This window comes from Sturnira hondurensis, unplaced genomic scaffold (assembly GCF_014824575.4).
Source record: "Sturnira hondurensis isolate 20B ecotype Veracruz unplaced genomic scaffold, ASM1482457v3 Scaffold0008196, whole genome shotgun sequence".
Lineage (NCBI taxonomy): Eukaryota > Metazoa > Chordata > Mammalia > Chiroptera > Phyllostomidae > Sturnira > Sturnira hondurensis.
Window position 1 is genome coordinate 8,251,810 of NW_028080827.1, and position 288,358 is coordinate 8,540,167.

The 288,358-nt window shown below is 37.7% G+C and overlaps 1 protein-coding gene and 1 pseudogene across 2 annotated transcripts; both read right to left on the reverse strand.

The window, feature by feature from the left end:
* Window positions 1-27,978: 27,978 nt before the first annotated feature.
* Window positions 27,979-231,837, reverse strand: WDR72 (WD repeat domain 72). 2 transcript variants are annotated; one of them, XM_037054671.1, is made up of 20 exons: window positions 231,669-231,837; window positions 212,409-212,573; window positions 206,384-206,490; window positions 199,846-199,924; window positions 198,619-198,793; window positions 197,875-197,951; window positions 196,732-196,851; window positions 195,719-195,864; window positions 195,245-195,341; window positions 190,514-190,655; window positions 188,367-188,612; window positions 186,295-186,515; window positions 183,481-183,676; window positions 158,827-159,029; window positions 119,836-120,467; window positions 116,023-116,114; window positions 112,988-113,067; window positions 106,997-107,192; window positions 35,009-35,113; window positions 27,979-29,574 (listed from the first exon to the last, which is right to left on the reverse strand). In XM_037054671.1, the coding sequence occupies exons 2-20, from the start codon at window positions 212,559-212,561 to the stop codon at window positions 29,519-29,521; spliced, it is 3,123 nt and encodes a 1,040-aa protein (XP_036910566.1). In that variant the 5' UTR covers window positions 212,562-212,573; window positions 231,669-231,837; the 3' UTR covers window positions 27,979-29,518. The 2 variants fall into 2 exon arrangements, with proteins under 2 accessions (XP_036910566.1, XP_036910565.1); XM_037054670.1 differs by having other exon boundaries at window positions 119,650-120,467.
* On the reverse strand, window positions 69,160-69,279 carry LOC118992677 (uncharacterized; annotated as a pseudogene).
* Window positions 231,838-288,358: the final 56,521 nt, after the last annotated feature.

The window sequence follows — 288,358 nt, forward strand, 5'->3', positions numbered from 1 at the left end:
TTGGAGTTCTTTGGTCTTCAGAGCCCTAGAAACCTTCTCTTACTTACATGTCCAATTTTTTTGTTGTTGTTTGTTTGTTTCTAAGGTTGGCGGCAAAAGATATTCTGAATCATTTGTTCAGACAACATAGAAACTCTTCGGTCTTACTAGTTTAGAATCCTGTTCTTTTCTGACATGTCCTTGACCCCAGATGAAGCACAGCTGAGCACCTACCCAATTAGGCTCATTCTTATTATGCTAAGAGGTAGACCCCTTCTCAGGAGCACGCAGCTCATGTGTCACAGCAGGCAACCTGGCTGACAACAGCGAACCTTGAGTGCCATCAATCTGCTCTCAGAACCATCTACCCAACCATCACAAGATATCACTTTGGGGCTGACATCGTTGGGGCCCAGTCCCAGCCAGGAGATGTGAGTCACACAGGGATGACAGTCTGATCAAAATGCATGATGGATAGGGCCTAACCACCATCCCATCACTCATGAGCAAGGAGGCAAAAATTGTCAAGGTAGGAGTGTCAGGTGCGGGGAAGGTAATTTCTGACATGTGATTAATGCCAAGGAGCCAGCAATCATCCTGGTACTGCCAAGAGAAATGGGCAGTTATATGTATTTTTTTCCATGACAGTGCCTCCCTTCCCCCACTCTTAACCTCTGGTCTTACAGCGCTGCAGAAAAGCCTCACAGATGAATTTTTCCCCAAGATATCATATATTTATGCTTCTCAAAATCTAGAGCTTATAGGCATGCCACATATACATGTACACTAAGTAGAATTCTAGTTGAAACCTCACAGCCTCATCATCTTTGAAAGACAACTGAGTGTCCCCCAGTCAATATTACTCTGATGGTCATTGAGAAAGAAATAGCTCAGTCTGCCTGGGTCGAGTCTTAGTTTATTCCATGGCCTTGAGCAAATTATTATAACTTTCTGCATCTCAGCTTCCTCATCTATAAAATAAGATTGTTCTGAGGATTAAATGAGGATTTCTCACCTTTGTGGTTATGGTAAATGCTTAATAAAACTAGGTAATATTATTATTGTCCCTTTGCCATGCTTCTTACATATGAGAGAAAATTTCAAAAACTGTAAAGATTTTGTGGAACATAGTGCGCCTGTAGATAGCAGATAAAATGAAGGAGGGCAGAGGGTACTTTGAACACTTGAATAAAAACAAAATGGGTATAGGTCCTTTGAGGTGGGAAATGGAATAAAATAGCAGAAGACAGGAACAAAAGCCACAGTTAGGGTGAGGGGGTCAAATACATGGTGATGGAAGACTAGACTTTGGATGGTGAGCGCACAAAGCAATATGCAGATGATATGTTATAGAATTTTACACCTGAAACTATATAATGTTATTAACTACTATTTCTCCAGTGAACCTAATTTTTAACACCTGCTGAATTCTGATCCTCCTTTCCACTAAGGTCCATGTGGAGACACCACCAGCTTACTCAATACACAGAGGGGTTAGTGGAGGTGGTGTGTAACTGTGGGATCAGCCCAGGTCTCATTTGGGCAGCCAACAGTGAAGAGAAAGCCGTTCAACATCACACCTGGATACACTGAGGGTGGGCACTGTAGCTTCACTCAGGCTCCAGGCAGGAGACAAAAGCCACACTGGGTTTTTTAACAAAGATGATTTGATATAAAGACTTGTCAATTACATCTTGAAGAACCAAAAAAAAACCAAAAGGAAACTCTCAGCTATTTTGGAGGTATAATGGCAGGTGTCCGTCACTATAGTATCACACAGAGTAGTTTCACTGCCCTAAAAATCTGTTCCTCCCCGACCCCTGCAACCACTGATCTCTTTATTATCTCCATATTTTTGCCTTTTCAAGAATGCCATATGATTGAAAACATACAGTATGTAGCCTTTTCTGATTGGCCCTTTTCACTTAGTTATTTGCATATGAGATTCTGCCATGCCTTTTTATGGCTTTGTATCTCATTTTTAGTGCTAAATAACATTTCATTGTCTTGACGCTCCACAGTTTATTTATCTATTCACCCACTGAAGGGCTTCTTGATTACTTCCATGTCTTGGCAATTATGAGTAAAACTTCCATAAATGTTTATTTAAGGGTACTTTTTTGGACATAACTTTCAACAACTTTTGATAACTACCAAGGCATGTGATGCTGGATAGTGTGGTAAGAATATGTTTAATTTTGTAATTAGCCACCAAACTGTCTTCCAAAGTGGCTGTACCATTTTGCATTTTCACCCACAATAAATGAGAGTTACTGCTGCTCTATATCCTTACATATTTTGTGTTGTGGTATTCAGGTTTGGGGCCATTTAAATAGGTATTAAACTCAGTAGTAAACTCATCATTGTTTTAATTTGTATTTCCCTGATGACATATAATGCAGAGCATCTTTTTGTATGTTTTTGGTCATATGTATATCTTCTTTGGTGTTAAAATCTTTGGCTCATTTTTTAATCAGGTTGTTTGTCTTCTTAGTGTTGAGTTTTAAGAGTTTTTTTGTATGTTATGGATAATTGTCTTTTATCAAAATGTCCTTTGCAAATATTTTCTCCCAGTCTATGGCTTGACTTCTCCTTTTTCTGATACTGTCTTTCACAGAACAGAAGTTTTTAATTTTAATGAAGTCCAACTTTTCAGTTATTTCTTTCATGGATCATGTCTTTGGTGTTGTAACTAAAAAGTCATCACCATACCCAAGGTTATCTATGTTGTCTTATAGAGGTTTCATAAGTTTGCGTTTTACATTTAGGTCTGTGATCCATTTTGAGTTAATTTTCGTGAAGGATACAAGGTCTGTGCCAATTTTTGCATGTGGATGTCCAGTTGTTCCAGCTTCATTTGTTCAGGAAACTATCAGCTCCATTGTATTGGCTTTGCTCCTTTGCAAAGATCAGTTGACTACATTTATAAGGGTATATTTCTGGACTATTCTGTTCCATTGATACGTTTGTTCATTCTTTCACCAATACCACATTGTCTTGATTATTGTAGCTTTATAGTAAGTCAAAGTTTTGTAGTGTCAATCCTCCAGTTTTGTTCTTTTCGATATTGTGCTGGCTATTTTGAATATTTTCCCTTTCTGTACACATTTAGAATCTGTTTGTCAATATCCATAAAATAACTTGCTGGGGTTTGGATTAGGATTGCGTTGAATCTATTGACCAAGTTGGGAATAACTGGCATCTTGGCAAATTGACTCTCCTGTCCATGAACATAAAATGCTTTTTCCATTGGGTTTCTTGGATATTGTTCATTGAAGTTTCGTAGTTTTTCTCATATAGATTTTGTACATGTTTAGTTGGATTTACCTAACTAAAGTTACCTAAATATTATCTTTACATAAGTTATCTTTAACTTAGGTTATCTTTACCTAAAGATACCTAAGTATTTCTTATTTGGGAGTGCTCATGAAAATGGTCTTGAGTTTTTAGTTTTAAATTCCATTTGTTCTTTGCCGGAAAGTGAGTGACTTTTCTGCATCAGCCTTGTATCCTGCAACCTTGCTGAAGTCGCTTATTAGTTCAGGAGGTTTTTTTTTTATTCTTCAGATTTTCTACATAGATGATCATGTCATCTGCAAACAAAGACAGTTTTGCGTTTTCCTTTTCAATCTGTACCCCTTTTATTTCCTTTTATTGCCTTGGTAAGGATTTCCAGCTCATTGTTGAAAAGGAGTGATGAGAAGGGACATTCTTGCCTTGTACATGACATTAGTAGGAAATCTTCATTTTTACACCATTAAGTATAATATTAACTGTAGGTTTTTTATAGATATTGTTTATCAAGTTGACAAAGTTTCTTTCTATTTCCAGTTCACAGAGGGTTTTTAAAAATAAATGACTGTTTTTCTGCATTTATTCATATGATCTTGTGATTTTTCTATTTTAGTCTATTGCTGTGATGGATTGCATTAGTTGATCTTCAAATGTGGAACCAGTCTTGAGTAGCTGGGATAAATCCCATTTGGTTGTGGTGATCTTTTTGTACTTTCTTTGATTTGATTTGCTGTTATTTTGTCGAGGATTTTGGCATCTTTCTTACCTTTGTTCTTCTATCAGTAAGGAGTTTTTTTCCCTCTGGCTTCTGTCAGGATTTTCCTTTATCTTTGTTCTCCTGTAATTTGAAAGCCATATGCCTAGGTGTAGCTTTTATTTTTCTTATGAGCTTCTTGAATATATTGTTTGTTATTTGACATTAATTTGGGAATATTCTCAGTCATTATTGTTTCAGGTATTTCTTCTATACTTTTCACTCTTTCTTCTCCTTCTGGTATTCCCATTATGCACAATATATTTTTTGTAGTTTTCCCACAGTCCTTGGGAATTGTTTGTTTTCAGTATTTGTTCTCTCTGCTTTTTAATTTTCAAGGATTCTATTGACATATCCTACGGCTCTGAGATTCTTTCCTCAATTTGGTATACTAATAAATTCATTAAAGGTATTCTATTTCTTTCATAGTTTTTTTATTGTTCTTTCTTAGGATTTGCATCACTCTGCTTACATTTCCCATATGTTCATGCATGCTGTCTACTTTATCCATTAAAGCCCCTAGCATGTTAACATGGTTGTTTTAAATTCCAGTCTGATGACTCTAACATCCTTGCCATGTCTGATGATGATGTTACTCTGTCTCTTGAAATTGTATTTTTTGCCTTTTTGTGCTTTGTGATTTTCTGATAGTTGGACATGATGTACTGGGTAAAAGGAACACGTATCAATAGGTCTTTAGTAATGAGGTAGTAAGGTGTGTATGTGGGGATGGGAAGTATTCTATAGTCCCATGATTTCAGGTCTCAGTCTTTTAGTGAGCCTGTGCCCTCCACTATGAACTTCCTAAGTGTTTCTCAGTCCCTTCCCCCTGCCCTTAGGTGGGACAGGATGGCTAGGAGGGTCTGGTGTTTGGTATTTTTCTTTCCCAGGTCAGTTAGGCACTTATAACACCACAGCAGGCGATGCTCTGGCGACCTTCATTCTCCTGGGGGCCGGCTTATTAAAGAGAACAGAACAGTCGGGTATATTTGAAATTGGTTTCTTCCCCCTCTACCTGCTGGAAATATGAAGGGATTCTGTTGAGTCTCACAATATTGTGCCCCCTCCCATAACTAAGTTCCCCTGGAGTTTTTAACTTTCCAACTTGTCCACAGAGAGCCTCCAGCACTGTGTCAATTACAGTTCCGGTTTTCTTACCCCAGCCCGGGGTCCCCAGGCAGTTTCCACCTCTGCTTCCCTCAACTGTGATCGTACCTGCTGCCTCTCCAATCTCAGGGGCAGAGATTTGCCCTGTTTTTTCCCCTCTTACAGACCCAAGAAGAGTTGTTAATTTTTTAGTCTGTTCAGCGTTTGGCTTGTTAGAACAAAATGGTGCATTCCAAGCTTCTTACTTGCAGAACTAGAAACCCAGTGCCTTTTTTTACCTATATTTCTAAAATTTATTACACGTTACCCTAGCTGTTAAATGGAAATTACTGCCTAATATTTAAGCCTTTCTCGATGACTCAGAGTCTTTACTATAAGCATTAACTGGCAATTTATGAAATAAAATAAGGCCTTTAGGCACAGAGGGCTTATTTGCCTCTACATTAAGCGGCCCCAGATTGCGAGTATTGCAGATGCTTTTCTGTCTTGCTGACGGGAGGCCTGCCGTGGCCTCTCTGACCTCTCCCTACCAGAAGCTAAGTGGCCAGCAAAGGGGTTCTCTGGTGCAGAAAGTTCATGAGGGCCCGCTCATACTCCTGTCTATTGTAGCATTCTGCTCTGGCTTTTTTTTTCTCTCGAGGTACACTCCGTCAGGGTACTGGCTGGATTTGTTTAATCTGAGTACTTTGATGCTTTACCGGTGGTGGTTCTCTTTTTTGAATTCTCTCCTCTCCAGGTTCCAGATTATGAATCAGGCTCCATTCATGTCATCCATACTAACTTGTGAAAGGACTTAGACTAAGCTGTAATCAAGAATTGATTTGCATGTGAATAGCTTCATCGTGTAGGAGGATATAGTCTTAGTTAAAATATCTCTTTTGTCATACTTCCCACAAGTCCTTTGGTCATATTTAGTATTTCTTCTCTAGATTCAGAGCCTGTTACTTATCATTGAAATATTTATTTTATTGTACTTTACAGTTTCATAGGTTATTTATGCTTGTCTCATTGTGCTCTACCTGATGCCACAGCCAACACTGTACCCCATGTTACTCTGCCCCTGACTTGAATTTTAACTGCAATCTGTTTAAGCTCATAGCAGAGGTTCCATATTTGCTGCATTTGAATAATCTTATGAAATGTGCTCAAACCTGCTAAGCCTGACTACTGAATCTTTCAAAAGCACAGGGACTGGATTAGAAGTCTCTGGGCAGGAATATTTGGAGGAGTGCCTCGGTCCTGCCTCTCAGGTAGCTGAAACGACCCTTCCTCTTCAGTGCGTATTGTCAATGCACTTCAGAATTTTCTCTACATTTCTGTACTTAATGCCAGTGTATCATATGACTAGGGTATTTGGCCCTCGGTACAAAGCCTTCTCATATAGCTCACTGCCCCTTTGTGCAGCCCTCCTCGCCCTAGTTAGATTCCCTTTCTCTTCTGCTACTTTCTTCACTGTAGTTACATAAAACACAACTCACTGGAACTGTCTTGTCTCTGTGCATTCATTCTTTCCAGTTTAGACTCCACTGGACTCCCTTTGGCTCCTGGCTGCTTCCCTGGGGTTTCTTGCCCTCCTAAGGCCAGATGTTTGGCTACCAGTTGTCTCACAGTCTCTCTACCTACCATGTGCCCCATGGGAGACCGATTGTATTGTTATATCTTTCTCTTTCTCACCCTCTATATCACAAAAGAGTTATTTACTTGAACAGAAGGCTCATTCTCCCAGGAGGCAGACCAGAAATTCTTTCAGTGGTACTCCAGCTTTTCTCATTTTCCCTTTAGTAAAGCAAAGAATCCTGAGGCTGGTTTTAAAGACGTCACCCTCCGTAGGAGTTTCACTGGCCCCAGTGGTCTCTGTTTTGATTGATTGCTTTTTTTCCCTTCTGTTATTCCTTCATTGACAGAGTAGCAAGTAATGCTAATATTGTTATACTTTCCAATAGCAGCAGCCTGGTTTTTATGTTTAATGACTTAATAATGGACTTCAATTTTTGATCACTAGCAGTACTTTTTTTCTGAATTCTATGTTCTGTTTCCATCCTTTAGGATTTATATTTGTTCTGAACTTCAGTTTAGAGATGTTGTTTGTTTTTATTATCAACCAACATGACAGCAATTCAATTAGTTTAGCTGATTCAAAACCAATTTTTATTGAGAGATAGATGGATGAAAGGATAGCTAGCTAGCTAGCTACTTTTCCTTAAATCAGGGTTTCTTAGCCTTGGGACTATTGATATTCTGCGCTAGATAATTCTTTGTTGTGGAGGCTTCTCTGTTTATTGCTGGGTATTTATTAGCACCCCTGGCCCCTCTTTCATCCCACACCCCCCCAAGTTTTATAATGAAAAATATCTTCAGATATCACCAAATGTTCCTGGGAAGAAAAATCACCCCCAGTTAAGAATCAGTGGTCTAATCAATTTTACTAAATAATAATGATAAAAAAATTTTAGGTTAATATTTATTGAGTGAACACTGTATGTAGGTCAGGCCCATAGGAAAGCAGTTTCACATATGAACATATTCTGTACTTAAAAGACCTATGGATTAAGTTTGAGAAAAATAGGGTTTAGATAAAGTCAAATAGCTAGTAAATGATAAAGCTATTTTTCTTAATAATTAGCCAATTCCAAAGCTCATGGGTTTTACAACTTCGTCATATATTTTGTACCTTGTCTTCTATGACATAGCTGTATCTTCCTATGTGCACTGTTTTTTTTAAATAATAGAATTAAAAAAAAAATCTTTCTAGCTCATTAGTACTAAGACTAAGCATGGTGCTTAGCCCATAGTAGTTATCAAGGAATACTAGCTGAATGGAATGTCTTTAAGTTTCATCTGAGAGTAAAATATTGTCATACTTTGCACATAGTATGTTCTTAGTAAATATTTGCTAAAATAATATATTACATAGTCTAGAAAAACTAGGTGGCTTATCTTCTATTGGTTTTCTACATTACTCTGAGCTTTTACAATAAGGAGTAGGGATATAAAGAAGGGTCAGTTTAAGATCGCATCTGTATACCTTTTCATTAGTTGATTTTAATACAACCTTTTTAAACCTTTTCCTTCCATTCATTTTTTTTCTTTCAAATCTGGCCTTGGCCAACAATCATGACTAGGGTAATGTTGCATTATCTTTACATGGCACCGTTTTCAGAGGAAGTAGAGCTTTATTACAAACACTATTCAATTTATCCTGAGTCTTTAGTGAGGAGAGTAGGGGATATTATTTTTTTCCTTTTAGTAGACAGGGTTAATTGGGGGAATCAAATAACTGACACACCCAAATATTATTTAATAAAATTCCTGACTCCTAATTCATAGGAGTATTTAGTAATTCATTACTAAAGTTAACTTCTCTATTAAGAAATAATAGAACCCTTACTGTCTAATCCTCCACCTTGATTTAATCAAAGAACATGGGCTGTTTTCTATAGACCATACATGATGGAAATGAAGAAAAATACATTCATTTTGTGCCAACATTATCCTGACTGCTCCGATAGTCACTTTACCTTTGTAAACTCATTTTGGAATGGGCATTAACTTCGTTGTTCTTAAAAATAAGGCTGAGAGATGCTAAGAAACCTGTTTCAAATCTACAGCTAGAAAGCAGAACCAGGCATTAAAAAGGGTTTTTGATTGTTGTATTTTAATTAATTTAAAAAAAACTCTGCTGTAAATAGGGAGCAGTCAGGACAAATCAGCACTTATCTAAGGTTTCTTCAAGTCGCCACAGTTGCCCAAGAATCAGCCTTTCCACTTGAGCAGAAAACCTAAAAATGGTTGTACATGTGAGAGGAGAGCGTAAGTCACATAGGTTCTGGGTGAGTCTAGAAAAGCGAAACTCTTACCTTCTCCCCAAGAACACCAAGACTGGAATTTTGCAGGTATGGAGCGTTGCCTCTATGCTCTGTGGAGACCCCTCTATTTCTGTGTCAGATGAAGTGATCCCAGGATACTCCGTGTGGCACTTTGGCATTCTTGCCAAAGAATGAAAGGTGCTGTATACATGTCAGGTATTACTATACAGCACTTATAAAAAATGTTCCCACTTACTGTTGGAAACTCACTGCTGAACAGCTTAGCGATGGTAGTTATTACTGGTAATAGCAGTCAGAATAGCAGTGTAAGTGGCCCTTTTTACTATACTTTGCTCCATATTTTATTGTTTTTCACTCTATACTCCAGAGTGGCCTAAAACAAGAGAGGAAGATACTTGCTGTCAAGGCCTAAAAATAGACAGATAACTTTTTTTATTGTGGCCAAAGTCAGCAGCAAGGTTGAGGAATTTTCATGAGTGCATCATAAACAATGACCACAAGACATTTTTCAAAAAATGCTAAAATGTATCATTTTTGCTTTTAAAACATACTATTATTATAATTGGAAATGTGCACATTTTATTGGTAGAAAATTAGACATAACATACTATCTTTATGATTCCATCTAATTTTGAAATCTTTTAGGACAATCACCAGGCCCTGGGTTATTTGGCTTGGCTAATTTTGCTACCCACCTGTGTTCACTGGCTTCTCTCTATTTGTCAAGCCTCTGTAAGAAGCCACTAGAGATATGCCCATCACCTTACACTTGTGTCATTGAACTCTTCACAATCAGCTATTGTTCAGCTGAGCAAATAGTGCTACCTTGGGAAGCAAAACATCCCTGTTCTTTTTATTCCAGTTTGCAATCATCTAGATTTCCACTCTAGTGTTAGGAATGCCTCAGTGTGATACAGCAATCAGAATTTCCTCTTTTTCTCTCTCTGAGATTTGACAATACTACTCTTCATATTCATATACACTGACTATAGCTTTTCAACTACAAATCATTGTCAGGTATGATTAGCACATCTAATTCTCAAAATTTCTTGAATTAGACGTGATTGGACTTTTCAGAGAAGGAAACTGAATTCAGGGAAGTTAAATGAAATACCTAAAAGTATACCACTATTAAATCTAGTCAGAACAAGATTTCAAATTCAGGTCTCTTAATTTCAAATTCTAAGAGCTTTTTTTTTTATATGAAAGGCTGGGACACTTTCTATAAAGGGCTGGACAGAAATATTTTCAGCTTTGTAGGCCATCGTGTTTCTACTGCAACTACTCAACACTGCTCTTGGTGAGAGAAAGCAGACATAGACATTGTAATAATGTAAATAAAAGGCTGTGTTCTGATAAAACTTTATTTATAAGCCAGGCAGCCTCTGGGATGTAGTTTGCCAACTTTTGCTTTATACTATGTGTCCCCTGTAATTCTACTGTATTCGAGATTTATTCATGGACTTTTTCAGGTAAATTTTTTACAAAGCTTATTTAGAAAGATTAGAAAAGAACATGTTTCCAAATCTAGGCTACCAGGCTGACAAAATTTACTAGCATGCTAGTCAATTAACAGAGTAGAAATAGCATTGGATTTAACTGTCAGAAAGTCAAATTTGAAATTGTCCTGTATACAACCTCAGAGATACGTGGCCTTGAGCAAATTATTAACTTCTCTGAAACTTGGGCTGATATGACATGGTTTTCACTAGTCATTTTACAAGGTGTTTGTAAGGATCAAGTGTGGTGTAGGCGGCAGTGACTACATCAGGGCCCACTATAGAGTAAGCCCTTAATAAAGGCTTGTCAAATTTCTGTTTTAATTCCTAAGTTTTGGCCAAGAAATATGAGCATGATACCAGTCAGATAATTGCACGCATATTTGTTGGGCTTTTAGTTTGTTAAACCGAAAAAGAGTTTGGGGCTAACAGAAGACAGCTTTTTCTAGAATCCTGGGGTTATGGATATTACTATATTTCTACTACAATTAGTTTTTAGTTATTGATTTTAATCAGAGGTGTGCTGACCTTGGTGGTCAGTTTCTTCAACATCACTTCTACTCTCAGATGATTGATTTTGGAGAAACCTGGTACCTTATTCATTTCATTGGTGATTGCTTTAGGAACACTCATGTTGTCCAGTCCTAGACATTGAGATAAGAGAGGAATAAGGCTGTTTGGGGGCTTCTGCAGAAGGTTTTCTCCCTCCTTGGAAGGAGACATAAGAAGAGATTGTTCCTTTCCGTCCCGTCCGCTGCACACCCTTCTTGCTAGACGTTTTGTCTGGGGTTGACAGAGTCAGCTTGTATCCCTGAGGGGGTCTCGTGAGGCAAAGTTGACAGGGGGTGACAGAGCCAGAGGATGGAGAGAACTGGGACTTCGGATGACCCTGCTGAGGCTCTGACACGGCCAACCTGGAGTTCTGTGTTGGATGACAAGATTACTATGGCCTTGTTCAAGTCCATTGGATTGGAATGTTTGCTTTTATTTGAAGTCCTGATACTATAGCTTGGCTGATACACTGTTTTTTATCATTTTATGTGACTTCATTTAAAGCCTAAGGATGAAAATGAGAAATGTTACATTGCTATCTTAATTCTGCCACTCTGATCAACTGAATGATTGCCCAAGAATCATTTTATTGTTCTGAGTTTTGGTTTTTCTACTTACATAATGAGGGTGTGAGATAAAATGCTTAAATTTTAAATATATTTCCTCACTCTAATAATCTATAAACCCACGTAACGCACAGAATGCTTCCTCTCCGGCAATGCATTTTAGCCTAGACCTGTACTGTGCAATATGTTAGCCATTAGCCCCATGTAGCTAGTCCATATTGAGATGTGCTATAAATATATAGTAGGTATAGAGTTTTGAAGACTTGGTATAAAAAAGGAATATAAAATAGGTTATTAATGATTTAATATTGCTTACATGTTGAAATATTTTGAATATGTAGGTTTAAATAAAACACACTATTAAAATTAATTTCACTCATTTCTTTTTATTCTTTTAGTACTGAAATCTGTGGGAAAGGACAACAGGCTGGTATCTAAGTCTTGAGGAGAATTCATCTCACTTTGGGAAATCTTAGTCATTTCGCTTAAGGCCTTCACCTGCTGAGGCGGCACTCATCCACACTGTGTAAGGTAATTAGTTTTAGTAAACGTCTCCTAATTTAAATGTTAAGTATATCTAAAGATACCTTTTATTAGATATATTTAGCAACATTTAGACTGGTGTTTTGCCAAATAACTGTATCACCATCTCCTAGCCATGTTGACTTACAAAATTAGCCATCACAATGTCCACAGTCTTTTTCTTCTACTTTAGAGTTCATGTGCCTTCAGTATATAAAAAATCTTAATATGATGCTCTGCTTATCAAGGATTTGGCTTGTGTTATGCTCTGAAGTTTCTTAAACCCCACCCCCTTTATTTTCAGCAGTATTCATAGTCTTAGGGGAAAGATGGTAAGATACGTGAGAAGAAACAACTTTGAGTTTCAAAGAGGGTTTTACATTTGAAAATTCTTAGCTCAGGGTATAATGTTTATGTCATACATAATAAGCCCAAGCAAATAAACAAGTCAGGTCGCCTCACGGCAGAAGAGGTAAAGGTTACATGGGGAGGGCAAAGAGAAGAAGACAAATAACTTAGATGTAGGTGTATTTCTAAAAGGCAATCCTATGTCTCATCCAGCATTTGTTTCCCAGTTAGGGGTGAGGTGCAGAATAGAAACCTAAGATAGAATTTAAAGTTCAAGAAGAGTGGAGAGCTCTATCTGGATTTTTGGATAGAGCTCAGGAGGACTGCAGACCCCAGAGAATGTTCCAGCATGCAGCATGATACAGACATGGTGGAGATAGTTAAAATATTTTTGTTCACCTCAGAAGGGCTTGGAAGGACCTGAAAATGGGTCAGACCAGAAATGCTTACTGTTAGAAAAGGGAATGGAAATTTCTGAGATATGTATGGACAGATGACCAAAGGAAAGGAATGAGGTAAAAAACATTGTTTTTACCTCTGGGCACTGTAAATCTGGACATATTCACATATATGTGTGAATATGTGTCTATCCAGTATGCACACATGATGACTGAATATTCCCCACACATTCACATCCCTTTACTACTAGGCTGATTTTACTGAAGTTAAAGGTGACATTTCACTTCCATTTGCCCAGGATATTCTTACTTAGACTGGTTGCTTCTTGCATAATTGTTAAACAACAGTCCTCCTTACTCTGCACCAAAAACTATGTGGTCACCTACCTACGCCTTTTAAACTTAGATGCAACATAGGAAAAGAAGTGGGGATCCTAAACTAGTGGAATTAAGTGTATGTTACCTGGAAAAAATAAGGAGGAAAATCTAACATAGATTAAATTGATTTACCAAGAAAATAAGATTGAGTTTTTGGCATACATGAGACTGTATACTGAAATTCACCTTTCACAATTTCAAAGGCATCTAGACATCAGGAGTTGACATCTTGAAATCCATTACACTACGCACCTCCCATGACCTGAATACACATAAAATTTCAATACTTTATATATCTAATTTCAGGGTCAAGTTCGTATAGTGCCTGTCTTCTAAAAGCAAGTGTAATCTGCTCCAATTTATTATAATAAGATGGTAGAAAGCAAGGGATCATTTATGAGGGGCTTCACAAACCCAGCTAAGGGAGTTTGGACTGTATTCAAGGGAGTTGAAGGACTAATTTGTGTCTTAGAGAACTGACTGGGCAACAGTGTGGACAATGAGCTGGAGGCTGAAGGACTAGTCAGGAGACTCCTGTGGCGATATGGAGGGACATGAGTCTGAACTGAGGAAGTAACAGAGGGGATGCCAAAAAGGCAGATTTCACAGCCATTTAGGAAATCAGTGGAATATATTTGGAGACCAACTCTAAACTTGGAGTAAGGAGAGAAGAATATGTGTGGAGGAGGCGGGAAACAAGTTCAGCGTGGGACACATTGGCTTCAGTATCCTGAGGGATGTCCAGAGGGAGACGGTGGCTTTACAGGTGAATTTTGGTGTGTAGAGTTTGACATGAGGATGTGCCTAAGAGATGTGTGATTTGGAGGCACCAGCTTGTACGACTTAGGGAAAGTAGTAAGCATTTTAAAAAAGGGAAAAAATAGTGATTACTTTCTTCTAGTCTCTCAGTAGATGTAAATGTAAGTAAGCTTCATGTAAAAGTCAGACTAGAAGGTATTATTCTAAAATAAGTAAAACAATATAATCATTTATAAACTTTTGCTTACAAATTTATGGAGAAAGAATTTTGCCTTAGACTAGTGTGTCTTCACTGGGGTCAATTTTGTTCTCCACCCCCCATTCCTGGGGACTTTTGGCAATGTCTGGAGAATTTTTAGTTGTCATATTTGGAAGGGAGTATGGAGAAATCTTACTGGCATCTACCTAGTTGTAGAGGCCAGGAATTCTGCTAAATCTCCTACATCTCACAGTTCAGCACCCTCCCCCAACCAAAGAGATACCTGTCCCAAATGTCAATAGTGCCAACATCGAGAAACCTCTGCCTTAGGCAGCTGAGCTAACAATTTTGTTGAAAGAGCTGAAATCATCCTTAAATTGTTGTCCTGATCAAGAAACACCACAGAAAGACTCTGATGTAATGTATGAAAGAACCTTGATATTCTGGCTGGGAAGTCCATTTCAGTTAGCTTTTCTGTCTCAAAAGGCCACTTTTCTGGTCAAAAGCCCATGTGTGCCCAGAAGTTCTCTGGGCACACAGCCCATCAAGGGTTAGAGAAAGTATAGCACCTTCACCGGCTGAACCCCACAATGCAGGCTAGCAGTTGATGCAAAGATAAGTTCTGTAGCATGGGAATAGACGGAAAAAGCATCTAAAGACACATACAAATTGGAGGGTTGAAAATGACCATTAAATTTTGCTACTGCACAGTCAGATACAAGGACAGAAGGTGGGGCGGCGAAGGTAGTCAGCAGCATAAAAAGATAGTGATTAAAAGAACAAGTTGCTGAGTCCAGCTGTCAGGGCTCGCAAGAATCCTAGTCCTATAATTCATTAGTTGGGTGATCTTAAGCAAATTATCTTTCCATGTGTAAAATGGGGATAAAAATAACACCTTTTTCAAAGAGTCATGTTAGGGAATATATCAAATATCACATACAGAGCTAGTGAAGTGGTGGGCACATGGTAATAAAAGTGCTTTGGGAGCTAAGACACAGAGTGCGCTATCAATGGAGCAGAAGAAGACCGAGACCCAATCAATGCACTGCTTCCAAAGTGACCCTCCATCTAGGGGCTTCCAGGTCATTGACACAAAGGTACTTATAGCATTAATGCTGGGATTATGATGATACCTGCTTTTTCTTTTTTAATGAAATCAGTAATTTGCTGGTCAATATTTGCTAAAAGTCGTGACATTCTTGCTGCTGATTCTACTGTTTCTACCATAATGAATGAGAGTAAATAAAGTAGATTTATGCTTTTCTAATTGTAGTTCTCATACTCCTAATGAAAAAGTGGGAACCACAGATAAGATGGGCAGTTATAAAAGATTTAATGGTTCCAAAGAGTCTTAGTGCAGATATGCATGCACACAAAATACACTGTTATATTTAAATTCTTTTTTACTGCTCATCAGCTGCATGGTCATTGGTAAATTATTTAGCCTTTCTGTATTTCTATGTCTTTTGTCTATAAAATATGGATAGAAACTATCTCATAAAATGGCTATGAAGATTAAATAATAAACTCTGTGTAAAGTATTAGGCACAGCAAAACCAGAAAATATTTAGTAAATGCTAGCTATTTGATTTCAAATATTTAACAACCATAAATGTAGATGCATGCAAAATCTAAGTGACTTTTTAAAGATCAACTATAAGATGCCAGGGAAATCTCACATTTACAGAGTGCTATTTTAAGGCCACTTTGTATGCTATTTTGCTTTTCTTCTATGAACACATTGGTAAATTTTTGAGACGCATAAACAAAGTGGTATCCAAGGCTAGTGATTCTTACTGGACAGCTACTCAGGCCCAGACTTTTAAAATTGTTGTTCTTTTGCAGTTGTCCCAGTTTTTCTCCCTTTGCCCTCCTCTGCCAGCCCACCCCCTACTCCCACACCGTTGTCCATTTCCATGCGTCATTCATGCATGTTCTTTGCTCCCTTCACCTTCGTACAATATTTTTGACCAATACTCTTAGATGCTATCCGAAAAAAAGCCTTATGGATAGCCACATACTTGATATCATTTTCAGCTGGTCGGTGTCACTATCTCACCCTCATTAAGCACACATTACACTCATTAATCACATTGCAAAGAGGGACCATTAACAACTGAGGCCACATGTGCAGATGAGGCAAATGCCTAGCCTGGAAGCCACACCTGCTGGGTTGCTGTGCTTCCTGGGTTATACCATCCGTGGTAGGACAGAATCAAATGGGCGACATTGCTGTGGAGTTCAGTGAAACTGTATGACCCAGGTAATTTCTTGAGAGAAATCAGAGAGATGCAAAGACAGGACTGCAAACAAGACAAACAGAGGCAGGACACTCAAAGATTCCATAACTCTTTTTGTAAATAAATTTAATATACCAACACTTGCTCTAACAAAATATGTAAAGTTGGAATTTACTATTTCAGGTTAATTGAAGTTCTCAGTTTCAGTGATTCTTCGGCTTTTTCTTCTCTCTCTCTGTCTCTCCATTCTCTGTATATTACATGCACATTTTCTCTATATATTTATTCTATTGACATAGGAGATTAGGATTTAGCTTTCCTTTTTCCCATTTCCCACCCCCTTCACAATTCTCTCATTGTCCTGTCACTTATCTTTTTTTTGTTAGAGTAATAATTACTTTGCAATAATTTTTATTGTATTACTCACAGTTGAACCATATAATACATTGTGATTATATTTCTTCTTTCTTTTCATTTGTTTAGTTTTCTGTCATACACAAACACCCATCACTCTCTAATTACCAAGCCCAGCAACAGCGGTCTGAAATCACTCTCGGTGCAGTCAGACTTCCAAGGTAATCTGCCAATTTCATTGTTATCCTGGAGACCTCCCTCCTGCAATTCTCTACTTTTTGCTACAACTGGCTCAGTTACTCTCGAGGGCTGTATACAGCAGTAGACATGCAATCTATCTTCACCATCCTCTGGGGAATTTTTCTACTTTCCTATGTTGTATGTGCTGCTCTTCCTTGTTTTACTCCATCTTAAAATTGGATCATACCCTCCAGTAGTTTTATGTGAAAGAGGAAAAAAAATACAGATTGGCTAAGTATAGAATTACAGAGTGGAAGTGGATTTCATTAGGATATTTAAGGAATTGCTCAATTTTCTTCTATCATCTTTGATTGCAATTGAGAAGTCAAATGCCATTCTAATTCGCTATTATTTACACTGGGAAAAAGATCACTTCCCCTTTCTAAAGTTTTTAAGATCATTTCTTTGTCTCTAGTGTTCTGAACTTTCACTAGAATGCTCTTTGATGTAGGTCTTTTTCATAAATTTTGTTGAGCACACCGTGAGTTCTTGGAATTTGTTTTCATCACTTCTAGAAGGTTTGCTTGATTTTTTTACATGATACATTCTCTCTGTTTTCTCTTCCTGGAACTCTCATTATTATTGTTATTAATCCTCAAACAAGGGCATTTTTTCATTAGTGAGAGAGAGAGAGAGAATGGAAATTGAACCCAATACCCAGGCATGTGCCCTAACCAGGAATTGAACCCACAAACTTTCGGTTTGTGGGATGATACTCCAACCAACTGAGCCACACTGGTCAGGGCTCATAATATTATTTTTAGTATTGAATTTTCTCTAATTAAAATTTTTTAAATTTCTTATTGTTTCTCCTATTTTCTACTTTCTGGGAGATACTCTTAATTATATCTTCCAAAATTTATTTATTACTAAATTCTTAATAAGGAATTTATTATTTATTCTTAATAAAGAAATTGCTAGCCTTTGAGTGTGTGTATATGTTTAGTTTACTGCTGTATTCTCAATGGCTAGAACAGTGCCTGCTATGCACTAAAAACTGAAAAAAAAATTTAATAGATTGAGTAGTTGAATGCTACCACATATTTTTAACTTTGTTAATGTTCTTCTTTATAGCTTCCTATTTTTGTTTCCTGAATGTAATTTCTGCTCTTGTCTTTATGATCATATTAATTAGAGATGATTTGGAATTTTCTCATAAGGCCCTCTATTGTCTTTTTTTTCTGTGTCCTACTTGTTTATTTTGGTCTCTTTTTTCCATACTAAAAGCCCTCTTCATATACCTGGTGATCTTTAGCTTTCCGACCAGCAAGGGTCTGGGGCAGGCTCCAGTGCCGGGCTGCTCCGAGGGCTGTGTGACTGTGACCTTCACCGGAGAAGCTTGATTGATCAGCATCTGTAGATCACTTTTTCTGAGGGCGATTTTTTAATTTTAATTGTGGTACAATATAAATAATGGAAAAGTCATTATGTGAACAATTTTTCAGTGTAGAGCTCACTAGTGTTAAGTGCATTCTCAGTGCTGTGCAGTAGATCTCCAGAAACCTTTCCTCCTGCAAAACTGAAACTGTACCCACTGATGACACCTCCTCATTCCTCCTTTCCCTTCCCCCACCAACTGTCTGGTAAGCACTGTTCTACTTTTTGTCTCTGTGAATTTGAGGACCCTAGGTCCTCATGTAGGTGGAGTGATGCAGCGTTTGTCACTCTGTGAGTGGCTTATTTTATTTAGCATACTGTCTTCTAGGTTCATCCATGTTGTAGCATGTGTCAGAATATTCTTTCTTTTTAAGGCTAAATAATATTTCACTGTATGGCTATACCACATTTTGTTTACCCATTCATCTGTTGATGGGCACTTGGGTTCCTCCCACCTTTTGGTTATTTGAATAATGCTGTAATGAACATGAATGTACAAATAGCTTTTTACATTTAAATATTTTTTTGGAAAGGTACCCAGAAGTAGGATTGATGAATTATAATTCTATTTTGCATTTTGAGGCATCACCATACTATTTTTCATAGCACCTGCATCATTTTATATCTCCAGCAGTGCACTATATCCCAGTTTCTTTTTTTTAAACTTTTAAAAATTGTTGTTCAAGTACAGTTGTCTTCATTTCCCTCCCCCATCACTCTCCCCACCACAGCCATCTCCACTTCCCACCCTCGATTCTACCCTTTTTGGTTTTATCCGTGTGTTGTTTATAGATGTTCCTAAAAATCCTTGACATCCTCACTAACACTTGTGATATTCTATTTTTTTAATAGTAGCCATCCTAATGAGTAGGAGCTGATATCTCATTATGGTTTTCTTTTGTATTTCCCTAATGATTACTGATGCTAAGCAGCTTTTCATGAGCTTGCTGGCTTCAAGCTGGTTAGTTTATGGGAAAAGAACACTATCTCTTGTCCAGGGTTAACCAGAGCGTTTATCAACATTCTGGAAGCAAAGCAGAGGGAGCTGGGGTGTGTGGCCATCAATGTGCAGATTTTTATTCATCTTTTGTTTTCAGGACGATGCTTTCCCTCACCCCTTACCTGGCCCTGGCCCTCAGTTCAGAATCTCTCCTATTTAACCTGTCCAGGGAAGGCAACTCCAGACATCAATTGAGTATGGAAATGGGGGTGGGCATCAAAAACATTAACTCTTTCTTTTAAACTGTTTTCCTATTTCAGTAACACTCATACCCCCACTTTCAGAGGTCGCAATCAACTCAGATTTCCTTGAGGCTGAAGGAGCTCTGTACCACCAATCGCTTCACTGTTTGACATTATTCCCTATGGCATTTATTTGCTTTCAACTTCTTTAAATTTTGCTGTTTTTATTCCTGTTCACATTCTTTTTTTAGAGATTTCATTTTTTAGAGAGAGGGTGAGGGAGGGAGAAAGAAAGGGAAACATCAATGTGTGGTTGCCTCTTGCATGTCCCCTACTGGGGACCTGGCCCACAATCTAGGCATGTGCCCTGACTGGGAATCGAACCAGGGACCCTTTGGTTCCCAGACCTGTGCTCAGTCCACTGAGCCACACCAGCCAAGGCTCTCTTCACATTCTTTACTTCTTCTGGTTCATGTCTTTTATCCCATTGTTTCAATGGGACTTCAGGAGAGAGTGGAGTCTTTCATTTGCTCCTTCAGTGGAAAAGCCCCATAGTCATTGTCATTGTCCCTTTCTCTTTTCTTCTCCTCCTCTTTCTTCATCTTTCTAACCAATATTTTTTTTTCTTCACACTTAAAGAGAGGGGGAAAAAAGGAGACAGAAGCAGTGGCAGAGTTCTCATGAGACATTTTACCAGGATTTATTAAAGTAAAAAAAGAAAGATGACCATCCCTCTCCAAGTGTTTGATGGCCCTGAGGCCACAGTCATCTTCCACTTTAATCCTTCCTTGACTCAGATTTTCTACTCAGTGCATTCATTTTTTAGGTTTTTGCCTAACAGGAAAACATTTATTTACTTTTGTTCATGATGTTAAGACTTTAATGAGTGTTACCAGATTGCCCTTTAGAGTGGTGAGAGTAGATTTCTACTATTAGCGTGTGAGAGTGTCTGCTCCCCAATATCTTCTACATCACTGCCTGTTACAGTTTTCTTTTTTAACAATTTATTTGTTATTACTTAAAATGTTTCGTAATAACAATGTGATGATTACAGGGGGGAGGGAGGTATAAGGGGGTTACCTGGTAAAGGAAAACATTTCTAATGCATACCCTCTTCAGTGGGGAGGCAGAATGTGATACACACTGCTTTACACACAGTCTTTCAGGAACCCATTGACTCTAAGTTTTGGGATACCTGCTTGGAAGAGCTTAATGTGGTTTGGTTTGGTCTCTTTTTATCATACTTAAATACAGCTATAAAACATGTTTTTTAGTATCATCAGTAACATGAAGACTGACAGAAATCAAGAGGGAAGCTACTTGTCATTTTGTACAAACTCAGATGAACCTGTCCCAATCTGACATGAAACATTCCCAGAGGATTATCCTTTCTGACCTAGAATTAAAACCATTTACTATTTATTATCACCCGCTGAGCTGGGGAAAGCCTTTCCCTTTAAATAAACTGTTGAAAAATTTGAAACTAGCCCTAGATCTGGGCAGTACTCAGTTGACATGAAACATTTTTAAAAGAAGAAGCTTGTCAAAACAACCTATTTAGCTTGTTTATGTCAATGCTCTTTCCAATCTGAGAAAAGCTTGCTCAAGCACTGGAGTGCCATTATGGTTATCTATAATTAAGACTGCAATCAGGCATTTCTGGTATGTGTAGCAATTTCAATGATTTGTAATACTATAATCAATAATAACAATAATAATATACATATATGGTACTTGAGAAAGAAATTGGAATTATTAGTCCCAATGTATAGATGAGAAAAGTGAGGTTCAGGGTATTATGTGAAATGACTTTTCTTTTTAATACTTTTTTTATTTTTCAATTACCATTGATCTACAATATTACATTAGTTTTAGGTGTACAGCCCAATGATTAGGCATTCATATAACTTATGAGGTGACCACCCCAATAAATTTAATACCCATCTGACACCAACCATAACTAATAAATACAGTATTATTAGTTATGCTATACTTTACACCCCCATGACTAATGTGTAACTACCAATTTGTACTTCTTAATTTCTTTGCCTTTTTCACCCATCTCTCCAGTCCCCCTCCCATCTGGCAATGACCAAAATGTTCTTTGTGTCTATTAATCTGTTTCTGTTCTACTTGTTCATTTATCTTGTTTTTACTCAGCACAAATCCCTTTAGGTCCATCCATGTTGTTGCAGATGCATGAGGTCATTCTTTTATATGGCTGAGTCATATTCCATCGCCTGTATGTACTACCTGTTTATCTTTTACTCTACTGATGAACACTTAGACTATTTCTATCTTGGATATTGTAAATAATGCTGCAGTGAACATATGGATGATAGATATGCATTTATTGCCATTTTATTGTTCATCTTTTTAACTTTTTTCTTCTTCTTGAAGAATACCATTTACCATTTCTTGTAATACTGGTTTTGTGCTGATGAACTCCTTAATTTTTTCTTGACTGGGAAGCTAACTGTCCTTCAATCCTAAATAATAGTTTTGTTGGGTGTACTTGGTTGTAGATCCTTGTTGTTCATCACTTTGGATATTTCATGTCAATTGCTTCAGACCTGCAAAATTTCTGTTGAGAAACTTTACGATTCTCTCTTTGTCTTTAACCACTGTCATTTTAATTATGATGTGTCTTGGTGTGGGCCTCTTCAGGTTTATCTTGTTTGGACTCTCTGTGCTTCCTGGACTTGTATGTCTATTTTTCACCAGATTAGGGACTTTTCAGTTATTATTTTTTAATTTCTTTTTTTCTCTCTTCTATTTCTGGCAGCCCCATTATGTGAATGTTTGTACACTTGAAGTTGTCCCAGAGGCTCCTTAAACAATCCTCATTTTTTAAATTTTACTTTACTTATTTATTTATTTTTGCTGTTCTGATTGGGTGTTTTCTTCTTCCTTATCTTCCAAATTGCTAGCTTGATCCTCTGCCTCATCCACTCTACTGTTGATTCCTGGTAATGTGTTCTTCATTTTAGTTAGTGTATTTTTCATTTATGACTGGTTCTTTTTTGTTTTCTATCTCCATTTCTCCATTTCTATCTCTTTATTTAAATTCTCACTGAGGTAATGGGTCATCCTTACAACCCATGTTTTGAACTCTGCACCTAGTAGATTGCTTGTCTCCATTTCATTTCATTATTCTTATGGAATTTTGTTCTGTTCTTTCATTTGGGCCATGTTTCTGTGTGGCCTCACTTTGGCTGCCTCTGTGTTTGTTCCCTTAATGGTAGAGCTGCTGTGTCTCCCAATCTTGGTCTTGATAAAATGGTCCTATATACTAAGTGTCCTATAGGACCCAGTGGAAGAACCTCCCTGGTCACCCAAGCTGAGTGCTCCAGGTGTGTCCCACCCTCCACCCGATGGACTAAATGCATCCTCTTATTGGGGTGGAGCCTTGATTGCTGTCAATGAGAGGGATTTACCCACAGGCTGATCAGCTACAGGGACTGGCAATGACCACTGCAGAGGATCTCCTATGCAGGGACCAACCCCAGGGAGCAAGATTCATTTCAGTGGGGTCTGGTGTCTGCTGATCTGCCCCTTGAGTTTGTCAATTGTGGAGGTGGTTGGGTGATGTATCAGCACAGTGTGAATCTGTCCATTAGGTGCACTGGCTCTGAGGCCTCCTAGGAAGTGCAGGCTAAGGTCAGCTGCTACATGTGCTCTGCCCAGAGCCATCCTGAATAAACTACAGAGTGATTTGCAGATGGCTGCTACTTGTGCTGGGCTTGGAGGTACCCTGGAGAAGACAAGCTGTAAAATAAGTCTGGCTGCAGCTAGTGCTGGGCCTCAGGATACTCAGAAAGAGGTATAGTTTGTGGTTTTTGAACCTTCGAGAGATTTTATGAAAGTCTGCAGCATGAGCCAAGACAGGTCACTTGTATAGAAAAGCCATATGGAAACAGGTTGGAGGGGAATGAAAGTTGGGTTGGGTGGGGTCTCAGGGAAACCAGGGCAGAATGAACAGCATGAGCCAGGTTGATAGAAAATCAGATGTGGCTCCTGCCCACTGGCTCTATGGTGGATGGCTCAGAAAATGAACAGTGGCCTCTGCCAGTGTACCTGTTTGGGAGAAAACTGCCCCTCCAACTTTCATCCTGAAGCCAGAATATTCAGTTCCTTTCTATATATCCCTGGAACATTTTGAACTGCTGCCCCAGCTCTGGAGCTCAGAGCAAGTAAGTCCATGTAAGTTCATGCACAGGCCCTTTAAGAAGAATGCCTGGACTCCAGAGGCCATTGGTCTCACTCAGACACAATCCCTGCTGGTTTTCTCAGTCAGAAGTCTTGGGAACGTCTCTTCCTGGTAATGGCACCCTGGGTTGGGGGGCCTGGTATGGGTCTGGGACCTCTCACTCCTCAGGGAGGACCTCCGTCACTGAGACATCCCCTCAGGTGGTTATCTGCCCCAAGTAGGTATAGGACCAGCTCATTGTGCATCTCAGCCCTCCTACCGGTCTCCATGTGGCTTCTTCTTTATATCCTTAGTTATAGGACTTAAATTCTGAGTGATTGTTGTTCTGTGGTTCAGCTGCCATTTTGATGTGGTTGTGGGAGGATGTGAGACTGCATTTATCCATGCTGCCATCTTAACTGGAAGCTTGAAACTACTTTTTTTAATGCCAAAACAGCTAGTAAGGAAGTGAAGGAGCTAAGACACAATGACCATACTTTAGACTCCATCTTCAATGCCTCCTACAGTGCAAACACTTGCATTAAACTATTTTGATATTAGAGGGAAGTGATCAAGGACATGAAGGACAAAAGAAGTAAGGAGCAGTAAAGACTGGATTAAAAGATATTAGATATAGAACCCTCTCACCATCCCCAAACCATCTGATGACCTTCTTATAGCCTGGGAATTTAGATGTTATCTTTTTCACTTGTGCCCAAAATTGTGCGTTATTCTCTTGGTATTTTGCACATAGTGACCAAACCTATATAAAAAGGACATGCTGAAGACTCCTTCACAAAAGCTACCTGTTTTCTATATATATATGTCTGAGTCCTAGCAAAATGCCAGAAATTGAAGAAAAGCTAACTGCTTATCAGTTGCCATAACTAAGAAATGAAAAAGTTGTTTACATAAAAGTGGGCCTCCAGGTTTCATTTCTGCCTGGGTTCAGGAGTTGCCTTAGCTTTCTAAGGCAAGGACCCACATCCACCAAAATAGTTCAACAGTCTCAGTGTTAGAGTTCTTGCCTATTTGTCTTGTGGATTCACCATCAGGGTCCAGGACTCTGCTTGGGCTTCATTTGATTTGCACACAGAACTAACTTGAACACAGTCATATCTACTTAGGACAACCAGGGAAAATGGCTTCATTTGGAAGACTAAGGGAAAACCTGTGCATGTTTACTAAGTAACCTGGCTTCTTAGAGGTTTACAAAGAATAACGGGACAGACCTCTATTATTTCCCAGGTGGCAGTGGTTTGAAGCAGAGTTTTCTCCCTTTTTCATCAGAAAAAGGCTTCAGCCTGAGAAACAGTAAAGAAGTAAAATCCTAGTAAAGAAAGAAACTGAAACCCACAACTACCACCATGTATGAGAGCAGAATATGACTTCTGTATTAAGGGACATGATGAATGTTTCCACATTATGGGAGCCGCTTTAAAATAGTGCTTTAGAGATATGTGAGGACATAGAGAAATTTGTCTCTATACTTTCCACCTTTTCTCTTCTACAAAGACTTTTTGTGAGAATACGCTTTGGGCTAGAGCTAAGAGAATGTGGCAGAAAATTTCTAGACTTGAGTGTTGCTGCCACCTACATGGCAGGAAGACTGCACACAAAGCCTAGCACCTTTCAGGACAGTATATGATCTATGAAAACATACTTGAGAAATCCCCACATTTGTTTCTTTAGTTTGGCTCTCCCAGTGACAATCGAAATGATAGTAGTTTTTATTTTCGCCTCATTTCCTGGCTCACATTCTTGCAGAAATTAGACCGACTGGTTTTCCTTAGATTGGTGGGAATACAGTTATTATTTGACAGAGAGTCTGGTCCAAGAAAATCTTCCTTATCTTAAAAACATTCTTGAGTGTAACTTGATCCCTGTGGCTGTGACCATCTCAGGGAGAGAAGGAAAGCACTTAATGCCACTGCGCTGCAGGTATTTTGGTTGTTTGTCTTCCCGGAAGGCTCTAAAGTACAGAGCAAAAAATTAAATTAAAGAATGTTTTCTCAGTTGATTATAAGTATAAATTGATGTGAATGGAGATAATATAAATGTTAGAATTCTTTTGATAGAGACAGGAGAGGTTACATCTGATAGGAACTGTAGTTGCCACTGCAGAATTAACAGGACATCTCTCTAAGAATCTAAAGGAAACTTGTGATACGTCAAGAACACGTCATAGACCATCCTTTTATTTGAGAGGGCAGCATCTGAGGCCACAGTGCTGTTACTGAGGCTGTGCAAAAACATCTTCTACCTAGAAAACTGCAGGATTGAAAAGCCAATTGATGAGTTTACAGATAATAACAATGAAAATAATTGTTAAGTGAATAAATGATAGGGTTTGTAAGCATGTGCCACCCAGTTATTGCTATTGCATATGCTATGAAAATTGGCATTTTGCATATGCATGGCACTTTGCAGATTTAAGCACAGCATTGTACTGAATCTATACTAATTATTAAAAAGCTTGTATCTTTCAGTAAAAGAAACAAAAATTGCTGCTACCTTTCTGAATCAGTAGTTTGTTGAAGATTGAAACAATCCCTAAAATTGGCAATAGGAAAACATGTTCTGTGCAATGAGAAAAAGGCATTTCGAGAAACAAAGACCATACATCGCCCCCCTCCGTGTGCCAAGAGGAGCCATTTCAAACGTTTTCAATGGTCTGTGACTCTAGTTTTCACAGGTATTAAAAAGTATTTCTTACCATTTGTATCATTATAATCATGCTCATAATAATGCAATGGTCAGCCTATTTACCTACAATATGCTTTCTGAGATAAAGGTGAGGTTTTACCAGAATTAATAAGTAGGACCTAAGACTAGGGGAGAAATTGGAAAAGACTTGGTAATCAAGTTACATACATTTGAAGACAATATTATTGAAAATCAAATTCATGTAAAAAAAAAACCCATGATGTCAAAAATTTAAATAAAGATGGGCTCTGAGAAGTTTGGGATGAGGGTGTGAGGAGTGAGGAGCTATCCCAGGACAAGCGTCCCCATGCCCCTGCCCAGCCAATGACATGAAATGACCCCTGCCGCCTCATTCAGGCCCAAAGGCCTGGGAGCGTCCAGTGGCAGGCTCTTACTGGGAAACTTCGTTTTTCCCCAGTGTATGTATTTTCCTTCACAGCACCTGCAGTGTCCTTGCTGACCATATCATAGCCCAGTGATCTGGCAACCACTCACTGCCCGTGAAGCCTTGTACCTTCATCAGAAAGACATCTGCTCAAGAAAGTTTGAACTTTGCAACTTTGGTTACAGCTAATTTTGAAAGTATTTTACAATCCTAACCATGTACACATGTATAAAGTGATGACTTTCTTATGTGATTAGACACAACTCTGGGCACTTAACACATAAAACAACATTTTTGTGGAGAACCAAATGGTAAATAGCACTGCTTTTAAATAACTGCATAATCAAAATGTATGCAATATAAAAATTTTTAAATTATATGAATGGTCCATTTTGCGAAAATAAGATGTTAAAACCAACTAGATTAATATATTCTGAGCCTTCACTTAAAACACATGGCATAAAACTTAGTTTTTAAAAATTTGATTATTATAATGTGCCCTCTAAAGACTAAAGAGAAACAATATTTTTGGAGTAACTGCTCAATTGATTATAAAAGGTTTTTTTTAAAAACAGAATATCGGAGATAAATGGACAAGGAAGGAAATAAAAATTACCCTCCAATACTATCATCTCAATAGAATGTTAACATTTATCCAAGTGTTTTCTTATCAATATTCTAATGTGACATGTTCAAAGTAGCCTTATTTACTTTCTAAAATAGCAACAGAACGTTTCAGGCCTAAGGCCATCATCTCCAGTTGTGTGTTTATAATACCATACATCTTACCTTATATTTGAAGTGCCCGTGGGGTTCAGATTGTTTTTCCTACACTGTGTTGTAGAGGGCCTTTACACAAGCCCTGTGATGGAGCCCTCTACACAGATTGGGGGATGAGGCCCTGGAAGGCACAGTGAAGACCTGCTGCCTGGACACCTGGCAGTGAACCTCGCCCTTAAACCTACCTCCTCCATTCAGCCTCTTACCTTGCAATATAGCCATTATGTAACTCCATGAATAGAACAGAATTCCCACTTGCAAATTTGAAAATACAATATTCCTTGGAGGAAAATATGTAATCACAAATATCACCAAGATTATTGTCAAAAGAGAAACACACGACTATTTTTAACGAATCATTTATTGCAATGACAAGGAAGACTCTGGAGACAAACATGCTTGCTCACTACCACAGTTCCTCACGTGTTACTGAAGGCCAGGCGTCCCAGAAGGACAGAGATGCCATCAAGTTATAAGTTTCTAGTTGTGGTTAGGGTCACCATGTGGTTGATCCAATTAATTGTCTGACAACTTGTGATTTCCGGTTCTTTTTACAACAGAAATTACTGAAGTGCTGAACATAAGTCACCACAAGAAAATCATTTTAAAGACACTAGATTTGTTTAAAAAACAAATTGCACGAGGATATTAGGGAATATTACCTTAAATGTGAGTCTCTAAAATTCTCAGTATTAGAAATTAAAATTGTTTATTATTAATAGTGTTGGCTTCCAAACTTCCTATTGATAAAATATTTTAATTAGCCATGTAATATTAATTATTAATATTAGCAACTGTGAAATGATGCCAAAAATCTTTAAAATCTCAGTTGATAATGTCAGGATTATGTCAGTTATTATTTCCTTTCACTAGTGATGTCATAAAACATTTATCAAGTTTTTAGTATTGGTTTCCTTAGACCTTAGTGTTAAATTTGGCAATGGTTTAAACTTATTTTTATTTTTCTTTGAAAGGGGAATAATACACAATATAAATCACAGCAAATACATCAGATCACTAAGGGCTGTAATAGATGAGCATTTTATATCTGTTCCTATTTACATTGCTTTGCATATTTTAGTTTGAGAATTTCTGCTAGTCAAGCTTCTCTCTGAGGAAAGAACTAGGAGAGTGTATACTTCATAAGGATCAATGATGATATGCTGTAAGTAGGGTCTGCTTACAGAGGGTCCCTAATTCACCTCTATATGGCCAAGGAGATCAACCTTTAGCTAAAGATGTAAGCTTCTGTGTTGTTAGAAATCTGAAACTCAACTGCCCAAGATCAGTCCCTATTTTACTATGTATGACTTATTTGGGCTAATTGTTGACTAAATAGAACTGGCTATTTGTTGACAACATTTCACCCTTAGGGATTAGATTTACTGCAGGGTGATTGATCTGAATTAAAGCATTTACTAAAACGAATGTTGTAACCTAACAAATCAAACAAATTTGGTAAAGTTTTAGATTAAATACACTGAAGCAACATTAAATTTAAAAGCATTGTGTGTTACACTGTTTAAAAGCAACATGGTTTTAACGTTGCTTATTATATAATTCAGGAACTGAAAAGATGGAAGAAAACCTAAATGGTATTAAATTTATGTCTGTGGGCTAGGATTCCTTGTTGAAAAGATTAAAATAAAAGTAAGAAACCGGAGTATATGATGATTTACACAATGATTTTCTAAAATTAGATAAATTTGGATAATTTCTATCAGTCATTACACTTTCAATATACTCTGGTTAAAGTATTAGCAAATCTACTATGACCTAATATCTTGATCAATACCCACACAACATACACACGACAATAAACAAATGATGTGTTTTAGGTTTCTTAATTCACCCAAATCTAATTCCTATAGATGAGATTTCCTTTAGCACAGCTTGCAGAAGCACATCTTTGCTGTCCATGAATGATGCCTTGGATCACCTAGGAAGAAAACAGATTACCTTGCATCACATGATGAAATAAAGAAAAAAGAAAGAAGGGGAAGAGGAAGAAGGGTATAGAAGAAGGGAGGAAGGGAGAGGGACGTATGAAGGGAAAGAAAGAATTAGAAAGGAAATAAAGGAAGAAAGAGCCTATATAATGTCTGCATTTCTTTTCTATCCTAAAATAAAATATATTAATGTAATAAAATATTATTCTCTTATAAACCAGGTCCCAGGTAAATATATTTTAATTGCATACATTATTAATATAGTCTGTTTTATATTATTGCCAAGAAAGCTGAAAGTTTTCAACAAGATGAATTAGGTTTGAAATCACTCTATTTTCACAAATTTGCAGGAGCTGAATTACTTTTAGAGAAGCTCACAACTTAGGGTTGGTTTTAGGGTCAAATGTTTAATTGTTAGTTGAAATATGATTTCAATTATAGAATAAAAAATTTGTTTCTCTGACAACTTGGGGGATTGTTATTGCAGTCTAAAAACTATCACTTGCATTAAATTAATTTGATTTTCAAACTAACTGGAGCATTGTGCCTTAGTTAACAACATGTAAACACACATACGCTGGTGATGTGACCATGCATAGTAACTCCCACTCCTGCTGGCCAAACCTCAAAAGCCTGATTCAGTTTAGTTACACCAATAGTCGATATTGTATTATATGTACTCTATATAATAACACATTAGCCTAGAACGTTCCATAATTGAAAAGTTATTAGGTTCAAGCTGAAATATTTCCCTTTGGGTAACTTTTTTTAAAAGACTGATGTTGTTAAACACAAGTAGAAAGAGCTTAAAATATTTTTACTACTCAAATTGTCCTTCCTCCTTCTAGAACATTTTTTTAGCAGTAACCACAAGAAGTCTGTTCTCGATGGCTATGATTGATGGGCTGCTCACGCATTCCACATTTTTTCTGCTTCATGCATCATCATCAGCCATCTCCAACACTCCAGTCCTGAATCTGTCCTACTTTCTCTTACCTGATTTTTGCTGGTGATTCATGAGCCAGAATAGTAAAAGAAAAAAATTCCACCTTAGCTTTCACAATGTGGTATCCCCTGGAAACTGAGAAATCTGGTTTTGTTCATCAGATTCATGCAAATGCAATATTGATTGACAATGATGTATATAGATCTACACACATAATGTGCTATATAAAAACCACTAAAATGTTCTATTAACAGCAGAATGCATACTGATTATAAATTACTTCAGAATGACGTGGAAATGCTTATCTGAATGCTTTTTTTTTGTACCTTCAAGCTCTTTCTTGTCACTACTATTTTCGGCTGAAGCTATATTTATGCGTACTGTCCCTAGTGCACTGAGAAGTAAAATTCTTAATTTTCCAAGCCAATAAGGTGATAAAAGCTCAAGGTCCCTCATTAACACTTGGATAAAAATTGTGCATGTCACATAAATTTTTTATCACCATGAGTGCAAAAATGAGGGGCCAGAAACACTTTTTGTTATATCATAGAGAACGGGAATTGAGTTTAATTACTGCACGAAACAGTTAACAGGAAGTTAAGCAGCAAATGACTAAACTGAACTATTTTTGTGATAGCATCTTTCGGAGTCAGAAGCAACGAAGCCTTAAAGAGACAAAGAAAGTCTAATGGCCCTAAAATCTCAAAAAAAGGAGCCTCAAGTTCACGATGTTGTCTCAGTGCTTCTATTACTAGACATCAAAGTTATTCCCACCGGTTTTAGGAATGTATAAACGCCAGTGAAGAAGAAAGTCAACCACAGAGTCTAAGCCAGAAACTTCAATCTGGGATTCACCTGTGAGGCAAAACTCTTTGCTAATGAATTATTCCAAAGAAAAGACATAGCTGAGGGAGACCTTAACCTATCAGCCAAGACCTCCAGGTTCACTAGCAAGGTCAGAGTAACAAGATCACTCAGGTCTAACGTTGCTTTGCCAACCTTAATGGACTGCAGGCACTCACCTGGGTATACAGCTTGAACCAATAAAGAGATCACAAAGGCATGATGAATAAGGTAGAGCGCTCTGGAGACCAGGGAACATCCACTGCACCAGGCCTCTAAATTGTGACCTATATGCACACTCCAGCCCATTTACAAACGGGTCATCCCGTTCTGTTCAGTGCAGGGAGCAGTGACGTCAATGGAAAAATACCACTCTACAGATGAAGTTCAAAACCCACTGTATTCAAATATAATCAATTCACCAAGTCAACCTACTGTTTTATATAAATTCTAAAAATTTGATTTGAATAATGACATTTTAAAAATGTTCTATCAATTGAAGTTTGAAAAACTTCAACTTCACCTTTTGAAAAAGCTGTTTTAGTTTTTCTGGCTTTGGTACCCCTTTGCACTCTGCATATGCAAATGATTTGGTATCATCAATGTGAAGTTAGAACTAAAGTAAAATGATGTTTACAGGATTTACAAAGAAGATACTTTATTTGAAAAGAATAATATATGAGATGATATTGTTGACCTGTGCTTGAATGGGAAAATAAATTTTTTGTCTTTATTTTCTATATGCTATTCAAGCAACTGGTCTATTCATTAAAAATGATGTAATTAATATATACTAGTTATTTAGAATTGCGGAGATAAAACTATGTAAGGTCAATATCCATTAAAGTAGAAGGCTGACCACATTTAACTTTGTAACTTGGGTTTTGCACAACGTGAAAATGTTAACAGGAATTTTAAATGAGTAATAATATTCTAGGTAAAGATGGTAAGAATGATGTATTTGTGATTTAAATTCCTTTTTTACAAGGAATAACAAATATATTAATGCAATTATAAGCTTAGCTGTGGAAGTACTTGTATTGGTTGGAAGACATCTTTCCAAAGCTTGTCCCTTAAAAACCTTAATGTTTGTTTTTTCTTCTAACAAAAGTGGTTACCAGAGAAATGCCCCTCTTGAGTGGTAAAGAGAGGTAACTGTACCACCAAGTAGCATTTCTTGTTTTGGAGCCCTTTCACTTGAATGACTCAATATTTGGAAATTAACTTTTAGACACGGAGGAGTAGATAGTCGTATTTTCACAGTTCAAGAAAGTCCCTCTGTGCCGCTCCCTTCAGGTATCTCCTTCCGTCATGTTCAGTTTTAAGAATTTTCCTTCTTAAATTCTCATTCTTCAAAAAAATGCACTCTTATCAAAATCTTTCTTACTAAACAAGCACCTCTGTCAGAAGTGTCTTAATTTCTTATCACAGAATTTTATCCACACGAGGAGCAATAAATAATTCATGGCATCGCCTCTTTGTTGTGTGTCCCTGGGCTGTGCAGCGCTGGAAGGCTGACAGCTGTGTCAGGACAGGCACCAAAGATCCGACATGACAAGTGACTAACAAGTTTCTTTCAGTTCATAGTGAAAGAAGACAATGGCCCAAAGTGCAGAAAGAAATCCCGCAACAAAATCAAACTGCTTCTTTCTTTTTACCTAAGTGTTTGCAATGAGCTTATTTCCAACCCACAAGCCCTGGTCATTTTATAGGACTGCCCAGCCCCCTTTACTCCTCACACTCGCTTGGCCATTTACGCCTGGCCACGGATCAATATGAGAAATTCTTGGAGAAATACGATGTCTCCATGACAACCAAGCCACAAATTCTCAGTGGAAGGCAGTGAGACCAGTAGTGAACTCTCCAGAGGTTTCTAGGCCTATAAGGCAAGATGTCTTAAAATGCAGAAATGGGCAGAGGAAAAAGCCAGAGTAATTCATTCTTTATTACCAGTTTAATGATGTCCGATGTATAGAACAGTACTCACTTTTTAAGTTAAGATTCTCTATCAGTGCCTATATTTTCTAAGTAATCTTTCTGTTCTGATCCATCCTTTTGTTTATATCAATCAGATAGATTGTGTTATGGTAGAACTGCACTACAATTCCACTCATATTGAGGGATGATAAACATTTATTCGACTTTTGAAATGATATAAAGCGGATCTCTTCTCGCCAAAACAGTGAATGCTTAGGTAAAAAGATGATTCGTGGATTTAAGTGCCTGGCAAAATGGTTGATAGAAAACTGGTTATTGAGACAGTTTAAGGACCTAGTCAAAATTAGGCAATTTAAGTCAAAACAAAAAGTAATTTTAAACTAATTTTATTTTAGAAATTTGATGCTATCACTATCCTTTCCCTGTCAGAGTGGAACCGATCTACATTTGTCTTTTAGCTATTATGGCAGGGGATGGGTTTAATGTGCTGATTAAAAATTTCTGCCACTGCTAAAGATGCCATCCCCAGGTCGGTGCGAGAGCAGAAGCATGGCTGAGAGCAGACACAGGGCAGCGGTCCATCTTTTGAGGAATCTTCGTGTAGTGGAGGGACTGAAATACAATGCCATCGCCACTGGGCCTACTGGGGTTCCGAGATGACTTAGGGGACCTGACATAGATTGCAGGCTGCACCTTTCACTGAAAATTAAATCTCAGTAGCTCTCCTCGGGGAAGGATCAGGGGACTGTTTGCAGCTGCCCCCTGTCAGCAAAGGCTACAAGATTTGGAAATCTCTTAACTAAGCTGACAGGCCACAGAGAGGATGAATCAAAAATCTGATACATGGATGCAAGAGAGTAGAGGGTACACAGCAGCCAGGGAAGACAGGAAAGAAAAATGTTAACTCTTTCATTCGTGATAATAAGGTACCTTTTAGTACCTCGTGGCTTTGCAGATCCAGGAATGTGCCATTTGACTTTCACAAGATTTCTTCTTTTAACTAATTAGTTGTTAAGACTAGGCATGATTCAAAACACAACAAAAACAGAAACAAAAATCCATGCTTGAGTATTCCTGATTATATTTTTCCAGTACAATTCTGTCTACTCTCTCTATGAAGAAAATACAAGCATAGTTAACTCGGACCTTGGGTAAATTTCATTGCACGAGGAAGGTTATTATTTTCTTTCTTTTTTGTGTTTTTTTTTGAAACAGTTGACAACATCCATTAGTCCATTACCGTTTTGCTAAAATCCCCTCGTGCCAGTTTGGTTCTGTTTGTATTCAGAAAGGTAAATAGATTGTAATGATGACAATTTGTGTCTCTTTTCTCTCTAACTCTCCATTTCCACTTGATCCCATTATTTGAACTATTTAAAACATTGTCAGTTCTTCAGTTTCTAATCTCTACCTCTATTAACCAGGTTAGTCTAAAATTGATGATAATGAACTAATAGTGTCAGCTTCCCTTTTCAGTCATAGAGCCTTTGTACTTCCTCCAACTGAATTCTTGATGAAAGAGGAAAAGATAACAGCTCCACACGGTGACCCCTGGAGGTGACCATTAATTTGACAGTGCAGCTGGTAAGAGAAAACAGCATTACAATGTCTGTCCTCTCTCCCCACCCCCTTCCACGGACCCCAAAGCTGTGTCAAATTTATCATTTTATACTTGACTATGTTTCAATGGCTTTCACCTGGACTCTCCGACTCTTTCAGGACACATCTGTCAGGCATGTCCTCAGTGTCTTGGAAGTTTGCCGAGTTTGAGCTGCTGCCATGCTTGACCAGACTGGCTGAAGCTATTAAAGAGAGGGGGAGAGAGGCAGGGAGAGAAAAGAGTGAGTGATGAAAGGGTAGCAATAAGCACCATGAAACATTTCCTTTCAGTTCCACAGCTATTTCCAGGGACACACGATGTAAACACAAACAATAAATTGAAATAAAATGTATCCTCTAAGTATGTATTGGCAGACATGTAATTAGTTGAAAAATCTATAGATGAGACTTTATCTTAGAAGAAAAATAAGTTCATGGCATCGGCTTAAAAGCTACAGAGTAACCAAGCTATCCCCTTGAAATGGAAACTGTATTTTTAATGCATACGGCTAAAACAGTATAGTCAATTAACGCAGCAGGACCCAGAGGAGAACCTCAGGCTAGTCCGTCAGAAAGCCACGCCACACTGGGGCAGCGGGCCATTTTGTCACACGGATCACAGCTGATGAACGCTCGTCACGCATCTTGGTTCTCCTCCAGCGAATGAAAAACTATGGTACCAACTACCTTTTAAAAAGCCCAATAAAAATGAGTTTTAAAATATAGAATGAACACACTACAAATGATACTAAAGGAGGCTGGTTTTCAATGGTAGGTCTCCAGAACCCTTGTTATGAGATGCTATTTTCTGAGTAGGAATTATGAACAGAAGCTATCACAGGAATCTAAAATTTCCTTTAAGCCCATTACAACCATTAGCTGTTAGAGAAAACACAGACTCAAGTTTCTACAAGTTGTAATACTTGGTTTAAATTATCTCCATATATAACATATTTCCATATTACATTTGTTCAAGGAATCATTTCACAGGAAAAGTAGATACTATCTTCATAAAAAAACATAATAACGTGTATAATAAAACAAAGCAAGTCTGCAATAATATAAATTATGTTATGCTTATTTGTCTGAAGCCAAACAATATAAATATGTATGTTATTGACTGCATTGAAATTTTATCTTTCACAAATTGCTGAGGTTAACACTACCATTGACTCCTCAGGTCTTGATAATACATGCTCCGTATTATTCATAAGTCTTGAATGCAAAAATAGAGAATATGTTTAGAAGTCATACATGAAATAGTGTGTTTGCTGGCACAGAGGCATGGCCTGTGACGCTGTTCCTAAACCTCCGTCAGGAGACGAGAGAGCAATGGAGAGGCGGAAGCCCGTGTCACTTAACACGCTCCTTAAGTGACACGGAAGCTNGTTAACACTACCATTGACTCCTCAGGTCTTGATAATACATGCTCCGTATTATTCATAAGTCTTGAATGCAAAAATAGAGAATATGTTTAGAAGTCATACATGAAATAGTGTGTTTGCTGGCACAGAGGCATGGCCTGTGACGCTGTTCCTAAACCTCCGTCAGGAGACGAGAGAGCAAATGCAGAGGCGGAAGCCCATGTCACTTAACACGCTCCTTAAGTGACACGGAAGCTGCCCAGGTCCAGAGCGACTTTAGCAAGGCTCACCCCTCCCACACTCGCATCTTGTTTTAGTGGGGTGTGCAGAGCATTGGTGACCATAACCTGAGGCACACATGTGCATACTTTCACGGAGACCAGTAACATACTCCTGGCCCGAATATTCTCTTCCAATGGTTTCGCCAACCTCAGGACAGGTAGCACTCTGTCTGTTCTGGGGAAGGGTGAGCGTAGAGTTTGGATTCACTGTGTCGCTAAAACCTTTTGTTTGGGAAAAAATGAGACAAAAATATATGAAAATCTGATTTTAAATAAATAAACACAACTTTTCATGTTGTACATTGGAATTTTCTGAAAAAAAAAAGAAAGTAGGTACCATGTCTATTTTATTCACCTCTGTATGCCCCGAGCCATAGAAGCCACAGTATTCTTGAAGGATTGGTGGAATGAATGAGTGAAGAACTGAGCAAAGCAGAGGTACCATGCTAGAAGTCCTCCTGATCTGAGATGATATGTGCTTTAAACTATCATCAATTGATATGTTCAGTTTCTTGCTTAGGACCACTTGAGATGAAGGATGCTGATTTGAAAAATGGTGGTATGGATTGGTCAGTGACTTTATAGGAGAAACAAGAGCCATATGGCATAAGTAGTTATTGGTGGAGTAAATTAACAACAATTTTATTCATTTTAGAGCATACTTAGAGATTATTTTTTAATCCAAAAATTTGTGTAAAATGTTTCAGTGGGATAATTAAATGTGCCAAAATCACAGAATGCTGTAGTATTTGTTAGGATTTCTTGGCCTGTTTTAATAATTTTTATCTCTATATACTTGTTCATTTCCTGACATATTTATATTGGTATTTATAATAGGGAATTAATCATATAGTGAAATCTATTTCTAATAACCAATAAGGTAAAACCTGTGTTTATTTGGGCAAATATATTGCACTTATCATCTCATAGCTTGTTCTTTCATAATTTAAAATGTCCACCCATTCATTTATTCAGTCCTCCAACAAGACTCTATTCTGGACAGAGGGGCCTCAAAGAGGAGGAAGACAGCATGCTATTAGAACAAGAAGGAAGTAAGTACCTGTGACCACTTGTAGTGGCAGTGGAGTGGCCCAGGACAAATTGACATCCCAACCCACTCCCCAAAGCCAGAAAGTTAGCTGTAGTTTTTAGCCGCCCGATCTCGACTAAGCTCCCAGGAGCCAGAGCTATGCAGCCATTCATGTCTTCTCACCGATGGGCAAGGCTGTGGTTTGTGGACGCAGGAGAGTGCAGAGGGCTGATCTTCGGATATTTTGCTTAATTACATTTTAGCTTTCAAATTTGGTATGGTACAAGAGTTGCCATTTTTACTGAGGAGTCTATAGAGTATCCAGTAAAATGTATTGCAAAGGAAATGCCTATGTTCTGCATTCTGCCAATTGGGACCAGGCTAATGATTGCCATTTACGATTTTTTTTTGATAGGCAAATCTTTGCAATTGTTCTTTTGGGTGTTCCCTATGATGTTTTGTCATTAATCTCTGCCATGATGTGTGACCAAGTCTTCTCTAATGAATCATTTCAAAAACAATGAAATCAACAATATTGATTTAGTGCTTATTGTGGGTAGAGCTCGTGGTAGGGCCATGTGAGTGGTAAAAATGGGAAGGCACTTTTAATGTGCCTTCATACAACTTGTGATGCAGTTGGGGTACAACCAAAAGTAACTAGTAGGAGCATTAGAGAGAATCTATCAAGAGTAACATGGTTTTTAGGAACGAACAGGTAATTCCCCTGCAAGGGGGTAGTCCAAAAGTAAAATTTGAATTAAATCTTGAGAGGAAAAACAGCTAGCTCAAAGGGAGCTCATTCAGGCAAAAAAAGAAGTTGTGAACCTCGCCAGAGATGACCAAAGATATACATTGGCCTAGTTCCACAAATGTATTTATTAACAGAATGTTGCTGCCTATTTTTTGTATGTATTTTTAATGAATTTTCCTTACTTGTCTCTTTGAGCTTTTTCTGAAATTGCTGTTGTGGCTAATTCTTCTCACCTGTAGAAGTTAGTTATAGACAGGTTTTTCCTCGCCCTGGATAGTCAATAATTTGATCTTTACTGGTGGTGGGCCCATTTATCACAGTAAGTTGTCCTTTCACTATACATATCGACTTTTATTTATCAATACCGAAGTCCATTTGTAGCTCATCACTAAAGTTCTTGGATATTTTCAGTAGTTTTTGAAGATGCGTTTTAGAGCTTGGCCGAGAGATACTTTTGATGTCAATATAGTGCAAGCGGTTGCTGGGTTCGTCCTTAACTCAAAATCAAGTGTTCATTTCCTCTGCAATGGATTCTGAAATAGTCTGCATTTGGGGGGCGAGGGACCAAAAAGACAAACTTCTCTTGACAGTTCTACCACTGAGAGATGTAGGGCTCTTCCATGTACTCATCACACACCTCCAAATATTGACAACTGGAAGGCCAGTGTTCTGAATATCTGTAATATCTGTGGTAGCTAGATAGAGGGAGGAGTCCATTCACTTTGGATGCGTGTGTCTGACTGTGGTGTGTGTTTCATGAGTGTGATTCTTCTAGATCCTAAACAAATGAATGGTTCAGTTGTAGACAATATGGAATTGGTAATTTTTAAACCACATTTAAGAATATGTAATGAGGAAACCCAGAAGATTGCATGATAGTTTCAATAGAAGAATTTACTATTAATGTGATGATGGGGTCATCACTGGTTATACCCCTTCACCTCTCTCTGTTCTCTATTTTGGTTTTGGTTAACCTCTAAAAATTTTCCCTGTCCTTTTCAAATCAATTACAAATAGCTGGTGTTAACTCTTAAATGTGGCTAGGCCTAGGCAGCAAACATCCCCAAAGAGGGTGACTGCTGACAAAAGTATCTGTCTCTTTCCACAAATAGCAACTTGGACTTTCAACTCAGGCCAACATGTAGTTTGTAGAGAGCCCTTGTTAAAAATCCTATCATTTGCAGTGTGAACCCAATCTGCAGTCCAAATGACGTTTTCAATATGGTGACATATATGATTTAAAATTAGGTTCCATCTATCACATGAGAGGATCTTTTGGAAGTATTGTAGATATTGATAAGAAAATCATTAATAAAAACACGTAATAGTTTGAAATATTGGTCAGGTGAACAGAATAAATCATTGTAGTAGCAGATAAAACTCAGACAGAAGTCCAGATCACATCTTAAAAATAATGTAGAGTTTACAGAGGTCAGGAAAGACTAAAAGACTGCTCAGATTTGTGAAATGAGCAGTGAAAAAGAAGTCAAAGTCCCGAGTTCAAGTCTACTAGCTCAGTGCAGTGGCCATATTGGGTGATAATTCAGATCTTTTCCCAAACTTAGAGAGTTAGTATGAAGTCAGGTAAAAAAATCTTTCCAGAGGAGGGAATTTCAGGGGAAAAGGAGAAGGATTCACAGGAACAAATATAAAGAACACATGGACAAAAACTAACAAGGGTGGAAATGGGAGGGAAGTGGAGAGCACTGGGGGTGGGGGCTGGGATGGGAGTAAAAGACAGAAAACTGTACTTGAACAATAATTCAATTTAAAAAAAAGAAAATTAAAAAAAAAACCAGTTCTCTCTGGACTGATGTCTTATCAGGAAAACTTATTTACCTAAGGAACTACTATGTACATACTACCCCTGCTTTAAAAATATCTATACTGAGATAAGCAATAGGACCTCCTGATTTTATTTGAATAGCATGAGCCACATCCTGCATCAGATTTCAGGCTTATTTTGCCTTCAGCATAGATTGGAAACTGGAAAAAATATCATATAGACATGCCCAAAATTAAATAAAATATTTAAGATTTCTTTATAATTAAGAATTATTCTAGGAACAAGTTCATCATGATCGGTTAACATTCGACTTTTATATTTTTGCAATCTTTCTGCAGCTGTAATCTGATATGGAATATTTTTTCTGGATGACATTTTCTAACATATACTGCTTTAAGGATGATGTATTTTTTAATTGATAAAGAAATAAACTTTCCAAAATGCTGTGAAGAGTAACTATTATTTTGGTATCCATCTGAGATATATAGAATTGAAGTTACTATATTTAAATATTTTGGAATATATATATGTGTATGTATGTGTGTGTGTGTGTGTGTGTATATATATATATATATATATATATATATATATATATCACAGGATCAAATCATTGACTATCTAAGGAAAAAATATGTTTATGGCTAACTTCTACAGGTGAGATGAATGGCTAGATCACTCAACTGTTTTAGCAGAAGATAAATGTGAATGAGAAAGAGGTATTAATTGTTTACCAAATCTTTTAAAACACTGTTCCACTTCTCTGAGATACAGGAATTCCTCTCCTATCCAGGATGTTTGAGCAATGGCCTGCTTTGGTAAAGCCAATAAACAAGCAAACATAATACATCACTTGCTTTATGTGAGTCACACGGCAGGTACTCAGAGTACTTATGAGATGACTGAGTGAAACAGCAAACAAGGATTTCTAAGAATTTAATGCAGTTTAAGGGGGAAATCTAAAAGGTCAGGCCTAGCATATATAACTCAAACATACCCCCAAACCCCAAAATCTACTATTAATGCCAACAGTCTACATAATGAGAGAGATTCTACGTGTCTTATTTCTGAATGAAAAATAAAATTCCTCATTGTGAAGCATTCAAATATATGTATTAATTTAAACAAAAATGAGTATCAGTAATTTCATTATAGAGATAAATTTCTGAGTTCCCAGGGGAGGGTGGATGGTTGTAGTGTGAGAGAGGTCAATAGGACCTAGAAGAGTGTTTTTTAGTTCCACCTCTACTCCTAAGAGTGTGACCTTGATCATGTCATTTCACTTGCTTGGAATTTTATTAGTAAAATGAGATAGTTGGACCACACAACCTCCTTGACATCTTCTGGCTCTGAGACTCAGATATTCTGCCAGGTCAGAATCCAACATCAATTAACCACTCCATGTATCACTAAACAGGATAACAAGACCATAGGTGGCTCCTACACTAGCCTTGTAATAATGAAGACTCCTGAGAGTCTTCATTTCTTCAATGAGACTCCTTTCTGAATGAAGTACAATTGTTATTTTCCTACAAGTGGCGATGGCCAATCTCACTGAGGAACAGAGGAACAGCTTCAAAGCCATACATCGGTAGCTGCAATGCCAGGGTGAGGCAGCCCTATGGATAGATGACCAAGTAAGGACTGAGGCTACAGTGTGGCTACTCCTGAGAACAAACAAGGTGAATCTTGGGCATGGAAAAGCATCCATTACATGTTTACCAATGGTGCAAAACAAAAACAAATCTTTAATACCAAACCTTACCTTTTTTAGAATCATATTTATGCTGTTAATTCCTTTAAACAACCCCTCTCTTCAAAATCAACTTGGCAACTCCAAACTTCAGTATAAGAGAAATCATACTAAACTAAATTAATTTGGTCTGTGGAATAATTGTAAGAAACACAATTGCAGTGAAAAGGCGCAGGCCTGGATGTTGGATGGTCTAATGCAGGGGTGCCTAACCCATGGCCTGCAGGCCATATGTGGCCCAGGATGGGTACAAATGTGGCCCAATACAAAATCATAAATTTACTTGAAACCTTTTTTTTTTTTTTTGCTCATCAGTTTCATTAGTGTTTCTGTATTTAATGTGTGGCCCAAGACAACACTTCTTCCAGTGTGGCCCATACATGACTGACTCCATCTTGGCTTTAGGGCTCCAGGCTTCAGAAATTCTCAATTATTGTTTGTCAAATGAATGGACAGGTTTATGGACAGGTGTGGTGTTCTTGTGGAATTGTATTTTCCTCAAGTCAAATCTTTTTACAAAAGAATCAGTGGAGTCCCAACTCTTTCTATTCCTTTTATATGTACGGATGGGGCCCATGAGGTCATTTGTCTTAGTCAAGCCTGGCATGACAACTAACAGTAATCAAATTATTTAAATCCTCAGACTGAAACAGATTGTTGAGACATATAGATGAAGGACAGAGAGAGTATAACAAAGGAAATGTGTAAGTTGAGAAGTAGAAAGGGAGAATAACAAGGAATGATGCAACTCTTTCTCCTTTTTTCTGCTGTATTTCCTCACTCGCCCTCCTGCCCCCCACCAAAAGGGTAATTGTCAGAGTCATCAATGAGAGGTTTGCTTGAATTTCTACATTTACTTTTTTAGGGTACCATTTTTTTTGTAAGGACTGGTCTAAGGAGAGGTGATGAATAGATGAGAAATTCCCCCTTTTTTTAAATGTCAAATCAAAATAATTTCTATGACTTTAGTCCCTGAGCATTTTCTGCATTAGTCCTTGAACTTATTCTGAGTCAACTTATAGTGGAAAAACATCTCAGGAAAGCATTACTTATGTCATTTTTATACTTATCTATAATTTAGTAGAGAATTTCTAGATGCAAGAAATAAACTGGTCAGATCAGCAGGCTCAATCCCTGCTTTCTATTTTAAGCCATAGAGATAATTATCAAGACACAGGGACTCAGGAACATCTTATCTGAAAAGACCCCTTCATCACTAAAAGGAAATATTGGTGATGAATGACTTCTCACAATGTACAGAAATGAACTCCCACACCCTTCATATAGTTTAGGTTTTCTGCAAAAGCATTTGACATTTTTCATAAGGGCCAAATCTTATGGTAATACATAAATGCATTAATTTTACTGTTCAAGAAGTTATATGCAGAAACAGCTTCCAAAGAAGAAAACAAATAGATCCTCATGTATCCATAAATTGAAGAACAGTCAGTAAACAGAGAATCCTAAGAAGAATTTACAGAAAACTCCCCAGCTTGTATTTGAAAAGTTAGAAGTCAGGAAAACAAGAGATCCTTCAATCAAAAGAGCATCAAGCCAGCATTTAAGATTAGAGATAAAGATGATTTATACATGAACTTAAGATAAGGATTCACTGCAAAGGAAATTTAAACCACAGAAAAGTCTACAGTTACTCATAAAAAGAGAAAAAAAACAAAAAACATTTCCTTCTTGAATCAGCATGAGAAGAAACTGTCATATGGGAATACCACTGGAATTCGTAAGGGCAGCGACTTTTCCATCGGCCAAACCTAAGATGACACCATCAGAGAATGGTTGGCAGGCAGTCTCAAAATCCCAGCTGATAGCTGTCTCTATCTCAGGGGAAGAAAACCTTTGTCTCAGATGGTTAGTCAAGTGTCAGAGCTCTTTTATCTCCTAGATAGGAAATAGGGAATAAGAAAATCAAATTATCTAGACTGTGCCTTTGTTTTCTAGTTCTTTGTCACATTATATTAAGAAGTAGGCAAGGAAGAAAAAGTGTAAGTTACCATAATTTGTATCCTTAGGCTTGGTTATTCTGAATGTGGTTTATTTTTATTTACATAACATCAAAGTGGTACGCTAGTGTACTTGCTGAAATTGAATGGAAGACATGCTTGGATGCTAATAATGTGTTTTACCGTTGTATTATAATGTAATTAGCAGCAAGCATCACTCTCTTGTACTGGACACCCAACACATGCACCTGCACTGAACACAGAAAGCATAGGTGGTCTGTTAGAATTGTGCTTCTGATGGTCAGTCATGTAAAATGCAGTGACTCATTTTAAAATACTAATTTTTGCTGGGGGAACAATCAAAAGATGCCTTCTCAAATCCCTAGGCTGTGTCACTGTGTAAGAGTCACTATTTGTACTAATACATTAAGATATGGTTGCAGAAAATATAGAAATGACTGTGATAAGTAGTAGAGTCTCATCTGGATACCAGACAAGCCAGTAGCAGCTATAAGTAAAGAATAACAAAAACACACAAAAAGAAAGCAAAGTTTTAGACTTCCTGCTAAGATGAAGGTATAGGTAGATATACTTTGCTTCCTTGCACAACCAAAAGAAGGACAACAACAAATTTAAAGACAAAAAATAACCAGAACTACCAAAAAACTGAACTGTATGGAAGTCTGCCAAACAAGGAGTTAAACAAGAAACTTTCATCCAGACTGGTAGGAGGGGAGAAAATGGGCAGCCAGGGCAGAGAGGAGTTGCGGCAAGGTGGTGGTTGGAAGAATGGGTTGTCCCACATTTGCATGCAGATGGAACAATTGGGGAGTGAGACAGACTGTGCAACCCTGGGTTCCAGCGTGGGGAAATAAAGCCTCAAAACCTCTGACTGTAAAGACCTGTAGGGGTTAAGGTGTTGGGAGAAACTCCCAGCTTCACAGGAGAGTTTGTGGGAGAGATCCACAGGGTCCTAGAAAGTATACAATCTGTCCATCTGGGAATCAGCACCAGAAGGGTCCAATTTGCTTGTGGGTAGTAGGGGGAGTGACTGAAAGCCAGCCAAGAGCTAAGCAAGCAGCATTGTTCCCTCTTGGACCCCTCCCCCACATACAATGCTACGAAGCAGCTATGTGGGTTGCCCTGCCTTGGCAAAAATAGAACTAAGTGATGAAGAGATAGCCAACTCATCAGATGCTCAGTTCAAAACACTGGTAATCAGGGTGCTCACAGAAACGGTTGAGTATGGTCACAAAGTAGAGAAAGAACTAAAGGCTATGCAAAGTGAAATAAAGAAAAATCTATAGGGAACAAATTATGATGGGAAGGAAACAAGGATTCAAATCAACAATTTAAAGCAGAAGGAAGAAATAAACATTCAACCAGAACAGAATGAAGAAACAAGAATTCAAAAACATGAGGAGAAGCTAGGAAACTCTGGGACAAGTTTAAACATTCCAACATCTGAATCATAGGGGTACCAGAAGGAGAAGAGAAAGAGCAAGAAATTGAAAACTTATTTGAAAACACAATGAAGGAGAACTTCCCCAATCTGGCAAAGGAAATAGACTTCCAGGAAGTCTAGGAAGCTCAGAAAGTCCCAAAGAAGTTGTGACCCAAGGAAGCACACACCAAGGCACATCATAATTACATTACCCAAGACTAAAGATAAGGAGAGAATCTTAAAAGCATCAAAACAAAAGGAGACAATTACCTATTAAAGGAGTTTCTATGAGACTAACAGCTGATTTCTCAAAAAAAACCCTTGCAGGCAAGAAAGGAGTATTCGAAGTCATGAAAGGCAAGGACATACATCCAATATTACTCTATCCAGCAAAGCTTTCATTTAGAATGGTAGGGCAGATAAAGTACCACCCAGATAAGGTAAAGTTAAAGGATTTCATCATCACCAAGCCCTATTATATGAAATATTAAGAAACTTATCCAAGAAAATGAAGATAAAAATACGAGCAGTAAAATGACAACAAACTCACAACTATCAACAACTGAACCTAAAACAAAAAACTAAAGCAAACAAGCAGAACAGAAACAGAACCACAGAAATGGAGATCACATGGAGGGTTATCAGAGGGGAGAGGGTGGGAAGAGCATGGGGAAAACATACCCCCAAATAAGAAGCATATATAGTAGGTAGAAAATACACGGGGGGAGATTAAAAATAGTATGGAAAATGGAGAAGCCAAAGAACTTATATGTATGACCTATGGACATGAACTAAGGTGGGAAAATGCTGGTATGAGGGGGTGCAGGATGGAGGGGAACAAAGGGGAGAAAAAAATGGGGCAGCTGTAATACCATAATCAATAAAATATATTTTAAAAAGAAAACAAAGTTTTAAAGAGTAAATATGTGGATAAAGGGAAACAAGCAACTATAATCTAATGCGACTTTCAGAAAACTAGGTTTAGTACAAGAAAGATATCATAATCAGGGAACTAAGAAATAGAAAACAAAGGGCAGGAGACAAAAAGATATTTTTAGATATGACAGTATAAAATAGTGTCCTAAATTAGTGTAAAATACTCCTCTTAAAAAATTTTTACAAATCTTCCCAAAGAATACATGGTAAAATCTGTAGGATTTGAGAGGACACTAAGGTATGTGAAATGTTAGAACCTGATTAGATTAACTACAGAAACAAATCGGAGTCTGAATCAGTGGGTATACAGGCTGTATACACATTCTAGTATAGCAAATCCTGGGAAACACTAAAAAAAAAACATGACTCACAATATATGTAAGAAGAACATGGCCCTTAACTACCATTTGCTATGACTCAGTGACATGAGCCGATGTAAAAATGTAGGCAAATGGTTAACAAAAGGCTGGCACTTTAGTGAGGGGAGGTCTGTCCAGAAAAGTCCAGCCATTGTTAATGTAACAAGAATGGTTTGCACAGCATCAGTGTAAGCTGGCAGCCAAGGAGAGAGGACTGGAATGCTTGTGAGTGAAAAATGACGATTTCACTGTACTAGTCAGTGGGGTGGTAGATGCTGTTGAGTGAGCATGTGCACTGTGTAACCACTACATTCAAAACGACTGAACAAGTAGAGCAACAAACAATCTGCATCAAATTTTGTGTTAAGCTTGAACATTCTGCCATGGAAACTACTCAGATGATTCAGAAGGTTGCAGGTACGGGTGACCGGTGATTGGCAGCCTCACCACAACAACGCACCCACTTATGCATCACATCTCATGCAGTTTCTTGGCAAACCAAATGACCCAAGTGACTCAGCCCTCCTTTAGCCCAGATTTGGCACCCTGCAAATTCTGGCTTTTCCCAAAACTAAAATCACCTTGGAAAGGAAAGAGATTTCAGACTCTTGATGAGATTCAGGAAAATATGATGGGGCAGTTGATGGCAATTGGGAGAGCTGTGGAAGGTCCCTAGATATTTACTTTGAAGGGGACTGAGGCATCATTGTCCTGTGTACAATGTTGCTTGTATCTTCTTCAGTAAATGCCTCTATTTTTCATAGTACATGACTGGATACACTCTGGGAAGGCCTTGTATAGTGTCAGAACATACCAAGAAGAAATGAGGAAGACCAAGACTCCAGTATGGAAATAAATTTAAAGAAGAATGTGACTGATATTTGTAAAGTTGCCCAGAAGTTACATATACCTATGACTGCCATTTTCTAACCTTTACTTCCTCCAACCCCTTCACTCCTCTATTTCAATAGCCTGATAAGATATGTTTTTCTCTCCAGTGATTCTTTACACTGAGACAAATCATATCTCTAAAACCAAGGTTTAAACATATAGCTTCTATTTAGAAAAACCTACAATTACTCCTATCTTCAGCAATGAGGGGCTCTGGTGCCCTGGAACGGGGGGACATTGGGGATATAGTGTCAACTTATATCTAGAGGTTTCTCATTGGATGCTGCCCCTGGCCTATTCCTCCCCATCTTAGTCTCTGATATCATAAACTGTGGTTGGATGAGATTGCCGGTTGTCCCCTAGGATGCTATTTATTTTCCACATCAGTGTTTTGGTGAAAATTCCCCAGCTTGATATATCCTCTTATCCCAGTCTCCAAGTCTCTGCTTGCCAAAATGCTCCTCCATATTTAAGACCCAGCTCGAATGCCACCTTTCCCTGAAGTCTTCATTAGTCTACTAGTTAACATTAATTGTTCCCTCTCTTTCTGTGTTTCTTAGCACTTTATTTGACCTGTGTTATTCTCCTTATCCCATTCTTTGGTGGTTGTGTCTATTTCACTGGGCCACATTAATAAGAAAGAAAGATATTTTAGGTTGATGTCATGAGCACAATTTTACTTCTCTACACGGAACCTCTGGTACTACAATCAGAAGACTGAGCTGGAAGAATCATAGGCCTGATGGAATGTGTCAATTTCTGTTATCCTCAGCTTGTCTTAGAGAGCTGGAAATTCATAGACAGTATATTTGTTCCATAAACACGATGGGTCTCATGCTCATGGGACAGCTTCCTTATGGACAGGATAGTGATGGCTAGGGAAGTCCACTTTCTCTGTACTGGATGAGATTATGTAGAGATTGGGTGAACCAAGTTGAGCAAAACTGCTAGCCAGTGAGGTCAAATCATCATTTATACAACACCCACTTTTCCTTCCTTCAAAGAATTTTTTAAAATAAGAAATACACTGTAAAATATTATAGCTATGCCCTACAATAGAAGGGAAAATTCACTGATTTTCACTTTCTTTTCCTTCCCCTCATAAATCATAAAGTTAAATTTGCCCTAGGGATTTTATTTCCCTGACTCAATGTACAGGCATAAAACAAATTTTGTTCTCATAGGACATCCCATTTTTGTTTCATTAGTTCAAGGAAAGGGTCACTCAATTTTTAAAGCATTTGGTTTGATCTTTGCTATGATTCATGCCATCTAACATCCATAGACATACTATACACTGAAATGTATCTTGTATATAAAATGTGTCTCCACGGACCCTGTAATGGTTGTACCCTCACATAAAGTACGCAAAACCTACCTCACTGACGCATGAGCCTTGGAAAGCAGACAAGAAAAAGAAAACACGCCTATTTGTTGCATAAACAATTTTTGTTTCACCCAAGTTCTTATTCCAAGATAGATTTTTTCTTTTTATGAAAGGCAAAATGTCTTTGTGGAGATGGGGGTGAAATGCTCTTATAAATTACCCCCAAATAGAAGGTCTACATTTATCCTCATTCTATTTTATATATTTCTATTCTGTGTTTAACCATCTCATTGATATTTCATTCTACAGAAAGGTGATAAAATTTTTTTTACTGATGTAATAAAGGAAAAAAGAAATAAAGATGATTTGTCATAATTTAACTAGATAGAGAAATTCTTGTGATCTTAATGTAAGAATAGACTATGTCCGCCAAGGGAATACTGAATTATGGAAACAAGATTTTTACATAATAGAACCATTTACACTTACCATTTAATCATTAAATAACCCTTTTTACACATATTCTGGTTCATATGCTTTTTTTGTCTCTAAGTCCTCTCCATGAATCAGTTAAGTGATTTTAAAACATTTTCTTACTCTAATGCTGTTGAGGGGCTTCCCCCTCTCCCGCCCCATCCTCTAATAGCCAAAATTTATTTTCCATGCTGGATATCTACATGTAACCATGATCATCAGGCTTTGCTTAGAATCTCCATCCCATCATGAATTAAAAATCACACAGATTTATTCCTCAAAAGTACAAATAGAGATATTTGGTTGAACTTGTTTTGCCAAATGATGGTAATTATTTTGTTTTAAAACCCTAAAGATCTTAGGAGGCTCAGACCAAGCACAGAGCACCTGGCATATTAAAAATGGCAGCTTATACAAGAGGAAGCAGTTCTTTCCAGGGCATTTCTCTCATATTTTTCCCCAGGAAAGAAGTTGTCCAACTTAGAGCCACTCAGTACACCCAGAGTGAGGAGGTAATAAACAACAATGCTTTCCATTTCATTGACAAATCTGAAACACAGATCAGATTGGCACTCTTCCTAGAATAAACAGCCCCCACATTCCCCCTGTTCTGTAGGATAGAATCTCAGAGATTCCAGTCCACATATGGCATAAGACCCTGGCCTCCAGTCAGCCAGCTAGTTATCCATGGAAGTGGCTCAAGGCTGACACTCAGATTAACTGGTTCACACTAATTTACTTCACACAGATTCCATTTATCTCCTAGAAGATCCCCTGGCAGCAGTTTATAATGGCATATCCTAGGATGCCTGTCTGCATGCGTTTTTGAAGCAGCAGTGCTTGATGAATCTAAGTCCAGAAAACAGTTCACAGATTGAGGAGTAGGTGCAATCAGAAAACATCAAGAGGCACAGCTGGGACTTGGTAACTTGCTTGACTGGTCAGAGCAGCTGAGCATTCACCGTGTCTGCTTTTCTGCAGACTGCTCACTGCCATTGGGACGAGTCAGGGAGCCACTCCCCCTTTCCTCTACTACCAACCCTCCAAAGGACGAGAGAAAAGAAAGCACATCACCATCCCAGGAGCATGTGCAGCTGCAGGGAAAGCTAATTTGACCATTTAACCTTGACTTTCTAAATGCAATGATATTGCTGATCTAGGTAAAACTGCAACGGATAGTTCTAAGGTTAAGATGCTGGGTATTTTGACGAGGCAAATGTAGTTAGAAAGCGTACGTGAAAGTGAACTCCCAAGTATTTTATTTACTTTCATCAACAAAGTCCAAAAAGCCGGCTAAGACGACGTGCTTGTGGGGCTAGTTGGTTACGTTCCTGATGCTCGGTCTCCTGTCTCTCTCATAGAGCTTGGGAAACACGCAATATTGCTCAGAATTTGGGTCGGATGCATAAATGGGTGGACGAGTGCACAAACAACCAAGTCGCTCTCCTCTATTTGGCATTTTAGAAGTGTGGCAAACCACTCACTATTTTAAAATTAGGGCATAAAACACTGAGAATTCTAATGATAATATGGTCAGTATCCAAAGGCAGGAGGAATTGAGACAATCTTTTAATGACAGTGAAACTAGCAGACTTACACAATAACAATTCAGTGGCAAATCTACCAAAGCAGTGACAGAGCACATTTAGTACTTAGAAGGTTAAACGTTGGGCTGCAGTAGCTGGTTGATGGGGGAAAAGCAGGATTAAGGCTTTTGCATGAGCCTTGACAAGATCGTGTTGTCTGCCTGCTGCCTTACGCTTTGAAAAACAGCTGGGATCATCTTCTTATAAGCTCCAACTCAAAGACGGTTAAGCAGCCCCCAATCCAATTAAACAGGGGTAAGTAGGAGGACGAGTTTTGCTGAACTCCACCATCACATTTTTTCTTAATGAAAAACAGTATAATTGCAGGTTACACAGCACCTTAATCTCACATTAAATCTAATAGATCACTGATTTATACAGAGCATGGCAGTCCCAGCTTTTCGTATTGGTGCTTAATTTTAGGTCATTATCCTGTATTATGTGACTTGTAATCCTTAAAGCCCATGATTGTGTCTGGATATTTGGCAAGGACTGCACTTGGCAATACACAGATTCTACTTCTAAAGGTGATGATTTAATTGAAAGATACAGTATGATTAGATGTTGAAAGAATTACATACATCGCCTTTCTTTTGTAATTGGCTAGTTTCTTATAAGTGTTTCCTTTAACAAACTGTTTAAAATCACTCTTCACTCTTTCACGGAGACTGAAAAAAAGAGCTTTCACAACGACTGAGAGACAAGTAGCTTATTGTTATGGAAATCTACCCCCACTGAATAGCCAATTCAGACAAAACTCTGGCTCACCCACAAACCCAGTAGTTCTCAGATTACTTATTATTTTTGTGTCCCAGTTTCTGCATCTATAAAATAATAATGATTAATAGAAATCATTTTACCAGATGCATAGGATTGTGTGTACAATTAAATGAGTTAAAACATAATAGTACTTAGACTTGTGGCTAGACAGCAGAAAGCCTAAATAAAGTCAATATTATTATTTTTGTGGATATGTCTTTGCTTAGAAATGTATGTAAATGGCAGGATGTCCAGCCTTCAGATCAAGGCTCTTTTTACTAGCCACATAGTAATATTGAAAATTTCTCTGACCTCAGAATTAAATGCCTATCTCAGATAGTTATATAATATTAAATTTCACTTAAAATGATAGAAATTTAGAAGATAAAGGTAGTGCCCATTCAAAAACAGTTTAAGGAGGCATGTGGGTTTGTATTCATTTGATAATCTCTATAACCAAAGAAAATCCTGCACAAAGTCATCTGTATTTCTCCCTTTTCCTGTCAAGCACACAGAATATAGAAAGAAATAATGTTTACTGGTTTTTGATAATGCAAGAAAACCGAGCACCATCATTTGTGCGTGATTCTTGATTGCCAATCTTACTGGTTTCCATGCACGTATAATGTGCCAGTGTTGAAATCAAAAGTCTAGATCCAGCTCAGCCCCATCAAAGGCCAAAACATTTATGAGGGTCGTCATTGGATGGAGTCCAAAACTAGACACAGAAATAGCGGCTTACTTGTCACTGACATTCCCCTTCTCTCTCATTTCTAGGATAGATAGCACCATGTCAAAGAATAACAATACAACCTTTCCCCTAAACATCAAGTTAAACCATGAATAAAGCATGCTTACATCCATCTTAATTAAGCACAAAGTTGAAAATCCTCTTTATTTACTTCAGTTCAATATTATGTTTCCTAAACATAAATCATAAGTGAAGATTGTTGTGTATCCAACTCTGGCAGTAACTAAAAACAAATCTAGTCTGATCCGGATAGTTTTTACTGCTGTTTCCCCTGCCCCTATATATGTACAATAGATCAAGAAATTGATCAGATCACTACATGGTTGATGCCTTTGTAACAGCAGCTGAACTGGATCAGAGACTTGGTGATTGGCAAGATCTCAACAAGTACCTTAGGTATTAAGTGGTGCCTTGCTTTTGGTCGTTTACAACACACACTTCAGGAAATCTCATTAAGGTGAACTACCGATGATCACAGTGTTATGAATTTGAACAAAGTTTCAAAATAGAAATAGTAAGTGAGTCAAGTTACTCACAAAGGAAAGAAAATCAAATTACCGTAAGTTTCTTTTAAGACTTTATTTTTATTTTTGTAGAGAGAGGGAAAGGGAGGGAGAAAGAGAGGAAGGAAAATATCGACGCGAGAGGAGTTCCCTCTCGTACACACGAGGAACGGAACTGGCAACCCAGGCTTGTGCCCTGACCGGGAATGCAACCTGCGCCCTGTCATTCTGCAGGAGGATGCCCAGCCAGTGGAGCCACACCGGTCAGGGCAGAGTGTCGTGAAATTGTGATGACAACAGCTCACGCCAGAAAATGAAAGAGGAACATATTTTAGAAATATACAAAAAAAATTGAGCTAAGGTTTTTTATTCGGTAAAATTGACCTTTAATTATAAAGGCTTCAAGCTGATATGAGCATGCAATAACTTTAATGTTTCCAATGAACCTTTCCTAAGAGTTTACTAGAGAATGAACTTTTGACATCCAGCATAATTAGAGAAACATCTGCATAAGGACAAAAGGTAAGCATTAAATGCAGGGGTGGGCAAAAGTAGGTTTATATCATATAAATAAATAATATGATAATAAATAATAATACAAGAATAAATTCGGTGTTTCACAAATGCACAACCATAAACCTACTTTGCCAATCTCTGCATACGTTTATTTGTAGGACTAAGACTGTGTGTGTCTGTAGAGACATGACTCTGTGCTCTGACAATGCAGGGATAGAACGTGAAAAACCTGGAAGGGATTGGAAGGATGTGAAGAGCATGTAGGAAGCCAGTTAATCTCACTGATTATGTTACAACTGTTACCTGGGATTAAATAATATTTCACAGTAGACGCTGGGAGAGAGGGAGCCAAAGTGGTACTAGCAAAGTTATTTCAATATTGCTCATAATTGAGAATAAATCAGCAATGGCATAAAAAAAAGGTGTTACATAAAGACATTAGCATAAAAGTGAGCATTGTAGCAAAAAAATAACCTTTTCCAAACAGTCTCCTGTTTTCCCCACAAAGACAGAGAAAAGGACAGAGGTTTTGAGAAAAATCAAATAAAACAGACCATAAGGTGAAAGAAGACATACATTTTTCATGTATTTGTGCATTTGCAACATTATCAATAAATGTCAGTAGACTTTATTAACATATTCAAAGAAAAATATCAGATTGCTCAAAAAGGTAGAATAAAAACAAAGTAAACCAAAAAAACAAGAGAAAAAGTTAATATGCATAAGTTAATAGAAAATAGTGAGAAAAGAACAAAGACAACACCAAAAGCTGTTTTTTAAAAAAATAATCAATAAAACCAACAAGCCCCCTAGCAACTCTACTCAAGAAGTAAGGAAAATTCACAAATATACAAAAATTTTTTAAAAGGGGAAAATAGCTATCAATAGGGGGAAAGTTTTAAAAAGTCATGAGAGGACAGTGTTCAAATCTATACAATTTATCTGAAAATCTAGTCTGAATGTAATTTTATGGAAAAACCAGTAGAGCTCAAAAGGGCAAACGAAAAATTACTATAGCAAAATCGGGGAAACTCATTTGACAAAATTTAATGCCCATTTATGTAAAAACACAGTACAACAGGGTTGTTGGACATTTTTTCACATGATGAGATATACATACCGACTCAGCCCAAGTCAACATCCTACTTAGCAGCAACACCAATGCCTTTCCCATCAAAGTAAGAGAAACAACAGCATGCCTACTATTCCCAACTATAATTGGAGACATGGTAATGAAAATGAAAGTATAAGGCATTTTTATCATGAGGCACAATTATGTATCTTGAAAGTCCAAAGAATTTATGCAAAGAAATAGAGCAAAAAGAGAACTTTGTAACATAGTATGGAATATTTAAATCAGTAGTCTTCATAAAGCAAAACCCATTAGAACATATGAAACATAAGGCTGTATTTATGGAAATTTTAAAAATAATAAGAAATGGATGAGACTTATATGAGGAAAATTCTAAAGTACTCCTAAAAGAAACAAAAGTGGGTTTGAACAACTGGCAAGATACACCTTACCCTTGTAAGAAAAAACTTGGAGCAGCTAACTGAATTATTTAGCTCTCTGAATCTAGACCTATGGCCTAATATTATTAGAAAACAAAGTAAAACAATGTAAACAAAACCAAAAACAGGTTCCCAGGTGTCAAATAAAAGAGTTACCTAGACAGGACGAGCATGGCTGTAGAGCTGAATTCATGATCTGGATTTCAATAAAGTACACTCAGTCTCCTAAGAATTGTCATTATCACATGAGAAAACAGAAATGTTTTTATTATAAAGTTTTTAAACAAAAATTAAACAGAGTGGGAAGTTTCATCAAAACACCTAGAAAATATTTGTTAGAAGTGAGTTGCGTGGATATCTCACACTCTGACTTTGCAGAGTGACTAGGGCAACACTATTGTATCATGAATCCCATAAACAATGAGTGCTGGCTGGGTGCCAGGTTCTGCTCAAGGTGTCAGGGACAGGATGCAGTGGTCACCAATCTCTGCATTTCACTGAAAATCTTTGTATTTCAGTGGTAATATCTGTACTTCAGGTTTTGGTGGTTCTAGGCACTAAAAATTGACCCCTTTCAAGATGACTGCTCACCAAGGGGTAAACAGGCAGGCTGAAAAACCAGGCCTTTCAGAGCAGACTGGAACCAGGAGCATCCAAAATCTCGTTGTAGAAAGTACTGTCTTAGTTCCTATTCAACGCCACGCCTGGAATGAATGCATGTCATCTACTTGTTCTTCCCTTGCCTTACTCAGTATACAGTTGTGAGCCTCAGAAAATTAATTGATTGATTGAGCTACAGGCACCTGCCACCCCTTAGCCATACTGTGGTAATGAGGGAGGAATTAATCTGGTGGTAGGTGCTTCAGGCATGCCTATGGCATCTGAAGTGGAAGGACAAATGAATTTATTCTCCCTGCAGAAATGCACAAAAGAAAATGAAGTGCTTTCTTGGCAACAATGAATGTTGGGCAGCAAAAATGGACAGAAGCCACTGAGGTCCCACGGTTGATATGATAAGCTGCACGACTCCTTTGTAATTGACCACTTGGATTTGTTTGCTGTGTAAGTCTGTTCTGAACGTGAAGCAATCTTATCCAATCAAAAATCAGAAGCATAAAATTGGTCCTGGGGCACTCATCAACTCTGTGCAAGTCCCTGTAGTAGTTTAGAACTATATGCTGATCACCTCCTCCCTAAATCTTCCTTTCCTTAAATAAAATAGTGTATGTTGGCATTGTTCCATATTTCTGAACTCCTTCTAAATGTACCTATGGTATAGTGTCTATCATAGGTAAGACTTCCCAAAAAAGAAGAGATATGGCCAGGGCCACCACATGCTTGTAAAGCAGGCCTGGTAGGAGAAATTGAACTCTAAGATGCAACGTGGTTAGTTTTCATCTCACACTGGGCTTGAGATTCCTGTTGTGCCCCCAGACCATGTGCAGAATTTTGACTGACTTCAAAGAAAGCAATTTTGAGAAGAGAGAGTTAGTCACCAAAAAAAGAAAGCAAGATATTAATCTTTGATAAATACCATTTACTAATTTATAAAGGCAATGGGAATTGGGATGAGGTGAAAAAGTAAGCTCTGAGGGAAGTATTAGTAGTGAATGCTACTGGTTTTCTGACCCTGTCACAAACGTGCTTTGGGGGAAAACAATGCCTAGATTGATTGTAAAAACATTTCACATTATTTGCGAATTTATAAGTGAATATCAGGTTAAAAAAAGTTCTGGCCACTGAAAAATGGAAGAGCCATTTGCTGGAAGTGACTTGGTCATAAGTGGTTACGGAAGACATTTTTAGAATTCAAAGTCAACAGAGAGAGATTAACATAGTCAGCAATGCAAATAGTGATTACATTTTTGCGAGTATCTCCTTCACTCACACAGAGCAGGGACTGAGAGGCAAGAAACCCTTGAAAGAAGCTGGAGTAACTTAGAGAAGAAAGAGAACCCACAGCTGTGCCCTGAGCATAAAGAAAAGTCTGTGGCAATGAAGTATGAGCAACAGTGCGTTATTTATTCTTAGGGATTTCTATTTCAATCAGCATTTAGGCAGGCATGGTTGATGCCTTGATGGATCTTATAGTTTAACAGGGAGGAGGCATTGAACAGGAATTGCATTCATGCACATGTGATGAAGGTCGTCCTGGGGGCTGTAGAGTGCTTTCGGGGGCCGCGGCCAGGGGGTGTTAGGTCATCTCGTTTCTCGACAGAACTAGGATGTAGCAGATAGACTCTGTTTAAAAATTATTCAGTCAATTTTTAGATAGTTTGGTTGTTGACCCATGAACAGACACTTTCTTTATATGCATTATGTCCTTTAATCCTTAAAACAACCCTGCCAGGTAGGTCCACACATTTCCATTTATCAAGGAGGAAATGAAAACTTACGGTAGTTAAAGTAACATATCCTCACACATAATCAACACTAGTGTGGTCAAAAGGGCACTGGTTTCAAAAACAAGCTCATTTGAAAAGTTTATTATTATTATTGTTTTTGTTGTTGTTGTTATTATTATTAGTTTATTAAGATACAGGGGCCATAGACTGACTAAGAATGGAGAAGCCTGTCTTAACCAAAGGAATGAACTTTCAGTAATTAACATGTTAGACTTGTCCTCCTAGTGATGTAAACTACAAAGGTGGGGAATGTCATAGCCCACCTGTCTTACAGGGTGGGAAGTGTCTGCTCCTGTTCCGTGGCCCAGTTGGAAATCAGGAGACCTCAGGACAAGCAGGTGTTCCAGGTGGTCAGTGGGAAAAGATGAGATGAGGAAGCAAATCCACTCAAATCTTCACTGTTCCCAAGGACTTCTTAGGCACCACATCACTGGTCCTCAAAGTGTGGTCTCTGGACCAGCAGCATTAGCATCACCTAGGAACTCGCTAGGCATGCCAACCTCAGGCCTGACCCCAGACTTACTGAATCAACAGCTCTGGGTGTGGGCCCAGAAATGTATTTTAACAAGCCTACTTGAATATGGCAACCACAGACTAATTCTCCACTCTAGCTTTGAGATATTTTTAAGTGCTTGTGTAGCTTTGTATATATGTGTGAAGAGATATGAAGGCAGAGACCACTTAAAAGACTGGTTTGCAATTTGTTTTTTTCACCTAGAAATATTTAAAGGATCGCGTTATCTGCATTTCTATTTTACCATAAATGACACTGAGTTAGGAGCAGTTAGTGACTGAAGTTAAGAGAGCTCATGGGAAGATCTTTTTCTGTAATCTAATACCTGAATGACAGAGTTCTAACCACCCTATCAAGGCTACTTGAACTCTGATTTGGGGTCTAGACATACTCTTCTTCTCCCAACTTCTCCCTCTCCTCAATGGCAAATATTGGTATTTCCACAGAAGCAATGGTGAGAAAATCACCATAAACACAGGCTGCAAACCTACTGTACGCTGGAATCACCTGGAACAGTTTATGGACATACCTATGATTGGCCCAACTCACAGCAAGTTGAATCAGATGGAGGGAGTAGGGTGTAAAGCTCAGGAGATTCCAAATAGTGGCCGGCACTGGGAACTATTGACCTTAGCAATTCCACGGTGATTAAATTAGGTAGGCTGTTTACAGCACCTATCGTAGTACCAGGCATATATAGCAAGAGTGTAATTAATGTTCCTTCTTCAATCTTTTCCCTGCTCCACAAAAACATTGAGAAAAGGAAAGGTACCAATTAACACCTTTTTCTAAGCAGCTGGAGTCCATGTACCTCTCCACTTCCTGACCTTACATAATACTTATACTTAGCCTTTGCCAAAGTTTCCACAGCTCATTATAGTTCATATTTTATTGCCAAAATGTCTCCTACTTGTATATTGTTTTTCTTGATCTAGATATAAATTCCTTGAAAGTGAAGAGTCAGTTGTTACGATAGATTTCAAAATCCCCTCCTTTCAGGATCTGATGTTCTTGACCATTGGGCAGTGTCCCCCCTTTTCAATGCCTACAACATGTAGCCACAGAGCTCCTGATCCTGGAATGAGCTTGTTTCTACTGAACACACTCAAGCCTGAATCATGATCTATAAACCAGATTCTGTGCCCAACTCCTTAATATATTGCCAAATCCCTAGGTCCCAGATTCAGGCCCTAGGATTTCCTGGCGTTAACTGTCCCGTTTGCCATAATTTGCTTTCCTTTTCATTCATGCAAGTAATTTTCATTCATGAAGATACATAGTTACCTTCCTGGGAGAATTGCTGGTGTCCTCCTTAGTTAGTAATAGAAGCTCTATAAATCAGAATTGCAATTAAACCAGAAAAACCTAAATTTAATTAAATGCAATCGTTCATCAAACACTGTTTAGTGGCAAGTACTGCGGTAAGTGTTGAGGAAGTAGGCATGTAAGAGATGTAATCTATGTTTTACAGTTGCTTCCCCCTCGTAAGGGTCTTGACCAGGATCAGCAAACTTTTTCTGAGAAAGCCAGAGAGTAAATATTTTAGACTTGTAGGCCATATAGTTCCTATTGTGTAACTATACAACTCTGCAGTTGTAATATGAAAGCAGCAACAAAAAAATACAAAAACTAATCAGGGATGGTTGTGTTCCAATTAACTTTGTTTTCAAAAACAAATAGCAGGTTGGGTTTGGCCCACAGACTGAAGTTTGCAAACTCCTGGTCTTGACCATTTCTGGTTGACTCCTCAGCCGCTGAGCCAAGCTTCCATAGCACAGTGATGGTGGTGATACTAACTGAGAGCTCACCAGAGCCTCCGAACCTAGGATTATAACATAACAGTCTCCTCCTATCTGTATTTATTAAGCATTAAATCAAACATACAACTTACTTTCTTCTTCAAAGCCCCTCTAACCACCACCCTGGTACTGTAGAGAAAAGAACGTGCTTTGACTTCCTCCATACGAATGTGGAGGAAAATGGATAGAGATTCTATACACACACCATCTTATCAGAAACCAAGACTCCATTCTAGAAGTGCGATAAATCAAGAAGAAGGAAAAGAAAGCATTAAAGGACCATTAACTTAAGGAACATTTGTTGAGCATCTACTATAAGTTCTGGAATTCAGTTCTTGGTGATGGAATGGCAAATGAAACATACATAATCTCTATTACCTATAAAGACTATATCTTAGTAGGAGACATACGATAAGTACATATACATTTAAAAAGTATAAATAATGACTAATCACACATGAAAATCAATGATCTGAAAGAAAATCGCGGGGTGCTATGAGAATGAATAGTGAGTGAACATAACAAAGCTCGGAGGTCAGGCCTCTCTAAGGAAGCAAACTTTAAAGTGAGGCCTGATAATGGGTAGATCAGGTGAAGATTATGTGATGGGAAAATCACAGGATGAATGGGTGCCTTGCAAACATCTGAGAAAGTCCTGAGCTCAGTCCACTCTGGGGGCTGCTGTGAGGCCAGTGTGAATGGAGCGCAGACAGAGGGTAAGAGCTGGCAAGGCACTGAAGCTGGGGAGGTAGAGGGACCAAAGTGCAAGCCTAATCGAACTCATTAAGGGTTTGTATTATATCCTAATTGCAATGAGAAGGCATTGAAATAATTTATGCAGGGAATGGCATGATTAGACTTACATTAAAAAAAAACATTTTTACTGTTGTGTAAAAACTGGCTTAAAAGGAAAAATTAATCAAGCCTACTCTCCACCTTCCTCCTTCTAGTACCTTCTCTGGAGAAAGTGCCTTGAAGCAACTGTGTACACAATAAGGAGATGAGTAAATGGAAAAGTCTTATCACCTCTCCCCAGGGTATAACTGGACACATTTATTAACTTAAATTTGCTTCCCTGTGCAAACACATAGTGTTAATTCTATATACAAACCCATCTATGAATCATAGAGTCACCATATAAAACAATTAAGATTCAACCATTAAATAGTCTGGGCAAGGAAAGCAGAGAACTAGAGGTAGAAACTTTCTTGACAAGGATTCTGCTAAAAAAAGCTATTAATGAGGGGTGGTAAAATAGATGTAGGGTGAGAATTCTGATGCAGAAGAAGACAGAATAGATAGACTCACTTTTTCTCCCTCTCTCTTTCTCTCTCTCTCTCTCTCTCTCTCTCTCTCACACACACACACACACACACACACACACACACATATGCTCTCATTCACTCACTCACCCACATTCAAACGCTGTTTCCTGGTCAGGAAGCTTCTGATCCTCTCTGATAGTTGGTCTCCATTTAGTGTCATGGTCCTGTGAGATGAAGGTGAGGAAGGCAGTGAAGTGGCCATTCGGCCATCTGCTGCTGAGCAAATTCACAGAAAGGACACAGTGTGGTTGTTTGGAATGCCCTGTAAGTATCACCTGATATTTTCAGGCTATCCCCAAGTAAATTTTTCTACATCTCTCTTTGCCTTTGTGTGTTTTTGTGTGTGTGCCTGTGTGTATAAATACACAAAGACACAGAGTCAGTATTAGTTAATTTTATATTGGTGACAAAGCTGTACATTTAGGATTAGCATTGTAACTTCAATTGTATAGTATATTAATGCCTCACTGGGATCATGAATGCTAAATATTCTCCACTATTTGTTTACTAGCTTGTCAGAGTTATTCATCATACACAGTGTCACAAAGCACATGGTCGTATCTCAGATGTCTGCTTCAAGGGCAGGGCCAATGTGACCTTTGACTTTTATGTTCACAAAAGATAAAATTATTCTTTTGGAACATTGCCTATTTGCACAGCTACCGAATCTACTATTGAAAAAGTCTGTTTTCTGCACATTGCTTGTTAAATGTTTATAGCTAATTTTTGGATGGACAAGATGTCAAAATATTTTCAAATCTCTACTGGAGTGGGTTTTAACTGCTTCCCTTTCCTTAAGTTTTATGAAATGAGACACTGAAAATAACAAAGTGGTTTAGAAAACCCTTTCCTAGATGAAAAACCTGTATAGAAAAACGCTCCCAGATATATTGTATTGGGTGATACATTAAGGCATTTATCTCTCACTTATTTCTCTTCCCAAAGCAAATATGAACTAGTACATATCTGATGGCGTTTGGCTGTACCCTGCTTTGCTTTGGAAATCTATGACCACCACGTTCAGGGAGAGTCCGCACGGGCAGCCCTAGTTCCTGCCAAGCGCAGAAGCCCTCCAGGAAGCAGTCGGATGCCTAATGTGTGCTGGAAGGTTCAGATCACAACCCCCCAAAATAGTCAAGAGTCGATATCATGTAAATCTCTAGAAATCTTATTTTAAAAAAAGAAAAATTAAAATTAAGGACATTCTTTTGAAGACCTTCCTGCAGCAGATGATTCAGAATAGTAAATGGTTAGGTAGGGAAGGAGAAAATCATGTTGCCCAGGAGAAGGGAGAAGTAATTTTATTATCTGGCAAGATAGTTGCTTCATCATTAAAAAATTCAACCAACTAGAATACAACGTCCTTTGACCTAGCAGATAAAAGGTCAGAAAGCAATTTTGAATAATAAATGAGACCTGTTGACCTCGTGACCCAAATCTGGCAGGGTCAGTGTTTCCCCTTTCACCAGATGCTGATGGCAGACACACTCATGGACAGCTCAGCTAATGAGCTGTCTCAGCCCAGGTTGGAGGTGCTGCAGTATTTTAGTGTTATGTAGCACGAGAGAGGACAGCTTTTTAAAGCTGTTGTGTCGTGTAAAAAGATACTGTAGGGATATTTCTATTGTTCTTTAAAGGAGGATCCTTCCCTGCTTCCTAATACTTCCACTTGGCTGTAAAATTTAGTGCGAACCTCAGCATTGGCCAAGGTTTATCTTCTAATTCTAATTCGTTTTATTATTTTAGCTACGGCAAAAAAATAAGAGCTCCTTTCACTATGGTTATTTCATTTATGTTATCAGCAAGGCGATTTTATGAGAATTTTCTGGTTGTAGGAATGAGCCTACTTATCTTTAAAGATGTGACGCTTGCCCTTTGTTTTACAGCATATAGTCCTTATATGCAGATGTTTAGATGTACAGTGTTAAGCTATATAATCATTTCTGATGCAGTAATTAGCTAAAGTTTTTAAGTTTATTTGTATGACGCAGTGATCTAATATAGATCTTTTAACTTTTTCAACAAAACCCCCCAGAAATACGGCTTCAAAGAACTCTCCATTCTTATAATTTTAATCATTTAAAATTTCATTATTGCTTTTGGGGAAAAACAGCTATTACAAAGTCAACTTAGTAAATGTTTATAACATTTTAATGAATATACTTTAATATATCTCATTTGACATCTTTTATTAAGAACATGCACAGTATATTTAATTTGTGTTTACTTGGTATTCTATTAAATTTAAAAAAATGTCAGGACTCAGGCCAAATTCTAGTTCAACTAATTACATTTATCTTGCTATATCTCCTTTCAGCTTTCAACTGAAAACGATATTCTTTTCCACTCTTTATATTAAACTCTTGCCAATGTGTGAATTGCAAGAGTCACTTAGTAAAATAACATTATCTCTCCCTGCAATAGTATAAGGAGAGTAGGGAGTTTTTTGAACCAATAGTTTGTAGTTTATTGTAAATTGAAGAAAAAATGAACAGTGGTGGATTTGGAGAAAAACCTCATCACACATTCATCACAGTTCCTCATATCTGTGAAAAATAAAAAGGCAAAATGGCAGCCAAAGCTAGTAGTTGTTCAATTTGTTTCAAGTTTACTTAACCTGACTCAACTGAATGAATACATATTGAACATTTTTGGTGTGCAGGGTATTAATAAGCATCCTTGCCTTATGTGAAAGCATTTTATCTTATACATATAGAACTTTTCTATAAAGTAACCAATTTTCCAAATAAAAGGTTGACCTAGATTTATGGTGAGATTATATTCTAATGAATAATATGGAATATTACTGCTACATAGACATGCACCAGCTAAACTGTGATACAGGAAAAGAAAGGAAGTGAATTTACAGATTTGAGGAGAATAAAATGACACCTGATGGGTATTGTGGAGCATTTCATTGACCCATTAGAGCATTTTACATTTCTTTTAATTTCAGCCTCATGTGGAACATATGCAGTTGTGTACTCATAAATTTTTAACAATCTGCTCTAAAAAATTAAAGAAACCTTAAGTTGTACCATTTACTGATATGTGTGGTACAGATACTCCCACCTTAAACCAACTTCAAGCTGCCAATGATGTTGGGAAGATATGTGACGATTGGCCTGATGCTAGCTGACTCCACCACACCACTGAATATGGGGCAGATAGGAGTATCCTCATTTTGGAGTAGAGAAAATGGATGCGGAGCTACTAAAGGACTGATCTGAGATGAAGAGGTGAAGAATAATAGGGTTAACCTAGATACCTTCTGCTACCAGTTTCTGAACTTTTCTTCCCTTAGAAGAAACCATTTAGGGTAAAAGAAATGAAGACACACTCAGAGGAGAGAACAGTAGAGAGAGTTGGGCAGAGATTGGAAGGTAGGGGAGAGAAACAGAAATAGTTATTATATACATATATACACTTGTATAATATATCTATTATCTATAGCTATAGGTAGATATATTGACTATTATATATAGACATAGACATATATCTATATGTATATAGATATCTCTATCCATATCTATTTTCTATCTATCTATCTATCTATCTATCTATCTATCTATCTATCTAAAGAGAGAGAGAGAGAGAACAAGATGGAAAGAGCACCATAGAGACCAGCAAGTCTCTTACAAACAAAGCCTGCTGCCTCAGAACCTCTGGTTCTAAACCCCTTTGACTAGATTTGCCTTCTTTCCTTATTTAAGCAGGTACTCATAGGAAGACATACACTGAAGATGCATCAGTCTCTCTGCATTTATGACGTATTTTTACACCCTGGGCCACCCAGTAGTAGATGACAGGGTATGTCCTTGGATAGAGTCTATTCTTTTCTGGAGTTCCTTCTTTCTCCCATAAAGCTCATCTGAGGTTGTACATCAAACCATTTTGAGTGGGGATGTTAGGGAGGGGAGGTGAATGGTCCAATCCATTTACTGGAAAACAAACCAAAATGAAACCAGTTTAACATGACAATATTGTTTGTTTTCATCTGGCAGAACTGCAAGACAAATCTGTTCCAAATGGCTTTGTTTATACGTTTTGAACTACTAAATAGAGCTTCATTTACTAGATTTTGAAAACCAGTGAAAGTAATTTCACATTAAAAGTCTAGACCAGGGGTGAGGCACCCCTGGCCTTTGACTTAATTTCATGAAGGCAATCAGGAGCTTAAAGGTAATATCCTGATTTATTTCTATAATTAGTAAAAGGTAAAGTATAGTTAAAGGTCTTCAGCTATAATATATTAAAATGTCACAAGTTTAGGCTATCATTCATAACATTTTCCTCTCTCTTTTTGGATGTATATTAATTGTTCTCTTTTGGTTTATTTCCCTCTCCCGTTTTTATTCCTCCTCTCCTTCATGTTCTAATAAATATATTTCTTATTTGTGGTATTCTCTGCAGTTGTGGAATCCCTGTTAGTATAACAATAAGCCACCTAATATTTCATTTCCTCACTCTTCTACCCTATCACCCATATTGTAAGTAAATTAAGATGAGGTTTGGTTTATTTGTTTTATAACCAGACCACTTATTTAATTATTTGTTGGATCCTTGTTTTACAATTAACAACAAAAACAATAAAATGTTTTCCATCCCTCCATGATCAGCATTACTTTGCAAAGAAGACAGGGGGTTTATATCCATTACCTAAAAAGTCTTATAGCACCCCTTCAGAAGAAAGGCTTATTACATATTTTAATTTTGTAAAATTCAGAAAAACAGAGGAAATAAGGTGATTTTCTTTAAAAAATAGCAAAATGAACTCAGGCTTGAACTCGTATTTCTGAATTATTATTCTATTATTCTTTCTACTATGGTACACTATTTTAAAATCAAAACACACCAAATTTTTAAATACCTTTTCATTAAAGATAAATATTTGGGTGGGAATGTATTGCATCATTTCTCTATGGAAGAAACAAATAATAATACTTTACTTTCCACAATAAATGTTTAATAGAGATATAATAAGGAGGCAAATATATAAACGGGGCCAATATAATACCCATCTTCTTGGAGAAAACATTTAAAAGCAGTTGAATAATGAGATTGAATAAATTAACATTAATGTGAGGATATGGGTTATGATGATAAAACCACTTAAACTTTTCAGCATTAAAAAATCTGTAGAGTATTATTTTTAGAACTAAGGATTCATCTTCCCTCCTTCATTTTAGTTTTCATTGTGTTGCAAAGAAGTCACTTTTTTCTCTAATCTATGAGTTCACAGAATTCACTTAAGTGTTTCAAGAAGCACTGCTTCTCGTAGGGTCTGGAAATCAGCAGGGTGACATTCGACAGTGTGCCTGTACATGGATGGATGGAACTGACTTATCACCTGTCACCTATATCACCCAAATCACCCGTGTGAAGCAAGCTGACTTGGCACCAAGCTGGCAATTATCTGGTGAACCCAGCCTAGTAAACTGCCTGGACTGATAAAAGTTCAAAGAATAAATATAATTGCATTGGGAAATCATGGAGAATCCTTTCCGATGATTTAAAATGCAATATCTTGACTGGATTCAATTCACCACAGCAGGCCAATCAAGCCATCTAAAATCAGACAAAAAATATAGAATGCTTTTAGAAGCATTCTATAATACCTGGTTCAAAACATATCATAAATCTCATCTTTATAAAAATGTAAATAATTGGTATAAATCATGCTGAGTCCATGTAAAAAAGTTACTCACCCATGCCATACTACACACACACACACACATTGCACACACACCTGCAATAACCTGAGTGAAGAATTCAGGTTAATAGGGCAAGCATGAAAGAGCTTCACTCAGAATAGGTGAAAAAGAAAAGAGGAAGTAAAGGTTATTGACAGTAGAAATCTGACTTCAACAATTAAACAATGGATATTGTCAAGGTTATCTCAGTCACAATAAGAAACTGCACTTTTAAAAGTAATTTGCTTTATTAGTTCTTAAAATATTAGGCCACCCAGAGAACTTAGATGCCGAGAATCAGGGCCACAGCAATCAGAACAAAACGAACAATTATAATGTCATTACACTTAATTTTCTAAGGTTGGGAACTTCTTTCTCTTTTCTAAGTGGAAAGAGCCGTGTTGTGCCCAGCATTTATTAAATTGTCCTGAAATGGCAGACAATCTTGGAGAAACGAGTTCCCTCTGCCTTTAATATGATAAAAAGGGCACTGGAAGTAAGAAGCACTATATGTAAACTTATTTTGGGTGAGCTTCTGGGTTGCTTAGACATTAAGATGGCTAAAAATTTCATCTCACATGTCACAGTCAAAAACAGAATAGCAACAGCTTAAAAGGATATGTCTGGAAGATTTCTAATGCTGTATCTGGACCTAGCAAGAAACAGCACCTTGATCAACCAGCAATGTATGCTGCAAGCTAGGAATGAAGAAGTGGAACCTCATATGGCACCTTTGTGATCCCGAATAATGGGATTGGAGCTGAGGTCAAGAGATATCCAGCCCCATGAACTTGAGAAAGTGGCCATTGACTATCATGAAATTAGTTTCTTTACCTTTTAATAAAGAGGATGCTACTAGATAATTTTCAAGCTTCTTATTAGCCCTGAGATAAATTATTAGTATCTAATATTTATACAATATTACAATTCAAAACCCTTTATATATATTATTTTTTGTGTTATCATTATAAATGTATAGATAAAGAAACTAAAGCTCGAGGACACTAACCAAGGCGAGACACATAGAAGTGGTTTTGAGATTCAAACTTAGTTTTCATCCAACTACCGCACTGTCTCACACATATACAAAGGTATATTTCTTCAGGCACACCAGCTCTATCTCCTATTTTAGCACCCACCAATTTTTCAAGTGTATTCCCCAAGTCTTCCCTTCTGAGGCTCCCATCTTTGGCCTTTGCTAAAGAACACTAATCTGTCATGGCAACCGTTCCAGCTTAGCCCAGACCCAGAGTGAGACTCCTCAGTATATTAGCACTGGAGCCACCACTCACTGATGGGCCTCCTACTCAGTAGGGCCCAGTCCCATGGACTTCCTCTATAATGACAAAGGCCTCCGGGCAGACCGGGGCCAGAGGAGAGTGAGGCAGCAGATGATTTCTTCCTTGAGATCCTGCTGTTTTCTCTGTGGGTCATAAAAACAAATGAGCTGAGCCATAATGGTGTCACTAGAAAGCATTAGAGGGAGCAGTTTATTATGTTTGCTGAGAAGAGTTTGAACAAAACAGACAATCCTGGTATCTGAACCTGAAGGAAGCAAGTGCTTCCAGTGCCTTCCTACTATATTTAGGTTATGTGGAAGAGTGGGTAGGAATGACTTGCCTGTTGTAATGAAATAGTGGTGATGGTAGAACTATGGCATAGTGGGGAGAGCTCGGGGCAAAAGCCCAGCCTGTTGTCTTCCCATAGACACTGATTGACAAAGCTCTACTTGTATCATAAACGTAACCTGGAATCTATTGCTCCTTTCATAATAGGAATTTATAAACTGTAAATGTTTTATTGAATCTTGATTACAAAAAATTATAACAGTATATCCTTAATTATCCTCATTTTAAACATTATCCACGGCGTATTAGTTCCAGATTACTGCTTCCTATCTATCACCCAGCAGTTTTTTGGAACTGTTCCAGCAGACACTAACTGCTTGAGCCAAACCAGACTAGAAATGTAACACAAGGTAGCCCTCCTACTAGAAAGAAAGGAAAAAAAGAAAGAGAGAGAGAGATAAACCAAAAACAAATTCTGAAAATTATAAAGTAGATTCTACATATCAAATTTCATTAGACAACTGAATATTATTCCATACATGCTACCCTCTGTCATTGATTTTAGAGAAATAGCTTAGGGATGGAGAGAAGGAGGAACAAGGATTATTTGATTACCCCTCAAAATGATGATTTAGCAATTCAACATTCCATTAAAGTTTGTTTAATGCAATGTTGAATTGATTTCCTAATTTATAAATTCAAGAAAGTTAAAGTCCACAAACTAGGTTGCCGAGTAAGAGAGGACTGTGTAATGCATTCCAAAACCTCATGTAGATGACTTTTTGATTATATGTGCAACTTCTTTCTTCCAGTCAAACCAATGAGGGAGGCTGGCTTATTCTGATTTACAGCAGTAAATGGCACTTGCCTTTTGATTTCATTTGTGTGATAGGGTTATTTTTAATATTAAAGCAAGAAACCAGTTTCAGTATTAAAGTTTCTTAATAAAACAGTTTTGGCCTTCCAAATAAAATGGGACATTCTACTATTTAAGTTACTCCATTTGCATACTGAAAATGTGTACAATTTTTTAAACTGATAAGAACAGATACTACACTTGATCTTAGCCAAAAGGTCGAGAAGCGATAAATGTGTACAATTTTTTAATTAAATTCAGTTTCTTGGTGAGTTAGAATCTCAGGCAGGCAGACAAGCAGTTACCTGTTTGGTTTACCAATCTATGAACCAAACGAAGCATTTAATCAAAAGAAATACAATTAAAAAACAATAGCAACCTAAAATGAGTATTTATTTATAACTTGCTAGTATATTCTTCTCTTTGATTATTAGCACTATTTTTTTAGGATTAAAAGACATGGACTCTGCTACTGTCATAGTATTTCCTTTTTAACTATGGGCTACAAAGCAGAAATATTGTACTTTTCATCCCCAATATGAACAATATTTAGTGAAGGTAATCGTATAGATTTTTTCAAAAATACAAAGAAAGCCTTTTAAAAAGCATTCATATTCCCCTTTCTTTTTAAAATACATTTTTAAAAGATTAGGTGAGGATCAGTCTCCCCAATAGACTCTTATTTTTCCTTACAGTATCTGTACGAAAAGCTCATTTGCAGACAGCTGCAATATGAGCTTCCTTTCCTTGCCCTGTCATTGACCTCCAACCTCATCTAAAGGAACCACCTTCTTTCAAAGTGAGAAGTTATTCATTTACCATAATAGCTCTATTCTGAGCCTCTTTAGCAGAAACTGGCAGTTGTGCCCAAATAAGAAGGTTTTGTGATCCTGGCTACTGTCCTTACATAAGAGAACAAAACACTAGGAAATTTCCGTTGCAATAGCCACAGCAGGTGGCCACGAAGTTGGTGTTTAAAACTATGGCTGATGTGCAGGGATCACAAAAAGAGAAAGAAAAATCATTAGGAGTGTGCACTTGCTCTGGTTATATACTTGGGTTTGCCAATTATGTTCTCTTAACTTGACAGCTTATTCATTGAGCAAGAGCTGCTACATTAATAGTGCCTTGACAGTCTGCTGTGTGCAACTTTAAAATAAAACCACTTCATGAAGAGAAGTGAGAAACATAAATGATAAGCCTATTGGATAATCATTACAAATAAATAAAAAGCCTTTGATACAAGCAATTAGTCACAAGCATTACAAGTGGAAATGCAGTCCAGTGTTAAAGAGACAGTTTAGAAGCACATGGCACATTTATCACAGCTCCACAGACAAGTTATTGAGCTGTCTGTGAAAAAACAGAGCCAAACAGGAAAGCTTTCAGCAGCGAACAGTGGTTGAGGTCCTTGATTGATAGGGCTAGATGATGCAAAGCTGTCCGATGGCTTTCTGCAAAATAAAATGAAAGAACTCAAGGTCTTTCATGGTGCTCTCTGACCACAGATGAACAGCTACTTTATTATGGCCCAGACTGAGGTTGCACCTTGCTCTGTATTCTGCCACTTGCTGATGCACACCACTGACTTGACCAACCAGCCATTGTGTTTAACATAGGGGAGTCTCCCATCCTCACAATTTTTTTTAAAAAGGTTTATCATAAAGTACAGAAGTCTACGCTGGTTAGAAGCTGTTATTGTTGTCCTTACCAACAGTTCTTGTGATGACAGTGGTACAAAGATTGTTACAGTGTGCTTTCCTGAGCAGACTCACGTTTTCCTTCAGTACCATGGCCCCAATGTGCAAGGTGACTTTTTCCCTCAAGAATCAAGATGCCCCTGGCTGGTGTAGCTCAGTGGATTGAGCACAGGCCTGTGAACCAGAGGATCGTGGTTTGATTCCAAGTCAGGGCACATGCCTGGGTTGCAGGCTAGTTCGCTGCAGGCCAACTCCCAGCAGAGGACACACAAAAGGCAACCATACATTGATGTTTCTCTCCCTCTCCCCTTCTCCTCTAAAGGTAAATAAATAAAATTTAAAAAAAAAGAATCAAGATGCTACATTTATCTGTCTATCTATCTATCTGTCTGTCTATCTATTATCTACCAGGTTGACCAAAAATTCTGTTCAGTTTTTTTTCATATAATAAAAGGCACATTTTTCATTTTCACCAATAACTTCATTGAATTGTATATTTTGAGTATGTTGGCTGTCTTGCAAGTGGTTTAATGTTGATTGTTTTCAATTAATGTGTCCATTTAATCCCTACCAACTTCGACTGCTCTACCCGATGCTGGAATATCATCAAGCAAGACATCTCTAGCAGGGACCTCTGAAGACCACTTCTGACACGTCTGATCAGTCACAGCACTTTCTCCATACACTGCACAAATCTTTGTTTGTGTTTCAGTTGCATTTTTACCTTTCTTGAAATAATAAAGCATAATATGCTAACAGTGCTGTGTATTTTCTTCCATCTTGAATATTAAAATGGCTATATAAAAATTCACTATATTTTGATAAGTTCTTTTCAAATGCACACTGATATGACAGCTGTCATGATCCAATCTAACAAATTTGTTTTGAATAAAGTTAAAGACAACTAAGTGCTACTAGAGCCATCTTATGAAAAAAAAACCAAACAAACTTTTTGGTCAACCCAATATCTATCTATCTATCTATCTATCTATCTATCTATCTATCTATCGTCTATCTTGAGGATGCTGTATTTATTCTTATTTTCATTTTATGCTTTAAAATAGGGAATGAGTTTTAAATAGGTCAAGGACAGTGTTGGGAGGATTGTTTAAGAGAGGCCATCAACTGAAAAGTTGCTTTTAGTAGGTTTCAGTGACTGAAATTTGTTTTGTTAAGGAGTTTAACAGGAAATATTAAAATGCTATGATCTTTATTTCTAGCTGGATTTTGCCAACAATGCTTATTAATCTCAAGATAACCACTTTGTATTCTCCTAGAGAGAGTCTTATTTATGTGTCTGAGAGAGTGAGAGGGAAAGAGAGGGAAAGAGAGAAAAAATTAGGAGACTTGGTCTAAAGTTACTTAAATAGATGATATTCTTCCACACTATCTCTTTATACATCATGGTATAAAACAGATTCACTCCCTAAAGATATGGTTACCATAGTCCTTTGTTTAACATTAGAACATCATAAATTTTCACCTTCTATTCTTTAGCCACATTATAGAGTTGTATTGTTTGACTTTGAACATCATAAACTGTGTTCTTCAGAACACTTGAAATTCTATCTGTAATAAATGAGCGAACTGGTACAGCACATTCATTCAACAAAAGGACTTCATCTGAAATTCATTCTGACAAGGATGTATTTCTACAATGGAAGTGTATGACCAAAACCTAGTATTGTAACTCCTCTCCCTAAAGAAAATTAGGAATTGTACTATATTATAAAATTTCCTTAGGAAAAAAACAATGATAGTGGAAGCTATTCATATGTTCCGAGCTGAAATTTTTACCCCAAATATAAAAATATAAATATAAAGCAGAGTAATTATTAAAATATAATCAAAGTAAAACACTACTTTACTTTGTTTAAAGCTATCAGCAGAGTATTCCTCTACAGAAAACAAGCGTGTATTTTAGTATATCTGGCTCTATTTTCTTGCACAGCCAAAAAGAAAAAAATTGTTTCTCTCTAGGAACTCACATATTTCCCAATACCTGAATTCCTTATTATTCAAAGTACCTGTCCCCTGGGGAATCCAGACTATCCGAAGACTTCACCCCACAAAAGTAAGAACTATGCATTTTAACAAGTTCCCTAGGTGATTTGTATGCACTTCAAGTTTGAAAAGCCCTGCCTTAATGCAGTAGTTTTCATCCCTGCCTGCATTTTAGGTTAACCTGAGGACCTCTTAAAAAACAGATATGCCACCACCCCACTACAGACCAATTATATCAGAATGTCTGACAGCAGGGCTCACGCACTGGCATTTTTTAAAAGCTCCCCAGGTGATTCGAACATGCATTTAGAGATAGGGACCACCACTCCAATCAAAGCTACGTGCAAAGCTAGGTAATCTGTTGTGTTTACCTTCATGGAGCAGCTGCTAGGAAGCTCAAGTAGCTAACTTGAATTTTTTTACGTCAACTATAATATATTGTCAAGTTTCAGCTTTATTGCAATATAATTAATTAACATGAAATTGTAAGATATTTAAAGTATTTAAAGATATTTAAAGCATCCTGGTGATTTGATATATGTGCAAATTGTGAAAGGATTTCCCCCATCCAGTTAATTATCCACCAGCTCGTATTTACTTTGTGTTTTGTGAGAATATTTAGGTTCTACTCTCTTAGAAAATTTCTATTATACAATACAGCATTATCAACTATAGTCACTATGTTTTGTTGTTTTTTTTTTTAATTTTTTTCTCCTGCTTTGGCCCCCATAGTCACCATGTTTTACATTAGATCCTCAAACCTTATTTATTTACAGCTGAAAGTTTGTACCCTTTTACCAACCTCTCCCTATTTCCTCCCACCCCCAACCAATCACTTTTCTACTTTGTTTATATAAGTTTAACCTTTGGGCTTTTTTTAAAGATTCCACATATGTGATACTGGGTAGTATTTATCTTTCTCTGTGTCTGTCTTTCTCTGACTTATTTCATTTAGCATAATGCCCTCAAGGTCCATCCATATTGTCCTAAATGGGATAAATTAAAATAGAATTATTTTATATTAGGAGCAACAAAGAATAAGTTAAAAAGCAATATGCATCTATATCATGCTAATCACTCCAGTGAGCTTCCATACACTTTTTTCCCATTTAATTCTCAAAGCAATGTTATTTTCCCCATTTTATATATAATCAAATTGAAACTAGGTGGAGTTGAATAATCAAGGTCAGATAGCTCCTCAGTAGCAGAATATCCAGGAATCTAAACCCCCTGTTTCTAACTACAGAGCTTACACTCTAAAATCTTTGAGTATTCAATTCTTGCAGCTTTTCTGAATCCGTAAAATGGTTTTCTCTTAATTGCCACCTCACTTCTCAACACACACACACACACACACACACACACACACCCCTGTGTGTGTGTGTCCTCCTTAGTTCCTAGCTTTGGTTTAGACCCTAGAATGAAAGTGAATTTGCTCACACTATATTATGTATTAAACTACAGTGTTTGTTAAACCACAGATTGCTGATTCAGGTCTCGGGTGGGGCACCAAGAATGTATATTTCTAAGGAGATCCAGGGGATCCTGATACTGCTGGTCTGTGCTTTAAGAATCCCTGGGCCAATTTAATTGTAATGAATCTTACTGTGTTACCTGTCTTCATTATGAGCATCCTCAAATCATTTGTGTAAATAGAAAAGCTTCATATAAATGAAAATAGAAAAAGAGACAGAGAGCTGGTGATATATAAACTATGTTAATTAGAATTGATAATAAGATAAAACTTTAATAAGTGATTTTCTATCTCCTGCTGCCAAACCCTTCCCGAGAGATAAATGGAGTTCGACATTCTTTTCTCTACAATGCTGAAATTAGACCTGGTGTGGGATGGCAGGCAATGCAAGTATTCTAGAAGTCAAAGAAATTTACATTATGACATTGTTTAGAAAATAAATGAGCAATATGAACAATTTTAAGGTCTTCTCTGCTTTGTGTTCCCTAAGTTACTCAAATCATATCAAGATACATTTAATTATTCCATGAAATGTTTTGCTTCAAGTTATAAATTATAATGTCTGAAACAATAAAAGCAAGGGAATTTTGTTGAGTATATCTCCGTGATTTATGCTCTTAGTGCAAAATTGACAATTTAAGATATACACTTGGTTTTTCTTCATGACTTTGGAAAGAAATCTCCCATACAATAGAATAGTAGCTAGGAAGATGCCCTTAATTATTATGTTGAATATTGGTCAAAGGAGATTCAGAAAATGGCATATTTATATAAATCCATTTTAGCAAAGACAAATCTTCGCAACTCTATGACTTAAAGTTAACAAGCAGACTAATTTATTAGGTGGGAAATTAGGCATAGAAAATATGACATTTTAAGAGCATCTTTCTCTTCCTGGCCTGAGTAAAGTTTAAAGGAAACAAAACTACATCTTTCACTCACAACTTCAATGACATGTACTTTTCTTGAGCTGTTATAATAATAAAAAAAAAGCAAGACCCGCTGGCTATAACAAAGGTGTTTTAAAATGTCCATTAACACCCAGGTTTGAGGTGAAGCTGCTTGATCTGGTAATAGGAATGTCAGCTAGAACACAATTCTTAAGACTTTTTTTAAATGTGAAATACTGTTCCAGCAGAGAGTTGGTCGGATGACATAAAAAGCACAGGCTTGCCTATCACACTGATTACTTGATGTAATAGTAAGCAAGCTTAAGTGAACTGTGTGTCTTCAATCTTTCCAATCACTTAGGGATGGGCATCGGAGCCCGCCATCCATCATCCCTGGCCTGAAACATACGGTGCATCAGCAATCTTGGGCTGACCTAAATGATAGTAAAAGCCACTGTGCTGTTCACAATAAGAAATTGTTGTCCACTGAATTACAGGTTTGTGATTAGATTGCTAACATGGCCAACTTGATGTATAAGTGAAGTGTCTAGGGAAGATATTCTTCAGGATCTTCTGAAGATTAATTTAAGCCCTTGAAATGTAGACCAATCACAGAGTCAAAAAATATGTCAAGGTATTTTTCTTGTAACCCAGAAAGACCAGCTGTTACAACAGTCATTAATTTATTGCTGGCACCTTTATCTGCAATGGAATTTAATAAACAAGGTATATAATGGTTATCATCTCAGCATGGCTAGAATTGCCCAATACTATAATTAATATTTTTGTGTCAAATTCACATGGGAATAGTTATATCGTATTACAAGACAGGAATATAAACTAAAAATATCAGCTGTTCCTCATAATTTAAATTTTTACTTTTAAAATGTTTTACATTTTTCCAAATGTCTATCTAAAATTTCTAGTTGTGTGCTGTGCTATGATCTCATATCTCAGAACTATTTAAAGATATGTAAATCACCAGTAGACATGCTATGTATTACTTGTTTGCTTCCTTTCTCAAAATCAAAGAAGGTAGAATTTGAAATTCAACTTTACAGAAATTATCTCCAGGTCAATCAAACAGCCTTAAGAGGAGACTGGCACAGAAAACAGTAGGCCTGGCTTTCATCCAGTGCCTGCGTCTGAATCTACCATGTGGCTGCTCTTATCACTAGTATCCACATTTGGTAACACAGAAATAATATTTGCTGGTTTAGCCAAAGTCTTATTCAGGAGCATAATAAATTATTTCACCCTATTATTCACTCCTATTTTCAGCCACACTGCTAAGTGATTAAAATGATGAAGATACAGCAATGCCCACAGCCTAGTGGGAAGAGACGGACAAGAGAACAGGAAAGTACCATACAGAGCTTAATGCACAGAGAAACCACCCAGGTGCTTATAAAAAGTGTAAATTCAAGGGGTTCAAAAGCCCAGATTCTGAGTCAGTGGGTCCAGTGCTGGGCTCAGACACCTTCCTTTTTACCATGCACTCCAGATAATTCTAATGCAGATGGTCAATGGCTCTGCAAAAGAGTTTCCTAAGTGCAAGGAGTAAATACTGGGTGCTGTGGGATATAGGAAAAACATTTTACTAGATCTTAAAAGCAAAAAAAAGTTTGAGGGAAAAGGTGGTAGAAAAATAGACACTTCACAGGCATAATCTGGGGAGAGAGCGGAAAGCGTTTCCAGCAAGGGGCCTGTGTGGGAGAGAGTTTGGGGGCCTAGGGCAGCTTAAGTGGCATAGACAGGGTATGCATTTGAAGGACTTGGAAGGAACCTGTCATGAAAGATGTCTGCTTCTCTTCTTTAATAATTTATTTTTGAACATGCGTGGATGCAAAAAAATGTGTAAAAACTAGGCAATAAAGTTTTCCTTCCATCCTCTCCCCAGCTATATATTTCTCTTTCTGGAGAGAAGATGCCATTAACAGTTTCTTGTGTGTCTTTCCATAAATGCTAAGTGTATATATAAGAATTACAAGTATATATTCCTAGTGCCCTATCCTAACATATTAAAGAGCAAGGCACACTTGAACAGTTCTTCACCTTGGTTTTTTGACAAAATATGTGCATATTTTAGCGACTGAGCCATATCTCATTTTTTGTAAATACCCTCATAGTATCCATTATATACACACGCCATGGTTTATTTTACCATTCCCTTCCTGAAGGACAATTAGTTTATTTTCAAGCTTTTGCTCTTATAAGCAGTACTGTAAAGAATGAACTTATACCTAGGCCATTTCAAACATATGCACATATGTTAAATTCCAAAAAGTAGAATTTTGGAGTCAAGAGGCATTAGCATTTAACATGTTGGTAGATTTTGCCAAATTGTTCCCCATGAGGCTGTATTAATTTGCAAGGTATGAAAAAACTCTTTCCTTACTCTGCAAAAAAAGGAGTTAGACTTTCACCTTGAGAACACTGGGGAGTAAATCAAGGGTCTCTAGAGGAGGAAAGACCTTATTAGGCTTATGTTTTAGAAAGGTGTGCTCTCATTGCAATGTGAAGAATGGATGGATCGGAGTAGATAAGACAGGAAGCAGGATGGTCAGTTAGAAAGCTATGCAGCAGCTAGCTGAAAAGAAATAGCCCAGTATGGATGATGTGGAAGGGCAAGGATATTTATTAAGCATATATTATATACCAGAATCTGTGCTGAGCATGTACACTCATTATCTCATTTATTACCTACAACAGCATTGATGCATAGTGATTGTTATGTCTGATTTCAAACCAAGTAAATAAACAGATATATACATAAATAAAACAAAGCTGAGACTCATATGTTAATTAGTTGTGCATTTTATGTAGGTTGTTCATGGAAAACGTGGGATTCAAATCCAGGAGAGTATTAGTTCAGAGCAAGTGCTTTTAACCACTGCAATATCCTATCTCAGATGGAGAAAAGCTGATGCAATTGAGGTTTATCAAAGAGGTAGAATGGGCAGAATTTGGCAACTGACTGGACTCATGGTGTAAAGAAAAAGGGACATGTCATTGCTGTCTGTGAGAATGGGAAATCATGAAGACTTAAAATCTGAAAGCAAGAAATGGGAAGGGGAAATGAATTGATTTTTGGTCTGAGGTGCCAGTGGGAGGTAAAGCAGAAGATGTTTCTACTGAGAATCAGGAGGGCAGTCTGGTCTAGAGATGTCAATGGGGCATCGTCAGTGTGTAGCTGGGAAGTCAGCAGAATGGATGAGCTCACCCAGGGAGCAATGTTTCAGGAACAGGCCAAAGATGAGAAGAACATGAGTGAGACTAAGACTACTCCAAGAGATAAGAAAGGAAGCCAGAAGAAAATGGTATTGAAGAAAATGTTATCTCCAAAACCAAATAAAACCAACTAAAGCAAAAACATTTTTAATTACTTTTCAAATGAATTATTAATTCTTTTCCTTATTTCTAAGACTTCTCATATATTATGAAAAAAATATTCACGAACTATTCCCAAATGCAAGAAAAAAGAAGGTTATTAACACCCCCTCACCAGAACTATCTCATAGAGGTGATAGTCTAGGGGAAAATCACTTTCCCTAAGCTGGGCTAGAGTCCCGATACATTTCTTTAAGGCTCTAATAACCATGCAGAAAAGTGTCAAACTGAGGATTTAAAGGCAATGGCTATAGTCTCGGGAGAGTGTCTGGGAGTGATTCCTATGTACATGACATAACTCAGAAGCAGGAGAGTTGAACTCAATGGCTAGAATTCTCCTACATCACCTCGTATAAATCTGTGAGGGCTACCTGAAGGTTTATGTGAGCTGTGTGTCTAACACGTGTTAGAAAATCAGTCTCGTTATATTTTCCCTGTAAATCCTTCCAGGAGTTTTCTAGGTTTAAGGGCGACCTTCACATTTGGAATCAAGAAATGAGTATAGATTTTCTGAGGCTGCCTAGACTGTATAATATGCAGTTCATACGGTATATTTGGGGGAAAGAATATGTAGGCATTGTCAGTCAATTGATGGATTCAGTCTCCAGAATTTCCAACCTGCCCACTCTCTGAAACTCCCTCCTCAGGGAGAGGAAGGCCTCTTTTTAAAGGGAGGTTCATTCTCTGAAAGTGGAGGCACAGTCTCTGCCGTATCTAGTGCATGGTACAACCTGAAGAGATGGTCATGAGATTTTCTTGTTTAACATATAGAATCCATCTTGTAAGCTACAAATAATATCTCCTAAGTTAGCAAATCACATTCCACTTCTGAATATACCTATACTAAAAATGTATGATTGGACTAAAATGTATGATTGGACTAAACACATTTTTATGTGTTTAAACTGCTCTTTACAGGAACAGAAGCCTTGACAATTGTATAAATAAAATTATAATGTTATTAAAATATTCTGAAAAAAATTAGATGCCTAATACATACCATTAACATTGAAGTTAAATTAATATCTAAAGTTTTAATAAATAATTTTAAATCACTAGGCAAGATTTTATATTTTATAGATAAAAGCACTGAAATAATTATTTCTAAGTTCTATTAGAAATATCTAAATATCAATATTCCTTCATTCTGTCAAGTTTTATCTTCAACATCAATTGCTCGCTAACCTGAATACAGCAAACACAGTCGTCTTAAACAAAAAAAAAAAAAAGAAAAGAAAAACTATTGATTATTTAGGATGCATCCAATGAAGTCTTGATTTTAGGCACTTTTTCTGGAGTTTATTTTCTTGGAGTAATAAAGTCTACCTAATTTATAAATATTTGTCAATAAATATATAATTTTTAAGTAGGTGGGCTCATTTATATCAAATGCAAAAGAATTCTTCACCATTTAATATGTGAGTCACTTATGTGTGGACTACACATATGTCTGTGCATGTGGAAGTAGCAGCTTTATTTATTATTATTATTATTTTTACTTTGATGCTGAATCCTGGAACCAACAGCAGCAGCTTTAAAGAGCAGTTCCTGTTAAGGATGTTAAGTATTTGATCTTGCAGATCCTTAAGATATTCAGAATAGTGAAATCAATTTCTATGGAGTGGAAACAGGGATTTTCCAGCCCATGTCAGACCCAAAACAGTGCCTCTGACTTCTTGATCACCACTGTTAGAACAGTTAACAGGGAATTCACTGCCTAACGAGGTGGCCTGTTTGTCCCATCGTTCCATAGATCTAAGTGTTTGAATATTTTTGCTTAAATACTGCACACAAATCTTCCTATATATCTAGCAAAGGTCCTCATTCTGGCTTCGGGAACAACAGTAACAATTTTCCCCTTTTTCACTAGGATGGTCACTAACCATGTTTCTCATGCTAAAGTTTTATTTTTTGAGGCAAAACATTTCTATTTTCTTTAGTCATTCTTCCGCCTTATGGCTGTGAAAGCTCCTCATCAATTCCTGCTCTAAAAGCCCTTCTGGTCATGTCTAGTAGGGCTATAGAGCATCTCACTCACGTAGGGCAACTCCACACGTAGGGCATCTCTGGAGTTGGGTATTTAGCTTCTATCAATGCAACATAGAATATAAGCATGTATAACTCAAACATACTATTGGCACAGACAAACTTCCATTGCTTTTTGGAGTTAAGCATTAAAAATAGGGGTAATTTTAAATTATGATATATTTAAATTGTAAAATAATATTTAACTTAAGACAAATATTTAATGATTTGTCTTAAGGGTAATTAGGAGAATTTGAAGAATTCAGAGTATTTAAGCATAATGGGGAGTTTATTGAAAGATACACGAGAGTCCAAGCTTTCCTTTCTTCTTTCTAGAACTTACAGTCTATTCTTTTCTGCACATGTACTCATTCTTACTCTTTCTCTCCAGATGGGCCTTCAATGCTTTGAATTACTATAGCCAACCCCTGTCTTTATGTGGTCATTCTGATCTACATCAAATAGAAACTGCATTCTCTCTACATTCTCACCTCCCAATTTCTGGGACAGAAAATCTCATCTGTCCCAGATCTTTGCCCGTTCTCAGTTCAATCAGAGATGACTAGGGCTGTGAGGTTACATGGCTGTAGGTCATGTATCTACATTACAGGTTCCAGTTCTCTGAAAGGTCCTAGACAAAGCTGTGGGGAAAGAAAGCATCAACCAGACAGGCATGCTGAGAGCTGTCTACTCTAATACTATCAAAGCATGTGTCTATTTGGCTAAAACACAGTATTAAATAGAGATGCAAGACTGATAGCATCATACAATAGATACACTCTGAATCACCCATTCGGGTCATGAGAATCCCATGTACCAATAATCCCATCTAATATCTTGGCATAGGTTTATGAGCCATTTATTTGCATGCACAAGACCAAATGGAGAATGTGGATACCACAAGATATGAGCCACCTGGACATCTTTAAAGAGATGTTTACATTTTTAAAGTGGCTATAGCTTTAATTAAGCCCCTCCTCTCAGAGTACTCAGGTTTGCTCTCATAAGAGTAAAGATCTCATTCATCATGCCCCTCTAGGATGCCATTATATGAGTGAGTAAATATAGTTTGTATTGTTTTATATTTTTTATTTTGGTTTATTTATTTATCTCTGTAATAATAATGAATTAGGAAAAATAAACTATGAAAACGATGAACATTTAAAGTAAATGGTCTTTGTGGTCTTTAAAGAAAGGTGTATAAAGATAATTCCCACTCAACAACTCAGTAGAATTGAGCTGGTCTTTCACACAGGACAATATGCTTTTGTAGATACATGTTCTCCCTTTCACACTGAAAGCTTAACTTTTTAAAACACTTATTAATATAAAAGATTGGAGAAAAATTTTTAGGGTCTAGAGCTAGGCAAAGAGTTGCTGGTTATACTTGACTCCAAAAGCACAACCCATAAAAGTAAAAAATTGATAAACTGGACCTCAGCAAAATTATGACTGCTTTTCCCCATGGGAGAGAGTAGGGGCACTGCTGCAGGAAACTCTGTCCTTTCTCTGACAATTGACCTTAGCAGGTGACTTGACTCGAGATGCCCGGGAAGCTGCAAACCCTACTGGGGTGGCCTGCCTCAGGGACGAACTGACACTGGGGGGGGGCCGGTGAAGCTCAGGGCTTTGGTCTCCTGTACTTCTGGTCTGGAAACACTTCTCACCTCTCCAGCATCCAGCCATAATTAGGGATCTCTTTTTCAGGGAACCACATTTTCTATTATTTCACCACAAATACGAATTTTTCACAGTCACTGGATTTTTACTAATTGGAAATCCAGCTAAAGAAAACCACCATTATGCTCCTATATCCAAAACGAGTGACCTTAGAGTTGGAGTTGGGACAAGGGAGAGGGGGCAGGTTTTCAATCAGGAGCGTTTTTTCCATGGTCATGGATTCCAACTAGGGACTGCAACCAACTCCGATAGCAAATGTTCTACATATCTTTTTGGGGGTAACATTCAAATATCAACCAAGTTAACTTTATTTCTTTTTCCTAAGTACTTCATTTCATCCAAATTACAACCCCCCAAAATGTGTATGTGAGTGTGCATGTCTCTTCATTCCAAATTAACATCTATTTTAAATGTGTGGTGAGGCTCAAGGAGATTCCACCTGAATTGTTCATATTTTGTATCAATTCAAAATACATTTATTTATGCAACACATGCTTCTCTCTTTTCCAATATCCTAATAATGTTGAAGTATAACCCTGTGTGTGTTCGGTGGCTAGAATTTTTTTTATTCATTTTGGCTGTAGTCTTTTTGTACAATATCATCCAATTAGCTGCTTTTCCTAACTTTTGCTCATAATTTTAACTCCTTTATCAACTTTTTAAAAAATATTTTATTTATCTATCTTTAGAGGGGAAGGAGAGAGGAAGAGAAACATCAATGTATGGTTGCTTCTAGTGCATCCCCTGCTGGGAACTGGCCCCTGCTGGGAACAGGCCTGCAACCCAGGTATGTGCCCTGACTGAGAATTGAACTGTGATTGTCTGGTTTGCAGGCCCACACTCAGTCCACTGAGCTACACCAGCCAGGGCTCCTTTATCAACTTTTAAAAGCACGATTTGATTTTCACTTCTATTTGTTCATGTCATAGCTTTGTATTTGCTTTTATTTCTTTTCTGGAAGGATATGTCCCAGAATGTTAAACAGATCCTTGTACAAGGGTGGAAGTGAGAGAAAACATGACACATTTGAGGAAGTGTTAAAGAGCTCAATGTGGTTAGGACATAGAATGTGAGCCACAGAATGATGAGAGATGGCAGACAATGAAATAGTTGCCAGCTATGAGGAGATTATTGTCATGAAAGGCATATAACTGGCAGAAGGCAGGATCAGACTTTCTTACTTAGAAAGAATGTTCTGGCTTCTTTGTGCAACATAATTGAAGGGGTAAAGGATATCATTTGGAAAATAATTACTGAATTTTAGGTGAAAGATGACTGCAGCCTAAGCAACAGGATTGGGGAAAATGTGTAGATTTGAAAGATAAATTTAATAGAAAAAAAAGTCAGCTGGAAACTTGTCAATCCTTTATGATGCATGAGTAGGTTACAAGGATATGTTCAGATTGAAAATCCGATGGTCTCTTATGAAAGACTGACTCATTTCTACTGTCTTTAATCATATTTCACCATGTGCGTGCGACAGGTAGTCTTCTATATACAAGGCACTATTCATTTCAGTTCTATATCTCAGTGTAATTTTTCTGAAGATGTTAGGTAATGATTAAAATACAAACAATTTATAGGTTAGCGATATGGAACACTACAAGTGCAAATACTTCAAACAAGGTAAAATGGAGTGATGAGGTGCCCTCTGCCCTTGCTAAGTTCGTGTGTAGGCAATGGCACTCACTCTTTGGGCGACTGGCAACTGTCTTTAACTGAGATTCATATCACAAATATTTTCACACAGCCTAATATTAACAAGCATTGACCTAGGTACTAGGAAAAGAGGATGAATAAGATAGCTAAAATCTGTATGCTCATTAAGCTCATGTTCTTCATCTTTAAGAGGCATCTAGATTTCAGAAATATATAAATCATGCATCTCAGAATAAAGGAAAAAAAGATGTAGCTATAGAGTCTTACAGACATTCTAAGTCAACTGTTTCTAATGCATTTAATTTTATTTTAAAATTTTCCTAAAGAGACTGCCTTAGTATTCAAATATTTTCCTTGAGAAGACATTTCTTTCATTTTAGAGTTTCTAATGCAAAATGCTGCAGTTTTATATAACAAATGACATAAAATCTAGACCTTCTCCTCCTCCTCCTTTTGTACTTTTATGAAACAAGTTAACAGATATAGTTGTTGAATATAATCCATATATTTTCTCTGCACTCAGATGTGAACAAGTGCGTGCGAGGAGGGGAGAAGGAGCACATACGTGTTCATGGTGGTGGTGTTAGGTAAAGTTGAAACAATCCCACATCAACCTGTACTTCAAAGCATGGAAAAGTTCCAACAGACACTGTCTTAGAATGCATTTAAATAGGTAGCTAAAAATTAGAAGTAATATATATATTTAAATGTATATATGGTTGTATGTTTAGATTTCACAAAGGCAATATAGGAAAATGAATAGATTTCTTTTCATGTGAGTACTGACATATCTATCGTATGTTCCAAATGCAACAGGAGAATCATTACTAATTGTATTTGAAAACTGCCAAGTGAGCATGCACTTTCATGTGTAAATGTGGGTTTAATCTTTGATGTTCAAGGGAAGTGATTCATGGCCAGTTTTCACAGTATGTGAGGAGATGCTTTTTATCTGAGGGCTGACACTTTATGTATTCGGCTATAATCAATACTATTGGCTACGTGCTCTGTCGCTGAAGTAAAACTGTGATTGCTCTGCAAGTAAACTTTAATTACTAGCACGAACATCTCTGTTTTGAAATGTGGTAACCCGGTGTATCCTCTAACACAACTTTATTACCAGGCTTAACAATTAACCTAGGGTTTAAAAGTCTTAAAATGTTGATACTTGAAAGGTACAACCTGCATATTTTTTAAAAATACAAATTTCAATGCATAAATGTTTTTATGCAAAAGGCCACACATCTTAGAAGGGAGACTGAACTCAGTTTCCTCATCAGTAAAATGGAGATAATAGTTGTCAGCTCACAAAGTCGTCACTGAAATTAAATAAGGTATGTGCAAAGCACACATAACTTTGGAGCTGCTACTAAAATTGGGGAATGATAAACACTGAATTAGAGTGCTGATGTCTATGTCTGCATAGTGTTAATTTGTGCATTTCAGTAGCTGCTGTGGAAGCCCATGCTACACAGATACTTAACAACTGGTCTCCCTGCTTTAGTTCCTTTGATCCATCTACCGTACTGAGAAGTCTCTAAATTATAAATCTGAAGTCTTCCCGGTACCTACAGCACAGCATACAAAACCTTTCATAAATAGCCCCATCCCACTCCAAGCCTGTGCTATGCACCTGTGAAACTTATTCCAATTACACTTCTAAAATAGCCCATATGACATTGTGTTATTGTTAGTTCATCAGATACCTAACCTTCTCCAGATTGTGAACCGGGGGCTATGCCTCAAAGTACAAGACTATGGCTGGGGACAAGCCAACCAGGGTATGCTCTGCACACCTCACAAGATAATCACACTTGAAAGGATCCCCTGTGGTTAACACCTTTCCCAGGCCCTTTGAGGTACCAGCAGGTGAACATTTTGAAATTAAATTTTAAGGATATTCAGAAAAAAGAAATGAGCAAGAGTGCCTCCCACCCCCCTGAGGCTCTCCAGAAGCAGGTGGGTTCAGGGCAGCGGCTCCCTCTGTCCTCAGCAAAGGATACACCTTAAAGTAGTCCTGTATCTTATTCCTTTTAGTACACATGGAAACCCGCACAGTGCCTATGACATATTAGGTAAAATTTAGATACTCATTAAATATTAATTCCCTTCCTCTCCCAACCCTACAAATAGATACACATAGAATTATTCAAGCTACAGCCTTATGATGATGAGCAAGTCAAAAACTCAGATTCCTGTAGGAACCTAGTGAACACGGAGTAAAGCCAGTTTAGTTGATGTGAAGGAGGCCTGGAGAGCACACACTCGTTCCGAAAAGGGTGCCTCTCATAGCCATCTGCTACCCAGCTCCAGCCGAATGTTATTGCATCAAGTGGCAATTGTGTCCTCTCTTGCTATAGTTTATGAGAAGCCAGACATCCAGAACATCCTGTGAAGTCTCTTGGTTTTTAAATAGTAATAAATTCTTTTTTCCATGAAGTACTGTTGAATAAATCAAGTAGAATCCATATACGGAGGACCAGGTTGAACCTGTGCTATAGAGCTCTAAAACTTGGCAGTGTAGAAATTACTTCTACACATCAGAGCATGAAGAGATCTATTGCTCCTTCCAAAAGGCTGGGATGCTACTTGTAAGCCACCAGGCTGTTCATGGCTGGGTTCCAACATGCTGTCTTTCCTCATGTAAGAAATTTGGTCAGTACCTGACTCATAAAATTATAGTTCTCCTTTTAATCAGCAAGGAAGAATTTCTGCACTGTAAAATCTTATTAAGGGAGTTTGATTGAGAATTGAATGTGGTCCAGGACCTCTCCAAAGCTCATTTAAGATATTTGATATTTGAGAGAAAAGGCCTAAATGGGCATGTTAACTATCCATTTACCTACACAATTCCAAATTCCGTCCCTACACTCTCAGACCATCAGAAAATAATGTCTTGGACCACATTATCTAGTCAATTGAAGATATGGCTTCTGAGCTATGGCTCAATATCATGTTCTTTGATTTTATAGATGGTTGATATAAAAAGTATCATATTTAAGTGTACTTTTTGTACCTTTAAGAAAGCTGGTCAGAGGTATATTTTACTGTGTGTCTTGTTACCACATTATGTTGGAACTCATGTGATAAAGTCCAGGAAAAGTAGTTCCAGGAAAGGGTGATTATCCTCGCAGATGCATCTGTATATGATACCTTAATGGAAAACATTTCTTTTCTTTAGTTTCCAGGCCAAACTTCAGAAACTACATTAAGGGTGAATAAGAATCCTGGGTTTGGGTCTGAGTTTTCCATCCCCTTAGTGAGGGTATGTACATCAGAAGTATGTTTACTTTCCAACAATGGAGCCCACGACTTTTCAGCAGATGGGGCAATGCTGCAACAAACTGCATGATTCAGGGCTCATTTTAAAAATAAATAAATGAGAGATGGATCAGTATATACAAAGGTGGGAAGCCAAGTGGGATAAGTCCTTTGGGGGAACTGAAAGGGTTTGGTTGGGCTGGACTGTGGAATTCAAGGTGGATACAAGGGGGCAAGATGGGACTAGAGAGGCATCCAGCAGCCAGTTGATAATGATTCTTGTGATTTATTTAAATGATGCATACTTTATTATGAGAAAAAGGAAGCCACATGTGCTTAAGTAAATAAAAACAACAGCAATCTTTTTTTTTCCCTTTAGGCATAGGAACTGGACCTTTGGTTAACTCTAGATGGGTTTTTTTGTAACTTGACAAGGTACAATGTCAACTACATCTCAAGGTGACACTGCTAATAGTAAAAATAATCCCTCATTGGTAAACTGCATCTGCATTAGGATAAACTATAAATGAACCATTAACATTGGATATCGTGGCTTTGGTCTTCCCTCTGAGTAGACCCAGTAAGCCATGCCTATGAATTGTTGCAAAAGATACAAGACAGCGAAGGAGGGTGACTTCCACAGAAGATGACTTTGGGCTGCTGCAAGGGCCCTCAATGAGGAAGGCCTGCTGCTGCCCTGCAGGCAAGCTGTGGTTCTTAATTTCTGTCCTTCCAAGTAGACAGGTGACAGGTGTGGTGCAGCATCACCTTGGGAGTCTGGATGTTTAGATGGACGTAAAGAAGAACCCTTGGTGGGCATTGCACCACTCCAGAGTTAATATAAACCCTTGGTAGGGAAGTTAATATAAACAGATTTGTTTTTATAGGGTCACTTCAGCTATTAAAGACAACTGCCTCTAGGGCCAGTTACTCTAATAATACATTAACCAGAATTAGTTAATGACCTTGTTGAAACAAGATAGAAGCCTATAAGAAGGGGGAAAACAGAAAAAAGCCCTCTAAGTTCCATCTAGATCTGTGTGCACTAATACCAACAAGTGCGACTTACACGGAGGCAACCCAGCTTCCGTATACTTTTGTGTGTGGTTCATTGACCACTTGCTGGGGAAAACAATAAGCTTGACTGGCAAATAAGAACAACTTGAGGAAAAGAAGGAAATATTAAATGGGGACCACCAAGCACTTTTAAAAATCAAAAATATTAGAAAGGGTTGGGTTTGTCTACCATCTCCTTCTTTGCATAGCTGTATGACCTTAATTAAGTCCCTACTGAGCCTCTGAGCTTCACGTCCCTAGCCAGAAAAACAAAACGTTTAGACTCAGTGACTTCTAAATGATCTCAACTCAAAGGTCATATAAGTCTTCATCTGAGTGCCACTCATTTAATAAGTACTATACTAATCTTAACATCCCTTGGTCTCACCATAAAGACATTAAAAATCAAGTAAACACCAAATGCCTACAACAGAAAGATCGAGGAATAGAGTCCAATATATAGAGTCAATCCTTAGTCTGAGGTGGAACTGAGGACTCCATTATGTCTCTACACTCAAATTCCACCCTAGCTAACATGGTGGTTGGATCAATTCCCCAGGACCTTTGTGTGCTTCAGATTCCCCCAGGGGCAGGGGCAGAGGCAGGTGCTGCTTGGCGGGTCTAAGGCGAGCACACCCTACACAGGCTCCCGAGGGTCCAGAGTACTTACTGCGACATTTGCCCACTGTAAACTCTCAGTGACTGCTGATGACTGACAGGATTAATAGCAATAATTAATAATTTAGTACTCATGTTCTCCAAGCATCTTAAAGTAAGATATAAAAATCCAGTGTAATTTAAGCCTAACACATAAAACACAATGATATGAAGTAAAAATAATAATCATCATCATTAATTTTTAAAAAACGTGTCTCTAAGAGATCTAAGTACTTTTGCACCTTAAGAGGGCACTAAAATGTACTGACAAATGGTTATGTGACATTGAGAATGCAGGGAGAAACCTCCGTTTTTTTACAAAAAGTTTCGAATTAAAAATTTAGTGAAAAGCATTGTGGGTACTTCTAGGAAATCTCATCATGATCTCAGTGTAATAGCCATTTGTAAAAAAGCCCCGGACTGAGTCCACGCCAGGGAGCGTTATTGGAAAATGGCCCACTCGGACGACTTCCTGGAATTCCTTTCTGTGAAAGTCAACAGCTTGCCTGGCACCATCTGGGCACTAAACCGAGAGGAGCTGAGAAACAGAAGGCCACATTCTGAGCTGATAGAGTATGTGATTTATAACGTAAGTCTTAAAACATGGCAGCCAGACAACAGCTTACGCTATTCATATCATGAGATCGGCCTCCTCCTTCTTCTTCTTCATCCTCCTCCTCTTCTTCTTTTTAAAAATAAAACAGACAACTATTAGTGGTCATTAAAAATGGGGTAATTAGGCAAGTATTTGTTGCACTGCCACAGTTTTGTACTAGGTGAAGGGGTGTACAGAGGAGATGATGCAGAATGTCTCCTCGTGAACCTGCCCGGCGGTTTACAAATTGCATTCCATGGACTCTCAGCATGTCTCAGAGGGAATTACACAATCACATGATTCAAATTTTCTTTTAGAAATATATGTAATGTTGCTATTGTTAAAGAACTGTGGTCATAAAAGGCAAACTTTTATACTAATATTTAATAAACTTGGAAATGATAAATACATTGATTTATGCTGGCATATAAAACTCTTTCTGTGCAGATCCAAGATAAATATCTGTACCTATATTTAAATTTATAAATATATCATTGATTAAGAGGTTGTGTCTGTCTGTTTTAATGTTTGCAGTAGATATTCCACTCATGTAAAATTATACAAACAAATGCTACTGAAGTGCCATTGTGCTTATCAGGATGACTCGTTTTTTCATGACAACTTATCCAAAACAATCTACCAAAATGAATTGGACATTGAGACCAAAAGTTTCTATGACTGTCACTGATCTGCCTAATCTCAAAGCCCATAATTCATTGAAATATTCTTGATCTCAGTGTTTTAACTTTGTAATATGTAAATGTTATCAGTTAAACTAATAAGGTAGTTTTATTTGATTGATTACTTCATTTTTACTAAAGATTTAGATGCCTGCAAACTTTTAACACACCAATTTATATCATTTCTCAAATAACAAAAGGAAGCTAGTTATTGGTAAAGATCTTTAGAAATGTTTATGCTTTACCTATGAGATAGAAGTAATTGGTGAAACTTGGCTTTATTTTTCTAGTATTTTGTACATTCTATGTTTTGGCTGCATAGAAGATCCCATACACAGAGGAAAACAACCTAATTCACTTCATAGTGTAGGAACTATTTTATAGGAACTTTCAGATATTTAAGCAACTGTGTATTTGAGGAGCACACAGCTCTTTCCTCTAGGATCAAAAATGGAAAATTTTATAACTTATTCTGAAACAGTACTTTATCCTGGACAAAACCTGTGAAGGACACTTGACATTTTCACATCTGATTTGGTAAAAGAGTAATTTTGGATTACTGCTACACATTAAAAGAATAGATTAAAAATATTAAAATGTATAATTATGCCTTGTGAATTTGGACAAGTAAGGATTGGGCAAGAAAAGAATAGGGAAAGTAAGACTATATTTGATACAACTAGGAAGGGAAATCTGCCAATTGCCATAAATAAAATGACTTATGATGCCTTCACCCTCTTCATACAGTTGTTACCACTGGAGCGTCTAAGTGCTTTCCACCATTAGTCACTACTATATCGCAGTTCCATTCTTACATTTTTCAGTACCTTTTATACTTATGATTTATGCCTACAGAATGACTATGAAAAAAACATATATGTCTTACATACAGATTCCAGAAGCAGACAGAATGCAGATAAGTAAACTTATTTTTTTTAATCCAGTTCTGTAATTATAAAACACATGGTTTTCCAGTAAAACACATTCCTATAGCTTCGCTTTCCACGCATGGACTTCCTCCAGGGCTGCGCTGTTTTCTTAAGCTATACCATGGTGGAATCTTATCCTTTATAGTGTTTTGGAGAAAGCTGAGGGTGGCGCCTGCACAATTTGATTTGGTGTAAAAATACACACCAAATCCGATTTCTGTTACATTAAGGCGTTCTCTGACAAAATATACAGAACAAGAAATGAAGTGAATTGCGTTTTAGAAATATCTTGCAAGCTTGTTTCCCCGAATACCTGACCACTAATTTTTAAAAATGGATCAAAATCCACTTTAATTGAATATTTAATAGATGATTTAATGGTCAAGTTAAGATACATTTTAAATGCTAAATATAAAAGTGATTTGTGTTTGCTTACTGGAAATACTTGTAATATAAGCAAACATATATAATAAACTAATATTTAAAGCAAATTAACTGTGGAAGAAATGAAATGACTATCTTCAATTTATAAACATAGGACATTCATCAAACTATATTTTTGACTAATAGTTGGCTTTTATAATATGAATATCATAAGAGTGGATTGCCATTAACAGTAGACATAGTTTAACTCATTTTTAAATGTGTAATATATTTTCTTTAAAATGAACCATTGAAAATAAAAAAAATGGCAATATCTTCCTAGGGAAAGGCTTGCATTTAGCTAGAAGGAAATGCATCAATTTTCATAAATAAATACATTTATTCTTTTGTAAATTCTATCCTCCACATAATGCCCCATGAAATAGTGTGATTTACATAAAAGAATCTGAGATTAGCAAATAGGAGCATGCAATCTAGTCTAAGGCCATTTTGCAACAAGTCATATCAACGTGGTAAAGGCACTTAAGTGTACCGTGCCCTACTTTTTCTCTCAATGACACTGGCGAGGACCTACTTCATTTAATATTTGCAAAGAGAAATAAAGAGACAAGCCCAAACCTTTTGAACAAAGAAATGCATTATGTAGCTACCAGAAAAAGATCGTTGAATTTAGTCCACCTAATTCTTTTTAATTTCTGAGAGTAGTGTTCAAGCAGACGTTTTCAGGGTCCCCAAATGGCTGTTCCCTCCCAGTCCATTTTCGATGGTCTTTAGCCATGTTAGAGAGCCCGGAATAGGATATCCCTAAGAAAACTCTAAAAACTCCTGTGCATCTCTCCACTTTAAACACAGACACACTGTAGGAACCAAGTGAGGTTTCCCTGATGTCTTTATTACCGAAAAGGAGACTGATCAAAGTCTCTCATTCCTTTTCAGTACAATGAGAACCCCAGACTCATGTTAATGGGTAGGTGGCCGGTTCACACAGGGGAGCAGGCAATTCTACACTGTGTGATAAGTATTTCACCATTACCTTCCAAAATACTGTTTCAAAGTGTAGGGCATGTTATGTTAAAAAATAAATGATACTGCCCAAACTCAGCAATTTGAAGGAAACATAAATCAATGGCCTAAGGAAAGCAGGTGATGTAAGGACTTGAGACTGAACTAGATGGCTGAAGAGATGGATCATAAAGTTTAACCTTTGAAATTATTCATTGATATTAATATAAACACATGTAAAAGCACATTTCAAAGTTACCATACTTTGCTGAAATACAGTTTTATTAAATTGAGATTTTTCTTAAGCGGTAAAGAGATAATATATTCTATGTGTGGAAAATATCTCTTATTAAATGCTGAATAAGTCTGGTCTTACTTAATGTTTCAGTTAAGATTGTTTGTGAAAAGGGAGGTCATTGTCTTCATAAATACACACACATGAAAGACATAAAAGACAAAAGTGGATGGTAACACCCAAACTTGTTAAGAAATGGTAATTGTTAGAAATGTGTCCAAAGAAGATAAGAAATCAGACCAAATATTAATGCATACAAATTGAGAAAAAATATTGTAACTGATTCAAGAGACTGAAATAATGGCCAAATACACTTCAGATTTGTGCCAAGAACCATAGCAACTCTGATGACTGTAAAGAACACTCAGTGTTGTTTGGCCTGAAAGCAAAGAGGCAACTTTCTCTCCTCTACGTAACATGAAGGTACTTTCTCCATGAAAGTACTAATGAAGCACTAATATGAAGCACTAATAATCCATCTGAATAACCTAGCAATAAAAAATTAAGAAAGACCCAAGCTGGTGTAGCTCAATGGATTGAGCACAGGCCTGAGAACCAAAGGGTCGCTGGTTTGATTCCAGTTGGGGCACATGCCTGGGTTGCAGGCCAGGTCCCCAGTTGGGGGCACATGAGAAGCAACCACACACTAATGTTTTTCTCCTCTTTCTCCTTCCCTTCACCACTGTCTAAAAAATAAATAAACAAAATCTTTATTAAAAAAAGCCTTTCCACCTGCACTAATAATTGTGTAAAAAATTAAGAAAAAAAGTACTGCTTTACAAGTCAAATACTAAACAGAGAAATACTTTGAAAAGATTTAGACACGAGTGTTTCTTTGTGTCTCTTGCTTTACTCATTCCCTACTTTGCACTAGGAATGTCTCATTTTTCCTCTTAAAAGAATTTATAATGACTCCCAGTATTTTTCAGGAAAATCCCCCCACCAGAATCTTTGCTTTCTAGGCATCTCACCTTTTGGATCCAGACTGGAGCATGCTCACTTCCTATAACCTGCCCATACCAAATTTAGCCCCATCTTCTGACCAGAACACCTGCCTGTCCTGTGTCTGTCCTCCTTTATTCCTTTTGCCTGAAATATGCTTCTCACACCAAGCTCTTTCCCATTGGTCAGCTGGGTGCTCCCAGATGAAGAGATAAGATGGAGTTAGAAATGTAAAAAGTATATTGGGAATAACACCTGAGAAAGGAAAAGGGCAAAAGCAGAATCAGGGAAGGAGCTCTCTATTCACTGTGCACATCTGATAGTCTCTATCAGCCCAGTGAAAACTCCAGGCCAAAATTGGCTGTAAAGAGGTTTGTATACACCAGCAATACAATACCATCTTGATCAGTCATTGTCCCAAGAAAAGTCTGACCTCTGCTCCAATGCAGGGATTGATCCTGGAGGTGCCAACAGCTGGAAGCTGTCAGTCACACTCCTCACGGCTGGGCAAGCAGTCCTTTCTCATAGAGTGAACTCAGCAGTGCATCACTCCATGTCTGCCACAGCGCTATTCTCCAAGTACGTGTGAATGTCTGCTCCTGTCTGAAGCCTCTAAAAATCATCCCCTGGCAACTAGTGGCTCTCCATGCTTCGCCAGCAATGTGAACTTCAGTATCTCGTACTGCATTGTGGCCTCATTATGTTTCCAGGACTCAGCCTTTTAGAGAGTAGGAACTGGACCATACCCTTCTCAGATTTGTAGCGGATAGCTTGGGAAAAGAACACCTAACACGTAACATCTTCAAAGAAGATGGTTGGGTGGCCCTACCGGCTGGGTGATCCGTCAGGTTGGTTCTTCCCGACTCTGGTGCAGAGACACTACAGGGTATACCTTGTATATAACGAAGGGTATTAGGAACTTCTCAAAAATAATGTTAATATATGTACTTTAAGTGCTAAGAGGACTTTAAGGATAAAATGTAGCAAAAATTAGTATGTGCTAAGCCAAAGTTTTGATTCTGTTCCCCAATCATTTAATGAACCTACCTGTGTAACATTTTCCACCCATTTTTCTCATTTCCAGTTTCTTCAGTCCACAAATTGGGAAATAGCTGATCATCTAATTTTTAAATTGTAAGATGTGTACTGTGTTTATTCTGTATTATAAAATAATTTAATTTTGCTTGTAAGTTTTGGAGTTTTCTTTGATGACTTCCTTGGAGGAGGCTTAGCAGTTTAGTAACATGCACTGTTTATTTAATCAGCCAACAATATTGACTCTACGTTAGGCTGAGAGCCAAAGATAAAAGTGAGAGAACAGGAAAAGATGCTCTTTTCTAACGGAGGCAGAACCGCAATACATTATTTACTACACAGTCTGAGAAATACTGTGGCCAAAGCATCAACAACGCAGGTGGAGCAAACACAGGGAGCTAAGGAAAGACCTTCATGAATTAGTTGGGGGTTACTAATTTGTTTCATCTTCCTGTGCACTTTAAAAAGTGAGAAGTGGAAACAAAGGCCTCAGAACATACAGAATCCCTTTTCTGAAAGAAGTGTTTTTCAGCAGGGTTGGTACTGCCCCCTAGGGGAAGGCTTTGGAAACTGCCGAGGTGAGAGACAGGTTTCCCCAGATTTGGAGACACTTACTGGCATTCAGAACAGAATTGCCAGATATCCCGCAATGCTCAGCACAGTCCTTGGCAATGAATAGCTGTCTGATATTCCACCTGGTTTCCAAATAGTCACTGGCCATCCGTGGAAGTGAAAGCTCTGTTTGCAATTTCCTGAGCCCAGAATCTAACTTGGTTTTACACATAAGAATATTTCAAGGTGTTTAACACACCCTGAATTTCCAAGGAGGGCCACCACCCTGTATATCGAAGAACGGCCATATTTTGCCGCTGTTGTTATCCAGAATTTTATCAAGAACATCCGTGTGGACACCCATGTCACTGACAGCAGCATGGTACAAGGGCAGGGCCTGCGTTAGTAACTGCTGTCTTCTCAGCAGTGGGACACGTCCTTTAGTCCTTCAGCCCAGTCATGCCCAAGCCTTTCCCTACTGAGACCCACACTCCTACAAATTAGTCACTCTTTGTTTTTTCCCTTTACATTTTATATGCAGTATATAGGTTATATTACTTAGGAACTTTATTTTAGGGTTATGAAAGTGAATTACTAAATATTAACTATAAAGGTGCTAGCATTGAGACAAGTTGGGAACCAGTACACTTAACATTTTCTAAGAATTACTAAAATTTTCTAAAAGGCTGACCTCATTTTCATGAGAAGAAACCTAAGAGGGTGGTAGAGTGTTCACAATTACTATTGTTGTGTCAGCTACTAAGGTACGCTTTCACCCTGGTGAGCAGGCTGCCTGGCTGGAGGACAGGTGTTCCTGCACAGATAGAAAGGGCGTATGTTCATCTAACAGGTAAAAGGAAACAGAAAGTAACTTTTCTTTGAATGGTCTTCAGTTCTTGTAGTTGATTCTCATGGGTTGAAAATGAAGTACGTTGCCTTAAAACATCCGCATTATTTTTTCCGGTTGGCTCTCTAAGACTGAGAAATTGCTCCTGAACAGAACAGATACATGCTAAGTACTGTCTCTGTATTAACATGTTTAGAAAGAAAACCAACACCCCTACAAAGATCTTTTCCCATTCTCCTCCTACCTGCGGCCCATTAACGTATGATTCAGCCTTTCCTGCATTCTGCCCGAGATCAGAGTGCTTTGATAGTTGTCTGTCACTGTCATTTATCATTCATCTGCTGACTCAGGCAGCAAACATTTAATGAGCACCCACCGTGAGCCACGTGGTTCATTAGCTGCTGGGAGCTCAAGATTAATAAGTTCCAACTTCTGCCCTGAAGGAGTACAGAGAGGTGGTGAAAAAAAGGCAAAGAAACAAACAATGAGTGTGTCAAGTTGATAAACACTATTTTAGGAGGATATATATGAAGTGTGGGAAGGAATGTAATAAAAAATTTAAGCATCTTGCATTGATCCTTAGACATAGTAAGCACTTAATAACAGCCATTCTGAGGTTATTCAAATTGTTCCAGGGCTACAAATTGGGTGGCTATTTTGATGAGTTAAAATGGAAAATAAGGCTCCTGACAACACGGCGAATGCCATTTTGATGGGAGGGAACACGGCCAGCCCATGGTGGCAAATGGATCACCTTTCCGTTAGACGCCATTTCTCTGGGAATCACCTTGCCGTGTGGCAGACACTGTAATATGCACTAAGAACACAGAGCTAAGTCCCTGCTTTTCTCTCAAGGAATTCAATCATACCAAAATTGTTTGCAGAATGAGGAATTCATGCCCATATTGGCTAATGGAATTGCATCTGATGAAGGAACTAATACCACACAAAGTCCCAGGCTCGGAAGTGGAAAAGGAGTCAATAGGGAGGAGGCTGATGCAGGCGAGCCAGGTTGTGAAGAGGGCTCCAGGTTTGCAGCCAAGGAGCTCTTGGCTATGATATACCAGGAATGAGCCAGAAATCCAGAGAGAGGCAGATGAGTCAGAACCCAGGATGTGAATCCAAATGCTGAGGAAATAGTGTTTGACATACCATCGCCCTCAATACTTGCGTAGAAAAACTGGAGCTAAGGGAAGAACACAAAAACAAGTTCAAGGCAAGGCTTTGGGCTCCCTAAAAATATCAGACTGAAGTCAGATCATGACAAAAGGAGTAGGGAAGAGCCAAATAATCACCCATCAGGGAAGAGAAGTGTTCTCGATGATTACAAACTTGATTCATTTGTGTGTCTATTTTTAATTTTGTTGTGAGCCTGCTGTGTGTTTACCACATGATCCTGGGCTGATGATGCTTAGAAAGCAGAATTTTACTTTATATTCCGCACTATATCTGGCTGCTGAAGAAAAGCAATCCGCTGATTTTCCTTGTCTCCTCTTTCTCTTACTAATTAGGAGTTAACTGAATCTTTAGTACAAGCCATCCCCCAGTCCATCCATTCATCCGTCCACTCAATAAACACTTATTACCAGCTACTAGGTAAAGGACCATCCTAGGTGATGGAAGGAAAAAAGATAAATAGACCCGACCCTTGTCCTTGAGGGGTCAGTATTGGGAGGCCGGTCTCAGTGCGGGAAAACAATAGCACAAAGCACATCGATTTCAGCGACAGAGTCTAGATCACTTTTTCTTTGTCAATACATTTAAATGGGTATGCAGACAATAATCAATAAGTGGTGCCTGCACAACTGTTACCAAGGAAATATTTAACTCAATTCCTGATGCTGCAGTCTCTGTGCAATCAGGCCAGGTTGGCATTCTGATTGCTCGTGAGGAAAAAAGACGATGAAATACTCTAGTTCTTCATATGCCAAGATGAAAATCATCAATCTCAATCTCTGTGAAAGATGAAACTACTTTTGGAAAAAGAGCGGTGAACTCTATCAGTCTTTCTAAGGCAATGTAATCTTTAAGATGATACAGAGAGGGCAGAGGCAGTGGAGAAGTTCAGAAGAATTTATATGAGGAAAAAGAGAAATGATGAAATTTCTCCATCAATTTCAAAAGGAGCTAAAAATAAGATAGGACATATGTTAAACCCAAATGACAAAAGTGTTTTTTTGAAAGGTGTGCAATATATTCTAGGTGCTAAATAATTTATTTGATTACATATAAATTTGTCTTCATCTAACATAGGAACATCTTACTACTTAAGATTGTCTAGCACATGATCCAAATAATAAAAATTTAAATTTACTCTTCTCTTTCTCACCTACTGCTAACCCTTAGCCCCTTCACTTAGTATGTATGCCAAATCTTTTTCATTTCTACCACCTACCAGTAGAAATTTCCCGTTCCCAGTTGTAAAACATTTTATCTTTTAACCACTAAAACTTGTAATTATCTAAATGTATATTTCAAATAAAAAATCTTTAGTATTAAGTACATCATTGGTGGAATAGCTTATAGTGCCATCCCAAAGGTCAGTAGAAATTAGGTATTCCATATTTTCTGACCAACTTCTTCAAGATAATTTTTGTTCTGTTGTTATGCCAAATATCTGTTTTTGCTGCCTTATAATTCTCAGCTTAGGTAATACCTGTCTCTGTAACTGTCATTTAGGGGACACTGGTGAATATCTGCTGAATTAATTAAGAAGTACTTAAGGAGAGTCATGGTTCATTGGGGCACAATGCTGGCTACAGACAAAGAATCCATATACTGAAACCAGACTTCCTGGGTTTGATTCCTGGCTTTGATTCCTGGCTACCTTCGTAATAAGACCCTGTGAAAGTTACCTAACTTCTTTTACCTATTTTCTCATAGTAAAATGGGTATAACAATATTTGCTATCTCCACAGAATCATTGCTTGGAACAAATTATTTAAGTTATGTGAAGCTAAGTTATATTAAGCCATATCATTGTAAGCTGCTATTATTGTCGTTGCCATTAGCATTATCATTATTCTGGAAGGAAGAAGGTTGGGGAATAAAGTGTGTTGGCACAATAAGATTCAAAGAGGGCACAGATGTGTTCCAGAGAGAAATTCAAGACATGGGTTTCTCTCTAATAGCCAAATTCCTCACTCATGTGCATGTTAATCAGATGATTCTTGGGAGGAAGAAACAAGCATAGGTAGCTTTTCTGGTAAGCAAATAGCTACCTTCTCCCGCTTCGACTTTTTGCTTCATTAAATCATATTCATGTTTCCGGACTTCAATTAGACATCTTTGTTTTTTCCTAAGAATACTTCTTGATCCCAAAGACTGAGTTGGGTGCCTATTTGAGGTGCTCCTGCAGCCTCCTCTGCACTGTCTGACACACTTTTATGGTTGTTACCTTGATGCTAGTTTCTGTTTCCACTGAAGATCTCCAACTCTCAGATCAGTGCACAGCAACAGAGAGGAGTGATACAGAGGAGTGATGCATGAAGACTTTTTCAAAGTTTTAGAGCTAGCACAGTATGCAGTATAGAATATTAAGTGACCAACACCCTGTCACCAAAAGCTGCCTGCTTACCTCAATCCACCCAAAGGCTGTGGTTGGAATACTTTCTTGCAAAAAGAAACTAAAACAAAAAGGAGGTCTGAAGCATGCACCACCAATAAGTACATTTGTTTGCAAACAACACACACATTATTAGTATATCAACAGTATGTCCATTATAAAATATACGCAAAAGTAGGACTTTCAAAAGAATATTACACACACATCTGATGTAGCTAAAGCTAAGTTTGGCAATTTCATTTGCATCTTGTTTCATTTACATTATTAGTATTATCTTCAAACCATAGTTTCTTGGCCAGAAAGTCTTGTCCATTTTCTGAGGGTTAGTTGAGTTGACACTAGAAGTCATCTAAGCAGGGACACTTGAAACCGAACACAGCAGGGACGGGTGGGCGTGTGGAGTGGGTTTTCCACCCTTCCTTCAGCATACGTGAAACACCATATGCAGCACCACGCTGCCCAACATAGAAATCAGCCAGAATACCGAGGCCAGCCTTGCATCAAATATTTTTTGTTTGAAGTTATGTAAGTATTGATTTTCATCTCACTCCTCCATACTCAATCCATCAGCAAATACTAGCAGCTATGCCTTTAAAATACATTTGGAATCTGACCACTTTTCACTTCTTCATCCAGACCACCATATTTGATGCAAGCTGTCATCATCAAGATTAGCATAATGGGCTCCCAGCCAGTCTCCCTGCTTCTGTCCTTGGCTCCTGAACCTCAATGTGATTCCATCAAAACATGTGCCATTTGTCTGCTCAAATGGTTTGCCGTTCCATCTCCGAGAGAGAACCTAAGGTCTCACTATCACAACTAAGGCCTTCTAGTAAACGCTCCTCCTCCCATTATGTCCCTGCTCCTTGCTCACTCACATCACATAGGCCTTTCCTAAATGACTTCCGTGGCCACAAAGAAGAACATATCGGCCTTCTCACTTAGCCTGAAGACCTCACAGAGGGTGGTGGCAAATGCATTTGCAATAAATACAGTCAAGAAAGCATTTTCCTGTAAAGTAGTCAACTATGTTTCAAAGCCTTTCAACCACTAGACAGATTTCCTCCTGAGAAACTCAGGAGGAAGCGGACGCCTGTCCCAAGGCAGTCCTTCTGCTGTTGGCCACCAGGGCCACAAAACTCTTCTGTTGAATCAATGTTTATTTCCTTGATTTACTACTTGTGCCTGGTTTTATTTAAACAAAGCACATTTTCATTATTTAATTTTGCAGATAAGTCTTTGAAAAAGATGCATCTAATACAGATTATTTGTAATACCTATGTGTGATGCATAATCTTCACAACCACACTTTAATGGGAATTTAAATTCAGCCTATAATTCCAGGTGACAGCTTTATCTACGAAGCCTCCATCTCTATTTAAACCAATTTATTTAATGGAACAATTTAGAACACTTGTATAAACTGATCCAAATCCCATTCAAAAAATAAAGGAAAATAACTTTCAAATTTATTTTAATAATAGAAAATACTGTCATTTCAGCTACAAATGTGAGTGTTAACTATACAATTTCTTATTAAAAAGATTTAAGGAAGATAGCAATGTAGTCATTATAAAAATGTAAACCCAGATAAAATCTACCACTCCCCCATAAAATATCAATATGCAAATATTAAAACCACAAGTAAAATGCATGTTGGGAAATGCAAGAAATGAAAACTATGAAAATAAGATGCAAAAGTATAAATTTCAAACACATTAGCTTCAACTTTCATTTCAGTTCATTTCCACTGCTTTCTAAATTCATCTCATGCACCAATAATCAAGAAATCTGGTGATTTTCTTTAAATATATTTTATTGATTATGTCATTACAGTTTTTCTATTCCCCCCCTTCATTCCCCTCCACCCTGCACACCCCCTTCCCCACCATTCCCCCCCTTTAGTTTATGACCACCTGTCTCAAGTTCTTTAGATTCTATATTTCCCCTACTATTCTTGCCCTCCCCCCTATCTATTTTCTACCTACTGTCTATGCTATTTTCTGTACCTTCTCCCCCCTTCTCCTCCTCCCACTCCCCTGTTGCTAACCCTCCATGTGATCTTCATTTCTGTTTCCGCTCCTGATCTAGCTGTCCTCTTAGTTTGCTTTTCTTTTAGGTGTGGTTGTTAATAACTGTGAGTTTGCTGTCCTTTCACTGTTCATATTTTTTATCTTCTTTTTCTTGGATAAGTTCTTTTAACATTTCATATAATAAGGGCTTGGTGATGATGAACTCCTTGAATTTGATCTTATCTGAGAAGCACTTTATCTGTCCTTCCATTCTAAATGAAAGCTTTGCTGGATAGAGCAATCTAGGATGTAGGTCTTTGGATTTCATGACTTGGAATAGTTCTTTCCAGGCCCTCTTGCCTGTAAGGACTCTTTTGAGAAATCAGCTGACAGTCTGATAGGAACTCCTTTGTAGATGACTATCCCCATATCTCTTGCTGCTTCTAGGATTCTCTCCTTCATTTTAATCTTGGCTAATGTAATTAAGATGTGCCTTGGTGTGTTTCTTCTTGGATCCAACTTCTTTGGGAGTCTGTGCTTTCTGGATTTCCTTGAATTCTATTTCCTTTGCCAGACTAGGGAAGTTCTCCTTTATTATTTGTTCAAATATGTTTTCCACTCATGGCTGTTCCTCTTCCCCTTCTGGTACCCTTATAATTTGGATGTTGGAATGTTTAAAGATGTCCTGGAGTTTCCTAAGCCTTTCCTCATTTTTTGAATTCTTGTTTCTTCATATTTTTCTGTTTGGTCATTTTTTTCTTTATTCTGGTCCACTCCCTTGATTTGAGTCCCAGTTTCTCCACTCCTCATACATAACAGGCATGAACAGACCAAAACATAGCTCAAGAACTCAAAGCCCCAGAGCCAATAACTCTAAGCGATCAAGAAATAGCCAACCTCTCAGATGCACGGTTCAAAACACTGGTGATCAGGATGCTCACAGAATTGATTGATTTTAGTCACAAATTAGAGGAACAAATGAAGGCTAAACTAATTGAAATGAAGGGAAATGCACAGGAAAACAATAGTGGTGATTTTCTTTATTATAAGGGCTAATATGGCAACGATTGAACACTTTTTGGTAATAGAAAGTATGATTTATGAGCAGGAATACAAATCTAAGAAAACCACTCAATAAATTATTCACTTTTCAGACCAAGCTGATTGAGAGCAAATCTCCTTCAAGCTGCCAGTATGGGAAATGCAGTTTACTGGACAAGAACATGGTGCTTAAGAGAATATCTGAAGTTGCTCCTCTGTTTTTAGTAATTTTTTGACTATAGACAAGGCACATACTTTCTTTTAAATCCCAGTTTATTTACGGAAAAAATGGAATAACAATAGAAAGTGTGTCTCAAGGTGCAAAATACATACAACTGATGGCATTCAATATAGCTGTGTATGGTGATGGACTTTTTTCAAATATTATTTATTTAATGTATATGAAGGAGACATATAATTATGTCAAATGAAAAATTGAAGAGGCAATTTCTCAGGAATTTCTTTTTCTCAGAGAGAGTGTTTTTTAGTTGTCCTTTGTAATTTTATTTCCATGAACATGGACATTTAGAAAGACAATAACATTGTCTACAAAAGTGACTCAAATGTTGAAAACAGAGACTTTGTTCATGTGAGTTATGTAAGAATTAAAGGAAAAAATGAGATAACATTCATAAAGTACTTAGCATCATGTTAGAGTGTACTAAGGGCATGATACTTGTTGTTATTATTATATTTCCTGATCTATTATTGTTAGTAAACCAAATATTTGTATACATTATTCTGGCATTAAAGAAATTTTTGAATATTCTTGCATAGTAAAACCATCATCTGTTACTTTCAGAATGATTTGCAAAAAGGATACCTCAAGTAAGCAAGAAAAAATAAAGAAATTAAATTAAGAATAAAAAGAATTAAAAAAATATATAGTGGAAGGGAGCTAACAGAGTGCAAAAGAGCAAGGACCTGATAAAATTAAGTGACATAAACCATTTATCATAAGAATATTTGGTAAAATAATATATGTTGAGATGTCATTCTGCCTAAGTAAATCTGCCTACAAAAATTGAGGAATTATCACATTACTGAATAGCACATACAGCATCTCTTTAACCTTTGAATCAAGACATGTAAAATAAATAAAAGATTGCCTCCACTTCAATTTTTTGGAAGAGTTTGAGAAGAGTAGGTATCAAATCTTCTTTGAATGTTTGGTACATCCACTATGGAAAACAGTACAGCAGTTCCTCAAGAAAAGAAGATTAGACTTACCATATGTCTAATGGTAGACTAATGGTAAGATTAGACTTACCATTAGTCTTACCATATTAGACTTACCTTACTCACCCAGCGATCCCTCTTCTGGGTGGCTACCTGGAAAACTTGAAAACATTTACTTGAGCTCTGACTGGTGTGGCTCAGTAGGTTGGGCGTCAGCCCACAAACTGAAAGGTTTCTTGTTTCATTCCCAGTGAGGGCACATGCCTGTGTTGTGGGCCAGGTCTTCAACTGGGCGCATGCAAGAGGCAACTCATTAATGTTTCTCTCACACAACAATGTTTCTCTCCCTCTCTGTCTCCCTTTCCCTCTCTCTAAAAATAAATAAATGAAAATTTTAAGAAAGAAAACATTTGTTTACAAAAATATATGCATCCTTATGTTAATTGCAGCATTATTTACAGTGACCAAGACAACCAAAGTATTCTTCAATGGAGGATTGGATGAAATGTGGTACATATATACTATGGAATACTACTTAGCCATAAGAAAGGATGAAATACTGCTGTTTGCAATGACAGGAATGAATCTTGAGAATATTATGCAAAGTGAAATAAGTCAGTCAGAAAAAACCAAGGAACATATTTCACTCATATCTTGGATATAAAGCTGAAACTCATCAATACACACAGACAGTAGCATGGTGGTTACCAGACGGAAGGGGGTGGAGGTTAGTAAAGGGCGAAGAAGGCCAAATGGTGATGGAAAATGATTTGACTTTGGGTGGTGGGCACACAATGCAATATACAGATCATGTATCGCAGAAATGCATGCCTAAAAGCTATATGACCCCATGAATCAATGTTAACCCAACAATTTTTTAAAAGTAACAAATAAGTAGCTTTTTGTAGTGATTGAATTTTTTACTTCCATCAAGTGTATAGTACATACTATTATAATAAGTGTATAAAGGTTCCTATAGTTTTTCTAAGTTTCTCTGACTAGTTTTTTTAATAAACCTTTTCCAAAAGGAGAAAAAAAGTAATGTTAATATCCAATATAATATTGCTTGAAAAATTTCCTCTTTATTATAGGCTATGTGTTTCTGATTTACTTGGAATTGCAGTTAATATTTTCTTGCAGGCAGCATTTCTCCAAAATAGATTTGCTCAGTCTTTTGTGAGCATATATTGTTAATGATTTTATTTATGTATCTTAGAGGGGAAGGGAAGGAGAGAGAGAGAGAGAGAGAGAGAGAGAGAGAGAGAAATATCAATGTATGGTTGCCTCTCGTGCATCCCCTGCTGGGAACTGGGAACTGGCCTGCAACCCAGGCATGTGCCCTGACTGGGAATCAAACCACAATCGTGTGGTTCGCAGGCCCACGCTCAATCCACTGAGCTACACCAGCCAGGGCATGAGCATATTTCTTTTAAATAAAATATTTTAAATTTTATACACAAACATATTAAGTAGCTATAGTATTTTTGTGTTCCATTTCTTATCACAAACTAATCCTAAATTTTCCTTTAACGTGGGTAAAGAATCATTCAGTAATAATCAAAAGATAGTTGAAGGATAACATCGAATTTGGATGTCTTTAGTCATAGTAAACTTCATAGTACTAATAGTTTTTATACCCAATAATTAACTGGGGATAGAGCAGGGCCTCAGTGAAACTTCGAATAATGGATATGCCATATGATAGCAAAGCATCGAAAGTTTCATCTTGATAGCCTGCCATGAATTTCCTATCCAGAAAATAGGGCTTTGGGACAATGGATAATTTAGTCAATCAAGATTAGGAATAAGGCCCAGATATACCACCTAATGAGAATGAACAAATGATGAACAACACTAGCAGTCTTTGGAGAGTTGGGAGAAACCTACTAATGATGCTACAGGTGCCTCTCCCAAAGAATCAAGAACTCAAATAAAGTCATTGAAAATTAATTTGAAAAGGGATATTTATGCTTCTTGCTTGAAATATGTCCTACAACTATAATTACATGATATGATCAAAAAGGAGCTCCTTCAAGTGGGTGAATTTATCAGATAATTAAAGCTAATTTCTGGACAACAAACAAATAAATGACCTGAAATCACCTTTGAGCTTTATCAGATTACTTATTGAATTTTCTATCCTCAGTAGCTGTCTTGGTATCGGGAAATATTGTATTTTGATTTTTGGCCTTCACTGAAGATTTTCTTTCTGCTACATATTGTCTGTCATTACATAGTGCTTTCCAATCAGTAATCTTATACAAATAGTAAGGAGAAATAAGTATAATGCATTTTTAAGAATAACATCTAAGATTTAAACATTTTAACTGCAGCAACATTTCTCTGAGTTCCAAGTAGAAAAAACAAAATTCTTTTTGTGTACCTAACAATTCTTAACAACCCCGAACATGAAAATTGGTAGCATGTTTCCCTGACAAAAATATACATTTAATCATATTATAAATAAATTTGTTCATCAAAAGCTTACTATTTGAAAATCGAATTTATACTTAATTTTTTAGTGTTTTTATTTTTTTAAGTCACAGTAATGGCTGAAAATTAGTTAATATTTTATAACAAAAATTTAGATTCACTAGCTAGCCAAAAACCATAAGCATCATCATTATAAAATTATGAAGATAAAATGTATCATAAAATAATGTGGTCCAACTATAAGCCAGTTTAATATTAGTTCATGTTGCATCTCTTATTCCCCCAAAATAAAAAAAATCTGGCATATGGCTGTTATCAAGTTATCAGATGAAAATAAACCTAACACCTATTATTATCAGGGTATCCTTAGAATGAATTAAGCTATAACTGTTAATCTTATTTTCAATTTTAATCTCTAACTTCAAAACATTTTTATAAATGATATAAATTTTTGTTTTGGAAACTATTTACTGGTTAATAGAATTTAGAAGTTCTTTAAAAACCTGACACTTGTAAGAGGAAATTGATAGCAGAACAGGTCAAAAACAGGGCACTTGGCTGGGTTTTTGCAGAAATGATATATTGTGAACTCATATTCTCAGCAAGTACTAAGTAGTAGAAAATTCTGATGAAAGAGCATGCCAATAAATTTTGCACTTACTTTGCAGAGGCAAATTGTCTGTAATGCACTGTAACTCCAGCTCCTCGGCCCATTCCATCTTTGGCCCCATCTGTGTCACCTGATAGTTACCCGTCTCAGTCACGGACCCTGGTTGACTGTTGATGGGTGTCTTTCTCAAGGTCTTCATGTGTTGTTGAACTTCCGCCAAAAGAACAGCTTGTATTGCTTCAGTTACCTGTTAAGTTTGTATATCCATAAAGATTATATTTAGTATTATTACAAATTGGGGTCTTATACAAAACCCAAAGCCTAGAATTTTGATGAGGAGGTTTCACATAAATTGCAATGCTCCATTCCACATGGATTAGTATCTGAAATAATTGGTAGATACTGAGAATTGGCTCCCAAACCACACATTGTTCTTTTGTAAATGCAAGAGATTATAGAGGAAAACAAAGAAGTTCTGAATTCTTTCTTCTAAGACATTTTCATTTCTACCAGAAAATACATAAAATTAATTTGAGTATATCATAATGCTCTTACAGACAAGTTTAGCTCCTCAAACAATGTCTAGCTCTAAAACACTATTTGCCTAAAAACATTTGATTTAAACTAGGCTTAATACAGAAGGTTAAAGATAAAACTTTAATACAAATCTCACTAAACTCAGTGTATGTGTCTGTGGCTTTATATAGCTCAAAATACTGCAAAATGCAACTTCTGGTTATTGTACATGCCCAGTCAAGGATCTGTGGTTGAGTGGGGCGGGGGGGGGAATGCTTGTCTGAGGGTATCTATCCACTCTCTTCATTTTTAAAATGAAGAATCTGAGACATGACATCCCAAGTTCCACACAGACTTCATGAACGGGCCTTTGTGCATGAGCCCTCTGAGCCTTGCTTCTATGTCCTTTTGTATATCTCATTCCAAGGTTCTACACCATTATCCCTGAGTAAAAAGCCAGCCTACCTTAGCCTCTTTCTGGAGAGAAATAAGACAAGGTCCAGGAGTTAAGTCAAGTTCAAGGAAAATCATGTGCTTAATCAGTGAGAAAAAAGGAGGGTCACCACTGATTTAGACGAACTTGGGACACCTTCCCCTTATCCTTTTCCGGCCGACGGTTAGACCTTTCGTATGGCCACAACCCCATGGCTACTCCTTTCCCCCTCCAAGGCCTGCTTTCCAATGACTCATGTCCTACCACCTCCTCTGCATTGTCTCCATCTACTCAGACAATCTCTAGGGCTTGGGCTTTAGGACAATACTAACTGAGACTGGTATGGAGAGAGGCCGATGCCCAAAACAGAATATGTATTCATCTAAATATTTACTTGGTCTTTTTTATGAGGAATAGCAGCACAGGGGACTTTTAGGCTGTAGGGGCGCTCAAAGAGCTGTTGCTGCTGGCAGATACTTGCTGAACTAGTGGGGCAGAAGGAGCCAGGCCTCTGACCTTCAATATGGGAAGCTTCCCAAATGTAACAGAGTGGCTTCTTGATCACTGATCATCCCTCTGCTCTTGTCCACTCCAATGCTGGGTTAGGCAGAATGAAGTGATTTTACCATTGCATACCATGTCTACTAACATCGTGGCACTGCCTGTCACAGTACAGGCACACGATGCTTCCTCATGCACATCACGTGATGGGATTCTCAACACCGTGTCAGCTGTTGCATGCCATGAATCTAACTATATATCATGCTCTACATATCATGATACTGGTGAACATGCCTATCAATATCTACCACATTATAATATATGATACTATATTAACTATTAAAATAATGCTTACTAACATATACTCCCTTACAATCTGGTGACCCATGCTCATTTCTGTATATCATATGATGGAATAAACTATATTAATTATTCATAAATAATAATTTACATCGCTGAATTTCATTTTGATTTTGTCACACATTTTATTTGACAGCACTGATTATAAGATGTAGATGATGTTGTAGATGATATTGATTAAAGAGCTCTGAATCAGAAATGAGAAAGCCCAAGTTTCTGATCCATCTAGGCTGGTAACCACGAATGCTGCCTTGGGCAAGTTCAGCTACTTCCTTCTCTGGGACTTCACGTTCTCACTTACAAAACAAAGTCTGTGATACTGGGAGACACTGGAATGAGAGCTTCCAGTCATAGAACCTTGTGTGGAACATTCTTCTGTCTATACCTCTAATTCAGAAGGCTAGTAGTGGAGGATGTCTCAGGCCCACGGTACATCTAATTTATGGTCTAGCCTTCAAAAAGAGAAGTTTGGCCCGATTCCTTCCTGGAATCCTGGCTGCCCTCTCCCTGGGGTCGTATCATCTCTGAGGAGCACCCATAACTGTGATTTAGAGTATTTTCTATCCCACTGAGTAGAACGGTCTATAACAACTTGGATCAATATTCTTCCTCAAAAATCTATGGGAATTTGTGTAATTTCATGTAACATTTCTAATTATTGGATTTATATATTATGAACACATTTTTAACTATCGAATTTTGTTTTCGACATATTTGTCACTACAAGTACATATTATAAGAATTAATAATAATATTAAAAACAAGGGGAAGTAAAAATAACAGGATAAAACATATTAAAAAGAATGAGTAGGATACTCAGAACCACAAAACCTGAAAGTGAATACTGAATGGCACACCCCCAGCTGGAAACAAACAAAATACTCACTTTATGCTCAGTGTGAAATCAACAAAGCATGGTTCCAACTCAGAGAAGTGACAGAGCTAATAAGCAGGTGATAACATTATCACAGTATCTGGTATACAGTGGGCACTAAGTAAGTACTAATGGAATTGAAATAGATTCTCTACGCTTTAAAAATATAAACTGTGGAAAGTAGAATTTGTTGATAATGTCTAACTATCAATACTTGAGTTTCTATAGTATATATAGTAGAAAAAATTATAGGTGGTAGGAATAAAATTTACCCCAACAAAATATAAAATGTATACAGTGGTTTACAAACTTTGTGATTTCAATAATAGCTAGAATTGAAAGAAAGCACTATGTCTGAAAGCTGTCTTTCGAATGCAAGTTACTTGAAAATAGATCGTATGCAAAGTATTATACACTTGTGAGGGAATGTGCAGGGATTTAAAATAAGGTTTACCAATTCATCAGCTGGAAAGAGTCAGCCACAGATCTGGGACATATACTTATTACTGGAAGTACTACAGTGCTATAGGCAAGCTAAACATTTTAATGGTTTTCTGCTAACACCGTGAAACAGCAAAGTGAAAGAGCACAAAATGTTATGAAGACTCCTAAGAGACCCCGAGGTCTGTGCGTAGTTCAATGTCCGATTTTCTGGTATAAAAGCTTTTCCCCAACACGGCTCACACTGGCCTTTCATGCCTTTTCAGCATCTCCTGAAAGGGAGCACTTCTGCCTTAGAGGCTTGGATCTCATGTTTCACCCACTGGAGTGGGGTTATAAAATCCCAAGAATTCCAATGAACCTTCAGAAACATGCAAAATAGCAAATCCAAAACCTTGCTGTTGCTTTTCCAGCATTTATTTCTATGTTGGGTATGTTTCTTAGGTGAGAAACAGAAGAGAATCTACAGATGAACTCATTCATCTGAAAAATATACACCTCACTCCTCTCTTAAAGGCATCCCCCCATTCGATTTCTGAAGTAGGATTTTGCTCTATTTTATACAAGCATTCCATTCTCACCTCATGCTCTTAAAATACATTGAAAAGTAGATTCAAATTTAAATGATACAACTAACTTCTTAAACGAACAGCTTTATTAGTAATTTGAGGACTGGTTAATGAAGCATTTAAAGGAATATTTGCAAAAGTCTGTTTTTCCTGAAGGACCCAGGAATTCTCATTCCCACTTCACACAAGAGGAAAACAAATAGTCAAGTTGAACCTATCTTCCAGGGTCATTCATCAGGGTAGTGGCCAAGATGGGAGAAAAACTGTAAAGCTTGGACTTCCTATAGTATGAGTCATAAACGCTCCGGTAATATTTTTCCTGCTCCCAGCATTTTGCACAAGGTCATAGAATCATACAACCTAAAAGATCCATTAGTCTAAACATGTCCAAATCACATTAAAACTTAGCTGAAGGTCAAATGAACAACTACGAAAGATCTTTAGTTGGAGCAGTTCAGGATAAATGTTCTGTTGAATTCTTTTCCTTAAGGACTTTTCCCCATTGTGGAATTCTTTGGCTACTAAAGAAAAAGAAATCTCACCTTTAGGAGACAGACTCTTTTAGGGTGATTGCTAATATGCTCATTAAGACAACATATACTAATGTTCACTTGATTATCACAGGGTCTTTTTGCATAGCTCTACATTTGTTCATTCATTCGTTAAATATTTATTGACTGACTACTGTCACTACTGGTTTTCTGGCCACTGCTCAAAGAGGGGTGAGTGAGACCAAGTCCCTGCTCTCAGCAAATTGCTGTAACAGTGAGGGATAGAAGATAAACAAGCAGAAAACAAAACAACAATAAAACCCACATGGTATAATTTCCATTAAAAACAAGCACAACAAAGAAAATGGTAACATGATGGGACTGGAGGCATAGGCGAGGGTGGGGAAGAGGACACTATTAGGTGGAGTGATCAGAGAAGACTGTTGGCTTTGAGCAATTGATGAATGGAAAAATGAGAATCCCAGCTTAAGAAAACTATAAGTCCTGAGGAGGACATGGAGATCAATGTGGTTAGTAAGAATAGAAGAGAGAATGATGAGCAAAGAGGTTAAGCCAGGACAAACCATATAAAAACTTGTAGGCCATGGTAATAAGATTCAATAGCCATTCTGATTGTGTTTGTCTGGCCTCAGAGTGTCAACCCCTCAACTTGTTCTGAGTTCATTTTCTGTTTTCCTGTCACCAAAAAAGTAACCATTTTTAATTGGAGTTATTGCTATTCTTGTTGTGCAAATTTGATAGTAAGCTCATAAAGTTTTAATAATTATTTATCTAATCAATGCACAGATATTTTTTGTACAATGCACAAAGCTATCCACTTAGCTTTTAGCAACTAAAAAAAGCTTGGGAAGAGAAAAATACTTAAATTGGGCATTGAAACTAACTCTCTAAGTCAGCTTACAGATGATGTACTCTCAACATAGAAAAACGATTTCTAATTACACTTACCAAATTCCTAAACCTAGGGACTTTTACATCATGGCACTTTTGAAATAAAGTAATAGACAATTCTGCCACAAACAGAAACCTCAAAGAGCAGTAAGTTGCTAATGACATGAACATCTCTTCCTTAGCTCTGTCCATTCTTTCCCCTCATTTGGTGCATCCTTGCATAATTATCTTTCACTTTCCCCCTTCCCTCATTATTAGTCTCTACATTAGCTCTGTTAAATGAAATGCCCTGGGAGAAAATTTTGCGAAAACAAGAGTAACTACTGACTTGTGCTTTCGAGTAAAGGAGGGTATGAATGAAACACAGCAGCAAGAAACTCCCATAATTTCAAGAACATGAGCTGTGTCATGTAGGAGACCATTCTGCATGGCGTGGGCCCAGCTCCCACTCAGAGATGCACAGGACCCACGCCCACGGATAGGTTCTCCCGTGGGGAATCAGGCCTGCAATGTGCCTAGGCCACTTTGAGTCTTGCTTTTTGCTAAAAACTCCCTCAGCTGGATTTGTGGCAAACATTTACTGCAAAATAACTTCCTAAAATCCTTGCTAAACCTTCCAAGGACGGGTGTAACCAGTTCAACCACTTTTCCCTTTTCATTTGCAAATATCCCTCTTCTGTGATGTGACTAGCGGGCTTGGCTCCTTTGTCTTCTGTAAAAGGTAACCACCTAAAGCAACCTGTGCATAGTAAATGAGGACCATCATGTAAAGTGCAGAGAAACCCAATGAAGGCTGGTCATGGCAAGGGCCAAGGCTATTGCTTCCCTTGAGAGAAAAGCCATGCTGTCCCTTTTCCTCCACCGGACTCAGGAGTCTGTGTGAATGTCTCATTTCATCCACAGTGATGCGGACACTGTGAGCTGGTGTCTGCATCAGTATCATACCTGCACAGACTGGTCTCTCCAACAGGAAATTAGTTTCAAAAGTGAACCGTCAGCTTCAGGTATATGGGATTCATTCTTACCTGGAAATATAAAGAGGACATTTATAACTCGAAAGTATTAAAAATGGATACACCCCAATGGTCCTTAACTCCAGCTGCACACTGGAATCACCTGGGCAGATTTGTTTTCCCAAACACCAATGCCCAGGGTCAGTTGCTCCGGGGTTCTGATTTAATAGATCTCAGGCTGAGGGTGGGGTAGGCATTAATACTTTGTAAAAGTACCTCTGAAGATTTTCAGGTATAGCCACAGTTGAGAACCATTAATTAATTTATATGTATTTTAATAATTATACTAATACATATTCACAGTAAATCAAATTCGTCTTTACAAGTACACCTGAAACCCATCATTGTACATTTTTGCCAACAAAAAGCAATGCTTTTTCCACCCAAATAGATCACCAAATTTTATAATTTCTTCTTCATACAAATAGTTTCTAAAATTATACATTGCACCTCACCCAGAAATCATATAAAAGACTTCCTTTGATTTGTCCTTAACCAGCCACACTACTCTGATTAATAGGTAAGGCACTTGGGCTTCAATTTGCCTCATTTTGTTATGTATTGTTTCTTTCAAGTTTGCCCTCTTGAATCTTCTTTCTATCCATTTGCCTTAATGTTCAGTGTGAAATTTTAAGAGTGAGCTAAGGTTTGGTTTATTTAAGTTGATCTATAGAGTGCCCAGCAGTTTCCTACATAAAAATGCACTTTATAAGTGCCTTTTCATTCATTGAAAATGTACATATTATCATCCAAGTGAGAAATCGATGCATTAAGTTAGCATTTTGATAGGTGAAATGCATTATCCAGGTGTCAGATCCTGGGAATGAGACAAAAACAATGAGGGCTTGTGCTGGGGGGAAAAATGATGATAACTGTCTATTTAAATTAATGTATTAATATATATTTGAAATCCTGCTATCAACTTTTAAGTATTAGTTCAATATGTATTTCATTAAATCATCATTTTAAATATTAAATATTAAATAGATAAGGGTATGTGTGTATTACATTAGTGGTCAAGGAAAATGTGTTAGAAGGTATTAGATATAATGTAAATTGAGAACATGAGAGAAATAAATAAATAAATATATATATATATATATATATAAGAAACTTATAACTCATTAATATCATTATTTCTTCCTGATGAAACATATAATACAAATTTGAAATGACCAAGATCAGTGCATAAAACATGCAAGCATGCACTATAATTCTGAAATCATATTTTCCATGAGCACAGCAGGTAAGAGAAATTTTTTTGATCTCTCTCCTTTCTTCCTCTCTCTTTTGGTTGACCTTGTGATTTTACCATCAAAGCAAAGTGTTGGTCTCAACTGTAACTACTTACTGGCATCATGGGGTACTTCACAACACACTTTAATGTGATGTTAAAATTTTAATATGAGGTAGAAATGGGAGCCAACTTTTCTTGGCAATGTCAGTGAGTTAAAAGAATTCATTGCAACATCAGAGGGGAAAGAGAAAAAGAAAGCATCCTAGTTTCCCAATATTACCTAGTCACCATTCCTGCTGACAGCAGTGGCCACTGGGTCCTGTCAACCCTTTAGAATAAGCACCACAGTGTCATTTTATTCTTCAGGCTTTGATTATAGAATTAATAACATGAAATAAATCCTCTCTCCCCTTTACATCTCATGTTCCAATTATTAAACACAAAACTTACTTTTTATTAGCAGGAAGAAGGTGGAAAATTTAAAAAATAAATATAATACATCAGATAGTAGAAAGGATTGTGGAAAACAGTAAAATAGGGAAAGAGGTAGGTTGTGCTGGGAGAAGGAAGGGCATCTTCATTGATGAAATGGCATTTGAGCAAGAACCGAAGGGTGGTGGGTGGAGGTGAGGGGCAACAGGCCAACCTTTGTGGAATCTGGGGAAAGACAATTCCAGGCAGAGGAAACAGCCAGTGCAACAGCCCTGAGACCTGCCTGTCACGTTTAGGTAACAGAGTAAAGGGGTCAGTATAGCTGGACCATTGGAAGAGAGAAGGGAGTACAAAGAGATGAGGTTAGATAGGGGTGTGCATGCATTGATGTAGGTAGAAAAGCCAGCTTATATAGGGCCTTGTGAGCTACCTATGCACTGTGGCTTTTCTTTGGAGTGACACAGAAGCCACTGAAAGGTTTATAAGCAGAAACATGAGGTTCTGACTTAGTTTCAAATAGATCACTCTGGTTGCTTGGTTGAAAACAGAGTGCAGGAACCAACCATAGGAGCAGAGGGGTTCTTAGGAAGTCTCTGTAGTCATCAAGGCAAGAGATGATTAAGAGTCAAGAAGGGGGGTTCTGTAGTAGAGAGAAGCAGTCAAAATCTGGGGTATATTCTGAAGGTAGAATCAACATGATCACTAATAGACTGGCTCTGGGATATGAGAGAAAGGGAAAAGTCGAAATGACACCAAAGTTTTTGGCCTGAACAAGCAGAAGGATAGAATTGTCGTTTATTGAGATGTCAAAGTTTTGGAGAAGCACTTTTGGGAATGAATTAGCCATTTGGCATGGAAAGAAAATATAAACACCAAAGTTGTCATTCAGAAGATTCCAAGGATCTTTATATGACTTCTGAAATAACTCTAAAATTCTCTAATATAGTAATCACTTATTTGGTAATAAAGATACTGATGCAATAAGCTTCCCCATAAGACCTTTAATACACAAATATTTCAGAATTTCAGCAAGTTTCAAAGCTTGCTACCAGGCATTTCAAAGCTCATTTGATGAAATCATAACATTACATGTCTTATGTTATTTATTTTAATGAAAATGTTTATATGTGTTTCAATATTGGCAGAATACAATAACATAACCATGATAAATGCAGAATAAGTCAAACAATGGACACATTGCTCATTCTAAACTGTAGAGTGCTATCCAGTTATTGAAATATAGTCATTTTATATTGTAGAAGTAAAAAAAATACAGGCTATATCTGTGACTTTTTTACCATTCCGTAAGTAACTGTAGAAGCTTGAAATATGCAAAATATCATTCCCAGGACTTTTCACTTTGTTGTGCATGGATTCCATTTTGAAAGAGCTGTTGAAAGAAAGATTTACAGGATATTATTAAAAATGTATAAATAATATTTTGAAAAATACATTGGAGACATGAGCACATGATGAATTTAACAAATTTGGGAAGTGAACACAGATTATTTTTAGCAATGTCTTCCACATTAATATCTCTGATGAATCTTATTTCCCCACTTTGCTCCTATCTAAAACCTTAATCCCAAATGAATTGTGGATCAGTTTGCCAGAATTATCTTGTGACCCACTTCTACAGAAGGAGTCCTGCATTAGGCCATGCAATTAATCTGTGGCTCTTGCAATACATTTTAGAATCCTAATATTCTTATTTCTGCCAAAGAATTCTCCCCAGGTACTGGCAGGAGAAGGCAGGTACTGGTGAAGGCAGCCTTTACCCTTATCCAATGACTCAGCAGCAACTTTCAGATACTGTCCAAAGATATTCTCAGAGGCAGATAGCTCTTTCCTGGGAATTCAGTTCTGCCATGCACCGATTGTGAAGCAAAGATTTCTCAACCTTCACAGTTGCAGTGAAAGGCCAGTGAGATGGTCAAATTTGTTGGAAGGATTTGGTGTGACAAATCTGATACATATTATTTTGATTTCCTGCAAGAGAATGTGAAGTCTCTTACAGCATATCAAATCTGAAGTGACTGATTTAGGCAACCAATCTCTAATCCTGACACCTCTATTCAATAACTTGTTTTAATGGAGAATTCTGCAAAGAATTAACCAAAGTACAGTAATGATTTTAAGGTCACTTCAGGGAAGGTGTGGTGAAAGCCCATCATCTCCCCCAGAGGGTTCTGGACACACCCCGTACTTTGGAACTCTGTAATCCGGAGCAAACTCAGAATGACCCACCACCACCCCCCCACCGGCAAACAATAACAAAGTTCCTCACCTGCTCTGTAGGATCACAATTAGGCAAATAAATGTATTTTGTTAGGAGCCGGTTTGTAAGAATTTGAAGAAACCTTGCCCTCCCCCCTGTCTATTTTCTACCTACTGTCTATGCTATTTTCTGTACCTTCTCCCCACTTCTCCTCCTCCCACTCCCCTCTTGCTAACCCTCCATGTGATCTTCATTTCTATGGTTCCACTCCTGATATAGCTGTCCTCTTGGTTTGCTTTTGTTTTAGGTGTGGTTGTTAATAACTGTGAGTTTGCTGTCCTTTCACTGTTCATATTTTTCATCTTCTGTTTCTTATATAAGTTCCTTTAGCACTTCATATAATAAGGGCTTGGTGATGATGAACTCCTTGAACTTGACCTTATCTGAGAAGCACTTTATCTGTCCTTCCATTCTAAATGAAAGCTTTGCTGGATAAATCAATCTCGGATGTAGGTCTTTGGATTTCATGACTTGGTAGGGAAATATAGAATCTAAAGAACCTGAGACACGTGGTCATAAACAAAAGGGGGGGAATAGTGGGGGAAGGGTGTACCGGGTGGAGGGGAATGAAGGAGGGGAATAGAACAACTGTAATGGTATAATCAATAAAATATATATTTAAAAAAGACCATTCAAAAAAAAAAAAAGAAAGAAAGAAAGCTTGTCCTACCAGGAATCTCAAGTTAGAATTTTCTCCAGAGTGGAAATTAGAGAGCAAAGTGCCATTTCAGAAAGGCTATTCAGCTCTCACCCCAACATGCACAAGTGCTTATCCTAACAGCTAAAACAGGTAAAAATAGTCCAAGGGAATTAGGCTTCAATATATGAGGCCATTATGTTCTTCTAAGATATTAATAAACCAAAATGTGAAATATTGAAATCAAAATGAAAGATATTAGTACTGGAAGCTAATTATCATACAGATTGTTAGTTCCTTAAATGTACCCCTCCTTCTGTAATGTTAATAAAGGGAATATTTTTACAGCAAAAATATTTTTAAAAAAGAATTTGAAGAAATCTTAATGATCACCTATCCCACCCACCTCATTTTATGAAAGGGGAAAGCTAAGCCCACAGGGCTGAGTGACTTGTCCAAAGCCACATGGCTAGTTAAACAAAACAAAAAGAATCAGGATTCATTCCTAGGTTTTCAGGCTCCAGGCTGACTGCAGTTTTTTGAAACCATACTTTAGGTGCTATGTAATTTTCTGTGTAATAGAAAGAAAAGTAAAAGAAGCCTATCTGAAATTAAAAAGAAATTAAAATAAATAGAATAAAATAGAGGATGATAAAGTACTAAAATTTACCACTCTGCTTTCTCATTATTAGGCCCACAAACAGAAAGTGGACACTCCAGTGGCACAAAACATTGTAACGGAAGGAAGCGTGATACTGAACCTTACTTAATCCATATGGACTGGCTTTGCTGCCAGGCCGTGGGTACACCTAGGGCAGAAACTCTCTTTTAGATAGTGCCTGGCACACATATTTGTTGAATTGAGCTCTTATCAAAGAACAGAAATGTCAAGGACCATTGACCACCATGTGTTGGGGAGTTCAAACAGTGTCTCTTCTGTGGAGGCTTTCTAGATGTTTCACCTCATACTAACTATTCTCTTTACACTGACCACTTATAATAACCTGTACAACAAATGTTTTTCCTAGTTTTCTTACCTTACTTTAATGTTTTCTACCTATTTCATGTGCATTGTCTATATCATTTACATGCACTTATATTCCAATGAGAAATTTATTTGCATTTCCCGTGTAAGCTAGTGCTAGGGACACCTTCACTTGGTGAACTGAATTAAATATTCTAATATCAGACTATGAAAAATTACACTGAATTTTAGCAGTGAAAGAGGGTTCATACTCAGAATCAAAGTTAGTAATTAATCAGGCTCTAGAATTAGACTGGTGGTCAGCCTTGAGTCAGACTCTAAGAAGCTGAATTAATCTTGAGTTTGGTATCTTCTCTCCATAAGCCTCAATATCCTCACCTCTACAATGAGCAAAATAATAGTACCTATAACTCAATTTTGCTGTGCATATTAAATAAAATCATGTATTTAAAGGGCTTACATGGTGACCAGTAGATATTAAACACTCAAAAATGATAGTTATTATTACTAAACTGTACTTTTCTATAAATTAGTTACTGATGGCCTCTTTTATTTTAATATGCCAAAGTATAAATTAAATGGTGAGATTTGAGGTATGAAATTTTTAAACTTTTCCTTTCCTTATGATATATAAAATATGTCATCATAGGCATTTACTGAAGTGTTCTTTGTTCATACTAATTCACAGCAATTACAATGGATTTCAAGGTTGTATTTATTTATGTATCTATTGAATCATTCAGCATCCACCACTCTGATTTTCTTGGAACATATTTTGAGAGCTATGGATATTTGTTGCATTAATAAATTTTAAACATGGACCTATTGCTGAAATCATCCTCAAAACCCAAAATTGAAAAAAATATTTTCTAAAATTTGTTTGGAGGTAAAGGAATTGTTACATATTTATTCTTCATGTGAAGGAAGAGAGGAGAGGAGAGAAGCTGGAGAGTTGAATATCGCCAATAATGATACTTTTTTAATGCCACAACTAAGAATAGTCAAAATCTCTGGGCATGCCTTACCTATCAATTCCACACTCCAATTCTACAGGCATGTTAACTAATTTGTTAACTAAAAATAGTCTTCTCAATAAATAAACTATAGTGTTTGACTCATGCAAAGAATCACAGTTATTTTCCAGTTCTCTTGGCATCTGGGCCTGACTTGAAAGAGTGGATGTATACTTATTTGACAAGTCCAAAACTTTCCTGGAAAACAAATTTCCTTTTGAACAGTCTTTTTTCATTTCCGCATTGCATACATCCCAGCCTGGCAGCATCAGTGAGAAGTGATCTTCATTTGAAGCAAGTCCTAAAGAAACTGGACTCTGGAGCTTCAAAATATTGAGATGCTTAATGCAGAGATTGTCTAATTCTTTATCCACTCCCCATGGCAAGAGGCAAGAGAGGAGCAATTTGGCTGCATCGATGATGAGGTTGGCATCAACTTTTCTTGATGATGTAGAGTGTGTCTTTTTGGAGCTCTTCATTTTCTTCTGCCTTTTAATGCCATCATTTTCTTCTGAAACGATGATGGAATTATCTCCTTGGGCTGGGGTTTCACTAACAGGCTTGGCTTGTGCCTCTGCTGAGGGGGGACCACAGGCAGTTTTATTTCTTTTCAGCGTCAGTGTTTTCTTCTCTACTGTACTTTTGGCCCTTCTCAGCATCTCACTACCATAGAATGAATTTGAAGGGTCCCTATCACAGATTGGAGTTGACAGCAGAAGTTCCACAAGATTTTCCAAGTCAAATAGAAGGATATGAAAGCCAATGTTACTCCATCTTGTCTTCACAGATAAGACATTAAATGGACCTGAGAAAGACTTGGCATCAGCGACCTAACAAAGAAAAAAAAAACTTTATTTGTCAAAGTTCTTATTTTTAAATGATTTTATTAAAGATCCCATAATATCAAAATGACATGAACAGAAAGTATTAAGTAGTAGTACAAAGTAAAAGCAAGTCATTTCCATTTCTTTGTCTTAACTACAATAATTTCCCTCTAAATTACATTTATATTTTAATATATTGAAACCCTTTTTCACTTGTAAAACTTATGTTCTTCCTCTAAAAATACAAATTAGAATGTTTGGAGTAAGGTGGTATCAGATTGACATCATTTCATATACATTTTCATATCTTCCTAACAATATAGCCATGAAGACATACAACACGGGAAAACCAAATATAAAAATTAAGCAGAACACTTAGAACACTTGCAAGAATTTAGAAAAGCTTTAACAAAAATGGTCTCTTCAAATTTGTTTAAAATTTTGTTTAAAATTACAAACAACAAGTGCTGGAGAGGTTGTGGGGAAAAGGGGACCCTAGTTCACTGTTGGTGGGATTGCAGACTGGTATAACCACTATGGAAAACAATATGGAATTTTCTAAGAAAACTAAAAATGGACGTGCCTTTTGACCAAGCAATTCCACTGTTAGGAGGAAGCACTGAAGCACCAATCCAAAAGAACCTATGCACCCCAATGTTCATAGCAGCACGATTTACGATAGCCAAGAGTTGGAAGCAACCTAGATGCCCACCGGTAAATGACTGGATCAAAAAGCTATGGTACATTTACACAATGGAATTCTATGCAGCAGAAGAAAGAAGGAGCTCCTACCCTTTACAACAGCATGGATGGAACTGGAGAGCATTATGCTGAGCAAAATAAGCCAGGTGGTGAAAGACAAATACCATATGATCTCACCTTTAACAGGAATCTAAACAACAAAACAAATAAGCAAGCAAAATATGACCAATGAAACTCAAATATGACCAATGACACGGAACAGGCTGACAGGGTCCAGAGGGGAGAGGGGAGAGAATCACAGGGGAAAAGGGGATGGACTCACATGAACAAGTATAAAGGACACATGGACAATAACTAAGGTGGGGGGGCAGAAATGGGAGGGAGGTGGGGAGCACTGAGGGGGGCAGGGCTGGGAATATAAGACAGAAAACTGTACTTGAACAAGAATTAAATAAAAAAAATAAAATAAAATAATGCTAAGTAGGAACTTGAGTGAATTTAAATGTGAACAGATAAGAATGATAAAAAAAATTTTGTTTAAAATTGGAAGTAATCTAAATGTTAACCAATATCAAATTGCCAGAATGGCAAGAATGGTCTCTTCAAATTTGTTTAAAACTTTAAGTAATTGAAAGTAACCTAAATGTTAACTAATATCAAATTGCTTTTATTAAAGGCTCACCTTGTGAACTTGCATTTGTACTTTCTCTGCCTAAAATGAGTTTGTCCTAAAGACTGGCATGGTGGACTCTCATGTTTCAGTTTAGTCCCTGCTCATTTATAAGGCCTTCCTAAAACAGCATATCCCCTTATGTCAACCTGTTACTCTCTAGCTTCTTCCTTGATTTTTTTCTTCTTGGTATTTATATTATATAAAATATTTATTTGTTTACTGTGTATCTTCCCCAATAGCATTCACACTCAGCCTTTGCAGGAGTTTTGTATATTTCCTCATTCCCAGTGACTATAAAATAATGCTGCTATACAGCACTGTTAAGGGGCCAATAAATTTTTGTTCAATGAATGATTAGCATATGTATATAATAGACTACCATTTAAATATTTTGAAAAAATAGTAACTATACTTATTGGAAAAATGTATTCTATAAGGCAGAAAAATAAATCCCTTTTAATAAAAGTATGTGTGTATGAATGTATTGATATTTTTACATATTGGCATATATAAATATATATAGAATATACACATATATTAATGAAAGATATGCACTAAAATGTCTAACTATTAAGTATAATAACTATAAATGTCTAATTAACTATTAATTAGAAAGAAAAGGTTAAAATAATCTCTATACTTTAGAGTTTTCTTGTTTTTTATTTAGTTATTGGATTTTTTGCAGTGATGACATATTTTATAATCATAAAAAAGAAAATTTAAAAATATTAAAAATTTTACAATACAAGACCAAAATGGGATACACTTAAAAAATACATTTTTCTGGTATATAATTTTTTAAGATTTCATTGATTTATTTATTTTTAGAAAAGGGAAGGGAGGGAGAAAGGGAAGGGAGGGAGAAAGGGAGGGAGAGAGACATCTATCAATTGGTTGCCCCTACACACTACCAACCAGAGCCATGGTCCGCAAACCATGCATGTGCCCTGACTGGACTCAAACTGGTGACTTCTTGGTTTGCAGGGCAATGCCCAACCCACTGAGCCACACCAGTTGGGGCAGTATAATTATTAATAAATAATTTCTTCACATCAGAAATAAAAAGAAAACTGCATAGATTGAAAATGAGCAAATAGCAACAATAGCAAGATACAAAGAATAACATTCAAATTAAAATATGAAAAAATGTTTACAACCAGATGTAATCAAGAAGTGAAACTAAGGTAGTAATATCGTTAACACCATTCATTACCTATTAGTTTACTAAAAAAATTACTTATTTTATTATGTAATGTTTAATACATACAAAATAATAAGTAAACCATTCATTAAGCTCTCCTATACACTGATACTTCTCCAAAGCTATAATCTTCTCTGGCCATTGTGTCTAGACTTCTTCAATTACTGGGGCAGTGAAAATCATAACAATGATTCTAGAAATATGACACATTGCCTGGTCAAGCTTCATCTTTCTATTGTGTGATCTCCGTAGCCACAATAGGCCCATTGCACCACTGCGAATTAACATGTCCTGAAACATGGTCACATAAGCCTCAGGGGAAACTGGACATTGTAGATCCTTTTTAAATCATCATTGCTATTTAAAATTTATTTAACATAATGCAAATTTGTTTCCCATGTGGAAAAAATTCTTTTAGATTATAAGTATAAACTATTATTATATTTTAATATACTAAACTGATTACATGTTGTAATTATAGCCAGTCATCATTGAATATTTTTCCTTTAAAAACAGTGAATACATTGTTAAAGTCATGTCATCAAGGACTTTAAAAAGAGTTTTACCATTATTTTGACATAAGTAACAAAGAATGAAAATAAAAGCCTATAATATTTTTGAGTTTTTATATGTAATAGATTGGGTATATACAATATGTACTGATGTTTACAAAGAGTATAGTAAATCTTATGTTTATTTTCATTTATGTTACCTATATACAATATATTCCTTGGACAAGAATTCTATTGAAAATATCCTGGTAAATAATGACTGAATTATGTTCTGCAAAAATATAAATATAATTATATTACTTTTAGAATGATAAACTATTATAACAGAAATATTTCATAAACATTTCTCAATCTTGTTATAATAAAAAGCCTAAGACAAACTATTAAATACAAAAGTATTTCATCTAATATACATTACTGCAAATACTTGAGACGTATAATTATTAACCAATACCACCCCAATAAATTTAATTTAGATTTTTCTTTTTTTAACATCATTTTATTTTACTTTATTTTTATTTTTATTTAACTCTTGTTCAAGTACAGTTTTCTGTCTTATATTCCCAGCCCTGCCCCCCGCCCCCATGTAAAGGTTAAGTATAAATTTCATTAGTTCACATGTTATTTGTAGAATGCTCTATGATTGCCTGACAGATAATTACCCAAAATTGTTCCATCCAGGCTTTGTATTCCTAGAGGAGGTGCTGGGTTTTTCCCTGGAATCACACCCCTTGTACTCCCACTCTCTGACGTTCTAGGCTGTGGTGAGAGAGGAGGTGTTGCTTACAGCGGGGACAGCTGGAGAGCAGCAGGAAAGGACAGCCTTCCATCCCAGCCTCTAGACTCTGGTGAGGCTGGGAAGTGAGATGGCACTGACGCATCTGCATGTGAATGCTACAAACAGCAGGTGGACAGCAGGGAGAGGCCCCCAGAGCTGAGCTCTTTGTCTGGAGCAGGCAGACTTTAGGGAAAGCTACTGAGTCAGAAAGCAGGCAAGCGGAATTCCAGATGGCCAGCGGGCAATTACTCCTCTACTCTCCATAAGAGTCAAGGAGAAACGAGTAAAACTAAAGTTAGCAACACAAAATTCAAACTCTCAACAAGTCGGTGTACATATAACAAGACAAAACAAAATGACCTGAAAGTTTGAAGGAAAAAAACACAATAAGTCTGAAGGTATAAGTCTAACACCATTATTATTTTTAAATCTATTCGTTTTTTTCCTTTCATCCTGTGTTCAACTTGTGCTTCTTCCTTTTCTATCTGACTCAGAAAGACAAAATGGTTAAATAAGGCTGGTTTTACCTTGTGCTTTTGAAGGTAGAAATGCACTAACAACTTGTTCTGATAAAACTTCTCTCTGAAAACATAGTGGATCCCTCACTGAGTTTATTGTAAAGGATTTGACCTGCCCACCCTACCACAACCACGAAATGCACATGGGGAAACTGTTGCTGAAAACTACCTTCATCTTCTCGCTTTTGTGACTTTGTGCAAATAATATCTGGTACAAATACTTAAATACTAAGTGAGAAAATATATAGATAATAGATAACATTTTATTTAGTTACGTTAGAGCAAGACGAGTTTAGCAGTTATCTAATCTGACCCCTTCTCCTTTAATGAATAGAAAATGAAGAACAGAGAAGAAACTTGTTCAAAATTATTTTACAAATAGCCAAGTAAGGATTCCAAGTATATTTTTTTCTGACATTTCTTCAGATGATATTATCCACTCAGATTTTTTAAAATGAATTTATTTATTTCTTTTTAGAGGGGAAGGGAAGGAGAGAGGTAGAGAAATATCAATGTGTGGTTGCCTCTCATGCATCCCCTGCTGGGAACTGGCCTGCAACCCAGGCATGTGCCCTGACTGGGAATCAAACCACAATCCTTTGGTTCTCAGGCTTCTGCTGAATCCACTGAGCTACACCAGCCAAGGCCCACTCAGATTTCTTAAAGACTGGAATAATATTTCTTATTTCTCATTTTAACATATCCAAAAGGTCCTCAGTAGCTAAGCATTTATTTTATGAAATATCATAATTACTGAGATATATAAAGAAGAAAAAGTCATGAGAATATTCACTAATGAACTGATTACATATAAAATTATTACCAAACCCTCCTCCTTTCTGTCTATATGAATTACCCTATTCTAGACACTTTATAGAAATGAAATCATTTGATATAAACTTTCGCATCTAGCTTCTTTTACTTAGGCATTGTTTTTGAGACTCATGCTGTAGTATGTATCAATATTATATTCTTCTTATTGCTGCACCCCTGTTAGCTTTATACTGGACAAAATGATCACATAATTGAAAAGAAATAAAAACTTCTACATCCATTTGAGTGAGATCTTCTTTATATTAGGGAAAACACTTCCTTTGCACATTTCTTTCCTTCCCCATTTTCACCGTTTGATTCTAGGGTCCTGGATCATTTCAGTGTGGCCTTAAACAGAACATCTTTACTTGTCAGCTACAAACCCAACTGGCACAGCACTGCTAGAGTAATGTAGGTTTAGACAAGTATTTTGAGTGTATTGCTTTTAGATTCTCTAAAGTCCCTAAATGCCTGTAGAATGAAGTCCAGTTTCAGTAAGTTGCCACACCCAAATGTCCAGTCATCTTTTTTTCCCTTTCTTGTATAAGTTTCCTATCCCTCCTCCTTCATTTGGTCAGATTTCTCTTACTGACCCTCCTGCATGTTTGACTTACTCCCACATGTGAGCCTTTGCCTCTAACTTATTACCTTAACAGTCACCCTCCTCAGGCTCCAGCCCAAATCCAACCTCCTGTTGTTTGCATCCTTACCCACTCTAGTCCCATAGTCTCTCTCCTCTCTCAACTCTTCAGCAATTTACCTGTAGCCTGGTGAATCTTTAACCTTCTCCAGAGGGTGAAGCGAGTTAAATCCAGGAACTGTATCTTCCATCTTCTGGTATGAGTTATTTTGAGAGCGGGATTCATGCCTGATTCCTTTGGCTACTTCTCAAATCAGTTATTTTACAAATAATAGTATTTATGAAAATTCATGAAAGCTTTTTATGGCTCCTACACACCCAGAAAAACAAATGCATAAACTAGTACTGGCAAACTAATGAAAGCAGTTTCCCTCTAAGACAAAAAGCGGATAAAAGTAAACTTCAGCTTTACTCTCACCACTTCACCAAGAAAAAGCTAGGAATAATTCTTAAGATATGTGCATCCAAATCTCTTACTGTAACATTAGAAAGAGTTTTTTTTTAGAGGTAAGATGAAAAAAGTTCAGCACCACAAGGTGGGCTATCGAAAGGCAAATCCATCACTGCTTAATATTCTCGGTGCCTTAGCAAAGGAAGAGGTGCTCAGGTCTAATTTTCAGTCTAGCAGGGCTTTCATTTCCTTCCATTTAGACAAAACAGCATTACCCTGAAAACAGAGAAGTGGTACAAGGCACCGTGACATTTCTACTCCACTGCAACACGGGAGAGGCTTATTTTAAACGTGGCCCTGGAGGTCAGAAAAAGTGACATTTAGTCACAGGTACCGCAAATATCCTTCTAGATTTGTGATCAGAATTTTATATTGTCTTATCGTCACATTCTTTGTTAGCTGATGCTTTTCACCAAAATTACAGGAAAACATACTGAAAAGTCAGAAAAAAAATTTAACTTTAATATATCTGAAACGTGCCTATAAACCACAGTTATTGCAATCCCAGCCTCCTCTCTAAGAAAGTTTACTTCATCTCCTGACTTTCCCGGTAGTATTTTCCCAGTGAACCTGGCTTAACTCTGGATATTATTTTCTGCTTCCTTTTCTTCAATGCCTCTCACACCAAGTCCTCACCTTCACATTTTATTAATATTCATTCATCCATCTATCTATCAAATGTTTACTTAGCATGTACTATGTGCACCTGCTGTGCTGTTTGTGAAAAACTCAATGGTGAGCAAGACAGAGTCCCGGAAGCATGCAGTTCACAGGCTAGTTCTTCTCACTGGAATTCTTCCCCACCCTCCTCTCCTAATTGCAGTCTGTGCTTGGCATGGCTGCCTGATTACTCCACTGTTAATAGTGTATTTGGCCTTTCAACCTTTCTCGATTTCTTTGGCTCTTTGTTTCTTCTGAGACTGAGAATGCCCTGACACCCATCAACAGAAATTTCACCCCTGAAGAGAGCTCATTTCCAAGAGACTTAACCTCACAAACCTTTCTGAATTTCCCCTTCCAGTTGTAATCTTGCTTTCCTTGGATGTTTCATGACATCTTAATTTTTTCCCAACATTTACTTTTTGTCATCATCATATGTACTGGCATCCTTAGTTTCTTCGACTCCAGTCTCCAAAAGCTGAGCTTGTCTCAATCTCTGTGCTTTACACCAGCAAGAATTTGTTCTGTTAAAATTTCATAAAGTATGAAGATTTTTGTGCAAGACTTCATTGAGCTTAAAGTGCTGGATAAGCTGAGTTACATAAACATTGAAGACAAATGTACTGATTTCAATGCTTTCTCTAGTACCTATTCAGTTGAATGATCGAAGATGTTATTCCAGGTCTTTTTGAAAAATAACAAATAAAAGTCAGCACATTTTGAAAAATCATTATTAAGTAAACTTTTGTTTAGGGTAACTTGGGATTCAGCCCTTGGTTGTTAGTTCTGTACATTTCCGTAAACTCATCTCTAACCTCTGTGTGACCAGAGAAATTCACTTAAAAAACTGTCCCCTAAATGAAAAATAAGTGTCTCACAACACTAGCCTATTTAAGCACCTAATTAAAGGGTCAGTCAAGAGTCAATCTGTTCTATAACAGATTGCCTTTGTCAGTGGGCTCCCATCTACCCAGAGCTTCACTTAGGGTGCCCCTGCTCTTGGCTCCTTGTATATTTGGATGCCACTGCCTTGACTTTGAACTATATCTCCTCAAAATTTTATTGATGCAGAATTTGGGGTAATTTGGAAAAGAGCAAAAGTGTTCTATAAGTAAGTCATTTCTCTATAGGTCACAAATGAAAACTACTGTTCTCTATTCCTTGTCTGAAAACCAGGACACTTTTCTGATTCTCTTAAAATTCTTCAAAATAGAACTTCAGGGTGAAAAGTTATGTGCTTTTAAATGTTGGTTAAACAGTTGACTGTGCACCACCAAGGTTGTTTCAAAACACGTTTCAACCAAAAGTAAATGTATATGCTATTTTGCTATACCGTTAGAGAGTTCAGCTTTTAAAAATATTTATTAATCTGTTAATAGAAAATTTGCATTGATGTATTTAGTGAAAAAACCTTAAGGACTATTTGTATATTTTTTGTGACATAAGTATTAATCTTTACACAATTTCCTATTTATTTTTTTCTTATCAATTTGTAAGAGCCCTTTTATATGTAAAGATATTAATCCTGTATTGGATATATTACAAATAATTTTCAAGTCTTATTAGGTTTGAAATTTATAGATTGGGGCTTACAATATAATTTTTAATATTTTAAAAAGTAAAAATTATATATTTTTATTTTTATTTTAGACATTTTGTTACTCTTAGGCCTTTTACAACCCAATTAGTAAAAATATTACTATATATTTCCTTCCAATACTCTTTTTATATTTAAAACTTTCGTTCATCTGAAGTTTATTTTTGTTAAAGGTAGAAAGGGTATTATTTTATTAATTTTATCCAAAAATTATACTCAATTATACAAAAGCCACTTATTAACTTTTCTGTAGAATTTTAAGTGCCATTTTTTCTAGTAGCAAATTATGATTTATATACATGCTCCTTCCTGGACTCTTTTATCCTTTTTCAGTTATCGAATTCTCTATTCTGGAACCACGATGCGCTCTACTGCAGATAGGTGAATGGATGGATGTGAGGATGGATATTTAGATAATGTTTGACATGTGAGAAGGACATCCCATGCCCATTATTTCTCCTTTACCTAATTTTCTTAGCTCATTCTATACATTTATTTTTTCCAGAAATATTTTGTAATCAATTTCCAAAACCAACCAATGGGAATTTGAAAGTTATTCTTCTTAAATGTATGGATTTATAACTATGTTAATTTGTAAAAGATGGTGCTTTCCCTCTAGGGTTGTATTATTGTTAAATCAGGAAAATTTTCATGCTTTTTAGTAATTTTTTAACACATATTTTCATATAGGTGTTGCATATTTCTTATTAAACTTATTTCTATTTATTTTTCTATTTTTATTGCTATCAGTAAGAGAATTTTACATTTATTGTATTTTCAAACCAGTGGTTTTGTATTATTATATGAGTTTTGTTTTCAGCACTACTATATTTTAACTTTATTTTTTGTTTTACTAGGTTTTCTGTTCTATTCATAATTTTATATATTCACCATTACTATATTTAAACAAAAGTTATTTGCTCCATTCTTTTCACTTTTAATCTTGTTATTTATTTGTCTTTGGCATTTACTAAAACATTAAAAAGAAGTTAAAAGTAGTATGAATGTTATATTATTACACATTAAATCAGGATAATTATTGTAGTTTTTAATTTAAAATCATTTGAATCATTCATTTTTTCTAATATTTCATAAGTTGGAATAGTTTCCTAACTCCATTTATATGAGTAGCCACACCTATTTAATTCCTAGTCATATAAATTAGATTTATACAGTAATGTCAGGTAAATAAAAGAATGGGTCCATTTTGACAGTGTAAATGAGTAATGATTGCATATTAACACACAAGTCTAAATAGCTTCCCTCATCAAAGGTTTCTGAAAGAAAAAGTAAAGCAGTACTCACTGAAGGCTTGATCAAAAATCTAACCAGGCTAGTCCTGGCTTGTGCGGCTCAGTGGGTCGGGTGCCCTAATGCAAACTGAGAAAGGTCACATTTTGGATTCCCAGTCAGGGCACTTGCCCGGGTTGCAGGGCAGGTCTCCAGTAGGGGGCGCACAAGAGGCCACAGATAGACGTTTCTCACATCAACGCTTCTCTCCCTCTCTTTTTCCCTCTCTTCCCCTCTCTCTATTAGTAAATAAATAAAATCTTTTTAAAAATCTAATCAGGGTAATCTGTATGTACTGATATAGAAAATGGCTGCCAAACATTTCTCACTTAACAAAGCAACTTGTAGAACAGCATCTATAATATAATCTTTCTACGTGAAAAAGAGATTGATATACATGCACACAGACTTATACATTTGTCCTTATACATTTGGCCTAGAAAAGAACACATCAACGGCATCATAATAATGGAAACTAACACAAGGGCAGTGGTTTGAAGAGTGAGAGAGGTTTGCTTACTATCCATAAATGTCAGGGTCCTCTCTATACTGTCAAGCACTCATTTCCTAAAATTCAGCCTTGATCCATTAGTGATACATGAAAACCAATACTGCTACATTGTATTTTGGAAAGCCTTAGATTACAACATAAACCATATCTGAAAAGTCAAATTACTGTATATATTACTGACAAGATGTCCAGGAAAAGAAAATGCTTTTATGTTTTCCCCCTCAAATATATCAAGACATGCCATCTACTTTAACTGATTTAATACACAAAACCACATAAAAATTTCATGGAAAGTACAACCTAAATGCTATTTTACCTATCTACCTTCTCTGAAGGCTGTTTACCATTGGGATTCAACTTATTCTGGGAAGTCTGCTACGTCCCTAAAAATACACATTGCAATTAGCTGATGGAGAATCCCACATTGGTCTACCCTCTTTCTTGAGACACTAGTCCTTTTTGTAACAAGACACACAGTCCTGAAGATTGAGCTCCTGCTTTGTCTGCTGCTTCGCCCTTTGGCTGATTCTAGGGTAGAAATATAAGTTTAAAAAATTGTCAATGAATTTAATTATAAATTAACATTTATCCAGTGCTAAAAGCTTTCGCACAATTTCACTTTAAAATTATTTGGTCTGAAAGTTTGAACTCAAAGCTAAACCAGATATTGGCTTAAGAATTCTTTGGCTTATGAATATTTATGACATGGGGCATAATGGATGCCTATTCTCCCTGTCAGCAGTTAATTAGTTAATTAACATAATAATAATAGCGATCCGGTGTTATTGAGTATAAAACTTTAATTTAGGAAGTCAAGCAATCCTTCAAAGTGTAGAAACAGTTTATCGGTATTGTTTTCTTTCGGAAATGCCTTCCTCTACCCAGCCTTCAGAAGATGATAAAGCTCCATTATAGCCTCAAAGCTGAAGTCCCTAGTTGTTCTGAAGTGCAAAGCACCATGGTTTCTAAAGTAGATTCGAAGCAGCCTGGGAAATGCTTTGCCCAAACTGCCCTTGGAGTAATCAAATACAGTCCTGAGGACATGGTCAAAATTAAAGCAGCTAGTGGAGAAGAGACTGACTTTGGTCTGGAGCTTTCTAGCTCCTCACAGATCTAGTTTCAGATAATGTTTGCATAAATTAAAAGCTGAAACGTCTATGTTTATGTGTATGAGACAGAACATAACACTTTTCAACAATTTATTAATTTCCATGATTTAAACTAAAATGTCTACATTTTAATTAAAATGACATTTCCATGATGCATTATAATGCACCATTTTGTTTTAAATATGCAAATTAAATGCATGAAAGACTACTTGATCCATTAAAAATATATAGAGTACCAAATTCAAAATACACTATCTGGACCCTCAGTTATGAAAACAAAATCAAGTTTACTATGCTTAATTGTAAATGCTAAGTTAATATTGCTTTCTATATATAATTATTTCAAGAAGCCGTGAAATGAAGCAGATGAAGTAAACACAAATATTTGAGGAGGGTGGGAGTACCCATGTGCTCACTAATTTTCACTCATTCTATATGGATAAGGCTGTTTCAGAGCAGACACAAACACAAACCAAGAACCACACCTTCCACACATAATTGGAAATGTAAAAATAAGATTTATTTGACCATGTCTGTGCTTGCAATTAGGAAATTCTCTCCTTTAATCTATCTTTTCTCAGAACTATGTACTTTATCTTAAGATATTTTTGTGGAAAAAAGGCTGGATGTTCAAAAGAGCTCATTTATATTTCTCCATGGGAATTTCATCTTCATTGACAGAAACCAGTAACTATTTTTAAAAAGACTTTTTTTTTATTGATTGACTAAATGAAAAAGACCTACAAAGGGCTTTGCTCATATTGCACCAAATACATTTCAACATTCATAACAAATGACTTAATTTCATAGAAAACCATAAGCAAGTAGGGATATACTGGTTGCAAAAAGCATATATTTTACAAAGATATGAAAAACCATTGGTGGAATGACAGGAATGAACAAATATGCCAACAACAAATAAATAAAACAACAAGGTATAAATGCAAGTGCCAGCCATTTATTTTTAGACCCACTGATCCCAAGCGTTGCTGGAGATTGTTGTTGGTGGTAAAAACTGTCACCCTCCAAAGGGTCAGTGGAAAGCAGTGTGATTGGCAGCACAACTAAAAGGCAAAAGGGAAAGCCTTCAATCTGCAGCTGATGCGCAGGAAGAATGTAGGCAGTGAATTTACAATAGAGACAACATTCCGAAGCTAATGGCACGGGCAATCATGGGGCCCCCACATATCCCTGGTACCAGCAGGGCAGCCATTTCCAGCTAAGTGTGAGAGTTCCTTTTTGCTTTCTCTCGCCACTGCAGGGGTACAACACCTAGTGGGGGAAACCCACTGACTGGTAATAAATTACTATATTGGATATCTTCTATTTTCTTTCAGCAATAACTTGACTGTGTATTCTTGCTATCATTACCCATTAAAGTAGAGCCTGCTTTAGCGAACTGTATCTAACAGTATATCCGTCCGCATGCTCCAACTGCTTTGGCAAGTATCACAGGGTCAAGAGGCTCCTTTGACCTTGTTCATCTAAGTCTTCTGGTCACTCACTATTTGAAGCAATCTCAGCTGAACAGATGGACACTTTCTGTGACACTATAAAGCTTAGAATATAAAGATAAATGAAATTGTTTCAGGCTTCCAACTGGTTTATGGGTGTAAAATATTGTTCGTGTGGCCTGTGAAGTCCCCAGTTTAATGTGCGCCCTCTGACTCTGGCTGATGAACAGAACCACTGGCTTCTTTTATAATTGTAGGTTTTGCCTTTTCATTCTGAGGGATCACACAACTTTGTAAAGCACAACTACGTGTCACTTGGTTACATCTCAATTACAGTTCATTTAAAATGCAAGATTTACTTTTCATTGTTGTGCAGTGATATTATTGCCTGGGTTTTTTAATTAGTGACGCATCAAATAAGTTACACTTTATACAGATAAACTACTTGGATGAAGCAATAATGAAGATTTTAATTTGGCTTATAAATAAATTTTTCTATTAAACTATGTTATTCACCTGCTTGAAGGAGATTTTAGTGCCTTACGTAGCTGAAAGTGAAAGGAAAGTGTTTAAGCATCAGCTTTCTGCTTTATTAATTTTTTATGTTAGTATATCATCATGATTGTTTAAATATTTTGAAATTATTTGTTTAGCCTATAGTAGAAGATGTATGTATTTTTCTTTACTTGAACTGTAAAGAAAAGGAAACTTTATGTAAAGGCTCCTTTATATAAAGTAACAGTTTAATTTATTGTTCAAACGAGGCCACTTCTGGGAGGGAAATAGTGCACTATTAATAATTACATGGGCCCCGACTGGTGTGGCTCAGTGAGTTGGGTATCGTCCCACAAACCAAAAGGTCTCCGGTTTTATTCCAGGTCATTGCGCATGCCTGGGTTGCGAGCCAGATCCCTGGCTGCGGGTATGTGAAAGGCAACCAATTGGTGTTTCTCTCACACATTGATGTTTCTCCCCCTCCCTTCCCCTCTGGCTAAAAGTAAATAAATAAAATCTTTAAAAGAAATAATTACATTGAAACAACAGGTACGTATTGTAATTGTCCCAGTGAAACTGAGTGTTTGGTAACCCTATCTTAAAGAAATATGGCATAGAGTATGCTTATTTTTTAAAAAAACCTATATTTTTGCACCACTCAAAATTTGACTATTTAAGAAAATAGTCTCTTTCTTAAATGATTTAAAAATATGGTTTTTCTTTAACTTTTAGGCTCAAAATATGTAGTTCCAATTCTTAAAAACTTTACATTGTACTCAATGAGATAATAAACAAAGCCCCAATCAGAATACTACTAAATCATTTAATACTTTCTATTTCTATATTTTGAGCTTATAAAGTTTATGCAACTAATACTCTATTATGGAATTTCCAAAATATTTCTCTCAGCAATCAAGTAGGTTTCTGTAAGGGACACAGATTTGGTTGCAGGCAAGTGAGAAACAACAGATATAATTGCTTTAGAGTTAAACAAACCACTCCCTACTCTTTGAAGAGCTTGTAAGTTCAGGGAGAGAAAGAGATGAACAAAATTACCAAGGGCTTAGAAGAAATGTTTCTTGCATCAGGAACTGGCTAACAAACTAGAAGCAAGGTTAGGGAGCTTTTCAGGACATTTGGTCCTGTCCGAAACTCCACGGAGACATTTGATCCATGCTGGAAGGTCCTTCAAACACAGTCCTATCAGAAACATCCATTAGCATAGGCAGTGCATGGAAAATGGTCCTTGATATTTGGTCTGCCAGAAACATCCACACTTAGGTTCAAATAGCTTGTAATATTTGGTCATACCTTTGGATTACAGGATTAATACACAAAAATACTGTGTCTTATTGGTCCCATTACTGTATTGTGGCCACATTGTTGATAATAATCATTCATGTCTCAGACGAGCTGACAATCTTTTTGGCATGGACCAAATACCTCTGGGGACGTTTTGGACAGGACCAAATGTCCACTAACCATTGGGGACAAATGCATTCTTCCCAACAAAAAAAGAACCACAACCAGAAGTATGTCCCCAACTTTTGAAAAGGGATAAAAACCAAATACTGGCTTTAAAGTTTCAGGGTCTTTGTAGTAGTTCTGAAAAGCAAATACACAACCCAATCTTCTTTTTATGCAATGAAATACCAAAGTGACAGAAATCAACTTCAGGGAAAAGCTCTAAGAGGGTTCAGAAAAAGAAAGGGCAAGTTGAGGCACGGCCAAAGAGAAACTGTGGAAAATAATTTACATAACCAAATGCTATGGACTGAATCTTTGTATTGCCCCCCGATCCATGTTAGAACCCTAATTTCAATGTGATGGTATTTGAAGGTGGGGACATTGAGAGGTAGTTATGAGAATGGAGCCCTCATGGATGGGATTAGTGTCCTAGTAAGAAGAGGCCAGAGAGCAAGCTGGCTCCTCTTCTGCCCTGTGAGGATACAATGGAAAGCTCGGCAACTATGAAGAGGGCCTTCGCCAAACATCAAATTGGCTGCACCTGGATCTTGGACTTTTCAGCCTCTAGAACTGAGAAATACATTTCCTTTATATAAGCCGTCCAGTTTCTATAGTATTTTGTTATAGCAACCCAAGCTAAGATAAAAATAATCAAGGAATAATTAAGGGTCTTTGCTGATAAACTTACTTAATATTCTACTGATGCCAAGAAATTCCTCCAAAATGTGGGGCACCACCAGGACAAAAGACAAAACAGAAAGATTATTTTACCGTGGTACATAAGTGTGGTGAGGACTCCATCAGAATGCTAGATTAATCTGGCCAGATCTCAAAAACAAAATGTACAGGGGTGGACTTACTTCTGTACACAGAAAAACTAAAAAGAATATGACTCAGTCTGGAAACTTGAAAAGATATGTTTCACTATTATAAAATCATAATAATATAGAACATAAAATGTTGACTCAGGCACCAAATTCTGAATTTTTAAAGAGACCAAAGATATTTATATATACTCATAGATTTTTAAAAACTTAGTAAAATAAATAAGGGACGTTTGAATGGGATACTTACATATAGAAAAATAGCTTTTGCCGTGTTTTGCTTATAATAAATAATACTAATACTATTTCTATAATGTCCAAAATACAAATAAACAAAGAAAAATTAAAATCAACCATAATCACAGTATCTAAGAGATTCTTAACTTTTTGATTTGGAAGTCTGGAAAGAAACCAGGTTTTTTTCCACAAAATTTCATAGAGTTGTATACACAATGGGGTCTTAGAAATTAATATCTGTATAGTCCTTAACACATCTACCAAATGTTTCCAGTTCTGCGTCTTTCCTAGCACATGGCTTCCACTTCATTAGTTTGTTCTCTGGAACTATCAGGAACATGGATCCCCTTCTGACCTCAGACTGGTACATGGAGTGAGCAAAACATAAACTTGGGCTGTTTTTACTTTTACTTTATTTGGGGTATTCTATTTTGCTAGCCTATCCTAATCTAGACATTATGCAACTTGACCTCAGAAAATGAATGTAGAGTCGAACAGCAAAGTTGAAAATGAAGAACACTCCTGTGTTTCCTCTTTACTACCCCCTCTACCACCATCATGCTCCAACTTTTGTCTTCTTAATACTCTGACCTCTCATGGGTAGGAATTTTACCCCACACTGAACAATTCTCAGAAACCAGGTAGGGGGTCCTACAAGTAGTTCTGACACTACCTACCTAGAGGTAACATCAGATGCCACAGGTTAAGAGCCTAACCCCTCAAGACTTCCCTACTTCAGACATTAATTGGAAGTTCAGGTTGCTACCTTTGCTTCTGACCAAATGACTACAAATCAAGAGGTTCCTACAACCCTCTGCTCTGGTCTATCATTTGCTAGAATGGCTCACAGATTTCAGGAAAACACTTTACTTACTAGACTGTCAGTTTATTACAAAGGATAATAATGCATACAAATAAACTGCCTGATAAAGAGGTACAGGCATTCCTCATTTTACTGCATTTCACAGATACTGTGTTTTTACAAATTAAAGGTTGATGGCAATGATGAGACAAGCAAGTCTCTCAGTGCCATTTTCCAACAGCATTTGCTCATTTCTTGTCTGTGTCCTATTTTGGTAATTCTCTCAATACTTCAAATTTTCATTATTATTATTATATTTGTTATGGTGATCTGTGATCTTTGATGTTACTATTATATTTCTTTGGGAGCACATGAACCAAGCCCATATAAGATGGTGAGTTTAATCAGTAAATGTGTGTGTTCTGATTGCTTTGTTGACTGGCTATTCCATCTCTCTCTGTATCCTGGGGCCTCCCTATTCCCTGACAGACACTATATTAAAATTAAGCCAATTAATAACCCTACATAGGCCTCTGACTGTTCAAGTAAAAGCAAGAGCCATATATCTCACTTTAAATAAAAAATTAAAAATGATTAAGCTTAATGAGGAAGGCATGCTGAAAGCTAAGACAGGCTGAAAACTAGGCCTCTTGTGCCAGTTAGTCAAGTTGTAAATGCAAAGAAAAAGTTTTGAAGGAAATTAAAAGTGAAAATCCAGTGAACACACAAATGATAACACAGGGAAACAGCCTACTGCTGGTAAGAAGAAAGTGGAAGAAAGGGCTGGATAGATTAATCCAGCCACAACATTCCCTTAAACCAAAACCCAATCCAGAGCAAGGTCCTTACTCTCTTAAATTCTGTGAAGACTGAGAGAGATGAGAAAGCTGCAAAGGAAAATTTTGAATCCTGAGGTTTATGGAAAGAAGCTGTCTCCACAATATAAAAGTGCAAGGTGAAGCTGCAAGGGCTGATGTAGGAGCTGCAGGAAGTCAGCCACATCTAGCTAAGATGATTAACAAAGGTGGCTACACTAAGTAACAGATTTTGAATGGAGGCCAAACAAACTTTTTTGGGAAGAGGATGTCTTCTAGAGCTTTCATATGCCATCTAGGACTTTTACAGCTAAAGAGGACAAGTCGATGCCCGACTTTAAGACTTCAAAGCCTCAAAGCTTCAAAGGACAGTGTGACTCCTTTGTTAGAGACTAATGCAGCTGATGAGTTGAAGTTGAAGCCAGTGTTCCTTTACCATTCTGAACGTCCTAGGGCCCTTATGAATTATGCTAGACCTACTCTGCCTGTGCTATATAAATGGAACAACAAAGCCTGGATGACAGCACATATGTTTAAAATAGAGCTTACTAAATATTTTAAGCCCACTGTGAGACCAACTTCTTAGAAAAAGAGTTTTTCAAAATATTACTGCTCATGCACCTGGTCACCCAAGATCTGATGAACACGTACAATGAGATTGATGTTTTGAGGCCTGCTAACACAACCTCCATTCTGCAGTCTATGGATCAAGGAGTCACTTTTACTTCTAATTCTTCTTATTAAAGATACATTTTGCAAGGCTATTGCTGCCATAGACAGTAATTCTTCCGATGGATCTGAGCAAAATAATTTGAAAACCTTCTTGACTTACCATTCTAGATGCCATTAAGAATATGCAATTCAGGAAAAAAGGTAAAAACATCAACACTGAAAGAAGCTGATTCTAACCCTCATGGGTGACTGAGGAGGTCAAGACTTCAGTGAAGGAAGTAACTACAGATGTGGTGGAAAGAGCAGGAGAACTAGAATTAGAAGTGGATCCTGAATATGTGACCAGACTGCTGCAATCTCATAATAAAAATTTAACAAATCAGGAGTTACAGCTGATGGATAAGCAAAGAAAGTGGTTTTTGAGATGAAGTCTGCTTCTTGTGAAGATTCTGTGAAAATTGTTGAAATGGCAGCAGAAAATTTGGAATATTTAAAAAAATATTTTATTTATTTATCTTTAGAGGGGAAGGGAAGGAGAGAGGGAGAGAAATACCAATGTATGGTTGCCTCTCCGTGAGTCCCCTGCCGGGAACTGGCCTGCAACCCAGGCATGTGCCCTGACTGGGAATCGAACTGCGATCCTCTGGTTCGCAGGCCCGTGCTCAATCCATTGAGCTACACCAGCCAGGGCTAAAAATTTGGAATATTGATGAAACAACCTCAGGGTTTGAGAGGATTGGTTCCAATTTTGAGAGAAGTTCTGAGTAAAATGCTGTCACACAGCTCTCATGCTACAGAGAAATCCTTCATGAAAAGAAGAGTCTATTGATGAGGCAACCTTCATTGTTGTCTTTTGTTAAAAAGTTGTCACAGCCACCCCAGCCTGTAGCAACCTCCACACTGATCAGTCAGCAGCCAACAACATCAAGGTAAGACCCTCCACTGGCAAAAGGATTATGGCATGCTAAAGGCTAAGATGATGGTTATTGGCATTTTTAGCAACAAACTACTTTTTAACTAAGGTATGTACATTGTTTTTTAGCATAATGCTATTGCATACTTAATAGACTACAGTATAGTGTGAGCATAACTTTTATGTGCACTGGAAAGCCAAAAATGTGTGTGACTCACTGTATTGCCTTCTCACTTTATTGAAGTGGTCTGGAACAGAACCTGCAATATCCTGAGGTATGCCTGTACAAAGAGCAAAATCTATGGGAAAGAGCATGGTGCTTCCGTGCCCTTTCCAAGTGAGGCAGAATATCTAGAGTAGGGTATCAGGCCTCTTCTCCTTCCCTCTTTAGTGAAACAGACTTGTAAGAGGAAGCAGGTTTGTAAAAAGCCATGGGAACAAACAAAAACCACGTCTGTCTGGCCAGGCCAGGAACCCTGACTGAAGAGTGACCTATGTAACTAATTGAACTTCCACTAAAATATCATTCCCATTGCAGATACACCAGCACCCATCATGCACTGATGCTATGAGGACCAAATAAAGACAAAAATGCTCCTTCTTGTTGTGAAGAAGGAGCTCCACCTATCCCAGTCCCACTCTGTCCAGAACCACCCAAAATTTGCCCCTTCCTGGGTTCTTGCTCGCTGTCTGAAATATAAGCTTAGCTCTGAGACCCTTCAAGGTGACCTGCGTCTCATGTCTGCCCTCACTCCCTTATGTACTTTCTCTTTAATAAAATCTCCGCTTTACTGGATGTTCCTGTTTCACTCTCAAATTCTTTCTTGTGTGATGACAAGGACCCGGAAGCTGCTACTGGGTTGAGGCCCTTTTTGGCTTCCCTGTGGGGCTCTGACATCACAGGTGCATCGCCCTCCTGGGACCTCTATGTGTCAACAACCCAGAAGCTCCCGGAACTCTGTCCTTTCAGGTGTTCGCTGAGGCTTCATCGTATAGGCATGATTGATTAAACCGTGGGCTACTGGTGATTAATTCAACCTCCTGCTCCTCACCCTGCCCTGGAGGTCAGTGCATGGGGCTGAAGGTTCCAAACTTCAGTGAACAAGGCTGGTTCAGCTGGCAACCAGCCCCCATCCAGGGCCCTTCCAAAAAATCACTTCATTAACACAAACTCTCATGCAGTCGAAAAGGCTTGGTATGAATAACAGAAGGCATTCTTGTTTCTCTTACCACTTAGGACATTCCAAGGGTTTTAGGAGTTATGTATCAGAAACCACAAATGAAAACCAAAATATGTACTTATTATATCACACTATCACAATAGCAAAGAAGGCTTGGTAACTGAGTCAAAGTCATACAGCCATTGATCTAACTAACCCAACTACCTAAGTGCCACCGTTTAAATTAGAACACAAATGGACTATTCCACTCCAGTGCTCTTTCCACCATGTAAAATGAGATCTCTCCCGCTTATGTGCCTTATTTTTCTCTTAGAAATTGCTAGAAGACACTGAAACCACTTTCCCCCCATTTCTGAAAGATGGTCATAACTGAACAAACATATCTTAATTCAACTTTGGCTTGCTTTGCATCATATGAAAAATTCAGTGACACTAATAACAAAAAGTACTCAATACCAAATTCAAAAGCAGTTTCATTAAAAAGCTAAATTCTATCTGGCAAATACATGCTTGTCCCTTATACTCTCTTTAAACAGCAACCATTTTCATCAATTTTTGTACTTCTCTCTGTATATAATTGTCAATTAAGATAACAAGTAAGTCTGATAAATTACTCTGCACTCACTCCCTAGAGACGAAAACTAATTAAAAGAGATGTGCGGTAGGTATGCTAATATGACTTACTCCTAACACCTTTGCTTCCCAACTATGACATGTGAGTCAGTAGTACTATGTTGACAGTTTCCAAACATCATACTAATAAGCTTATAATTGGCCAAAAGGCCAAGGATGTAAGTTGAAGAAAAAATAACTTAGAATTGGTTTATCACAAAGTAGACCAAAGGACAAAAAAAATGCTTCTTCTTTTTGAAATGGTTCTTATGTGTATTTACATAAAGAATGACCAGCCAAGCAGTGATTTGGGCTATATGTCTTTATGTAGTCACCAGATAGCTTAAGTCAATTCAATTTAAAATTTATTTATTAAATTGAAATCAATACCTACAGAATACTCTCATGTAAAAAAGAAAAGTATATAATTGAAACTAAAGTTAATAAAATATTTGAGGACATGAATTCTTTTAAAAAGACTATATGACAATAAATTGCCACATATCTAGTAATTGATCAACAAGATTAAGTTTGTAGATTACCTTCAAGAAGTGTGAGTGGGGGAAATAAAAATGACCAAAAAGCCAAAATAGATTTTACTAACCAGGGCTCAAAAATTGAGTGGAAACACTTAAAAAATCTCACAAAGAGGGAGTATTATAAGAATATCTGTTAATAACAAGAACCAAATATAATTTTTCCAGTGAAAAGCTCCTATTCCTCTTTTCATGGCTTATTGCACTGAATTATAAAGGAATCTAGTCACAGTCTTACCTACTGAAGAGGTTAAAAAGCCATAGCCTACAAGCTAAATATTGGTTGTTACCTATTTTCATGCAAATAAAGTATTATTGGAATACAGAAATATACATCTGTTTATATATCATCTATGATTGTTTTCGGTATTTTAATAGAAATTTTAAATGTATACAATAACACTTTTGCTAGCCTAAACTACAATATAAATAAAAAGCATGTAATTTGAGGTGTTAAATCCCCTTGATTCAGGCAAGTTATATTTTAACAAAGGCCTCTGTTTTGAGGTCGTATTTGTTGTCTATATGTCACTTATGTGATTTTTTCACTACAAACACAAGTTGCTCTCAGATATCCTAGGCCAGGTTCAAAGACTTTCTTTTCCTGCAGGACTATAGACATTCCCACTGTAAATTCTGTCTCCCCTCATCAATCCCCTACTGTAGCATGGGGTACAAAAATGTATCCATCAAGGTTTAGAGCTAATATTATTTCCTGCATTCTGTGGGAAGAAGTCTCACCATCTACAGGTGTTCTGTGGGCACTTGGACATGTAGGTCTGCCGGAGCACATATATTCTATCATGGCCTTTACTAATTTGGTATTCAAAATCCCAACACCAAGTAATATTTTCCTTCTCTCTCTTTTAAAAAAAATTATTGAATCTATTAGGGTGACATTGGTTAATAAAATTACATAGGTTTGGGGGGTAGAACTCTATAGTATATTATCTGTATGTTGTATTGTGTGTTCACCACCCAAAGTCAAGTCTCCTTCCATTGCAATTTATCCCCCCTTTACCTTCTTCTACCTCCCCCAATAATTTCCTGTGCTTGATGCAACAATGCAATAGCTTCTCCTTTTTGACACATACCTATTCTCAAATACTATTCCCCACATAGAAACCAAAGGGATCTTTTCAAAAACAATAAATCAGATCTCATCACTTCTTTTGAGCAAAATGGTGAAGACAGAACTCTCCTTAAAACAGAACTCAAGCTCCACACTTTGGATTACCACACCCAGCATGGTCTACACTACCTCTCTCTCCACCACAGACTTCTAATTCTCTCCCCATACACTTCTCTCCAGTCACACTGGCCTTGACTCCAAGGCCTACATTAAACTCATTCCTACTCAATGCCTTTTGCATTGCCTAGAATATTCTCCTCTATGCTATTCGCATGGTTAGCTGCCTCGCTCTCCTCATTCAGACAGTATAAATGCAAACTCCTTCTCTGACCTGTGACCCCTCAGACTGGAGTAAATCCCCAGGCATGTCTATCGAGCTACCTGTTGTTAAATCCCTGAGGAGCCTTTAACAGTAACTGACATTGTTTTTGTTTTTGTTTTGTTGAAATTATGGTCTGTCTCCTCTCCAGAAATGTTAAGTTCCATGAGTGCCAGAACTTTGTTGAAAGGCCTAGTATCAAGAAACATGTCCAGCACATACTAGGTGTTCATTGAATATTTGCTGAATAAATAAACTATTCTGTTCTCTATTCCATGCTACAAAATTTACATAACGTACAGACATAGCAGTTCTTTGTTTTCAAGGAGCTCAAGGCCTAATTGAGAAGATAGGCAAATAAATTCTTGTAAAATAGCCAGGTAATCCATAGTTAATTAGCAGTTGTGTGTTAGATAGTGTAGGCAGCCCTGACTGGTGTGGCTTACTTGGTTGGGAGTCATTCCACAGAGCAAAAGCTCGCTGGTTCTATTCTCAATTTAGGCAAATGCCTGGATTGTGGGTTCAGTCCCTGGATGGGGTGCATATGAGAGGCAACCAATCAATGTTTCTCTCTCACAACAATGCTTCTCTCCCTCTCTGTCTCCCTCCCTCCCTCTCTCTCTCTAAAAATAAATAGAACTCTTTTAAAAATAGCATAGGCAGATGCTTTAGTATGGATGGGATTTAAACAGGTGGAGAGCAGAACATCTCTTGTCCATGAGATGTCGGCAGGCACTAGTCTGTCCACAACCACTGAGACAACCCCTCCCTGGAGGCTAGCACACGAGGAAGAACAAATCCTGTGAGGCTTGGTGTCTCCTGGGACTGCTAATCCAGCATGTTACCCTAAGTTCCCACAGTAAACATTTGCTGTCATACACATCACAGAGTGGGATCAGCCCTCTCCTCACCAACCTCTGATCAGAGAGAGAGTTCAGCAGTTTTCACATGATCTTAGGAAAGTAGGAAACAATGTTTACCGCTTGGGGGATGCAGGATTATGCCCAAATTTTGCATCTGGGAAATGAAACATAAATTAGGCCTCTTCATATTTATTACACTTACACTTTTGAAAGTTATTACAAACCTGTTGATTTGGTTGTTGTTGGCTTCAGGGTTTTTGTATTGAGAGGAGGTCTTTGTAAAGTAATTATTTGGGGGAAGCAGAGGGCCTGTGATGTACAATATAATCCTCAGGCTATTTTTGAGTACATATTTTAGTTAATCTTGTTACTAGAAAAAGGAGCCTGAGATTTAAGGAAAAATGAATAGAGCAATAATATAAACTTTTTGGCATAAGAAACCATATAACCACACTGTCTTTTAATCTTTCTTTATAAATCTATATCGGCTCACTGTTGTGCCCATCTTACCGATAGTGAATCATTTCTCCCCTAATGTGATAAACATCCTAAATTTCATCACCAGTGTTTAATAGATTTCTTCTTATAAACTTTTGAATTGATTTGGACTGGTCTAAATATCGATATGCCTTATAAAGTTTTAAATCAATTGGGATTGGTATCTAAATATCAGTGGAGTTACTGTTGTGCATTAACAGCCTCTTTGCTGTTATTGACTTTTATTACTAGGTCACTCCCCTCTGCAAGATCAAGTCACATGTAAACCCAATTTGGACTTAACGCAATTGACTGACTAAACACGTATTTTTTCTGGCAGTCATTTTCATTTTTCCCCTTACAATTCATTTATTTTCATGTCTAAACTTTAGTAGTATTCAGTCCATGCATTTATTCAACAAATATTTCTGAATACATGCCTTTTGTCAGACATGTGCTAGAAAATGAGGATACTGTGATAAACTAGTAAAGCAGGTCACCACCCACTTTGAGCTTATATTGTCATGGAGGGTGGGGAAGATAAAAATAAAATAAAAAGCGTGCCGAGAAAGAGAATGGAAAGTGGGCTGCTCTTCCTTCTTAGGGAAGTGACATCAGAGCTTAGACTGCAAGGTAAAGAATCAGAGGGAAAATAGTCTGGGAGAAGACTAGCAATAGGGGGAATATATGTTTCCTTAATCGGGCCAGGTAGCTGGGAATTAAATATCTTGGTATTGGTGCCAAATATATATAGTTGACATTCTTCTATATATTTTTCATGTATGCTTCATAATTTTGGATTGTATTCCAAGGACAAACATAACTCAGATTGATAATGATTGAATGTCCATTCCCAAGCCTCTTTTCTTCTCATCCAGGTCATGCTAGTGGAAGTTGAAAAGACTAAGTAGTAAACTGTTACGTGAGTTCAACAGATTGGAAAGTCATACGGCTGAAGAGTATGTGTGATCTCTACAGGGCTTGCACCCCACCCCCAGATAAGCGTCAAAATCAAATTTAAAACTCAGAAGGTATTCTTGCTAAGAAAAGAGTAGATACAGTTCCCAGTTTAGGAGATACAATAAAAATCACACGATAATAATAATAGTGAGCATTTGAATTTTATGAACACTTGGAAATACTAAAGAGGACATTTTATAGGTTTTGATTATCAATCAAGGTGTCCAGAATTTGTAAACAAAATGTCAACAGAGGATAGTGAAAATCAATTAAAATTTCCCCAGATACCGTTCATTAACTACTGACTACACCTGCTTTAATTGTCAAGTGAGGAAACTTTTAATTATAATATGGTGTTGCATGTCTTCTCTGAATGAAATTCAGCACACCCTGAAAATGGGAATTAGAAGCAACCACATTAGATTATTTATCAAGAAGACATCGGGCAAAATTTAAGGGATATGCTGTATTATGTATCGATAATGAAGTACCAGTGAAATACTGAGTATCTTGTAGATTATATTGCTTAGTTCTGCTATGCTTTGTGATTTACCTATGAATTAAGCACCATGTACAGTGCTTTATTTACTTATTTGTCGCTGATAGGTGACATAAGGGTCACAAGCCTCAGGTTTAAATCTTTAGATTTTTTATAATGTTTTAGAATACAACAGCTTAATTCTAGAATCAGTGGACATAGAATGCCAGTTTAAGGCAAAAAAAACCCCCATCAAGCTGTGACCCCATAACTGGGCCTTGAGAACAGGGAGGTAAACCATCACTCGGCCTGCTGTGTTATCTGGGCACTTCCTCCTGGCAACACCCATTGTATCTGCTGTGCCTGATCCCAGCTGTTCTCTGGAGTAAGATAGAAGGGTAGACCATTTCAGTCAGATGTATATCTCAGTGGCATACCTTATCATGATTAATGTTATTATCATAAAAAGACAAATAAAAGTTTCTACAAAATATCTTCAACACCTGTAGTTTTCTGCTATTATTGCTAATTCCAGACATCCTTGATGACACCAGAATTTCCATGCCTAAGGTCAAAGTATGTTCTAAAGATTGGTTAAGTTCATCATCAGCATAACTAAACATTAAAGGCATAAAGGAAAAATACGCTTAATAGTTCTTAAAGATAAACAATTTTTACCATCTATAGATTTGACTTTAACTGTAAGTGGCAGAGTTCAATGAAAGACAGGTCCTTGCTAAAAATGTTGGACTGCCAATCATATAACAAATTTTGTGGAAGTTCTAGATTCAGGTAACTGAGATTTGGAGAGCCATAATATATCATAGATAAATAAGAAAATTATTTTCTTATTTAAGCCTCATGATAATTGTGTAAAAATAGATAGGACCCATGTTATTCTTTTCGTACTCTGCCACGCACACACATGATCTATGCCACACTATAATTTTTAGAAACAGCATTTGGCCTGAGAGACAAAAGAAATAGATCTGCTATAGTACAGGTCAACTCCCCACAGGAATAGACAGGGTGAAGAGGTCCCAAAGAGAAACAAGTCTTTTTTTTAAGTTCTCACCCAGGAAAATAGAGAGAGAGAGAGAGAGAGAATCATCAATGTGAGGGAGAAACATCAATTGGATGCCTTCGATATGCACCCTGACTGGGGATCAAACCCACAACTTTTTGATGTACGGGATGATGCTCCAACAACTGAACCACCCAGCTAGTTCAAGAAACAAGAATCTTGATTCATGACAGCTAATAAGAGCATTTGGGCAGAGGTTAAATGTTCCAGAATCAGAAAGAGTAATAGTCCTTAAATAGCAGTCACCTTGAGTTAGAATGGCTTCTCGTCTGTAGGCAGAATTATAAAATTGCCCCCAAATTCCCAGACCCTCCTAAGGTATACCTTCTTCCAGTTGTTCAGCCAAACACTAGGTACTGTTTTGAAGGGATTGTGCTGATGTAATTAAGGTTCCAAATCAGCTGATGTTAAAATAGGAAGATTATTTGCATCATCCTGCCCTAATCACGTTGGGTTTTTGAAAACAGAGAATTTGTTACAGCTGGTGGCAGAGGGAGAAGTCAGAGACTCAAAACACTAGGGGAATTTATGCTCTCCACTGCTGGCTTGAAGACGAAGAGGAGAAGGTGGCAAGGAGTATGTGGCCCCTGGTCAATAGCCACCAAAAAACAGGAACTTCAGACCTACCACCATGAGAAACTGAGTTCTGCTAAGAACCTCAATAAGCTTGGAAGAGGACCCTTAGCCTTGGATGATATAGCAAGCCAGCTCACAGCTGCATTTCAGCCATGTGAGACCCTGAACAGAGAACCCAGACAGCTATGCTGGCCTACTGGAACATGGGAAGTGGTGATAGAATAAACGTGTATTGTTCTAAGCCCCTATATATATATATATATATGGTAAATTGTTACATAGCAAAAGAACATTAAAACATTGCCACATCAAAGAACCTGGTGTGGCCATCGGGGAGAGAGGAGATTGAGGGTTCTGGTTCCTAGAGAGGCAACCTGAAAGGAAGAGGTATACTAAACCAAGTAACCAGACAGGGAAAAGAAAAATCAAAGATCCAAGCAAAAGTTAAATCTCATCAACTAATCACAGCAAATGCAGGGAATTCTGAAATTCTGGGACTACAGAAAAACCTCAACAAAACTTTTAGTACATCAGACCCCAAGTTTAGCTGCCAACCAATGTTCAAGAAAATGGGGTGGGGAGGAGAAGACAGGACAACATTGGAACCCAACAGTGAGAGAAATCCCGCAGGTAGGAGATGGGCTGCAGGGACCATTCATCAGTGGACGCAGCTACACTGGGACTAAGAGAACAGAGATAGGAACCGATATGCAGATGATTCAGTCAAGTCTGGGCTGCAAAATCTAAGAAAAGAAGGAAAAGGACAGAACAGGTGGCTTGACCACTTGCCATTCTAACATGCCGCAGCTAAAAAATAAAGGTTCTGGTAAACCTGTACCTCTCCATCACTACTCTTTATGCATGCAAATTAATATTTTAGTTCAAGGAGCAAAAGGAAAACAAAATGTTTGTTCCTAATGAGTAAATGGAGGCCAAGTTCTGTACAATGACCAGAGACCTCTAGGGGGAGCTGATAAGAAAGTGATAAAGGTGAGTATGACTGTATTTGGTAGCTTTCATAATGACGTTAAAAAACCCATCAGGTCTTGAACAATGTGAAGAAAAAAAAAACTAAAATTTTCAGTGCTCTGGGATGTGCCCAGAATCAAACATATGTATAAGAAGATCCTGCTGCTCATAGCAGGCTCTTACGCCTATTTTTATACCTGGTAGAAATAGTTATTCTTAGACAACAAGTTTATGCAAGATATTTTAATTTAAGATTAAAACAGCCATTTTTATAAGCTTTATAGCGTGTAGAAAATTATAAACAATGTCACTTATGTCATTATTTGTATTGAATGGCATGAATGCTGTTCATGGATGCAGAGAACTGGCTGTGCTTCCAGGATGTCACTATTAAATGCAATTCATAAAAATAGATGGGAATGTTAGTTGGGTATATTTTTCAATAAGTTCATGATCCTCTCCAATGAACAAAGCTAAAGTGTTAACACATTTTGTGTTTACCAGTGCAGGAAAAATATTTCATTAGAATAAATGTCTATTTTTTTTTAGAATTGCTTTCTGTTACTTTTTTTTGCATTTGCTGCTCTCTTAGGGCAAGTTTCAAAATAAGTCATCGAGACAGAGGGAGTGCCCCTGCTGGGGTTCTGTTAAATGTGTCCGTAAGTGAGATTACCAGTTTTTAAGAAGAAAGATTTTATTTTCCTTCTTTTCTTTCCTGTTATAAGCCACTAAGTCTTTTAGTTACCTCAATATATGAATTTCTACAAACTTCATTTTTTTACACATGACAATATCATCCATTGTGGTAGTCATCAAAAGAGGATATAAACATAAGATATTCCTGATACAGGAAAACAAGTTAGTTACCAAGGAAACTCCAAGTTTCTGTAAAAGGGTAACATTTACCATCACCTTCTAATCAGAATCAGCAAGTTGCTCAATAACAGAATATCCAAGTTTACTGAGGTGCGTTTCTATCCCAGTAGACACAGACCTCTTTCAGTAGGATAAGTAGGTCCATGTTTGTGTCCTGCAAAAGGCTAGGTTTTAACATACTTGGAAATGTCACTGGTTTATAAAAATCAAAAACAATGTACAACCCAGAAGAAAAAAGTAGGAAAGGAAAGAAGAAATATGAGTGGGTAATATAGGATTGTCATGATTACAGAATTCCTAGTTTCTAAATTAGCTATATAAAATTACTAATGCAAATTTAAAGATATGTTTAATAAATTATGCTACACTGTCCCTAGATTAAGCTAACTACAAAATGATAATGCCCTTTATGGTTAACTTTTATTCATGTTTCTATACTAGAATGCCCTCCCCACAAGTCCACCTCGCATATTCTGGTGACTATAATCAGGATATTGAATTCAAGAAGAAAGTTATAATCTTACATTCTCATGTTTCTTAAGGATTAATAAATATTGTGGGGTTGATGGAGAAACTGAGATAAATCTAGTCTAAATCTAGTATTAAAAATGACATAAACATTTATTTAGTAAAAAAAAGGTTAATGTTAGAATTAACAAAAGAAATAACATTTTTCAAAACCAGCTAAAACTAAGGCAGAAAAAAATCCTGTTTCTGGGAGAAATCACAAGTGCCTATCAGCAATTATAAAAACAATAACGCTGACCTTGAACCAGTGTAAAAGGTCTTAGTACACAATTATAGTATCAGCTTTATAAATTTTCAGTTGCTATCTCAGCCAAAAATTTAATAAATGTAAAGTTGGTCAGTAATAGGAAGATAACTCCTTTAACTGCTTTCACCAAAAAAGGCTTTTAAGAAAGTACACAAATTGCAGGCATTTTTCCTGTTAAAAATGACAACTCTTTCAAATCTTGATCAGCACACCTTTAACAGAGACTCATGAAATCTCAGGTAAACAACAATAGCATTCAAAATCAAACCCAGTCAAAACTGGAAATGATTTAAATAAATTTTATCTGCAATTATGGGAAATCAATAGTCAGCTAAAGGTTTTTATACCTGGAAATCTTTTATTCAACATCAGGATTTAAGGTAACTCTTGAAACTTATTTTTTCTCATGTCGAGTATATAATTTTACTTCTTCCACTGTATCATCCGTATAACAGCTAACAACAGGAGAGAAACTCAATGAAAAAAGATCCCTTGCATGCAGTTACTATAATTAACAGATTCAATATCTATTATAGCCAGTCAGGTATCATAGCAACCTTGCATTGCCGAAAACCGATAGAAAATCCTTCAAAATGAGCAAGAGTCTGCTTTAGGGAAATCTTGGACAACACCAAGGGCATTACTTGTTGTCAACATCTGTGGATGTTGCTATGGGCACAGCCACAAAGAACCCGGCCATCTCCACAAAAAGGTATACACACAGAGAAGATGTGTGTGTGTTGCGGGGGCGGGGGGGGGGCAAGAACATAAACTACTAAGGGAATCAAAAAGAAGAGTGCTTTTCCTGGCAATATAGAATAGGCACATGATTTTGAGTTTATGTTATATACTGATTGCTTTCTACTGAAGCTGGAGAATTGAAGTTCAGCTGAACTGTAATTGTGACTAAACACGAACCAGAGGGTAGAAATAGTATCCTAAAACTCTGCACTTGTACCATTTTATTACAAGTCTTAATTTAAAACTCAAAGTAAATTACATTAAAAATATTTAAACTACCACTTATAAACACTTCATAGTCATTTATAAATCTACAGAAGAGAAAAGAAGAGGTTATGATGAACAAGGACCCAATATTGATTTTCCGGCGGTGCAGTAGGGCGTCTCCATTCTATTTGGCGGCTGTCAAAGACACTCTTTAACAGCTGGAGTCAAATTGCACTATTTACAGCAAGAGCCTTTGTCAAGTGGACCGTAAGTATCCTAACAATACACTATTCAAATGGCACTTTGCCACACAAATTGCTGACTTGATGAATACCCTATGTCAATGACTAAGGCCAATATAAAAGTTTCATTTTTATGAGAGGTTTTACATTCACACATTAAGTAAGCTTTCTTCATAGAACCATTAGGCTATATATTTTAGGCCTTTGGGCACTGAAAATAATTAAAATCTGTTTAAATACATCAAGGGAACTTGACAACATTAATATGGATCTGGTGTTAACTGCATTTGTCACACAAGTCAGAGCAGTGCCCTTCTGTTCCTGGCACTTCCCACTGGCACGTGCGGCACAATGCAGGACTTCCACCGGCCACGCACCATGAAATGCGAGCATTCTCCCTTTGTGCCTCTGATTTACATGGCCAGCGAATGTTTGGATAGGAGCAAGGCTTTGAAGTCCTGTGAGGAAATTCAAAGTTGCTTCTGTGTGCACCAGACAGCTGGAGTCATTTAATTGTGCATTTCCTATTTTTCACAGTGACTCTGAGACCTCCCAAATGAGTTTTGAAACAAAGCTGTGATATGCTTTTCATAGTTTTCCTCAACATTGAGGCAACTTAGTACCAAATATGTTTAAACTCATACAACCAAGTGAGAAAAGGGACCTTGTATATTAAGCAGCTATAAAAAAGTATTAAGTATTACAAAAATTTTTACTTAACTTCACATTAGTTAAAATATATATGTATTGTAAAATACTTATAAAAATGGTTATACTCTGTCAAAAATTCGCATCATTTCACATGTATTAAAAAAAGATTGTCTTGTATATTTCTTCACTATTGTATATTTCTCTATTCTATCTTTCTAGAAAAAGTGTTATCATCTAGGCACTGAAGTTTTTAAGATGAGATTCATAAATTTAAACTACTTAAAAATCTTAATCCAATTTTTACAGAGAGAAATTTCTATATTTTCATGAAGGGCTAGCGTTATAATAATAAAAATATATTTTCTTTTAAATGTATACAAAATACATGCAAAATATTTTCTATGTTAGAAAAATATTCACATGTTGTTCATATAATTTAAAAGAATATACCAAAAATAAATTACTAGTTAAGAAAATAAAAATGATCAATATTGAGGATTTAACCTTATAGAATAAATTAATTATTTTTGAATAAGTATTGTTTCTCTTTTATATTGATTCAATTTTGATAATAAAATATAGTTTAATAAAAAGAGTTAATTTGTAACATGTAACATGTCATCATAAATTATTTTATATTTATATATAAATTTGCAGATCACATTTTCAAATCCTACCATTTTGAAACTACTCTAGTTCTATTTTAATTAAGTTTTTGTGTCATAAATTATAAAATAATTAACGTTTTGTTCTGATAAAGTAGCAAGTAGTAGTGTGACCCAGTTTTCTATTGGTGGCTACCAGTGCACCATCTGTGTTTTATGAGAGGTGGCAGGATAAAGCTCTAATAAGATTTTGCAGCAAATGGCACCAAATAGACATCACCCTAAGGTCAAATAAAGGCTAAAAAAATACAAACATATTTCTAGAAAGCTCAACTGGAATTAAATGCATTCTTTACAATCAATTGCATGTTTACATAAAGATGCATGTATAAGTGCATGAATTTAAAGAATTCCATTCTAAAAAATCTTGCTTGGATTAGGAGCTATAATGGGCATATTTGTTTTCTACAAAGGGCAGATTTACAGACATAAGAATTTCATGAATTCTGTCGGGGAATAGATTTGATACACGTTTCCTTTGAATTGCATCCCACACAGCGCTGAAGAAGTTGGGATGAGTTGTTTTATTAAAAATTCAGTTACCTAGGGAGAGAAGAGGTGTTGGCTATTTTGCCAGTTCCTGATAGTGCCTCATGATCTCCAAATCCAGAAAGGACTATCTAGATCAGAACTTGGAAACCATGGCCGATAAGCATCAAATTGGGCCCACTGCCTGTTTTTGTAAATAAAGTTTTATTGGAATGCAGTCTTACTCATTTAAGAGTTCTCTGTGGTGGTGTCCATGCTCCAACAGCAGAGTTGAATAGTTAAATAGCAAAAAAATCTGTCCTTCAAAGTCCAAAATATTTACCATATGGTCTTTCAGGTTTGCTTATCCCTGGTCTAATTCAACATTGTCCAAAACAAGTAAAAAGCAAATTACATATGTAATTTTACATTGTGTAGTAGCTGTATTTTAAAAAATTAAGAGTTTAGTAATATATTCTATTTAATCCTATATATGCAAAATATCATTTTAACATGTGGTGCTAGCCAAATTGCAAGTGCTCAATAGCCATATACGGTTAATGTCTCCCATACTAAACTAAACAGTGTAGCTCTAAACTAGCAACCAAGGGGAGCTATTGGGGACCCATTCTATAGAAAATCAGTTCTTTTAAAAAAAAGAAAGAAAACATTCCCAGGATAGCACAATGCTTCTAAATTCTAGCAACTCAAATAATTCAACTTATTCTTTTACTCACTTTATAGACAAGAAATGCAGAAAAAAAGAATTTAAAACAAGCCAACAGACAAAACATACCTTTTCTCCTTAGAATATAATGAAGCTACAAAGATTTCTGCCACGTAGAGATGATTTTAGTTAGATTGTTTATTTTCTACTTTGGGGCTAATTTCCTTCCACTGCAATTTAAACAGTTTCTCTCTTGTTTTATCCTCAGCAGAATCTGAGAAAATCATTTCTGCATCACTAATATGACATTGTATTTCTTTAAATCCTTTAAGATCTTGGTCTTCCCCACCTCAAAATTTGTCTTTATCTAGCTACACAAATTTAACTTCTTTAGCATTTCAAATTAGACACATTTTTAAATGTTTTGTTGTAGTTGTTGTTCTCTTTAAAACCTTTTCTCAACTCTGTGTGCACTCTTCAAATGCAAGAAGAAAAAATAAATAGAGCATGACAGTAAATTCTAAATATTGTCAAACACAAAGCTCCCAGCACAGATCTTACACATTATTCTTCCAGTTAGTTTACTCTACCATTCGAAAATATTTCACTTGTTTCACTAAAATCCACACAAAGAAGTCCTGAAACAGAGTAATCTTAGTTCAGATTTTACAGGTTTATTGTCCCTCATTTTTCCCATCTCTGAAATGAGTGTTATTTAAATCCTTTCTTTAAAACTGTTTTTTTCTTCTGGTAAAAATTCATGAAGTAAATATTCATTTTACTGTATTAACACTAAGGAGAATGGAGAATTTACAAGTACTCTTGATATTTTATGCTTATCAAATTTATGAATCAGATTAAGACAAAACAATCTCAATGGTTCAAATCTAAGAGAATGAAACGAAGAGATGCAAGACATAAATAAGTAGAGAAGATATAACTTAGAAGAAGCACAAATAAAAAAGCTCTAGTTAACAATAAGCTCAATGATATTAGAAGAATGGTATAATATATAAAACAAAGGAGGTGATAGCCCTCCTTTATTCAATTCTCTTACTCTGTAGAGAGTGCAGGTTAGGAACTGTAGTCATCTATGGTAAGCAGTAGCAGCTAAAAATAAAGTGGGAATCAGTCTAAGAGTAAGAAAACAAGACTCTGGCATTTTACTGCTCCCTAGAGTCAAGAAAGAAACAAAATTATATGAATAAAATGAAATCTATATATACTATTATCATCACTTAAAGGGTAGGTCCGAGGTCTTCCAAGAAGCTAACAGAAATAGCAATCAGTTTACTTTCTGGGCATTGAACTAACAAAATGGGCACTTGATGAATGAGGTTTTCTCCTGCAGACCTTGGACATCTGGCATGCATGAGTCAAGAGACATCTCTCACGTTCTCATCTACTATTTGAATGTAGAATAATTCCCACCCTAAAATGCACACTCTATTATGAATAGAGAGCACCAAAGCCACATTAGGATGGGAATGCTTGGCAGTCAGCTGGGCTCACTCACTGGGCTTTGTGTATTCTAACCTTATAATAAATACACAATGTAAGTGTGGTTCCATTTTCTGTCTTAGGAGACTAGGACCTTGTGACTTTCCTCTTTCAGTTGTTAATGTAAAAGTTTTATCATACTTATATAATCACCCTTATAAAACATGACTTCTTTTAAGTTGAGAACATGAACAATAGTTTTGAAAAACCTAAAAACAATTTAATTAGTAATAAAAAAATCTGTTGCCTGATCACTGCTTTCAAGACCTGAAGGGGGAAAATATAAACAACAGTAGGTGGCCTAAATGGAGTCCTAACAACAGAAATTCAAAATTTTAGAAATTTTTCAATGCATCTCAGCCTTAAACAAGAGAGCTAGTACCTTAATGGGCTGAAAGGGATGACTGCATTAGACACTTAGAGCTCAACGAGTGAACACCCCCAGACTCCATGTCCATCGATGACATAAATAGTTCCACCTCCCTCCTCTGCCTCACTCCCTATAGCTTTGCTATAATGAGATTATGCTGAGTTATTAACAGAATTGCGATTATATTTATTATTGTAAATTAAATGATAATCATTCTAGCTTATATATTTATTTCTTGGATGTTTGGTTAGTGTGACTCAGTTCTCAAAAGGTTGATAAACCCTGGCTTCAAAATCTAATCAAGTCTCTAACCCTAAAAAACTGCAGATAATGTGCTGGTGTCCCCACTGAAACCTGAAGCTCTAAGGCAGAGCTTGGACAGCCAATTGGTCCCTCTTTTTTGAAGATAACACATCTTTTTGCCTCTAACTATATATGTACACATGAGATGATATGAAGTTTTTTAAAGTCCTTATTAATGGTTATTGAACAGTCTTCATATCACTGAAATAATGGAAAATGTTAATAATATATAATTTAACATTGGCTAAAATTTGACTTAGAAATACCATTTTTGAAAATATATTTTATTAAATAATACTGAATATGAAAAAAGCTTTAGGCTTATAGGTGCATTATTCATAATAGTGAAACACTCATTCCTCCATTAGGCAACCATCAAAATGCTCATCTGAAGGACTGGGGAGTTAAGGGTAGAGGGGGGCAAAGTGAGAAAAATTGGGACAACTGTAATAGCATAATCAATAAAGTATAGTTAAAACAAAACAAACAAACAAAAATGTAAAACAGAAAACATAATAGTAAGCCATAGAAAAACAATTCACATCAGCAACACTACATATACGGTACACAAAGCGTGATGCAGCCATTAAAAAATAGGCAATAATATAAGAAAGTTTTACAAGAGAAAATGCTACAATAAATATATGTACATATATGGCATAGTTACGACAAGATGAGGAGATAACTTAGAGGTGTAGATGAAAAAATAAGAGCCCCTTAAAGAAAAAGCTTCTGCACAGCTGAAGAAAACATCAGCAATACAAAAATAAAAGCAACCACATGGGAAAACATAATTTCTAATGATACTTTAGATAAGGGTTTGATCTCCAAAATATATAAAGAACTCATATGACTCTATACCATGAAGACAAATAACCCAATTAAAAATTGAACAAAGGACCTGAACAGACTCTTCCCCAAGGAGGACACACAGAGGGCCCATAGACATATGAAAGGATGCTCAACATCACTAGCCATCAGAGAGATGAGAATTAAAACCACAAGGAGATACCACTTCATACCAGTCAGGATGGCCATCATAAACAAATCGACAAACAACAAGTGCTGGTGAAGTTGTGGGGAAAAGGGAACCCTAGTATACTGTTGGAATTGCAGACTGGTGCAACCACTGTGGAAAACAGTATGAAATTTTTCTCAGAATTTGGATCTAGGAATTATTACAATGCTGGAATTATACCTTAAGAATCCTGAATCACCAGTCCAAAAGAACCTATGAACTCCAATGTTCATAGCAGCACAATTTATAATAGCCCAGTGCTGGAAGCAACGTAAGTGCCCATCAGTAAATGAGTGGATCAAAAAAATATGGTGTATTTACACAATAGAATACTACACAGCAGAAAGAAAGAAGAACCTCCTACTCTTCACAACAGCATGGATGGGACTAGAGAGTATTAGGCTACGAGAAATAAGTCAGGCGGTGAAAGACAAATATCATATGATCTCACCTGTAAGTGGGACCTAATCAACAAAAGAAATAAATGAGTGAAAAAGAACCAGAGACATGGAAGTATAGAACAAACTGACAGTGACCAGAGGGGAGGGAGGACAGAGATGGTGGGGGAAGGAAGGGGGTCAAGTCAAGGAACATGTACTAAAGATCCATGAACAAGGACAATGCGGTGGGGATTGTCTTTGGAAGTGGGGGTTGGATGGGACAGGGAAGGGCAATGGGGGAAAAATTGGGACAACTGTAACTGAACAACAATAAAAAATAAATAAAATACAAAAAAGAAATCAGATTGAATTTCTATATCATATTTGGAACTAAGATGAACAAAACCCATCCAAAGTTCTGTGAATCTGGTTGACTTGGTTAATGAAAACAAATGCAAACACCATCATTGTGCGCTAGAGACTTGGAAATCTAAAAAGCTAGTGATCCTAGAGATGCTGAGTGTATCTAAATAATTTTCCATATGATGATCCAGTTTCTTCTGATGCACACCTTTTGTTTTATTTGTAATTAACATTATAAAAAGAATTCAAATACTCTTGCCCTGGCTGGTGTAGTAGCTCAGTGGATTGAGCGCGGGCCTGTGAACCAGACAATCGCAGTTCGATTCCCAGTAAGGGCACATGCCTGGGTTGCAGGCCAGTTCCCCACAGGGGCCAATTCCCAGCAGGGGATGCACAAGAAGCAACCATACACTGATGTTTCTCTTCCTCTCTCCTTCCCTTCCCCTCTAAAGATAAATAAATAAAATATTTTAAAAAATTCAAATACTCTTAACTAAAAAAGGTAGATCTAAGCCACAGAATTTAGGTTATTTTCCTCTTATCAGTGGAAAACCACCTAAAGTTCAAGAGTTAATATAAAATTGGCTCAATTTTGATAGGCTAGAACTTATTTTTAAGAAAATGCTGTACCAAGAGGAATAATCACTCAGAAAGTTATGCTGATTAACTCGAGATCACTTGGTAGATGTGGTAGATGCAATCATTCTGAGTTCTCATTTTTGTACTGATATTTGATTGCTATGTATTGATGGAAGCACCTGAGTTCTCAGTCAAAGTCGATGATGTTCTTTGAAAGCAGCAGTTGGATTTGAACTTACCTTACATGAGGACTCCACCTGCAGAGCAGGGCAAGGTATTGGCCCAAAGGGGTAGGAGCTGGAGGATCTCTGTTCTACACTTTTGTGCTTATGTGTTTCTGAGGCAACTGAAAGCACAGCTTCAGGCTTTAGAAACTGCGAATCATCACAACAATTAAGAATAATTCTTGCTCTTTCTCCTGTCTCATGTCTTTCCAAAGTACCTGGAAAACAAGATTAGAAATAAAAGTTTCTGCAAAATATTTACCCCCCAAAGAATGAAAAGAACAAACTACTTCAACAGAAAAATCACAGTTCTTTAAGTTATCATGCCTTACTGTCTTCTTTCAATCAAAAAGCAGCCTGGAAGCTTTCTCTAAATTATTCGAATCATGGTCTTACAAAGGCTGAGATTATGGACTTGAAAAGTTCATCTTCCTCTTTGTGCTTTTCTCCACTGAAATCGACGGGGCATTCAATAGTCTTTAACAGTAAAATCTCTTACTTATTACATAGTATGCAAGTGATCAATAACAAAAAATATGGAATATTTTAGTGTATTCCCTTAGTGTTCCAATCACAAACAACAGAGAATTCATAGTGCTTCGCTTAGTTTCCTAATCTTAAAAGGTTTCTATTGTTGATGTGTAATTGAAGTGAACAGGTTAAGTAAGAACACACAGGATTCTTAGCACTACCTTCCTCACCAAAGTGCTCTCACAGCTTCAGGAAAGCAGGCCACGCTAGGGTGTTGTTGTTATTGTTGGTATTATAGCTGTTACAGCATTTGACCTTTATGTCTAATGTTATTAGAAGGAATAAATTCCTTTGCCCTCTTCTCTGCCATTCTTGCAGTTTCAGAATTTCAGGATGTTGGCAAGTTCAATTTAAAGTTGAAAGGAACAAATATAAAACAGAGCAAAAGTATCAGAAAACAATTCACAAAGTGTTAGAGTTTTTATGAAATACAATGCCATATGCTCAGTGTAATCTCAATAAATATGACCATTGCCTTCTATCAGCTGTGAGTTCATTTGAACTAGACCATGTTAAATATATAACCTATACTTTATTAAATAAAGGAGCTAAAGAAAATTAACTTGACATACAATCTAAATACAGATTTTATTTCATATTATTCTTTTCCTACCAATGAGGAAGAAGCAGTTGTACTATTTGCTAAGGAAAAAAATCATTCTTACTCACCGTATTTAGAAAAATATCAATTTAAAGTAACTACTGCCAGAGAATAAAAATAATGACACCATACCAATACATCTTTAGACAGGTAGATGGACTTAAGGATTATGACACTCCAACCCTCAGTTCTCCTCGTCTCCTCTCCATTTTCCCTTAAGGCCAGTGGTTGGTGCTTTGGGTTCTGAGTCAGTAGCAATTATTATGCTACTGGGCAAGAATTTAGTCCCTAATCTCTTAACAATGATTTTTTTCATTTTAACCTTCCTCCATTCATAAATTACCATCTTTAACATAAAACATAATGAACATTAGTTCTCTGAGGTTTCCTTTTTCATCAAGATTACTATGTCTTCAACAAATGAAGTTGACAGCAACATCAAGAAAATCTTTTCTCTCAAGGATGACAGTAAGAAGAGTTTCTCAAACAAAAGATAATAGTTATTACTAGTCCCTGAAAATGACCACATTTCAGAACTGGAACTACAGTATCTGGTAAAATTGACTGTTTTATGAGAAATCTCTCTTTCAATAATGGTATCACCATGGGTAGTTTTTTCTCTCAGGTTTTCTATGGTTCTTCAAACTATCATATTTTTAAAAGATTTTAAGAATTCTTGGAAAATCCTTTGTTATATTGTAATACTCATGAAATGTGCCTTAGTTCTACATATCCATATATATTATTCTATACACAACTATTTCTTATATATTTTAGTGATAAAAATAGTCTACCTACAAACCTGGACAGTTGTAATCTACCTTTGTTTATAGATAACTAATCTAACGAATCGGCTGAGCATCGACCATGTGTCATTCACTGAGCCAGGTGCTGGCAACAAAACAAGAGCCACTCCATCCCCGTCCCCCGGAGCTCAAGTAAAAGCCCGTGGTAGCGCAGAGCAACAAACATGTGAGAACTAATTTGCTGTATCTAAAATAAGACGTAAGCTATTTTCACTACAAACCAACCCTTAATCAACAAGATATCGGAAACAAGGTTTTGTGAACAATAGTTTCCATCCTGCTTACTTGTAAAGTACTTGAAAAATAATTAGATTATTCTGTTTCAAAGCACTGGTTGTGATGCAAGTGTGACCTAAGGCGTGGTTAACGTGAGTCAGTTACTTCAAAAGTTACTATAGACGAATAAGGAAGTTCATATTAACAATAAGAAATTGGTTTTCTAATAAGTTCAAGACAACAGCTTTGGGAAGCCCTTGGTCAAAGCCCTTATGGTGAATAGAGAGAGATTCTCATGTGTGCCAGTTATTAATTTATTGTCTTAGTTCCAGATCCACTCCTCTCTGCCTGCTCTGGAAAATGTGTATGCTCCTCTCTAAATATTTTTCTTTTAACAGCTGTTGCAATGTTAACCCTTACAGATAAAGACTTATAGAAGAAAGAACTTTTCCTTCTCAGTTCTGGGATGCTCTATTGCAGCAGCGTGGGTGGCTTCCTCAGCGCCAGACTCTTGCCGTGCATGGAGGCCAGCAGCACCCAGCAGACAGCAGCTTCCCCTGAGACACTCTTTGGATGGTTTGTAACACAGTGCCTCCAGGGAGACATCTCCCTATGAACAGCTTTCCCTAGTTTCACAGAGGGCATATTTCTGGCAACACCATACCACGCCACATCACAGCAGCTTCTCTGCTATCACACAGCTATGAGCTCTCCAGTAAGGTCGAGATTGTAGCCCTGGGGGAAGCGGTGCCCCAGGCAACACATCTCAGCTCCGGGGAGAATGTGTGCTCCTCAATCTGCTGTTTCTACATCTGGTTCCTATTAACCAATCCCAGACGTTCACGTTATTTATGATAGCTAGTAATTCTTTATGTTGATTTTTTTTCTGTTTAAATTACTCTGTCATTCCTCTTTCCTGATTGGACCCTCATCAATACACCATAATAAATTACTGTTCCAATGCAGAATGTTCCTTTAAGTAGATCCCTGAAACTATGGAATTTACAGAGCTTCAGGGACATAGTTAACTAGAGTAAATAGTAAAAACAATAACCCATGAGGGAGGGTATGATCCCAAAGAGGCCAAGGGCTTGCCTTTGCAACTTTAGTGAACTGCCTTCGGACAGTTAGTCCATAGAGAAAGAATATTCATTGCTTTCTGATATCAAAGAAAGAACAGAAACCAAAGGTTAACAAAATTGCTTAATTCAACTTCCCATTTAAGGACATCTTTTGCTTTCCAAAGCAAAAGATGATAAGTCGATAAGTACTTACAAACATTGATAAGTAGATATATCTTTTGGGGGTTTTTTTGCACTACGCTACATCAAAAAGATGAGTTTACTCACACTCTCCATTTGAATCAATTTGAATGTGGTACGCAAAATGTACTTGAGTTAAATATTATTGAAAGTGACAATTGTATTTCCTCCTTCAAAGTTGATGTTGTAAAAAGGAATGCCACACAATCTATCCCAAGTACACTCTTCATTGTATAAAACGTTTTCCAGTAAAGAGCTTTCATTTTTCTATTATTTTATTAATATTAGTTTTGAGATAATCTGTTTTGTCCCCACCTACAAATAGTACATTAGAGGATGAAACCAATTAGAAGAGAGCTTACAACAATTAACATCCTTAAAGAAAGTGAATGAAAGAAAGTTCATGTCCATGGGTTGTCCGTGTAAGTTCTTGGAGTCCTCTGTTTCCTATATCATTTTTTATCTCTCCCTGTCTATTTTATGCCTACTAATTATGCTTCTCTTTCCTGTACCTCTTTGCCATTCCTCCCTTCTCCCTCCCCACTGAACTCCCTCCATGTGATGTCCATATCTCTGATTCTGTTCCCCACTGATGGCACTGGCCAGCATTCAAAGTAGTTTTCCTTGATCCCAAATTGCCTAGTCTTCAAACGTCAGTGCACAGAAACACAATGAGCAGCCAAGATGGTGGTTTCAGGCCCCTATTGACAATATTTCCACTTGTATATCCTGCTTTCACTGCCAACTCAACACAGCCCACAGTGACCTTGATCATGTTTTTTAAAACCAGGGTGACTTTCTTTGCCACCCTGTGCTCAGAGGCTGCCCTCACCACCTGTCAAGGCTGACAGCCAGGAGACATCATTGCACAGTGGGCATGAATAGAGTAAGCACCAGCCTGCCCTGTACTCAGATCAAACCTGTTTTGTGGCCTTGAACTAGCCATTTCATATGTCTGTGCCCCACTTTCCTCATCTGTGCAGTGGGGATAATAATTCTTACCCCACAGGGGTACTATGAGAATCCAATTGAGCAGATATTTTAAAAGGTTGATAAGGCTCTGACACACATGACAGGTTCTTCCTCAGCTCCTTGTAAGCTGTTTAACAAACCTCCTTGTCCCTGTGGCTTTGGAATGTCTGATGTGGGGCCCAGTGTGGCACCTCCCTCCCTCCTGCCAGAGACTAGATCCTCCGTAACCAGGCTAGCTTCTCAGACTAGGCTATAATCAAAATCTGGGCAGGATTATTTATATGTTTGACTTATTTTTTAATCCTCCTCAGTAAACCAGACTGAAGTCTGGCATAAATTAAAGGCTAGAGAAATACTTCTTAATGGATTATATGACATTAGCAACATGGCTAATGATTCTTTTACTGTGGCTACACTTGAGATTAAATCCCAAATCTTTGACCTACAAGTCATATTCTCACTCATGCTTTCTCCCATGTCATCCTCCCCTTGCTCATAATTTAGATCTTTTTTTCTTTTAAAGATCCCTGAAAATAAATCCCTTACTTCTAACTCTATCTCACTCTTTTAGAGTTAGCTTAAAATCTCACCTCCTCAGAGAGGCCTTTCTGAAGTAAACCCTTCTCCTGTCTTGCATTGTTTTCTATCTCAGTTTCTTTACTTTGAAGAACTTGCCACATTTATAATTGGTAAATTTTTATTTGCTTGCTTAAATTCAGGGCTGCCTCCCTACCAGATGCTAAATTCTTTTCAGCAACTATTCTATGAACTTCATACAAAGAAGGGCTCCATACCTGTTCACAGAATGAATAGATTAAATTTTATCTATTCCCTCTAGCACTAGAAGGAGGCTACTGCTTTGATACTCCAAAGCATCTCGAAATCTCAGTGTGGCAGGTGGTAACATCAAACTATATCCATTATAAACCTGAGCCCTGGAGCCCAGGAGGGCCCACACTGGGGGAAGCAGCACTCACACATTCTACTTCATCCCAGCTCATCGTTATGCTGCCAGATTGGTCCTGAGGCCCCAGGAATTTGAAATTGGAAGCAAGTCATTCTCTGAATGTGACATGTTAGCTTGACCTGTGTGGAGTAACCATTTCTTCCCCCATGGGCTGAGGAGCAGAATATGATAGTCTACAGAGGCAGAGATGGGGAGAGAGGGGAGGAAAAGGAAGTGAAAAGGAAGAGTAGAAGAAGGAGGAAGGAAGCAAGGAAGGGGGAGAAAGCTTCAACTTTCTAGTTTTGTTTTTAACTTCTTCCTAAGGACTACTGCAGCTCTAAGGTTTCTGAAATACACCCCTGAATTCTTTACAGTACATACCTCTTTCCAATAAAACCAACTTTTCATGGCTTCTATAGCTTGCTAGACCTTAGGGGCCCCAATAAACAGGGAACAGAGAAGGTGTTTCTACTGTGACAAAGGCCAAGTTTGAGCACCCCCAAACAGACGTGAAAAGTTAACATGCAGAGCTCCAGGCAGAGATCAGAGCACAGAGACAAAGCCTTAAGCTTTATCAGCAGATGGGCTGGGATTCAATCCCAAAGGAAGAATGCCATCTTTAAGAGAATTTGGAGTGAGACCTGTCAAGAGACCAGCGCAAAACCTCTCCTAGTTTCTGTACATACAGGGGAAAGAAAAGAAAGATTCAGAAACTGTTGGAAATCAATACGTTGCTGAAATACACCTGAAGTTTAAGTACATTGGGATTGTCAATATTTATAGGGCACTTACAACTTTCTGTTTTGTTTTTAAGGAGGGCAAGTGATCACTTTGTAACGTGCCTGTTATGAAATCTGATTTTGAAGTATCAGCTATCTTAAAGCGTGGCATGTACCATGAAGAATGCTGTCTTCAGTTGTGGTAGAAGAGCAATGCAGAGGGTAAAGAGAACACTTGTAGTTGATAAAATACGTCATGGTGTACCAGACATAAATATCTACAGGGGGCAAGTGAAGAAGAAATACCAATAGTCTATACTTTGATTCCCCCCCCCAAACAGCCAGAAGTTGCTCCCCAGTAATTTGTGTATATATTTTTTTAAAGATTTTATTTATTTATCTTTAGAGGGGAAGGGAAGGAGAGAGGGAGAGAAATATCAATGTATGGTTGCCTCTTGTTCATCCCCTGCTGGGAACTGGCCTGCAACCCAGGCATGTGCTCTGACTGGGAATCAAACCACCATCTTTTGGTTCCCAGGCCTGTGCTCAATCCACTGAGCTACACCAGCCAGGGTGTGTATACATTTAATATTTGCTTTCTTCTATCCAAAATTTTTTTCACAATCAACGAAATTACTATAATCTATTATAAATTAATGAATAGTTTTAAATTACATATTTAAAAGCCCTAGCCATACAAATTCCATCTCACAACTTAGCAACTAGGTTCACTAGGTTTGTAGAAAAAGCAATTGCTACTATCCCAAATGGAAAAAAAAAAGCTAAAAAAAAATCATAGTCACTTGATGAATCCATCTACAAAGGATCAGGAATAAATTAAAATGCAAAAACACTGCCCAAATGGATAAATGTTTTATCACATTGCACAAAAACATTATATTAACTAAGAAACTATACATGAATAACTTTGAGACAGTAATTAGCTTACCAAAACTCATGGTGCTTTTCCTTATAGAACATTATAGAAAGGACATTATAGAACATTATTGGAAGAACATTATAGAAATTTCATTGCTACAGGAACATAAATTCCTCTCAGCCCATTCAAATTACATATATTGTAAACCAGCACACTTTAAATAATTTAACAAAAAAAAAACACTTCCAATGAAATATTCTGCTTATTATGGCATTGTAAAAAACAATGAAAAAAGTATTTTCTATAATGTGATAGAAATTAATGAGTATAAATTATATTTACATAAACAAACAAGAGTAAGACCACGAGTGGATACATTACAGAGTTAGGTCATTTTTTTATATTAGGTTGGCATTTTCTAACTGAATTCACCACAATATTAGGAAATGATTAAGAGGGCAGTTATATTTCAAAGTGATTCTCTTTAAAAGAGAATGGGCTAATGGCCTCATCTACCAAATTTAGTAGTCAAATTCATAAAATCAGATTTGAACAAGTCAACTGACTAACAGCTGTAATCAAATTCCACACACCAAGGAATTTGACCCCTGTGTCTTCTGTGAGATTTATCATTTATCTTCAGTTACACACGAAGTTCATTGCCTTGCTCATGTAAATCTATGGAGATGAACCTGGTGCCTCCTTTCTAACAAAACTGTTTCATAGTTTCTGCATCTTACTCCAGAAACTGTGTAACTGATGTGGGTTCCTAGCAGGCACAAGGGGTCCGAGAGATACCAAACTTAGCTCAGTTCAAAATAATGGTGAGGGGGTGGGAGGGTAGAAAATGAATCTGAAAATATTAAATTAGGCATAAAGCCATGTACTTCATTCCTAAATATAACTGAAAATAATACATTCATCTGTAACATAGATTTGTGGAGGATGTGGCTCATTTTTGTTCCCTATAAAGTCCCTACTATGATAACAAAGCCAGGATAGGCTTTACGTCAAGCTCCCATACCTTAACGGTATGCACAATACTCTTCACAAAGTCCTTGATCACTGTGACCTTGACCCCAGCTCTGCCACCGCCTCCAGCACATCTAGAGCAACCCTTGGATTTATCAGCTGGACCACACTCTACCTCCACATCCAATTCTGACCACTGACCTCCAGAAAAGCAGAATAAAACAGTGTAGGTAGGGTAAAAGAAAAAATAATCAAAACAGATAGAGGTTTAAAGTTGTTGAGATATAGAAGGAATACAAATAATGCATTAATTTTAAAGTAGAGTTTTCTGGATAAAGCATTTACTTATGAAATGCTTCTTCTTAAACTTTTGCTGACACGACAGAATCTACTTTGACTAAATTTTAATTTTTAACCTCACTCTAAAACTTAATACAATTTACAACCAATTTAGAAAGTGAATGTTAACCGAAAAGTTTTTGTATTGTGATGTGAAGTACATATTTAATTAAGTTTGTAATTACTTATATAGAAATCATTAAAATGACATAAAATGTTTTTAACTATATATTATATACAAAACATAAAAAGGTATGGAAAATATCATTTACTTTATTATTTGAATTCTTACACCAGGCATGCTCATTTTTAATTTTAAAATATTTCAAAACAGATCTTTCCTTTCTTCATGCTCTTGGTTGAAGATTAATTTTCTTAGGAAAGATTTGATTTTATCATTTTATTTACTCTGGTGTCAATTAGCTTTTTAAAATATTCACCTGAGGATATATTTATTGATTTTTAGAGAGAGGAAGAGACACATCAATCTGTTGCCTCCCAGACACATCCCAACTGGGGAGCAAACCTGCAACCCAGGTATGTGGTTTGACCAGGAATTGAACTCACAACTTTTGTTTCAGGGGATGATGCTATAACCAGCCTAGCCACCTGGCCAGGTCTGGCGTCTATTAACTTAATTAGATAAATGTCTTGCTGAGTTTATCTGAAATTTTGCCTGGAAAGAGAAAGAGAATTGGAAAAGAAAAAATTGGGGTTCAGTCCCCTGAATAAGGTGTTGGATGAGGAGTGTACTCATACGTAAAGTCTCTTTTTTGCAGGGATTTGGGGGGACATGCTGGAGATGGAAGGACAAATATATTTTAACTGCAGTGGGACATGGGAGTGATTTTCTTCAGACAAAGACAGGCCACCAAAGCTCTAGCAGGCATGCCAGGGCTCTGTTTTGAAAGCACCAACTCTCAGTGCACCCCCACTACAGTCCTGCTTCCCCAGTGCCACTTGTAAAATGCCATACCGTGTTTCTGCCCCCAATGACCCAAAAAGACTTTTTCCACCTCTTTATTCTTCTGTTCCATGGATTCGCTTACTCAGGGGGGCCTCCAGCAACTATCCTACCTAAGATCCAATATGATCAGCAGGATTCTAAAAATAATCCCTAATGACCCTCATCCTTATGTGACTCCTCCCCCTGTGAGAACAATGAACCCAGTGATTATATGGCTTCAAGGACTTTGCAGATGCAATTAAGGTTTCTAAGAGAATTAACCTTAAAATAAGGACATTATTCAGGAGAATAACCAGGCCTAACTAGGTGAGCCCTTTAAAAGTAGAGTTTTCTCCGATTGGTGGAAGAAAGGCAAGTCAGGGAGATTTAAAGCATAAGAACAATTCAAAGTACCATTGCTGGCATTGAAGATGGAGGAGGCCATATGCAAGGATCAGAGTGGCCTCTAGGAGCTGAGAGGGACAGCTGGGTGCTATCCAGCAAAGACGTCAGACCTACAACCATAAAGGCTAAATTCTCCGAAGGACTCAAATGAGCTCAGGAGTAGATTCGTCCCTTGAGCTTCCATGTAAAAGCCCACTGTCTGACACCTTGATTTTAACCCTTTGAGAAACTCATGCATTCTAGACTTCTAACTGACGGAGCTGTGAGGTAAATGGGTGTTATTTTAAGCTGATAAACTTGTGTGGCATTTTACACAATGATAGGAAATACAACTAGGACTTGCAGCAATAATTTTACTCTGGACCACAGATTTATTTATATCTCTTCTTATATTCTTTTTTCACTATTTTATATGTGAAAGTCCTGCCACAAACAAAATGACTAAATATATAAATTCATAAAATCATAAAAACAAATAAATGTGAAGCCTGGTTAGACATTTTGTACTTTTTTATAGCCCTTCTACTACCCTCGTTTTCTGGGTAGCAGGAACCATGAAGATATTCACTACATAACTGGTGATTGAACACTCACATACTGCATTAAAAATGACTTTTTAAGTGCTTGATTACTTCACTAGGAATTATCAGCAAGACATGTATCTTTTCATCCTTCTATCATTATCAGAATTGCCATTAGCTATCATTAACTGAGTACTTCCATGTGCAAAGTGCTGTGCTTAGTATTCCGCATAGGTCATTTAGTTTCTGAAACAATGCTGCAAGGTACAAACAATCTGAGGTTTGGAAAGGGTAAGTGTCAGGGCACTTGTGTATAGTGTGGTTGGGAGGGTGGTTATGGGTGGTGTTTTAGCTGAAAAGCTAGGGAAGGCTGCGAATGCCCTGCAGTGGAGTTACATTTCCACCTGACACCTTGCGGAGGGGCATGTTCAGGGCTGAGTGCAATGTAAATGTTTGTCTGGCAAAATGGAGAGAGAATGAAAGAAAGGGTTTGACTAGCAAGTTAATCAGTTAGAAAAAATTTCAATAGTTAATGTAAGAAACAATAAAGGTCCCAACCATCTGGTCCCACAGCATTTTGACTTTAAATGTTTTTGGTTTTGCTGAGCTATATTACACAATCCTGTGTTTCAATGGAGGCTTACAAAAAAACATAGCACATAGTTCATCTTTTAACTGATCCAAATTTATCACCAGGTATTGTTGATAGCATTGGTAAAACACTGTAATGCCCTCCAGAATTATAGATTAGGATATTCATGGAATGGCTATATGAATTCCAGGGGTCTTCGGTGGGTTCTGAACCCTATAAAACCATTTCTCGCTTCTTCTTTAACTGGAGCGTTTAGCCTTCTCTTCTCACCACCATCTCTGTTCTTGTAGTTTATCATCTGCTGCAACTTCCTGTGGGTGGTTTATATGTAGTTACATATACCTTATGCCATAGAAGGAGCCATGTGGAATAGATAGGTTTTTGTGGTATCAGCATTTGTTCTACTTCTAAATTAGAAAATGACCTGCTCTTTCCCCATACTGAGCTGTGGCCCTTTGTCAGGGAAGGATCCCACTGCGGGTGACTGCTCACCCTACACCACAATGTGCCATAACACACCTCTTAGGGTGTGTAGGTAGTAATTAAAAGACCTATGTTGACTTCTGGGTTTGTACCCCAAAGAATCAAAAACAGAGTCTTAAAGAGACATTTGTACATCTCTGTTCATAGCAGCATCATTCAGGGTAGGCAAAAGGTGGAAGCAACCCAAGGGCCTATCAATGAATAAGCTGATAAAGAAAATGTAGTATATACATACAATGGAATATTCTTCAGCCTTACAAAAAATTTCTGACATGTGCCATAGCGTGGGTGAACCTTGAGGACATGACGCCAAGTGAAGTAAGTCAATCACAAAAGGACAAATGCCATATTAAATCACTTAAATGAGGTATGGAGAGTAGTCAGATTAATGGAGTCAGAAATAGAGGGATGGTTATCAAGGCCTGAGGGGAGAAAAGAATGGGGACTTACTATTTAATGGGCACAGAATTTCATTTTGGGAACCTGAAAAAATTCCAGATATGGGTGACCAACCATGTGAATGCATTTAATACCACTGAAATCTGCATGTAAAAATAGTTAAAATGGTAAATATGATGTTATGTGTATTTTGCCACAATCATACACACACCATCTGTGTTGATAATGCAGCCCAAGGAAATACAAATAAAAAGAGAAGCACACTGAGAATAAACCCAGTGAAAAATGCAGAGAGTACATGCAGAGGTCAAATGACCTGAGTGAGACAGCAGGGCTATTGGCCATCAGGAGAGGCCGTATCACGTAAGGCTGAGGGCAGACAGAGAGAAGGGCATTGATGACAGAGTGATTTCAGACAAGTGAACTACCTGCAACCCCGAGAATGACAACTAAACTTGGAGGTGAGGTAACCTCAAGAAAAACAGTTCCATTAGAATAGTGTAGAGAGCAGACAGATTATAGTGTGTTAACTAAATGAGAGGCAAGAAAACAAAAACACAGAGTATAGATGGCATTTTTGTAGAAGACTGTCAACTACTTTGGGCAGAATGACAGGGAAAGATAATAGAAACTCACAATTCTATATCTAAAACACTTAGGACCATAGGGTTTTAGAATTCAGTCTTTTTCAGATTTGGGAGATATAAGATAATGCACATATGTCTATTTTTCAACAGCTACAGCAGGGTCTGGGAGAGCAGGCAGCAATCAAACCTGCCATATACCTGCAGCAAAAAACAAAACCAATGTTTAGACCTAGTGCAATAAACATCCCAATGTGAGGTCTAGTTTTGTTTTACTAGAAATGAACAAGTAAATAAATCTTTTTGGATTTTAAATTGTGGCTAAATAAAATGTAGATCTGTATTTTAAATAATTGGTAGCTAGGGGGGCCCAGAGCTATATTGAAAGAGAGATTTTCTGAAATAAGTTGGTGGACTGTTCAGCTTTTCAGGAAACGGGATACCTATCAGCTCATGCATTTGACTTCTCCTTATAGCAACACAAGAAAGCTAAGTCCTCTAATTCCAAACCCCCGGGTTTGCTGATTGTTTTATCTACGTCACTTATGATTAGATTGTAATTTACTAAAGATTCTTTTAAGTCCAATGCTTGAACAAAAGCACAACTTCCTTTATAAAATCATTGATGAGAGATAGCATTGCCAACAGACCTGTCTTGAGAAAACAATCATAGTTATCAGAGTTGTAAGAAATGAAGACAAGAACATAAGGAACAGGTAACAATATGATTTTCAAACTAAACTTATAGCTGATACTTCTGGAGAGAAGGAAAAAGTGGGATAACTAACAAAGGTTAATCTCGAGCATAAATCATGGATTAAAAGCCGATCATTTTATCAAATCTTTTTCCAGTTTTTTTTCTTGGGGTCTCAACCCATAAATGCTTCTTAATTTTAATTTGTCAGGATAAAATATAATTCATTTAACTAAATTTACAAAAGCAACTAGGAATCTGTCCAACTAATGAACTGTCTATTAGATGATATTCTGTGTCCCTCAGTGAAGCTTCTGGTTCTCCATGCTTTCAAGTGACTGCAAAAAGCCCCTTATCTTCCTGGCACACGAGCCTAGAGTGGAATGGAGTCTACTTACACTTGAGTGTGAGAGGTGCTGGGGAAAACAGCAGGCCAATCTATCCATGCCTGGGACTTTTTGACAAGTCTGAGGTTAGCAACCAACATTTTTTGTGGCAAACAAGATAAAATCGGACAACATTCCCACAGTCAAATTCTCTGCCCACCGCTCCCAAGTCTAAATCTTGACCCTTGGGTCTGTTTTCAACTGATTCATCTCTAGAAACACAAAAGATTCTTCCCATCAAATCCTAACGAATAAGTTAATGGTGCAAGTTGGATATTATTGGTGCACTCAGATGAATCAAGTGCATCCAATATCCTTTATCTTGCAGGCAAATCAAAGAATCTGCTTTCCCAGAGAATAACAATCATTACAGTCCACTGAGTCTTGCTTTTCCAATAGTTTCTGTGGCAGCTGGCTACTGGGAAGTTGCAAGGGAATTGAATGGAGGCAGCGTGGGGAGGGGCAGATGGCTCTTTTGGGTTCATTTTGCCAAACATGGCAGCTGTGAAACCCACTAACGTTCCAAATGTTCCTATAAAGTGCTCACAGAAGGGGGGTCAAGCTAAGGAGGAGCCAGAGAGCAGCCATCCCAATGTGTTCCTCTTTCTCCTGCTGTAGGATAAGCCCTGAAGAACATTAAATGCAGATACGTACCCAGTCAGCACAGGGTCCAGAAGGGTAATCAGACTGAAGGAGTCCACTAAATCTGATTATGGCCAGCCAACTATTTTCATCACTAAAGTAAAACCCAGGAAAATAGCAACTGACAAGGGAAACAATAAAGGCAGTGAGGGATGCAACTTAATTGGTGAAAGTAATTTTAAGAGTAGAAAATATTTATTTGTGTCATTAGGATAAGATGCTGCTGCTTTTTCATATTTGTGTCTGAGCCTACAAAATGCTTCAAAGACATCCTGGAAATACCACAATAACATGCCTAACACACAGGCATGTTAAGATGCCAGAGATTTAAGAAAAAGGGGAGTGAAATTGAATAACCATTAATTAAAATACACATATAATGTATGTGTTTTACCAGATAAAAATTAATCACATAATGTAGAATTTTAAAATAAGTGAGGGGTATCTAAAAATAATATACAACCATGCTCATGTTAATTGTTCAAATGACTAAACTAACAAGAATTGAGCAAGAAGCAAATCCAACTTAGGGAAAAGAAAATTACCTGTGCTTCTTTTGTTAATAGCTTTTGGGCGTGACAACTGGATTTTAGAGAGCACAGAAGAAACTGTCCCATGCAGATCTTTCCCTTTCTTGAATTTTTCTACATCCTTGAAGGTCTGTCACTTTGAAAAGTTTGTAAAATTCTAAGAACATTTATATAGTTTCACTAAAGTGGAGATCCATATTCACTAGATGGAGTTGCAGAAGACTACTATCTTGAAGAGGGGGGAGAATGTGTTCATACTTGTGTGTTTGCATGCACATGTGTATGTACACATACATGTGAAAGTGTCTACCAGGTTGAATTTTTAAAAATTATACAATAAGACTTATATGCCTCTTTTCAGTGATCCAGTGTTAATTGTTGGACTTAATTTGGTTGAAAATGAGGTTGAACTTTTTTATTGTATTTTTCCTCTGGTATCAGGAAAAAAAGGCAGATATTGACCTATACTCCCCAATCATACTGCCATTGAGTAATTTCGATGTGTACTGCACTAAAAATCTTTTAGACTAATAGGAGTTCCTAAACTTTTCTGTGCCATGAACCTCTTCAGCAGTTTGGGGAAACCAATGAGCCCTTTTTCATAGTATTGGGTTAAAATGTTGCTAATAAAATACATATGATGGTAAAGGATATCAATTACATTGAAATACAGTCATGCAAATACTTTAACCAACTCACATGCTTTTTTATCGATGTGCTAAGTTAACAAGAGCTAGCAGTGTGTCAAAAAGTTTATGGCAGTAAAAATATAATTCTTGGAGATACTGGGGACAACTGTAGTGGGATGTGAAAATATCTGTGATGTGGATTGATGACAGGTATTGCTAACGCTGCTGTGAAGTGTTCCTGACATTCAGAATGGACAGAAATACTTAATTTCACTTAGGGTTCACAAACCCTTAAAAGGGGACTTGTGGATTACGGATCCAATAAAAGGAAATGGCTTTCCAAACCTGTCATTACACATTCCAGGGTCTTACATTAATAATGAAAATATGAACTAATAATTGGATAACACTTACAAAGACTTCTACAATATAAGAATAAATATAAGCATGTCTCTGTATAGATGACTATATAAAAAGAGAAAACACTGAAAGTATAATGTATTATAGCAATTGTTAATAAGGATTATCAACAAATGTTGGGATTTTATTGCTTTTAAAAATGTTTTTTAAATTTTTTAATTGTAGTTCAGTTCCAGCTGTCCCCATCCCCCCTCCATTGCTCTCTCCTGCTGTGCTTACACCCTCTCTCCCACGTCCAGTCCTCCTCCCACCCTACTGTCGTTGTCCATGGCTGCTCTGGTAACTGTCAGTTTGCTCTTTATTTCCATGTCTCTGGTTCTATTCAGTTTGCTTGTTTGTTTTGTTGATTAAATTCCACTTGTAGGTGAGATCATATGGTATTTAAAAATGTTTTCATTACAGTATCTGTGTTTTATTTTTATTGAGGTGAAATTTACATAACGTGCAACAAACCATTTCAAAGGGTACAATTCAGTGGCATTGACTGTCCAAAACATTGTGCAACCAACAACTCCCTGGTTTCAAACCTTGATCACCCCAATGAACAGCCTGTACCCATTAAGTAATCACTCCTCATTCTCCCCTCCCCCATCTCCTGATTACCACTAACCTGTTTCTGTCTCTATGAATTTGGATATTTTATATGAAAGGAATCATACAATATGTGACTTTTTGTGTCTGGCTTCTTTCACTTAGCGTACTGTATTCAAGGTCCATGCAAGTTGTAGCATGTGTCAGTACTTCATCCCTCTTTAGGGTGAGATAATACTTCACTGTACAGAAATACCACAATTTATCACTCATTCATTGATAAACATTTGGGTTGTTTCCACCTCTGTGGTATTATAAATAATGATATTGTGACTACACGTGCTTCTGTGTGGATATATGTTGCCATTTCTCTGGATCTATGCCTAGAAGTGGAATTGTTGGTTCATGCAGTAACCTCATGTTTAACTTTTGAGGAAATGTAGGACTGTGTTTTGTAGTGACTACACACCATTTTATATTTTCACCAGCAATAAAATAGTTTTATTTCTCTACATCCTTGGCAAAACTTGTTTTCCTTTTTTTTATTATGATCATCTTAGTGAATTTGAAGTGGTATCACATCGTGATTTTGATTTGCATATTCCTGTTGGCTATTAACATTGATCACCTTTTGGTGTGCTTGTTGGCTATTTGCACACATATTTACTTCTTTGAGTAAATATCTGTGCAAATCCTTTGCCTTTTTAAAATTGGGTTGTTTTTTTGTTGTGGTGTAGGAGCTCTTTATATTCTGAATATGAACTGTTATTGGATATGTGATTTGCAAATAACTTCCCCTGTTCTGAAAGCTGTCTTTTCATATTGGTGATAATGTTCTTTGATGCACAAAAGTTAATGTCCTTTGATGCCCATATATCTATTTTTCTTTTGTTGCTCTGGTTTCTTTTTTATTATAGCAACCCTATGGCATGTGCATGTATAATACATGTATACATTTTTAATTAATAAAAACAAAGCCTGTATGCTCACATACAGTAACTTCTTACATCTTTTTTTCAAACAGTGTGTTAAGAGTCTTATCATCACCATGAGAAAACTAAAATTCTGATCAATTTACTGATTTGCAAGGAGTGTACATTTTAACACTGGCAGAATCTTCTGTCTCTAAATACTAAATAATGACATCGGTTTGATATATTAGGAGTGAATAGTGAGTCATATTGAATGATTTATGCTTGCAGAAGATAAATATTTCTTTTATTTTTAATTAAATTCAACAAAATTTGTTTATTCCCATGTGTCAGATGCTGTGCTAGCTTTGGGGACACAATTCCTGTCCTCACAGTATTTTAGGTTAACCAGAAGCATAGATATGAACTCTGAAGTTATAAGACTAAGAGGGGATGTACCTTATGCTATGGGAGCAAGTAAAAATCTCTCCTACACTAACTTCCCCCATTGCCGCCGCCTGCCTGCCAAGAACTCAAAATATTCATCACTACATTTGGGCATTTTAGCATATTCCACACTCCAGTTTCTTATACATAGTCTTACAGGCTTTTTTCAAGTTGTTCCAAAGGTACACATTTTCCCTGATTATATTGAAAACTCGTTAGGGAGGAAGGCCATATGTGATAATTCTGGTATCCTTCACATTTCATCAGAATAAAAAATAAATTTTGAGCTCAACTAGAAGGGAGAAAGGACGGTAAAATTTTAAGTACAAAGTGGTATGGTAATATATGAAGAATTTATAATAAAATAGTAGTTATCATTTATTCAGTGCTAACTACCATTAGGAAACGGTAAGTTTTCGAGGAGTTAAAAGCTGACTGGGATGATCTGGACTGGAAAGTGTAGAGACTTGACACCCAGCAGTCTGAACCCCAGGGCTCATGGTCATAAGCCCAATGTACACTAACTAACCCCTACTCAGGACATAAACTTTGATAGCTATGCAAATACTTATCAGCTAAATTACAGATAAAGTTCACACAAGTGTGTACATATGAGTGGGCCCTCATACATGTACACACAAGATACTACATGTTTCAAAACCCCAAAGTATAGTGTCACTGTGATAATGAGGACCAAGAAGAAGAAAGAAAGATTTAATACTTAGGCAGTAAACTAAAAATATATGTTGAGTAATAATGCAGTAACTATTATAACAAAGAAGAAAAGGTCTCAGAAAAGGTGATTTAGGAAAACTCCCACTCTGTGCTTTTAGTGTATTCTGTTTTTTCTTTTCTGAAAAGAATCATCCCAAGAGAATTCCATCTATAATTTACCACAAAGTAATGCAGCTTTAAGAAAGGTGACATACTGAGGAGTATGAACTGCCAGATGCTACACACCCAAAACCTACCTTGAACGTGCACAGAATGAAAGTCATACTCTGGTGATGCTGACAAGGCAGTTAACACAACACAACTTCACCCCCGTACGTACAAAGCAGTGACCTTGATGAGAAAACCAGGAAAAATCGCCCCTCAGAATAAGACAGTGGGTCACTGGTGGAATTTTTACATTTTTTTTTTATTTTATACACTACATACTATAAAAGAAGGAGACCAAGTAAAAGTTGTGGGTTGTAAAATTGCTTGTCTGTGTAGTAACAATGTGTGGCAAAGTGAGAGTTTAACCACATGGTTCCATGCTATTGGGAAAAAACTAACTGCATATTTCTGATAAACTGTGTCCTGCATATATCTCTGTCCCTTACCCTAAACAATTAGGGCAAATGGATATATAGGGTAGAAGATTAAACAATGGATATTTTCTAAAAATATGGCTATTAGCTATTGACAAACCTCAAATTATCTTTCTAAATGGTCTAATTTTTGTAGCTGTCTTTTTAATACTGTGTACTTTTAAACCACAGAAGAACAAATGTTTCATTTATATGGCATCATAGTACATTGAATAATTTTCTAACTGCTACTAATTTTACTGAGAAAAATAAATTAGGAGGGTGAATATTTAACCCCTGTGATGAAAATAACCTCAAAATGTATTATGTTCTTTCTTACTTCCTCAATTTCGTATGCATAGGCTTTGTTCCAGGGGACTGAATATAAGAAGATTGTTTGAAAATTCAAAATGTGCTCTCCCACAGAAACCAGATCGTAAGCAGAAGCAGGGCCCTCGGGCCAGGCTACAGGAGTAAAGCTTCCTGCTCACGGTCACACAGCTCATATTACCTGAGCAAGAGCAGGAAGAAGTGGACAAAAATAGACTCACATTTACCCTAGGTTCTACCCCCTCACCAGCCAAAGACTTCAGTGTCCTTGAACTCCAGGCCCCGAGCTGCTTCTGAGATTTCCTTAGGTCCGGAATACACTGTGGATATAATTATACACTTAAATATACCTATTTGAATCAGAAATGCCTGCAAAGGATAAAGTCCAGCTCTCCATCGGGCATCATGGGAAGTGGACTGGAACCTGTGTAGGCACGTCTAAAAGCTTCCCCAACAGGGGAAACAATTTCCGCCTTTTCCTGGTGACCGTCTTCCCACGAGCACAGGAAAGATGGTCCTGAGTAGCAATTCACAATTTTGCCTCTCCTCCCTTCCCATCAGCTGTCGTTTCTGCTATCAGAGTGCCTGCCACTAACAGTCTCCCCACTTGTAATTTGCTGTTTCCAATCTGTCATCTGAGAAATCAGATGACCAGAGCTGTTAGAACTCTGTGGAAACGGAGAGCTAGCTCCGAGAGATAGACAGAGATCATCTCCTTCGGGAGAGCCTGTAGCAGGTCTCCTAGCAGCCTTTTCTTTTCTTCTCAGAGCTTTTTTTTTTTTTTTAACCAATTCCATGCCTGACAGTCTCAAAAAGCTGACCTCCAGCTTCAAGAGCTGCTCCCGTTGTGTGGCACAGTAGAGAACACACCAGAACCCACAGCCTGGTGACCTTCAGACTCAAACGATCTCTCTCTGTTCCACTCCCCCACAAGCAAAATGAATATAACCATATAGTAAATGAAGTATAATCAATTAAAAATTATAAGCTGCTTTCGAATAACTTGAAACTAATGATCTTTAAAAAAAACTATTACTGGTCTTAGGGTTCTACAAACTATGACTACAGGCCAAATCCAGCCTGCCGCCTGCTTTCAGAAACAAAGATTTAATAGAAGAAAGCCTCATTCACTTTGCAGATTGTCTGTGGCTTTTCCTGTGCTTCCAGGGCAGTTTTCTATAGTTGCACCAGAGATCACATGACCCACAAAGCTGAAAATATTTACTATCTAGCCTTTGACAAAAAAGTTTTTCTGACCTATCTTATTAAGAGGTATTTTATTGTCAAGCAAGTCAACTTTCATATTTTGCATAAAAACATCCAGCTGCTTAATATGGTATATTTCACAACACAGACCATAAACTTAACAGAAGGCCTTCCATAATAATAATGTTATATCAATAATACACAAGAAATTCATTACAAAAGTTTTCTACTATGTAAATCCATTACTGTGAACAGAAAAGTCCTCAGAATTATTTAAATCTAATTTCTAAAAGAATGATGAGCTCAGAGCTGAGATTTATTTCTGGTGTGCATTTTAGGGGGGAAAAATCAGTATTGCATTATCCCTATTGTGTCTCACAGCAACGAGGGCAACAAAGCTGCCTGGAGTTGCCGGTGCCAAACATAGGTGGGATCTCAAAGATGAATCAAAATGACATCTCCAATTAGTCCCCTTCCTAATCAGACCTAACCATCATGGGGCATCCTGCAAATCAATAAGCAAAGCTAGAGGCCCTCCTCACTCCCCACCTGGCAAAGCTGCATTTTTAGGACCAGAGGATGAAGGCCCTCGCAGTGACATAAATGCTCCTCTGCTTTGGGTGTTCGCCCCTTCCCTGAGATGACGTGCCCATCTACAACCCTGGCCCTTTCCTGGCATGCACCTGACCATGCCACCTGTCACAGAAAGAAACACCTCTTGTGATTTCAATATAAAGTGCGTATGGGGGTAAATGGCTCTAGAATATACTTGGACATTCTGCCAAAGAATCTCAGAATTAAGCAGGAATGGGCTGTTATAAAGTGCTTGTGAAAAACCAAAGTCTTATATCCCATTCTCAACACCTAGAAAAAGGTGGCACAGGATCTGGCCCATATGCCCCCCTCCCCCTCCCTCAACCTTTCCCCAAGGCAGGCTTTGGGCACAGTTGAGAATTACTTACTTTTGGCTCCAAGCCTGTCTCCCTGCCTTTTCTCTCTAGGCCCATTTCCCCCAATCCTTATCCCATTGACACCTCCATTTCCTCTCTATGGGCTCTGGAGTTGCACTACTGCTGAAAGATCTGATAAATGCCTTAGCATCAATTTATTTCTCCTTCATGTATTTGGAAGAGGCAGTGCTGTAGAAATTAAGCAAAGCATACGTCTGTTCATACATGGAACCAAGTTTGAAACTTTTAGCAAAGCTGAAAGGCAAACACTCAGAAAAAATTGTCCAGAGTCGAAAATACACAGACTTATACCCAAGAAGGTGAAATACACTGTGAACTTCAGAAACTGTAGGGGAGACTTGGAGGAGGAAGCTAAAACATACCTACTCTTGAGCAGCCATGATCTAAGAGCCACTATGACTGGCCGATGTTAAGATGAAGTCATCTGTACTCCATCTACTGAAGCCCAAGAGCATGTGGATTATTTAGTTTGTTTGTTCTTTCATGCATTCACTCACAGGCCAGGCACATCAGTGAACAAACACATTCTACGTCTTCATAGACCACTTTTCATACTAACTGTTTTGGTCTTTGCTGGTTTTTTTCCCTTTAACTTTATGAAACTATAAATGGAAAAGCTTCCTGGTTATGGATCTTTCCACCTAAGGAAGAGGATGGAATAGAAATCACATACAATAAACATGATGAAAGTATCTTACCTAGCTGAAATCCAGCTTGGGAATGAAAAAATAAATCATTAAATTTTAACCAAAATTGGAATTTCAGAGTTTAGAGGGAGTCAAAACCAAGCTAATACCAGACACAAGACTAAAAGGAATAACATAAACTTATTTAAAAGGAATGAACGTGCTGAGGAAAGTTAGGCTGCCAGCCACCTCCAGGGAGAGGTGCGGAGCTCGGACGAGACCGTGCATGAGAGGGTGCTTTGAAACTGTGAAGAGGCCCATGGCAGATGTAAAGACATTGATGCAATTATTCATAAAATTTTTACAAATCATGAGCTTCACCTTATTTTGGATTATTGTTGTTCATAAACAGCCTCGCTGTCTCATTCAGAACAAATATTCTGTAAGTTAACAGGTACACTAATTAACTATTAATATTAAATAATGCACAATACGTGTGCATAGTGCATGTTATTTGATATACCAATTCTAAAACAAACTTTTTAATAGAAAACAATACAAATAAGCAACTGCAGGAGATTCCTTAGCTATAGTATAATGTGTCCGTAATGACCACTATGCTGGTTATTGTCCATTTGACCACTGCCTCCACCCTTTCCTCGCCCTCGGTGTCCTGCTCCATGCCCCTGGCTGATGCTGAGAACTCAACACCCTTCTCCTCTGCCTTCCAGTTGAACTCAGCTCATGAAGGCGACTGCAGAAGGAGAGAGAAGAGAATTTCTTCTAACTCTCCATCTCAGTCCTGCATTTCTGGTGGGGGCTTTGCCCTTCCATTACTTCAGGGAGTGACCGTTCCTCCCCTCACTGCAGCTCACACTGGGTTCCAGTAATACTATTTGCTCCTCCAGCCCTAGAGGTGGTATGACTGCCAGGGTCTGTGTGACAGGGGCTTCACTCTCCACTCCTTATCTGTTCCCTAACCCCTACCCACACCCGATAATAATCCTTTCATTAAAGTCTCTTCCTTTGACCTGCCTGCGTTGAATTCAGTTTCCTGCTAGGACCATGACTAAAACACAATATAGATATCTTTTTATTGACATAGAAAGAAGTCTGACAGAGAGATGATTAAAATATTAATAGTAGTTACCTTTAGGCAGTGAGATATGATTTGGGGGGAGGGGTTAATGTTTCTCTGTATTTTTCAAATGTTCTACAATATTATGTGTTTGGGGAGCATAAGAAGAAATGATAAAATTAAAATACAACGTGGTAATAAATACGGCCTCAAGAAGTTCTAGTGGTTTGGCTTCCCTCCTCTACTGCCCACCCCTTCAAATAAAAGTTTTTTTAAAAAGCTGCGTAGCCTAAAAAGTGCCATGATGGTGCAACAGAACCATGAACACTTGTGAGTGCCCAAGTATCTCTGTATTTTTGCTGAATTCTACTTTCTAGGAAGAACGTTTGATTAGTAAGTATTCACAGTTAAAAATTATGCAACTGCCCATATTTATAAGTGCATGTGTTTTCCAGACTCAGATTTCACAAGCAGTCAAGTTTGCTACATTCTTTGATGATAATGATAATAATAAAAAGTAGTAATACTTAACTATTACTAAGGACTTAGCAGCACCTATAGGCACTGTTACAAGCATTGCAGGTATTAGTCCATTTAATCCTCAAAGGAAGGCAATACTATTAGTCCCATTACACAGATGAGGAAATTGACACGTGGAAAAGCCCAGCAATTTGCCCAAAGTCCTATAGCCCATCTGTTATCAGGCCCTCTAAGCAAGCCCAGCATTTAGATCCTATTTTACCCATTATGCTTAACTGTCACTCAGGCTGATAGATTACTTAAGAATTCTAAAACTCTCCTAATTCTGTGTATATCATGATCAGGGCCTTTGTATCAGTTGCACATTTACAAATCAGAGCTATAAGTTCCTCATTAAACAAATGGAAAATAAGACCTTTTCCTCTTATCCTAGAGACTATGACCATCTAATGGGAAACAAGCATGAAATCCTGTCAAAGCTATAAAGCAAGGTACACTTGTAAGGCAGAGTATGTTGTGCCTGCTATACACTGGTACATTAGCCATCATCATTAACACACAAAAGTCAAACGTAAAGAAAGTAGCAAATATTTTGGTGAAGTATGGCTCTAAACTATGATATAGTAAACTATCCAGTCTGTTAATAACACCCAACATAAAACCACCACTGATTAATCAATAAAAGTCATGCAATGATTTCAGTGAAATGTACCTTCCAGGCTGCTTCCCTGACTCACATTCATTAATTACCTCTCCTTATTTGATATGTTCCCAGCATTTGTCTGAACTGTGTTACTCTCACGTTATATAACAAAACTTTTTTAAAAATTTCAAGGTCCAAACTACACATTTGCTATGACATCAAAAGTTCAACTGAGCCACTCAATTTTCAGTTTCCCTGGCTCAACTTATTGGAGTTTTGTAATTAATTATATTCCATTATTACTGGTCATCAGTTAATTCAAAATGTTGCTGAGATGGTGAGTATGCTGAAGAAGGCAGAATTTAATGATAATTTGAGACTAGAAGGACACTAAATTTCTCTCTTGTTAATAATTAAAGGAGATAACTTATGTTTTTATTTATAGCTTCCAGATATATCCGGCTCATTCCATGCACTGCCGTGTCAGCTAATCATCAGTTGGTCAGGATCTGTTTTATTTTCTGTATCAGCCCTCAACTGAAGCCATTAAATGAAGCCCAAACAAAAGTTGAAGCAAGTGAGGTCATCACAGCATATTCTCAGGAATTCTTCACCTAGCCAACCGTTTCAATGCACAAATATACAAAGGATAAAAAAGGGTAAATTTTCAACTTACCTGTTTCAATCTCCCAGATGTAAACAGAGTCATCTGCACATCCAACGATTAAAAAGTTCTCAACAGGGTGCCATTTTATTATCCGCACGGGAAAAAGGTGCTTCCGGGCACAAAAGAGAAACCTCTTCTCCTCAAGGTGAAGGAGAGCCACTGAATGGTCACCGCACACACAGAAAATTACCTGATTGCTTCTGAGCTGTGGAAAAGACAAACAGTATTCTTTGTAAGTAAATAGTTGAATGCTTTCTTTAAAATTAAATCAGCCCTGGCTGGTGTGGCTCAGTGGGTTGAGCTTGGGCCTGTGAACCACACGATCATGGTTCGATTCCCAGTTGGGGCACATGCCTGGGTTGCAGGCCAGTTCCCAGCGGGGGACTGATGAGAGGCAACCATACATTGATATTTCTCTCCTTTCCTCCCCTCTCTAAAGATAAATAAATAAAATATTAAAAATAAAATAAAATTAAATTAAATCAGATAATTTCCCCCTACTAACATTTTATTAAAGTCTCATTTATAAAGTGGAATTTCTACTTTCTATAGCACTTCTCCACACAACACTCTAGAGAAGAGCTTGCAACACCGAGGAGATTCCAAGCCCAGCAACCCATCAGGAAGGTCAAGAGATTCAAGTGAAAAGGAGAATCTGGTCCAGGCCAGACCTACTTATAAGATAAATGATGGACTTAACCATCACTCAGCAAAGTCAGGCAGTAAAGCAGACATTGGAAATACTGCAGCATAAAAGAAACCCAAGAACTAATTTGTTGCCACAAAAAGAAGCTATTTGTAGACACAAGCTTAGGCCCAAGGGTATTGTCAGCTGGCATTTTCCACTTAAAGCCTCAAAATGTGATTTGGTGCTGTTCCCAGAACTATATAGATTCTAATCCAAACAGGAAACTCAGTGTAGACAAAACCTAAAAGAGGGAAGCATTAGATCATTCCCAACGAATGTTCAGGCTCACAGGCACAAGGACCAAAAATAGGCTCATAGGACAAAGACTCAGAAGAAACTTGGAAAAAAAATCAGCATGCGGTTACCTTGATCACAGTTTAGGACAAAGACCATCCATGCTGGGTGGTCTGCAGAGGCTAATCTGGGAAAGGTTTATAAGGCAGCTCTGTGCGGCAGCTCCTAGATACAGTGGAGTGAGGCAGGGCAGGGGAGGAGGGGAGCACAGAGTGGCTCTTCTACCCTCTCTTTCTTGTCTAGTCACCTTGGTATATGGACACTCCCACTCCCATAAAGCAACTAGACAGAGTTTTAGCTGTTACGATTAAAGCATCAGTTGGGACCCCTTGAGAATCTCCCAGTGCTCATCATTAGCCATGTTCTGTGGAGCATTATGGAGCATGTTATTTTTCTTAATTATTTTTTAGTAGACTACAGAAATCCGGAAGAAAAAAATCACAAAATGGCAGGTGAATAGATGGGGAGGGCCTGGACTTGTAGAACGGGGAAGATGGTACTGCCTTCTCAATATCACCTCTGGGAGAAACTGCTCAACCCACAGCCTCTAGAATGGACAGCCCAATGTACCTCAGGGACTTACAACCCACATGTGAACATACATATAACACATGGACACCGACCCTCTGGCCAAGAGTAGATATGCTAGAGACCCACACGAGGCAAATCAGAATCTTTTTTTGTAGGTATTTAAGTTGTAAAGGCAAATTAAGTTATAGGGAGAAGGAAGAGAAAAGACAAATCTCAGAAAAGCATACTTTTGGGGCAGGGAGGCTAGAGAGTAATCTTGATTCCTACATTCAAGTTTAAGTTCCACTGGGTCCTTGCTGTGGTGTTTCATATTGGATATGTAAAGAATGTCTCTTATGCCCTTTCAAAAGCCTCCCTTTTTGATCTGACTTGGTTTGAATAGGTCTGGTTCCTTAGAGTTAAATGATCTATGACTGAGGCAGGGGTAAAAGGGATCAGGAGTGACACTGACTTGCACCACCATCCTGGAGCTGAGAGAAAAAAAAGATAAAGGAAGGCAACCTCAGGAATACAAGACCTATCAAGGTATCCCAAACCAGCCCATGAGTGTTCGTTGTTTTTTTTTTAAGTCAGTGAGATTTATTTCACTAATAATTAAATTGTTTGTATTGCTGATACATTGCTTTATTTGGGTCTTCCTAAAAAACACTGTAAGTTGTGTCTAAGCTTACTTTAGAGCTGTTTTTTTAAACAATACTACTATGGAGAAATATTTTAAACAAATCAGTCAACTAATTTACAAAATTACAACAGTTGTTGTTACAATTCTAACACATACATAAAATCTATGAAATTTAAGTTTACATAGAATAAGAAAAGAAAATTATATGTGAAAGTATTTCCGTTTGCCCAGCACAAAGTAGATGCTCATAAATTTGTTAAAGCTTCTTACTTGTTAAATAAATAAAAGAACAAACAAAAATCTATTTAAGAAAAATAATATGTAACCATCATTATTAAATTGTTGAAGGCAAAAATTAATTTCTAATTTGTAAATTTGTATATATTTGAATTGTTTTTAAATTGAGTGTTGTTACTTTTATAATTTTATCAAGAAAGAAAAGATAATTCCATTAAAATTAAGATAGAACTAGGAGAAAAAAGGAAAAGAATATAAATACTTAGGAGAATTAACTGGCTTATGTAAAGCCAAGAATTGGCAAAACCTTTCCTCTAGAACCAAATTATTTATATTAGCTATAAAATAAAAAGCATATTAAAAGATTAGAGAGGAATGCATAAAGTTATCTAGCTGTAATGTTAAGTAACTTTTAAATTTATGTGATATTTTACTCTTTTTCTTAACTTACTCTGATGTTCTCTGGTGACATCAAAAGACTTGTTACTGGACCAGCTTCCAAGAAGAATTTATGCAAAATCCTTTCAGTAAAGATATCCCACAGGATGACACATGAGTCCTGGTCCCCAGATACCAGCCAACTTTGGTCTAATTTTGAAGAGAGACCATGTGGATAAAGTAATGAAATAACACTTTGGTGATGGCCTTTGAGAACTTTGTAAGGAACGGAATCTGAAAAACAGCCAACACCAAATAGTACAAAAGTTATTTTTGCTCAAGAGATAGTCAAGAGATAAATCAAGAGATTTATATACTGTCCTGAGACAGCATATAAATTTTTAAGGTAAGAAAACTACAAAAGTTAGGCCGTTGGCTAACAAATTAGTAAGCAACCCTTGGATGACCTCACAGGCAAGGGCCTCCTCATAACCCAGATAGATCATTACTGACAAAGCACTAATGCTGGTTGGTCAAAATGTACTAGTTCTTTTAAGGACGTTAGCAAGTTACCACTACTGGTGCCATGAAATAGCACATGCTGTTCTGAAAGAACAAACGATTTTGAACATTTGCCTCCACAAAGAAATCTTAGAACATTACCGCTGTATGTTAAATCAGCATGACCAAGATTGTAAAAGAAAAGCAAAGTATCAGAGAATATTTTTGCTTTCAAAGATATTAGAGATCACCTACTTCCACCTCTTTGTTTTACAGATAAAGTATTTGAGGCTCAGAGGGGTGTTTTGAATCCCAGGGAAAAAGCACAGCGTAATGTTTGAGAGCATAGCGTTGCTGTTAAGCAGATCTGGTTTTATTTCGCTGGGTCTATCACTCAATAGACTGTGTCACCATGGACAAGTTGCTTTGTCCCTCTATGCCACAGGTACCGCCCCTGAAAACACTGAGGTGATTACCACTTTTACTTCACACAAGACTGTAGTTGTGTGGACTGAGATAAAGTCTGTAATTTCTTTGTACTGGCACGTGGTAAGAAAGGGTATTTTGTACCATAGTTGTGCTATAACTCAGGGCTATTGACACCCAGTTTCCACACTGTTTCTTCTTTCATTAACTGAGACTAAAAAAGTTGGAAAGGACCACAGACCACAAACTCTCTCTACTCAAATTAAAAATGAGCCCCCAAAGTCATTATTACTTCTATTAAAGAATCAGTAGTTACTCCTATTTCATCAGGTATATCCTCTGTTTATATCCCCTGGGCAAACCAATATAAATAGTAATTCATATTAAAAGTTAGTGAAAATAAAACCTACAAGTCAAATGTAGGCCTCTGCTTGTTTTCTGGATAAAAGACAAATCAGCCTTGGTAAAAAATTCTAAGGTCTTAAGCTTTTGCACTAACTTTTAACAGCAGCCATCGAGCTGTATAGCAGTATATTACCTCTCCTCGGTTCATTGCTATTCACCCTGCTATTCCCGTCAATCACTGAATCACAAGTTAGTAACACTTAGTAAGAGCCAAAGTATGCTGAGAACAATAGGCGGCAAGGTAAAGTGTTGGTTTTTTGTTTGTTTGTTTGTTTTTAATTGAGATTTGGTCTGTTAAGGACCTTGTAGTCAAGTAGATTCTGTACAATAAAAAACAGAATAAAAATTTATCTACACATCTCCAAATCTCAGTCACTTCCTACATTTTCCCTTCTTTTGCACAAGACAATTTACTACATAAATTGCTATTGCAGTGCGCAAAGATATATAAGAGCATATTTATATTTCATTAACAAAGAAATACATATTAAACAGGAAGATACCTTCTTCAATTGAGTGGCAAATATTAAGATGTTTAATAGCACACAAGGTTTGGGAAGCAAGGCATTTGCATAGGCTGTTAGTAGACACACAGGAAAATCAAGGAAGGAGAGAAACATACTTCTCATTGTATAACCCTCTGTTTCATTTTTTAAACCATATTTTAATTTTTTTTTACTTTAATGTTAAGACAAGTATAGTTTACTAACAAATGTCAGCAATTTTTTAAGCTTCAGAAATATTCTTAGTACACCTTGTTAGAGTTGAAACTTAGATAAATTAAATAAATAGGGTTAAACAGAGTTCAATCACCTCTCAATAAAGAGCCGCCTTCTAGAAGCCCTGCTTTGGCAGCGTTCAAAGCCTGTGTAATGAAAATCGTCCCATCTTCGCAGCCACATACTAGTTTATCAAGATTTGGAACATACTCTGATGAAGTGACGACCACAGCTCCAGCTCCATCTTTAAACCCAGAGAAGTAATCAATAATACTTTGTGACATGATATGATGCTTATCAAAATTATCTTGAAGGGTCCAGGTGGTAGTTATTGGTATCTCTGAAGTGAAGACAAACAAAGATGAAAAAATGGTTTATATAGTCATCATAAATTTGGAAAATATCATCAAGGCACCATCCCTTGAGGGTCCCTAGAGACTTTTGCCACCCCAATAGTGGGCTATAGGCAGGAAAGTTCTCCTACCATCTGCCGACCTCACTTAAAAAGGAAACTTTACTGGTTCTCTGTCCTTCAAGGAGCCTTGAAAGAATCGATGTGTATTCGTGCGTTCATTTTAGACTTAGGTCAACTGACAAGATCCGAGAAACTCTTGCAGTGGTGTAAAATGTTGGACTGCTCTCATGAGTTCTCTGTGTGCCTTAGCAATGTTAAGAAGGTAAATTGGGTTCTTTTATTGTCTGAGCTAAAATGGAAGAAATTTATTCCTTAAATGTCAAGGACAGGAATATCTCAAAATCATACCATAACCCCAGGCAACTATCTATGGTTACCAAGTGCACTGGTTACCATTTTATATGTAGCTGACCACTCAAGTATTTGAACTAGGCCCCAGATCAGCTCAGGAAGTGAGAAAGGCCTGGCCTTCAGGAGCATAGAAGGCAAAGTAAAGCTAACCTACTTCTCTATGAAAAGGCCTCCTTGACCTTACAGTACACCTGCTACAGTGACTGTGAAAACCGTGACCCCTACAGCTTAGACCAGCACCAGGAGTGGTCATGGATGTCTCTGGTTCTAGTTATAAAGAAGGTTGACTAGACATTTAGTTCTGCTACTGTAACAAGAATGGATATGAGAAAATCCCAGAGTCGCCAACCATCAAGCGGCTTCGCAGGGGCATGGTCTACTTTTTTAACTCTTAAGACCGGCTTGTAAGAGATTTTTTCACATACTACCCCAAGCTCTAAGTCTATTTCTTGACCAATTTCTTATCAATCTAGGTCTAAATGAACCATTTTGAAAACAAAGACACTAAAAGTACCACCAGTGAAATTATTTACTAATGGAAACTTGAACTTAGTATAAAGAACCCTGATCCTGCTGCGCCCCACACAATGGTTCACAGAGGCGACACACTGATTTTGGAATAAAGGGAAATGAGTAAGATGGGGTTCCCCGATCTAGAATACATACTCTCAGAAGTTGGAAAGTTTTCCACAACAATGTTTACTTTGATGATTTCAGTTTTTTCTTCTAAGGAAAATTAAAATAAGCAAAAGCTAAATCATCTGATCGTTCAAATTGCCAAATGTTTTAGTACCCACGTTTACCACGTTTTTCCATGTATAATACACATTTTTTGCCCACATTTTTTAGGGAAAAATAAGGATGCACGTTATTCATGGGTAGTACCTGAAACACCTTGTATCTGTTGTTGTGTTTTGCAATTATTTGTTACATAAAATTTCTTGTACCACATGTTCAATAATAAATGCAAAATTCCTCCATAGTACAAAAAAACAAGTATCTAATTATAGATAAATAAAAATTGAATTAAAATTTAAAACAAAAGATGTTCTTCTTGAAAGTTTGGGCCAAAAACATGGGTGCACATTACACACAGAGAAATACAGTCTATCTGTGCTTGCTGTTCCAAGCAGCTGTAGTAATCCCAACAGAGAAATTAGTTGAAAAAATGGCACAGTATATGGACATGGCAAAATCAAAAATTTGTATATGATGCGTCAGCCTGCCCTATATTGTTATTGCTAGCATTCATTTTACTTCAGTAAAACATCACTCATGTTAAATTATTGTTATTTTGTATTGTATTGGTTGTATTGTATAAGATCTATAAGTGATTTATGTTGGAATCTAATGCATAGTAGTACACGAGAAAATTTTTCTTTTATGTAGCCCATGTGACTCAACTTAGAAGAACATGGAGTTAAGTATAAACTAGTTCTCAGGACCCATGGGATTATCAGTGAAGACCATCTTACCTCTAGGAGAGCCGTCAAACTTGGATACAGGAACATCAGGTATGTGCCACACAGTAACTCTGCCTGAGACTTCTCCAGAGAACAGTACCTTATAGAAAGGCTCTTTCCTTTCATTCATATAGCCCATCACAAAGGGAAGGCTCTGGTTTGAAAAAAAAAATTAGTTCTTATGAAGGAAAATATCTAAGTTTAAAATGATAGTTATTGTTTTTAAGTGGAGAAACAAAACTTCATAGATGAACTAAATTGTTTTCATTTATCTCTCACTGTTTGAAACTTTTCAAGTTCTTATAATCTCTTATTCAAACAAAAAAGGTTTGTATAACAGGGAAAGAAATGTCATCAACCAGACTTCAGAGAGTTCATAAGGGTACCTGACATTTATCGAACACATTCTGTGTATGTGTCACCTACGCTGTCAGGGACTCTGCATGGTTAAATGAGCAACCCTGTGCAGTGAGTGCTATCACTCTCTTCACTCTACAGATGCGCACACGGCCAGTGAAGGATGTGACTGATCCAAGGTGACACAGACCACAGCAGGCAGTGGTCCGGAGTCCAGAAGTTCTGACTCAAGAGCACTTGTCCTAGGGTACCACTCTACTGTCAAGAGGACCTGATTTATTTTTGTCCCAATTGTCAGTAAAAACAGCAACAACTAATATCTGGATAGTACTTTTGTATAATTAATATAATACTTTCCACTTTCTGTTGACCATTTTTCAGATTGAACATACTTGATTTTGAATTTCCTAAGTGTCCACAAAGAAAGCTTAAAATGACTCCATGAATTGTTCAAATATGTATTACTGTATGTTATTAATATAAATAAATATACATCATGTAGTATAGAGTTATACTTTATGTTAATGCTATATGTTGAGAGAGAGAGTTATAATTTTGTTGAGGCGGAGTGTGACTATCGGACACCAGCGCTCTGAAAGATGTGCTTTCACTAGTGGATGAGGCTAGGCTCCCCCAGTGCCTCAGCGCAGCCCAGATGTGTCAATGGGTAGATTATATGTAGATATTATGCACAAGTGATCAAAATGATTAAGTGATCAGAAAAACAAAGCTACTTTTGATTTATAAATAAAAGGAACACTTAAAAGAACGCCAACTGCTGGTGCTAGATTTAAAGGTGTCTGAGAAAGTTTTATTGATATGATCACTTCATAAATTATATACATGTCTAACCACTCTGATGTACACCTGAAAGTAATATAATACTGAATGTCAACTGTAATTAAAAATTTTAAATAAAAAATTAAGTGTAAGAAAGTGAGTTTCTAGTCAGAAAATACATGTTTGAAAGACTAAACAGATATATTCATGGAAAATTTTTATAATATACTTTTAGAGAATATTAAGGGCCAAAATACTGCTACATTTAATCCTCATAACAAAGCCACAAAATAAGTAAATATTGTTATTATTCCTATTATGTAAATAAAGAAAATAAAATAAGAAGATAATGAGAAAGTAAGTCAAGACAATTCAAAGAAGATACCTAATCCTCTATAGTCCCCCAAAATGAGAGCATTGAAGAAGAGAAAACAGCTCCTATGAAGTCAGTTCTCTGAATACATTTTGTTTTGTTTTGGTTTTTTAAGATTCAGATCACAATTAGGGGTCTTAGAGATCTCATAGACATCGTCGTTGTTGGTGTTAGAATGGTGTTGACAAAATGGTTTCTCAAACTCTTCCAGCCTTTAGGAACCTTAAAATTGACTAGTCCAACTCCATCAAGGTGTTGATGAGAAATGAAGCCCGAGAGAGGCGGGCGCGTTTCTCAAGTCGGTGGCAGCTCAGCTCTTCCCTTCCAGCGTCCTGCGTTACCCCTACGGCCCAGGATCCCCTGCTGCTGTTGTCCCCTGTGCCCGCAGCTTCTGCCCTGCCAGTTCTCACTCGCTCACATGCGCCCCTTGACATCTTGATCATCTCCTTGCCAGTAGTTCCCTCTCCAGTTCTGCAAGTCACCTAAAAACCTGCTCAGAATCTCTTACCATATGAATTCTCATTGTTCGTCCTAAGAACTAGTATCCATCCTCCAAGATGTAATAAAATAGTCATTAAGAGTGAATTTTCTTGGGCTAACTACCTGGATTCAGATACTGGTTTTAGCACATAAACTCTATTAAAAGAGCTGATTGCTTGATTTAGACAATTTACTTAGCTTATTTATGTTTCATGGAGGCTGATAAAAGCACCTACTATGTGGGATTTCTGTCAGGACTGAGTTGATAAGGTAAGGTACTTAGAATGGCGCCAGACACTTGGTAGAAACTCTGAATACTAACAATTCTCATTATCCACTTTCAGAACAACTGAAAAACTCACTCCAAAGACCCATTACCAGACTCTCAGGCCAAACTGCCTGAGTTCAAATCCTGGGAATGAACCTCTCTGAACACAGTGAGAACTGATATCAATTACGCAATATGTATGTTTGACAATAATGAGAACTATCATCGTTATCGCTGTCAATACTCTTAGTTCATACACTCACATTTCTTACTTGCAATCCTTCGCTCATTTCTATCGCTGTTACCCGCTGTTACCCCACCCCACCTTAGCAATTAGTCTTACTCCTCAGCAAGACCCTGGGGAGCCCACCTCCTCGTCCTCACAGCCAGGAGCCCTTTCACAGGCCTCATCAGCTATGGCCTGAAACTAAGAAGACTCTTGTAGAGCTACCAAAAGGAAGGGCTAGACCCCATTCTTGCCACTACAAATCCATCTGCAGATATGTGTCTGCATCACAAATGGTAACCCCGAGAGCATGTTACTATCAAACCTTGAAATTTAATTCTATGATTATTACTCCAAAAACAAACACACACACACAAATCAGTCCACTCAATACTGCATGTTTGCACAGCACCCTTTCCTAAGCTCACTAGGCCTGTCAAACTCATCGTCCTTCTCCACCAAAATGCCCCCATTACCTCCCAACTGTGAAGAGTGACTAGGAAATCTAATAATTAGTGAATGGCAGTGACATTTTGAATAATATCTGGCTTTCTTTTCTTGGCTGGATAAAAGGCAAAGGGTCCAAGACTATCTATAGCATCTTCTTTCAGTTTCAGATTATTCCATTGGTATTGCTGGCTTCTAAGCACTCCCTACTTGTAAAACAAAGAAATGGAGGTAAATGGAATGGGAAAAGTATAATAAAATAAATTTTAAAAGTAAATTTGCTTGTGAATTAAAAGAATAAAATAAAATGCAAAAACGACAGTGGTTGTCTAGATAAAAATTAGTGATAGAAGACCCATAAATCTTTATCTTCACATTTTGAAGCAAAGCAAGGTAGCTTCCCATAATATTGGTATTTTTAAGATATTACTTTCCTCTTTCTTCATAGTTATGTGTAGTGTTGATTATTTGCAGTAGACTAGAAGTTCTTAAAGCATACTACTTATATTTAGCTTTCGGGGAAAGTGTGTTTTATAAAAATGCATTCTGGAGGTAAAAAGAGCACAGGGAAAGTCCTTCCAAAATAACTAAAAATGCTATTTTGAATAAACCAAAATCCCGCTTTTGTGATCAACAGCAATGTGAAGCTCTACTGATGACCTCAGAAACACTGTCGAATGCCGTAATTCTTAAGTGTGCCTACACCCCAAGTACCAGTGGTACCTGCAGTTCTAACTTTTGGCTGACAGCTTCTTAACTCTTTGCAACACAACCTCACAGATATGTTAGCAGAACAGTCACTGAACTATGGGATTTCCAATGGCCATGCTGTCTAATGAAGCAAACCACCACTCAGTAAAAATTAATGTGCTTCCTTGGTTGGTACATCAGTAATTCAAAATTCCTTCATTCTCCACCAAATGCCTTTTGGATAAGTAACTGGTGACTAAGTCCAATAGGTTATAAAAACACTTTGTTTAACACTGCTATAATAAGACAACTGCTTAAGTTCTCAGGCTTCATGGAGTGCCAAAGACATAATCCATCCAAGTAAAAGCTCACACTTACATTCTCAATTTTCTCCCAGGAATCATAATTATATTTGTTTTAACAAGAAAATGTATTCAGAAGAAGAGCTAAAAATGTGAAAGTGATCTCAATATTAAAAAAATTAAAGAAGACATAGACCATTTGATAAAGTTAAAAACCAGAGTAGATACACAAAATGTTAATGTTGTATCAAAGCATCCATCAAAAAGGTCACTGAAAATGTGTGTGTGTCTGTATGGAGAGATTAAATATGGCAAAATGTTGACAATTGGTGAATATAGGTAAAAGATATATGAGTGATGATTGTACTAATCTTTCAACTTCTCAAGTATTTAAAAACACCTTCAATTAGAATAAGCAGATACTGGGGGGGGGGCTGGGAATATAAACCAGAAAACTGTACTTGAACAAGAATGAAATTAAAAAGAAGACCTAAAAAAAGAATAAGCAGATACACATAAAAATATTTACAGTGAATATTCATGGTGGTCAAGCTGGAATTTTAATGCCCCCCTTTTAAAACATCTATCATTTTTCTATAACAAATAAGTACTATTTAATCTGACTTGCAAAAAAATAGATTTTCTTAAAAGACAGTTTTGTCTTTAGTAGCCATGAACTGTTAGGTTTGATTTTTTCATTAACAACTTGATGTTATTCTTTAGTTCTATTTTTTCAGTCCGGACTCTGCTGCAGACAAAGCAGCACCTTTGAGACACGGAGAGAAACAGCACTGAGGCAGCCCCTCTTTTCTGGCATTACCTTACTTTCCTGCACAGAAGCAGAGCACAGCAAGTGAGGATACATGGTCTCTTTAAGCACTCTTCCATCAGCAGGCTGTATGGTTTTTGAAAGCCCACTGCGTAGCAAAAAATAAACAGCAAAGTTTAGAACTTTGGGTTTCTTTATTTTTTTTCCTTCCCACTTTCAAAAGCCCGATGCTACCATTCAAGTTTCTAAACTCTAGTTAGAAATTGTTGGGTTAATAATTACAAGTGACTTTTTGAAAACCCAGCACCAGCTGTACAAGTTATACATGGTTAATCTCATTCCTTCATCCCCTGCTGTTCCATACAAAGGCAGAAGCCTACCAAGCTCAGAGTAAATCTTCTAGTGCCAAAGTTGTTTTGTTCTGGTGTTTGATCATGGGCAGCATGCAGGGATTTTTCCATAATAAACCTCCCAAAGTTCATTTCCAACCTGAATGTTTTGTATGCCGCTCCCATCTGAGCCCACCTGTTCAGCAGCTGATAGATGTAACTGTGACCATCTTCTGTCCAGATGATGATTCGGTGAGCAGCCAGCACCTCTCCCCCAGCGAAGAACTGCCCGCTTCCACTGACCTCCGCCCACAGAAGGGAAAAATCACAATAATCATAAACCTAAAGCACAAAATAAATGGTACACATTAACAAAAGCTGCGGATCTAATTTGCCACTGAGATGGAAGATAAATTGTGCTCACCGAGACTATTTAGATGGTAGTGTTAATGCAACGGCACATTAAGTATTAATGACAGCCCACACTGTACTCATGTATCAAGATAACTTACAAGTACTTATTTTTTCTTATTTATCCTAAGGTAGGTTTTGGTAGGTTAACTATTTGGCTAACATGTCCATTAAGCACAGAGACGAGAAATCCCCAAATCTCTATACAATTTTATTCTGTTCATATGGATAGTCCAACTTTAACATTTGAAAATTTATTGCACAAAAAGTTTAAATAATATAAATCCTTTGCTAGACCATATACTTAGTATTTTTTTGTTTAAAATATATCAGTATATAAGTAAGACAATATTATGTTATTAACTGAGCCAGGTATATGAAACATTAAAAGATGCTATCATGTGATAGTTACTTAACTTTTTAAAAAAGATCTTCTTGGAAACATCAGTGAGTATATTTACAAGAAAGAAATGTATATTTCCTAAAAAACAAGTGTTATCACAAAGCAGAAAAAAATATCTATAAATAAGACCAATTTGTGTAGGTGAAAAGTATTAGTTTTCTTTTTAGGACAAGCATTGACTTTTGGAAATAATCTAGAGATAAATGCTAATTATTAATATGATCATTATTAATAATATGAACATTTCCTATTAAAATATAATCTCCTGAGAAGCAAAACAGCTAAATGTGAGGAGTGAAAAATTAACACAAGTCAGTCACAAAAGCCAGGTCGTCCATGTTCTGATACTGATATTATATGAAGTTTGTAGTATTTATCAGGTTATTTTACAATACCTTCCAACATCTAGAAAATACCACCAATAGAAGTCTCTCCGTGTATGTGCAAAATCGTATTGTCCGACAGTTCAGGGAGTCAAGAAATTTGGATTCCTTTTCATAGACATCTTGCTTTTCCTTCAAAAGGAACAAAAACATCTTCGTACTAGTTCCAGGTCATTTATATGTGACTATATCAGAAGATTTGCTTCTCTGAACACCTGACCTAGATCACACCATTATTATGAAATGAAAAGTACCTCAGTTTCCTTTATAATTTTCTGAACCAAGAAGTTACTTTGCAAAAGACACCATTAGCAGGAAACCTACTTGGACTCAAGGATTCATTATGCAAATACAATCATTCAACAAACATGGGAGGCTAGGCTGGGTGTTGAGAGTGTTACTGACATTCAGACTTGGTAGAAAGACATACCAGAAAAAGAAAGAAAGAAAAATAATTTTTAAAAACCCCTGCAGTCTCTTAATTGCAATAATAGAAAATACACAAAATGCTTTGAAAAAGTAGGAGTGGACATCATAGAATACTATATTGTCAATCAGTTTCTGAAAATGCCGGGGCGGGGGTGGTGGTGTTTCTCAGGTTCAGTATGCCAGTACAATTTCTGAGCTTCCTCAATCAAGACGTTCCTAAGGATAGCCCAGAACACAATGGGCAGCCCAAACGATTTGTTACCAGCACAGAAAATACTGTTCTTTTGTCCATTCCCTCAACTTGTAGTCTAAAGTCAGGCATCAGGAGAATATACTAGACTCTCAGTGTATGTGACCTCCAGCTGTTCATAATCATCTCCCAGACACTGCTCACACACACCCAGAAAAAAGAGGATCTTCTACTGCAAGGGACAGAAATATATCTATCTATGATTTTTATTGTTAATTAAAATGTAATCAGTATGTGTGGTATAGATAAAAAGAGTTGTGTATGCATGGAGAAAAGGATGGAAGAACACAATCCAGCAGATACCAATGCCCACCCCTGGCACTGGGAGCAGCAAGAGGGATGGGGCAAGTACATGAGGGTAAAATGTACACATACTCGTCTATACTATTTGAACTTCTAAAGTAAGCATGAACTCTGCCTGTAAGTGTAAAAAACTTCCAATAAACATGGAGGAAAAAGGAATTTCACAAGCCGACCTGAATGCTGTTGATAGATGAAGAGAGGTCCCACACCTTGAGCTCACCAGCCACTGATACCACCAGGAGAGCATCTTCTGTAAAAACAGCAAAGGTCGCACATAAGCTGAGCACTGCCGTACCGGATTGATGTGGAGATCGTGTCCTTAAGTATTAAGTATTATGCAGGGCTATGCAGATGACATATATTCAGCTTTGCTGTTTCTTTAAATAAACATTTTAGATCAGGTTTTAAATTTGTGTTACAATTGCAAAGTGGCCCCCGTGTAAAAGGGGGGCAGCAAAAGCTCTCACATTGCCGACAGCATCGCGTCGGCAATATGACACCTGCCGGTTCCAGAAACCCGGGTGGGGCCAGCCTTCCTCTTCCTGTGTAGTTGCTCATGGCAGACACTAAGTTCCCTTGATTAGCACATCTGGAAGACGCAGCAGGATGAAAGTTACACAAGTCCTGCTCATCCACAAGAAACCCATTTTTGTCGCTTTTAAAAATATACCGAGCACAACTGGGTGGTGGAAACACAGGTGCTTCTCTTTCCTCATCATCTTAACCTGCTGTTCACTTTCCAACAACCTGAACCACCCATCTGGGTGTTCCCAGTTCTTCTTGATCTGGCTCAGGAAGCTGTCCCCACTAAGGAGGAAACGTAAAGGGGTACCGTACACTCTTGCCCAATAGCTGAACGAATAGTTCAAAAGTCGTATTTTACATGTACTCTCTTAGTGTTATATACGACCCATTACCTTGAATTCTCATGGAATGAACAATGCACATGCAGTTGATCCAATCAGGAGACTGGGATGACGTGAAGGTGTGAACAAGAGCCAAGGTTTTGGCGTCAATTATAACAACGTCTTGATATTCTCCACAGCACAGAAGCCAGCCTTCTCCTGTCATCCGGAAGGGGCAGTGGTAATACTATGCAAATGGAATTCAAGCAAAAAATTAATTATCACTGGCAATTAACATAATTTTGGCTGTGGTGAAAACTTCTCTGAATTTAAATTTTATCATCTATCAGTGAAGGGATATAGTATGAATAGCAACTAAACTTTCTTTTAGTTAAGTTTTTCCATACTTGTAAAGTTGTCAATTTTGCACTTCAGCCTCACTTGTATTTCATAATTTTTTTAGAAAAAGGAGGCTCATTCGTGAAGAAGAAATTTTATTCTGAATACCAGGTTCTTTATTCTAACAACCTCTTTGTATGTTAAGAAGAAATAAAAGTGTTTGATTAAGAATTTGAGGAGTTCTGGTGCTGAATAAGTTTGGAGAATGTCTTCCATTGAAGGTGAAGTAATACAGTCTACCCTTGAACTCCCTCTTTGCATAGGGTCTGGGCCCCAGAAGACCGTCTGTGTGTCACAGTGCAGGTCACCAATGCTAAAAGCAACTACTGAAACTTGAAAAACTGTCAGCACCACTGTAACCCTGTGGCTACTGTACATATATGCTGGGAGTCCACCTACCAATGGCCAAAATCGGTTTTACATTTTTGGAAATGATTTCAAAGGTTGTGAGTATGCCTCTTGATCTCTTCATGAATAACTAATTCAGAAAATAAGAATCTATCCACCCCCAAAATGTTAAAATTGGAGACAAGGAAAAAACCATATTTTCCTTTATAAAATAGCATGTCACTAAAATGGGATCTTTCTGTGTCTGTGTCTGTGTCTCTCTGTGTGTGTTTTGTGAGTGTACCTAAGGAAAAGTAAGAAAATTATCTTTCAAATGTATGTATATTAAAATCTACAAACATAAAAGAATTAGAAAAATGGCTGAATAATAGCTTTGGGGGAAGAAAAACATCAAAATAAAAGATGATAACTGACCATATTATACTCCAATGACAAAATAAAACGTTCAAGGAAAGAGTATTCTCGAAAGACACTTCTTCCAATGTGTGCACAGCAGTGCCCTGAAGGGGCTGCAGAACCCAGCACCGTTCGGAAGGAAGGGGCCGTACTTACACAGACTGCTGAGTGCCTGTAAGGAAGTGTGGCCTTCTCCACGCACTGTCCGTTGGTGACGTTCCAAACACACATCTCCCTAGCAGAGATAACCTCGTATTATTGTCTGTCATTTCCACTCAATTGGCTGGAATAATTTTTGTGCCACAAAGTTTTTCTTTAGTGCTGCACTTAAAAGAAGCCTGATTGTTTACGTGGCTTTTTGTTACAGATTACTGGGCAAGGAAAGGTTGTGGTCATTAGCAGGGATGACACACTGTATCTGTGTCTCTTTTGTGTGTGTGTGTGGGGGGGGGTGCAATTATACCTGCAGCCAGCTTACAAATTTTACCCTAGTGCCAACCTGACCTACAGCACGTTGTGGGGATACAGCTATCGCAGCTTGTTAGTGACAGTGCAACACTCTCTCCGTGGAAGCTGCATCCTCTTGAAAACGGTTTCACTGAACTTAAACTACATATTCTGAAAAGCATAATGCATCAAGTGCTGTGTTTTGTGGAGCCAAGGTAGCTCTCCTGGAAAAATAAACAGTGCCACCAAGAGGCCACGTTTGGTCTGTTAATGATGGGATTTGTTTCTTTGCTTCTCCTAAAATCCTAAAATGATCCAAGCCACTTAATGTTTAAAAAACTCTATGTTTCGAAAACTCTTACATCATTACCTATATGTTGCAAAGAGATAGAGTTACAAAATAATAACTGCAAAATAGGTCTAGCGAAAGCAATTTAAATCTCTATGATTTCTGTTCACAAAAACCAGAATAGCTGTTTCAGAATTGGTGGGTAAAATATTCTTCCATTTTGACAGTTTCAAAACATAAACAAAATTTCCCATGGACAAAATGAAAGTTTTATTGGCCTTCAGGGAGAAGCTGCTATTCAGAAAATAAGATGTGGACTAATATTTTTCAGTGCATTTAGTAATTTGTAGCCTTGTTTGTTTTTGTTTTTGTTTTTCTAGCCAAACACCAGGACTCAATCTTTAAATCAACAATTCTCAACCTGGGTGATTTTGCCCCACAAAGGATATTTGACAATGTTTAGAGATATTTCAGGTTGCCACAATTTAGGGACACACTACTGGCATCTAGTGGAGAAAGACCAGGGAAGTGCTAAACATCTATAATGCACAGGATGGTCCCCACAACAAAGAATTCTTCAGTGGTCCATATGTCTTTAGTACTGAGGTTGCTCAACCATGTTCTAGAAACAGAATATTCACGTTTTTTCTCTCTGTTGACATCAAACCTTATTCTAAAAATAACTTGGGAAATGTAACTCATAACTGGAAAAAATCTGTGTGTGTCTGAAATATAAGACTGCAAGAATGGTATAATCTGAAATAATATATCTTGTAGGTAAAGAAGTATATGTCAAAAGTTTAAAAAGAAGAATCATAAGCAGTCATCAATATAAAATATTATTTCCATAAGGAATTAGAGTTCACCAGCATGGTTCTCAATTTGTGTATCAACAATCATCTGGAAAATTTTTTATTTTTATTTTTTAAATATATATATTTTATTGATTATGCTATTACAGTTGTCCCATCCCCCCTTTATTCCCCTTCACCCTGCACACAGCCTCCCACCCACATTCTGTTCCTTTAGTCCATGTCCACAGGTCATAGATATAAGTTCTTTGGCTTCTCCATTTCCTATACTATTCTTAACCTCTGTGTGTCTATTTTCTATCTACCATTTATGTTACTTATTTCCTGTACCTTCCCCCCCTCCACCTCTTACTGCCCTGCTGATAACCCTCCACTCAATTTCCATTTCTGTGATTCTGCTCCTGTTGTAGTTGTTTGCTTAGTTTGTTTGTTTGTTTAGGTTCAGATACTAATAGTTGTGAATTTATTGTCATTTTACTGTTCATATTTTCAATCTTCTTTTTCTTAGATAAGTTCCTTTAACATTTCATATAATAAGAACTTGGTGATGATGAACTTCAACTTGACCTTATCTAGGGAGCAGTTTATCTACCCTTCCATTCTAAAGGAAAAATTCCTCTATCTAGCTTTGCTGGATAGAGTAATCTTGGATGTAACAGGTCCTTGCCTTTCATGACTTGGAATACTTCTTTCGAGCCCCTTCTTGTCTGTAAGGTTTCTTTTGAAAAATCAGCTGATAGTCTTATGGGAACTCCTTTGTAGGTAGGAGTTCCCATAAGACTCTTTTTGTAGGTAGAAATCCTGTCTCCTTTTCTCTTGCTGCTTCCAAAATTCTCTCCTTATCTTTAATCTTGGGTAATGTAATTATGATGTGTCTTGGTGTGTGCTTCCTTGAGTCTGACTTCTTGGGATTTTCCAAGCTTCCTGGACTACCTGGAAGTCTGATTTCTTTTGTTGGATTGGGAAAGTTCTCCTTCATTATTCAAATAAGTTTTCAATTTCTTGCTCTTCCTCTTTTCCTTCTGGCACCCCTATGATTCAGACGTTAGAATGTTTAAAGTTGTCCTGGAGGTTCCTAAGCCTCTCCTCATTTTTTTGAATTCTTGTTTCTTCATTCTGTTCTGCTCCAAAGTGTTGATTTGAGTCCATTTCCTTCCTCTCACTGTTGGTTCCCTGTACATTTTCCTTTATTTCACTTTTCACAGCCTTCATTTTTTGCCTCTGCTTTGAGACCATACTCAACCATTTCTGTGAGCATCCTCATTACCAGTATTTTGAACGGTGCATCTGATAAGTTGGCTATTTCTTTGTTGTTTAGTTGTATTTTTTCTGGAACTTTGATCTGTTCTTTCATTTGGGCCATACTTTTTTTTGTCTCAGGCTCCTCTTACATACTAAGGGGAAGAGTCTTAGGTGTTCACTAGGGTGGGGCAACCCAAGTCACTGTGGGAACAAAGCCACTTGTTTAGCTCTCTGCCAGCTTGCAGTCACTTCCCCCTCTACCCACAAGCAAATTGGGCCCTTCTGGTGCTGGTTCCCAGGTGGGTGGTTTTTTCTATGTTTTAGGGCCCTGTGGGTCTCTCCAACAAACTCTCCTGTGAAGCTTGGTATTTCTCCCACCACCTCAAGCCCAACAGGTGTTTTCAATCAGAGGTTTTAGGCTTTATTTCCCTGTGCTGGAATTCTGGATTGCGAGGTCTGTCTCACTCCCTAGTTGTTCCTCCCAGTTTATCTGCACGCAAACACTGGACCACCCAGTCTGCAGTCCACTGCCTTCCTACAAGTTCCCTCTGCCTCACTGCCCATCCCCGCCCCTCCTACTGGTCTGTATGAATGTTTCTTCTTTAAGTATTTGGTTTGAGTACTTCCATGCAATTCGATTTTCTATCAGTTCTGGTTGTTTTTTGTTTTTAAATATGTTGTTGTCCTCTTTTTGGTTGTGTGAGGAGGAACAGTGTCTACCTACACCTCCATCTTGGCCCTGGGAATATTTTTTAAAAATACCATCTGAGATTCTAATTTCATACTCCTGTGTTGGGATCCTGGCATGTGGAATTTTGAAAAGCTCCTGGTTAATTAACCTGTTTTTTAGGCTTCTATCTCCAAACTAGTGATTTTAAACTCAGGCTGTATAATAGAATTATCAGGGAGCTTTTAAAAATACTAATATCTGGGACCCAACCCAGATATCAAGCCAAACTTTACTACGTTACGCTTTCCATGGTTGAAGTCTGGGTATCAGTAAACATTCCCCCAGGGACACTAATGTTTTTGGACTCTCTCCTCCAAACATGTCTCTGAACCAGCAGCACAGGCATTGTCCCGGAACTGTCTGGCATTGTCCGGGGATTTGTTACAAAGCGCAGGTTCTTGAACTGCAGCCCAGACCTAATGAACCCACTCCTTCAGGGGTGGGGCCCAGAAATGTGTATTTAAACAAAGTCTACAGGTATGCTGATGCAAGCTCCGGTTTGAGGAGCACTTTCCCACAAGCCTCCAGGATTGGCTGCCTGCTTATCTCTTTAGTCTCATCTCTTGCTGGTGATTAAAAGCTTTATTAATATGTACAAACCATCTTTATTAATGCCAAGACGTTTTGCCTCAAAATTGTATTAACTACATATATTTATTGACATGAAAAATTAAGATAGCTATATCAACCTTATTTTGGTTTGTAGTTATCTGATAAATCTTTTTCCATCCACTTTTAACTTTTTCAGGTCCTTATGCTATTTCTTTTTTTTGAAAAAATGATATGCTGTTTCTTTTTCTAAAATTATCTGCCAATTTGTATAATTTAACTGAAGGACTTAGTGCCTTTATGTAATTTAGACTGCTGTTCTATTTAGAGTTATTTCAACTATCTTATTTTGGGTTTTCTATCTGTCCCATTTTTTTCTTCTTTGTATGAAACATCATTGCTCATTTTTTTTAGGTTGAAAGTTATGCATTTTGTTTATTTTGTTTTTATTTCTTTTGTCTATTCATTTAGCAGCTAATCTGGAAATGTCACCATGGACATCTAGCTAAAAGTCTAAAGTTAATCAGCATCTTTGCCCACCTCTAAAACTCCAGAACACATGGGAGCTCATCAGTACACTGTTCTGTGCGATTTTGATTTATTTGATATGTGTGGGGGTGGGGTGAGGAGCATATATAATATTATTGTGTCTTATAGTCTATGTCTATTTAATTTTTAAAATATTTGCTGTGTCTTGTTCAATATTCTTCTCCCAGCTCAAATTTTCCTTCTGAAATCATTGTCCTCACTGAAGAATATAATTTAGAGTTTTTTTACTTATAGAGGGCCTATTGGCAGTAATTGAAAGTTTTATTAATATTTGACTTATATGTTACTGTTTTGTCCTCATGTTTTGAAGATATTTTTGCAAGACATATACCTCTATGTTGATAGCTATTTTCTCTCAATTTTTTGAAGATATTTCACTGCTCTCTAGTTTTATTTCAGTGTTGAGAAGTCAGCTCTCAGTTGAGTTAACATTCCTTTGTAAATGATACTTTTTCATTCCATCTCCAGGTGTTTCTTTCCTTTCATTTACCCTAGAACTCACTGGGATTCCTGAAACTCAGAATTCATGCCTACATGTGATGTGATATCTTGGGGGGGCGGAGAGAAAAACTAAGTCATGAGGCAACTCTGATTCCCCCTTGATCGTCTCAGAGGCAGAAAGGCCCAGCCCCCAGCCACTTCCTGGGACTTCTGAAAACTAAAAACAAACAAACAAAAAAACCCACTTTGCTGTTTGGGTAATAATAGTCCAAGCCTAGTAATTTTAATAGCTTTCAGCATATTAAATTAGATGCTAAGTATGCAGTAGCTCTAAGAAATATATTAGAGATACAGGATAAGTTTTGAACACCAAACAAATACAGAGTTCTAGAAAATTCAAGTCATATTGGAAAAGGAAGACCAAACCAGACTCTTTGGCTGTATAGCAATCATATTTGCTGAATTCATCAATCATCAAGAATCTGTTCATTAACCCCAGATTCTTTTTAGGAGGTAGACGACTATGGGCAAAAACTTCCGTCTGGAACTCGGTTACTTTTCAGATCTATTTCTCACTGAGCTGTACTTTTCTCAGTTCTCCATGTAATCTCAGAAAAAGTCCACCACCACTCCCCAAATTCTTGAGAGTGTGAATGACTATCCCAGTGTGGCTAGCAGACTTTGTAGCAGCCCTATTGTACCAGAGCTACCAGTGACCATTAACAGAGAATGCACTGGGCCTTTCCACGTTAGCCTTATTCAAAATTCAGTCTAGTATAACAATTAGGGGAATAAGTACTTCTCTGGTATAAACTGTGAGAATAAGTACTTTGATATCAGTTCCACTAGCCATTTTGTTATAAAGTATTTAGTTTCTCCAAGTTGGACACTTGATTCCTCATTCTTTTGGCTCTCAGAATTTAAAGCCATATAATTTCTCCTCCTACTAAAAACAAGCAAAGGAGGGGTTCTCTTGTTTCATCCTGTAACCCTATCCCTCATTCACAAGCCCACGCTAAATCAATTTGGCATTCTAGAGTATACTTTGGCAAATAACTCCTGGTAGCTCTTCCATCAGTGGGGCCTTTTCCTACGGCCGAGTCCTACTTGATTGAAACAAACCTCATTTCTATGAAACAGAGCCCAAATTACTGTCTATGTTCCTTTCTCTTTTCTCTCCCTCAATTCCACTTACAATTGAATCCTCTCCTCTGTTCACTTCATAATGGTTTCAGACAAGTGTACAATGTGAAGATTGTAACTATTGAATTGTTTTACAAAACTACAAAGGCATGGGTGGTTTTGCTTAAGAGCTCAAAGTGAGTTGCTTCATGAAAAAAGACAAGGACCCAGACTTTTCCATTTTCAATTCTAAAATAGGTGCTATTTACACAGTGAGACTGCCAGAAAGCCTGATACACACATTGGGATGTTTAAATATTGGGAGTCATAGTACAGATTACATTCCTTGGGACCATCACACAAATTTCTCAGCCACTGAAAACCTAAGCTTTTCTAAATGTAAAAGGAATGTGTTAATCGCCAAGATTCCTGCAGCCCCAGAATTCTCTACCCCATCAGCTGTTAAAACCAGAGAGGAAAGAGATAGGCACAGAGTGTCACGCACCAACCTACCCATTTTCAGCAGCACTAACAACATAGGGCTGTTTAGAGAAGTCTCTCGCTCGGGCCAAACACGTTACTGAAGCTGAATGACCAAACAGAAGTTCTTTTGCTGAAATCTGAAAATGATAAGGGTAAGCTTTTAAACAGCTGTAAACTTTATGGTGGAGAAATTAAACGTGACATTACATATATATTCATAATTCTGCTAAATAAATCCTGTTACAGTATGTTTTGCGGCACATAGTCAGGAAAACTGATATATGTGGCATGTCAAAACCCACAGCACTTCTAAAGAAAGATCCCATGCTGCACAAATCACTTTGTTTTGGGTTTTGAATCCATCATGAAACCTAGAAGATTGCCAGGCTGGTTTTACAACATCTAGGTTTTGAATACAAACAAGCCGGTGTTGATGTTTATTAGGCACCAAATGTGCCGCAAATCAGAGTAGACTATTAATATGCAAAACTCAGAATTCAGACATGAGTTTACAAAACACAAGCAAAAGATAACCCTTTTTGTAACCATTATAATATCTTATTTGACGTGTTGCTTCTGAAATACTTTACTTTGCTATGTAAAAACTAAAATTGCAGCTGAACTATTATTTCAAATGCCAGTATTATTCTCCAATCGTGAATTTAACAATAGGGCGTTAAGGGCTAATACTTCAATTATTTCATGTGTAAAAAAAGTCTATTTCTCATTATTTTGTAAAACATGATTATAAAAATAATACCATAGAATGGAAAACATGCCGGATCCCCTAAAATGGAGAAGGGTTTGCCATTAGGGGACTGAACATTTAATTTAAATAACTAGAAAACTTGTAGTTAATACAACTTGTTTCATGACTAATAAAAATCTAATTTCCCACTGAATTAATATTCATCATGTTTTTCTGAACTATGCAAACATAGATGTAGGCAGATGATCACCCAACCATAGCAATGAAAACACATTATTTCATAGTGTAATTGTTCTCTGCCTTCATCTTATTCCTATCACAACCAGAAATACTTCTTTAAAAAGTCTGTTATCAGACTAAACTTCTAGTTGCGATAAAGAGGGTCTGTGGTTGGTTAGAATCCCTTACAACCCAAGTTCTGACTCTGCCTTATTCCTGGGAAATTCGGAATGTTCCATCTCAGAACAACATAGTGTGTTTCCCCATCACCACCCCTGGGAAAGCACACCCCTAGGAATTTAGTCCCATTTCCACCCTATTGCAGGCCAAATTAAATAATGAATTGGGGTACATCAAGGACATTGCCTCCTCTGGAGAAAATCCACCAGGGACAAAATATCAGAACGGAACACCACTGCTTTGATACTGTACTCAACTCCTTCTGCTATTAAGTCCCCACATGTAGTTGAGTAAGGTATGACAATTCACTAGCCTCCTAATTTTATCATATTTTAGAAGTGCTGTGAAGAATAATGAAAAATTCTACAGTCACACCTAGTCATTTTCATGATGAAAGTCAGGAGCCCTTTCCTTGTATTCATTGGCTCTACGTCTATGAAGCACTGTCTCCCCATACCCACCCCCATACCAGGTACTCCCATGGCACAAATGAGAAAAAGAAAAGAACACATGAGCTCACTAGCATCTACCAAATTCCAGGCACTGGGCAACTATGAAAAAGTGTGTAATCTCCATTCAAAAGGTGATACAATTGAGGTTCAAAGAATATAAGTCATTTGTCCAATAATACAGAGCTGGCAAATATGAGCTACAACTTCACTCAGATATATCTATTCTTTCTATGCAACATTGATAGTCTCCATTTTGTTATTGTTGTTTTCTTGTGAGTATTAAACAGAAAGAAAATACAATATTCTAATCCTAAGGGAATATGTTTCAGAGATGTTCAACTCATCTTTTTTATTATTTATTTTTTAAAATATTTTTAAAAGATTTTATTTATTTTTAGAGAGGGGAGGGGAGGGAGAATGAGAGGGAGAGAAACATCAATGTGTGGTTGCCTCGGGTGTGCCCCCTACTGGGGACCTGGCCTGCAATACAGGCATGTGCCCTGACTAAGAATCCAACCAGCGACCCTTTGGTTCACAGACCAGCACTCAATCCACTGAGCTCCACCAGCCAGGGCCTTCTTTATTCTTAAAGGTGTAATGAATACTAACAATCAATACCAGGAAACCCAAGTGAGAAAGTTTTTAACATTACACTTGGAGAGGGTCCTCATCAGTAGACAAAAGTTCCAGGGAAGCTAGAAGTCTCTGTGAGTCAGGCCCTGAGCCTGGAAGCAGCCGGCATAATCTAGGCATACGATGAGATCCCAGGACAAGGAGACTTAGTCTCCTGCTCCTCTGTATCCTGCCATCTACCACCCACAGACAAAGGAAAGACTGATGAATATTTGGATACTCCAAGATATCCAGAACTTAAATCACCTTTCTCTCCCTCCTCCTACGCTTTACTCCTTATACAGTATCATTATCCCCCCCAGTCCTATCCATCACCTAAACCCCAAACCTGAAACATATCCTTAGCTATTCCTGCTCCTTTACCCCACATCCAACTGTTGCTCAGTTCTGTCTATTCTCTTTTCTTGGTAGCTTTCTGGGTTTCATCTCCTCTTCTTTCTCATTGTCACTGATTTGGTTCATGCTCAAAACCTGCCATGACTATGGTGCTATAGAACCCTGCTACCCATAATTCCTTACCTTATCTTATCTCCCCCTCCCTTCAATATTCCCTTCACACTAATACCCAGTGTGTTCTAAATCACAAGTGTAATAACATAGGATTATGTCATCTCCTTGCATAAAACATCTTCAAATCCCTTAACAGCACCACTTTTAATTAAGACATAGTGTTAGCTCTTGCCCTTAAAAAAAAAAAAAAAAACTAAACCCCCTCTGTATATCACATTCTAGATTGAGTCTGCTCCATCCCCTAGGTACAAATGTGCCTATCGCTCTGTGTTCCAGGCCTACTCCACTACTCTTACCAGTTCCCAGAAAGCAAAACTTTCATGCTTTTCATACACATTTATTCTGTCTACATTATCTCCTACCTTCTTTCCTGTTCAAATCCTGTGCATCATAGAACTCAATTGAAACATCACCCTCAGAAAGACTTTTCCTCCAAAACCACAGTGAGATACCACTTTGAACTGATTAGGCTGGCTATTAGAAAACAAACAAAAAAAGAAAATAACAAGTGTCAGTGAGGGTGTTGAGAAACTGGAACCTTTGCACACTGCTGGTGGGGAATGTAAAATGCAAACTGCTATATAAACCAGTGTGGCAACTCCTCAAAAGATTTAAAATAGAACTACCATATGACCCAGAAATCCTACCTCTGACTATATACCCCAAAGAAGTGAAGGCAGCAACTCAAACAGATAGCTGTACCCCCAGATTCATAGCAAGGTTATTCACATTAGTCAAAAGGCAGAAGCAAGCCAAGTGTCCACTGATGAGTATATGAATAAACAAAATGTGGTCTATACGAACAAAAGAATATTTTTTAGCCTTAGATGGGAAGGACACTGTGACACATGCTACAGCATGGACGACACATGAGAACATTACGTTAAGTGTAATAAAGCCAGTCACAAGAGGATACATTTGTATGATTTTACTTATATGATATACGTAGCTGTATTCATAGAAACAGACAGTAGCCTACTGCTTTACAAATTCCTATTCACAAGTCTGTCTTCCACATTAGACTCGGCAAAACTTGAAGGAGGGATCTACTCCTAGAACAACAGCAAAAACGTCTGCTTAAGTGAGTGCCCTTGGTTTGTTTTTCCACTTATACAGTGGCAAGTGAGTGGTCTTGCCTAAATCATTTTGGAGAGAGGAAAGTCCTTTCCCAATTTAGTGCAAAGAGAAAATAAATGGCTCCCAGATCACTTTACTCCCCTCCCCTGCAACTTCCTTCTCTCCTACCTGTTGTCTTCACCCCGATGGATCCTATGGCTTCTAGCTGTCCTGCAGCCACTCAGTGACCCACGTATTGGTGTTCCCCCTTACAGTCTCCCATGTTCTTAAGGCCTCCTCTCTTCTTCCCCTGCCCAAATTATGCCACTTTTCAAACAAAAATTAAGTTAAAGTACTAAGTATTAAAATATAAGTTTTGGACAACTCACTTCACTGTCTTAAAGATAGCAACAGGATTTGTTGAGAAGTCAAAAATGCCCTTGATTTTTGAACAACCTAGAGTTTTCCCTGATAATAATTAACCCATTGTCATGTAAGGCTGAAATTCATAGAAAAAAATAAGAGAAGATGTTCATTCTTTCTGGCCCTGTAGTTAGCCACAGAAAATCTCACATTCATAGTAATTAGTGTTGCATTTGTGTTAGTAACTTTTTCATCATGTCCTCACAGTAAATTTCCAAAACACAAAGCCATTCCAACCCCCAACTTAAATCTCCTGACTGTTTCTCCTTGTTTCTTCTACCCCCTCTGATCAGATTCCTATTCCTCCAACACTCTATAACCATGGATTTCTCAATATCAATACTATTGGCATATTGCATAGAATAACCCTTTGTTGTAAAGGGCTCCCATAAGGGGCTGTCATGTGCGCTATAGGATGCTTATAGCATCCCTGGTCTCTACCCATTTGATGCCACAAAGAAGTGTCTGCCAACGTTACCAATGTCTTCGGGGACGGGAGGGGGCAAATCAGTTTCTGTTAAGAACCATTGCTCTAACCCCAAGCTGAAGACTTGCTCCTAAGAAAAGCATGGCCTAATGTCTCCCACTGAAGTTGCAGTGCTGACCTCTTCCTACTAGAAGTACCTTGTATTGTAATACAACTGCATCGCATTGGCCCTGCTATAACCCCTGGACAGGCAGCACCAGGTCCCATTATTCATGTTTGAATTCAGGTACCCAGCATACTGCTTAACTTATAATATCTGCTCAATAAATGCATGTTGAATAAATGTTGAATAAATGCCAGGAATATACCTAAAAAGATAGAGAAGTGAGGAATCAAATTTTCTTAAGCTATAGCAACCTACATATTCTGACTGAAAAACATTTCAACATTAAAAAGAATAGAAAGACATTTTTAGTCTTTCAAGGGTCTGAGTTTATATATAGGAGGTAAGAGCTGTGAGAGCCATCATTGTCAAGCTCATCTGTTGAAATAATACCAGCTCCTTCTTTCGTGAATGTTCGTAAACACTGAGCTGAGCTGCTCGGCTCTGCAGTTCTTCGCAGTCTTGTAGTGCAATTGTTCGGTGATGGGAGAGGTTAATTAATTACACTATAAAATAGAATTACAATTAATTGTTAATTTAGGTTTTAAAGTGACAAACTTTAAAGGCTAAAAATAGTCTTTGATCTTTAAAAGGCTTCTTGATGAGGGCAGTATACTCTAAGTACATCATTAGTTTGAATGTTCACATTGGGTCTACAGGCTGCTAGAGCTACGCAAATATCTATTCCAATATGTTAAATGTTTATGACTCGGGACAGGGACAATTAATTGCTAATCAATGGGCCAAATCCTAAATGAGGTCAGGTCCTGAAATAGGGGGACGACAATAGTAAATTGGATTTAGGGCTTTGTGATGCAATCTGTAAAAATCACTGGCAAGCAGAGACTAAAAAAGTAGCAGGAAGGCCAACTGACAGAAACACCCAGATAATTAAGATATTACTCATTTAGTTAATAGTGGTTTGCCAGGGTGCCCTTTGTTTAGATTAATGAGCCATAATTTTTAGAATTATACTTACATGTCTGTAGTTCAGTTACTTAAACATATAATTCAGGATATAAAATAGTAAAACTCAGCATAGCTTTGAGGGTGATAACAGCTAGTAGCTAAGATTAGCAATATGAATAATATAATTTTCCACGATGGTCTTGATCTACCATGTAACACTCCGTCCTCTCCAAATCCAGAAGTGAAACCTATTTATGACTTCAGTAAGCACCTCCCCAACAGTCCGGCAAACCTTCCACTGTCCCTGCAGATAGAAGAAGCAAGCTACGCCTATTTTGTGCCTTGTCGGTTTCAATATAATAGTTTTCACTAACCTTTAGTTCAGGTGAGAGACTCCAGAGACAGAGCTGACCCTCTTGACTTCCAGTCACAATCGTTGCCTGATCATCAGTGATCATGATGGCAGTGATGCTGTGGGAAGGGGCCTTCTTTCCCCAGAGCACGACTGCCTGCAGGGAGGCCCTCATGCTGAGAGAGTCCTGGAAACACAGACAAGGGAAGAAGAGTACAGTGGTCATGCCGAGAGTCGGGAAAACTGATCATGTATCAAAGTGGACTTACAATGGCACAGATTTGAACAGGTTCTACCAGGGTCTTCAATTACAGGGAAAGGCAGTCATAAGGGACTACTTAGTGTTAATTTGTCAAAGAGGAATGACAGTTATTCCAATTCGTGATTACTGATCCTGATGAGGAGAAGGATAGAAATACTCTACCCACTTCCCACCCAGCTCTGACTTGGGGTGCTCCTCACCTCTCCAGAGCCCAGCTTGGCCTCTCAAGAACACAGCTCTCTACATACTACAATTTGAAGACAGCTTTGCAGACTCCTTCTCCCCAGAAATGTCACCTCACCTAAATTAAAAACATCTTACATTCTTTGTTAAAAAGTAAATCTTTTCCATAAAATCAGTTATTCCTGGGCTTCAAAAATTGATGTATGGCTGTTACGATTTCTGTCATATTCATGTTCCATCTACAGTACGTGTGACTCGTGTGCCACCCCAAATATTCAGCTAGTGATACAAAAATTACATTTTGTGAAACATTGAGTTAAAAGTCCCCCCCAAAAAATAGGCATTCTTTTCAGGAATACAATAATTTGGGAATAAATAATGGTTTATGTCCCCAGAATAAATTTGTAAGTTTTCTTGTCTGACTTAGTAGTTTATATTTTATCTCAATTAAAATGTCAAAGATGAGAGAGGAGGAAGACACCAAGCTTACTGTCTACATTTAGCTTCAGAGAATTAAGAAAATGAAGACCTGTCCTGCAAGACTTCTGGTCCTAAATCAAAATAAGGGTATCAATATAAAATGTTAAAACATGTCATATATATATTATTTAGAATGTCCGGTTACACACAGATAGACATGAGTATGCAATAATACCACAGACATAAATTCAACATAGGCAGTGCTCAAGCCAGGTGCCTTCAACATTTTACCTGTAGTTCAGTTATTTGGAAATCAGGAACTAGTTTCCCGTAGCTCACTTCTTATGCCAGCATACAAGTGTATGTAACCTATAACAGAGCTGTGCTATTCTTACCACAGTACCTAAGCACCATGAAAACAAGATCTTTGTAGAAAATACTCAATTTTGCAATTTGGTATATCAGGACAACACATATTAATCATAGTAGTGAGCTAACCAAAGAGTTCTATGTTCTGGTTTCAGTGACATTGTAATCCCAACTTGAACCTCTTTCATTCCAAACACAGAGAAATAATGCTATATATAGGAAAAGGCTGACATAAACCACCTTAATCAAGTAGTGAAAGTAAACAACTTTGGTAATGGCCCATAGGAAAATTAATGTATCACCTGACAGGATGCAATGAGAAGAACACACATCCACTCTGTGATATCCCTCCCAAAGATGTCTGACCTGAATCTCATCATGAGAACATAAATTGAAGGACTCCTACAAAATAACTGGCCTGTAATCTTCACATGTGCCAGGGTTATGAACATCAAAGAAACTGTCCAACTAAAGGAGGCTAAAGACATATGACAACTAAGTGCAATACCTGCTTCTAGACTGGATCCTTTTGCTATAATAGACTCACTGAGATAACTTGCAAAACTTGAATGAGGTCTAAGGATTGAAGGATAGTGATATTTCAAAATTAACTTCCTAGTTTTGAAGGATTAGTTGAGATTTCAAGGGATAACATCCTTGTTCTATATACACTAATGTATGCTGAAAAGATTGAGTAACAGGTTGGCAACTTCTTATGAAATAGTTTTCATGAAAATAGTTCTGTATGCTCTATTTACTACTTGTCTGTAAGTTTGAGACTGTTCTAAAAATGCATTATTAAAAAATTAACCAGCCCATCATTTCCCAGAATGTTTCTAAGACATGAAAACTTAGATTCAAGAATCCAGTAAGCATTAAGGAAACTCGAAGTGGAAATGATGGACACCAAAGCACACCTTAGAGAAATTGTAGTATACTAAAGGCAAAACATGAATGAAGTGAAATGAAACAACCTAAAAGAAAATTAACAGCAAAGTAGCAAGTATGCTTAAAGCAGATTTCTCAACAGCAAAATCAGGGCCAGAAGCTACAGAAATATTCCCTGCAAGATGCTGAAGGGAGATGAATACCAACCTAGGTTTTTATACTTACTTTCACTCAAAGTGAGGGCAATACAAAGACATTTTCCAAAAAACATGTCCTCAGAGAATACAAGATTTAGAAATCTTGGGGAAAGAATGTACTTTATGAAAGATATATTAAATGAAAAAGAAAGAAAGTGGCACAAAATGGTTAACAAAGAAATCAGTAAACACACACAAGTACATGTAAATGAGCATTTTTTTAAAATAATAAAAGTAATAGTGATGAGGATAATTGGGGGGTTAAAAGATAAACTAGAATTCTAGATAAGATCATGAAAGAAGACAATGTGGAACTTATATTAAATCATTTTGATGTCCTGGTATGAATGCGAAGAGAGCAGAGAGAATGGTTAACTTTATATTTTTCCAACATAAGTTTACATGACAAGATGCTAAAAGAAAAAAAAAATAGTGTATAGCTTCCATACAGTAGGGTGGTAGAATAAAGAAATCAAAAAAGTTATCAATCAATAGAAGAAAAAAATCTTAAAAGCAAAAAGCATAGAAAATTGAAAACATGAAACCAAATGGTAAATTCACACGGAAAACTATCAGAATTTACAATAAATAGCTGAATTAATGTTAGTTTAAAAATGAAGATCTTTCAATTAGAATATATCTTAGTAAAACGTATTTATAAAAAATTCCAACACTATCAACACAGAAATGTTGAAAATAAAGGGATGGACAGGATATGTTAGGCAAATACTTATGAAAGCAAACTGGTGTAATACTGAGAAATAAGTAGGCTTTAAGAAAAATCATTATTGGTGGAAAAGGATCACTATATAATAATTTAAAAAATCATTCACCAGAAAGGGATAATATTTCTCAATCTCTAGGTACTCAAGACCTTCAAAGTACATAAAATGCAATCTTGCATAATTACAAAGAAAATTTGATAAGCCTACTATTAAAGGGGAAGATTTCACATATCTGAATCAATAACAAATAGATCAAGCTGACAAAAATAAAAATATAAAATACTTGAGCACAAAATTTACACTATATTATAGATATATGTATATATATTTCTTAACCCAGGTATTATATAAAAACGCATTCTATTAAGTCACATGTATGACATTTATTAAACTGACCATGAAAAGCCTCAACAAATCCCCCCAAATTAATATTTTACAGGCAACACTATCTAACCAAAATGAATAAAAATCTAAACTCATCCTCCAAAACATACAAACAGATGTTTAAAATTCTTCCTCTTTAAATATTTGGAAACTACTACACACACACACACTGAATGTTCCTTGGACTACCAAGAAAACAAAATGAAGTTTAGATATTATTAAGAACCAAAAGACAATGAACACTTCACATAATGAAACTTTCCAGATGTAGGTATTGTAGCCTTAAGAAAGAAAATTGTAGCCTTAAATGCACATATTAGGATGGAAAGTTAATAAGCTAAACAACCAAACTGAAATCTTTTATAAAAGAATAGAGTAAATCCAAAGAATGAAAAATATCAAACAGATAATGCTATACATTGATATAATGATATTTTTTGAAAATCTACAAACCTAAAACCAAATTTATTGAAAATAGAAATGATACAAGTAGATCTATAGCAAATTTGATAAAGAAGAAATTAAGACACCAGAAAATAATATACAGAGAAAATGAGTGTAACTAAAATTAATGTTTTAAATGTGAATGTTATGCCCACAATTTGGAAGGGTTAGTGAAATAATTTTTATAAAAATATAAATTATGAGAACTAAATACATATGAAGCAGATAACATAGATATGCCTGTGACCATTAAAAATGGTGGTAGGGCATAAAACTAGACATACACACACAACCACTGTTAGCAAAACTGTAGATTGGGTGTAATCTTGGGGAATTAGCAGGTCCGTTCTCACATATGAAAACACACAGGGTAGACTACATAATTTTGCTAAGTGAAATATCAGCTCATATAACAGCTCTCTGGAATTCAAATCAGTAGATAAAGGAGCAAGGGAGAATGAAGAAACGTGATTTCCAACTGAAGCAAGCAAGGGGAAAAATGTGAATCATACTAAAGAAAAAGAAACCCCCCAAACCCACAAAACCTGTCATTAGAGCAACAAAATCTGGCAGCCCTGGGGCTCTTGATGAATGGACAAATCACCCACGCCCCTGTCACTTGTGAGAGCTCCCTTATCTCTTAGCTGATAATAACTTCTGCCTGCCAGGTCACTGACTGGCTGAATAAGAGATGAAAAGATGCCTAACATACTTTGTTTGGGATGGCAAAAAATTACAAAGTAGTACTTTAAACAATTTCTAAGACAAAGATTTAAATAGATAAGTTTTATTTATCAAGAAAAATGCTTTTTGGGGAATAGCTCATTCCATGAATATCAGATGTGATAGGTTAAGACCCAAAGGGGGAGCGAGAAGGACTCGCACGGGTGTGTTGTAACATCCTAACTTTGTAGTAGTCTCTTCACCACAGCTTCTGGAACTACAGGGACAATCACTGTTCAAAAAGTATCTGCATTTTGACCTTCGCTCCTGGCTTGGCTAAGGTGTGCTTCTCAGAACCCAGAAGTGGCAGAAAAGGGAGTGCGTGTGGCCACACTGTTCCAAAGCACACAGGACATTTTTCGTCTACAGGCAGTGTGCACTTGGCTCATGCCCACGGACCTGCCTGTCACCTTTTTAACTTTACCTAAGAAACTACAGGCAAGGCAATTTGTCTGGGTTGCTAAAAAGAACTGTAACAGAAACAAATTTGGAGAGCATTTATCAGGGAATTAATATATTTGTAATAATTAACTAACATTATACCCAAGATAACTAATTCCTGAGGTGAGTTCTTCATATCCCTCGTGCTCTGGAAAATTAGCTGTTCTTACTGGAATTTTGCAACACTGTCTACCCAACAACCAGCCAATCTCTCCCTTCAAGTATCTGCTTTACACTGTTGTCTACTTAATGAAATGATACAATTCCCTCAGGATGGAGACCAGGCCTTGAGTACATACATGTATGCACTGTGAGCGCCTGACCCACAGTGGGTACTTCATAAATATTCCTTTAACCAAACTCATCTTGATGCTTCTTCCTTTTATATCCTTCGTGAGAGATAGGAATCATTTCTTAATTGTTGTTATATTCCAAACAGTATCTGAAACACAGTGCTTTGAACATAAAAATAATAAATATGTATAGAAAAAACTCTTTTCTTTGAGTTTTAAGCTCCCTATTTCAAAAGGGAGGGAACTGATTAAGAGTACAAACTTCAAGTCTGGTTATGATTACATGCAAGTTACTTAAGCCCACGGAGCTTCAGTTTTCTCCTCTATAACATGAGAGTAGTAATACCTACCTCCGCATATTAGGAGGGTGAAATGAGAACACGCACATAAAGTAGAACACAGAGTGGTACTCAGATAATTACTGCTATTTTAATTCTAGCTCTCATGCCTTGGGATAATAGCAACAGTTACCCACAGCAAACTTTTTCACCATTGTATTTTTGCTTTATCCTTATTCATATTAAATTCATTTCAAATTTGCTAGATTTTAAATTCTCTTCCAAACACAGGGATTTCTTTCTTATTTATCTACTGCTATATTCTCAGAGTCCAGACAAGGGTTTAGGACAGGCTGACACTCAATAACTATTTGTTGGATGAATGAATAAATGAATGAACATATACATTATAGTCTAAAGACTCCCATCCAGTAATGCATCCACCCATACAAATGTTTAAGTAAAAGGCATCTGCAGTTTAGAAAATCAAATAAGTCAAAACATTTCATAGACTAAAACCCTTAATAGCATTCTTAACACATCCCAACCAGAAAACAAAAAGCACCAAGACCAAAGCCATAAGAAATCAGATCTTAATCAGAGTTAATCCTGAATAACCTAGATTCCTAAGTGTGGTGGGAACAGACTTGGAACTCAGACACCTGGTTCTAGGGTGGCAATTACCACTTATGACCTTTAGTTCTAGGTTATAAAGGTCATATCTAGTAAAACGAGGATACCACCACTTGTGTTGCCTGCATCTCAGTATCCTTATGAGGAATACATTTATAATGTAAACAAAGCATGTGGGTATAATATACATAGTATATTATTAATACCTTGCATATATTACTCATAAACTCCCGTAATCTAGAATTTAAGGTAAGAAGTGGCCTTGGGGATTATAAATCTAATCCCCTTGATTTATAAGAAAGCTGATGATGAAAAATGTGTTCTAGATAACTCTTAGGATCATTTGAGATTGAGACACTAAGCAAATAGTACAGTGAGAATAAGAATTGATCAAAAGGATGCACATCTCAGGAGTCACTTTTTTGGAGTTTTTCTTTTTTCTTGTAGCAAAATTTAAAGTCACCCCAGAAACTTAGTGCCTGGCTACCAATAGGAGAGAGAGAGTGAATTGATGCATTCTGAGACCCTGTACAATTCCCCAGAAATCTCTCATCAAAAATAAATCTCATAGGAAAAACAGTCTATTGTACAGTCTCTAGATGGAGGGAAACTGACATATAGGAGTAAGTTATGCCTCTGACAGAAGTATATTGTCCCATTTTGAATAACTATGAATCTAGAGTCATAAAATCTCTGGGAAAAAGTTACAAACTTCTATCATAGTCCTCAATTTATGATTATTGTAACCTAAGTGCACTTTTCAATATTGATTTGAAAGAAAGAGAGAGAAACGTTGACTTGTTGTTCTACCTACTTATACACTTATCGGTTGGTTCTTGTACATGCCCTGACCCTGGATCAAACCCACAAACTTGGAGTATTGAAGCGATGCTCCAACTGAGCTACCCAGGCACGGCAATTACCGTATATCAAATTTGAGTACCTGAGCAATATTTTGCTATGTCTAAAACAGGAATATGGCTCTGACCAGTGTGGCTTAGTTACTGGGTCAATGTCCTGCAAAACAAAAGGCCAATGGCTCAATCCCTGGTCAGGGCACATGCCTGGGTTGAGGGTTCAGTCCCTGGTCAGGGTATGTATGAGGGGCAACCAACTGATGTTACTCTCTCACGCCCTCAAAGCGAAGGTCACTGGTTTGATCCCTGGTCAGGGCACAAGCCTGGGTGGCAGGTTCGTGTGTTCGAGAGGCAACCTATCAGTGTTTCTCTCCTTCTCTTTCTCTCTCTCTTTCCCTCTCTCTAAAAATAAGGGAGTAAAATATTTTTAAAAGGGAAAGTAAAAGTAGCCTAGCAGTTGATAATATAAGCTTTGAAATACAAACAGATCTGGATCTGAATCTCAGCTCTGCTACTCCAAGTTGTATGACCTCTCCCAATTCACCTCCTAGGTGGAGAGAAATCCCACCTACTTCTTTAAAACCTATACCTGGTTGCTGTGGGGGCACAGATAAATCACTTCGTGTTCTTTCCTTCACATAAGATAACTTGGTTATATAGAGCCCAAAGAGAGTTTTGTTTTTAAATTTAGAGTTTAGGTGAAAAGAGCTTGGAGTGTTAAAGCACTTTAAACGGATGTAGTTTATTATGTAAATGATAACTTAATAAAGTGAAAAGACAAATAGGAAGACTGGAGATCATGGTTTGGATGATGTTACAGAGTTAGCTAGTCTAAGTGGCGATAAATTGGGAGAGGACAGAGGGCTTTCTGAAGGAACAAGGAGTAGAAGTAAACTGGAGACAAAGTACCTGGGTATCAGGGTAGGTCACACACAGTAAAGGCGACTTTCACCACACGGATTATGAAGCAAGGAGCCGCAGGGCTCCATGCCCAGCACATAGCTGGGTGTGGTCTCAGAAGAAGGGATTTCTATTCCCCCAAAACTGTCTGTTTACTGATGCTCTAGAAGCAAAAGAACTTACCAACAGGTTGTAATCAGATCACTCCTTAGAAAAAATAAAACAAACAACAACAACAACAAAAAAAAACCCCACAAAACCAAAACCCAAAAAGCAAAAAACCCTACAGTTTCTGCAAAGTCAGAGGCTGTTCAAGGCATATAAAATTCCACCTGGCCTGCCCAGTGGAGCATGACTCTTTCTGAGTTAACCCCTAACCAGTATCAAACCTACACTCCTCCAAAAATGGTATAGAGTGATTTGAGTAGCTGGTACTTAAGAATCTCTAGAAAGTAATATATTTTAGGTAGGGGATACAGTGGCAGGTAAAATAACCCAGAGATCAAGGGAAGAATTAAACAGGTATGCAAATTAATCTCTGAACTTCAAACACCCATGATCTGGAACATGTATAAAACAACACAGCCAAGAAATTGCAGTCCTTTTCATTGTATAGATGAAGTTTCCATCATAGTTCTCAGCTTTCCCAGCCTTAGGAGAAAGATTTTTTCCAGGTACTGAATCACCTTCAGATTTCACCTCCTTGCTCACTAAGCTGTAGTGCAACAGAGATCACACAGCTAAATAACACCAAGCGTGTTTCATTCACCGTCACCGTCAAAGAGCTAGTATTAGGGTGGTCAAAGAAATAAAAGGACAGCTCGTGGTCTGGGTGGCTCCTTTGTTTATTACTCGATCAGTGAACAACTTCACGGATCTCCAATACATTTCTAAAACCTTAAGCGTAGGTTTTGAGAACTGAATTATTTTTCCTTTTAGTTTATTCTACGTTAACCATGCTGAATTTCACAAAAATCTTTTTTCTTAACTTAGAGGTAATTAACACGAACATAAGTACCGCTACTATAAGTCCAAAATAAATCTAACAAATATTAACTGAGAACCAAATGCATTGAAGGAGGCAGGTTGGGCTGCAGAGAACACAAACAATGGAAAACACAGTCGCTGACCTCAAAGTATTTACAATCATAAAAATACATTTTATGATTAGTTTTAACCAAGTATTTTGGCTGTTAGACAAAACATTCATGTAAATTCTGTAAACCTATTTTTAATCTTGAGTGATTTTTTTTGCTGTATCTAAGTATAATCTGCAAAACTAGTAGCCTAATATTTTACTTTAAGTTAACTCACTTTAAGTATTAAATTAACATTGTATTTAAGAATAAATTAAGCTATCTAAGAGTCTCCCTGGGATCATTTCAATCGTTAACATCCACAAAACCAAGGGATATGATGTGCTGGTTAGATTTTTTCAACATACAAATTAAAGTAACTACTTACCTAAGAGCTTATTTAACTTGCGATAAATATTTGCTGTGTACTACCAAGAGTCACATTGGGAAACATGTCTCTAATCTATTCCCATAGTGAATTCTTTTCCTCTACCTTTTCAAAACCTCACCCCAAACCAGACAATTCCTTGCACCCAAACACTCTTAGTTGATCCTTCTTCCTTCTGATTAACCAAGAAAATCAGGCATTTAGATATGAGCGTACACACTTTCATCACTTCAACTTCTGTGTATTTTTCTTATTTTTAGCATATTTTTCTAAGATAGCCACACTAATCTTCTACCGTAACATTTTTAACTTTACCCCTAATTTCATCTTCTGCCACTTCAGTGACTCCTTTTATTGACCCCTACTTCTTGTATCTTCAACTGGTCTCCCTTTTCCTTGGCCCCTTTGCCTTTATTTTTATGCATCTAATTAACAAACATTTATTATCTATTATGTGCCGGAGACATTGCACATTTTAGGGATGCGGACCTGAAAGACAAGGACAGCCATAGACTTCAAGGAGTTCGGCAGCATCTAAGATGACAGGCACATGCTGAGTCGCCACACATATGGTCAGTGCCGTGTAAAGTCAAGTCAAGAGCGTTTGGGAGGGAACATTGGTGGAGTGAGCAATTAAACATGCAAAGCATTTCCCTGGGGAGATAACATTGTACACTTTTTGGGTTTTTGACCCAGAAAGTTCATATTTTGAACTTGATTCTACTCATCCATGAAATGGGAACAGCCTCTACTTCATGTGGCTGGAATAAGCCTGAGTGGTGAGGCCCTAGAGGCCGTCAGCCTGGGTGGGAACAGCCACCAACTCTGCTGCTCTCTGCCCTTGGGGAGGTGACTTGAGAACTGCGTTCTGGGTTAAAATGTGAATAAATAACAATGTCAATCTAATAGGGATGATGTGGAAGTGGGCTAATCCAGAGAAATCTTCAGACATTAAGTATTCAATAAACGTTAGGCGCTATTATTGGCAGGTTTTTTTAATCTCAAAATCATGTATAAATCCTGCTAAGTAAAGAGTAGTACAATAAGTGGAATCATTGTTACTTATAATCCTCCATTTTGTTATTCATAATTTATAGTAGATTCCATATACTANACATGCTGAGTCGCCACACATATGGTCAGTGCCGTGTAAAGTCAAGTCAAGAGCGTTTGGGAGGGAGCATTGGTGGAGTGAGCAATTAAACATGCAAAGCATTTCCCTGGGGAGATAACATTGTACACTTTTTGGGTTTGTGACCCAGAAAGTTCATATTTTGAACTTGGTTCTACTCATCCATGAAGTGGGAACAGCCTCTACTTCATGTGGCTGGAATAAGCCTGAGTGGTGAGGCCCTAGAGGCTGTCAGCCTGGGTGGGAACACCCACCAACTCTGCTGCTCTCTGCCCTTGGGGAGGTGACTTGAGAACTGCGTTCTGGGTTAAAATGTGAATAAATAACAATGTCAATCTAATAGGGATGATGTGGAAGTGGGCTAATCCAGAGAAATCTTCAGACATTAAGCATTCAATAAACGTTAGGCGCTATTATTGGCAGGTTTTTTTAATCTCAAAATCATGTATAAATCCTGCTAAGTAAAGAGTAGTACAATAAGTGGAATCATTGTTACTTATAATCCTCCATTTTGTTATTCATAATTTATAGTAGATTCCATATACTAGTGAATTAAGCAGGGGAGATGAAGTTAAAACTACTTAGGTACAAAATTGGTAAAATAGAACAAAATCTATCACCTTTCCATGTGTTATGGGTTGAATTGAGCCCACTCCAAAATTCCTATGTTGAAGTCCTAAATGCCAGAACCACAAAATGTGACTTTATTTGGAAATAGAGCCATTGTAGATATAACTAGGTTAATGAAGATGAGGTCAGACTGGATTGGGGTGACCCTTAGTCCAATATGACTGGCATCCGTGTAAAACAGGGAAATTTGAAGGAAGACACACACAGGGAAGGAGCCGTGTGAAGATGGAGGCACAGGTGGGATAATACTTCCACAGCCAGAGAGTGCCACAGGTTGCCAGCAAACCGGCAGAAGCAAGACGGCAGGCATGGAACAGGTTCCTCCCCACAACCCTCACAAGGAGCCAACAATGCTGTCCCTGTGACTTCAGAGACACCCTGCCTCTAAAACCGTGAGGCAGTACATTTCTGTCACTTAAGCTAACTCAGCTTGTGAGCCTTTGTTATGGCAGCCCTATAATCTAACGTACCATTCGACCAATTTTGTCTCTTTCTAGTCAGAATGTATGGCTTCGTGCATATGTCAATTCTTGAAACATATGCTGAAATTTTAGTCTGAATCACATGACTGGTCATATACTAAATTCTGTTCCCTACTTCCTTGGTATAATAATAAATCTCCTTTCTATCCACATTATAGGCTCCCTGTGAGAAGAATATATCTATTTATTTATCTGACAGATCATTATTAAAAGCACTAGTAGATGAAAGATGGAAAGACACAGATTTCTAACTTCTAGGAATGCGTAACCTATGTGTCGAGTCATAAATATGTCAATAACTGATGAAGAGTAGGCTGGGATGAGTATTCTCACTGGACAAGAGCAAAGGTCACTGCATTCCCAATGTTGGCAATGTTGAATCCCTTATACCCAGGCATCTCTCTTAGAAATATTCTGTGTTTTTCCATGGGCCATCGTCTCCTTCCTTGGCACTGCCACTATGACAATTCCCCTTTCCTCTCGGAATAAACACGCAAGGCACTCCTGCATGCAGGAGTATGGACTTATGTAGACAGTCCTATTTGGAGAAGCCACCCTAATATCTGTGATTCTAGCATTTTATGACTGTCCACAAATCAGGGACACCTGTGGCAAGGAAGCCTTTAAACCCACCCTCTCACACTCAGGAACTTAGCAAAAGCTTGGTCAAAACAGATTCACATCAAGAAGACTATAGATACAGAATCCCGTGGTAATTTAGAAAGAGTAGGAGAGGAGGGATAGGACTTGAGGGTTATAATCCAATGAAACTTTAGCTTTGCTGGAATATTGAATTTTTAAAAAAACATATTCTGGGACCTCCAGCCCATTCAAACATTAACTCAAGAGGTAAGACGCTACAACCATTTTTCTCATTTTTGTGGCTTATCTGTCACCATCAAAGGCAAGTCCTATCACCTTTTGCTATGCCCTACCCCACTGTTTTATAGCCTTTTTCCTGGTCCTAGCTCCTCCCACTTTCCCTATCCCAGAACACACCCCAACCTTTTCCTTATTGTCCTTTCCCCTTCTCCTGGTCTTAAGTCATAGTGTTATAAATCCAATTCAACAAGTGTTTTACTGAATGCTAACTAAAATCATGGGCATTCCAGATGTTGTGCTGGGAACTTTCCCATACATTATCTTATTTAACCTGTACACCCATCATTAGTGTGATTAGGAAAGAAGGCTTGGTAAGCCTAACTCTCTTGGCTTGGATAACACCCTAGATCTCCCTGACATCAAGGACCATCCCAGTCCTCAAAGTGCCTGAGAGTGAGAGTATTCAATAATGACATCACTAGCTGTCCTTGGTTTACAGTTCTTGTTTACAGACAAGCCAGTCCACCTATTTTTAAAAACAAAACAAAAACAACTGAGGTTTAACCACAGTGGTGGTTAAGATACCAAACCACTCTTCACTCTGAGGGTAAAGAATAAATAGATCCTCTGTACTTAATCTACAAAACCTATTCATTACATGTGTTAAAGTGCATGCATGGGCAAGAGTGTTTTCAAAGCATCAGGACTTAATTCAAAACAACAGAAAAGCCCATAATAACACTGGTGCCACGGAACACGATTCATAGTACAAAGTGCGATTTTCACACTGCAATGATTTCAGTGCAGTGAATATCAGGGAGGTAGCCAAGGGTGGCAGGGGAGGGCTCGACTGGACCTACGGGCCAATAGTAACCAGGCAAATGTGGCACTTTCTGATACGTCCTGGACTCTGCTTATTCTAAGAATAAAGAGTCTCCGGCAAAGGGGAGCCCTCTTGTCTCTGCTCTGCTCTGTTTCTACTGACCAAAGAAGTCACTATTCAGTGATACCAAGCTATTCTGTCCCTGGGGCACAAATAAATGCCCAACTCCCATCCTTCATGGGTATGTGTGAGCCTGGAAGGCCTAGAATCGATCCAAGCCATTTTAACTAGCAAGAAACTACCTAGTAATGCCTTGTTTGTATTTCTTGGAGGAGGGACACCAGAAACACTTATTTCATTCCACCAAATAATTCACCGCAATCAGAGGGAGCGCAGCGAGGGCAGCACCATCTCCCAGCTGCTGATCACATCAAAGGCTCGCAGCACAAATTCAATTTTATGATGTTAATCTCAGCCTGCCACTCAGAAATTTTCTCTGAGGGATATGATTTTTTTCTCTGGATTTCATTTTAGGAATGATTTTCTTCATCCACAATCAATAAAGATATGTTTTCATCAAAAGACTCTATCTTGGTAGAATTCAATTGGCTATTTCAATCCCTTTTGGTGACACAATATTAATTAAAATAGTTTATGTTGCACTTCAACTGGAAAAAGAGGCAGTGAAAATAGCTACTCAGAACATATGTTCTATACACGTGAACATGGAGGGCAGAAAATAATTTTCTTTTTCTTTAGGAGACAGACATTAGCTATTCAAGAAATAGCTTTGCTCTGACTTGGTTTACATCTGTGATATCACACATACACAAAAAAAATGAAAATAAGAGAAAGCTGTTCCTTTCTGTATTTATTGTTCAATAAGAAATCAAAATGCCCAGAAAAAGATGTTTGAAATGCTCACCTTGTAGGTCCTCAAGAAGTGGTGTCTGTGTGCCCACGTGATTAGATGGGGTATAAATAATCACACTGTTTCTCTTAATTTAAAAAATGCACATATAATGGTATTAAAATTTATTTTCATGTTCAATCTCCAAATAATGATGACAGTTGAATATACTGTATTTTCCAAAGCAAGTATCTAAAGTTAGCACAGTTTTTCACATTTAAAAGAGGAGAAAATTCTAAAATGTGTTGCAGAAAATAGTGAATTGTGTTTTAACAGTGGTTTCAAAAGTAGTGGTTAATCTGAACAAGTATTTACGAAGCACCTGCTATGTGCTTGACTTTGGTCAACCCTTGAGGCTGACAGGAAGGCCCCAGTTCCTCGTCCACAAAGCTGACAGACCATAACACCTGTCACCACACAATGAGAAGGGCTGAGGCCTGATTCCCACGAGGTATATGGAACACACATGGGAGGCTGTACTTAACCCTGTCTGGGCAGAGGACCAAGGAGGGCTTCTCAAAGAGAACTTTAATTACTGCAACTTTAATTAATATTCAACTGGTAATTTATATCCACCGTTGAAAATGTTTAAGGTAGCTCAGTCTCTAACCAGGTCTCTACAGACAGAATCTTTTAATGTTTGTATTCTTGAAATTATCCATCCATTAAACTTTGTAACACAAGAAGGTGGGGATGAACTGTTAAAAAGTAAGAGTTTATTTGAGAAAAAGTAGGTTTGAATCAGGCAGCACCAAACTGGAAGAGGCTAGGAGTGCTCTACCCACAAGGTGAGCCCAAGGAGAGACTTTATGAAGAAAAGGCAGAAGCAAAGGAGGGACATGATTGATTGTCTATAGCTAACCATGTGATATATGTGTAGGCATGCTTCCTTCCTTTTTGTTTTCCAGTTTTAAGAGAACATTTATTTAGAAAGTTACAGAGGTGGTGGAAGTGAGCCATCTGGGCTGCGGAGGCTCAGGAAACAAGTCACCTCAGAGCCTAGGAGAGGGAAAGGCGAAGGTCATTCATCTGGAGAGCGCACGCTCCCAAGAGGAAGCGCCTGCATGTTTTCTAACTGAGCATGTGCAGGAATGTCTACACCCGCACATGTGATGAGGAAGCTCACCTCAATATTTATGCATGAATTCCTCTGAATAAAGATAAATCCGATCCTTTGTATGGGGCAAACCATTTTGGGGAAGTCACACAGGCACACGCGCACACACACACATATGCATGCCCACATCTTAGCTGTCGGCTCACAATACAGTACTCTTCCTTGTAAAATCTTCTTGGAGTTGTCTTTTGGCTGGCAACTACTGAGTAATTGGACCCGCTTCAATCTGGTGACAGAACCTTCAAAACTGGAACTAAATTTTAACTTCTTTTGAGGCAGGATAGTAAGAAGCCAGGAAGATTCCTTGGCAAATGGAATGAGGAAACTGAGACAGTTAAACAAAGCCAAGCAGTTTAAACCATCCAATAAATCACAAGGTCTTGCTTCCCTAACCAAGGACACTTAGAAGCAAATGGTTTACACATTGTAGACCATGAAGGGGCAGACTCGCTTCAGTCCTGGTCCCTGCCCAGTGACACTTTGAGCCTTCCCTTGTTGATATTTAAAACTTCTCAACTCCTGGCATCCCTTTTTCTACTTTTATCCCGAGCTCTTATTGCTCTGCTGTAATTATCACTCTCGTTACCTGAACCACACTGTGAGTGCTTAGAGGGCGGGAACGTGCCCCTTTTCCCTTTGCATTCTGCTGCCGGGTAATTTAACATATACTGAAAGGCCAAAAAGGCTGAGGGGGAAGTCAAACGATGTTTTAGTTATGGATAAATATGATGTGGCTCCAAGTGGTGCCTCTTGTCCTTTCATCCCCGAGACAAGTCAGTTTGTAAATGATCACCTTGAATGTAGCTCCGAGGTCTGTATAAAAAGCAAAAGACAGATCTGGAAAAAATATCCCTGGCTATAGAAGTGCAGTCTAATTTCTACTAAAGCAGCCAAAAATCTTACCCGTATGCTGTGCCCTCCCGACTCACTTCTGACTCCGGGGAAACATACAGTCAATTAACCTTGAGGTTGATTAATTAAATTAATTACAACTTCCTCATTCTGTACTTGCTTATTTTTGTAAATACCCATATGTAGGACTTGACATTTTTTTTTCAGGTTAACTGTCATCTTGTTAAAGAAAAAGAGGAGGAAGGTCAATGTTGAACACAAATAAATCCTACCATGAAAAAGAAAACCACAGGCCTGAAAGGGTGACACCCACAGGTGTCAGTCTTGGGGAAAAGCCCATGATAGCAACCTAGATTTAATACTTGATCTAATTGCAGCTTCAACACTCCCAGAAACATAATCTTAATCAGCCTGAAATTTTCTGGTCAACACCAATGAGGTCATCTGTTCTGTGGGCCCTCTCCTCTCCCCTTCCTTATAGAAAGAGTCAATTTGCATGATAAAACACTTCCTCCAAGAAAAGTTATGTTTGCCCAAGAATAATCTTTTTTTTTCTTTTGTTAATAACTCCCCTGACCTATTCTTTCTCCCATAAAGACCTTCCATGTTATACAACCTTTAAGGGCACTTTGAGTGACTAGATGGAACTATGACCCACGGGGGGTTTTTTTCAGATTTTATTTATTCTGAGAGAGGAGTGAAGGGAGGGAGAAAGAGAAATATCAATGTTATCAATGTGCAAGAGAAACATCAGTTGGCTGCCTATCTTGTGACCCCAATTGGGTACCTGGCCAGCAACCCAGATATGTGCTCTGGCTAGGAATCGAACCAGCAATGTTTCAGTTTGCAGGCTGGCACTTAATGCACTGAGCCACACCAGGGCTCATGAATCTCTTAATAAAACCAATCAGATCTTGAAATTTACTTAGCTGAATTTTGTTTTTTAATACTACCATTTATTAAATTGTAAATGGCTGCATATATTATGTGCATTGCTTTATTTGATCTTCATAACTCTAGGCATTTTTATTATCTTTATTCTAACCTTGAAAATGAGGCTTGGAAAATATATGTAGCCTGCCCAAGATCAGAGCTGGAAATAGAGAGAGATCCATCAGTCTCCAAAACTCATGCTCTCAACCACAGCACTACATTACTTACTTAAGTGGGGGAGGGGCAGTGCCTAGAACTTGGGGACATCTTCTGGAAATGAGAGCAAAACTGTAGAAGAGATCCTTCTCTAGAGCAGTGATGCCTGCCTCTAGAAAGGATTTGCCTTTTATAGAAGAGTGCAAGGGATCTGAATGCCCTTTGAGTAAGACCAACAACAACCTCTTTATTCTGAAGACAAAAATGGCATACATGAATTAAGGGACCTGCTGGGTTCCCAGAAATAATTTGGAAATTCACCAGGATTTCAAAGCTGATCTGGCGCTAGAACTCGGTGCACAGATTCTTTCAGTCCTGATCCCCGCCTTCTCTCCCTGCATCCAATTCAGTCTGCAGCAGAACTAAATCTAAAAATATTGCCAACTGGGGAAAAATTAACTATACATTCAAAATAAGGCTCCAGAGAGATGTCCTTTATAATGTCCTGACAGAATTAATGAGATGCCACATACTATAACATTATGAAATAACAAAATGAATAAGTCAATTTTCAAGCCAAAAAATCATCTGAATGCAGAAATCTTGAAAGCTTAAAAATATTCCTACCCTAATACCATTATTATCAAGGTTCCACTAAGTTATTTTATAACTTACATGAACTTCGGTTACATTTGGCCTCTTGTTAACCAGGACTTCAGATTTCTAAGGTATTCATTCCACTGGGCAGAGATTTCACACAGGGAGAGGCCTAACAGTTGACACTTTGTTAATATTTTGTTGATTCTATAATTTAAACATATCTTTCCCCCCAAAAGGTAAACATTGAAATTCAACAGAGTCCCGATTTTTGCAGTTTGAAAAAATAATAAGCAGTCTACTAGATCACTTCATGGGTAGTTTCCCTTTCCGCTCCAACTCTTTACTTTCCTTTCAGGAAATACGACTGGTGTGTTTTAATACTGAAGGAACTAAAGGAAGGCTAAGGAACAAGTCACAACACCGAATTAACCACAAGTATTTGCAGGGCAGTAGTGATTGCATTCTTCTCAGGTCCAGAGTAACAGCACGGTGTGAGGTGGGCTGGGGAAGGAAGTGTGGGAGGTGGGAAAGGTGATAAAAAGGAATCCTTTCTAAACCGTTTCTTCAGGTAAAAATATTCCCAACAGGCGACGCAGTCTCCAGTAGGTGACCTTGAATTCACTTAGCATAAAATTCTGAGAAGCAGGAAGAAAAAGTTAAGATTGCTGAACTGCAACCTTCTCTTTACATCTTAAATATTTGGGTGTACACACACACACACATACACACACACAGAAAATCTCTAATGCGTGAGAGTGGACTGAAGAAGCGCCGGTTGTGAAGGCAGTATTCCTAGTATTTCACCTTCTCCAGACTTTCGTTAGTGCAGACATCCCCTCCCCCTTTTATTTTCTTTCTCCTTGTCCAACTTTACAGTTGGAAAAGTCCTGTATCCACATTCTTTATTGCTGGCTCAGCTGCAGGTGCATTGGAAGAAAGTTTTTGCCTGGTGCCTCTCCCCGGACAGCCCCAATCTGTCACACCTACTCTGGCTCACAGCCTCGGAATGGTTTTCCTAGCTACGGAAATCCATCGGAATCAATTCAATGGACGCCCATTCCATAGAAGTCTGATTTCCTAGAAACTGTCCTAAGAGAATGGGAGGTCTCTAAAAGTCTCGGGGATCCGGCCCCTCCCAGGACCACAGGCAGGGATACTGAGGCCTTCACTAATAGCCCCTGCCCCCGCCCCCAACACACACACACACACACACACACACACACAAAAGGACCGATTTGACGGATCTGTAGCTTTTGTCACTACTGCTGCGACATCTGGACAACAGTTTGAAGAGGTCATTTCTCACGTGCAAAAACTTGGAGCAAAAGAAGAGAATGTACTAGCTGCTACGCACGCTCGCTCACCTTCTTTCCCGCCCCAGTATCCAAACACCCGCCCGCAAGGGCTCAGAGCGGGATGCCGGGATGCCGAGCAGCGGCCCAAGCCCGGGACAGCCGGAGACCCACCGCTTGGGAGCAGAAGCCTGAGCCGAGACGGGGCGCCCGCAGTGCAGCTGAGCAGCCAAGGCCCCGCAGCCTGACAGCAGACTTTGGACGGCCCTTCTTGACCGCCGGCCACGCCCAGGCCACGCCCCAGCCTCCAACGGCCCTCCCCTCCCAAACTCTGTCGGAGTCGGGTTCCCTGGCCTCCGCTGCCTGCGGATCCGAGACCCGCCCTGTGGTCCTGCTGCTCCCTCCCTCTGTTACTGGCAGTGGCGGCTGGAACAGGCCCACCCACAGCCTTGCGGGTGCCCTGTCCTTCCAGGGCTGGAGACAGTTCGAGTTAAGGTGAATAAAATTCAAAGTAGGCCAGGTGAGGTGGCAGGGACTGGAACCCCCAAGACTTTCAATAAGGGATGAGAGGAATGCCCCCTCAAAACTGCATCCTGCTGTAGGGAAGAGTGAGATTCGAGGTACTATCTGGAATGGGCAGAACATTCACCATGGAAGCCAGCGTCCTAAGGTGCTTTGAGTGGCCCAAAACCCACGACTGGCTGGGTAGTTTAGAGAAAGGGGAGGGGCAATTTGTTTTTTCTCAAGTTTTTCAGTTATTTTACTTTACCCTCAAACCCTCTGGGCAACTTAGTCGTGGATTCCTGAAGCAGATGGGGAGAGAATTTTTAACCTCTCCATGTTCACAGATACCTGGCTTCCCAAATTCCAAGGATATTTGGCCAGACACGAGTTTTAGGTCAGCTCTGAGGTCACAGTTCACATATCTTGGATCTTCCAGTGTGAAATCCCTCACACTAGGACACTCCTCACCTTCACCATCCTCCGAGACCCATCAGCTCCTGTTCCGGGTTCATCTGGACCTTCACTTTCCCCAGGTTAGGTGTTCCTGCAGGTCACTCTCAAGATTCCTCACTTCCTCTGCCACAACACCAGCCACGACTTAGTGAAACTGTGGGCTCATTGGCTTCCGTGCTTGACTGTCAGCTCAGTCAAGTAGTGAATTCATAACAAATATTGTTGAATGATGACATGCTCGTGACAGACTGTTAAGGCACCTCCTGGCCCCAGTTCTTTAAGGAACTTCTCTCATCTCTCCTTACCTTATGAGTTTATAGGATGTTATTTCAAAGTTAATACTTCCATCTCCCTTTCATCCCCAAGTCTCTATCCTACCTCTTAAGCAGAATCTTCATGTTTTGTAGAGGTGCAGATGTAGGAAGAGCCTGGCCCTTGGTTCCTCTCGTCTGAACTCTGCAATAACTAGCTCTGTGGTCTTAAAGGCCCTCAGTCTCTCTGCTCTCAGATTATGGCCTTGGATACTTTTAGGGACCACAAAAATGTAAAGAAAGGACAAAGTAACTTTAGGCTGAAGAAAGTTATATAATGCTAGTTGGTCTGTATACCAGTGGGGTTCTTGACAACATTCAACTTTACTCAAGCCCTATAATCCTGGAAAACAGCAGAGTTAAAGAAATCTCCTTGGTATTTGGAGAGTGGTTTACTGCAAGGAACCATCCTTCCTGAAATGACTTACCGGAGACTGCAAAACATTGCCATTGCTTAGTATGTGATACTGCATTGCACACAGGACCGGTAGGTAAGGCTTACCTTGTTTATCTACGGTAAGCTATATGTAGACCCTTCAAGTGCTCCCTCCCCTTGTGTGGTCTCATTCCTATCTGTAAAATGGAGAAATTGGATTAGATAGGCCAAGGTCTTTTTTGCTCCAACCCTAATGAATTCTGAAGCAGAGTTTCCAAAGAAAAGCAAGTCAGACCTTACAGACCTCAACGGGAAGAGCAAGCTGGCATCTAAGAACCAAAAGGGGCACTGCAGGTGTTCTGTTTGGCTAGCCTGGCATTGTTGTTGCTATTATTTTTTCGAGTTGCATGTGACTGTTACAGGCCTCACCACTCCTTATAGTCTTCCCCATGTATAGTGTCTGTTTAGCCACGGAAGGCATTTAGTCCGTGTTCCAGGAATACTCTTGTGCTCTCGGAAAAGCGCCTTGAATTACCAAGTACCTCCTCCCTTTCCTCCCACCTCCTCAGTAGGGATAGGCAGGCAATGGTGTCTCTTCATCTCTTTACAGTAAGGTTCCAGTGTTTGAACAAATGGGCAAATACTTCCTTTATAGTTAAAATGCATTTCTGTGGTGATAAGATGCTGTCCAGTGTAACCCTCTCTCCTCTTTAAGCACTAAAGATTTTTTACCAGATAAAATAAATACCTCTGTTTTTATTTTAGGGCATGTGACAATTTGACTCCAAATCAGAATAGATTCTCTGACACAGTATACCACAAAAATGAATAGAAATACAATATGTAAGGAAATGAATTTGGTCAATTCTGGGAACAAATTAAAAATAACTTGGGATGGTTTGAGTACATGTCAAAAATTCTATGACACTCCTCCCTCTAGTGAAGCCTAATGTCCCTCCTTTTGGGTGTGGGCTATTCTCAGTAACTGGCTTCTAACCAATAAAATGTTAGGAAAGATGGGTAGTCACATCTACATCATGAATGACGTTGTAACTTCCATTTCACTCACTCTTGGATTGCTCTCTCTGGAGGAAGCCAACTAATGTGTTGTTAGGGCACTCAAGTAGCTCTGTACAGTGGCCCATGTGGTTAGAAACTGAAGGCTGTTGCCAATACCAATTTGGAACTGAGGCCACCTCATGTGAAGATACCATTATGAATATGGGTCCTCCAGTCCCAGCTGACACCTTCACTGTAACCTCATAAGAGACCCTACACCATCACCACACAGTTCAGCCACTCTTGAATCCCTTACCCACAGGTACTATGCTAGATAATAAATGTTGTGGTGATTTGCCACACAGCCGTGAAAGACTAATACAAAACTTGTTTAAGAAACTCCCCTGATGATGTTGTGCTGAAGATGATAATGCTAATAAATATCAGGCATTTTAAGAGTTTTCTGCATTATAATGTTTTATATATCTTCCAAAACCCTTTTGATAGCCTGAACTATGTGAACATTTATCATTCTTCTGAATTACCTAGTCTTTGCCCTTGTTTCTTATGTTTCTAAAATCCTTACGCTCCTTATGAGACAGAGCCTATGTCTTCCTAGAGAAACTGCAAAACATTGCCATTGCTTAGTATGTGATACTGCATTGCACACAGGACAGGGGCGCATGTTCTAGGTTGTACCAATCAGACTCACAGCCCCAGATGAAATACATCTGGTGAGGGAACTGACAGCACCACCCTCACATCTGGTTTCTGGAGGCAGCAATATAATGCTCTACCAGCTCCCTCCAACCACTGGCAGCAGAGGTATCAGTGTCTCTGCCCAGTGCTGGTGCAGCGGTGCCTCCGTGGCTTTGCACTTTGTCCTGGATACATATCATCCAATCTTGGCTTTTCATTTCCTCAGAGAGATGCAATATTCTTTTATAAAACATCCTTTTGTCTTTAGGTTAGCAAATATTACTTTCTTTTCTTTTTTTATACAACTAAAAATCCTGTCTGCAAGAGGCAGATACTATCTCTGTTTTAAAGGTGAGAACACTGAGAACCAAAGTTGTTAAATGATGTGTCATTAGACGCAATAGCAAGTGATAGAATTTGAATACGTCAATTAGTTCAGACTGAGCTAAGAAAACATTTAACTTTAACATTTAAAAAACAAAGGGTTTACATACCTTAAAAATTATTATGTTTTTCTTTTTTAATATATTTTATTGATTATACCATTACAGTGTTTTATTCTACCCTTCATTCCCCTCCACCCTGTACACCCCTCCCCCACGATTCCCCCCTTTAGTTTATGACCACGTGTCTCAAGTTCTTTAGATTCTATATTTCCCCCACTATTCTCGCCCTCCCCCCTATCTATTTTCTATCTACCATCTATGCTACTTATTTTCCATATCTTCTCCCCCCTTCTCCTCCTCCCACTCCCCTGTTGCTAACCCTCCATGTGTTCTTCATTTCTATGGTTCCACTCCTGATCTAGCTGTCCTCTTGGTTTGCTTTTGTTTTGGGTGTGGTTGTTAATAACTGTGAATTTGCTGTCCTTTCACTGTTCATATTTTTTATCTTCTTTTTCTTACATAAGTCCCTTTAACATTTCATATAATAAGGGCTTGGTGATGATGAACTCCTTGAATTTCATCTTATCTGAGAAGCACTTTAACTGCCCTTCCATTCTAAATGAAAGCTTTGCTGGATAGAGCAATCTTGGTTGTAGGTCTTTGGGTTTCATGACTTGGAATACTTCTTTCCAGCCCCTTCTTGCCTGGAAGGTCTCTTTTGAGAAATCAGCTGACAGTCTGATGGGAACTCCTTTGTAGGTAACTGTCCCCTTATCTCTTGTTGCTTCTAGGGTTCTCTCCTTCATTTTAATCTTGGCTAATGTAATTATGATGTGCCTTGGTGTGTTCCTTCTTAGGTCCAACTTCTTTGGGACTCTCTGAGCTTCCTGGATTTCCTGGAAGTCTATTTCCTTTGCCAGACTGGGGAAGTTCTCTTTTATTATTTGTTCCAATAAGTTTTCCACTTGTGGCTGTTTCTTTCCCCCTTCTGGTACCCCTATAATACGGATGTTGGAACGTTTAAAGATGTCCTGGAAATTCCTAAGCCTCTCTTCATTTTTTTGAATTCTTGTAGCTTCACTTTTTTCTGTTTGGTCATTTCTTCCTTCTTTCTGGTGCACCCCCTCGATTTGAGTCCCAGTTTCCTTTCCATCACTATTGGTTTCCTGTGCATTTCCTTACATTTCACTTAGTTTAGCCTTCATTTGTTTCCCTATTTTGTGACTAAAATCAACCAGTTCTGTGAGCATCCTGATCACCAGTATTTTGAACTGTGCATCTGATAGGCTGGCTATCTCTTGGTTGCTTAGATGTATTGGCTCTGGGGCTTTGAGCTGTTCTTCTTGAGCCACAATGTTTTGGTCTATTCATGCCTGTTACGTATGAAGAGCAGAGCCCTACGTGTTCACCAGGGAGGGGCAACTCAGTCTCTGGGTTGTGACGCTGTATGTGGGGGCGGGGGTCAAAAGAAAGCAATGGTGGTCCCCTCTGCTGCTTCCCACCGCCATGGTGGCAGGGGCCCACGTGGTTCGTCCCACTGCTCACTCCTTTGCTGGTTTATCTGCTCATGAATATGTGATGGCGGTCAGCCCGCTGCCCTGTGCCCTCACTGGGTCTGCCCGATGCTACCCCAGCTGCCTTGGTGCCTGGGGTCGGGGGATCCTTCCTGCCGGACCCTGCTCTGCTGCTGGCTCCGCCCCTCTTACCCGTCCTGGTTGAATGGTTCGTCTTGTCAGACTTCTGTATAGTTCAATTTTCTGTTCTTTGGCTGCGTCTTTGTTTACTAAACCTTTGTTGTTTTCAAACTTGGTTGTGGGAGAAGGCACAGTGTTTCCACCTATGCCTCCATCTTGGCGGAAGTCCAAATTATTATGTTTTTCTTTAAATGAGAAGAAATGCTGATTTCTCTACCCTGGCCCTCATATTAAATGTCAAGCTTACTGCATTTAACCCCCACTGCTTCAGAATAAACCACACTCTTCCAACCTTTCTTGATATTACACAAATACTCCTTCCTGCAGAATCTTTCCTCTGTCCATCACTGTCTCCCATCCGTTTTAATCAAGTTGCCTCTTCTTCAAAACCCAGGTTTAGTGATAGCTCCTCTCTGTGGCCTCTGTGAGCCCTCAGAAAATTATTCTCACCCACTCCTCACGCTCTCCCAGTATTGTTCCTATTCATGATAAAATAATTACTAAGCTTGCTTACCTGTTTTGACAACCCACCTCATCCCAACAAAAGAAATAGAAAGACTCCAGACTCTGCCCAACTAATGGAGGGTGTCCTAAAAACGAAGGGGCTAAGACAAAGTTTACTTATTGAACAAGGACCTCACATTTTAACTTCATCAACTGTAAGAATGCTGAAAAATAAGCATATAAGTCTATGCAGTATAGTGGAGACATTTTATGAAAAGAAAATAAAATGATTCTAGAAAAATCCTTAAGAAAATGCCATTTCCAAGTTTCTCCGGTGAATGGGTGAGTACCCTTCTGACTGCGAAGGTCACTGCTTGACAAGTCCAGTCCTCCCCCAACAGTGTCCACTCAGATTTTATTACTTCACTTTCACAGTTTATCAGAATTACGTGGAAACCCTCCACATGAAAAAGATTGAAGCATATCAATTAGAAGAGGGAAAAAGAAAAAAATAGATAATTTGGGGAGCAGGATAAAATTTGAGACAATAAAGTATTATTGGGGATAACAGAAACTGAATCCTTAAAACAAGATTAAGGTGCTATATGTTAGATAAAAAGAAATAAATGGAGGCTTTAATTAATTCAATAAAGTACTATTGAATTAAAACAATGCTAAAATGTATACATTTCAATAGAAATACTAAAAAATAAAGTCAAGGCAATCTGTATAAATGTAAAAAAAAACTAAAAATTAACAGTGGAAAGAAAAAAAAACTAGATCAATAGATCAATCCCGGAGCTCCGACGCCTTACCAACCATTTCCCTAAGAGAGAACAGAGAAAAAGGTAGAGTGTAAATGACTAACAAAAAAATAACAGAAGAAAGTCTAATAGAAAAGAAAAAGGACATGAATTTCTAGGTGGAAACAGTCTGCTGAGCACTCACGAAAATACAAAGGAGACCTTGTAGGCAAATGTTTATTGCAGCTTTATTCATAACCAGAAATAAATGTTCTTCAACTACTGAATGTACAACTCTAACTTATCCACATACGCAGCAAAGGGAAGACTCAATATTTTAAAAGTGTTCCCCAAATAATCCATATAATCAAAGCAATCCAAATCAAAATTATGTAAGAAAGTTTTATCCAAATTGACAAACTGTGAAATTATCTGAAAAAGCAAAGAAACTAGACTAGTCAACAATTTTGAAAATCAAGAACAAATTTGGAGAACTAGCACTCTCTGATTTCAATCTAAAATAACACACTACTTTACAGCAATAGTGGTGAAAGAACAGACGTATAGTCAATGAAATAAAATAGTCCAGAAACAGATTCTCACATAGATAATCAATGGATATTTTTTAAAAGATACAAAAGCAATTAACTGGAAAAAGGATAGTCTCTTCAACAAAGGGTGCTGGAACTATTGTCCATATGCTGAATGAATGAATGGATGAACCTTAACTCAGAGCTTGCATGTTATAGAAACATTAATTCAAAATGAATCACAGATCTAAATATAAATCATAACACTAAATCTTCTTGAAAGGTTTCTAGATGTGATGTCAAAAAGCATGATCCATAAGCAAAAATGGTAAATTAGATGTCATTAAAATTAAGGACTTCTGGAACTAAGAAGAGCGCTGTTAAGAGAAAGTTTTAAAAAGCCACAGATTAGGAGAAATTTTTGTTAAAAATTATATATCTATTAAAGGAGTTGTATCCAAAATATAAAATGAAATCTTCAAATTTAGTAATGAGTAAATTAACGACTAAATTTTAAAATGCCAAAATATTGGGCTACTTCTCCAAAAAACATAGATAGAAAATGAATATATGAAAGACATGCTTAGCATTGATGAGTTACTAAATAAGCAAAATTTAGACCACTACTAAAATGACTAAAATTTAAAAAACTGACGTTGATAAGTGCTCGTGAAGACTCTGGAATTCCTATCATGAGTGGTGGGGTTGGGAAACAGTCGGGACACTTTGGATACGCTGGAGCAGTTTCTTTCAAACACTTGCTTTATGATCTAACAATCCTGCTCCCTGGTGTTTAGCCACGATGGATGAACGTTTGTGGTCATACAAAGCCCTTTATGCGAATTCTTATGGAAATAACTCAAATGCCCTTCAGCGGGCAAATATGCACATTTTGGTTCATTCATATATTGGATTACTGTTCAGGAATGGAAAGGAAGGATGCGGGTGGCTGTGATGATAGGATCCAGTTCCTTCAGCAGCAATTAACTTTCTGCTGGCCGTGCCCAAGAGCAATGGCCTTCGCCTCTCCACGGAACAGTTCTAAACCACCAGCTGTCATTGGCAGGGCTCACAAACGCTTTAATAAATCAATTTCCTGCTGAAATTTCTAGAGTGAATTTCTGTCATTTCTAACTTAAGCCGGAACTGTATATAATAGACTTTGGCATTTACTGTTGACATTTCACAGGCATTCTTTCACTAGATTATAATCTCTTAAACTAATACTGTATAATATAAAAACTATAAAAATAGCTGACAATGACAAAGACTTGTAGAGACTTAAAAAATGCCCTTCTGATTACTCATTGGTAAGGGAGGTATGGAGCTTTCAATTTTTATGCTCTTCAGCTAAAGTTCTAACTATTAAAATGATAGTATTTAAACATTATCAAGTCAATACAACATTCTAGCTAGGAAAATGGAAGCCTTATGAAGTTAAGGGACCTTTTGCAAAATTCCTTTTAGTCACTCCTAACAGAGTCTCTTTTCTTCTTTTTTTGTGCACTATAATTTATGAAATTATGTATGTTGACATACAGTGAAAATTATGGTAATTGTGTGTATATGTGTATTTGAAGGTAAAATAGATGGCCTAAAATGGCCTTTCAGTTGGCCTAAAATGTTCATGCTGCTTGACTGAAAATAAAATTCCATTCTCATGCCTCTGGAGGAGAGAAAAGAAATAAAGGGATTCACTAAAGGTTGTGCCTTTTGTTATGACAGAGCTGGGCTCAAATACTAACCTTTCAGCCCAGTGGTTTTCTCACCGCCCCACATCATTGTGACAATTTAAATCATGCTTGTAACTGCTTACTCATTACTTAAATCCGTATTTAATGTTTTCATAAACACATACTTAGGAAAACATTTAGGCTGAAAAGTTGAAATTGAATAGATAGCCAGTTTGTCTCTGTGTGTGTGTGTGTGTGTGTGCGTGTGTGTCTTTCCTGAGCTGGCTGTGAGATTGCAGATCCTTGGGTGACTTTTAAAGGAGTTATAAGTCTATGAAACGAGGAGCTTAAAAAAATGATGGCAGATTCTTGATTATAGCGGTGCTGTTGAGCAGCCCTACAATATAATATTTTAGCTGAAAAGTAATAGTTAGACAGGTTATTTTTCTAGCACTTGATTTCAAGGTCAAATATATTTCTTCATGGTTTGGAAGTGCCCACATTGAAAACAAAATTAGAAAAGACAAGTAAGCATGTTTTTTACGATAGAATTCTCTATGTTAGGAAAGGTATATATTGAAGCAACTTGAAGTTGTTACTACCACAGTGCCCAAACCAAGTCATTCTTCATGCTCTAAATGCTTCATACAAGAAGCACAGTAATTACCTGAGACAATGTTGTAGAAGGAATGTCCCAAATGCAGTTTGGATTTTGTAGCCTCCTTGTGAATTCTACTCAGCTGTCTATATAAATGATTGCGACACTGTGTAGTTAATCATCAGCAAATGGAAGTTTCCAGAAGAAAAACTGTCCCATAGATTTCAGCACACTTTGACATGAAAGGAAGGTTAATTCCCAGAACTTAATTATATTAACATCTCAGAAAGGGTCAAGGAACAGAGTAGTCTATGGTTAGCATCCCAGTACTATATAAGTTATCCTGAGAAAATCAATTCACAAACTAGGACTGAACTCCAATATATAACAGTAACAATGCCTGACACTTAGATAGTGCTTCTTCAACAAACTTTCACACATACTGTTTTAGCTGATACCATGAAAGGAAAAGATGCACAAGTAACAAAGAACATTACATAGAAATCATTTACTTTTAACTTTGTATTATTGCTTTTGACAATTTGCATGATGTCATTTTGAGGTGAGCCCTAGTTGTCTTCTTAAGCAATTTTTAGGGAGTAGAATTATCTTCAATTCATTGCTTCTTTTAACTGAATGCAGCTCATTCCATTGATAATATAAACTCCCTTCAGTCCTCAACTTTCCATTCTTGGAAATTATTTATATCACTTCCCCTTTGTTCACTCTCTCATCTGTTATTCATCCTTATGTTCTCTGGGTCTTCGATCTACTCTGCTCCCACCCTATGCCCTATTGGATCTAATGTCTTTATTCCTATGAGTTACCCCTTTGTTTTATAATTAAAACCCCCATTTTCCCTTTAAGATGCATATTAAAGTTATGATTATATATTAATTTCCTTATTTGTTTCCCCTACTGGATAATTATAATCTCTGTGATGCTAGTTACTGAATCAGTTTTTTTCACTGCTATAATATCACTAGTGTTTATTTAGCACATAGTAGATGCTTAATAAAATTTGTCAAATAATAAAATTATCGACTAAATTTGTATTACCAGTTAACAACTTCTAATATAATATTACATATAGATCCTATCTCAAATTATAAAAATAAATTTTAAATAAATTAATAATTTAAAGTTAAAAAATGAAACTACAAAATTTCCTGAGTTAGATGTTAGTAAATATTTTTAAATGTTGGTTTAGTAACAGCTTTATTTCACCATATTTCTTCCTCCTCCACCTCTTTTATTTTTTTATCTTCTCCTTTCCTTCGTTCTCTCTCTCTTAGTAAAATTGCACAGGTTTCAGGAGTACAACTATACCATATATGATCTGTACATTACATTGTATGCTCACCACCCTAAGTCAAATCTCCCTCCATTAGCATTCCCCCACTCTATGTCCTCTTTTATATCCCCCTACCCCCTCTTCCTCCTGCAAGTCAACATGCTGTTGTCCATGACTATAAGTTTTGGGGGGAGGGGCCTGAACCTTTTGAAGTCCGGGTAGCTTTCACTTTTGTCCTTTGGGGAGTCTTGAGCTGCAATGCAAGAAATTAAAAAAAACTTTGCTGAAGAGAACATGCGAAGGGACCACATGAAGATGCCATTTGTAAAGAAGAGGCCCTGAGACCTGATCCTACATGAAGAAGAAGCAAGGAATCAGAGTGTCCCATTCCAGACGCCAAATGACTCCAGCCTGAGATGATGTCCGATGGCATCCTTGTGAGGGATCTGAAGCACAAGTAGGAGAAGTACCCTGCTGAGCCCAGTAAACCCCAGAACTGGGAACGTAATAAAATGAGTGACATTCAAAGCAGCAATCAATAACTAAAATGAAATTGGGTAGCTGTCTTAGTCCATTTGGGCTCCTATTAAAAAATACCATAGTCTGAATGGACTATAAACAATAAACATTTATTTCTCACAGTTATATAGGCTGGAAGGTCCAAGATCATGGTGCCGGCAAATTCAATGTTAGATTAGCGTCCACTCCCTGGCTCGTAAACCATGCCCTCTAGCTGTAACCTCAAGTGGTGAAAAGGGCTAGGGAGATCTGTGGGGCCTTTTCATAAGAACACTAATCCCATTCATGAGCTCCCTCCTTATGGCTTAATTGCCTTCCAAAGGACGTGGATTTGGCCTTTAGACTTTAACATATGAATTGTAGGCATTCAGTCCATAGCAATAGCTAAAAGTATGGCTGTAATGAAAATTCTAAAACATGTGTCATGAGTTTTGGGATTGGATTAGGGGCCAAAGCTGGAAGCACCTCAAAGTGACCATAAAAGTTGGTATAATTATAGACTGAACTGTATCCCCAAGACATAGCACAGTGCTCAAAAAGTGGTGTGGGTGCTAAACAAATGTCTGATGAATAAAAATAACCTCTTATACACAAGTAAAATAAATACCCTAATTTTAACATGTGCAAAGAGATAAACCAGCATTTCCCCCAGAACACAAATATCTAGTACCTATATAAACACATAGTCGATCCCACTAATTGTCAAAGAAATGCAAGTTGAAATAATATCATGGCTGGGTGTTTGTTTTGCTTATCAAGCTGGCCAAAATAAAATAAACGATACTGGGAAGACATGCACTTACGTTCGCTAATGTGTGTGAACATTGGTAAATGTCTTTGAATGCAGTTAGTATGTGTACTAAGTGTCTCAGAAAATGCACATGCCCTTTGATCCAATGATGTACTTTTTAGAACATTTTCCTGGGGAGATAAAGATTATATTGTTTTAGCTGTAAAGAGGAGCTCAATGCAACACTTTTTTATGATAATAAAAGTGTATTTTTATTATAATAAAAATGTATTTGTGATTTTCTCATTCCAGGAGATGAAATAAGTTGTGGTGTAGCAAATATAATGTTGCAAATTTATATTTATGGGCTTGATACATTGAAAAGACATTCCTGATATGTTTCTGAGTCAAGGAAAAAGCAGGTCACGTAATAATGTGTTTGATATGATTCCATTTTATTAAATTATTATGTAATACATAATATAAAATACATTATACCATTATATACACATATATAAATTTAAACTTTGTTCATATATAGGAAATATTTCATATAATAATTATATATATTTATATGTAATTTATCCAGAAGTTATCTAGTCATGCAATATGAAAAATAGAGACATTTATTGAAGAAGATGCAAGGTACAAGCAACATTCTACATAGGACAATGAAGCCTCAGTTCCCTTCAAAGTAGGCACCTTGGGACCTCACACAGTTCTCCATCAGCTGCCCCATATTTTCCTGAATCTCACTGATGGTCTGACATCTCTTCCCTTTCAAAGGTGATTGTAGTTTTGTGAGAAGCCAGAAGTCGCAGGGAGCCAAATGTGGGCTGTAGCGGGGCTGAGTCACCTGGGTCATTAGGTTGCCTGTCATTGTGAGGAGACTTACCCATCACAAACTTCTGACCATGCTTTGGGGACAGGGAGGAAACTGAGGCAGCATTTGCTACCAGAAACAAGCTTTGTTTCCTCTGGTTCACATTCCGGAGGTCGCTCACTCATCCTTAGCCATGAGGGATAGTTACAATTCCTAAAACCAGGCAGAGCAGTCAACAACAGGGTTATGTGTTTTTTTCGTGTTGAGTTCTGTAAGTTCTTTTTAAATTTTGGATATCAACTCTTTATCAGGTATGTTGGCAAATATGTTTTCCTATTCCGTGGGTTGACTTTTCTATTTTGTTGATAATTTCCTTTGCTGTGTAAAAACTTTTTAGTTTAATGTAGTCCCTTTGCTTATTTTTTATTTTGTTTCCCTTGCCTCTGATAAGATATTTCTACAAGCAATGTCCAAGATTTGATGCCTGTTTTCTTCTATGCTTTTTATGGTTTGGGTCCTAACATTTAATTCTTTGATCCATTTTGAATTTATTCTTGAGTATAGTGTAACAAAGAAGTCTAGTTTCATTCTTCTGGACATAACTGCCTAATTTTCCATCACCATTTACTAAATAAACTATCTTCATTTCATTGTATGTGCTTACTCCCTCTGTCAATTTACAACTGACTATAAAGTTGTGGGGTTTTTTTAGGGCTTTCTATTCTGTTGCATTGATATATGTGTCTGTTTTTGTGCCAGTACCATGCTGTTTTGAGTACAATGGCCTTATAGTGTAGTTTGGTATTAGGTAGCATGATTCCCCCAACTTTGTTCTTCTTTCTCAGGATTGCTGATGCTATGTGGGGCTTTTGGTGGTTCCATATAAATTTTGAAATATTTGTCTAGTTCTGTGAACTATGTCATTGGAATCTTGATAGGGATTTTATTGAATCTATAAATTGCTTTGGCTGGTTTGGGCATTTTAATTATGTTAATTCCTCCTATTTTTGAACATTATATGCGCTTCCCCTTATTTGTATCTTCTTCAATTTCTTCCTTCAGTGTCTTATAATATTCCAAGTATAGGTCTTTTACATCTTTGCTTAGATTTATTCTTAGATATTTTATTCTTTTTATAGTGATTATAAATGGGACTGTTTTCTTAATTTCCCTTTCTGTTGCCTCATCATTGGCATATAAAATACAACAGATTTCTGAATATTAATTTTCTATCCTTCTACTTTGCTGAATTTATTTATCAGTTCTAGTAGTTTCTTGGTGGAATCTTTGTGGTTCTCCAAGTACAGTATTATGTTATCTGCAGATAATGACAGTTTTACTTCTTCCTTTCCTATTTGTATGCCTTTTATTTCTTCTTCTTGTCTAATTGCTGTGACTAGGATTTCCAGTACCAGGTTAAGTAAGAGAAGAAAGTGGACATCTCTGTCATGTGCCGTGGCTTAGGCCTCTTTGGGTCCAACTTGTTTGGGATTCTTTGAGCTTCCTGGACTTGTGTGTCTTTTTCCTCCACAAGACTGAAAAAGTTTTCAGTCATTATTTATTCAGATAGGTTGTTGATTCCTGGCTTGCTCTCTTCTCCTTCTGGTATTCCCATGATGCAGATGTTGTTTCCGTTCGTGTTGTCCAAAATGTTCCTTAAGCTCTCCTTGTTTTTTAAAAATTACTAATATTATAATATTTTGCTGCTCTACCTGGGTGGTTTTTCTACTTTGTCTATCAAATCACTGATTTGATCCTTTGCTTCATCTGATACTGTTTATTCCTTCCAGTGTATTATTCAGAGATTGCATTCTTTATTTCTGGTTGGTACTTTTTTATGGTTTATGTGTCTTCTTTTGTGCTGTTGAGTATTCTTATAATCATTACTTTAAACTCTCTTTGTGACAAATTGTTTGCCTTCATTTCATCTAGTTCTGGAGAATTCTCTCATTCTTTCATTTGGAGTCTGTTTCTTTGTCTTCCTTTTGGGCTGCTTCTTTGTATTTTTTGCCTTAGTTGTTAAGCTAATCAAGGATATAGCCTCAGGCTGTAATCAGCAGCAGAGTTTAATCTACACATAATGGGGGAGAGACTATTTCCTGTAGACAGGGCTATTCCTTATCCTCAGGCTGAAGCCATTTGGAGAAGACTTCCCTGCCTGAGAAAGATGGCTTCTGAAGTATGGGAAATGACTCAGCACAGTGGTTCTCACGGCTATTCCTTCAGTTCTCTCCCCAGAACCACCAACCCCAGTCTCTCCTCAAACATCTCTAGTCCACCCTGCCCTACTGCTAGAGCCCATGGTGAGTGGCCACAAATGAAATTGTGTAAATTGGCAGGTTAAGAGGCTCTCTGCATAGCTGATGGGAACCCTGATGCTTTTCACAGCTGGATGTTATCTGGGTTCCTTTCTTGCTCTGGTGCTGCTGTCTGGAGAGCCCAGATTGAGGTTTAGTCTCCACACTTCTCAGGGGGAACTCCCAGCCACTGAAATATTTCTCTGGAGTCTAGCTGCCACCCAAGGAAGCCCAGACAGTTCTCTTGCATGTCCTCCACACTCTCTACCATCTCATTGTGGTGACGTGGTTCCCTCTGTCTGTAAGTCCTTATTATAAGGCTTCTCTGCAACTAGTGTTGACTTGGTTATTCTGTATTATTTCTCTACAATTTAGTTGTAATTCCAGAATAGTTCTAGGAGGAAGTTAGTGTAGCTTCCACTTACCCCTCTGCTATCTTGGATCCCTGAAGACTGGTTTCTGTGTGCTGATCTGGGAATATTTTTATGTATAACAAGAGTAAAACTCTATTGATGATCTTCCACATTAAATTAAAGCACCAGCCACACTAATGTGTTTAATTTGAAAGAGCTGTTTGATTTTGCATAGTAATATACAAGTGAAATCTCAGTTTGAGCTTCAATAAAATAGGAGCAAAACATTCTTCTGAAAATTGATGGTGAAATAAATAATAAACAAGGTAGTAATGAAAAAGTAAAGGCTTTCTCAAGATATGACATTGTACTTACTTAAATGAGATGGCAATGTGTCAGGTGCCAAAAGAATAAAAATGCCAGAGAAGGGAAATGAAATGAAATTATGTTTTTTTTGAGACAACAAAAAAGAATGAAACAAAATATGAGACATGAGAATGTAAAGCCAAATGGTTGAGAAACAGAAAATCATTGATTACTTATACCTTTTCTATTTTGTAAAAGAATGTGAGGCACCTTACATAAAAGGACACAGGAATAAAAATATTAATAAACAGAAGAGGTACATGGTCTAAATGGAGGCAAGCAGAAGTCATATTATTCCCTTTATGACCCAGATTTGGAAGTCACTCAGCATCACTTCCTCTGTAGTTCTTCAGAAGCAAAGCCCTAAGGTTGATCTGTTTTGAAAGAAAAGAGGAATTAGATTTCTCTTTTTGAAGAGAGAAAATGCCAGATAATCTGTGACATGTTTTAAAACTACCACATGATATGATAGATTTGTCATTGTGAAAAAGGTGGTAGTGTATCAACCATGCAAGCTGATGTTGTTAATCTTTTGTTTTAGATGAGGTGAGGGGGAAAATCATCAATCATAAAAATGGAGATGAACAGAGAAAGGTGTGTGTTTAAAATATCTTCTCATAGGAGCATATATCCCCAGCATAGTAGAGCCTTGCTTCTCAAAGTGTGGTCTAGGACCAGTAGCATCTGTACAGTGAGAACTTGTTCGAAATGCAGAATCTTGGACCTTACCTCATATCTACTAAATAAGAACTATGTCTTAACAAAACCACAGGGATTCCTACACAGAATAAGTTTTGAAAAGCACTCCTCAAAAGGTTGAATAAAATTGTCAAGTAACTGGAGCTAAAAAAAAAAAGATTGCTGTGCATATACTAAGAATAGACTGTGTGTCCTCCTTTATGGGACAATAAGAGGATATAAGTGAGATAAGGAAATTACTAGATAGTAGAAGTCATCTGAAGTTGACAGTTTCATGCATTTATTGACAGGGATGTCTAGGATGGGTGTAGGGTACTTGGGTGAAGTTGAATTGGGAATAGGATCTAAATGTGATGGAGAAGAAGAGGTGTAGTTATGGAGGATAAAGGTTGGAATAAGGCTGGGGAGCTGATATTGCAGCAGTACAAACAATAGTACCCAAGTAAATGGTAGACAGAAAGGGAAAATGTCTAGTCAGTTTTCAGAGATAGATAACTGCTATTGTGGTCCACTGGGAATGTGTTGTATGGAATGTTTCTTGGGGCAAGTAGATAATTGGTTGAGACATTAACTTTGTTTTACATACATATCCACAGTAATGGCATTTGTGTTCCTGATAAACATCCTGTATGTAGTTAAGAGCAGAGAACCAACAGAATAGTATACAATATTAGCAAGTGACAGTCTATCGTCACTGATATTTAAAGATGTCTTGTATGTGTTGTCTCTATTAAGAGTGTAGGGCTTGGTGAGTGTAGGAATCCTTGGGGAAATGGCTAATACCAGTTCTGAACCAGAAAAGGCATATGATGTATCTAGAGTATCTTATACTGAAAGACAAAAAAGCTATTAGAGACAACTGGGTTCATGTCAAAGGGACACCACAGTCAATTTGAAGGGGGTGGTGCTTGTAAAAGAAGGGAATGTTAGCAAAAAAGAAAAGAATAATAATGACTAATAGATTGAGAGAAATCAAATACCTTAAAATCTATTAGTTCTTAATGCTACACACTAAGTCTCTCAGCCACCTTTGGAAGATGCTGTGGAATCAACACTTTATTCTAAAAACTAGTAAATGAGGTGGCGCAATCAAGCATTTAGATCGCATTTCTTGTACTTATGGTATGTAAGGGTGCCAAATGGTTAATTTGGAAATCTTTAAAAATATTTCAGTGAATAAATATTGAAGCAATAGTAGAATTGGAGTATCACCATTGAACTCCTAATGAAATAATGGATTTAGGCCATGATCATCGATGGCTATTAAAACCATTAGGTGAATTGCTGATGAGGAGCTTTACGATGGTGGATCAGGCTGACAACAGGGGACCCGCTGCCCAGTCTTCACGTCACCCACACAACAAGGAGAAAGAACTAGACATCGTGTGCCTCCTAATGGAACTATAGAACACCCCTATACAGTAGTCACGTCATAAATCTCAGTGGAATCTGATCGAGCCTTTAGCTTTCCAGACAATAGAGGAAGTAGAAGAATATGTGAAAAGTTCCCATAAAGGAGGCAATCAGCAAAGTTTAGAATGTTGAAATCCACTTTCTTCAGCAAATAAATTGTGAGGGAAGAGAAATAGTGAGGAGAAATATATAGATTACAAGATATTTAGGTGAGATTTTAAGTTTCAGTTGTGACATATAAAGAGCTAGGGAAGTATCACTCCTATTCTTACAGCAAGAGAAAAACCACTAAAAAAAACCCTAAAAAATCTGCTTCTTTTTTACCCATCAGATAACTGAAGTCACAGGGCAACTGCCACCCCCAAATCTGGAGAGATGGGTGAATACAGAGTCTCAACTGAGTTCACAGCTTACATGGAGCTGAAACCACTGAAGCCATAAACAGGTAAGAACAGTTACCTTTTCTTACAGTAAGAAATGGCAATTTTGATGAATTTTTGAAGTCTGAGTGTTGACTAGCTTGTGAATGAGAAACTGCCAAAGTCCCAGGCTTAGGGTCCCCATACTTTTGGAACTTTTACCTTCAGAAACCTGCTGTCCTGTCTCATCCACACGTAAGTAAAGTCATGTGGTATTTGTCTTTCTCCGACTGGCTATTTCACTTAGCATAACGATCTTCAAGTCTGTGCGTGCTATTGCAAAAGATAAAATTTCTTTCTTTTTTTGATTGCATAGTATTTCATTGTGTAAATGTACCAAAGCTTTTTTATCCTCTCATCTACTGATAGGCCCTTGGGCTGTTTCCAAACCTTGACAATTGCAAATAATACTGCTATAAGCATAGGAGTGCATATACTCTTTCCAGTTGGCTTTTCAGAATTCTTAGGATACATTCCCAGAAGTAGGATCACTGGGTCAAAAGGCAGTTTCATTATGACAAAAGCTCTCAGCAAAGTGGGAATAGAGGGAACATACCTCAAGGTAATGGAGGCCATTTATGATAAACCCACATCATACTCAATGGGCAATAACTACCATAAAACCAACTCCCTGAAGATCAGGAAAAGAAAGGGTTGCCTGCTTTTACCACTCTTACGCAACACAGTACGGTACTGGCAGTCCCAGCCACAGAAATCAGACAAGAAGGAAAAATAAAAGACACCCAGTTTGGAAAGAAGGAAGTAAAACTGTCATTATTTGCAGATGACATGATATTGTACATTGAAAACCTTAGAGACTCCATGAAAAAGTTACTATATCTAGTAAATAATTTTGTCAAAGTAGCAAGTTACAAAATTAATATCCAGAAATGGGTGGCATTTCTGTACCCCAACAATGAACTATTGGAAAGAGAAACTAAGGAAACAACTCCATGTGTTATTGCAGCAACAACAAAAAAGGGACCTAAGAATAAATTTGACCAAGGAAGTGAAACACCTGTACTCAGAAAACTATAAGATATTGAAAAAAGAAATTGAGGAACATATAAGTAAGTGGGAACATATACCATGTCCCTGGATAGGAAGAATTAACATCAATAAAATGTCCATACCACCCAAAGAAATTGATAGATTCAATGCAATTCTTATTAAAATACCAATGACATATTTCACAGATCTCGAAGAAACATTCCAAAAATTTACATAGAACCCCCCCAAAAGACCCCAAATACCCTCAGTAATCCTAAGAAAGGTGAACAAAGTTGGAGGTATCATAATAGCTGATATGAAACTATATACTACAAGACTATTGTAATCAAAGCAGCCTGGTATTGGCATAAGAACAGGCATATAGATTGGAACAGAACAGAGAGCCCAGAAATAAAACTCACCCCTATATAGTCAATTAATATACATACAATGTATGTTACATATCAGCATCAGCAAGAACATACAATGGGATAAAGACAGTCTCTTCAATAAAAGGTGTTGGGAAAAATTAGACAGGTACATGCAAAAAAGAAAAAAGAAACTGGATCACCAACTTACGCCATGACCAAGAATAAACTCAAAGTGTGTTAAAAACTTAAATTTAAGTTGTAAAACCATAAAAACACTCAAAGAAAACAGGTAGTAAAATCTCAGACACCTTTTGGAGCAACTTTTCCTGATATGACTCCCAGGGCAAGGGAAACCAGGGGAAGAAATAAACAAATGGCACTACACCAAACTAAAAAGCCGGAAAGAGAGTGAACCCCGAGTAAATCAGGGAAGCTAGAGGGACAGACAGTCACAGTGGTACCACGTCCTGACTGGTAGGTGAACTGATGCCAACCCCGCTGTCCTGTGGCACGTGTGCTCTCTCAAGAAAGACGTATGGCAGGTGTCCTGAAGACCTCAGTCGCCTCTATTGCACCTCCTGGCTCAATCTACCCTGCTTGGGACATCCTGAACTCAAATGCAGTGGGGGTGGGAGCTGTAGAGTAGGCACTCCTTCCTGCTTCATGAGAGATTGCTGAAACTCTGCTGCTCTTCGAGATTGAGCACACCCACACCAGTAGCCAGGGGAGGGGAGCAAATTTCTGAGTTTCAGAGCAGAAGATGCTGGTGGCAAGTGGCACCCCGAAGTTTTTGTGTTTCTTGTGCTGTGAGCACTTGTAAAAAGTCCATTGTAAACTCCCACAGGTAGTTTGGAGAGCCTGTAGGGAGAGAAAGGGGAGTCTTGCTTGAGCAGGTGAGTCTCAGAGCTAGCAAGGATTAGAAGTGTTGGTGTGAAACAGCCTGCCCTCAGGGTTGTGAGGTTTGGAGACGTCCGCCTTCCACAGATGTCTCTCAGATCTGCTCCTCCTGTCTCCTCCCCATGCCACTGCCTGCTCTCACCTGGACTACTGCGCCAACTTTTAAACCTGGATCCTGCCTTCTGTTTTTGTGTAAGTGCCAATTCATTCTCCACACTGGTGCCAGCTTGATTTGCTGTGAAACAAATGAAATTATATCACTCTTCTGCTTAAAAATTTCAATGGCTCCCCATTTTCTTTGGATATTGACTTGGAAGATTTTTTTCACGCTGTGACTTCAGTCATTCTGCCCAGACCCTGCATTCAGCCTTCCCACCTTGCACCTCATGCTCGAGTAACATTTAACTGCTGGCAGTTTCATGAACTGGTCATGCATTTTATTTTTGTGCATTTCCATGTCTTCTTTGTCTTTAGATCCACAGACACTGCTTAGTACATGGTTTTGCATATAATAAAAAACTAATAAATATTCACGGAATAAGTGAATAAAGAGCATATGTTTACATGTTCTCTGAGATTGAATCCAGAAATTCCAGGACTCAAGCATTTCCAAAGGTAATGAAATTTGAGGTTATAATAATATTAGCACTAATAATATTATAATGTTATTAGTAACAATAGCTAGTATTTATTGAACACTAACTATATCAGGCACTCTTGCAAGAAGATACACTAAAATACCCCTTTCATCCTCACCCCAATTTTAGGAGGTAGATACTACTATACTCATTTAGCAGAAAAGAAAACCGAGACAGTTTAAGTAAGTTGTTTAAACTAACCTGGCCAGCAAAAGGTGGAGTAAGATTTGGATACCATCAAACGCCGCTGGAAACCTGCATATTATTCTAGTTTGGAGTATCCTACAGGTGGAGAAATTATGTGGCATAAAAATTTAGGTTGTTGGTTTTGAAAAATCTGAGGAATTATAATGTCAAAGTGTTAAGAGGAATACTGACTCGTATTTTTATTACCTATGAATTGCCTACATTCCTCAGGAAAACACCAAAGGAGAAGGGAACTTGTCTTTCTTTCACACTGAATACCATGCGCATAAAAAGTGTTTAGCACTTATCAATAGCAGGTGCTCCATAAATACGTATGGATGGAAGGACGTAAGAACGAAATTACAAAGGATATGTTGAAATTATAAATGATCTGCTTAAGGCATTGACCTTGTTTTATCAAATGTAGATTAAGTTCCTTAAGTGTATGTAACTTTCCTTTCTTCACCCTTAAGTGAGTCTGACAGTGTGTAAAATAGGTGTTTAATAAGTAATCATTAATTGATTGAGTAGTGTCAGAAAAGTTAGTAACAGAACTTGAAATGAGCACACTTTCTGCTCTCAATATGTTGACTATTTTACAAGTCAATATGTTGTAGGAAATTAAAACCAGTGGAAATGATTTTGTCCATTGAAATGCAAATTAGCTATTTCTGGTGAAGAGCAATTGATTATTGACCCATTTCATTTCAGCATTCCTTATTTGTCTATATTCATGTGTTCTTTGAATTCTTCTTTGAACAGGTTGTAAAAATGAATTGGTTCCCTCATTAATTAGTGAGTTAAGCCAAATGTTTAACATAGTATCATTTAAACAATTATTTTCTCTTTTAAAAACTATCCTTTAGCCCTGGCTGGTGTAGCTCAGTGGATTGAGTGCAGGCCTGCGAACCAAAGGACCATTGTTCAATTCCCAGTCAGGGCACATGCCTGGGTTGCAGGCCAGTTCCCAGTAGGGAATGCACCAGAGACAACCACACATTGATATTTCTCTCTCTCTAAAGATAAATAAATACAATCTTTTAAAAATAAAAATAAAATAAATAAAAGCTATCTTTTAATGAAATGAAAATATTTTTCTTTCAATACTGCCTCTTTGTAGAAATGGGCAGTATTTGTGGAATCTCTTGCCCCAATCATTCAGTTGTGAGAATCCTCCCTGAAAAGTTTGTGTTTGAGGTTAAGCATGTATTTTATGCCCAGTTGAGGTACCTCTTCCTTTTGAAAGTTTGAATGGGTTCCCAACTCTTGGAGAAGTGGGAGTCAGGTAGAAATTGTCTTGCTGGACGTATTTTCCCTGTTTGTCCACTAGATGTCACTCTGACATTTTAGGACCCACAGAAAATAGCCTTCATTTTATAATTGGGTTGTTTTTGCTAGGGCAGATATAAACTGTAATTTAACAATTATAGACACAATTTTATAATCAAGTCATAACACTGGGACATCTTGCAAATAAAACAATATGTGTTTTGCATTAGTTAGTCTCTGTCATTGACAGTATTTCTGCTATCAAAAATCAGTATCCTTTCACTCCAATGTCTCCTTCTTTTAAGGACTAATCTATTATAAGGTTTAATTAATGTGTGTGTGCATGTGTGTATGCTGAATAATGCCAAGCCAGGATTGGCATTCCTTTTTTAAGTATATTTTATTGATTGTGCTATTACAGTTGTCCCAGTTTTTTCTCCCCCTCTGCTCTGTACCCTCTTGAGCATTTCCCTCCTTAACAAATGCCCACAGGTTGCACACACAAGTCCTTTGAATTCTCCATTTCCTATACTATTCCTAACCTCCCCCTGTCTATTCTGTACCTACCCATTATGGTGCTTATTCCCTGTACGTTTTCTTGTATTCCCCGGGCTCATCCCCTCTGATAACCCTCCATGTAATCTCCATTTCTGTGAATCTGTTCCTGTTCTAGTTGTTTGCTTAGTTTGTTTTTGTTTTTTAGGTTCAGTTGTTGATAGTTGTGAGTTTGTTGTCATTTTACTGTTCATAGTTTTTATCTTCTTTTTCTTAGATAAGTTCCTTTAACATTTCATATAAAAAGAGCTTGGTGGTGATGAACTCCTTTAACTTGACCTTGTCTGGGAAACACTTTAACTGCCCTTCCATTGCAAGTGATGGTTTTGCTGGACAGAGCAATCTTGGATGTAGGTCCTTGCCTTTCATGACTTCAAATACTTCTTTCCAGCCCCTTCTTGCCTGTAAGGTCTCTTTTGAAAAATCAACTGACAGTTTTATGGGAAGACCTTTGTAGGGAAATGTCTCCTTTTCTCTTGCTGCTTTTAAGATTCTCTCCTTATATTTAATTTGGGGTAATTTAATTATAGTGTATCTTGTTGTGTTATTCCTTAGGTGCAACCTCTTTGGAACTCTCTAAACTTCCTGGACTTCCTGGAAGTCTATTTCCTTTGCCAGACTAGGGAGGTTCTCCTTCATTATTTTTTCAAATACGTTTTCAATTTCTTGCTCTCTCTCTTCTCCTCTGGCACCCCTACAATTCAGATGTTGTAATGTTCAAAGTTGTCCCAGTAGTTACTATGCCTCTCCTCATTTTTTAAAAAATTCTTGTTTCTTTGCTCTGTTCTGGCTGAATGTTATTTTCTTCCTTTCATTCCAAATCATCGATTTGAGTCCTGGTGTCCTTCCCTTCACTGTTGGTTTCCTGTATATTTTTCTATTTTTCTTTATTTCACTTTGCATAGCCTTCATTTTTTCCTATATTTTGCAACAATACTCAACAATTTCTGTGAGCATTGTGATTATCATTGTTTTGAACTCTGCATCTGATAGGTTGTCTCTCACCTTGTTGCTTAGTTGTCTTTATGGAATTTTGATCTTTCTTTGTCTCAGCACACCTGTTACATTGTAAGGGGCAGAATTTCAGGTATTCATCAGGTGGGACAACCTATTTTGCTGTGGTTGTGGCATAGTCTGGATGAATGTTTCTTCTTTAACTCCTTGGTTGTCAGACTTCTATACAGTTCGATTTTCTGGCAGTTCTGGTTGTTTTCTATATGTAAATTGGTTGCTGTCCTTCTTTTGGTTGTGCAAGCAAGCCAAGTATATCTATCTATGCCTCCATCTCGGCTGGAATTCTAGGGTTAGCATTCTTCATTAGAGATTTTCCACCATCTTTCAAAATGTATATTTTGAAAGTTTGATTTTTTACATGAATTTTCCAGATTGTCAAGTCAAATGATACTGAAAATAACAAAATAATTCCTTTACTAAATTTTATTCATTAGAAGAAATTAAGTCAATATGGAAAATGAGCCAAAATTTCTGTAGCATCTACTATATGTAAGATACTTTGAATGTGTGATTTAGATATTTCTTAAATTCTCTTTGGTCTTTTAAGACTTGTTCTAGATTGATAGAAAACCCTATCCCAAGCATATTAAGCAAAACCATCTGTCTGGTGATTCTCGATGGGGGAGAGTCCTGGACGGCTCTTGCTCCTTTGTACAGCCTCTGACTCCTTGCTGTGAATTCTCCGCCTCACTTGGGTCTTCTTCTCTACGACTGCATTTCCCTGTGCTCTCTACAGACTCGGTGTGGCATGGAAAACTGTCCTCTGTATTCCTCCAGACACTGGTCTTACAAAGATTCAGAAAATCTAAGTAATTTTCTTATGAGAACATGGTGACAGAGCTGGAACCTAACTTTGTTTCCCTCCAAAACCACAACTATTTTATTCACCTTTATTCTTGGAATATTTACCAACTTTGCATGGTGGGTAGAAAGAAAACTAAGTGAGTTGGTTTAGTGTGAGATGATAGAACATCTAAAATGCTGAAAATTTATACATTTTTATTTCAAAAGGAAACATTTATTATTTAGTGCAATCATTTTTCAAACAGATTTTATTTATTTTTTAGAGAGAGGGAGGGAGAAAGAAAGAGAAGGAGAGCAACATCACTGTATGGTTGCCTCTCCTGAACCCCCTGCGAGAGACCTGGCCCTCAACCCAGGCCTGTGCCCTGACTGGGAATAAAACTGCGACCCTTTGGTTCTCAGGCCAGTGCTCAATGCACTGAGTCACACCAGCCAGGGCTAGAGCAATGATTCTTATATCAATATCCATCACTTGGGGATATTATTACCACAGATTGTGTAAATGAATCACCTTTCTCTACCAATGATTATACCAGAGTAGACCACTAGATGTTGCCATAGCACAAAAATTATCTAAAAAGTCCCTTTGAAAAGTGAGCTCACTTGTGAGATGGAAACACAATTTTGCCTTCTCAAATACCATACCAGACATTTGTGCCCACTCAGGCCTACATATCCATCTGCCCTGGAGGAATGTTTAAATTATGTTACTGAAATAAAATTATTTTACTACCAAGAGAAATATAATAGACAACTTTTGGTATTCAAAGTAGTATTATTTCTAACAGATTTAATGAAAAAGAAAATTCTCTTTTAGAATAGCAACAAGGACAACAATACACCAAGACCAAACAAGAATATGCAGAACCCACATGAGGAAAACTTCACAACGGTCTTGAAAGACACAACAATGGACTTAAGCAGTCGAAGAGCCCTCCTTCTTTATAGACAGGGTTTGTTGATGACATGCTGATTGCTCCACGTGGAAGGTGAATTCATTACTACCCCATTGAAATAACATAAATATTTCTGGAGCAAAAGTTCTGTACGAAAAAATGAACTTGCAAGAATAGCTATGTAAGTCCTGTTTTTTTAAAAAAGAAACAATGAGGAAGTTTAACCCTCCTAGATACTAGAATATGCTACAAAGCCTCTACAATTAAACATCATAGTACAGGGGAATAATAGTCTAATGAGGAAAATGTCAAATCCCAGAAAGAGACCAAAATATACATATGCATATAAGTATATTATATAATATATATGGCCACTCAAATCTCTAGGGGGAAAGTGCGCTTTTTAAAAAAATTATTGTTCAAGTACAGTTTTCTGTTTTATATTCTCAGCCCTGCCCACCACACCCCCCAGGGCTCCCCATCTGCCTCCCATTTCCACCCCCAACCTTAGTTGTTCTCCATGTGTTCTTTATATTTATTCATATGAGTCCTTCTCCTTTTCCCCTGTGATTCTCTCCACTCTCCCCTCTGGTCCCTGTCAGCCTGTTCTGTATTTCAGTGTCTTTGGTCATATTTTGCTTGCTTGTTTGTTTTGTTGTGAAGATTCCTGTTAAAGGTGAGATCATATGGTATTTGTCTTTCACCACCTAGCTTATTTCACTCAGAATAATGCTTTCCAGTTCCATCCATGATGTTGCAAAGGGTAGGAGCTCCTTTTTTTCTGCTGCATAAAATTCCGTTGTGTATATGTACCATAATTTTTTTGATCCATTCATTTACTGATGGGCTAGGTTGCTTCCAACTCTTGGCTATTGTAAATTGTGCTGCTATGAACATTGGTGTGTATAGGTTCTTTTGGATTGGTGTTTCAGGGTTCTTAGGATATACTCCTAATAGTGGAATTGCTGGGTCAAAAGGCACATTCACTTTTAGTTTTCTTAGAAAATTCCACACTATTTTCCGTAGTGGTCGTACCAGCCTGCAATCCCACCAAAGGTGTGATTTTAAAATAATTGTGTTGGGGTGACTTAGTGAACATTGGATCCACGGCCTGCATCACTCACAGGAACAAACTCCAAATGGATCAATGGCACTGTAAAAATCACACAAATTAAAAGAAAACTATGGTGGGTTTCTTTAAACTTTATAACTAAGCCCTGGCTGGTGTAGCTCAGTGGATTGAGCATGGGTCTACAACCAAAGGATTGCGGTTTGATTCCCAGTCAGGGCACATGCCTGGGTTGCAGGCCAGTTCCCAGCAGGGCATGCACCAGAGGCAACCATTCATTGATATTTCTCTCCCTCTCTCCTTCCCTTTCCCTCTAAAGATAAAATTTAAAAAAACTTTATAACTAAAATGAACTCCCATATAACAATAATTATGAATTATTTTCTGTGGTTAAAGATTCAAATAAAATAAAAGAAAAAATAGTTCAATGTGATTTTAAAATATGTGTCTAGTGTCAAAAAGAAATCATTGACAAAGTTGAATAGCAAATGATACTGGATAAAATGTTTGCGGCAGATAAAAAAAATCATTATATATTTATATATGTGTATATGCAAAATTTTGTTAATATATGAAAAAATAGAAAAAATCAGTGGAAAGATGGGCAGAAGATGTAATTACAGAGTTCAAAGAAAACTATTTACAAATGGTCCTTAAACATGTAAAATATGTTCAACTTTATTTTATTTTATTTTTTTTTACTTTTTAAAAAAATATTTAATTATTTTTCAAGTACAGTTTTCTGTCTATTACTCCCATCCCATCCCACCCCCCGTACTCCCCCCTCCCTCCCATTTCCACCCTTCTCAGTTGTTGTCCATGTATCCTTTATATATGTTCCTCTAAATCCCTCCCCTAGTTCCCCTGAAATTCCCTCCCCTCTTCCCTCTGGTCACTGTTCAACTTTATATGAACAAGAGAAATGCAAACTAAAACAATACTGACATATCATTGTCATCAATCAAAAAATAAAAAATTTGTCCACACGCTTTGCTAGTGAAGCTGTAGAGAAACAGGCGCTCTCATACTGTTGGTGACAGTTGAAAATCAGCGGAGCGCTGATGAAATATTTACTATGGCAGTGTTTGGTAAAGCCACCCCTCCGCGTCTTCTTCGCCCCAGCAAGCCCCCTTCTAGGAGTCTTGCCTGGAGGCACACCTCTGTTAGCGTGCAAGAAAGCAGAACATGCACACAGTTACTCATTCTGTCATTTTTTATCAGCACAAAAGATTGGAAAGACCTTTAATGCCCCTCCATGCGGAATGATTTTACAAACTATGCACGTTCACACAATGAAGGTATCTGCAGCCAAAAAATCAAATAAGGACGTTCTCTGGAAACTGACATGGAGTGTTCGCAGATATATCTTTAAATTGAAAAAAAAGTATAAACAAGTTTATATAGTATGCTAACTTTTGTATAAGAAAAAAGGGGAAATAAAACCAAATATTCTTATTTTTGCTAGAAAAAACTAGGCACTATAAACTAAGAATTCCTATAAATGGTTACCTAAATGGGAGGGGTGGGATCAGGATGAAAATGAAAGTTCACTGTGTTTCCTTTTTGATGGAGTTTTGGTCTTTTGACCAAACTTTTGCAAAAACAATTGATTTGTACTTTAAAACAAAGTCGTGAAAGGCAAAGCTGGGGAACTGTTCTAGCTTTACAGCAGGCTGAAGGACTCTGACAGAACGAAAGTGCACAGATTATAAAGAAGAGATGTTCGCGATCGATTTGTGCACATCAGGGGCACTTTAGCTTTTAAAAGAATAAGAATGTAATTTCTTTATGATGCTTCCAGAGAACACTCCTAAAGAGCATCATAACTTTTCTCCGCCCCACCTTATTTTACTGATACTTGTAACTAGTTATCAGTTCTACATTAAGGTCACAAGGCATGGAGAACAATCCCTCCAGGTAGGAAGCAAACAAGCTTTGCTATTTTGGCTGTGCGAGGTAGGTGTCTTCTTTTCAAACTTGGCCTCAAATGTTTGAAATTCAACAGATAAATTAACCTAGTTTTTAAAGGCCATTGACTTCATTTGTACAAAAAGAAAGAAAGAAAGAAAGAAAGAAACTGCACTGGAATTCTTGTTTAAATTGATAACAGAAGAGGTGTCTGGGTTGTATGAAGTAATGTGTTTATTTATTCAACAAAAGTACTTGTGAAAAGTTCTTACTTTCCTCAAGTGAAAAAACATTTTTTTGTAAAGCTTAAAACTGAAATTGATTACTGAAAAACCGTTGAACATGTATTAAGAGCGTTTGGTAAATCATAGAAATTATTACCTGATCCCCCCGCCCCACACCTGTTTTTGAGCTCTGTTTTAAGGAAAGAAACCAAAGGTCCTTCTGACTGATTAAATTTGGTTTTAATCCTAGCTCTGTCTCTGGAATTTGCTCTCCCCACCCTCTCTCAGACCTAGCCATTCCCCTGGTTAACAGGAATGCCTGAGGCAGCAGAAGGCAGTAACCCAGACCTGACTGATGGCCAGAGGCCCATACCCCTGACAAGCTCAACATCGTATCTTGACCTAAATTATGTTTTAGTTCCTGACCCCTAAAGTGAAACAACCCCCTGGTTACTTTCCCACCAAACCAAACAGAGGGACACCGACCAGAACAGACCTCAGAGCTGTCCTCAAGGCCAATGTATCATATTATAAAGTCATGTGTGAGTAAAAAAATCTGTTTTAAGTAGAAGATAGACCACTGGATGTTAGCATAATAGAGTATGGCTTCATATTTCATGTTGGAACTAGTTTAAAACACTGCCATCTGTTGAGTTTTCATATAGTATTAAAGAAGAATATTTATAATTATATGAATGACTATTAAAACAGTACTGCCCTGTCTAAGTACGTAGCTGTGTGAGGACTCATTTTCTCTGGATACTTCAACCAAAGAGCATATTAGCACAGACTGTATGCCGGAGCAGATATCAGAATGGAGTTGTCTTCTATTAAGCTAGACATTGAGGGGTTCCCCAAACGGTGAAACAATGTCATGAATTATACAGAGAATGCCATAAATTATGTGGACAGACCTTGTGCCTCACTCTGACTGGATTACCAGCACTCACTCAAAATTCTGACCCTGCTCAGATCTGCATCGAACCGGGTCTTACGTAAATTGGAACTTACAGTCACTGATTCTTAGACTATGTATTATACAGAAATTTCAATAGACTCTTTTCTCTTCAGACTTTTTTCTAGAAATGCTTATAGTTATTGAGTTTTAATGAGTAGTATGATATCTTGTTTAATTTTTCCCAATTAAAGGGTTAATGTCTCATTCAGAAAATTATGACATTTAAAAATCCACACTTTGTAAGTAAGGTATTCCTCCTCAAATATGAAAATTAGAATTGAATAATGATTTTAAAAACATAAAACAGTGTCACTATGAATTTTTTTTTCAAATCACATGCTCCCTGCCACATAGTTCTCTTTTTCTAGTTTAATTCTGTCGAAAATTCCGAGTCAGCTTGCAGGTGCAGTCACCCCAGTAGGCCGGGTGCCCGCCCGCTCCACCAGAACCGCCTCGGCAAGCCAGGGCCCCGGGACGGCCCTCGCTGGGGCAGACCGCTCCACACCAGGTTCGGGTTGCAACGTTAGGGGATGTTTGTAATCGCCTCAAATTTGGTATATTGGCCCTTTAATGCCATTTTATTTTTGTATGTGACAAATAATGAATATGGAAAAAATCTTCAAATTTTTATTGTAAAAGTAAAACAGGCTTATCATATTAAAAAGTAGGAAAAGCAGAAGGAATGAAACACTGTCTTCGGCAGTGTGTAGATTTTAGGATCTAATTAAGTTTCAAATTTCAGCTGTGCCACCAACTAATCCTATGACCTTGAAAGTATCACTTTTCTTGTATGTTCTCAGTTTTTCATTCATAAACAGAGATGATGGTCACAGTGACGATACCCTGGGGTTGCTATGAGATAAAATGAGTCCCTCTGATACCCATCTGGCTACAGAAAGTGTTCAGCAAGCGTTAGTTCACATTGCCCAAGGCAACAATTCTTTGCTGATTTGTTGTTATGCTTTTTCCTCATGTGTTTTTAACATTTGTTATAATAATAATATAGGGATGTACATATGTATCCCTCTTTTATTTTAAAATTAAATTTTAATATTTTTATGACTACAAAATTGTTACACTTTGTAGTAAAAAATGCAGATAGCACATTGGCTCAGAAATATTATTTTGATCATGGGAGGTATTTAAAATGCTTTTTCTAGAGTGTCTGAGAACACTGGTGTGAACTGCTGAGGACAGCCCTCCTTGTCTGTGAGAAAGCACAGTCTAGCTCTGAAGATGGGATGCTTGTCCTAATGGAAATTACACATCATTTCCCACAACGCATCTTCAGGGGGACTTATAACGGGGTCCTCCTTCTGGCTGCCTCTGTGGTGGCAGTGTCAGAGTCAGTGTCTTGAAAAGAAACATCCAGCTTGCCGTCCACGCCCAGGACAGATGTGGTTACTATGGGGAGAGCCAGGACAGATGTGGTTCCAATGAGGAGAGGCATAGTAACCCAGGATGTGGTTCCCGGAGAGTCCTTCAGCCACAAACAAGCTCTAGCGCTGTGTGGAACAGAAATATCGGAAGGCTCCTATTTTAGCTCAGGTTGCTGTAACGAAATTTCACAGGCTGGGTAACTTACACAAAAGAAATGTGTTTCTCTCAGTTCTGGAGGCTCGGAAGTTCAAAACCAAGGGAGCTGGATGATTTGGTTCTTGCTGGGTCTCGTTCTGGCCGGCAGATGGCTACATTCTTGCTGTGTCTTCACGTGGTACAGAGGGAGAGACAGAGAAATCTCTTTCTCTTCTTACAAGGCCACATTCCTATCATACCAACGTTCCATCCTCATGATCTCATTTAACTTTGATTTCCTCCTAAAAACCTTGTCTCCACATATAGTCATATTGGGGCTGGGGCTTCAACATATAGATTTTTATAGGTCAACAGTTCAATCCGTAACAGCTCCCTGTTCTGTACAGGTGAAGAGGAATCCAGGGAATGTTAATCCTATTATTTGGATGATTGCATTCTCCAGGCTCTATTATGTGACAGAGTCAGTACACAAAGACCCAGGGACAGGATGTGGCACTGAAACTCTCCCTCCATACCAGGTTGGGAAAAGACCCAAGAAAGGCTGGCTACTCTGGGCTGGGAACCACTCAGGCGTATGTGAGGGAATGCAAGATGAAATGGATCCCTGCAGAAACCGAAACATTACGTAGGATAAGCGGAGGGGGTAGTCATGGGGGCTAACACAGAAGTGGCACCAGGTGCAGGAAATTGCTTTTATGCTTGACCAGGTCTGAACAAGGGCCTGTTCCAGGAGCCGGCACATAGTGGGCTAGGGGACGGGTGCTGGTTTGTATCAAAATGAACATCAATTATAAGAGTCTTGGAGGAGGGTTTTCGAGAAGCCATGTCCCTCTTTTAGCCTGAGTCTAGCTGGTGGTTCAGGCTGTGCTCCTGCCTTGAAACAGTCTCTCCTCCACAGACAGGAAAGGAATTTCTCCATGTGGTTTAACATCTGACATATCATCATGAAAACGTGTCATGAAATCTCACCTGGAGCTAGGGACTGTGCTGGGTCCTGGGGCTTGAACGCTGATCTACAGAAAATTGGTTGCCTCCGTATCTAAACTCATCCGGTTGCAAGTCTCTTGGTCACTTCAGCTCATCCACTTGGCCACACTTCTCTCTCACGTGGCACTCCCGTGGGGGCCTCTCAGCCCACTTCGTCTCTCCGTTCTACAAATGCCTCTGAGCCCCTCCCGCATGGGGTGCAAACCTTAAACAGACTGACGTGTTATCAGTGAGTAATCCTCATCGTGAAGAAATAATAGAAGGGATAGGAGGAAAGAGAGCAATTCAGAGAATATATGTGCTACTTTGAATAGAGTGGTTAAGGAAGTTTTCTTCGATTTGGGGGACATTTGAACAGGGACTTGAATAATGAAAGGAGGGAGTTGTTTGACTATTTAGGGAAAGAACACTCTGGGCAGAGAGGAAAGTAAGTGAAAAGTTGTGGAAGTGGGAACACATTTGAGTTATTGACTTTGCTCAGCCGAAGAGCAAGCTGACCGAAGTAGAGGAGTGGAACGAACTTGAGGAAATAATGATAGGAAATGTTGAAGTGACAGCAGCGGCCAGATTAGGTGAGGCTGGAAAGCATGGTGTTTGAGTGCCAAGTAGCTAGAGGGCTGGGTTTGGTGGCTGTGTTGAGAATAGGAGGTAGCAGGCAAGCGTGGGGACAGAAGGTGCTCTCAGCTTAGGCAGGTGTCCAGTCTACAAGACCTGTCTCTGACCCAGCTATGCGTCGCCCACATTCCCACTCCCTCATCTCTGCTCTGGTCCCCTTACTCAGCGTCATTCCACTTCTCTCTTTCCTCATTTAATCCTTTGAGGTCAAGCTCATGTCACTGACTGCTTTCATTCATTTCCAGCATATTTGATACTGGGGAAAATATTGCAGGTGACTTCTCTCCACATCTTTTAAGTAATTTAACATTTATGGATTCTGCAGACTAAATTTGTTACTTTGAGAACGATTTCCTAAAGCTGTATGAGTCTATCTTACTAGAGTAACACTTTCCTTACTTGAAGATTGCTGACTCCAAGGTCTTATCTCAATGAAAGATAGAATCCGGGGAAATATGCCTCTGAGCTGCCAGAAAAGACACCTCCAATCCATGCCCTAAAGTCCACATTTTCCTTGTATAGCCTCATCTCCACAAATGACTGTTAGAAGAGATACGTGATAAATGTCCATGGTGCACTGTGGTGGGAGGTTCCCCTCCCCTCTCGCCTCTGGGGATCCCACTTATTACCCACCTGGGTGTGAAGAAGAATTTGTTTTCCTCAGCTGACGTGATGGGCCACTCAGTTCATTCAGCAAGATGTAGGGTGAAGTCCTCCCACATGTCTAGACCACTCCATCAGGAGAAAATCTGGGGACACCTGAAGGAAGAGACTAGGACATTCTAACCAGAAGGAGCAAGGATATATCTGACATTTTTAACAGTTGGGAAGTGAGAAGTGCTGCGAGGGCTGTCATCGACAAACAGAGGGTATCTCTCACTTTAAACTTCCTGTTCTTCTCCGCTTCCATTTCTTCCCACTGTCCGCCTTTCACTTTGTGTGTCTCTTTTTCCATCTTCCTATGTTGGGGTGGGGAGGGAAGGTGGGTTTTGTATATCACTCTATCTAATCGATTATTTTTTAAGAACTTCGGAGGAATTTCTGGAAATTACGACAAAATAGAGCGAAATGCATAGAAGTATCTCAGGAGTGCCTGTTAATTGTGCATTGTTATTTATAATGCTGACCGCATCACGCATTTATTTAAGCTTGGCATCTATTTTTCATGTTGCAGAGTTGACACCTGAATTAATCAAGATTAATGAGCTATCCCTGAAGATGATAATCAGTGTCTAAATGACTGTGGTCTGGGTTCTCAATGAAGGCCTGTTGAATCGAATTCGATTTCAGTACTAATCTGCCCGGTTTAAATGAATGATATAAATCCTGAGGAGGGCAGCTTGTATATCCGGTTCATAATTACAACAGCTGTGAGGAGACAGGAAGGCCCTTGTTAGACTTCTTAAATACAAACCTAGAATTCTAGGTGGTTATGATGCACATTTGAAAAACTAAGAAATAAAATATGTTTTATTCAGGCACGGAGATTGTGGGAGGGTTGTGCCTGCAAGGGCTGCCTCGGACAACTGTTTCTCTATTCTTTCTTGCTCAGTGCTCCACATTTATATATCATTTACTCAACCTTCCTTCTGTTCTTTATTCCTCGATACTTTCTGTCTGTGCATACAGGAAAGCTGACCTGAGATAAGCGTCATATTTTAGCAAAGCTCTTGGGCTACCTAGGAGCTCTGATTTGCACAGAGTTTGTAGGAGGGTTGAGGACTATCCTGCTAATCTTTATATGACATGTGAGCTTCTCAGACATACATTCTACTCTGCATACAGACTTCTGGGTAACTAGGCTCACTCATCTTCTACCAGGGAGGTCAAAAGGGCAGAAATACTCTCTAATGCTGAGAATAAGTATGGGAGGCTGTGAAAATGGAGAGAGAACTATAAGAAGAGGGGATAGAAGGTAAGACCCTCATGGAACATAATTAGATTTCACTTAGGTTATCATCAGGATTTGGGTTTGAAACAGTCCCACCCCTGAACTCCCCGCAGTGTGTCACGGATGTTCTGTGGGCCACACTGGAGTCCCTCTGATGGTTGGCAGGAGCCTCTTTTCTACCTCCCTCCTCCCCCCACCCCCCGCCCCCGATACAGCTTGTTGGCTATGTGAGCGACTGGTGCATTCTTCAGGCTCATCCTTTCCAGTCTTTTGGCTCCTAAGTCTCTACATTTTCAGCAGCTGATTGCCTCCTAGCAGGAGCCAAGCCCTCATCTGGGAATAAAGCCAGGACCCAGAGCAGCCAAAAGTCAAAAATTGGCTGTGAGAACACACCTCGTGCCTCCTCGGGGACTCGGAGGTGCTGGTGATGTTACGTAGGCAAACCTTTGGTTTATTTTAGGGTCCATGTTTTTTGGTCCATATGTTACACAAGTGACTGGAACCCTAATACTAATGCAACTGTGAACACACGGTGTAAGCAACTGCTAAGAACATCAGTTTGGGAGCAGAATTACATAGGAAGGAGTGGGAGGGAGCAGAGGATAATTCTGTTTGTACTTTGAGTTTTGTCGAAGCATATTTATTGAAGGAAAAATTAAATTGATTTCAGTTTCCTAAATCCTTTTTGTTGCTTTAATTTTTTAAATACAGGGAGATTATTAATACATAAATAAAACCATTATTTTACCATTCAGAGAATAATTACTATTCATATTTTAGTTTGGTTTCTTTTCTTTTATCCATACATTCCCCATAAATTGTATTTGCAAGAATTTAAAAGTAGCATATGATAATTATAGAAAATATTAAAAAATTAAAATCATCCATTACTACCCATAACACTACTATTAACCTTGTGGTGTCTATTCTTCTAAAAGGTGTGTGAGTATGTATGTACCATTTGTTAAGACATATTGAAGCATATACTTTAACAAAGTTGAGTTGTAGTATATAGGCTATTTTATTATTTGCCTTTTCCACTTAATGATGTGTCTTGAATATTTTCTCATATTCTTATAAAAATGACATTTTATGACTACATATTATTAAAATCACATAGGTGTGCCATAATTGACTTAAGAAGTTTCTGATTTTGATATATAAGTGGTTTTCAATATGTCATTTAAAAAAGTGGCAAAAATTCAGTATTCAGTGTCGAGGGACATGCTAAAAATGATTCTTCCTTTTGTCTGTCTTTCCACGCCCTGCCGTTTCTAGAAGGTTCTGTACCAGCCTTCCTGTCTCCACTAACAGCACAAGCACTAGTGTGAGGTAAAATAGGGAAGGGCTTGCCTGCAGCCCGGCCAGACAGACCAGACTTCACATCTTAAAACTGCCAATTTTCCAGAACAGCTGTTTCATATGTAAAATAGGCTTATTTGGTAAGGATTAAATAAGACAGTGTACCCAAATTTATGTAGCTGTTTAGTTGATTTTAGTATTATCATTTATTGGCTCTTCTTTGAGATATATTTACTTGGCACTTAAATTGGCAGGCACTGTGTCAAGTGCAAAAGATAAGAAAAATAAACACAGCTTGGTCTTGTGTCTTTTACAGTCCAACTGTATAAAAAAATCACCAACCAACCATGTTTTAAAACACTCAAAGTTACAGCTATGCCAAGTGTCAGGACGAGAGAGACCTGGCACAATGAGACCTAACATAGGCAGTCTGACAAAGTCACAGAGGGCCTCTTGTGTTCTCAGAGGGGGTATGAATCTTTGCCTTGTGACACTGGGAAAGAAGAGAGGGTTACAGAAAGATTGCCCCAGAAAGCTTACTATTTGCCCTGAGGTATTTGTCTTGTGTGTGTGTGTGTGTGTGTGTGTGTGTCTTTTCTTCCAACTAAGCAGAAACTCTGCGATGCAGACTGGGACTGGCAGAGATGTCTCCAACCCTCTTCTGTCCACTGTGGTTTTGCACAGCCCCCCACGAGGGACCGCTGTAATGTGACTCTTTGTCCAACTGCCTGTTGTCTCCCACCTTCTTTACTCTGCCGCCTGCCAATCTTTGTATTGCCAGAGCTTAGCAGGGTCCCTGGCACAGAATAGCTTCTCACTACATGCCAAGTAAAAGCTAATCCAATATTTCAGGGGAGGGCAGACAACCCCTGCCCAGAGAAGGAAGATGGTCTGGTCCCTGAGTATACCAGAGCCCTATGGCAATTCAGTATGAAAAAGAGTGAATATATCAAGGGGTAGCTGCTAGAAAGGGTTCAGTGAAAAAGGAGGAGATTCCAGACAAGGAGACATGAGGTATATATATTTACAAAAGTATGAGCAGCAATATTGCCTGCAGTGAGTGTATGAAGGTACGTCTATTCCAGAAATAGGGAAGGACTGGGCAAAGGCTATTAGGTGGAAAAGATAGGACATAACACTGGGAAAGTAGTTGGAGCTGAGTTATAAAATGTTTTCTGTCATGAATACCAGAAATAAATTTAAATAAACACAGTGGCTGGAGTTGAGCAGAGAGCTTTAAAAAATAGAATTTAAGTACTGCTAATTATTTCAGATGACAAGAAAACAACTCAGAGCAAAACAAATCTTCCCAAGTGTGATGTGTATGCTTAAGGATCTTGAAATTTTCCAGAATCTTAAACTTTGAAAAGTTGAGGGTCTTGAACTCCAGGATACTAAAACCTCCATGGTTTAGTATCCTTGTTCCTGACCTTATAATCAGAGTTAATAACATTTTCACATGTTATTAACATGTTACTACCGTGTTATTAACATCTTCATGACATGTTATTTACCTACTGAAGGTAAAAGAGCCTTTATACCAGAGAAATATAGCAACTTTTTGGTTAGTTTTCATGTTTATCTTAGAATATATATGGATTTTTAAAATTTTTGGTTAGTTTTCATGTTTATCTTAGAATATATATGGATTTTGTAACTTTACAGCGTGAATAAATCCCTCACTATTTTATTCATACACGAACAAATTAGAAAATTTATTTGTGTAATATTTCAAGGTTATGCAAGAAGGTAATAAATCTGACTGCTAGTGGCATAAATAGGTGCTTACCTTGCCTGCTTCCATTCTGTTATCCATGGATTACAGGTAAGTTTTACGGGAACGTACTCCAGTGTGTAGAGGTGTGGTTCCCAAGAGCTCACTGCACTACCTCCCATGCTAGAAACACACTCCGAGGTTGTACCCTCTGGGCTGTGAGGCTGCCAGCTGTCTGCTTCCGGTCTTTCCTCTGAGGGTTTAGGTTTGCTTAGCAGGTTAGGAAGGTTTCCTTCTGGACTCACCGCTCATTATGGGTAGATGTTAAATTTTACTGAATGCTTTAACTCATCATTAAGTTAGCGATACGGTTTTCTTCTTCAAACTTAATGTGGAAAATGACACTGATTTATTTTCTAGCATTAAACCATTCTCACATTTTAATGTACATTTGACTTGATTATGATGAACTGTGTTTTTATATATTTAAATTTGTCTTAACATTTTATTTAGGATGTGTGCATTTTACACTTTATAGTCAGAGGGATTACCCTTCATTTTCATTCTCATACCATTCTTCTCTGATTTTAGGTCAAGATTTTTCCATCCTTATAAAACAATTTAGTGACAATGTTTTGTTCTCTGGAAAAGTTTGTAAAAACACTTGAATATTTAGTATAAATTGTCGTCAGGCCCTAAATTCTTGGTTCAAATTTTAATTATTAGTTAAATGTCTGGTTTCAGGTATATTACAGTTTTTAATTTATTAAGTTACATTTGATGAGTAATTTTCCAGAAAACAAACTTTGTCCAGGTTTTTGGTCAACAGCATTGTAATTCAAGATACTCTTATTTTCTAAGTGGGATTTTATCTTGCTGTGATCTTTTTTGATTCCAAGTACTTTATATGTGTGCTTCTCTTTTTTCCTATGATTTCTAAACTATGTATAAGATGTGTGTGTACAGGTCTCTATGGGCATGCACACATGGATGTTTGTGTGTGTGTATGTGGGGTGTGTGCGTTCTTCCCTTGTGAGAAACCCAGTTCCCCAAATTGCCACATTTACTTACATTTTCAATTCAACACTACATCTAAAATAATTTTAGAACTAGTTCACTATATTATCTAGTGACAGTTTTTTAAGAATGTTTTTGTTTCAAATATTACTTTGTCTAATAAAATAGAGCTTCACTAGCTTTCATCTTTTATTTCTCACCCTTTTAGTATCTTTGTTTTAGCTTTGACTCCTGTACACAATTTACAAACAGTTTATAGTACATGTGATAAACGGGTACCTACCACAAAATGCTTTAGAAATCAGTTTGTGATTTTGAGTTGGGAAAATTGTTTTCTTAATAAAATCCTTGCTCTAATTTAATGGAAATGAGCACTGGAAAACTGCCAGGGATCTTATGTGGATTTGCACTACTTGCCAGAGATAGTAAATAAATTGTCACTGTAGCTGATTAATTTTCAGGACAAAATTTGCATCTCCTTTCTTCAGGGATGTTGTTGCCATGGTGATGTTATGTCATCAAGCTTTGCACAGAGAATTGCTGCTTCTTACCTGTAGACTTTGGCCTGAGCTGGGTAGAAAGAATTTTTGGACCATTTGGGGAAGATTTTTTATATCTATTAAAGCCAGAGTAGAGATAGAGAGGTGCCCATTTAGAGACTGACTCTGAAAAAACAAACAATAAAAATGAAAGATCGACTCTGTCACTCTCTTTATACCTCTTTCTGTTTTGATGTCCATTATCGTATTCTGAACACGAGTAAGAACATCAAACTATGTATTTGTATTTGCATAAATTTTAGCCTTATAAAGTGTTTTTCTTTCCCACTCTAAAAAAATAATTTATCTCTTATTCCTATTGAGCAGGGGAATTGAAATCATTGTACAGTGAAAGAAACAATGACCTTAAAGTGGAAAGTAAAAATTTCTGTTTTTTAGTACGTGACTTTGAATTTATTCTCGGGAATTTGGTTTTGCTCATTCATAAAGTGTGAATAATTTCTATTGTTGAGAAGATTTTTAAAAGCACTTTTCAGTTATAGAGTATCTTCATAAATGAATTTTTGGCAACACAGCAAGGTTATATATGTAAGAAAGAAATTTGGCCACTGTTACAGAGAAGCCAGACATTTATTAAAGGTGTCAAGGCATTACATTTAGGCTGCTGCTGTAGAGGAGAGACTTCAGTATAAACTGAGCTTATTTCTCTTGAAACAAAAGGTGAGAAGCTTTTTGAATGTTGGTTTGTGCTAAAGAAAAGGTACTGAAGTCATCTGTGGTGAGAGGATGGTCAGTGCCCTTAGGGCAGCCGTGTTTGCTGCCTGCTACGGTCAAAGCCAGGCTCCACCCTGGCACAAAGATCGAGAGACAGGGGCCCTGTCTAAAAGGCTGCATCTTAAAAGGACAGCTCTCAGGCCTGTGTGAAAGACTTTCCTGAATTATATCTCATTTTATTTATTATAGCTCTATTTTATTAGACAAAGTAATGTTTAAAACAAAAACATTCTTAGTAATAAAAAATTGTCACTAGATAATTGTCACTTTCCTAAATCATTATATAGGAGATCTATCTCAAAGGGTTAGAGAAAAGATTTGCAACGGCAAATTTTCTAAAGTGAATGGAGAAGAAGGAGATCAGGGAGCCCAAAGTCAGGTTCTGGCTTGTACGAACGGCCCACTCTCTTGGTAGCACTGGGCACTTCCTCAGGCAGGCAGTGTACTGGGCTGGGGCTTAGCATCCTGGGCACAGGGCCTTAAGCTGATAGAACACTTACCAGAGTTTGGCCAGTGTTTGTCCCCACATTGGTGTTTGACTTTCTCAAGATCATACAGATTTAAATGAGTCAAGTTTAAGTCTAGGTGATGAAGTAGGGAGTCTGATATATAGAGACAGAAATTTAAGTGATACCAGAAAGCTCCCCAAACCGATCATATAAAAATTGGTGATAGAATGGTCTATGTAGAGCAATGTGGAACACTGAAAGAGACAGATAGGTTACAAAATACACAGCTGCACAACTAGAATCTAGTAGGAAGGATGACGATGCAGAAGCTGAGGACAGTCACAACCCACCCACCTTGCCTAAGTCTTCGTCTTGTAACATGGAGTTGGTTCTTAATGCCACAGAACATTATACCAAGACACAGTCAATACTTCACTCATTCCTAAGATTTACTGAATGCCTACTCTATGCCAAGCACTGGTCTGGGATAGAAAGCTCAATATAATTGTAACTATTTATTAAGTGTGTGCTGTATATATTTATGTTTAACTTGTCTTCAAATTATATGTGACTCAGTCCATAAGGTGATGAAGTTCTATTTATGCATCTATTAATTTCCCATAATGTCCTTACATTTGAATTGGAGCAAACCCAACTAACATCTACAAGCAGCAACATCTGTCCTTTATTGGGCAGAATCTATACACTCAGGTGGTTTCAGAAAATCTTTGCATTCACATGGCATTATGGAATAATGGTAAGGTTATGGTAATAATTATGGTAAGGTTCGGACACATAACTAATGAACCCATGAGATTAGATATCTTAGTCCATTCAGACTGCTGTCACAAAATGCTATACACCGGGTGGCTTATGAACAACAGAAATTTATTTCTCACGGATCTGGATACTGAGATGTCTTGCCTTTTCACCAGGTCTGATATTCTCTGCCTTCTCATTGGTGTAGTCTGAACATTTAAAATTAATGTGATTGACCTGTCTGGTGTGGCTCAGTTGGTTGGAGGGTTGTCTCATAAACCAAAAGGTCTCACGTTCAGCTCTCAGTCAGGGCATGTGCCTGGGTTGCAGGTTAGGGCCCTGGTCAGGATGCATATGGGAGGAAACTGACTGGTGTTTCTCTCACATCAATGTTTCTCTCTCTCTCTCTATCCCTCCCTTCCCTTCTCTCTAAAATCAATACTCATGTCCTTGGGTGAAAATAAAAATTAATAAATAAAATGAATATGATGATCTATAAGGTAGAATTAAGTTTATGTTCTATTTCCCCCATTTGTTTCTGTACCCTTTTCCTTTATTTCCTGCCTTATTTTGAAATGGGTGTTTTTTATTATTACATTTATCTCTACTACTAGTATATATAAGTGCATTGTTTCATTTCCTTATTTTTTTGGTGATTATGCTAAGATTTATAATACAAAACTTTCATCTTTCATAGTCTACCTTCATATAATATTATACAACTTCATACATTAACTATGAATTTTATAGCAATATACTTCCATATCCGTCCTGTTTTAAACAATGTTGCCATATATTTTAAATTTATGCAGAGTTTGAGGTCCTCAATGGATTGCTATTGTGACTGTTTCTCCTTTGAACAGCCATGCATACACATGTATTTCTCATTGCACGTGTTCATCTTTAATTAATTCACAAGAGTCATTGGATGATCAGTCAAAAGATTCCCATTCTTTTCCACAGAGTGGACTCTGATTAGCAGGAACCACCAATTCTTTCTAAGCAGCACTCCTTGACTTCCAAAAAATGCCATTTCTAGGACTTCTGAGACACTGGCAGCAAGAATTACAGTGAGCAGTGCAGGCACTGTATGAGACCGAGTGAAATAAGCATTATGCTGCCCAGACACAGATGTCAACCTGTGTGCAGCACCTAGTGTGGCCGTGTGGGGGAACGAAGGAGGTGTGCAGTGTGTTTTAAAGAAGTTAATAATGAGTAAATCTGTGCATTTTTATATTTGGCCACATATTTACTTCCTTCAGCATTATTTGTTCCTTTTGTGGCTATATTCTTTCTTAGTGTCATTTTCCTTTTGCATGAGGATCCTCCTTCAGTATTTCTTGTAGTGAAGGTCTGTTTTAGTTTTCTGGGTGCCTTCATTTCGGAAAGATGTTTTGCTGGATATAGAACTATGGATCTGCAATTATTCCTTGTTGCACAAAATAACTTATTTCTTTTTCTGGCTTCTCTAAAATTTTTTTCTCTTTACCACTAGGTTTTAACAATTTGATTATAATGAGCCCTTTATAGTGATTTCCTTAATATTCATTCTACTTGGGATTTATTAAGCATATTTGATCTTTGAATTTATCATTTTCATAAAGTTTAGAAAAAAATTGACCATTATTTTTCCTCCTCTTGCCTCTGTCCTGCTCCTCCCCTTCCTTATTTATTATTATTATTATGTTCTTTCTTTTCTCTTTTGTGAAATTCAATTGCTCATGTATAAATTTTTGACAATTTCCAACATGCTACTGAAACTCTGATCATTTTTTCAATCTTTTTTTTTCTTTCTTCTCTGTCTACACTTCATTTTGGGAAGTCCTATTACTACGTCTTCAAGTTCAGTGATCTTAACTCCTGCACTAATTGTTGTTACGAAGTTTTTGTTTCAGAAATTTTATTTAGGTATCTTTGGTAGTACTATTTGTTTGTTTATATGACACGTGCACTGGCCCGCAGTGCCTGCAGCATCATGGATGAGATATGAGACAAATTCACACAGACTACCAAGTCCTGTAGAGGAAAAGGGATGGCACGGCTACTCCCTCAAGGGGAGAGTGCGATGACCCTTGCCTAGACAGGCTTTTATTGGGTTTAACTTGTGCAGGAATACAGGTACAGCTCATTAATCATTGTCAAGAAGTAAGGATCAGACAGTAGATAGCATACAAAGAACTATTAGGGCTTCTTCTGAGTCAGGGTGTATCAGCTAAGAGGCTACAAAACTTTGGAAAATAAACTCATTTCCTGCTTGGGCTTTTATCATTTAATTAGGAGCATTCTTAGCAAAGCAGGCTTCACAAAATTCTACATATCCTTTCTCAGGCCTGATCACCTGGGGAGCCCGCCCTTTCCAGCACAGGGCTGCAGGCCCTCGGTCATTGTTTCAGGATTAAGTCAAGTAGAAGAGGCAAGATAGCCAAGGAATTAGGAGAAATGAGGATTTAGGCTTTGTCAAAGCTGAGGGGCAAAGGTCCATCACCCTCTTTCTCCATAGCTCCTCAAGTCCTTTCCTGGGGTCTCCACGTGATCATGCCTGTCTTAGGTCATTCTCCCCTTAGGGAATCTTACCTGTCATTGGCTAACTGATCAAGCATTGAGGGCCAGTTATGGAAAAAGGAGCAGAAACCACGCTCCTGCCAGGGAGATAAGCTTTGTCTCCTTAGTGGCTTATGGTCTGAAGGTCGAAAGTCACTCACTCAGCTTTAGCCATGGGGGGTTTACAGCTCCTGAAACCAGGCAGGGCGGTTCCCAACAATTATAGCTTCTATTTCTTTCATTGTGTTTATTTATCTCCTACATCCTTGAGCAGATATAGAATTCTTAAATCAACTGTTTAAATCAACTATTTAATTTCACAATCTCTTTGTCATGTCTGGGTTCCTATTGATTGATTTTTCTTCTAGGTATTGGTCACATTTTCCCTGCTTTTTCCTATGTCTACTTAGTTGTGGTGGATCCCAGAAATTTTACTTATTATTTAGAGAGACTAGATATATAACATATTAATTTCAGGTGTACATGATGATTTGATATTTGTATATATTGTGAAGTGATAACTACTGTATGTCTAGTTAACATCTATCACCTCACATAGTTACAAAATATTTTTTATGATGACAACTTTTAAGATCTATAGACATTTTAAATCTTACATTGCTCAGTGCCTAGATTTTGTTGTTTTCCTGTAAACAGTACTTGACTCTGTTCTGGCAGACAATAAGTTTAACTTCTATCAGTCTGATCATTTTGAGGCTTGTTTTAAACTTCCTTTAGAGTGAGTATAGAATAGCCCTGATTTTAATGTCTAACCTTTATTTAGTTTCTAATAAATAGACTTTAGGTTCACTGGGACCTTTTAGTCCGGCTGTCAGAAACTTTAATGATTTGGGGCCCTATGAGATTTCTGGGATTTTTTCATTTTACAGCTTTCTGAAAGTTCTTTTTTCTCTTTCTGGAAGTTTTTCCCAGTTTGGCCTCATGGGATTTCACTCTACATATGTACAGATTGCTATTCAGCCAGAGAGTTAACATGACCCCAATATGAATTTCTAGAACTCTTTCTTTGCATAGCTCTTATCTGTCCAGTACACTTATCTCTCCCTGGAAAATTTAGCTACCTCTGCCTCGGAAATCAGAGTTCTTTCTGCAGGTTCTTTTTTGGTCACTTCACTCAAATATGTTTTCTGGAAATTGCCTCAAAGTAGAAAGTACTGGTGGCTCCAAGTTTTATTTCATTGGTTTTATTTCTCTCTGGCAATACATCCCCATACTACCTGCAGCCAAAGAGCTGAATTTTTTTTTTTTAATTTTCTGTATTTCTTCTCATTTTCTCATTATTTAGGAGAGTTGGTTAATTCTGGATTCTGGTACTCCTTCATGATTAAATGTAGAAATCAATTTACATGCTATTTGGGTAGTTAATAGTGAAACAGAAAAAAAAAAGGTGTTATATATCTGAGTAAATTGCTGGAGAGCTCATTGGATACTTAAAGGATAGCTTAATAACTAAGTTGCCCTGCAACTGAGTAGCTGAGCATATAAGGAGAAAGGGAAGTATATTTGATTCAGATGAACATCCAAGCACATTCAGGGCTCATAAACACAGCCCATGCTGTGACTTGGCTTTTGCCTCTAACTCCTTGAGATATGCGCATTCATTCTTTGGAAGGAGCTGCTTGCAGGAAGTCATCTACAGAGAATTTATTCCCCATCATGGTCATTCAGCAAGGGACATTGTAATCACAATAACTTAAGGTTTTATTATTCCAAGTAGCTTTGGGTTTTAGATGAGAACCTTTAAACTGAGAAACCCCTCTGAATCCTAAATGAATTACTATGATGCTGTTTTTATAGTCACTGTCAATAGGCAGTGTTGTTAAGAGGAATTTGAAACAACATTAAAAAATGAGCAATTCCCATTTTAATCCCTTGGAAGAGAGGAAGAAAAGGTGAAGCTAGAATGAAGGATAAAATAGCATAGTGGGAGGCTGGAGCCCAGGTTATAGATTTTTAAACGTTGAGAATTAGTAATAAGGAGGAGGAGAAGGAACAGTAAGGGGAGAAGAATAAAGAAGGGGCAGGCTTTTGAGAAAGACTGCCTAACGTATCTTTAGTAGAGTTTGCTGCGTAAATAAATGAGGCCCTGGCTGGGCGGCTAAGTCGGTTGGAGTGTCGCCCTGTACACCAAAAGGTTGTGGGTTTGATTTCCAGTCAGAGCACATGCCTAGATTTCCGTTCCATGCCTAGCTGGGGTGCATAGAGGAGGTAACCAATGTCTCTCTCTCTCTCTCTCTCTCAAATAAGTAAGCATGTTCTCAGGTGAGGATTAAACAAACGAACGAGTAAGTGCGATCTGTAGACATTAAGGAAGAGCGGCACCAGGCAGAACAGAAGTAGCGGGCGTGCGATGAAAGGATGACTTGGGAACAGAAGCTCCGAGTCAGATTCAGGAATGTAAACTGAGAATTTTCTGATATCTGAGAGAAGACATTAATGTTTTCAAACTTCAGGAAAGAGAATTCTAGCAGAATATTGTCACGGATATCTTCAGCAGAATGGCCCTATACGCATGGCCCTATCCTGTGTTAAGGCCAGGCTCTGTGCTGCCCAACCCGGGCAGTGCGCGGAGTCCCCAGCAGCTCTTGCCAGCTCAGTGCGGTGGGCAACGGCAGTCCGCCAGGGGGCGATGGCGCAGAGGAGAGTCTGCATTTCTCCCTCAGCTTTGGGCAGTGGATTAGGAGAAAAATGTGAAAAATGGAAATAGTTAATATAAATCTTATGTAACATTTAATGTAAATGTTATATGATGAGATAGCTCTTACTGGGTGACGCTTGTCTTATCAGGTTGAAAGTACAGTGGTGAGTGGGTGTGAAGATTTTCCTCAATATTACTTAAAATAGCCCTGGCTAGTGTAGCTCAGTGGATTGAGCGCCGGCCTGCGAACCACACGACTGAGGTTCGATTCCCAGTCAGGGCACATGCCTGGGTTGCAGGCCAGTTCCCAGCAGGGGACTCACGAAAAGCAACCATACATTGATGTTTCTCTCTTTCTCTCCTTCCTTTCCTCTCTAAAGATAAATGAATAAAATCGTTAAAAATATACATATTACTTAAAATAATGAGTGCAAAGTTATTTTTAAAACAACTTAGTCACCTCAAATTTATTTTTTTCCCTAGGACAACTTATAAAGTAAGATTTACATTTAACATGCCACTTTCCTAATTTGGAACATGTTAGTATAAGAAAATAACACATCATTCTGGGACTTCTAATTGAACTCTCGCAGAAATGCTATTTTCTGCAGCATCTGAATGTTGTAAGTCGTGGTCAACTTCGTTTTGAATGCACATCTATAATATTGGTGGTGAGATAAAAATGAGAGCAGGCAATACATTGGCTGGTGTTCTATCAATCGACACTCTGATAGCATATTTAAATACAGTGAAAATTGAAGGTAATGTAAAACACTCTAAGATTTCAATATGCATTTTGAATCATTTGCTTAGGAATATTATTAAATTAAAGTGTGCTTGATTTCATTATAACATTGTGACATGACATATAATTTTCAGTTATAAAGTAACTCGTAGTTATATATCACACATTGTCTCATTTTTTCATCATAATGAAATTAGGAAACTGGCTCAGAAAAGTAATACTTATAAAAATGTGGTCTAATGGCTAACACATTGCCTCTAAAATTTTAGAAGTGTAAATATGCAGAGAGTTCATATTTATGATTTATTTTAATCTTCAAAGATTGATATAATAGTTGAAATAAGTAACAAGCAGGACTTAGTCATAGACTCATAATTCACCTATATTTTTATGCAGTAGACATGTATTATTTGAGGTTGAACTATTAAGAAGTTCTTATACACATTTAGAAATATTTCTGGATAATGATGATTAGTATTTGAAGTCTGCTGAATTTAAGTACTGAAAATTATTAACTTTGATTTTTTTCTTTTTCCTTATTTGCATTTTGTAAATGAGTATGCACTACTCATGGAACAATAAAGCTAGTTACCAAGCATCTATCAAAGCAGTTAATAAGCAGAGTAAAACAAAATAAAAAAGAACCCTCTGTAGCCTTTATAATATTTTAATGTTATTAAAATTTTTTGAATATTTGAACATTAATAAAATTGCATGGTATGAAGAAAATAATTTGTACGTTTATCATCTGCATTTGCCAGATGGATCGACTCTTTTCGAGCTTTCTTTAACTTTCTTTCAAAGTTAACGTATTACTCTGACTACCTCACATAATCAAATCGCAAACATCAGTGGATTCTCTGAGCCAGTTGCTTCCAAGTCTTAAAGTTTCACAGACTAGGAAACTAAAAGGAAAGCAATCAAAGGGGCTGGCCCAGGTTTGTTAGTACTTCCTATTGCCAGTGGAAGCATTAAACAAAGCAAATTATTTGCAATTTCCACTTTTCATAAAAGAAAGAATATATAAACACTCTCCCGCCAAAAGGAAGGTTATAATCTCAAATGGAAGACATTTTTGATAACAGTCTATGAAATAAATTATCTCTTTCTTTCATATTTATTTTCATTTTTTTATCCTATGAACTTCCAACCTCATGTTCAGAAAAGTTTAAGTGTGTATCAAGGGAACACGGTTCTCGCTGTTATCCAGACTCTGTTTTCATGTCCTTGGCCTGGTTCTTGGCTCCACACTTCATTTCCAGTACCTGAGTTGTCTTCGCATAATTCTCCTGAGTCCCCTCCTGGCTTTGGTGACTTAGGTGTGTGTTGAGGGTTTTGGACTCTGCACTCCCCTTGACTTTGTCATTCTCTGCTGCTTTAGGATGAGAAATCACTGTGCAACTCCCTGGTCCCTTGGAATCCCCACCCTGGCTGAGGTAGCCCTAGCTTTGATTAAAGAACCAACAAAGTCAGACACGAATTTTCCTTCTGACTGATGTATTTCAGTTCTGCTAGTTATACTAGCACAGTGTGCATTCTCTTCCTGGATATTAAAGCTTCTTTGTTGCCCATGACTTTTACAATAAGAATATACTTTGTTTCTTTTTAAGTACAGTTTTTAGTTGTTGTAGGCTTTGAAGATGTGTGGGGCTTTTTATTACTTAAAAAATAATTTTCTGATGTAAGAGTCACACAATAATGTGTTTTAAATGATACTTTACAGGTTGTTTCTATGACATAATATTTTCAAAATTTTACAATTAAAATAAGATGTTTAACTTTTACTTTTTATATTATTATATTTATTTTTTTAAATATAATCTTTATTATATGTTTTTTATATTACTTTTTAGTCCCCTTATACCTCCCTTCCCCAGCAATCACCACACTATTGTTCATTTTGGTGAGTCCTTTTTCCTTTCCTTTTTGCTCAATCCCTCCACCCTCTGACCTCCCTCACCCACTAGCTGTCATCCTGCTCTCCATCTGAGTTTGTCCCCATTTTCCTTTTTAGTTCATTTTGTTCATTAGACTCCACATATGAGTGAAATCATATGGTATTTGCCTTTTTCTGACTGGCTTATTTCACTTTGCATAATGCTCTCCAGGTCCATCCAGATGTCCCAGCAGGTGACTCAGGGTTGAAGAGGACCATAGGGATCATTGTGTCACCATCCCACCCACAGTGCGCAGTCAACATCTGCATCGAATGGTCATCCAGCCTCTAGCTGCAAATTTCCAGTCATGGGGAGGTCACCATTACATAAGTTTAGGCATCATCACTGGAAATTTCTTTCAGAATTTTTTGAAATCTGCAAGTCTACATTTTTTTCCTAATAATAGTCCTTTGACAATTTTGAGATAGCTGTCAAATAGCCCAGGAGTCTTTGCTTCTTTAGGTAAAACATCCTAGTCCCTTCGATCTTTTCCTTATCACAGGACTTGTTTCTCAGACTCCTAACCTTTCAGACTTGATTTCCCCACACACGGTGACCACTTCAGCAGTGTTCCAACTTGCACTGGCTCCTGAAGCTGTGCACAACATTTCCGAATGGTTTTACAGAACAGAGAAAAATGAATCATTCCTTCTGGGCCACCTGAACAAAGTGCTCCTTAACACAGTATAAGGTTTGGTTAGATTCTTAATGGTGTTCATGTAAATTTTGTGATAAACTAAAATCTCTCAAATTAATCTTCAGTTAAAAGAGATTCTTTCTACACAGTTCTTATATGTTTAAATTTTTGAACCAAAATTTGGGGCTTCAGATTTATCTTTGATTAAACTAACTTTGACAATACATTTCAGCATCCACTGTAAGATAAGATCTTTTGGAATTTCCATTTTTTATTATCATAGTATGTATTACCCTTAATTTTCTATTATTTGTACATTCTACTTACTTCCTAAAATAAACTTACAAGAGTAATAAATATTAAAGTAAATCTTTTTTAAAATATATTTTATTGATTATACCATTACAGTTGTTCTATTCCCCCCCTTCATTCCCCTCCATCCTGCACACCCCCTCCCCCACCATTCCCCCCTTTAGTTTATGACCACGTGTCTCAAGGTCTTTAGATTCTATATTTCCCCTACTATTCTTGCCCTCCCCCCTATCTATTTTCTACCTACTGTCTATGCTATTTTCTGTACCTTCTCCCCCCTTCTCCTCCTCCCACTCCCCTGTTGCTAACCCTCCATGTGTTCTTCATTTCTATGGTTCCACTCCTGATCTAGCTGTCCTCTTGGTTTGCTTTTGTTTTAGGTGTGGTTGTTAATAACTGTGAGTTTGCTGTCCTTTCACTGTTCATATTTTTCATCTTCTTTTTCTTATATAAGTCCCTTTAGCATTTCATATAATAAGGGCTTGGTGATGATGAACTCCTTGAACTTGACCTTATCTGAGAAGCACTTTATCTGTCCTTCCATTCTAAATGAAAGTTTTGCTGGATAAAGCAATCTTGGCTGTAGGTCTTTGGATTTCATGACTTGGAATACTTCTTTCCAGCCCCTTCTTGCCTGTAAGGTCTCTTTTGAGAAATCCGCTGACAGTCTGATGGGTACTCCTTTGTAGGTGACTGTCCCCTTATCTCTTGCTGCTTCTAGGATTCTCTCCTTCATTTTAGTCTTGGCTAATGTAATTATGATGTGCCTTGGTGTGTTCCTTCTTGGGTCCAACTTCTTTGGGACTCTCTGAGCTTCCTGGATTTTCTGGAAGTCTATTTCCTTTGCCAGACTGGGGAAGTTCTCCTTTATTATTTGTTCAAATAAATTTTTCACTCGTGGCTGTTTCTTTTCCCCTTCTGGCACCCCTATAATCCAGATGTTGGAACATTTAAAGATGTCCTGGAGGTTCCTAAGCCTCTCCTCATTTTTTTGAATTCTTGTTTCTTCATTCTTTTCTGGTTGGATGTTTCGTTCTTCCTTCTGGTCCACTCCATTGATTTGAGTTCCAGTTTCCTTTCCATCACTATTGGTTTTCTTTGCATTTCCCTTCATTTCAATTAGTTTAGCCTTCGTATGTTCCTCTAATTTGTGACTATAATCAACCAGTTCTGTGAGCATCCTCATCACCAGTGTTTTGAACTATGCATCTTATAGAATGGCTATTTCTTGGTCGCTTAGAGTTATTGGCTCTGGGGCTTTGAGTTCTTCTTGAGCCATATTTTGGACTGTTCGTGCCTGTTACGTATGAGGAGTGGAGCCCTAGGTGTTCACCAGGGCAGGGCAACTCAGTCTCTGGGTTGTGACGCTGTATGTGGGGGTGAGGTCAAAGGAAAGCAATGGTGGTCCCCTCTTCCGCCTCCCACCACCAGGGCAGCGCAATCTATCCCACTGCACTCAAATTTGCGACCACAGTCAGCCTGTCACCTTGCGCACTCACTGGGTTTGCCCGCTGGGGCCTGTGCAGTCCATCTCAATGCTCAGTCCTCTGCTGATTTATCTGCGCACAAATGTGTTACCGCAGTCAGCCTGCCCCTCACCCTTACTGGGTCCTCACTGCTACCCCAGCTGCCTGCAGGCCTGGGGTTGGGGGATCTTTCCTGCCCAACCCTGCTCCGATGCTGGCTCCACCCCTCTTACCATCCCGGTTGAAGGGTTCGTTGTTGTTGGACTTCCATGTAGTTCAATTTTCTGTTCTTTGGCTGTGTCTTTGTTCTCCAAACCTTTGTTGTATTCAAACTTGATTGTGGGAAAAGGCACAGTGTTTCCACCTATGCCTCCATCTTGGCAGAAGTCCTAAAGTAAATCTCTTTAAGGACTCTATATTTGAGATCTCCCATCAAGTTTGTACTTTATTAATTCACATTATTTGGGTATGGTTGTCTAAAAGTCATGAATCCAATGAAATATATATTATAATTCAGACCATGCTTTTATACAAAGATATAACTGGCACTCAATTTCTTGCACTTTAAAAGATAATGGTATCTGAATAGCCACCTCAAACATAAAATGGCCCAATTCAATAATTTTTGCACAAATTATTTATGCTTTCTATAAGCTCATTGGACTTTATTCCTATCTTAATAAAATATACTGTCTTTATAAAAAAACATATTTCTTATTCTGGGTCCTCTAGGAAGCAGAGCCTGAGGGAACAATTACCCATTGCTGCCTAGAGAGGAACACGTGCATGGTAAGATAGAGGGAAAAAGAGAAATGAGGCAAAAAAGACCTGAAAGACCTTGTGGACAAGTGAGCTGGAAACTGATCCGGCAGGTTGCTCAAAGGGCAAATTTGTTTGGCATTCAGGACTTCCCAGAGGATTGTAAGAGGGAACCACACCTCGGAGTAGTCTATGGAAGAGAGGTAAAAGGGAGAAATGTATTTGCCTAGCTCTGTGCTGTCTCCTACTTTGCATTAGTCAAGGTTTACCTGCACTAACTCCCCATATACCTACCAGTTCAACTACCTTGTTTCTGTAACTTAGCTCTCATCTGGTAGATCTGTACTAGCTCATACATGTTTAGGGGGCATCAAATTTCAAACCTGGAATTAAACCAGATATAGTGGTCAGCTCAGGCTGCCATAATAAAATACCACAGTCTGTTGACTGTTTGGCTTAAAGAACAGCAATTTATTTCTCATTGTTCTGGAGGCTAGGAAGTCTAAGATCAGGGTGCCAGCATGTTAGGATTCTGGTGTAAGCTCTCTGCCTGGATTGCAGATGACTGCCTTTTTGCTGTGTCCTCCATGGCAGGAAAAGGAGAGGAGAGGAGAAGAGAGGACAGGGAAAGGGAGGGGAGGGGAGGGGAGGACCTCTAGTGTCTCCTCCACCCTCTTGACCTCATCTAAAATTCATTATGTCCCACAGCTCCAATGATCATCACATTGGTGGTTACGGCTTCAACATGTGAATTTTGGAGGGACAAAATTCAGACTATAGCATGCACCACTGCCCCCACTGAGTTTGTATTTCTCTGTCTTGAAAAATATATTCATTCCATTCCAGTAGCCCTCAAAAATTTTACTTCTTCTAGCACCAACTCTAAACTGTGAAGGCCAGAGCCTCACCTAAATGCCATCTAAATCAGATTTACTCATTAAATCATGAGTAAGATTTAAGATATGGTTCACCTTGAGGCAAAAATCTTCTCCCACTGTAAACCTGTGAAACCAGACAAGTTATGTTCTTTCAGAATACAGCAGTGGACAGGCATTGGATACACATTCTCAGCACCAAGGGAGGGAGAAAGTGGAAGAAAGAGTGAGGTGACAGGGACAAGTAAGGCAAATGTCATTAGATCTTAAGGTTCAAGAATAATCCCCATTGGTTGGATGCTCTGACCTGCAAGCCCCCCAAGGTGGCAGCATCACCCCCACGGCTCTTTGGGTCAACCATGTTCTTTTGGCTCAATATTGGGCAGGAAACAATAGAAAACACACACACATTGTTAATTGTGTAAATCAGTATCTTTTTTCTAGAGAGCAGCTTTGCAATGCAAATCAAAAGCCATAAAATTTGGCATATCCTTTGAGGCAGTAATTCAAATTTGAGTTATATATAATAATGGTATCACTATAGTTGCACAAAATGTTATAATACAAGCGTGTTTTTCACAGTTTGTGTATTATAATGAAAAAAGTGGAAATCCCAAATGCCCATAATCAGAGATTAATGTAGTCATTCAATAGACTAGTATGCGACCAAAAGAAGTGACAATACTATACTGAGACTATTTAATATCATGCAAACGTTCAGAGTATGGAAAATGAATAAAACAGGTTACCAAACAACATTCCAGTTGTGGACAATGCTATGTGTGCCACACTGTGTGTGCCACAGCCCTTCACCCTCACTAGCTCAGTGTGCGCCTGCTGGACTTCCTGGAGCCAGCATCTACCTCTGTTTGCCTGTGTTGGCCAAACCAGAAGCACTGGAGAATTATACTCCCCACCCAGTAACTGATGGAGCTTATGTACAAACGGCACAGGTCGTTCACCCCTTGGTTGAGATAACTTTGAGACCCATACTTACTCCCAGAGTTCCATACTTACCCCCAGAGTTCCTCACTGGGACCAGTGCAGTTACTCACTGTGGTAACTCCCCAGGAAATGCACCCTCTTACTGGCTGCTTTCCTTTCCCTGTCTCACATCTCCACTCTCCTACCTGTGTTTTCTGACGTCATCACTCAAATGAACTGCTTGCACTCAAATCCTTGTCTTAAGGCTTTCTTCTAGGGCAGGGGCGTCAAACTCATTTTCACCTGGGCCACATTGGCCTCGAGGTTGCCTTCAAAGGGCTGAAATAATTTTAGGGTTATATAAATGTAACTACTCCTTAACTGTTAAGGAGTTGAAATTACATTCAGCCCTTTAAAGGCAACCATGAGGCTGATGTGGCCCCTGGTGAAAATGAGTTTGACATCCCTGTTCTAGGGCAAGTCAACCTAAAACACCAATTTAGAAAGACTTTTCACTAAAAATTTAACTATGTCTATACAAAACTGATTAGAAATATGTACATCAAATTAGCAAAACTGGTTATTACTGGGGATGGTGAGATTATAGATGGGTATTTTCTTCTTTTTCACTTGTTTATGTTATCTTTAATGAACATGGAAGATGGAAAAATAATGAAAATTATTTTAAACAGGAAAAATCAACAAATACTTTCCCCTGTCCACTCTTTTTCAAGTCCATTCTCATTTCAGTCCCTTTAAAGGAAAGCTACTTAATATGAGTTTTACTGATTTAAAGGCCAAAGACTTACTGCATAATTATATAATGGCTTTCAGTCAAATAAATACTAAAGGTAATATAGGCTTTAAGTGGTTTCCACAGCAAGTGGATTTCAATTTTAAACTTTCAATATTCTCTGTCTTGGATACTTCTTTAAATACTTCAGAGCTAAAAAATTATCTTTTTCACCAGAAAAAGACTGACCTGTATAAACCAGTAGTGTTTGCAGAATTGTGCATACAGGCATCCCTACAGAATATCCTCGCCCTAGATCATGTTTTTATTGTAAAGCTGAATTTTCTAGATGAAAAGGTATTAGACCTTACAATGGGCTTCAGAAATATTTGTCTTCACAAAAGCCTGAAGCCTAGTGGTTTGACTATCACCCAATTCTGTTCGTAGGGATGGAGAGAAAAGTAAATCTTTGAGCCTCTGAATGAGTAGTACAGTGAGTGGAAAAGAGCAATGAACAAGAGTCAAAAAGCTGAACTCACAGCCTGAGACCAGATGCTGACCTGTTCGCTCAGCTCCCGGTGTGGTCGACTTTAAGCAGAGAGAACAGACTGAACAAATTAAAGGGACAAGTTAATGTCTATTGGGAACAGGTAAGTTACATAATGAGTGAAGTGATCTAATTTGGACAATTTTTGTTACATATGATTAAGGCATGTGTACTGACAAATATTTCTTTACCCTAAGGAAAGCAACAGTGAGTGCAGGTGACTGATAACTAGTAAGTGCACTTGGCCTCAGAGAAGGGTGTGGTGGGAGCTGTGGTGGATGAGTGATTTTATTAGTCAGCCGGGCTGCCGTATCACAACTGGCTTAAAAACAGAAACCATTTCCCCCCAGTCCAAGATCAAGGCTTCAGCATGTGTGGTGTTCCCTGGGAACCCTCTCCCTGCCTTGCAGATGACTACCTTCTCATTGTGCCCTCTCATGACCTTGTCCCTGTGCACACACGCTGGGGTCTCTTCCTCTCCCTGGAAGGATACCCATTTTATTGAATTGAGATCCCACCTTAATGGACTCATTTTAAATGAAGCACCACTTTAAAGACCTTATGTCCAAATAGGGTTACATTCTGAAGTACTGGGGGTTGGAACTTCAGTTTCCAAGTTTTGGAGGACATAGTTCAGCCACTGACAGCAATTCAAGTGTGAAGGCAGGGGGATGATGAAGGCTCAGGTTTCGAGGCCACTGTACTCCATAATTTAACAAGCCATCAAAATCTATTTTGAAACTCAGGCTATGTTTTTCTTGGCATCACTTTATTGTATTGTGAACTGTAAATATAGAAATTGGCTAAAAATTAGCTCCACTTAAAAGTAAGTTGACTATGAAAGATTCACACACAAAGATTGATTATGCATTAGGCCAAAAGAAAAGTATCACTAAATCCCCCAAAGAAGACATTCTGAGCCTACAAAGCCACAGGGCAAGAAATCAACCACTAAAAGATTGTAAAACAAAGAACAAAGGA

What these genes read in the sequence shown, in the direction of transcription:
- WDR72 (XM_037054670.1), bottom strand. Translation starts at nt 212,561, where the DNA reads ATGAGGGCCTCCCTGCAGGCAGTCGTGCTCTGGGGAAAGAAGGCCCCT. An exon ending in ACAGGCACTCAGCAGTCTGT is followed by an intron (nt 198,794 to 199,845) that starts GTAAGTACGGCC and finishes CCATTTGCATAG; the next exon opens with TATTACCACTGCCCCTTCCG. An exon ending in CTTCTGTGCAGGAAAGTAAG is followed by an intron (nt 190,656 to 195,244) that starts GTAATGCCAGAA and finishes TTTTCAAACCAG; the next exon opens with AGCCTTCCCTTTGTGATGGG.